At 49.3% G+C, this 282,745-nt stretch overlaps 4 protein-coding genes and 1 pseudogene across 25 annotated transcripts in view; all 5 read left to right on the top strand.

The window, feature by feature from the left end:
* PTPRF (protein tyrosine phosphatase receptor type F) overlaps positions 1 to 2,777 on the top strand; it is an 83,752-nt gene extending 80,975 nt beyond the window's left edge. For all 13 annotated transcript variants that reach the window (XM_051999949.1, XM_051999947.1, XM_051999945.1 and 10 more), the window contains 3 exons: positions 639 to 793; positions 994 to 1,129; positions 1,395 to 2,777. In XM_051999949.1, the coding sequence (XP_051855909.1) occupies positions 639 to 793; positions 994 to 1,129; positions 1,395 to 1,463 (360 nt within the window). In that variant the 3' untranslated portion in view covers positions 1,464 to 2,777. The remainder of the gene's footprint in view (positions 1 to 638; positions 794 to 993; positions 1,130 to 1,394) is intronic.
* Positions 2,778 to 44,642: 41,865 nt separating this feature from the next.
* On the top strand, positions 44,643 to 68,862 carry KDM4A (lysine demethylase 4A). 6 transcript variants are annotated; one of them, XM_051999921.1, is made up of 23 exons: positions 44,648 to 44,786; positions 45,582 to 45,756; positions 45,870 to 46,045; positions 46,434 to 46,609; positions 48,850 to 48,964; positions 51,924 to 52,117; positions 53,174 to 53,223; positions 53,627 to 53,730; positions 55,557 to 55,694; positions 56,939 to 57,162; positions 57,656 to 57,852; positions 58,133 to 58,356; positions 61,100 to 61,202; positions 63,511 to 63,692; positions 64,150 to 64,354; positions 64,800 to 64,876; positions 64,980 to 65,035; positions 65,633 to 65,741; positions 65,850 to 66,038; positions 66,670 to 66,840; positions 67,221 to 67,340; positions 67,459 to 67,551; positions 67,626 to 68,862. In XM_051999921.1, the coding sequence occupies exons 2-23, from the start codon at positions 45,747 to 45,749 to the stop codon at positions 67,764 to 67,766; spliced, it is 3,054 nt and encodes a 1,017-aa protein (XP_051855881.1). In that variant the 5' UTR covers positions 44,648 to 44,786; positions 45,582 to 45,746; the 3' UTR covers positions 67,767 to 68,862. The 6 variants fall into 6 exon arrangements, 5 of the variants coding, with proteins under 5 accessions (XP_051855884.1, XP_051855883.1, XP_051855881.1 ...); XM_051999922.1 differs by having other exon boundaries at positions 45,546 to 45,756; positions 65,850 to 66,020; XM_051999920.1 differs by having other exon boundaries at positions 45,546 to 45,756.
* A 10,215-nt stretch (positions 68,863 to 79,077) lies between these two features.
* On the top strand, positions 79,078 to 209,645 carry ST3GAL3 (ST3 beta-galactoside alpha-2,3-sialyltransferase 3). 5 transcript variants are annotated; one of them, XM_051999915.1, is made up of 13 exons: positions 79,078 to 79,187; positions 91,030 to 91,162; positions 130,477 to 130,524; positions 132,261 to 132,386; positions 141,163 to 141,205; positions 155,956 to 156,048; positions 190,952 to 191,046; positions 192,397 to 192,460; positions 193,013 to 193,108; positions 193,187 to 193,373; positions 204,885 to 205,031; positions 205,733 to 205,879; positions 207,363 to 209,645. In XM_051999915.1, the coding sequence occupies exons 2-13, from the start codon at positions 91,042 to 91,044 to the stop codon at positions 207,450 to 207,452; spliced, it is 1,257 nt and encodes a 418-aa protein (XP_051855875.1). In that variant the 5' UTR covers positions 79,078 to 79,187; positions 91,030 to 91,041; the 3' UTR covers positions 207,453 to 209,645. The 5 variants fall into 5 exon arrangements, with proteins under 5 accessions (XP_051855875.1, XP_051855877.1, XP_051855878.1 ...); XM_051999916.1 differs by lacking the exon at positions 79,078 to 79,187 and adding an exon at positions 81,205 to 81,573; XM_051999917.1 differs by lacking the exon at positions 132,261 to 132,386.
* A 40,510-nt stretch (positions 209,646 to 250,155) lies between these two features.
* On the top strand, positions 250,156 to 256,022 carry ARTN (artemin). Its single transcript, XM_051995324.1, has 4 exons — positions 250,156 to 250,324; positions 252,819 to 252,948; positions 253,808 to 253,943; positions 254,098 to 256,022. Exons 2-4 carry the CDS (start codon positions 252,904 to 252,906, stop codon positions 254,571 to 254,573), a joined length of 657 nt encoding a protein of 218 aa, XP_051851284.1. The 5' UTR covers positions 250,156 to 250,324; positions 252,819 to 252,903; the 3' UTR covers positions 254,574 to 256,022.
* A 5,927-nt stretch (positions 256,023 to 261,949) lies between these two features.
* Positions 261,950 to 265,281, top strand: LOC127561689 (solute carrier family 40 member 1-like; annotated as a pseudogene).
* Positions 265,282 to 282,745: the final 17,464 nt, after the last annotated feature.

Below are 282,745 nucleotides of genomic sequence, written 5' to 3'. Positions count from 1 at the left end.
GGGGTCCTTGTGCTCCGGCCTCCCGGACTGGCTCCTGGATCTCGGACCGGGCTCCGCTCCTCCCTCTCTGAGCCCCTTCTCCCCGGGTGTCCCGAAAGCTCCGCCCCCGGGGTGTTGGTCTCACACAGTGCCCCCCCCCTCCCGGGCTCCAGGTTCTGTCTCTGCCCGCTGCTAAGCCCCGGGGGCTTCGTCACCAGCTGCTGGTCCCCCTCAGCGGGGGGCGCCACGGCCAGCTTGGGGCAGCAGCGGCAGCAACGGGCAAAGGGGACCCTGTGTTTGGTCTGCCTGAGCAGCCCCCACCCTCTGAGGCCCCGCCCTCCGGGGCCCCGCCCCATCCTCTGAGGCCCCGCCCTCTGGGGGACCCGCCCCCTCCCAGGCCATCTTGGCTCTGGGGAGCCCTGCCGCTCAGGCCTCACTGGCAGCCGCTGCCCTCCAGCCTCCCCCCTCCCCATCCTTCGTCTGCTGCAAGCGCGGTCCAGCCACCAGAAGCAGTTCCTCCTCACCTTCCTCTTTTAAAGGACATTTTTCTTCAGGGTCTCGGTTCCCTCCCCTGCAGAGTGGGAGGGAGTGCGGGAGAGCCCGCAGCCCCCTCCCAGGCCGCCGGGGCCTCCTGTCACCCCCTCCCCCGCTTCCCCCAGGACGGCCAGTCGAGGACCATCCGCCAGTTCCAGTTCACAGACTGGCCCGAGCAGGGCGTGCCCAAGACTGGCGAGGGCTTCATCGACTTCATCGGGCAGGTGCACAAGACCAAGGAGCAGTTTGGGCAGGACGGGCCCATCACCGTGCACTGCAGGTGGGCGCTGCGGGGGAGGGAGTGCTGTGACAGGGAAGGGGCGCTGTGGGGGAGGGGGCGCTGCGGGGGAGGGGGCGCTGCGGGGGAGGGAGTGCTGTGGGGGAAGGGGCGCTGTGGGGGAGGGGGCGCTGTGGGGGAGGGGTTTGGGAGGGGCCCAAGGCGGGGAGGCAGAGGTCCCAACCCTGAGCTGTCCCTTGCAGCGCTGGGGTCGGCCGCACGGGTGTGTTCATCACGCTGAGCATCGTCCTGGAGCGCATGCGCTACGAGGGGGTGGTGGACATGTTCCAGACCGTGAAGACCCTGCGCACACAGAGACCCGCCATGGTGCAGACAGAGGTACGGGTGCCCGGGGGCGTGGGGGGTCCGCTGGGGGGCTGGGCCCGATCCAACGAGAGGAACCCTCGGGGTCAGCGCTGATGTCAGCATGGAAATGAGCCGGCTTGGAAAACCCCCCGGGTCCTAATGGCCTGCAGGCTCGGTAGGAGTCTGCGTGGGGCCCCTGCCTGTGTGGGGGCTCGGCCAGAGAGCCGGGCCGGCGCGGGGAGGGCGCCCGGGGAGCGTCTGCCTCGGGGACTGACCCGGCCGCTTCCCCCGTGCCCAGGACCAGTACCAGCTGTGTTACCGAGCGGCGCTGGAGTACCTGGGCAGCTTCGATCACTATGCAACGTAACCTCCGCTCGCTCCCTCCGTCCTCACCCTCATCCCCGTCCCGTCCTGGGGCCCGGCAGGGGCGTCGGAGCCGCTCTGAGCCATAGAGACCACGGGCCTGCCCCTCCCCCCCACGGCGGCGGCCCGGGCTCAGACCACAGCGCCCCAGGACCACTCCCCACACCCCAGAGCCAAACGCGTCTGGGGGGGCGGCTGCCGCCCCCACGCGCCTCATGCTGCTTCTCCCCGGGCGGGCGGGCGAGGCTCCTTTTGTACTCAGTTCAAGTAGGGGTAGCTGGGCGGGTTTTGTAACCTTCTGATTTCCCTCCTCGGTGGGCGGTGAAGGGTCCGCGCCCCGCGCTCGCGGGGACTTTCTCACTCTCGAACCTTTTCTTTGTGTTTACTCTTCTTGATACAAATAAACAGAAGATGCCTTTCCTCCTGGGGAGCCCCTCGGGGAGCGGCCTCCCAGCCAGGGTCCCGGCGGCGGGCGGCAGGGGCCGCCCCGGGAGGAGCTCGGGCTCCCCGCAGCTGCAGGGGCCGCCACTGATTCTGTTCTTTTTCCTTTGGTTTTCCTTAAAGGCCTTTTTTTAGGTGCCACAGCTGTTGGGGGGAGGGGGGAGGGAAGGGGGCCTGGGGGAGAGGGGAAATACTCAGCTCCAATCATCTATTCCAATGCGTGTTTCAGAATTACAGCCTGGTACTGAAGCGTCTGGGGAGACCCCGGGAGGGCGCGCCCGTCACCCCTGGGTTTGCAGAGATTAAAAATACTCTCCCGCCTCCGCGTGTGGCGGGAGCCGGAGCGCCCGCCCCGCTCTGGGCGCCCCGCCTCCTCTCGCCTCCTCTGCTGCCCCGGGCTGGGCGGGCAGCGGGGCCGGGCAAGGCCCAACCGATCAGGAGAGCGTCCGGCGCGCACAGGGAAGAGCACAATTCCGAGCCCAGCCCCCACCCTGGGCGGCGCCCGGGCCAGCCGGAAGCACACTTGTCCCCCGGACGCGGGGGCCCCGCCCCCACCTGTAGCTGTTTTCTAGGAGTTCATCATCACAACCAACGTTCGACTTCAGGGTGTCCTCATGAACCAATGTGGCCAGACTACTGGACTCGGTGTACCTAGTCGCATCCCCCCTCGCTCAGGGGCGCGCCGGGCCGCCCGGCCAGCGGGGGGCGGGCCCTCGGGTCACTGCGGGAGGAGCCAATGTCCATTTCTGCCTTGTGGGTGTAGTGCTGTTGGGTGGGTGCGCGCTGTATGCCACGCGTCTGTTTTCTACTTGTTATGAGACTGCGGCGTCATTGCATAATTCTGGATGTTAATAAATTTGAATAATCGGGTTTCATACACGCGGGGCTCGGGCTCTTCTGTCCTCCGGCCGCCCACCTCCCGAGAGTCCCCCCACCTCCCAGGGGCCCCCACCTCCCGAGAGCCCCCCTGAGAAGCTCCCCCACAAACAAGGGGCGCTAGCCCAGAAGGCGGTCCGTCCCTCACCCTGAAAACCTGGGGGGAGGGAAGCCCGGAGGCCCCGGTCCGGAGCTCCCAGGTGGCTGCCAGCGCCGAGGAGGGGTTCGCCCCCAGGTGACCCTGTGAGGGCCCGGAGCCAACGCCTCAGCCCGTGAGCAGAGAACACACAGGCCGCGGGCTCTGGGGAAACCCCTGCTCTACTTGGGGCCCGCCAGCCTGGCGGCTCTTTGCCCGTCTGCAAATGGCGATTGGGAGAGAGCGGGAGGGCCCGGGAGGGCACAAAGCAGGCGGAGGGCGGCCTGGCGGGCTCCGAGCTCCGGAGCGTTTGGACCCAGAAGGTCAGAACCTTTGGAACCAAGCGAGACCCCGGGGCGTGGCTGCCCCTTAAACAGCGGCTTGGACAGAGCCCAGAGTTCGTGGCCACTCATCAGATTGCGGAGGACCCAGAACTGGGAGGGACGACGGCCTGGATGGGGGGGGCCCCCAGCGGGCAGTCGGCTGAAGCCAAATTGTGAGCCCCAACGTGGGTGGGAAGAGGAGAGGGCCAGGCTGCCTAAAGGGAGCCGAGACAAGCCTTCCCAGGGAGCGCGAGCCCCGGCGGGCGATCCGGGGCTGCCAGAGGGATCGAGGGGTCGGTGGGCAGGGCCTCCCCGACGTGGGGGTGCAGGGGCCCCGGTTCTGGGGGGTGGGAATCCGGGAGACCAGGAGCAGGCTCAGGACGAGACATCGGCCACTGGCATTGGCCACGGGGATGCTCCCGCCGACCGGCCCCCAGGCCAGTGACTGCTCCCCATCCCCAGGTCCCCGGCCGGGCCCCTCCCCCCATCCAGGGTCCCCTCTCCCGCCCCTGGACGTCGGCGGGGATCCTCCCTTCCTTTCTCGGCATCCCCAGCCCTTGGCACCACGCTGGCACACAGGAGGCGCTCAATAAATGGTGGTCGTCAACAGAGACGGCTGCGATTCCCGCCTCAGAGGTCGTTAAATGCGTGACCACAAAGTCACCTCCTGCTCTGGACCTCAGTTTCCTCATCTGTAAAGTAGGGGTTCAATTTAACAAGCAATTATTAAGTGCCTGCTGTGTTCTTGGCTCTAGGGAAACATGACAGACAGCCCCTAACCTCAAGGACCTGACAAGAAACCGCAGGTGCTCCAGTGAGCACACACCCCCTCAGGGTTTTCTCTGCTGCTGTGGGTCTCCATCAAGTTCGTTTTTTCTTATAATTAACAATGATTTTTCAATCCACAAGCATTTATTTTCTGTTTTTACACACGTCAACTAAGCAAAAAGAGGAATTCAGATTATATATGCTCTCTCTATGTTTCTATGTATATACATTTAAACAAAGCACATTCTCCCATTGGTTGTGTTTAAAACTTTGTCTTAATCTGGGAGGGGGGAGAGCTGCCCATTATTTCATTTCAGTAGCCTGGAATCAAAGGTTTTCCCTTCCATCTTTTGCTCTCGTTTCCGTTGTTCTCCCGGTCCTGTTCTGATTCATTTTGCATCGGTTCATAGCGGTCTCCCAGTTTCCTCTGAAACTATCCATTTTTTATTTCTTATGGCACAACAATATTTCATCATATTTACATACCATGATTTGTTTAACCGTTCCCCAAGAGATGCACACGCCCTTAGTTTCCATTTTTTGCTATTATATAAAAAACAAAACTTGGAAGTATTTATTTTTTATATTTATGTAACTTTTTCTTCTTTTTTTTTTGCTGAGGCAATTGGAGTTAAGTGGCTTGCCCAGGGTCACGCAGCCAGGAAGTGTTAAGTGTCTGAGACCAGATTTGAACTCAGCTCCTCCTGACTTCAGGGCTGGGGCTCTATCCACTGTGCCCCTTAGCTGCCCCCTTTTTTCGTCTTTTGATCCTTGGGAAGTTCATTTCCAGAGACGGTATTTCTGGGTCGAGTGAGGCATATTTTCATGACTTGAGGGGCTGAGTTCCCCGAACGCCTGGGCCAGTTCTCTGGGGTGGCCGTTTCCCCATAACTTCCCCAACACTTGTCATTTCCCTCTTTAGAACCTTTGCCAGTATGAGGGAGCTGGAATGGAACTTCAGTGTTGCTTTAATTAGCATTTCTGTTGTTAGGCAGGTGGAGCATCTTTTTTAGTGACTGTGGATAGCTTGGACTTCTTCCCTCGAAAATTGCCCACTTGTAGGCCCCTTCATCCACTACAGAATGGCTCTTGTTCTCATGACCTTGAATCCCTCCCGTAGGGTTCCTTTCCACATGTGACCTCCGTGATGGAGAGATGCTTGTTGGGCCCGGCATCCGGGACTGCAGGCGCTGGCCTGGGCCCTGGACACTGCTTGGGCTCTGCAAGCTGACTGGGCCCAGCTGGCTGCAAAGCCCGACCCGGATTCTCTTCCGGGGCTCTGTGAGGCCCTTTGAAGCTCCCAATACTCCTCAGGAGAGCCGAAGGCAGAAAATGGCAAATGCAACAGGAACACAAGCAGTGATGGGCGTTCATGTCAGCCCACGCGGGAAGAACAGGCTGCTACTGGCTGTCTCTGTCTCACCTCTTTCTCCTTTCTGTCTCCCTCTGGGCATGCTGTGCTCCCCTCTGTCTGTTTCCCTCTTCTCCCTCCCCCCCACGCCGTTTTCTCTCTTTCTCTCCCTCTCTTCTCCCCCCCCCCTCCTGTCTCTGTCTCTGTCTGTCTCTCTCTCCCTCTCCCCCTCTCTCTCTCTCTGTGTCTGTGTGTCTCTGTCTCTGTCTCTGTCTCTGTCTCTGTCTCTTTCTCTCTTTCTCTCTCTCTGTCTCTGTCTCTCTCTGTCTCTCTCTCTGTTTCTCTGTCTCTATCTCTCTCTCTCTCTCTCTCTCTGTCTCTCTCTCTGTCCCTGTCTCTGTCTCTCTGTCTCTCTCTGTCTCTCTGTTTCTCTGTCTCTATCTCTCTCTGTCTGTCTCTCTTTCTCTGTTTCTCTCTCTGTCTCTGTCTCTCTCTCTCTGTTTCTCTGTATCTCTCTCTGTCTCTCTGTCTCTGTCCCTCTCCCTCCCTCTCCCTCCCGCTCCCCTCCCCCCACGTTTGCTTTACTGACTTGTCAGATACAATATTAACTAACCTCTGGTCCGGACTTGGGGGCAGTTTTCTCGGGCGCTGAATCCAGACACACAAAGTGCTTTGGGGCCCGAGAGCTTAGACTCTGAGTGTTCAAAATCAAGTCACCAAAAAGCCCCTGACGAGACTGGGAAGCTTTGGCTGCGGGTCAGCGACAAATTCAAACAGGGAGCCTGCCCCCTGGCGGGCCGCTCAGGCATTGCGCTCCCTGGGAGGGGAGAAGAGGGGAGGCTGGTGGTCCTCGAGCTGCCCCCGGAAGGTCTTTACGGGCCTTTATGTGGGTTTTCTCCCTCTTATTTCAGACTTGGGCGTCCGGCCCGGGTTTGTCTTTCCATCCATCAGAGATCTAGTCATCCAGAGCCGTGGCTTCATTTAAGTTGTTCTAACCCTAGCCCTGGGAGACAGGTGTATTACTATCCCCATTTTACAGATGAGGAAACTGAAACTGGGAGTCCTGAAATGACTAGCCCTAGAAAGTGTCCGACCCAGGATTCGAACTCGGGTCTTGCTGACTCTGGCCCCGGCACTCTCTCTGCAGCATCGCTTCCCTCGATGCCATCATTGGTGCCTTTCAGGAGTTTCCAGCCACTCTGGCCTAAGTGTCCCGGGGATCAGCCGTGGGGTGCTTTGTTCGGGGCCCTTGGGGGGCAGGTCGACATAGTTGGGCCGGAGGGAGATGTTTCTGGATCCTGAGCTGAACTCTGTTATGGAGGGGTTTTTGTGGCAGAAGGTGGCACTGGGGAACAGGGAACCAATGGGGGGGATTTTTTTCCTCCCCTGCCCCAATCAAATTTTGAACCTTTTTTTGTTCTTTCAAGAATAGTTTCTTGTCCAGATTTGGATGCATTTTTAAGTCTTTTCTTTATTTTCTCTCCCTCCATGAGATTCTCTTCCCTCCTGATTGACCGGTGCTCTGTCCCAGGATGCCAAAATGCCTTGTTCCTGGGGATACGAGTGGCTCGTGTGAGCACGGAAGGCCATCTGTTCCAATCCTCCTCCTTGCTTTTTCATATTTTTTTGATAGGAGCTTGACAAGTTTCTACAAACAAATGGGCTTATTTCCATATTTGAAGAAGACTAGGAACAGAAAACTCTAGAGCAAACTGAATCTCAAGTAGGAACAGCTTTTCAGCTGTTCCTATTTGAGATTCAGTTTGCTATGTAATTTGCTATATAATGTATATAAATATATTTATATATATTACATAGCAAACTATCTAGCAAATATATATATATATATGTCACCAAATATGGTGATTCCAATACAGTCTATTTGAGTCCCTTTGAAATTTCTTCTGCTCTCTTCTGTGCACTTTCAATGGAGGAAGAATGATGGGCGATAACGAGGTTGTGACCCCGGTGACTGGGATTAGGGGGAAGCCTCGAAAGCAATAGGAAAGCTTGGTTTGAGAGAGAGGTCATGAATCCTGTTCCGGACACGGTGAGGGAAGGCGTCCGTGGGACATTCCGTTTGAGATGTCCTGCGGGAGGTTCCACCCTGGAGGTTAGCGGCGGCGCTCAGAGCAGGGAAGGTAGATCTGTGAGTCATCGACGTTGAAGGCTTTGGAGCTGATGAGATCCGTGCCATGGAGGCCACGGAGAGAGAACAGAAGGACCCGGGCCAGAATCCACACCGAGGTTAGAGGGCACGACCTAGATGAGGATCCGGCAAAAGGGACAGAGGAGGCGTGGTCAGAGAGGTCGGGAGAGGACGATGTCACCAAAGACTCGGGAAAGTGACTATCAGGGAGAGGAGGGTGATTTCTAAGGCAGCAGAAAGGTCCAGAAGGGTGAGAACGGAGAAAAGACCAGCTAGATGGTGCAATGGACGGAGCACCGGCCCTGAAGTCAAGAGGATCCGAGTTCAAATCCATCCTCAGACACTTAACACTTCCTGGCTGTGGACCCTGGGCTAGTCAAGAGAGGGAGACGCAGATTGCTGGCTTTGGCGGCGGAGAGATTGGGGGTAACGTTGGGGCGCGCGTTTCACTGGAATGGGGAATGGCCATAGGAGAGATGAGAGGAAAGGAAGCAGACGTTCGGAGGAGAGCCGGAGAGTGTAGATGGCCCCCTCCGAGGTTTCGCCCATGAAAGGGAAGAGAGGCGGGATGCTAGTGGGGATTCGTGGGTCAAACGGAGAAGCTTTTAAGGGGCAGACACAGATATGTTTGTGTATCAGGAACCCGAGACACGGGGGACGGCAGAAAGGATTTTGCACGGAGAAGGAGAAGGGCCACCTCATCCTGGGTGAAGGGAGGGAGGAAGCGGTGGCGGAAGGCACCGAGTGCTCTGAGACAAGCAGGAAGAGGGAACGGCGAGCGGAGTGGATGTTTCCAGGGAAGTGAGAGGCGCAGTTCTCAGCTGAACGGGCAAGGAGCGCCGCGAAAGGTTTGAGGAGGAACGAGAAGCTTCGGGAGAGCTGCTGGAGTGACTCAGTTAGGGAGGCGTACGAGGGTTGCCTTGATGCAGACTCAGTCATCCTGCTTTTATGATTTTCTCTACCTTCATTCAGCAACACATGAATAGGAGAAAAAGCAGTGGGTAGTGGGAAAAGCTTGGCAGCCAAGATCTTCGATAGGAAAAGGGGGGAAGGGACTTGAGAAGAGAGCACGGATTCATAACATGAGCAAGTAAAGAGAGCATAGCCAAGCCAGGGCCCGCGGCTCAGGAAGAAACCGAGGGGTGGAGGGATTATATGTCATGCAACAAAAATTATATTCGGTAAAGATCACTTAAAGAATTGAGAAGCAGTTGGAGACTAATTAACATAATTCTAAAGAACTAATGTGTCAAAGAACTAATTATAGAAACAAAAGAAAATTTTAACAAAGAAAATGACTATAATGAGAAAACGTACCAAAACTTATAGGTTACAGCCAAGGCAGTTCTGAGGGGAGAATTATCTCTCTAAATGCTTTCATCAACAAAAGAGTTGTTAATGAGACAACTAAGCCTAATTCCAAACAAATAAATAAATTGAGCATGCAATTTTAAAAAAAAGGAAAAACTTGAGCCACAAATCAAAAATCTCCAATTAAATAACAAAGTAGGAATTATGAAAATTAAATATATTGAGGCCTTTGAAATTGATAAATAAAAGTAGAAACATGTTTTATGAAAAGATAATAAAATAGCAAACATGATTTAAAGAATGAAACCAAATTGATAAAACCTAACACTCATTTTTCTATTAAAAAAAAAAAAAGCAACTCTAGAAATCATTGGGATGGACTTTTCCTTAATATATTAAATATTATTTCGCTAAATCCAAAACAAAAGCTTATAAGTAATACAGAAAAGTTAGAGGTCTTGTTATATAAGATCAGAGGTAGAGAAAGGGTGCTCGTTATCACAACTACTATTTAACATGGTGCTAGAAATGCTAGCTATAATAAGACAAAAAAGGAAAGAAAAGAAATTGAGGGGATAATCATGGGCAAAGATAAAATAGATATTTTCATAAATGATACTATGAGATATAAAGAATAATATTAAAAATTAATAACAGTTATATTACAATAAACTAATAGAATTAAATAATTAATGCCTCCCACAATGATAGGATATAAAATAAAGGCACATAAATCATCAGCATTCCTTTATAGAATCAAGAAAATATAGCAAAAAAAAAAAAAAAGAAAGAAAGAAAAAGTCATTCAAAATAACTACAGAAACCTATTCAACATGTAAAGGACTGCTTGCCATCTGGGGGAAGGGATGGAGGGAAGGAGGGGAAAAATCGGAACAGAAATGAATGCAAGGGATAATGCTGTAAAAAATTACCCTGGCATCGTTCTATCAATAAAAAGATATTAAAAAATAAATAAATAACTACAGAAGCTACAAAACACTTGAGAGGAGAGCTCCAAGATTTACTCAGAGACTACATGAACCTCTAACTACAAAACACTTTCTGCAGAAATAAAAACTTTAAGTAATTGGAGAAAAATTAATAGTGGCTCATTAAGTAGGTTGAACCAATTTAATCAAATGTTAATACTACCTCGGGGTGCCTGGATGGATGGAATACCAAGCCTGGAAGAGTCATCTTCCAGGGTTGAAATCTGGCCTCAGACACTATTTGTGTGATCCTGGACAAGTCACCTAACAAAAAGTCCCTTTCCTGGGGAAGGATTCAGTATTTGACAAAAACAACTGCGAAAATGAGGTAATGATCTGGCAGGAATTAGGTATAGACCACTAGCTCACACTATACACCAAGAACTCTAAATGTATATATCACAAAGATATAATCACATTATAAATAATTTTTTTCCTTGAGTTCCTAAGGCAACTGGTTCTTGGGGGAGTGGGAGAGCCTGGACCCAGGGAGATTTGGAAGCAAATGGGGAATAAAGGCAGCCAGAGGAGATGGAAAACTGCATAATCAAGGATGTGGTAGAGAAGGGGCTCTACCATGGGGAGGGTTCTCTCTGACAATAATTGGCATTTGTTCTGAGACTGGGCACAGTAGGAAAGAGAAAATCTGTGAGGCAAATTCTATAAGAAGCCTAGAATGCAAACTTTGTAAACTGTGATAGTGTGAGAAACCCAGAGAAAAGAGAAATACCAGATAATTCTGGGGACCTTGCAAGAGGGAATTGGGGTCTAAAATAGAAATAAAAAATGGAGAATGAAAGATCTTTTTGTGGAAAAAAGTACAAAATATGAATTTTGGGGGAGGGGGAAATTGGAGTTAAGTGACTTAACCAGGGTCACACAGCTAGTACATGTTTGAGGCTGGATTTGAAATCAGGTCTTCAGATTCCAAGACCAGTGCTCTATCCGCTGCGCTACCTTGTCTTGTTTTTTTAAAGTCTTAATTTTTTAAAAGTTAAAAAAAAATAAGTCTTGAAGAAGAGACGAAGGAGGCAGATTCTGAGTGAGAGGAGAGAAAGTCTGGGGAAGGGGGAGAATTTATATAACCAGATAAGATGGGAAAAAAGGAATCAGCAAACAAAGTCCTAAAGAGGAAAGGTAACAAGTGAAAAGAAAGGAAATACAGCTGATGGAAACAGAATCATCTTTAAAAAAAGATTTAGATAAAGTAACTAAAGGAATATGGTACTGTATTTACAGCAGCAGAAGAAAAAATCATAACTTGATAAAATATTAGAGACAGATGGAAGAAAACATAAACCTAAATTTCATAACTTTAAATATATGGATTAAACAATCCAATAAAATGAAAAAGAGTGACAGATTGTATAAGTAAACAAAAACCTACAATCTTTTACTTGCAAAAAAACACATTAAAAAAACAAAATAGACACAAAATAAAATTAAGGGGATGGAAAAAAATTTTATTATGCATCAAATAAATTCAAAAAAGAAAGAGTTGCAATTATGCTATCTGACAAAGCAAAAACAAACATTCCCTCCAAAATAAATAAATAAATAAATAAGGAAACTACATTATAATGAAAGAAACCAGAACAACAAACCAATCATCAGTCATAAACTTATGTGCTGCATATACCTTATGCAGATTTACAAAGAAAACATCTGGGCTACAAGAGGACAAAAATACTAACACAATAGCGATAGGAGACTTCAATATCCCTTTCTTAGTTTTGGATAAGTCTAACAGAAATAAAAACAAAAGGGAAAATAATAAGTGGAACACATTGCTGGAGAAATTAGAATTTTAAAAGACTTATTCTATCTCCTAAATGGGACAGGCCTTAAATCTGGGAGTTAGGGAGATTTCCTCTACAGAATGGCAGATAAGAACAATTTGTTCCAACAGCCATGAAGGCAGATAAAGTAGGTGCTTGGTCGGACATCAAAGATACCAAGGTCATCCACTGCATCCCAGGCCACTGTCAGTCATTTTGACTTTTGTTTTGCCACTGGACTTTGATGACTCCGTAAGAGAAAGGCTGACAACCTTGTACAACTCTGCCTCATTTAACCCCAATTCATGTATGAGGGAAGACTTCACTCTATGAGGTCACTGGTCCTTTTCAAAATGAAAGATGAGCACAAATGGGACATCCAAAGAACATACATATTTCTTAGTGCCACGGGGAACTTTTACAAAAATCGACGCATACAGAGATAGTGCAAAAAGTGTAAAAAGACAGAAATAGTTAATACATCCTTTGTAGAATATAACAGTAAAAATAGTACTTGCTTTAGAAACCAAACAAAAGTTAATAGATCCCAATGGAAATTTAACAGTGAAATCCTAGGGAAAGGGACCCACATGTGCAGAAATGTTTGTGGCAGCCCTTTTTGTAGTGGCAAGAAGCTGGAAACTGAGTAAATGTCCATCAGTTGGGGAATGGCTGAATAAGTTCTGGTATATGAATGTTATGGGATATCATTGTTCTATAAGAAGTGAGCAAGAGGGTAATTTCAGAAAGGCCTGGAAAGACTGACAGGAACTGATGCTGAGGGAAATGAGCAGAACCAGGAGATCATTGTACCCAACAACAAGATTATACGACAATCAATTCTGATGGACGTGGCACTTTTCAACAATGAGATGATTCAGGTTAGTTCCAATTATCTTGGGAAGAAGAGAGCCATCTACACCCAGAAAAAGAACGGTAGGGACTGAATGTGGATCACAACATATGATTTTCACTCTTTTTGTTGTGGTTTGCTTGCATTTTATTTTTTTCTTCTTTTTTTCCTTTTTGGTCTGATTTTTCTTGTGCAGCAAGATAATTGTATAAATATGTATGCATATATAGGATTTAACATATATTTTTACCATGTTTAACATATATTGGATTACTTGCCATCTAGGGGAGAGGGTGGAAGGGAGGGGAAAAATTGGAACACAAGGTTTGGCAAAGGTTAATGTTAAAAAACTATCCATGTATAAAATTTGAAAATAAAAAGCTTTTCAAAAATGAAATCCTAAATAATAACTAGGTCAAAGAATAAATCATAGAAATAATTATTTTGCAAAGAAAAATAGTAATAATGAAACAGCAACCCAAAATTTCTGGGATGCAGCTAAAGCAGTCCTCAGGGGAAAAATTATATCCTTACAAACATACATTAGCAAAATAGAAAAAGAAAGGATTAACAAACTGAATATATAGGGGTATGTGTGTGTGTGTAGTGTGTGTGAGTGTGTGTGTGTGTATTAAAGTAGAAAGACAACAACAAACAAGCCCAAAATAAGTACAAAATAGGGGATATTAAAGAGTAGCGGGGAAGTAAATAAGTTGGAAACAAAAATCTAGAATGAAATATAATTAAGTTGGTTCTTTGAAAAGCCAATAAAATTGATAACCTCTTATCTAGTCTGATTAAAAAGAGTAGAAAATTAAATTAATGAAATAGCAACTGAGCAAAATTATCACAAAAATACCAGACAAAACCAATATAACTAGAATCTATTATACATAGTTACATGCTAACAAAACTGAGAATCCAAAATAAATAGAATATTTTTAAAAATGTAAATACCCAAATTATTAGAAGGCTAAATAGAAATCTTAAATAATTCAAATTCAGAAAAGGAAATATATCTAGATGTAAAGGAACCACTAAAAAGGCAGGTGAGAGGAAATCCTGATCATGACAGATTCACAGAAGAATTCCATCAAACTTTTAAAGTATAGTTAGTATCCATACTTCACAAATTATTCTCAAAATATGAGAAAAAAAAAAAAAAAACATTGCCGGATTCCTTTCATGAAACAAATATAGTCCTAATACCTAAACTAGGAAAGATAAAGCACAGAAAGAAAACTATAGGCCAATATCATTAAGGAATATTAACTCAAAAACTTCCAACTATAATTTATCCAAGAAATCATTCATTATGACCAAGTGGGATTTATATAGAAGGTGCTTGGTTCAATTTTAGCAAAACAATAATCATATGATTAAAATCATAACATATCATATGATATCATAATCATATTAAAAACCAAAATATCCAAAACCACATGATTATCTCAACAGATGCAGAAAAAAAGCTTTTGACAAAGAACCACATTCTTTTATTATTATTATTAAAACTTTTTATTTTCAAAACATATGCATGGATAATTTTTCAACATCAACTCTCGGAAAACGTTATGTTTCAAAATTTTCCCTCCTTCCTCTTATCCCCTCTCCCAGATGGCAAGTAATCCAATATATGCTAAACATGCTAAAAATATATGTTAAATCCAATATTTATATTTATATATATTTATGCAATTATCTTGCTATACAAAAAAAAATTAGATCAAAAAGGAAAAAAATATAATGCAAGAAAACAATAACAAAAAGAGTGAAAATACTATGTTGTAGTCCACACTCAGTTGCTACAATCCTCTCTCTGGTTGCAGGGGCTCTCTTCATCACAAGAGCATTGGAATTGGCCTGAATCATCTCATTGTTGAAAAGAGCCACGCTCATTGGAATTGATCATCGCATAATCTTGTTGTTGCCGTGCAAATTCTTTTAAAACAAAAAGCAAGCATCATATACAATGGCGATACATTCGAGTCTTGTCCAATAAATATGGAAGTGAAACAAAATGCCCCCTTTCTCCACTATTATTTGAAAGAATTCTGAAATTACTATCCATAGCAATAAGATGAGAAAGAAATTTAAAATATAAAGATGGGTAAAGAGAAGATAAAGCTATTCTTGTTCCTCAGATGATAAAATGGTTCATCTAGAAAATTCTAGGGAATCAGCAAAGATAATGACAGAAAATAGCTTCAGCAAAGCTACAGGCTACAAAATAAACTCTCAAAAATCAATAGTATTTCAATATAACAATAAGAAAATACAAGAAACAATTATAGAAAGGGAAATCCTATTCCAAGTTACTACAAAATGCGTAAAATATCTGGGGATCGATCTACCAAAATACACAAAAGACTTAGGTGGATTCAATTACAAAATGCTCCTTAAAGACATAAAGAACAATTTAAATAGCTAGCAGAATATTCTATGTTCCTAGCTAGCCTATGACAATATAAAAGTAATTTATACTTTTAGTGTTATACCAACCAAATTACCAAGGAGATGCTTTCTAACGCTTAATAAAATAATAATAGTAATAAAATTCATTTGGAAAAACAAAAGATTTAGAGTATCAAGAAAAATGATAGAAAAAGTAGAGGCAAAAGGGGAATACCTCTGCCAGACGTCAAACTATATTATAAAGCAGCAATCATTAAAATCATCCGACACTGGTTTAGAAAAAAAGAATGGTAGCACAAACTAGACAAGAGAGAATCAGAAATAAGAAGTCAATAAGCTAGTGTTTGTTAAAGTAGAAAACATCCATTAACTAAGGGGGGAAAAAAACCTCTTTATTTGGAAAAAACAAACAAAAAAATAAAAAAATAAAGCTGCTGGGAAACTGGAAGTTCTACTCCAATTATGTGAAATTCCAGCAGAAATTAGGTTTAGACCAACACTTTACCCCATATTCCACAATACATTCTAAGTGAACATAAAGGCACCCCTTGATCTTAAAGATATTATAAAAAATTAGAAGAGAAGCAGGTCATCTACTTCTCACAGTTATGGCTAGGAGATATATTCTAAGCAAATAAGAGATAGGGGCAAATCAAAAGAGAAGAGAGAACTTCGATTATTTGAAGCCGAAGAGCTGCTACACAGACAGCATTAGTGCATCTAGAATTAGAAGGAGGTGGTCAAATGAGGAAAAATATCGGTATCAACTTCCTCTGAGATCTAGTATATATCAGTTGATAATAAATTTATATAAGACTGATAGGCATTCCCTAATAGACCATTGGTCAAGTGAACAAACGGGTTTTTTTAAATTAAAGCTTTTTATTTTGGAAACGTATGGACGGATAATTTATCAACATTGACTTTTGCATAGCCGTGTGTTCCAGGTTTTCTCCTTCTCCCCATTCCTTCCCTAGATGGCAAGTAATCCGATACATATTATACATGTTAAAATATATGTTAAATCCAATGTGTCACATATTTATACAATTATTTTGCTGCACAAGAGAAATCAGATCAAAAAGGAAAAAGAAATCAGAAAGAAAACAAAATGCAAGCGAACAACAACAAAAAGAGTGAGAATGTTATGTCGTGAACTACCCTCAGTTCCCCCAGGCCTCCCTCTCGGTGCAGATGGCGCTCTCCATCACAAGATCCTTGGAACTGGCCTCAGTCACCTCATTGTTGAGTAGAGCCACGACCATCAGAACTGATCATCGTATAGTCTTGTTGTTGCCGGGTACAGTGACCTCCTGGTTCTGCTCATTTCACTCAGCATCAGTTCACGTCAGTCTTTCCAAGCCTCTGAAATCCCCTTCTGGTCGTTTTTTTTTTTCCCACTGAATGCGGAGACTTGATTGATGGGACACCTGTAGGGCACAGCCCCGGCTTCTCCCCCGGGCAGGGACGGCCCTGGGACAGTGATGGGAATAGTCCCCGGGGTCCCCAGTATAGGAACACAGGTGAGGGCTCTGGGCCCCCGGGGGGGAACAGCTTTTCGGGCTAGGGATGGAGATCGGCGGCCCCCTTCACTCCTTGGAGGCCCTGGACCGTGAGTCCGCCACCGGCCACTGTGACCACACTCGTTGTTGTATCAGGAGAGAGCTCGGCAAAATGGTCGTTGGGGGCCCTGCCAGCTCCGGCACCGGGGGGCCTGGTCCTCTGGCAGCCCAGGGTGCCCCCTTGAGGTCCTCCGCTGCTTGTCCCACTTTCCCGATGCCGGCCCAATGGCGGCTCAGCCCCTCAACAAACCCACCCGTGAGCTCGCTCAGGAGGGACCACCCGCAGCCTGGGCAGCGCCAGTGGAAGGAGGGGCTTCTTGCACATTCAGGTCCCTTTCCCTTCTTTAGTATCTCTTTGGGGTATAAGCCCAGTAGAAACACTGCTGGATCAAAGGGGATGCACAGTTTGATAACTTTTTGAACATAGTTCCCAAATGCTCTCCAGAATGGCTAGATGTGTTCACAATTCCACCAACAATGTATCAGTGTCCCTGTTTCCCCACATCCCCTCCAACATTCCCCATTATCTTTTCCTGTCACTCTAGCCAGTCTGACAGGTGTGTAGTGGTATCTCAGAGTTATCTTAATTTGCATTTCTCTGATCAATAATGATTTAGAGCAGCTTTTCAGATGACTAGAAATGCCTTCAATTTTTTTCATCTGAAATTTATTCATTCATATCCTTTGATCATTTATCAATTGGAGAATGACTTGAATTCTTATAAATTTGAGCCAATTATCTAAATATTTTAGAAATGAGGTCTTTATCAGAATTCTTGAATTTAATTTTTTCCCCCAGTCTTCTGCTTGCTTTCTAGTCTTGGCTGCTTTGGTTTTGTTTGTACAAAAATTGACAAAAAATTATTTTTAAAAAATAAATTAGGGGAGAATGGAAGTGTGAAGGTGAAGGTGAAGAACTTACAGGAATGTATGGATTCTTTTCTTTTTCTGTATTTTATGATTTCTGTGTTTCCCCCATGACTTGTATAAGTGCAGGCTCATATCTATTTGAGCCTTGGCCAGCTAGAAACGTATTTACTTAACCTGAGCTGATGACATTTATTGGTATTTGACATTTATCGATATTTAGTCTATTAGCTGGACCAGTATCTGCATGATTAAGCCCGAAGGCCTGATTTTCTGTTTCCTAGAAATCAGGAAATTTCGGGGAAACAGAAACCTTCCATTCCAATCTCCCCAAATAGCAACAACCAATTAGATGCCTCCCCCTCCCTTTCTCAATGCTCTCTCACTTGTGATGTAATCTCTTGTATAAAAGCTGTGTATCTTTACTACTTCTTTAGCCTCCTACCTGAGCTTTCTCCTTCTTATCTCCCGATGGGACGGCTCATCCTCCGGAGGTTTTCAACAAACAACTTTTCTGCTTTTTTTTAACTGAGTGATCTCTGAGTAGTCATTTTGGGTAAGGGTCTTCTACATCCCTCAGAAGAAATTGCCTTTCACATACATGTAAAGGAGAAGAGTTCATAATTAAACAAGAGATAAAGAGGATCATCCAAGATAAAAATGGACATTTTTGATGATATAAAAATGAAAAGGGAAATACTGAAAGCTTATAAGACCCCAGAGATGTCCCTGAGATAATTGAAATAACACGACACTCACTATCAGTAGTAGAACCCACCAAGACATTTTCTCCAAAAGAGCTTGAAATTTTGTATGCATAAGGCAAAAAATTATATAGGCTTAGAGCCAAGGATAATTTATCCAGCAAAACTAAGTATAATGAAGTAGAGAACTTCCAGGCATTCCTGATGAAAAAACAAGTGCTATGGAGAAACTTTGAAATGCAAATACAGGAAGTCAAAAGAAATTTCTGAAGCAAAACCAGTGTCTCCTCTGAACCCTATTATCAATATATGTCAAGGAGTCTAATTTGACAGCAGACCCACGAGTGGTTATCTTATATTCTGATGGTCTTAGAGTAAGAATGGAAAGAGAAGGAAAGAGGAACAGACTGTGGGGAGTGAAGAAAAATGATGGTTAAGGAAAATAAGGAAAATTCACATCATTGGAGTATGCAAGCAGAAGTCTATTCAAAGGAGGAGGGGACGATGAGGGATTGAGTGACACATGAATCTCATTCTCATCCGAGCTGGTCAAAGGAGGGAAGAAGAAGAAGAAGAAGAAGAAGAAGAAGAAGAAGAAGAAGAAGAAGAAGAAGAAGAAGAAGAAGAAGAAGAAGAAGAAGAAGAAGAAGAAGAAGAAGAAGAAGAAGAAGAAGAAGAAGAAGAAGAAGAAGAGAAGAAGAAGAGAAGAAGAAGAAGAAGAAGAAGAAGAGAGAGAGAGAGAGAGAGAGAGAGAGAGACTGACAGACAGACACACAAGAGAAATTTACACTTGCTAGGAAAACAGGAGCGAAAAGAGAGAAGGAAGAGGGAAAATAAAAGGGAAGAGAAGATTAAAGAAGGGATTAGTCCTAAGCAAAACAAAATTCCAAGGCTGTACAAAAATATAGCTGTTCTGTTTCTGATGAAAAAGAAAAAGAAATTGAGGTGTTCAACAATTGGAGGATGATTAAGGTATAGAAATTTATAAACATTGAGTTATGATCTATAAACTATTTACATACATACATATACACACATATAAAATGGAATACCAATATTCTATAAGAAATGATGGAAAGAATGGTTTTAGAGAAATCTGGGAAGACCTGTACGAACTGATACAGAGTGAAGAGAACAGGACCAGGAGAACAATTTATACAATAACTACAGTGTGGTAAAGACAAACAATTCTGAAAGAATTAGAAACTCTGAACAATATAATGATCAATCACAATTCCAGAGGATCTACTATCTACAATCAGATGTAGAAAAAAAAAAAAAAACTCAGAATGCAGGATTTTATATAGCTACATGTATGTGTACACACAAAGTGCAAGTGTGTAAGATACATATTATCTTATATACAGATATGTGTATGAAAAACATATGTGGTCAGTACAGAATTTCTTTCGACTATCCGTGTTTGTAGCAAGAATTTTTTTTTCCCTCCGGGGAGGCAACAGGAGAAAGTGTTGTGCCACAGTTCCCTTTTGATGTCCTGACCTAGTTTCCCCATTGTCCCATCTGCCTCAGGTTATAACCTTCCCCTCTTAATGTTTGATTCAGTTACTCTGCCTCAGGTTATAACCATTCCCTCTTAATGGTTGATAGGCTAAAGGTCTTATATTTTAGCCTTTAGGCTATACTTATTCCCTCTTAATGTTTAATGGGATAAAGATCTTTATCCATTTTAGACACCATTAGAATAGCAGGAGCCTCTCCAGTACCTCCCATTATGTCATCCTGGGTGCCTCCCCCCATTAGACCATCCCCATCCAGGTCTCCCCCGTTATGCCATTGTTCTTGTTATCCTATAAAAAAGCTTGCTGTCTGATACTTAGGGCTGGATTCTTTGAGATGATAGTCTCGTCCAGCCCTGGGACCAAACGTGGATCCATTGGTCCCAGTATATCTCTCCATTTAATAAATTATTAAATTGGTCTCTAATCTCTGTCTTCCTCCGGCATTACCAAAGAACATAAAAAATAAAATTTAATTAAAAAAAGAAAGAACTGATTCAAATGTATAAAACCAAGAGTCATTCCCCAATTGGTAAGTGGCCAAAAGAGATGAAAAAAAAAAAAAAAAGTGGTTTTAAAGGAAGAAATTTAGCTTACTTACAATCATATGAAAAAAAGTTTTAAATGACTAATAAATAGAAAAAAACTAAGTAAAATCTCATAGTGATAGTGATGATAAAAAAAGAAAAAAATCATCTTCTTAGCTCATTTTCTAGACTGCTAGAAAATACTGAACATTTCCTTCTAGCTTTTGACTTTGTTCTATTATTTCTTCCTGGGTCATATTATTAAGTTCTGTTGCTTCTGTTCTATGTTTCAAGGCCTTATTTTCTACTTTCTTGTCTCAATGACTTCCTCTCCTGATTTTTTTCCTCCAAAACTTCCTTTCTTCCACATTGGCCTTTGTAGCCAAGATATTCTTTCTCTGAGACTCTGCTTAGACTTGTGGGGCTGTTCTTTTTCGGTTTCATCACTGGAGCTTCGCCCAATCCCTAGTATTTCTTCATTTATTTTCTTTTCTTTTTTTTCCTTTTCCTCTTACCTCCAGGCTCACTTTCTGGATTAGAACCTGTGCCAGGATCAGACTCCCTCCGCCCTGTACTCTGGGAGGGGATGGTTACCTCTCAAGCTTGTTCTATCCCCTCCATACCTGGATGCCTCTTTCTGCTGTTCTGGGTCTCATTTTCTTAGTGATTCTTCGCTTCTGCCTCAGTTTCCAAGGGCATGGATAAGATTTGACCTTAGCTCCTCTGACTTCTCCTTGCATAGTCAACAATCAGGCATTGGTGGGGCGGTAGATAAAGTCAGGAGGGCTTGAGTGCCAATCCTGCCTCAGACACTTAACACTTCCTCACTGTGTGACCCTGGATAAATCACATAACCCCAATCATTGCCTCCCAAAAAAAAAAAAAAAAAAGAAAGAAGTTGGTTCCTCCCTGAAAAGGCTCTAATGAGCCCCAATAAGACGTTGCTGATTGAATTCAAGACACCCCAGGCTTTATTTACCGCGCTGGGGTTGGCCATGATTGTGGCTCTAATGCAGGCTGGTGCAGTTCTTCTGATCCCCGGGCTTATCTCCCCTCAAAAAGTCCCCAGGCTTCTGGGACTCTTATGATGTAGTCCTGGAACGAATGGAGGGGCTTGTGGGTATTTATTTATTGATCGTTTTCTTCACTGTTTACTCTGGTGTTTTTTAGATAATTATCGGAGTCGTTGTGAGAGGTCTGAATGTTCCCACATCTTATTGGGGCATCTAGGGGGCACAGTCAGGAAAATCTGAATGCGAATCTGCCTCTTGTGACGTCACTGATCCTCCCAGAAAATTAGGGAAATGACAGACGCGAGCATTATGACTCTGGATGAGTCATTTCGCCCGTTTGCCTCAGTTTCCTCATCTGTAAAATGAGCTCGAGAAGGAAATGGCAAACTACTGGGGTATCTCTGCCAAGAAAACCCCAAAGGGAGTCACCGAGAGTCAAAAAAGGGGAAAAAACCTCAGTAACAACCCTTCTTAGGTTCCCTCTGGAAGCACTATTTGTGGCCCCGGGAGAGATAGCCATCCACTTTGAGAAGCTTCTCTTCTCTCTTTGATAGGACGTGCTCAGGACTCCGGGCAAACAGACTTCGCTAAATTGCCGTTATCTGGGCAAACTATCTTAAGTGTCCGGGGAAAGAGTCGCCGAGATCGGCAGTTCTTATCTTCTCCAGGACCTTCCCCGGCGGCAGGGTCCCAAGTGTCCCAATCACCCCGGGAGCCCCGCCCCCTCCTCAAGGAGCGCCCAGCTCTTTCTGCTCTCTAAGGGCCAGTTTTTCTAAGTCATTGTTAGATAAATGCACATTAACAACAACTCTGAGGGCGCCCGGCGGGCTAAGGTAGAAAAGGAAAAGGAAAAGTGTTGAAGAAGGTGGGGAAGTCAGAACTAACGCGTCGTTGGTACAACTGTGAAGGGATCCAAGCAAACGTGGAACTAGGCCCAGACACCCTTCCATCCAGCACCGGAGGGGGGGGGAGGGGGCTGAACCCCACAGGTGTTGGAGTACAGGGTCAACTTGAACCTACATCTCCTGCTGAGTGAGGGGAGTATGAGGCCCTTGGAATAGGCATGTGACATGTACACACTTCCTTAGGTTAAGACACTTAGTCATTAAATTCTATATATACAGTTATAAGACACATAGTCATCAAATTCTGTATATAGCCATACCACCATAAAAGGAAAATTCCACATTTAGTCTTGTGATTAGAACTCGCCGTTACTTAAAGAGTATATAAGTTGTAATATGCCCGGACTGGGGGGGAAGCAAGTAAGCAAGCAAGCAAGTAAGCAAGCAAGCAAGCCTGCCGCACCCTTTCTGCACCATGTAACCGATCCCTGAATAAAGCACCATCTTGACTCCACGGCGCTCGACTCAGTGCATTTCTTCCTAGTTGGAAGCCGGTGACGACCGAAGACCCCAGATAGGTGGGTAAGTAGAGGGCAGATACTCCTCCCACAATAAAGGCACGCCAGGAACCCCACACACAGGGAGCCTCAGAAAGGGAAAAGGGCCCCGGGGGAACACTCCTCTCCCCTTCCCCACCTCCCTCCGGGGCCCTCCGGCCACGGGCGCCATCCCCGGCGTGGACGCCCCCGGGAAGCGGCCTGCCAAGGGGAGGGGGGCGTCCGCAGCTGCCCGGCCTGCTCCGCTCGGCCCCACCCCACCCCCGACGGCTCCACCCGTGGACGAGCCCCCCGGAGGGCTCGGACGCTCTGCCCCGGCCGGACACAAGCGGCTCTCGCGGCCGGTGGGGAGGACTCTCTAACGCTGCACGGCTCGGGCTTCTTCTGAGCTTCATCGATTGTGCTAAAAGAAACGGCGAGCGGGCGTCTGTCGGAAAAACTGGGAAGACTCTAGTGAACTGACGCCGAGTGCAGTGAGCAGAACCAGAACAGGGAGCACAACCAGGAGAACAGGGAGCACAACCAGGAGAACAGGGAGCATAACCAGGAGAATAGGGAGCACAACCAGGAGAACAGGAGCACAATCAGGAGAACAGGGAGCACAACCAGGAGAACAGGGAGCACAACCAGGAGAACATGAACACATCCAGGAGAACGGGAGCACATCCAGGAGAACGGGAGCACAACCAGGAGAACAATGAGCACAATCAGGAGAACGGAGCACAACCAGGAGAACGGGAGCACAACCAGGAGAACAGTGAGCGCAACCAGGAGACCAGTGAGCACAACCAGGAGAACGTGAGCGCAACCAGGAGAACAGAGAGCATAACCAGGAGAACAGGGAGCACAACCAGGAGAACAGGGAGCACAACCAGGAGAACGGTGAGCACATATTGTGTAATATGTGATAACGGCATGGAAAGCGCTGTCCACAGAGTTCCGGAGTCCGAATACAGATTGGAGTACACCACGTTCGCTTTTTCTGTTTGTTTCACATGGTTTTTCCCTTTTGTCCTGTTTCTTCTTTCACAACGTGACTAATGTGGAAATATTTGCAAAATGATTTAAACATGTACTCCCGTACATTGCTTGCTGTCTTGGGGAGAGGCGAGGGAAGGACCCAAGGAAGGGAGAGAAATTTGCAACTCAAAATCTTACAAAAATGGATGTTAAAACTATATGTAGTAGGGAAAAAATGCTAAAAAGTGAAAATTTACAAGGTAATCCCAATAGACTTTGGATAGAAAATGCCATCTGCATCCAGAGAACTATGGAGATCCAATGTAAATCAATACATGTCATAGTCACTTGCTTTTTTTTTTTTGACTTTTTCCTCTCTCCCATGACTTTTCCCTTTTGTTCTGATTTTTCTCTCCCAATATGAGAGAGAGAAAGAAAGAAAGAAAGAAAGAAAGAAAGAAAGAAAGAAAGAAAGAAAGAAAGAAAGAAAGAAAGAAAGAAAGAAAGAAAGAAAGAAAGAAAGAAAGAAAGAAAGAAAGAAAGGAGGGAGGGAGGGAGGGAGGGAGGGAAGGAGGGAGGGAGGGAGGGAAGAAAGAGAAAGAAAGAATGAGAGAGAGAGAGAGAGAGAGAGAGAGGGAGAGAGAGAGAAAGACAGCTGAGCTTTGAAGCTCCCGTTATATGGTTGCCCTGACCTCTATATCTATCCTCATCCATCTCCCATTCAAGAAGTCTCGTTTTGAATTTCCCTTAGGGACACTCCATTCCCCTCCCTTATCGTCCTCTGAACATCCCGAAGCCCAGGTGGACCGGGTTCTCAGAGTCCCTCCCCTCCTCTCAGGGAGATCATCTGGTAGGGTGGATTGAAGAAGGCCTCTCTCATTGGTGGCGGAATACTAATGTTGGTAGCATGCACTTGACACAAGTAAGTTATTATGTAATTTCTCCTACTCTCCGTAATACCCGAGATTCGAAACAATAAAACGAAGCCATCCTACCCGCAGGCGTTTATACCCTAAGCCCCCCAAATTTCAACTTGTATGATCAGTTCTTCCCGGCGCTATCCCCTGAGCTGCTTTTCTTGGTCCCAGCCTCCCTCTGGGGCTCGCACCAGCCCACCAGCCGCTGGGTTCACCCGTTCCATCCGCACTAACCCTTTCAGGTCCATTTTCAGGTTCCTGATCTTGCCGAGTACCCGCCTCAGCAGAGCAACAAAAAGGCCTTTTGACCGACTGTGGTTGTCAGTTGCCGTCTGGTCATTTTCAGTTCTGATACTTTGTAACCCTTTGGGGGTCTCTGGAGAAAGACACCGGACGCTTTGCGATTCCTTCTTCGGCTCATTTTCCAACTGAGGAAACCGAGGCAACCGTGGTCAGTGCCTTGCCCAGGCTCACGTGGCGAGTGAGTGTGGGATCCGCTTTGCACTCGGGTCTTTCCCAGGGAGACAGAAATACTCATCTCCGGGGACTGTCCCCATACCCGAGGCCAAATTTGAACTCAGGAAGTTGTCTTCCCAGCTTCGGGCCAGGCACTCGATGCGCTATGGCGCCACCTAGTGGCCCCTTTGAAGTAAATGTGCTTTTGGGAAAACCTTAATGGAAAATCATTAATGAACTGAAATTTTTCAAACAAAATCTTGTCAAACTACAGTTTATGTAGGAAATCATTCATTCAGTATGATCGCTTGGGATTTATACAAGGGAGGTAAGGATGGTTCAGCATTAAGAAAACAAACAAAAAATCACAATCAACATGATTAATCATATCAAAAACCCAAACTTCCAAAAGTAGTTAAACGGAAGGGGGATCCTAGGGGCCAATCCACTAACAATGGGGGATCGCGGTAGGGTGGGGCTCAGAAAGTGATGGCAGCAGTAAAGAGATCACTACTAAGGGAGACACCCTAGGAACTTGCTTGGCCAAAGTCAGAGCACCAGCGCTGCCTTAATCTCCATTTCTTTTAAAGTAAAAAGCCCCATTTTCCTCCATCTTCAATCCCTTAATCCCTCAGGATACAAAAGACTCTCCAAGCCCAATGGAGGAAAACAGTTTTCTTCCAGAAGTCTCCCAAGGCCCTGTGTGCATGGGGGCCTATGTTCGTGCCTTCTGGATTTGAACCTGGCTCAGTACTGAAAGACAGGGGTTTTCCTTCCGAGACGGTTTGTAGCATAGGATCTCCGAGGGCCTTTCCAACTCCATATTTAAGCTCCTAGTAAATCTATTTCAAACATTAAACTCAGTTAACAAAACAAATATGTCAATTTGTTAGGCAATTAATTTGTGTATTTTCCGGTTAGTTGCCGCAAGGAGAGCCCAGAAAATCAACAAACATCTGACTTACTGAACCACTGAGATAAACATATAAAGAATACTGCAAACTTTGAATGCTTCAGAATGCATGTTGTCTCCTCCATTCCGGAGTAACCTCCAAACTTACTCTAGGCGACCAAAGGCAACGTCAGCTTGAAATAGAAACTTCTTTGCAAAATCTGAGGAAAAGAATACTGGAGCTATGCTCTGGGGTGAGGGTGGAGTAGTTACTGCTCCTTAAATTCCAGCGTCCAGGGTCATAAATAAAATCCTGTTTGATAAATAAAGCATTTCAGCACTTGGCCCATTTCCTACCTCTCCCCTCACCCGCCACTCACTCATATGCTCTGGTAACACTGGTCTCCTTCCTCCAATAAAGGGCTCCATACCTATAAATTGTCTGTCCTCTTTGCCTGGAATATTCTCCCTCCTTACTTCTGCCTCTTGGCTTCCCAAGATTCAATTCAAATTCTACTTTTTCAGGAAGTCTTTAGCTAATGCCTTCTTTCGGGGATTACTTTCCAGCTACTCTGTATGTATCTTATATGTATGTGGTTGGTGGGATTTAATGATCATTTCTATATGATGATTTTCAAATCCTCCTATCCTGCTTCAGTCGCTCTGCTGACCTCCAATGTAATCTTTCAGCCTTTCAGATTCCCATTGGATGTCCAGTACACATCTTAAACTGATAATGTCCCAAAAAATCTAACTCACTTTCTTTCCCCTGGGCTCTTTCTCAACTCTCCAGTTATTGTAGAGGGCAACACCCTCTTCCCCAACCCTCTGGCTCACAACCTAGGAGTCGTCCAGACTCCTCGCTATCAAATCCCACCATATCTAAGCTGTTGCTAAGGCTTGTTGATTTCACCGATGCAACATCTCTTGTTCAGTTCACCTTTGTAGCTTCTCTTGTCTGTTTCATCACCTCTGCAGGATCTCTAGTCAGTTTCACCTCTGTGACATCGCTTGTCAATCTCACCTCTGTGACATCTCTTGTCGCTTTCATCACCTCTGCAGGATCTCTTGTCTATCTCACCTCTGCAGGATCTCTTGTCGATCTCTCACCTCTGCAACATCTCTTGTCCGTTTCACCTTTGTAGCATTTCTTGTCAGTTTCACCTCTTCAGGATCTCTTGTCGGTTTCACCTCTGCAGGATCTCTTGTCGGTTTCACCTCTGCAACACTCTCCAGTACTCCCCCTTTCTCTCTGACTTTTCCCCACTTCTAGTGCAGGTCTGCATCTCTCAAATCTGGATTATTTTAAAAGCTCCCGGGAGGATCTGCCTGCCTCAAGTCTTTCCCCATTCTATTCCATCCTCCATTCAACCATTTTTTTCCCTAAAATGCAGATCCAATCATGTCACTTCCCCACTGGCTAAACTCACGGACTTCCTATCCCCTTTGGGATAAAAAAGAAATGTTCCATTTGCCATTCAAAACCCTTTGTAATCTCACCTCCTTCTGATGAGGTCCTAGTAGCGAGGAGGGCAGAGAAAGCCTGAAGCATCTTTAGGATTCCCTGAGGCAAGGTAGGAAGAAAAGGAATAGGAAAGTCTCAGCCTTAAGTGAGCCTTTTGTTCTTAAGTAGATCTGTTGTTCAAGTGGATTTACAATTTCATCCCATCTCAGGTGGGGGGGCCTCTAGAAATCCTACTTTTACTTATCCAATTAGAAAGTCAAGTAACGATGTCAAACTCTCAAGGTTATATTTCCCTTGTAAAAGACTCCTCATGTAGACCCACTCTACTTTCTTGTCAGGATTAAATTCTCTATAAGGTCCTCTCTCCCACCTCATAGTGTCTTCTCTTTAATGGCTTCTTCCTCCTGCTTAGTTGTGAGTTAACCCACCGTGGAGTACTCGTGCCCCATGTCATCTTTCTCCTTGTTATAGCTCACCAATCAATGGTGCAATCCCCTTCCCCTGCCAACTCTCTTTTGGGGTTAGTCTGCTAGACTTCTATGTATGGATTTAGCCCACTAGTCAATGTTGTACTTCCACCTCATGGTGCCTTCCCTTTAATGGCTTCTTCCTCCTGGTTAATTGGGAGTTCCACGAGGGAACTTGTGTTTCCCCTTGTTAACTGTTAAAACCCCCTTCCTTGCTAATTCCTATGGGCTATTCGCATAACAAAATAATAGCAAAATCTTAGTATCCTATAATGGATGTCTTCATTACCCCATGGCGTGAATTTTTATATTATATTCGTTTACAATTATGCTCTCCTAAATCTATTTTTCTCCCCAAACATTCCTGGTGCCTATTTTACCTTTCCAGCTTTCTTATAACTTAATCTCTGACACTTGGATCTTGTGACACTAGTTTCCTGGTTGTTCCACAATCAACATTCTCATCTCTTGACTTCAGGCATTTTCTCTAGCTCTCTTCCTTTTTGGCAAAATTCTCCCTCCTCTACTGGGACCACTGGCTTCCTTTAAATTCTAACTAAAATTCTATCTTAAATGCTTTGTATATTTTTGCTTCCATATTGTCTCCTTTAGATTTAAGCTCCTTGAGGGCTGACTATCTTGCTTTTTTTGCATCTCTAGCACTTGGGGCAGTTAGATGTGGTTAGGGTGCTGGGTCTAGAGTCTGGAGGATCTTAGTTCAGATATTTACTAGTTGTATGGCCTTGGACAAGTCCCTGTCCAGACTGCCAGAGTTTTCTCATCTGTAAAATGTGCAAGAGAAGGAAATGGCAAGTCCCAAGAAAACCTTCAATGGGGTCACAAGAGGCAGGGAGCACTAAAAACATAACATCTCTAGCACTTACCACCTCATAAATATTGATTGACTGATTGACTGAACAGTTGGACTTTATCTCCCTCATTGGAATGGGAGCTCTTTGAGGGCTGGGACCAGGCTTTTGTTTTCTTTGTATCTGTACTTAGCACATATAAAGTGTTGAATAAATGCATTGACCACTCCAGGCTCTGGTCAGGAATTCCTCAAACTAGATTGCTCATTAGCTCAAACCAACTTGTAATAGTCAAGAAGTGGCCATAATTTGGCTCAATGAAAGGATTTTTGCTGAGAACAAGTAAGACATTTAGAAGCCACAGAACAGCCTTTTCCCCCATAAAAGTCTCCCTGGGGCAAAGTCTCTCTTAGATACTCACTGCATCGGGAGAAAGAGTGGCTAGAATGAGGGATGTACACTCTAGGCCTGGAGGGGCCCTGATGCTCTTCAGGGAGTCCTCATACTATTCTCCTTTTCCTTTTTCCTATACTGCATCTCTGCTGGCCCCAACACACACCATCCTAATGATAGCTAATCATAATAATAAATAGCTAGTTTTTTCTATAACTCTTTAAGTTTTGTAATTAAAAATGTTAAAAACACAAGAACTCGGAGAGGTTAAAAACTATGATTATTCCCATTTTGCAATTGAGGAGACTGAGGCAAACAGATTACATAAATTGCCAAGAATCACATAGCTAGGAAAGTGTATGAGTCCGGATTCGAACTCAGGGAGAGCTCTCTCTCCAATGTGGCAGCTTCTGAAACTGGCTTCTTTCAAGAGTTATTTTTTCTGTTTCTGGTTTCTGTTTTATAGGTTTCCATTTTTCTTGTACTTGACAAGCATGATCAAACAGGATGTCTTCCATTCTCACAGAAGAATTAAAAAGAAGTGTACATGAGACCACAAATCTCTATTATTTATAGCAGGCATTTTCTTTTTTCCCTTCTTTTTCATATTTTTAAAATCTTTTTTGCACTTAATAATTTTTCCAATTTCATGTAAAGAGCTTTCGACATTCATTTTTGTCCCAAAGATTTTGTTTCAAATTTTTCTGTCTCCCTTCCTTCTCTCCTCCCTCCCCTAATATAGGAGGTTATACATGCACAATCATGTTCTACGTTTTTCCACATTAGTCATGTTGTAGAGTGTTGGAATGTTTACAAACTGCTAACTCATTAGAGTTGATAGATTATTGATCTAATCTTACAAGAAGATGTTTTGGGCCAGAACCTGAAACAAGGTACTAAGTAGAACTAATTGATACAATGCTTGTGTTCACACCTTTACTCATCGGCGTTCACAAGTATGGGAGATTCACAAAGTTAACTGTGTAACTTTGTGAATTCACACCTCCCTTGAAGCTCTTAGGGCCAGAGAGCACTATGAGAGAAAACCCATAATCTCTCTCTCTCATATCCCACAATTCCTCTCTCTCATATAAAAGAAACAGACAGAGGCTCTCGGACAGATTTCAGCGGAATTACATGAAGAGTGGAGCTAGATTGGAGGCTGAAGAAAGCAGAGGCAGAAGCAAAGGACAATCTGCAAGAGCTCTTGGAACCAAGCAGAGAGAGAGAGGCCTCAACTAACCAGGCTATTTTGGAAGGAGAAAATAAACGTTTGTATTTTTACCAGCTGGCTGCATTTGGGTGATGATTACTTTCAACTGCAACTAAGACTGCCTCCAGAAAACCTCCTCGAGAAACCTGCTCTTTCTCCCAGAGAGAACCACCATTAAGATAAAGAAGAAAAAGAACACCACAGTAGAAGAATCAAAACAAAAGGAAAAAATCATGAGAAAGAAGAAACAAAAAAGCAAAAAGGGAGAAAGCGTGTGCTTTAACCTGCATTCAGATTCTATAGCTCTTTCTCTGGATGTGGATGGCATTTTCCATCACAAGTCTTGAAATTGTCTTGATCGCTTTATTGCTGAGAAGATACAGCTGGCATTTAAAATACAGATATATGGTAAGTTCAGTAGTTGGGTTTCAGAGCTACCTGCCTGTGTCCTCAATTTCCTTCTTCTCTCTTCCATGAATTAAAAAAAAAAAATGCTCCAATAGCACTTCTCCTGCTTCTCTCTTTTGTTGTCCCTTCTGAGCATCTCCCTTCCCCCAAATTAAAAATGACAACAATAATACACCCCAAACCTGACCCTTAATAAGTAGGGGCAGCTAGGCAGTGTAGTGGATAGAGCACCAGCTCTGAAGTCAGAAGGACCTGAGTTCAAATCTGACCTCAGATGCTTAATCCCAATTGTCTCAACAAAAACAAAACAAAAAACCCAAATAAGCAGGTTCCAGCAGAAGCCATGGGTCATGTCTGAGAATCAAAAGGTCAGAGATCGGGTCTCTCTGGGTGACACGCTTTATCATTTAAGGAGAGAGCTTACCTTATCCTTCATCTGGCAGGACTTCCTACTTTGGGACTCTCCCACACTCCCAGGGCATTGCTTAAAGTCCTAATTGCTTAGTTATCTCTAACTGAGATAACCTCATTGGAGGCTGGGTCAAGAACTCCAAATATCCACTTTAGGAAGGAGTTGGGAGCAGACCCTTTCTGAGATTTCTGAGATCCCTTCCATCCTTTTCAGCTCCTTTTGTGTGTGGTTGTTTTTGCTGTTCAGACTCTTCACGACCCCACTGGGGTTTCCTTGGCAAAGATACTGGAGTGTTTTGTCACTCTCTTCTTCAGGTTATTTTACAGATGAGGAAACAGAGGCAGACAGGGTAAAGTGACTCGCCCGGATCTCACAGCTAGTAAGTATCCAAGGCTTGATTTGAATTTAAGTATTCTTGACTCCAACCTGGCACTCTGTCCGCTCCAACACCTAAATGCCCCTTTTATGTATTATCTTCTCTGAAACAAGGACACTCTCCAGGTCTCCAGATTTTAGAATTGATTACATCACATGGGAGACACTGTCTCAAGACCGCCCAGCATGGAGTTCCTTTATCAGGGAATACTGCGCTCTATCAACAAAGCAGAAGATCCACAAAGCTAGAATCCACTCCAAATGCTCATAGGGACTCTTCGTGTGCAAGCTGTGGGGGAGCATTCTGAGCTTCTATTGGTCTGGTCAGCCACAGTCGGATACATTAACTTGTATAATATAATGAGGTCATTTTGGTCCCCTTGAGAACAAAGAACAACCAGCAAGCATCTCTCTTTACATTAGGAGCTGATTCTTTTGTGTATTTGCATCCGAGCCCTCAGTAGAGCACCTAGCACATAGGAGCTTTACATGTCATAATTATCATGGGATGTCTGACTAATCATCGCATTAATTATGTTTTCAAAGTTGTTTCTCTTGACAATGTTGCATTTATTATAGAAAACGTCTCCTTAGTTCTGTTCACTTCGCTCTGTCTCAGTTCGTATGAGTCTTCCTGGGTTTCTCGGGCTCCGTCCCTTTCATTGTTATGGCGCAGTAATATTCTGTCACATTCAGCCAGTTAGTGAGTCGCCATGCATTTATTAAGCACTTAGGATATGTTAGTACCGTGCTTAGAATCAGGGATACAAAGAATAGCCACCAAAAAAAAAATCCCAAAACAAAAACAAAATCAGCTTCTGCCTTTAAGGCAACGTATAAATAATTAGACATGTATAAGATATTCAGATAGAGTGGAAAGTAATCAGAAGGGGAGGCATTAGCAGTTGGGTTATATACCACCATTTGTTCAGTCGTTTCTCAATTGATGGACACTCTTCCATTGACTTCCAATTCTTTTCTATAACAAAAACTGTTGTTATGAATGTTTTTCTATATCTGGATCCTTTCTGTCTTTTTTTAAAATAACTTTTTATTGACAGAACCCATGCCTGGGTAATTTTTTGCAACATTATCCCTTGCATGGGTTCTGTCAATAAAAAGTTAAAAAAAAAAAATTATCCCTTGCACTCACTTCTGTTCCGATTTTTCCCCTCCCTCCTTCCACCCCCTCCCCCAGATGGCAAGCAATCCTATACATGTTAAATATGTCACAGTATATCCTAGATACAATATATGTGTGCAGAAGCGAACAGTTCTCTTGTTGCACAGGGAGAATTGGATTCAGAAGGTAGAAATAACCCGGGAAGAAAAACAAAAATGCAAGCAGTTTATATTCATTTCCCAGTGTTCTTTCTCTGGGTGTAGCTGCTTCTGTCCATCCTTGATCAATTGAAACTGAATTAGCTCTCTTTATCAAAGAGATCCACTTCCCCTGAATACATCCTCAAACAGTATCATTGTTGAGGTATATAATGATCTCCTGGTTCTGCTCATTTCACTCAGCATCAGTTCATGTAAGTCTCGCCAGTCCTCTCTGTATTCATCCTGCTGGTCATTCCTTACAGAACAATAATATTCCATAACATTCATATACCACAATTTACTCACCCATTCTCCAATTGATGGGCATCCATTCATTTTCCAGTTTCTAGCCACTACAAATAGGGCTGCTACAAACATTTTGGCACATACAGGTCCCTTTCCCTTCTTTAGTATCTCTTTGGGGTTTAAGGCCAGTAGTAGCACTGCTGGATCAAAGGGTATGCACAGTTTAATAACTTTTTGGGCATAATTTCAGATCGCTCTCCAGAATGGCTGGATGTGTTCACAACTCCACCAACAATGTATCAGTATCCCAGTTTTTCCTGCATCCCCTCCAATATTCATCATTATTTTTCCCTGTCATCTTAGCCAATCTGACAGGTGTGTATCTCAGAGTTGTTTTAATTTGCCTTTCTCTGCTCAATAGTGATTTGGAACACTCTTTCATATGAATGGAAATAGTTTCAATTTCATCCTCTGAAAATTGTCTGTTCATATCCTTTCTGTCTTTGCTCGACATGCTTCCAATTCCTTATCATTCCCATCCCAATGATAATGAGTTCTAGATGCCCAATGATAACGAGACAAGATTCATGACTAGAACTTGTCCCAGCTCAGAGAACACCTGATACTGGTCAAAGCAATGTGGTGATTACGGGATTTTGCCAGAGGGTGAAGAGTATAAAGGGTTGTTGGTACATCAAGCTCGGGGCACAGCTGGCTTGCTGGCCCTTAGCTGTGGAAAAGCAATTTTCCACTCCACTTTAATGGATCCGTTATCTCCATCACCATAGCTGTTGTTCCAAATGTTCTTGATGCCTTTACTCCTGGACTGTTCCTACTGTTCACCTTCCCCCACTTTCTTTTCTCTCTTATCTCTATAGACCTCAACTTTACCCCTTCAGTTTCCTCCTCTTCACCTACCTTTTCTTTCCGCTGTACCTTTGGAGTTCCCTTTCCATAACTCATAAACTTCTTTCATTTTAGTCAAGTAATATTCATGAAGCACCTACTATGTGCCAGGCAGAGTACTGAGGAAACACCTACTATGTGCAAGGCTCCATGTTAAGTGCTAAGGATGCAAAGAAAGACAAAAGGCAGTTACTGCTCCCAGTCTAACATGGGAAAAAAACTGCAAACAACTGCAAAGAAAGCTGCCTGGAGGGGATACCAGAGACCAGACCTCTTCCTCTCCTGTTCAATGGTACTGCTTCCCTGGTCATCCTTCCTAACCCTGGTTACCCCTTTCATCCTCCCCAGATCACTCATCCCAGAGGGAGGAGTTAGAACCGAACGGTTCTTATTCCCTATTATTACTCTAGAACCTTTTTCTGCTGACATAACTCACTGACCTCTCTCCCTTTGAGATTCACTTACACAAGTCACTTTGAGCCCCAAAGAGATCAAGCTGGTTGCTCTCCGCTGTCTCCCTAAACGTTCTTCCTCCTTCCTCGAGTTCAGTACCTGGGTCGTGGTCTCCCGATCCATCCCACCGCAGGCCTTCAGGAGCCACTTTCCGTTCCTTCCGACACTGAGCTCCCTAATCTAGGACTTCAGACCTCGGCTTCAAAAGGCCGCCAAGGTTTCCCAGTGCGTCAGGGCTATCCCGGTCGTCCTGACCCAAATCTTGCCGCTGGATGCAGATGGCCCTGGTAGGGAAGGTGAGGCAGGTGACTGCGCAGCCCTCCCTCCCTTAAATCCAACTCCTGCGTGTCATGGCGTCCCCTGCTTGAATGAATGGGCAGCAACAACCATCTAGATCCCAGGACTCCTTCCTGGCCACAGTCACAGCCTTGTTCTCGCCATCAGCCCCAACTGGCCCGTTTCAAGCCCTCCGAGGTCCCTCGCTCCCATCCCAGCCTCCTGTTCTTCCAGCTCTCCCCCGGCCCAACTCGTCCTCCTCCTCCTCCTCGGCCTCCCTCCCTTTGTTCTCCCTGGGACCACCACTCTCTCTGCTGGTCAGGACTTTGCCAGGCCATCCCTCCTGTTCTGGAGTCCCCTTCCCTTGTTATTAAGTTAAACCATTGAGGGCTACTTGACTCCTGTCAACCAGACTGAGCCGGCTCTAATCTGTGGTAGCTGGAGCCGATGGAGCAAGCTGGAGACCGGAGTCGGGAATCAAGCAGAAGTTTCATTTCAAAGCCGGGGAAATGGCTTACAAGCGAGCAGGGGGTCTGGATACGTGCTCCCGAGCCTCCGGTGAGGGAACCTGAGGCAGGGTGAGATTCCTCAGCTTGTACCGATGGCTCATCAATGAGCTGTGGTCCCGACAGCAACAACGAGACAAGATCCATGACCAGAACTTGTCCCAGCTCAGAGAACACCTGATACGGGGTCAAAGCCATGTGGTGATTACGGGATTTTGCCAGAGAGTGACTAGTGCAAAGGGTTGTTGGTACGTCAAGCTCGGGGCACAGCTGGCTTGCTGGCCCTTAGCTGTGGAAAAGCAATTTTCCACTCCACTTTAATGGATCCGTTATCCCCGTCACCATAGCCGTTGTTCCAAATGTTCTTGATGCCTTTACTCCTGGACTATTCAAAAATCAATTCCCCTATTTGTGAGCTAGACATGCTAATCAATATTTATTATCTAATAATATTTCTAATATCATCTAATAATAGGTCTAACAACAACAAAATGATAAATAATCTTTCTGGACATAAATATTTATAGAAGCTCTTTATGAGGTGGGAAAGAATGAGGATCTGAGGGAATAATCATCCATTGGGGAATGGCTGAACATTTTATGATATATAAAATGAGATAGAATACTCTTGTGCTGTCAAAAGTGATGGACTGTTGGGGCAGTTGGATGGCGCAGGGTGGTGTACCAGCCCTGAAGTCAGGAGGAGCTGAGTTCAAATCTAGCCTCAGACACATAACACTCCCTCGTGTGTGACCCTGGGCAAGTCACTGAACCCCAATGGCCTCAGCAAAAAAGAAACAAACAAATAAATAAAATGTTGGAGAGTTTCAGAGAAACCTGGGAAGACTTATGAACTTATGTAAAAGGAAGTAAGAACTAGGTTCTTCAGAGGAGCCTCTTTTATTAGCTGCAAGCATGGAACTGAGATGAAGGGAAATGAGAAAGGGAGGGTGATTCTAACCTTGGAAATCTGAGTGATGGAAAGACATTGATTAAGAAGAAGGGTTTTCAAAGAGATCTGAAAGGGAGCCACATGTGTAAGAATGTTTGTGGCGACCCTTTTCGTAGTGGCAAGGAACTGGAGACTGAGTAGATGCCCATCAGCTGGGGAATGGCTGGATAAGTTATAGGATATGAATGTTATGGAATATTATCATTCTGTAAGAAATGATGAACACGCTTGTGGGGAATAGAGAGAGAGAAGGTGAAAAACTTACAGGGATGTATGAATTCTTTTTCTGTATTTTATTATTTCTGTGTCTCCCCTATGACCTGTATAATATGTGCAGGCCCATATTTACTTGAACCTTGGCCAGCTAGAAACAAATTTACTTAACCTGAGCTGATGACGTTTATTAGTATTTGACATTTGTCGATATTTAGTCTATTAGTGGGACCACTGTCTGCTCGATTAAGCCCGAAGGCCTGATTTTCTATTTCCTAGAAATCAGGAGATTTCCCTGAAACCTTCCATTCCAATCTCTCCAAAGAGCAACAACCAATTAGATGCCTCCCCCTCCCCTTCTCAATGCTCTCTCACTTGTGATGTAATCTCTTGTATAGAAGCTGTGTATCTTTACTACTACTTTAGCCTCCTACCTGAGCTTTCTCTTATCTCACGTTGGGCCGGCTCATCCTCCGGAGGTTTTCAATAAACAACATTTCTGCTTTTTTTTTTTAACCAAGTGAAAAAAGTCATTTTGGGTAAGGGTCTTCTACATCCCTCACACACTGATTATAGAAAGGCCTGGAAAGATTTACATGAACTGATGCTGATGCTGAGTGAAATGAGCAGAACCAGGAGATCATTATTCACAGCAACAACAAGACTCTACCATGATCGATTCTGATGGACGTGGGTCTCTTCAACAATAAATGGATTCAAAGGATATGAACAATTTTCAGATGATGAAATTGAAACTATTACCACTCACATGAAAGTGTTCCAAATCACTATTGATCAGAGAAATGCAAATTAAGACAACTCTGAGATATCACTACATACCTGTCAGATTGGCATTATGCCCAAAAAGTTATCAAACTGTGCATACCCTTTGATCCAGCAGTGTTTCTATTGGGCTTATATCCCAAAGAAATACTAAAAAAGGGAAAGGGACCTGTATGTGCCAAAATGTTTGTAGCAGCCCTATTTGTAGTGGCTAGAAACTGGAAAATGAATGGATGCCCATCCATTGGAGAGTGGCTGGGTAAATTGTGGTATATGAATGTTATGGAATATTATTGTTCTGTAAGAAATGACCAGCAGGATGAATACAGAGAGGACTGGCAAGACTGACATGAACTGATGCTAAGTGAGATGAGCAGAACCAGGAGATCATTATATACTTCAACAATGATACTGTTTGGATGTATTCTGATGGAAGTGGATTTCTATGACAAAGAGACCTAACTGAGTTTCAATGGATAAATGATGGACAGAAACAGCTACACCCAAAGAAGGAACACTGGGAAACAAATGTGAACTATTTGCATTTTTGATTTTCTTCCTGAGTTATTTTTACCTTCTGAATCCAATTCTCCCTGTGCAACAGGAGAACTGTTCGCTTCTGCAAATATGTATTATATCTAGGATATACTGCAACATATCCAACATATATAAGACTGCTTGCCATCTTGGGGGGGGGGTGGAGGGAGGGAGGGGAAAAAAATGAAACATAAGCGAGTGCAAGGGATAATGTTGTAAAAAATTACCCTGGCATGGATTCTGTCAATACAAAGTTATTATTAAATAAAATAAAATTAAAAAACAAAAAACTAAAAACAATAAATGGATTCAGACCAGTTCCAGAGAGAGACCGGTGGGAACTGAGTGTGGACCACAACATAGCGTTTCCTCTCTTTCTGTTATTATTTGTCTGCATTTTTGTTTTCCTTCTCGAGATTTTTTCTTTCTGATTTTTCTTGTGCAGCAAGATAACTGTATAAATATAACTTTATATTTTACTTTATACTTTATAACATATACTTTAACATATTTATCATGCATGTATTGGAGTATGCCATCTAGGGGAGGGAGTGTGGGGAAGGAGGGGAAGAGTTGGAACAAGAGGTTTTGTGAGGGTCAGTGCTGAAAAATTACCCATGCAATGTTTTGTCAATAAAAAGCTTTAATAAAAAAAACTGTGTGACCCTGGGCAAGTCACTTAACTCCAATTGCCTGAGCAAAAAAAAAAAAGGTAATAGTTGCTGTGCTGGAGGGGGATGATTTGCCTGGGGGCCCCTTCCCATAAACCCCAGCTCTTCCAGCAGAGGCAGGGCACCCGCTTTTGCAGATGCTGCAGGGATGAGGGGAACTTCCTGCCCTACTCTGGTTGCTGAAGCCCCTTCCTTGCGTGCTGCCATCCCTAAGCGGCCCCTTTCAGGCCATCTCCTGTGTCTTACAAATGGTCTGAATTCTGCTTTTTGGGGCTTCTTCTGCCTGAAGGGCCCTGGATCCAGCTGCCATTCTCAGCCTCCCCTGGGGACTTGGTCTGGGGGCAGCAAAGTGTGGCTCAGGGCTAATGGCTCCCCCTGCTCTGGGCAGAGGCCTGTGGGGTCCTAGCCTGGGTGAGTTCTGTCTGTTCTTTTGAAGAGTTCAGCCCAGGGCCACGGACACTCCCACTTGGAACAGAGAAGGCTGAGGGGACCAGGATGGCCTGGTGTGGGGGGCTGGGAAGGGGAACTCCCACTCAAGGCCTGGAGATCTCTGCTGACAGCCGGCTCAGAGCTCCTCTGGGCCCTGAGGGATGGCCCAGACCCACTCTCCTTCTGACTCTGCTTTGTGAAGCTGTGGCCCCTCTGTCACAGGCAAGCCCCAAAGTCTCCATAAATAGGCCCCGGGCCCAGATTGACCAAGAGCAAGAGGATCCACTCCTGGCTCACGGAACCTGACCTGATTCCAGCCTGGTGCTGCTGTCCTCGCAAGAAACCTCTGGGCCAGACAAATGATCAGGTGATACTGCTACCAGAACACTTATATATAGCTTAAGGTTCATAAGTTGCTTTACATTTATTTCCTCATTGGATCTTCCCAACAACTCTTATTTCCATTTTACAGGTGAGGAAACTGAGCCCGACAAAAATCACAGAGCTGGGGTGTGTCTGGGCCTCCAGGTGCGGAGCTCTGGACATTTCAACGCCCCGCTGCCCCGGGACTTCTCAGTCTCATCCCCACGGGGTCCTGGCAGCCAGGTGGGAGCTGGCAGAGAGAGCTTGAATCACGGTGAATTCTACTACTGGCTACTCCTGGAGGGAAGCAGAGAGCAGCAGGGGTAGGATTATGAGTGGACTTTGAGGATTTTGATTGGGCCGTTTGTTTAAGTGGCCCCCACCCCTGGGAGAGGTGGAATAAGTGACTGGCCTGGGATCACACACCCTGACGCCAGGGCTGGTGCTCTACCCACCGTACCATCCTGCTGCCTCTCTGGTAGGGTTCTTAGCCCAATCCTTTACCTTGACAAAACCATGTCCCCAATCAGAAAGCCAAGGTATGCTGTCAACCCTCTGAGATTCTATTTCCCTTTAAAAACTACAACACTGGCCTGTGACCCCAATATACTTGGGGGGTGTCAGCCCACATCCCGGTACAGGGAGAGCCTGACTGCAGCCACTGACCTCGGCAAGCCCATCCGGATGGCCTCGGCCTTAACAGAGTTTCTATTTGACCAAACCAGGACTGGACTGGAGTGGGAGAGTGTGTGTGTGTGTGTGTGTGTGTGTGTGTGTGTGTGTACATGTACATATATGTGTGCATGCGTGTGAGAGAACAGAGACAGACAGAAATAGAGACAGAGATAGGGAGACAGACAGAGATGGAGAGAGACAAAGAGGAAAGAGAGAGTGAAGGACAAAGACAGAGACTGAGATAGCGAGAGAGAGCAAAGAGAGGGATGGAGACAGAGACAGAGATGGAGAGACAGAGAGAGAGGAGAAAGAGAGATTGAAAGATATAGAGAGAAGAGAGAGAGACAGACAGACAGAGAGAGACAGACAGAAAGAGAGAGAAAAGAGAGGGACAGAGAGAGAAAGAGAAAAAGAGAGAGGAAAAGAGAGGCAGAGGGATAGAAATAGAATAGACAAAGATAGAAAAGAGAGGTATAGAAAGAGACAGAAAGACATTGACAGAGACAGAGATAGGTAGAGATAGAGAGAGACAGACAGAGAGAGAGACAGAGACAGAGAGAGACACAGAGAGACAGAGAGACAGAAAGAGACAGAGACAGACAGAGAGAGAGAGACAGACAGAGAGAGAGACAGAGACAGACTGGCAGAGAAACAGAAAGTGCATGCTCTGTTCACAGGAGTGAAGAATATGGTTCTCTATTTGCCTCTCCCAGTTTGAGTTTTTCTTTGCCTATCCAAGGACGGCTTGCCCTCTATACGTAAGCAGTTGATAATACCCCACAAATGTCCCACTGAAGACCTCTGGGAGTCACAGTCTTCAGAGCGACACCGGCCTGCTGCTCTACACCGTCTCCCCTCGTGCCCTTGAAACTGAGAATTGTAGCCCCAAACCATGAGCTCGGCCCCTAAGCCCTTACCCTCCCCCACCTTCAAGTCTAGCTTCCCCCACATGTATTGTCTTCTCTCATTAGAATATAAATTCCTGGACAGAAGGGGTTCTTTCTTTTTTGCTTGCATTTATTTCCGGCTCAGAGTCTGATTCATTTGAAAGCTTAACAAATGTCTTTCCTTCCTTCCCTCCCTCCCTCCCTCCCTCCCTCCCTCCAAGCCCAGCCTTGAAATCTGGGTGTCCCCGGGCTACGCGGAAAGCCCTGGGCCTCCCCCTGTTACCTGTCCGTGTACCGCACGGACTGCGTGGGGAGCCCCCTGCCGAGCTCCCTGCGGGTCTGCGTGTGGCTGGGGCCGCTGCGCATCTGGCTTCCCGAGGCCCCCGGGCCCCCTCTGTCCTTCCTGACGCCCAGTGAGATTCCGTCTCCCTGCGCCCAGTAATGGGCTTGACCTTTTCCAGGGGAGGACAACTTGCTCCCTCGGAAAGAGCTGCGGGGATGGTTTCTCCGGGGGGACGACCTTGCTTTTCATCGTGTTCTCTTTGGGCAGAAGCCTGGGGGCGGGGGGGGGACCTCCGGGATGGACGTTTTAGCTCAAGGATTGTCTGAAACCAAAGCTTCAACCGTTACTTCCGAGGCCTTCAGGGAATCCGGCCACATCAGGCAGCGAGTGAGGAGCGGGAGCCGTGCTGAGCCCCGGAGCCGTGGGGGAGAGAGGCCAGCACGATACTGGGGGTCGGGATGGAGTCGCCCATGTCTGACCATATTGGATTACTTGCCATCTGGGGGTGGGGGAGGGAGGGACAAAACGGGAGCTCCAGGTTTGGCGAGGGTGAACGTGGAAAACGATGCACGTGGTCTTTGTTGTTGTTTTGCCTGAGGCGATGGGGGTTAAGCGGCTGCCCAGGGTCCCACAGTGGGAAGTACGAAGCCTTGGAGACCAGATGGAAACTCAGGTCCTCCGGACCTCAGGGCTGGGGCACCATATGCATATGTTTTGAAAATAAAAAAGCTTTAATTTAAAAAAAAGGCTAGAAAAGACACTCTCTGCCCTCAAGGAACTTACCATGAAATCTTAAGGCGTCTACGTCCCGAGGGAGATAAAAAGTGAGGTATTAGAGCCATTGTTACTCTGTGAATGGAGCCCCTCCGGAGGTGTGGGTGCTTCCTAACGCACACCAGCAAGGGGCACCCAGTGTGTCCTACGGCTGCTCGCCCGTCCCCCCATCTCCCCTCCCACTCCGGCCGGGGCTTCTGCCTGACCATTCTCTCCTCCTCCTACTGGGACAAAAAAAGTTTTCATTAAAAAAAGGCATAAAGTCGATATCGGGTAAAGGAGAACTTTCTTCAGTTTCTCTACCTACAACAAGATACATCCATCACATTGACACATAATTAAAAACGTAAAACAACAACCTGTCTCTATCTGGATAGTCTCCCAACAGGTGAAGTCTGAAGGCACAGAAGAAACAATTCAAACGAGAAGGAAACGGGGGATTTGGTGGAAGAGAGCGATGTGGAGGCCCAGGGTGCTCCCTCAGGAGGAGAGTTTTTAAGCCAATGGAGAGAAGATGGAAGGCAGGCCCGAAAAGCAGAGGAAGACAAAAGCCTGGCACAGCTGGGGAAGAACAATGAAAAGGGACCAAACCCCAGGATGAACGAGGCTGGCAAGGAAGGACAACCAAGGCATCTTTTTTTTTTTTTTTTTTTTTTTTTTTAAGAATTTTAAGATTTTAGCTTGGGTCTTCCTGACTCCGCCCATTGCCCTACCCACTGCGCCACCTGGCCGCCAAGGCCAAGCCCAATGTGAATAGCCTTGCTCTCAGCCTTCCTGTCTCCTTTGGAAGCCCGCCTCCGGATTCATCCTCTCCTCTTCATCACCCCCTCCCCCCGCCCATCTATTAGCTCCTTTCCCGTTTCCTATAAAAACATCCGGGTCTCCTCCATCCCTAGAGAAGAGCTCATGCCCTCTCCACTACCATCACCCTCGGTCTCCGCCCTTTTCTCTCCCAGCCTCTGAGAGCGGTCTGTCTCCCCGTGACTAAGGGAACCCCTGGCCTCCCGGACCAGGGCGCCCCTTCCCCGGAGCTGGCCTCGAGCTCTGGCCCCTCCGGGAGGGAGGAGGCAGCAGCCCCTGATGACGGAGGGGGAGCAGCTGGAGCGAGCGCCGGGCGCGAGGTCAGGGAGCTCGGAGTCGGAGACCCCTGCTCCCGCCCAGTCCCCCCCTCACACAGCGCCGGGGCTGGATCAGTGTGCATTCTCTCCCTCTCTTCCCTTCTCCCCGGAACTTCCCCATTAATGCCGACGACACCTCCACCCTCCCGGCTCCCGCTTGGCAAGCGAGGGGCCGCCCTCAACTCCTTGCTCTTCCTCACCCACATATTTAATGTTGCCAAGGAAACTGAGTCAGGCGGCGGTGAAAGCGCTTCAGCTAGCAAGGGCCCGAGGGCCTCAGGAACTCTGACTCCTGACCCCGCCCTCCTCCCCACAGCCGCCTGGCGGCCTCGCCGAGCTCGGCTCAATGCTGAGCACTTCGCGGGAGCTTAATAAGTTTCCTTCTCCCCCCACGTCCCCCCTTCCATGAACCTGCCTCGGGGTTCCATGAACCCCGAGATTCCTGTTTTCTGTCAACCTGAATTCAGCCCAAAGCGAGGCTTTTCACCTGGGCCAGTGAGTTAGGGCTCCCGGGGAGCAGGGCTGCGAGGGGAGGGACTGGAGCGGCTGCAGGTGGGAGGAAGCAGACGCTTTCCCTGGGAAGCCGTTTTGCATAACAAGCGAAAGTCTGGGGCCGGGAGAGACCAGGCCGGGGCAAGCCTCGGGCAATTCACGCGTCTAGGAGTGGGCGCCGGGTCAAGTGCGGTCTGTTGAGTTTGATGCTTCTCCGAGCCTCAGTTTCCCCATCTGTAAAGCTGAGGGGGGGATAAGTTCCCGAATCCGCTTCAGTTTATTTTCAGTCTCTCCCGGACTACCGACTCGTTTCTTAGGGCCCAAAGCATCCCGGTATCTCCCCCACTCTCCCTAGATTCTTCCATTCCTGCTAACGATTATTCGGCCCTTTGCGGCTGGGCTCGCGCCTCCTCTTCCTCTCCTCTTGACTTCTCATAATGCGGTTCTGACCTCAGCACGGACGGAGATGGATCCCCCCTTTTCCCCTGGATCTTCAGAACAGCCCCCTCCTCCCGGTCCTGCTTCTACCTCGGATTGCTCCTTGTCCACCCCTCCGTTGGGTCCTGCTCCGGATCGCGGTCTCTAACCTCGGGGCTCTGTCCAGGGTGCTCTCCTCCCCTTCCCTGTCTCTTCACCCGGAGAGCCGCAGCTCCCTCCGACCCCCAGCTGGATGGCCAGCAGACGTCCCAACGTGTCCAGAACAGAACTCCCCCCCTCCCCCGAACTGCACTCCTGGCTCCGGGGACTCCAGCTCCTGGATGCTCCCCCCACAGGACGCCGCCCCCGGCTCTGGCCGTTTCCCCTGGCAGGAACACCGATCTCCGGCTCCGGCCCTCCGAATAAAACCCGACCTCCCCCCGGAAGCCCTCCCAGCCCGTGGGCATCGGCTCGAGCCGCGTGTAAGGCTTGCTTGGTACACATTTGTTCGCAAGGGGCTTCCTAGGAGGTTGTACGCTCCTTTGAGGGCAGGGATCGCCTTTTCATATCTTGGTACCCCAACTTTAACAGCATAAGAGGCTTAATCATTGTTTACTGAGGACTGATTCAAGTCTAGTCCTAAAATCCCAGGAACTCGGTCTCAGACTCTCGCCAGGTTTTGCGACCAAAGTCGAATCTCAGATACTCCTCCAGCATCCCGAGCGCGTTCCCGCGGCGCCACGTGCGCGCCCGCCCCTCGCGGGGCCGTCACCATTGTCAAGATCCCCGGGCCCCGCCCTCGGGGAACATCCCATAATAATCCCGTCCGACCCCTCCTCTCAGCTTTTCGCAGGCCTGCCATTTCGCCTGGCGCCGCCCATCTCTGGCGCTGATTGGCTCTCGTCTGGCAGATTTCCACCGATGATTGGTCATCTCCGGAGGTGGTCGAGTCATTCAGTGGCTCCGGGTCCTTTGGGGCTGGCGTTTCCTCCTGGCAACAGACACAGCTGGCGTAGATTGGCCAGCGGGGGCTCGCCCGGCCCCCAGCCCGGTCCTGACTGGGACTTATTGGTTGGGCTCAGGAAAATTGCTGGAAGCCGATTGGCTGTAGGGCGGGGAGTTGTGCGGCTGCGCGAGAAGGCGGGAGGCGGAGCTGATTGAGTCCCCGGTCGGAGGTGGTCGCGGTGAAGGCGGTCGATCGCGTTCCGCGGAGCCCGAGGCGGCGCCAGCGCCAGGCCCGAGATCCGCGGGGGAGAGGCGGCCACGCGTGGGTGAGTATTCGTGGGACTGTGGTTCCGGGTTGGAATGTGAAGCCTGCGCTTGGAGCTAGCTATTCCCGGGTGGGGGAGGGGCGGCGGGGGCCCCCCGCGTACAGAGTGGCATCTCCCCTGACCAATGGGAGGCGGCGCCGCGGCCCTTCAGCTTTTCGTTGATCCGTGCCCGCTGCGCTCGGGCCAATGAATGCTAGGTGGGCCGTCCCTAGACTTCTTCCTGCTGCTGCCCCTGCTGCCGCGGGTCGGGCCTGCGGGGGCTGTGCGTGCCCGGGGACGGAGTTGGGCTCCCAGCCTCTGGGAGTGGGCCACCCCGGCCCCGCCACCCCGAACTGGCCCCGGCCTGGGGACGGTGCTGCTGGAGTCCGCCCGGCAGCTGGGCCCTCCCCCAGCTGAACACTTCCTCCCATGCATAGCTCGTTTGCATATAGTTGTGGGCGATTTGTTTCTATTAGAACGAGCTTTGCCTGGGCAGCGATCGCTGTCGGCCTTTGTTTTTGGTCCCTTCTCGGCATGCGGCTCGACACATACGGTGGGAGCTTGTTGGCTGTCCGAGCGCATCCGGACTCTGGACTAGTTTCCCTCAGCGTGGCCGATGGCCCTGCCTCTGGGAAACCAGGTTCTTGAAGGGGTCCCGGCTGCAAGCACTTGCGGAGCTCCTGCAGTATGCCGGGGCTCCGGACTTTTTTCTTAGTTGCTCCTGTGGCTCAGTCGCCTCTGACTCATCGTGACCACCCCATTGGGGCATTCTCTTGGCAGAGATCCCGAAGGGCTGCCTTCCGTTTCCTTCTCCAGCTCGTTTACAGATGGAGAAACTGAAGCACACGGAGAGAAGTGACCGGCCCAGGGTCACACGGCTGCTGAGTGACTGAGCCAGAGTGGAATTCAGATCTTCTTGCCCCGGGCCTGTGGTCCATTCACCCAGAGAGCAGAAGTTCTCAGTCTAAAGGTGGATTCCGCATGCAAACAGGTGGAGTCCAGCTGGCCTACGTTCATTAAGCACTTGCTGTGTGTGACGCTCTCATGGAGCTCCCAGCCCCCAGGGGGAAACCCGGAGAACTCAGCTTCTTCTTCCTTCTCCAGATTCTGCAGTGGAGCCTGATCTAGGACGAGCAGGCAGCATGGCTTCCGAGTCGGAGAGCCTGAACCCCAGCGCCCGCATCATGACTTTCTACCCCACCATGGAGGAGTTTCGGACCTTCAGCCGCTACATCGCCTACATCGAGTCCCAAGGAGCGCACCGGGCGGGGCTGGCCAAGGTCAGGGTGCTGGGGCGGGGCGAAGTGGTTGGGGAAGCCCGGCTGAACCCTGGAGATCTAGTAATTAGCAGAGCACCTGCCCTGTGCCAGGCTGAGCCAGGTGCCAGGATGGCCTCCTCTGGTTTTCAGCACAGTCCTGCTGGGTATGTGCTATGATTCCTCATTTCACCGAGGAGGAATCTAGGGTGAACAAAAGGCAGGTGACCACACCCCTCCCCCCCTCGAGGTAGAGAGGGGATTGGAGCAGCCAAAGTTTTAATCACTCAGGGCTTAGCTGGCTGGGGGGGAGGGGCACCCTGGGGCCTCCTATCACAGATGTGGTCCCCTCCTGCCTAGCTCCTCTTGTAGGGGCGGGGTCGGAGTGAGCAGGCCCCATTGTGTCTTCTAGGTGGTTCCTCCAAAGGAGTGGAAGCCGAGGTCGACCTATGACGACATCGATGACTTGGTCATCCCGGCCCCCATCCAGCAGGTGGTGACTGGGCAGTCCGGCCTCTTCACCCAGTACAACATCCAGAAGAAAGCCATGACTGTTCGGGAGTTCCGCAGGATAGCCAACAGTGACAAGTGAGTAAGGAGCCCCGTGTCCCCGAGGGGCAGCAGCCGGAGCTCTGGACCAGGGTCTGCCAGAGGGTGGCCAAGCTGAGCCGAGCCCAAGGCTTCTGTGGCCTCCTGGCTCTGCCCACTGGTAGTCTCTTTCTTGCCCTCCCTTCCGCAGGCCTTGGCACCTGAGCTTTTCTGCTCCTCCTTTCCCAGTCTCCATTTTTGGGCTCTTCTTGCTTAAGGGCCAGTAGGGTATAGGGACTAAGGCTTTGCAGAGGCCCACTCAAGCTCACACCCTCAGGGGAGGGACTGTCCAGAGTCAGGAAGTCTATCCAGTCCCGCCTCTTTACCTTTGTAGATAAGGAAACTGAGTTCCAGAGAAGTCAGCTGACTTCCTCAGAGCCAGAATTTGAACCCAAAGCTCTCTCTTCCCAATGGAGCCCCCAGTCTTGCCTCATGCTGCTCCTTGGATGATGTGCAGAAGGTGCCATTGCTTTGGGGGGGTCAGAGCCATCGCTTGACTCTCAAGCCTCCAAACAGCCTTTTTCTCACATCCATACTGTCTCCACTTCCTGCTCACCGACTCTTGGTCATTCCTGTGCCTCTGTTTCTTTAAGGACTTTTCTGATTTTACTCCAGAGCCCTCCTGAGATGGACTCGAGGCTTTGCCTCTTCCCCGGGATCCTGACTTTTCACTTTTTTCATTGTTATACCGAAGCTGGTGCTGCCATTCAAACAGATGTCTCCACTACCAGCCTCCCTTTTTCCCTGTGCCCCTGCTTTTGTTGTCTGGGCTTTGGCACAGAGCCTTTAAAGTTCCAGGTCATTTGCCTTATTCCCGAGCCCTGGATCTTTGCTGTGGTTCTATGGAGGGGCTTCTTCATGCCATGAGACATCTTAGCTGGTCCAGGTTGCTGTTTTTCATGTACCTGGCTGTGGTTCTGCCCTGCCTCCCACCTGCTTGGCTTTGGCTCCCACTTCCTCTCCATGATGTGGTTTGCATTTGGGGACTGGGGTGGCTTGGCCAGGCCCTCCCTGCTGCCCTTTTCCCTTACCAACTTGACTTCTCTTTAGCCTCCTCTTCTTGCCTCCCCTTGCACTGCTCAGGCTTTCCCCACTCTGCCCTGTCCATGCCATGACCTCCATCAAGTGGTTCCCCCGCTAGTTCCCATCAGTTTTCTCATTCCACATCTCCAGGATCGAGCTGCCACCGATGCAGCCTGTCATTGCCATCTCTCCGGGCCAGCATCCACATAGTTGTAAAGGCTTACTGTAGCTTCTGGGCCTAGGCTCCTCGGAGCTTAGCTGCCAGGGCCTCCTGCCCGTGGCCTCCCCTCAGTGCCATGTTGCCCTTCCTTTGGTCAGGTCCTGCGGGGTCTCTGAGGCTTCCTCGTCCTCCTGTAGGCCTCTGTCCTGCTGCTGTTGCTTGTCCTTAGAGCAGAAGCTCCTTCAGACTGGCTTCCCTGCCTTGGTCCTCCAAGGTCCAGCTTTGAAGCTTCCCTTTCCTCTTAGCTTCTTGGTGATCCTTCTCATGTCTTCAGCGATGAGCCTTCTTTGCTTTCCTACTGGACCACTCAGCCGTTGTGCTTTAGGACCTCCCCTTCCCTCCCCTCATCTCTTCTCCCATCTTGGATGATTGCCAGAGAGGCTGAATTCTGGGAGTCATCATCACCTGCTTCTTCCTCCTCTCCCTCCCCGCTTCACCCCTCCTCAGATGACTGATCAATAGCCCAGCCATGCTGAGCTTTGTCCTGCGGTGTCGCCCACAGCTCTCCTGCCATTGCCAAAGTCAAGGCTGCATCCTTTCTTGTTTATGCTCGTCCTTGCTCTAGTCCATCCTTGGCTCAGCCTGCTGCCTTCCCTAGTTCCTCATTGACCATCGCTCTCCTATGCACTCAGATGCCGAGTGTGCTAAGTGCCCAGGGAGCAGGCCCATTCCTCTCAGAAGGAAGTGGGCGGGCCAGGCAGGGGCTTTTCAGGGCAGCCCCTTTGAAGACCCTCTTTGGGATCTGCAGAAAAACTCCAGGTGTGAACCCTGGGGTCTTCTGCAAGCCGAGACGTGGCACCTGGGCCAGTCTCCTCCCGAGTCCTGCAGGGACAAGGGCAGCAGCTAGCTGCAGAGCTGAGGGCAGGGAGAAGCTTTCCCTCTGCTGCTGCTGTTGCTGCTGTTCTGCCTCCGGTCCCACTGCAGGAGGCTGCAGACACTGTGTTTTCTTCTTGGTAGGAAATGATTGAGGAGTCTTTGTCCATTTGTTCTTTCCTAGGTACTGTACTCCCCGCTACAATGAATTTGAAGAGCTTGAGCGAAAATACTGGAAAAATCTAACGTTTAATCCCCCCATCTATGGTGCTGATGTGAATGGGACACTGTATGAAAAGGTAAGGAGGGACGCCGGGCAGGCAGAGAAACCTAGTGGGCAGAGGAGTCGCCTCTGAGGCTGGAAGGGGAGGTGATAGGACCTGGTTTCAAATCCTGGCCCAGACACAACTTGAAGACTCTTCTTTTGTAAGTGGCTGCCAGAGCATGGCGGCTCTTGGCGTACCCTGCAAGGCCTCCCTGTGGTGCGTCCAGCCTTTGGCCAGGCTCTTCCTGTCCTTGGAGATGGGGATCTTGTCTCGGATAAGACGTTCTTTGTCTTCCTCTGTACCCCGTGTGTTGGCAGGGAACCTGGCCGCCAGGATGGTCGGCTTTTCCCCAGGGTGTGTGAATGCTTTCTGTCATGTCTGCACGGGGCTCAGTCGGGTTTCATTTGCCCCCTTCGGACAGGATGGCTCCTGGGTTCCTTCTGGTGCCACCTTGTCTCCCAGTGGCGCTCAGGGGCATAAGCAGAAACGAGGGCCAGAGCCCTGACCCAGCACCAGCTCTGTGGTGGGGAGGCAGGCCTGGCAAAGCCTGGTACTAATAAAGCCGGGGGGCCAGAATGGGATTTCTGCTTCCTTTTGTGCGTGCTTGTGGACCATGCTTTTTGCCAGAAACTAAAGCCATTCTTACCCGCTTACTGCTGGCAGATGCTACTTTTGCCCCATTTTTGAAAATTGATCCAGTGACCCTTTTGCGATGTCCTCTTTCTGATCCCTGTCCCCCAGTTTTTTCAAGGCCTCTTGGCAGTGCTTTCATTGGTAGTCCTTTTAGTGCTTTGGGGCCATTCCCCAGGTCTCCATTAAGTGACTTGGACTTAATCCAGGGCACTGGACTGATCTCTTACTCTGTTCTCTAAATGTATACATGAAGTTGAAATGAGTGGTTGAATCAGATCAGTGTAGACTGGGCCAGGGAGAGTGTGACTGAAATTCCCTCGGGAAGGGGAAAGTCAGTGAACATTTATTAGGCATCAGTTCTGTGCCCCAGATGGGGGACTTTGGTGAGGGTACCCAGTAGAGGCAGACTCTGCCCTCATGGAGCTCAGCCTACAGGCGGCACCACGCCAGTATTGCATAAATAGGGGGATGACACTAGAATTAGGGGTTGGGTCAAAGACTTGATGGAAGCCTGGGAAATGGGGAGACTGAGGAGAGGAAGCATCTGTGACAGGGACAGCCTGGATGTCCCCGGATGGAGGTGTAAGATTGCTGGGCAGCAGTGAGGACCTAGTCAGTGTTGTGTGACCTTCGTGGAGTTAGGGACCTGTCAGCACCGGGCAGCGCTGGTTCAGCAGCAGAGGAGACCAGGGAGAACTGAGAGGTCAGGAGCACAGAGGAATGGGAAGAGCCTTTGTCAGCTCCCGGGTGATCTCTGGCCAGTGCCAGATTTTTGAGCTCACTGCCGGGCCCAGGGTCACACATCAGACCTTCTCAAATCAGTTGCTCCATTGCAAAGGCAGAGTCAAAAAAAGGAAAGGGCCCTTGGCATCTGTATAAAGATCTGCAGCTTGACCATGTGCTAGCTGGGTGACCTTGTGCCTTGGTTTCCTCCTCTGTAAAATGGGGATGGTATTGATAGCCCCTAGCTAGTAGGTATGCAGTAATATTTTTCATGTGCTTAATTAGCGCAATGTCTGACTCATAGCTGCTAAATGATATATCTTCCCTTCCCTTAAGATACCATTGGATTTCCACTTTAACTTCTCCTCTCCAGGCCTCCAAACCTGTGCTATAGAACACCAATCCTTCCCTTTCTAGTAGACTGCAGCCTGTCAAAGTGGACATGATCCTCTGACAAGGGGAAAACCCTCAGACTTCCTAGAGACTCCTTCCCCCTCAGTAGCACTCCAGACAGTAGCTTCTCGGTCTCTCCAAGTGGAGACCTGGATGTGGCTGGGCTTGGTCTCCCTCCTTTGGGTGTGCAAGACCCCTCGGCCCAAGACCTGTGCCATGCATTGACCATTTGGTGATTGGCAGCTCTCTGCTAGAAGGCTCTAAGACTTCTGCCTCTCCCGAGCTGGTGGAGTGTCAGCACTTGGCCCTCCTGGGCTGTTTAAAGGGGGTCTCCCCTGACGCCCACCTTTGGCCCAAAACTTCCTGCTCCCAGGTCCCATGCAGGCTTTTCCAGCAGTGTCCCCTACCATTATTCCCATTATTTCTAGCTTCCCTGCTGCCAGTAAGCGCTCCCGTGTTCCTCGTCTCTTCAGAATCTTTGCTTGATCCAACCTTTCCTAAGAGCTGCTGTTCTCTCCTTCCCTTCTCATTCATATTCCTTGAAAAAGCCATTTATACACAAGACTTGGCTCCTTAAAATTCCCCATAGTCTCTAGTTGCCAAGTCTGATGACCTCATTCCTATGCCCTCTGACACTTGAGCTCCTATGGACACTTTATGCATGTTGAGGGGCTGAATGTTATCTCCTTTAGGGGTTACAGTGTTCTTCCCACCCCAACCTCTTTGGTGTCCTTTTTATGCCCAGGAGTCTTCCCTGGATCCTTTTTATCTCTGCCCTTTGTCCTTGGTGATCTCGACCACTTGTGCTAAGGGCGGGGGCTAACGTTCATTTCTATGAGCTGATTCTCAGATCTCTTGTATAACCTGAACCTCTTCTGAGATCCAACCCCAGATGTGCCCTAGGCTGACTCCCCTCGGTATTAGCTTCACATCTTGTTAATCAGTGTCCTTTCTAAACCCTCATTAAGTTGTCAGTTCCCATTGTTTGTCCCAGCCTCCAGGTTTCCCTGGACACAGTGCTCCAGGGCTGTGGTATTTGGTGGCTGACTGTTGGGTAGGGGCTTTGCTTTCCTAGATGGGTCACAGGCAGGAAGGTGCCCTCTCCCCTCCTCCACCCGAGCGAGTAGGTGGGCTCCAAGGCTCAGCTACCCCGCTTCGTCCAGCCTGACCCGAGGGCTGGCAGTTTGTCCCTGGGCCCCCTCTCCTGCCTCAGAGGGTCCCTGATGTGGCTTGTGGCCTACAGCACGTAGATGAGTGGAACATCGGCCGCTTGAACACCATCCTGGATGTGGTGGAGAACGAGAGCGGGATCACCATCGAGGGCGTTAACACTCCCTACCTCTACTTCGGCATGTGGAAGACCTCCTTCGCCTGGCACACGGAGGACATGGACCTGTATAGCATCAACTACCTGCATTTTGGGGAGCCCAAGTCCTGGTGAGTCAGGCTGTTCCTCTGCCTAATGGCAGGACCCCGGGGCCCAGGGAAACTAGGAGAGGGAGCGTGATGCTCCTTCTGGACCAGGGAGAGTTTATATTTCCCTGGCACTTAGGGCCGGCATGGGAAAAAAGGCTGCCATTCAGTGCTCACTGGCTGGACTCTGGGCCAAGGGGAGCCACTAAAGGTTCTGGATTATTGGGTTGACGTAGTTGGACTTAGACATGAATAAAATGTTTTTGGCAACTGCTTGGAGTGCGGGCTGGCAAGGGTGTGTGAGAGACTGGAGAATGCAGGTAAGACCTGCAGGATGGCATGAGAGTAGCATGGGATGGGGAGGAGGTGTCTCTGAGCATTTCTGCAGGATTTTCCATGTGTGCCTGGGCACTGTCAGGACAGGGGCCATGAGGGCAGGCGTTCATCCACAGTAATGGGCAGCTTGATGGAGAAGGAGCAGCGTTTTGGGGAAAGGCCAGGGTAAAGCTGTTGAACATGGAATGCAAAAAAAGATTGGGGCTAAGAAAGACTTGACCATGGTAGATGTGAGGCATAGCTGAAACCCCAACCAATGTTCCCAAGAGCCTTGGAGGCAGGAGAAGGTAGTGAACCAGCTGGTAAGCCAAGGTCAGGAGAGGGCCAGACTGCTTGGGAAGGCAGCTACATGGGGGGGAGGGGGAATGCCATTGCTTCTCCTCGAGAATCAGATGAGATAGGGGCAACCCACCAGGCACTTGATGTCTTTGTGACCGAAGCCTGCCTTGTCCACGACAAGCAGTTTTTTTTCAAGAGAAAAAAAGACTGACGCTCTCCTGGCTCAGGCTCCTCTTTGGCCGTGGGCTCAGGCTGCTGAAGGCGGTCAGGATTGTGGCTTTGCTAGGTCCTTGATTTCAGTGAAGTCCCCTGGGGGTGCCCTTTTGTCCCTGGGGCTTTCCCCCTTTTTTGCATCTATCCTGGGCTGTGGGGTTGCAGGGAGCAGTGAGGTCCATGGGGGTGAGGAGAGAGGACCTAGCAGGGGATAAGCACCACAAAACCTGTGACTCTCTCGTGTTTTTGCAGGTACTCCATTCCCCCAGAGCATGGCAAACGTTTGGAGCGTCTGGCCAAAGGTAATGTTTCTCTGCCTTGACTTCCTGGATCCCCATCCTCTCTTCCCTTCAGGAAGAGCCCTGAGGCCACAAAGGAATGCCTTTTTCCTTTGGCTGTTTGATTCTTGGTTTGCTTTGCTTTCATAGAGAGGGACATTCACATGTGTCCCTATGCTGATTGGGGGTGGGTGGGGGACTGGAGGGTCAGATATGTGTGGCTTACTCAGGCTGGAGCCCACAGGAAGAGGTGTGGCTGATGCTTTCCTCTTCCTCCTCATTGTAGGAATATATAAGCTGAGGCTGGAAATGTTCTTGGGAGAGTTCACTGACAGTGTAAGGGCTGGGCTACTCCCTGCAAGGGTCCCCTCCAGCTCCTGGGAGCCTTAGGATGGCTAGCTGACTATAACCTCTCTTCCTCTCATAGGTTTCTTCCCAGGAAGTGCCCAAAGTTGTGAAGCTTTTCTCCGCCATAAAATGACCTTGATTTCCCCTTCAATCCTGAAGAAATATGGCATCCCCTTTGATAAGGTGAGTTCCCCGTTTGCTGACTGAGGTCTGGCTGCATGCCTGGTATGCATGGGCATGTGGAGGAAGGAACAGGTGATGGTCGATCTCTCCTTGGGGCTTTTTGAGTTGGTGGTCCTAGCAGGTTGCTAGCAGAACTTTGTGTACTGTTTGAGTTTTTAATTATTAAAAAAAAGTTAATATATTATTTTTCTAATTACATGAAAAGATAAGTATTCAACATTTATTTTTCTAAGATTTTGAATTCAATTTTTTCCTCCTTACCTTCTGCCTTTACAAGACAGCAAGTAATCTGATAGTCATTTTTAATATATTTCCATATTAATCATGTTATGAAAGAAAAATTGGATCCAAATATAAAGTCATTTTTAACATTTTTTATATTAGTCATGTTGTGAAAGAACAATCAGACTCAGAGGGAAAAAATGAAGAAAGAAAAAGCAAACAAAGTGAAAATTCTAGGCTTCAGTCTGCACTCAGTTTCTATCCTTCTGGATGCAGATGTCTTAAAATTCCATCTTAAGTCTATTGGAATTGCCTTGAATTGCTGTATTGTTGAGAAGCACCAAGTCCATCATCTGATCATCACATAGTCTTGTGTTACTGTATATAATGTTCTCTTGATTCTGCTCACTTCACCCAGCTTCAGTTCATGTGGGTCTTTCCAGGTTTTTCTGAAATCGGCCTGCTCATCATTTCTTACAAAACAGTAACATTCCTTATATTCATATACCATAATTTATTCAGCCGTTCCCCTACTGATGGGCATCCACTCAATTTCCACTTCTTGGTCACTACAGAAAGGGCTGCAACAAACATTTTTCCACATTGCGAGTCCTTTTCCTTCTTATCTTCTCTGGGATATAGACAATAGTGTTCTTGCTGGATTGAAGGGTATGCAGAGTTTTAGAGCCCTTTGGGCATAGTTCCAAATTGCTCTCCAGCACATGGTGCATTTGATCAGAATGTGGCTGGATTTTTTTCCTAAATTCTATTTATTTTGTTAACTATGTCTCAATCACATGTAAAAACATTTGGGCCCCAAATTCTTTCCCCCTCCTTGAGAATTAAACAATTTGATATCGGTTATACATGTGAAATCATGTGCAACATTTCCGTGTTAGCCATGTTACAAAAGAAAACATAAAATAATACAACTCAGTTCATCAGATCTCTAGAGATCGATAGCCATTTTCATCAAAGGTCCTTTGAATTGTTTGTCTTGGGTCATTGTCTTCATCAGAGTAGCTAAATCATTCACAGTTTATCATTGTACAACATCACTGTTGTTGTATACATCGTACTCCTGGTTCTGCTCACTTTGCATCAGTTCATATAAATCTTGCCAGGTTTTTCTGAGAGCATCCTGCTCATTATTTCTCATAGTAGAGCAATATTCCATCATGATCACATACCACAACTTGTTCATCTGTTCCCCAATTAAGGGGCAGCCCTTCAATTTCCAATTCTTTGGAGTGTGGCTGTTGTTGCTCCAGCTGCCATCAGCTTTCCCCTAATAGACTTGGGCCCCTTCTGGGAGCCTTGGGTTTGGGATATCCATGGGACAGAGGGTGAATGGCCAGGGTCAGGGAGCTCTGACAAGGCTGTAGTGGCTGAATAAGCATTTCTCACCCTCACCTGGAGGTCAGAAGGGGGGATGGAAAGGAGTTAACTTGGCAAGTCCTGAGGTGGACTGGGAAACCTGCGAAGAGATCGTTGGCTCATGGCATCCCCAAGCTGTGCAAATGATGGGCCGAGGCTATCTAACCAGCAGGTCTTCCCACCCTGGGCTCGACTTCTCCAACTGGGCCTCTCCCTTCTTGTTTCAGGTGACCCAGGAGGCTGGAGAATTTATGATCACGTTTCCTTATGGCTACCATGCCGGCTTCAACCACGGATTCAACTGTGCTGAGTCTACCAACTTTGCCACCCTTCGTTGGATCGAGTATGGCAAACAATCTGTTCTGGTAAGGGCAGGGAGCAGCCTGTGCCTGCTGGTCGGAAGGGGGTGGGGCGGGGAGGGTCTTCCACGCCGAAACCCGTAGGCTTGGGCCAGTTCTAGGTGTCTGACACGGCTCTGTAAGGAAAGAGTCCAGGTCCCAGAAAGAGTTGGTGAAGGAAGATACAGAGAATGTCCTGAGTCATTTAAGCCTGATGCCTAAGGGTTTGAAGGGGGGAACCTTTTATAGGTGTAAGGCTTTTTGGCCTATCTCTGATGCTGTTGAAGGCAAAGGTACAATTCCTGCCTTCGAGGCTGCCCCAGATGCTAAGGTAGAATGAGAAAGGGGCAGCCCAGGGTAGATGACTGGCTTTTCTGCAGCCTCGGCCTTTCTTCCAGCATAAGCGAACCTGACTCTTGGGTAGGAGGCCCTGCCTTTGCCCAGTCTTCTGGAGCATAGTTTTTCAGGCATTTCAGGCCATTTTCAGGCAATGGTTGCAGACTCCACTGGGGAGCCCTAGCTATTGCAGGCAGGGCAGCCCAGCAGCACTGACCTGGGGGAAGGATGCATCAGGGTAGAAGCCCCACTTCTTTTCAGCAGTCACTGGGGCTTTGAAAGAAGCAGCGCCTAGAGATTTAGAAGCCAACGTGCCTGGGCTCTCAGTCGAGGTTCTTAGGCTGGGGGAAGCCCCGCATCTCTTGCTGGGAAGTACCACTTTCCCATGCTGCAGTGGACCCAAGACAAACTATGTTCCTGGTGTTTTCTTTGTTGAACAGACCAACTCTGAAACCCAGAGATGTCTGAGCTTTCACCTTTTAGGCATAAAAGGTGCCTTTGGCTCCATCTTCTTCCTGGCTGCCTGAGAGTCCCAATTAATTCTCATTTGTGTCTGTGGGAAGGGAAGAATATCTCGGCTGGAATTATGCTTGGCTTCCCTTCCTGGTGGCCCATCCTTGGCCTCAGGGCATTCGGGGCACTCTGGCCCTTGAGCCCTTAGAGAAAGGACCATGTGGGCCCCCATGGACTCATTGTGATACCAGTTCTTGCTGTGTCTTTTCAGGCAAGAGCCTGTTCTAAATTATTGGAAGATAGTGTTGATATGAGATTGCTGATTGTATATGGTAATTTGTGTTGGGTCTTTGAGCTTATCACATTAGAAAAATGTCCCCTTGCTCTCAGTGAGGGAGAGTTGGGATGATCCCCCAGAATTTTAGTGAGCTCTATGGCAGTGGCAGGATTAGGACCAGCAGCCTTTTTTCTCTGTGGTACAGTGCTCTTGCCGGAAGGATATGGTGAAGATATCTATGGATGTATTTGTGCGCAAGTTCCAGCCAGAGCGGTACAAGCTGTGGAAAGCAGGCAAAGATGCCCCTGTCATTGATCACACTCTGCCCACCCCTGAGGCTGCTGAGTTCCACAAGGGGGAGCAGCAGGACTGTCCGGAGGAGGCCCTGGACGGCAGTGGGGACCCAGTCAATGAGGATGCCAGGAGAAGGTAATCAAGGGTCACCAGCTGCGTTGGGTGTCCTCTTCCTTATGGGAGCTCTTGTGACAAGACTCCTGGTCCTTTAGAGCCCTGGGAAGGCCTCTGGCTCCTTGAACCAATGTGTCTTCTCACGGCTGGACTCTTAAATACATAGAGCCCTGCCAGCATCTGCATCCCACTCTGGGGGGCTTTGGGAGGGAGCAAGTGCTTCTGGAGGTTTGAGGAAGAGGATTGAGAATGCTGGAGGTGGCAGTTGAACATGAAGCCAATCGGGGTGGGGGGGTGTCAAGGGAGATTTTAGAGCTGGAAGGACCCCCTTTTTGTGGCACAGAAAGGTGGTGGTTTGCCTGAGGAGAGCCAGATTGGGAGTGGTTCTTCCACAGTGCCCTTGCATTACCAAGTATTTCCCGAGGGCAGGGAATGTGTCTGCCTCTGCCGTGCCCTTGCCCAGTGCTTGTTGAGAGCCAGGGCTCCCCTAAGCAGGTGTGTGTTTCCCTAACAGCCCCACCAAGCATCGGATTGGAGCCAAGAGGCACCGGGTGTGTCTTGAGGTGCCTCAGGAGGTGAGTGAGAGCGAGGCTTTTGCCCAGAGAGAACCCTATGAGATGGATGGGGAGCAGGCAGCTGTTGCTCCTGGGAAGTCTGGCCCAGACTTGCTGTCACCACTGCGAGCTGAGAACGGCACCCTCCTCTCACCAGGTTAGTCTCTTCAACCCCACAAGCTTAGGCAGCCTTGGACTCCCTTGGAACCAGACAGAGCAGGGCCACTCCTCTCTGATGGGCAGGAGAGGGACACACAGCTTCAGATTGGGGCGTAGGTGAGGCTCATGACAGGGAGGAGGGCCCAGAAAGGGCTCGGGTGAGCGACTGGACCTGGCCCCTGCTGCAGATGTCCCCCTGATGACCCCTTCCCCCAGCCTCACCAAGTGTCGGACTGGCCCTAACTGTCCGTGGGGTCTCACTGAGCTCCTCCTTTCAGATTATCCAGACTCTGCTGAAGTCAAATTTGAAGAACTTAAGAATGTCAAATTGGAAGAGGAAGAGGAAGAAGCCGCAGCCTTGGACCTCTCTCTGTCCAGAACACATCAGGCCTCCAAAAAGAGCCGAGCTCGCGGTTCTGAGAGCCGGTCTCATCGAGCACGCCGAGCCCCGGCTGCCCACAGCTGTGCCCAGGAAGAGGATTCAGAGCAAGAGCTCTCCGAGGTGCTGACCGCTCATGGGGCAGGGTGGGGCCAGGCCTAGGTACAGGTGGCTGCCTTAAGTGTAGGGCCCTTGGGAGGGCCAGGTCTGAGGCAGAAGCCTTTGGTCCTCGGTCCAGTGGAGAGGGTCTGGACTTCTAGTCCTGCTTCAGACGCCTCCAGGTGTGCCATTCTGCCCAGAATGTCTCCTTCACTATAAAACAGGCACCTACCTCACAGGGTTATGAGCTCAGATGGAACATTTGTAAAATGATTAGCACAGTGCCTGGCAATAGTAGGCCCCTAATAAATCCTTCCTCTCTCTAGCTCCCTCCCTGTGTCCCTGCCACTGTCCAGTAGATCTGAATAGATCACGTTAAAATAATTCCCGTATTTGAGGCACTGTCTACCTGTGGTCCTTTTGCTAAACCAAGGAGGTTTTTAAAGCTCACTCTGACAGGAAGATTACGCCTAGGAGGCATTGCTAGGTGCTAGGAGAAGGCTGTTGCACCAGTACCAGGGCCTGGCCATTGCCCATCCCTGGGTGGCGCTCTCCTTGGTGCTAGCCTGAGGTCTGGGTCAGCTCAAGGTCTCCCTTTCCAAGGCACCTTAGGGGACACATGTTGACAGATCTTGGTGCGAGCTATCGGCTTGGGCTGATGGCAGTCCCTTCTCTTCCAAAGTGCTCCCAGACATGGGCAGACTTTCTCTCAGTACTTGGAGATTACTCAGCCCAAGGGTGAGGTGACAAATGGGATGATGACAGAAAAATTGGCCACCCCTAAAATGCTCAGAAACTAATGGGGCGGTCGGCAAGCGTTGGCTAAGCTCTTAACATGCCTCGTGAATTCTGGGCATGCTGATGCACGAGAGAGACCACCCCTTTCAGTTAATGGGATGGGAGGCATAAGACAATCAATAAAGGTTTTCTAAAGGAATGGAGTCTTGGGGGGCGCTAGGGGATATAGATGGGATGAATTAGGAATAATCTAAAAGGAGAAGGCCATTCAGGGGGAGTGGGAAAGGCTTCCTGGAGAAAGTGGAATTTTAATGGGGACTTGAAACTGGAAGGTGGAGACGAAGGAGGGTATCTCAGGTGCGGGGCACAGCCAGTGTCATGCCAGGACTCTCGATGGCAGGTCTTGTTTGAGAAGTAAGGAGACTAGAGGCTCTAGATCAGGGGTCCTCAAACTTTTTAAATAGGGAGCCAGTTCATTGTCCCTCAGACTGTTGGAGGGCCGGACTATAGTAAAAACAAAAACTTCATAGTCCTGGGTGAGGGGGATATATGTCCTCAACTGCTGCATCTGGTCCGTGGGCTGTAGTTTGAGGATCCCTGCTCTAGAGCCTAGAGAACAGGGAGAGGTGGAGGAAGAAGGTAAAGGAGAAGGGCCACATTATGGAAGGCTTTGAATGCTAAGCAGAGGATTTTATATTATCTTGGAAGTGATGAGGAGCCACTGGAACTTAAGTCGGGCTGAGAGGGTCCATTTGGGCAGCTGAGTAGAGGAGGGAACCGGAGGAGCCTCCAAGAGGGAGATCAGACAACCTAAGATGGCACCAGTACGAGGCAGGACGCTGACTTCTGAATGGAGGAGTCTCACTGTTAGAGACTTGCCCTGAAGCTGAATTTGGCTGTGGGGATGAGAGAGGGAGGGGTTGAGGATGTTGTAAGGTTGTAAGACTGGATTATGGGGGAGGTTTTTGCCCTCATGGTAATAGGGCAGTTGGAAAGAGGGGGGAGGGCTGGGGGGGCTAAGTCCATCCTTGGAGTGAGTTTAAGATATCGAATGAGACATTAGTTTGAGATGCCCGAAAAGTGGTTCCAGGATGTGTAACAGGAGAAGTCAGGGCTGAATAAATAGATCCAAGAATTGTCAGAACAGAGGTGATAATTGAATCCATGGCCACTGAAGAAGACAGTAGTGGGGAAAGAGATGTGGCCCCAGGGCCAAGCCTTGGGGGATGCCCAGGCACAAGAGAGAGGAGCGGTGGCAGGAAAGTTAGGATAGGCACAAAAGCCCAGAAAGTGTGCAGAGGGTGGGGAAAGGGTGTCAGGGAGGTTGGGAAGGAGGAGGCTCCAGGTTTGCCAGTGAAGAGATCCTTGGGGACCTGAGGTGATTGAATGATGGGATCAGAAGCCAAACTGTAGAGAATTCAGAAGGCAATGAGCACCATGAGGATGGCCTTCTCAGGAGCTTAGCCCAGAGCAGGAGGGCTACAGGACAGGAGCCACCGAGGAGGGGAGGACTAAATGAGGTGGTTTGAGGGATGAGGGAGAAATGGACATGTTTGTAGTCAGGAAGACAACAGCCCAGTAAAGAGACAGAACAAATGAGAGTGGGGATGAGGTAGGATCACTTGGGTAAGTCGAGTTTAAGTTGGCAAGGAGGGAGGGGCCTCCTCTAAAAGGGCGTTCATCTTGCTGGGGTTAGGGGTGATGAGACTCCAGTTTCTCTGGCTCCTGCTTTCTAAGGCTTTGTGGGTCACTGCAGGCCCATGGCTTTGGGGGGTTTTAAGAGTGATATGCTTTGTGTGCCCACACTGGGGCTGTGAAAGCATTTTTCCAGCTCAGCTTTGCCTTTAACAAGCTGGGTCTTTCCTAGCTGCCGCCAAGCAGCAAACAGCCCAGCGAGACTCGCACCCCTATAGAAGAGCCGGCGGAAGAACTCCAGGGAAGGGAAGGGACTTCCTGGTGCTTCTCACCACGCTGTCTCATGCTGGCTTTGTCTGGAGCTCCACATTAACCACTCTTGTCATTGAACTAGAATGGAGAGGAGGAGAGTCAGAAGTCCAAGGGCCGTCGGCAGCCCCTGAGCAAGCTTCCCCGGCATCACCCGCTTGTGGCCCAAGAGTGTGGCAGTGATGATGGTGAGTGCTGCTTTAAGAAGGGGCTGGCAGGTGGCTTGGGCCTGTGCCAGGGGCCTTTCACAGCGAGCAGAGTCCAGGACTCACGTGTTCCCAGCTCCAATGGGCCTTCCCTTGGCCCACTGGCCTCCAAGGAGGCGGCACCTTCCTGCTCCTCAAACCCTCCTTTGAGCTCCTTGCAGACTTTCTTGGTCTCCTTGTGGCTTGGGGGCTTGGTCTGTTAGGTGATGCCCTTTGGCATGCCTCCCTATGTTCTTCATGTTTGTTAGAGTTGAGTGGAAGTTGCATGTGTTGAACAGAGTTGGGGAAGGGGCTTCAGAAGCAGTGAAGAGCCCAGGCTGTTTCCAGCAGAATGTTAATTTAGCCTCCCTTGGCCTGGAGGCACGTAGAGCAGCGGAACCCGGGCAGGCCCCCTGTCCGCAGCCTCCCTGTTAGGCTGCCTGTTGTCCTCATCCTGGAGAGCTTGGTTTCTCTATCTCTGCCGGCCTCGCTTTGCTTCATATAATTTCTTGCAGGCTTCTCTGTATGCATTGTTTGTCATTTCTTACAGTGTATGAGATCCCATTGCATTCAGGCACCTCGGCTTGTCTTGTAAGACAGGCCATAATTTATGGGCGTCTCATTGTTTCTGGTTCTTACCTGACTGAAATTGCTGTAAATATTTTGATTAATAGTAAGCGTTTATTAAGTGCCTGATGTGTTCCAGGCACTGTGCTAAGCACCAGGGTTACAGAGAAAGGCAAAAGACAGTCCCTGTTCTCTCAGGGAGCTAATGTAATGTAATGTAAACATGCTATATGGAGCAGCTGCCCACAGGGTGAATTGGAAGGCACCAGCATGAAAGGGGATGAAGTTGGGATTTGGCAGCCACAGCTGGGGAAGCACAAGGGACAGCTAGAACAAAGGCCCGAGGTTTGCAGTCCTATTGGGCGTCTGCTGTGTCTCATGGGCAAGAAGGCAGTCACTGCTCAGAGAATGTGGGGGGAATGTATAAGAAGGGCATTGGAAAGGCAGGGGCAGAGATAGCTTAGGAAGGGCTTTGAGGGCCAAATGGCGTTTGCTTCTGAAGGAGAGGGAGCCAGGGGAATTCATCAAGTAAGAGGGTGACCTGATCAGTTCTGCATTGTAGGAAAATCCCTTTATACTGGCTCTGTGGAGGATGACCTGGAATAGAGACTGGAGGCAGGTGGGGGGAGCCCAGGGAGATGGGGAGAGTCTAGGTAGCAGCAGCAGAGGAGAGAAGGGAGCATATTAAAGAGATGTTGCTAATTGACAGGCTCTCTATTGTAAAACTGTTCTTGAAATTTGAGAAAGCGCTGTGTCAAACTCCGAGACAAATATAGCTCAATAACTAGATCAAGGAAGTTGAGAAAGTAAAAGAGGAGAGTTCTAGACTAATGGCATTGGTGACAACCCCAGAGCCAGCATCCTCTGTAATAGGGAAGCTCTCCTGCTCAGGGGACAAGTTAAGCAAAGAAACCTTTTTTGATGGAATTCTGAGTTAGCAGCCACCACCAGCTGTGGAGGGAGGTGGGAAGGGAAAGGACTGGCTCAGGGCAAGAGGAGGAGCAGGAAGAGGAAGGCGGTTGCCAGGAGACCCCTTGGTCACTGACTGCTTGCACCTACTCAAGTGGGACCTGGTCTCGCTTTGTGAACTGGACCTTTGTTCCTGGTGCTGTTTGCCTGACTTCCTTCTGGCCCCAAATGTACCAAGCAGTAGTGGCAGGGGAGCGTGACTAAGAATTCCCCAGTCTCACCTCCTTTGTTGAGTTTTTTCCTCTCTGTTCAGCTATGTATGCTGTATCGTAACTTTTGGGCTTTAGAAGCTGTAAGTATAAAGATGTAAAGTGTTTTTGTTGCAGTAAGATGAGAAATTGAGAGCATTTGTTTAAGGCGGCTAAAGCAGGGCAGAGGATAGGGTGTTTTACTTGAGTCGGGAAAATCTCTGTTCAACTGGCTTGTTGCTGTGAGTGTTGCACGATAGCCTGGGTGCTCTGTGTGGCCAACTTCAGAACTGGCCCAGCAGCAGTGAGGCAGACCCAGAGCCTGCTGCTTGCCGGGAGCACGTGGAGAGGGAGGTCCCGCTGAGGCTCCAGAATCCAAAAAGCCCCAGGAGTCCCTCTGCTCAGGCAGGCCGGGGCTGCTTTCCTCAGTGCACCAGGCCTCCCAGAGGGTGAGGCAGCTCGGTGTGCCTTGTCAGGGCTCCCGGGGGAAGGGGGATTCTGTCTGTCAGACCTTGGGGGCTCCTTCCAGTGGTCCGGGGCCTTGGGCTGCCCAGCAGGTCCTCCTCTTATGATTGACTGGGTTTCAGATGCCAGTGAGCAGCTGACCCCAGAAGAGGAGGCTGAAGAAACGGAGGCTTGGGCCAAGCCCCTGAGTCAGCTCTGGCAGAACCGACCTCTGAACTTCGAGGCCGAAAGGGCGTACAATGAGAACATGGCTCAGCAGCCCCCGCACTGTGCAGTTTGTATGATTTTCCAAACCTACCAACAGGTGAGACTTGGGATGGGGACATGATGGTTGTCACCCTGTAGTTGTCCCCCAGAGGTTTGTGCAGGGGAGGCTCAGAGTAAATGCACCCAAGTCAAGCCCTGCCTTCATGGGTCTTGGGGGTGGGCGGTGACGCCCAGGAACCTCTCTTCCTACGGAAGGTCCCTGGAGTGAGGTGGGAGTAGCTGGCACCGGCACAGGACTCAGATCTTGGTCAAGAAGGGACTGAGTCCTGGAGCCACCAGAGTGCCCCTCCCTTTCCCCCCCTCCCTCCCCCCGGTTGAATCTGTGGTTATCTGACTTGTGAGCCACCGTTGAGAGACCTGGGGAGGTCACGTTGCTGAACCCACGGATGAGGAGGGGGACGTGGTGCTGTGGGCCCATCTTCAGGTGTTTCTGGGGGGCTGTTCTTGGGTACTGCCAGTGTGCCCACCGAGGCCGCCGCCTGTCCGTCTCCTAGGCCGAGGGGGGAGGCCACAACCAGAGCTGGGCAGACGGGCCTGAGGCGGCCCCTGGGAGGCGCAGAACCAGGCCTCTGATCCCCGAGATGTGCTTCACTGCCACGGGCTGCAGCACCGACCTCAGCCTCTCCACGCCCTACCTGGAGGAGGACGGCACCAGCATCCTCATCACCTGCCGGAAGTGCTGTGTCTGCGTCCACGCCAGTAAGTGCGAGGGGCCTTCCCCAGCCCAGTCTGACAGCCCAGATGGAGCGCCTGCTCTGGGCCCCCGGGGGGCTGGGCCTGCTCTGGGCCCCCGAGACTCGGGTCTGCTGCCGGGCTCCTGCTCCTCCGGGGCTCAGTGTCAGGGCCCCGCAGAAGAGACGGGCGGCGTTTCCGTGAAAGCTCCCAGGCGGGAGGCCGGTGGTCGGGACTGGCCAGGGAGGAGGGGCTGGCTGGGAGGCAGCTGTCCCTTAGCTTCAGTTACTTCGCGTGTCATGTGGGACTTGCTGTCTTTGTCTCATGGCGAACAGTAAGCGTCTCCTGCCGCCAGGGCGCTCAGCGGGACAGGCGTGCGAGCTGTCCGGAGAGGCGTCTGCCCAGGGCTCCTGCGGGGGTGGCACGGGCACTGCAGGGCTTTCCTTGAGGGGCTTGCCTTTGTCTTGGTTAGGCTGTTACGGAGTCTCCCCTGAGCAGGCCTCAGATGACTGGATGTGCTCTCGGTGTGCGGCCAGCGCCTTAGAGGAGGTGAGGGGCGGGCGGGAGGGGGGAACGAGAGGGGGAGGGGAGGGGCAGGTGGAGCGGGGTGCTCTGGCTCCTGAGGCTTCAGGGGCCTCTGCTTCCTCCCCAGGGCTGCTGCCTGTGCTCGCTGCGAGGAGGAGCCCTGCAGAGAGCGAATGATGATCGGTGAGTGCAGGCCGTCTGCCCCGACCCGGACGTGGCAGGTGGAGCCGTGGGAGATGAAACCTAAGGATGGAGGGAGTGAGGGGTTACTCCTCATGGTGCTCTCGGAGAGCAGAGCCAGGGTTAGCTTTGGGTGTTAGGAGGCCATGGGCCCAAGGGGCAGCCTGGGAGAGGGGCTGGGGAGGGGGCTCAGGAGCCACTGGTGGGTCTCTGCTAGGGGGAGGGCCCAGGATAGTGATGCCCCGCTGGGCAGGAGGCCTTCCTCGCTGCAGCCATCCACTCTTTGCTTCTGGTCAGATGAAAGCCAGATACCCCCTCCCATCCTGTCCCGTCCCTTCTGTCATACTTGTGAGCTTGATTAGGGACCAGAGGGTTCTTATCTGGGCCCACACCTGAAACGTGGCTCTGGTTGGGCTCCACGAGATGGTAGGCAATGTCCAAGTGGTCAGGGAATTTTGCCGGGTGGTCTGCGGGCTCAGGCAGGGCATGGTTGCTCCCGCTGGAGGTGGATGCCAGGCTGGCAGCCTTTGGGTACAGGCTGGGTTAGAATACGGCTCTGCACAGCCGTGGCCACGGTCGAGCTCATTGTCCTGGTGGTAGGTGGGTCCACGTAATGTGTGCCATTGCAGTCCTGGAAGCTAAGTTTGTCAACATCGCAGAGCGCAGCCCGGTGGATCTGAGCAAAATCCCTCTTCTTCGCTTCAAGCTGGTAAGAGAGAGGGCCCGCCCTGCTGGGCAGTGCCAGGGTTTGAGCCTGGGAGCGGGCACGTGTCGCCGGGACCACGGCTCCCATAACGAGCTCGCCTTGTGTCTGCAGAAATGCGTCTTCTGTAAGAAGCGGAGGAAGAGGGCGGCTGGCTGCTGTGTTCAGTGCTCCCATGGCCGTTGCCCGACCTCCTTCCACGTGAGCTGTGCGCAGGCCGCCGGGGTGATGATGCAGCCGGACGACTGGCCCTTTGTGGTCTTCATCACCTGCTTTCGGCACAAGGTTCCTTCTCAGGCAGAGGTGAGGGAGGGAGGGAGGTGGCCATTCGGAAGAGGCAGAGGAGACAGGGACCCTCCCTTTCTCACACCGGCCCCGGGGCCTGGGGGCCGTCATCTCCGCTGACTCAGAGCAAGGACTCTGCTGGAAACCCAGCACCCCTGAAGGTCTCGGGGGCCTGCTCATCACCTTCCCGGCTGGCCCCGATTGGTTTTGACACCTCCCAAATCTCATCCTCAGCAACTGCCGGGACCCAGGCATCCCCATGAAATCCTTTCAGACTCTTGAAGCCAGCTAGCCTTCTCTTCTCCAGGTGAAGGGCCCCCAGTCCTTTATGTTCTCCCTGCTCTGAGAACTGCTGGTTGGCAGCGGCCTGGGTGTCCGGTTCCTCCCATCGGACATTCACCCATGGAGATGCTTGTCTGGCTCAGACAGTCTAGAAGTTAGTGCCAGGACCAGAGCTGACCCTGGAGGGGCCAGGACTTGTTTGGCCGGTGTGGGGTTTGAGAATAAGTTTGGAGGGCAGAGCTGAGAGGTCACCTGGGGCAGCAGGCGGGCAGCGGTCCCTGCAGCCCCGGGGCCTTCCCTGCCTCAGGCCGGGGGCTGCCGGGTCTGCGCCTGCTGCGCCCTGGCCTGAGCGCTGGTCTCCCTTCAGCGCGCCAAAGGCGCCCTCCAGGACCTTTCTGCGGGCCAGACGGTCATCAGTAAGCACAAGAACGGGCGCTTCTACCAGTGCGAGGTGGTCCAGCTCTCCACAGAGACCTTCTACGAGGTCAACTTTGATGACGGCTCCTTCAGTGACAACCTCTACCCCGAGGACATTGTGGTAACTACGGGCGCCTGAGTCCGGGACGGCAGCTCCCCCTTCCCCAAGTAGCCTCTGTCCCTCCCCTCGGGGCAGGCTGCCTCTGTTCGTCAGCCACGGGTCTTAATGGGGAGCCCCCCAACACAGAATTTGGGAAGAAACCCTGGGGCTTGTTCCCTGGATGTTGTAGCTCACAGGATCTCTGAGTGGAAGGGGCTCACTTGGCTTCTCCCTGGGCCGGTTCTGGTTCGGGGCTGGGTCAGAGGCACTGCTGAGCATCCCTGAGCATGAAGGCGTGGGGAGGCTGGCGTGGCCCTTCTCCCTAGCCCCCTCCCTCCTGGAAGGCTGAGCAGCAGGCTCGGGACTTTTCCTGTAGTCATTCTTCTCTCTTGGACCTTCAGAGTCGTGACTGCCTCCAGTTGGGGCCCCCTGCCGGAGGGGAAGTGGTCCAAGTGAGATGGACAGACGGACAAGTCTATGGAGCGACGTTCGTAGCTTCCCATCCCATCCAGATGTACCAGGTAGCGGAGCTCAGCCCTGCGGAGGAGGCTTCCCCGTCCCCTGCCCGGGGGGTCCCGCTGTGGGTGCTGGGGAGGGGGGGACCGTGCTCTCTGGTTGAACAGCCTCGGCCCTTTGCAGGTGGAGTTTGAAGATGGCTCCCAGCTCATGGTGAAGAGGGATGACGTTTACACGCTGGATGAGGAGCTCCCCAAGAGAGTCAAGTCCCGGCTGGTGAGTGACTGGGGAGCCCAGGGGGGCCGGACCCTGGGGTGGTCTTGGCTGACAGGCCTCTGGTCTCCTCCTAGTCGGTGGCCTCGGACATGCGCTTCACAGAGATCTTCACAGAGAAGGACGTCGGGCAGGAAAAGAAACGGCAGCGGGTCATCAACTCTCGGTACCGAGAAGACTATATTGAGCCGGCGCTCTACCGGGCCATCATGGAGTAGGGGAGAGGGACTGCATGGACCCAGCTGGTCAGCGGGGAGCACTCCGGGGGCGTGAGCCCCCCACGCCCGTGGAACTCGGAGTGGAATTTTGAAAACTCAGATTGTACAAACCAAATGAACTAGCTCTTCCTCCCGTGCCCCATTCCCTTCCCTGGTCCTTCTGCCACACATTGCCGTGAAGAAGGGAGGCTGAGCTCTGAGCCGGGGTCCCGGACATGTGGTGGTGGGCCTGCGGCCAGCAGGAGCCCCCACCCCCGAAGAGACCGGGCCCTGCTTGTGGGGACTGGGAGCTGGTGCTATCTGCGCCCCTGCCCCGCGGGCGTGTGCAAGCGTGCCCAGGGAGCGGGGGAGCGCGCGGACCTTGGCCGGCCGGCCGGACAGACAGACAGACGGAGCGAGGAGCAGGCAGCATTCCTCGCGCTTGCCCCCTTTCTCCTTTTTATATTTATGTATGCTTGGTCTCCACTGGCTTCCGTTGCTCCCTGGTGCTTCTGACCGAAGCCCTCGAGTTGGGGGGAGGCTGGAAGGAGTCACCCGGAGAAACTAATGTGAAGCACTACACCTCAGTTCTTGCCACCAGGGGCTGAGCTGGGTACTGGGAGCTCCTTCCCTCGGGTGGGCGCAGGCTGCGAAAGCACTAGGGGGGGGGGGTCCTTGAGCCCCTGAGGAGCCCCTTACTTGCCTCTGGGCAATGGAGTCTCAAGGTCCTGCCCCCTTCTGGACCTGCCCTGAGGCAGGGAGAGGGGGCACTTTTGGACCCGGCTTCTTGGTACCCTGAATGGTGCAGTGAAGTGGAGGGTGGGGGGTGGGGGGGAAGTTGGGGGGAGGGGAAGGGGGCATCATAATGATGGTCAGTCAGGCCCACCTGCAGCAGGGGAGGGGGAGGCACTGCTGTGGGGGGAGCACCTGTGGGCATTAACTGGTGAAGCTGTCAATCATGTAGGGGCTTTGGGGGGAACTGAGCACGGGGATCCCATGAATTTGCTGTGCGGGCCTGGAGTTCTGCCAACCCCACTCCCTGTGTGCAGGAGAACCAGGGATTTGATCCTTTGCCTTTTTGTTACACTCGATGCTATAAAACCAAATTATTTTGAAATCTGGTGTCTGGTGTGGTTGTTGGCAGTGCGGGGGCGAGTGGGGCCAGGCTGCCTGGGGACCTTCCTGCTTGCTCATGCCCTCCCTCCCTCCCCCTGGTGTCTGCAGGTACTGAGCCTGAAGATCTGGCCTGGTGGACGGCCTCAGCCCTAGGAATGACCTCCCTGGGCCCTGGAGACCCTCTGCCAGAGGGATCTCCCACCTGCAATAGGCAGAGCCAACCCCTCACCTTGCCCACTCCCGTGGCTTCTAGAGGCCCCCATTCCGGCTCCTGAGGGGCACTTCCTAAGGACCCTGTGGGGAGGGGAGGGCAACAGGTTGCCTTCTCTTTTTTTTTGTGTGTGTGTGTGTGTGTGTTTAGTAGTTAATATTTTAACCTACAAAATAAATTTGAATAGTTATAATTAAAGATTTAAGTACAAATAATGAAAATAATATATGAAAATCAGAAATGAGCACTCAAACTTCCAACACAAGTTCTAAATTAAAATGTACAAGATCGGACACTAAGATTGGCCAAGAAATATAGTAAGAATATGAATTTTAAGTTATTTTGATAATTCAATATTTCAAGTATTTTTTTCTTTTTTTTTTTTAATAACTTTATTGACAGAACCCATGCCAGGGTAATTTTTTACAGCATTATCCCTTGCACTCAACTGTTCTGATTTTTCCCCTCCCCCAGATGGCAAGCAGTCCTACACATGTTAAATATGTCACAGTATATCCTAGATATAATATATGTGTGCAGAACCGAACAGTTCTCTTGTTGCATAGGGAGAATTGGATTCAGAAGGTAAAAATAACCCGGGAAGAAAAACAAAAATGCAAATAGTTACACTCATTTCCCAGTGTTCCTTCTCTGGGTGTAGCTGCTTCTGTCCATCATTGATCAATTGAAACTGAATTAGATCTTCTCTTTATTGAAGAGGTCCACTTCCATCAGAATACATCCTCAAACAGTATCATTGTTGAGGTATATAATGATCTCCTGGTTCTGCTCATTTCACTCAGCATCAGTTCATGTAAGTCTCTCCAGTCCTCTCTGTATTCAGCCTGCTGGTCATTGCTTACAGAACAATAATATTCCATAACATTCATATACCACAATTTACCCAACCACTCTCCAATTGATGGGCATCCATTCATTTTCCAGCTTCTAGCCACTACAAACAGGGCTGCCACAAACATTCGTGTACATATAGGTCCATTTCCCTTCTTTAGTATCTCTTTGGGGTATAAGCCCAGTAGAAACACTGCTGGATGAAAGGGGATGCACAGTTTGATAACTTTTTGAGCATAGTTCCAAATTGCTCTCCAGAATGGCTGGATGTGTTCACAATTCCACCAACAATGTATCAGTGTCCCTGTTTTCCCACATGTGACAGGTTTCCTTCTCACCCTCATAGTCCTGCCCAAGCCAGGGGGAGGCCTTAGGTTGTCTGCATCAGGGTCTCTTGGGGGGGGGAGGGCTGAGGACTAGGTGAGGCCTGGGAAGGGCGGGGAGCAGGGAAGGCACCTGGAGGGAGCCCATGGGCACTGCAGAGTCATCGCAGCTGACTTGGAGGCGTGAGGCAATTGGGGTTAAGTGACTTGCTTGGGGTCCCAGAGCTGGGAAGTGCGGTGTCCGAGGCCAGATTTGAAGTCGGGTCAGGAAGATCCAGGCGGATGCTCTGCCCTTGTGCCATGTAGCCGCCCCCAGCCCAGCTGGTTTGATGAGGGTCTGCTTGCTGGGCTGCACCCAGAGGTGGCAGCAGACAGGCCGCAGGGCATGAGCCGTGGAGTGCCAGCTTCTGGAGGAAGCCCCAGAGCATTTGGTGGACCCTGGGGGGGCAGACTGGCCCAGAGCAAGCAGGGTGGAAGGTCACCCGGAGAAGGGGAGGAACGCCCCGGCATCTGCAGCCGGGGATGGCCAGGCCTCCAGGACCTCAGCCCTGAACCTGCTTAGTGCCGGCTCCCCCCCCTCCCACCAGCCTGACCCAGCCCAGAAGGCCATTGTGTCTCCGGACTTCCCGCCTCTCGGGGCGTCGCTGGCTTGCAGGGGGCTTCCTCGCCCTTCCCTCGGTCCCTTCCCCGCACCCCCACACCTCCAGTGTCTCAGTGCCCGAGATGCACCTCCGGGCCCTCCACCTGGCGGGCCGACTGCCCGGAATCTCCTTGGAGCCTCCTCCAGAGAAGACCTTCCCCGCCCCCAAGGCCCCCAGCAGGACCCGGAGTAGCCAGGAAGCCCCCCAAGGGGAGGCGCCCCCCGACGTCCGGGGTCTCCCCCGCTCTCCTTAAGGCTCTGCGTCCCTAGAGCCTGGCAGAGGGCTGCCGGGCCTGGGCGGGATGGCGGCTTTATTAATTCTTGAGGATCTACCGGCCCTCGGGGACCTGCGCACGCCCCGGCAGCGGCTCTGTTGGAGCGGGGAGGAGGCAGGGGAAGGGCCCCCCACGGGCTCTGCTGGGGCAGCCGCCGGGCCAGGGAAGGGGGAGCCGAAGCGCGGGCGACGACCCCGGTCTGGGGGGTCTCTCCGTCCGACCTCCGGGTCTCCCCCCAAGCCTCTGCTCCGGAGCCAGACGGAGAGAATCCTCCCCCGGCGCTAAGTGCTCCCGACCCCTGGGTCCGCCCGCGCAGCTCCTCTCCCCTCCAATTACTGGGCGTCTGCTGGACGGCTCCGCCCCCGGCTCACGGGAATCCCATTCATCAAAAGGGGAAGAAACCCGTGGAGAGAGCTGGGGGCCGAGGTAGGAGGGAGGGGCGTCTCCTCCGGCCCGGGGCGGAGCCTGGGAAAGCCCAGCAAGGTGCGCCCTGCGCTCTGGACTCTGCCGCGCCGCGCGGAAAATAAGGCAGGCTGGCCAAGTAACTGGCCGCCGGCCGTGAGAAGTGTCCGGGGCACTCGGCAGCACACAGTGGGGCGCTCGGCAGCACACAGTGGGGGCACTCGGCAGCACACAGTGGGGGAACCCGGCAGCACACAGTGGGGGCGCTTGGCAGCACACAGTGGGGCGCTCGGCAGCACACAGTGGGGGGACCCGGCAGCACACAGTGGGGGCGCTCGGCAGCACACAGTGGGGGGACCCGGCAGCACACAGTGGGGGCGCTCGGCAGCACACAGTGGGGGACCCGGCAGCACACAGTGGGGGGACTCGGCAGCACACAGTGGGGGACCCGGCAGCACACAGTGGGGGCACTCGGCAGCATACAGTGGGGGCACTCGGCAGCACACAGTGGGTGCCTCAGACGGCTCTCGGTGGGGGTGAATGAAGCTGCAAAGAGCCAAGGACCATGAAAGGATTTTTTATTTAAAAACCATCCTGGAATAAAGCAAAGGTTCAATGAATGAGGGTGGGCCCAGGGCCTGCCAGATAGACCTCAGAGGGAAGGTAGAACTTAAAGCAAACTCTGACTTGACGGTTTTTTTCTGCCAAGGAGAATGTTCTTTGGATGGTAAAGGACGGAGCAAAAATGGACAATGAGAAGTCCTTGCAGCAGCTTGTCCTGCCGATGGACAGTTCTGGGGGATCCAAAGATTCTCATGGTGGACGTGGCTCTTTCCAACAATGAGATGATTCAGGCCAGTTCCAATGGTCTTGTGACGGAGAGAGCTGTCTATAGCCAGAGGGAGGACTGTGGGAGCTGAGCATGGATCACAACAGAGCATTCTCACTCTTATTGTTTACTTGCGTTTTATTTTTTCTCATTTATTTTTCCTTTTTGGTCTGATTTTTTTCTTGTGCAGCAGGATAATTATATAAATATGTTTACACATATTGGGTTTTTTTTTTTTTTTTTTTAAAGAGTCTCATGGGTGTAATTAGCGTGCTACTGTCCTAGGTCTTTGAAATGGTCTGGAGAATTCCAGAGGAGCCACATAATTAGAAAAGGGCAAATGGCAGAATTTTCTGAAAAACGCCAGACAATGAAGGGGCATCCAGGGGGCCAGGGAGCTTGACTTGATTGCCAGAGAAATCTAGAATGCCTTGTTAAAGGGCTGCCAGGGAACCTCTAGAAAAGGAGACAGCAATCAACAAGAGTCTACATGTTTTCAGCAAGAATGGTCCAAGCCAGACGTGAGCATTTGTGGAGAGCTGCCTCACGGCCCGGTATCAGAAGTGACACAGTCCTTGCCTCCCTCGCTTTGAAAGAGGAAGTTGGGGATTTTACTCCAATCTAATCAGATTGAATCAGAGCCGATTAAAAACCAGCGTGATTTTCATCAGCATCAATGAAGGGAGATCTCTGGGGAGATGCCATCCAGAGGCAGAGAAAGCGGGCTCATCTCATCCGCGAAGGGCACAGCGGGCAGCCAGGTTGAGCTGACTTAGATCGTGGCAGTAGATGCGACCGACATGAAGCTTTACTCTTGGGTTTGTAAAATCAACTCTGTAGCCATGAAATCGGAGCATGGTCCAAGGCAGCTGCTTTTCGGAGTGTGATGCGGGGGAGGCGGGGTCAAAGTTTCACATGGAATCTGCCATGTGCAAATAAGGGAGAAATCTGGGACTCCTCATTCTGGGCAACTCCAACCCACTCCCTGCTATCCTGTCCCTGGGCTAGTAGAGAGACCTTAGGATTAAGTGACTCAGCCAGGGAGACACACGGCTGGGAGGTATCAGGGTGCCGAGCTGGCACGTGCCCACCGAGGCTGCTCAAGTCTGTCCCTACCAAGTGCTGCGGGGTGAGAGTGTAGCTGAGAATGGTAGTTTTTTTTTTTTTTTAATGCTTCATTTTTCTGGTTACACGTGTAACCATTGGCTTTTAAAACACACATTTCTTTATGAATCACGTGAGAGAAAAGAACAAAAGGGAAAAACCATGAGAGAGAAAAAAAAAAGTGGACATAACGAGTTGATTTACATTCAATTTTCATAGTTGTCTCTGGATGCAGACGGCGTTTTCTGTCCAAAGTTTATTGGGATTGCCTCAGATCACTGGACCACTGAGAAGAGCCAAGTCTTTCAGTGTTGATCATCACGCAATCTTGCTGTTATTGTGTACAATGTTTTCCTGGTTCTGCTTGTTTTGCTCAGCATCAATTCATGTAAATCTTTTTAGGCCTTTCTAAAATCAGCCTGTTCATCATTTCTTATAGAACAATAATATTCCATTACACCACATACCACAGCTTATTCAGCCATTTCCTAACTGATGGGCATTCCCTCAGTTTCCAATTCTTTGCTGTCACAAAAAGGGCCGCTACAAACATTTTTGCCCATGTGGGTCTGTTTCCCTCCTTTATGATTTCCTTGGGTTACAGACCCAGTAGTGCCTGGGTCATTTTTATAGCCCTTTGGGCATAGGAGGGCAGTAGTTGTTTTTTTCATAATTATAACTTTTTATTGCCAGAACCCATGCCAGGTAATTTTTTACAACATTATCCCTTGCATTCACTTCTGTTCCGACTTTTCCCCTCCCTCCCTCCACCCCCTCCCCCAGATGGCAAGCAGTCCTATGCATGTTAAATATGAAGGACAGTAGTTTTAAAGAAAAGCACACAGCGCCTTGGAGTTAGGAAGGGATAATCCGTGGCATTCAGCCCCTGTCAGGCCTCCATATCTCAAGGGTCGGGTCTTCAAGGGTCGGGTCTCCAAGGGCATGGCTTGGGAACTGAGGGTCCAGAGATGCAGCCAAGGACCTTGAGTCTGCAGTAGGACTGGTTAGAAGAAGTGAGCACGGTCAATGTGAAGAAAAGGTTCGGTGAGATGAGTCTTCCATGAGAATACTGGATTAGGATTCTGGGTATAGCTCAGATTGAACTCGATGGCCCTGGCAGTCCTAGCGGATAGAACAGTGGGACTGGGGTCACCAAGTCATTGTTTTTCCATTGTTTTCAGTTGTGTCTGACTATCCATCCATCTGTCTATCTATTTGCCTGTCTGTCTGTCTACCCATTCATCTCTCCATCCATCTGTCTTGCCAGAATGGGTCCTAGGTTAGTAGACTACCCACCCTTCCATCCATCTCTCTATTTTTGTGTCTGACTGTGACCCCATGCAGGTTTTCTTGGCAGATACTGAAGTGGTTTGCCATTCCTTCTCCAGCTCATTTTTACAGATGAGAAAATATAGCTAGTAAGTGTCTGAAGCTGGATTTGAACTCAGGAAATGAGTCTTCCTGATTCCAGACCCTGCACTACAACCACTGTCAATCATGTTCCCTTTTGGATGAAGACCGGAGTCCAAATTCTTGCCTCAGACACCCTCTCTGTGGCCCGCCTCAGTTTCCTCAGCTGTAAAATGGGGATAATAATAGCACCTACCTCACAGAGTTATGAGGACTTAATCTGCAGGAGGACCTGGCACATAGTAGGTGCTTAATAAATGCTTCTTCTCTACCCCTTCCAGCTTAGAGATTCAGGAATTCCCAAGAGAAGGGCAGGTGCCATTCATTTTGTTTTTTAATTCCCTGCACACAAGCAGATGCTTAATAAATGTTTGTTTGGCTGGGTTAGCTGCTATTCTGGGCCGGAGGTGAAGGGGGGTCCGAGCAAGGCCTGTAGCCGGGTCTGTGTAGAAAAGGAAGTGGTTTCCATTATGGAGAGAACAGATAAAAAAAGAACTGTGCCCCCCCATCCCCCAGGACGTAGCAAACAGACGGGGGAGGGTGCTGCCCCGAAAGGGCCTCAGTGGGGGGCTGCTTGGGGCCCAGCCAGGGCTCGGGGTCCTGGAACACTCCCATGTGGAGAAGAGCTGGATTCGAATTCAGAGGCCTGTGGGGCTCTTTGCAGCACAAGGACCCCGGCGTCCTCCCCCAGGCTCAGGGCTCTGGAGAGGGCTCCCTCCTTGGGGCATTTCCTGAGGGCTCTGCAGGGATGTTTCCGAGAAAGTGCTAGTAGCTGGTCCGCACCTGGGAGCAGCTGGCCCGAGGTCAGGTTCAGGAAGTGGGGGAAGGGCAGGGGAGGCCCAGAGCCAGGGGAGGCCCAGAGCCGGTCCCAGCAGGCCCGGGGCCTGGGGGGTTTGCTCCTCCCGCTTGGACCCCGGACCCCTAGCTCGGAGGGCCCTTTCTGTCTGGTCATCCTGTGCTCGGCAGGGGTCCCAGGCCACAGAAGCTCGGCAGCCCGAGGGGGGAGGGGAATGGCTCCCCTTGGGGAGCTCTGGCAATGGTGGGGACTGAAGCCCGTCTCCCTGGCCCGACCCCTACAAGACAGAAAACTGCAGTGAGGAGGGGGGAGGGGAGCGTGGTGCCGCCAGGGATCCTGCCTCAATGCCCCCCTTTGTGCGGGGGCTGGGAGGGGCCGCGGTTACCTGACCCGCCCAGCCCAGGGCCGGGCCTCAATGCAACCTTTCAGTGCCCACCTCCCCCTGCAAGAGGGGAGGGGCTGCCCAGGCTCCTTGGGGCTCTCCCCTCCCCTTGCCAGTCTCAGGATCAAGGCCCACAGAACAGGATGGGGGAGGATCCCTGCCGAGCCAGGACTGGAAAGGGAGAGGTGAGTAAAGCGCTGGGGGGGCGGCCTGCCGCCCCTGCTCCCCCGGCCCACCCACCCCCAAAGGCTCCCATTCAGGCCTGGCTGCCTGTGGGGGCTCCTGTCCGGCCAGGACCAGACAGCACCCTTCTATTTGGGGGGGGTCTCGAATTCCCCCTCACCTCCAGCAAGGGCCGGGGGCAGAGTCCTGGGTACATGGGTGCTAATGGGCAGCTGCACACTGGCTGTGGGACCTGGGGTCCTTGGCTGGCACCGGGTGTGTGCAGGTATAAAAGCGTCCCGGCCCTATGTGCATGTCCCATATGTGTGTGTGCCCATGATTACCTGCAATTACAGAACAATAGCCCCTGCCCTGGGAAATGAGGAGGAAGAAGACTTGGAACATCCTCATCTTGTTCTAGGAAGGATCTGAACCCCCTCGGAATTCTGGTCCCTGGGGCAAATTGGGCCGGGGGTGGGGCTAGTGAGGACCAATGGGGCGGCCGGAGGTCTAGAGGGGAGCCAAGGTGTGCGGGTTTGTGGGAGCGAGGATGGAGAGGGCCGAGGGGAGCCAGGTAGGACCGGGCGGGGAGAGGAGGCCAGCAGTGTGATCCAAAAAGAGCCCCGGGCGGGACGGAAGCTGAAAAAGCTGTAAGGGGGAGGATGTGGTAAACTCCGGAGGCTTCCTTTGCTGAAAGAGGCCCTTTCCGGACTTCCCTCGCCGCCGGCTGGGCTGAGCAGGGGAGCCCCAAAGCCTGGGCCCCATTTTCCTCCCGGGAAACCTTGGGAGTGTTGAATCCTAGGAGACCAGGAAAAGAGGGGCAGGGGCTCCGTCCAGGGCCTGGTCAGCCACCGTTCCCCTCGTCCGGATCTTTCCCCCCTTCTCTCTGGGTCGGGGCTAACGGACTCGGGATGGAGTGGCCGAGTGCAGCTTAGAAATGCCGAGTGTAAGGTGTGTCAGACGCTGACTGCCATGTCTGCCGGGCAGCTGGGGCTGCAAGAGGCCAGGAGGAAGGCGGACGAATCACCCGCTTGGGAATGGGGCGAACCGGGAAACTGAGGCTGCCGCCAAGGGAAGGGGAGGGACAGAAGCACAAGCAAGGAGGCGCTCTCAGACGGAGAAAAGGCCATTCCTTGTTCGTCCTTGTTTTTCCAGGAGAACGGGAGCTCTTTGAGGGCAGGGACCTTCATTTAGGTTTGTGTCCTCTCCTGTCACTGCAAAAAGGGCCTGACTGAAAAGAATTGGGGCTCAGAAAGGGAAGCTGGCTTAGGCGGCCTCAGCTGGCTTCCTTTCCCTGGGTTTCCTCATCATTACAATGAAAAATAAAGGGTTTTTAAGGTGTTCTCGGCTCTAAATCAAGGGTCCTACGAGTTGGATTGCAGGGCCCCGTAAGGCAGGGAAACAAGCCCATTGCAGAGGAGCTGCTGGTGTCTGGGATGGGGGGGACGCTTTCGGGCTCTGCCATAGGGACAGAAAAAAGGATCAGGGCGATGAGCTTGGGAGCATCCACAGCTGCTGAGGTGGTCCGAGGTGACCCCTGCAATGGGCACAAGCTGAGGAAGGGCCAGGCAGGAGACCCTTGGGATCCGGGGCTCCTGAGCAGCATTAGCCTCTGGGCCACACACTCCTCCCTCTGCCCCTCCCCTTCCCCAGGGCAGAGCCCCCCTTCTGGTCCGGAGGGCAGTCAGCAGGGCAGGAAGGAGCAGGTGCAGTTTCCCCCAGTCCAGCTCCTGGCCCTACGTGTGATTCTGGGGAGCTCGAGGCAGCGCCCCAGAGCAGTAAAATAACCGGACCCCTTTGGCTTAGGGGCAGACCCCCAACCCCCCCCTCAGCTCGGGGTCAGGAGGAAAAACTCCCCCTTGCCCCTGCTGAGAGCTCTCCTCGCTCCCCCTCCCTGGAGGCTGTCCTGTCGGGGTCGGGAGGGGAGCCTAGGTCAGGCCAGGGCTGGAAAGGATGTCGGGGAGGCAGTGCCAAGGTGCAGTCTCATCTTCAGGACCGAAGGGCCCAGTGGGGCGAGGTGGGCTCAGAAATCGGGGGGGGGTCTGTCGGGGGCAGCTGCTGTGAGGGACAGTCCTGTCTGGGAGACGGAGGGAGGGCCCCTCCCTTCAGTGACCCTGTGGCTAATCACGGAGGGAGGGCTGACGGACCAAGGGCCGGCTGAGCTGGGCTCGCGCCCGGGCACCAGCTCAGCAGGCAGGGGGCAGTGCGGGCACCTGGCCCTGCTGGGGGGGCCGTGGGGGGAAGGAGGACCCCCGTGGGGTTGGGGAAACTGAGGCCGCAGGGGCCAGGGAGTAACAAGCAGGCGGGCCCAGGGATCAATGGGGAACCGAGCAAGGCAGGCAGGGGCCAGGAAGGCAACGAGAGAGAGACGGGGAGGACGTGAGGGGGGTGGAGGCTCGCTTAGAGGAGCTGACAGGGTGAATGGGGAACGGGGAAACTGAGGCAGGGCGGGAGGGGGAAATGGGGAAAGCGGGTCGGGTATTAGAAGTAAATGGGGGCTCCACTAAGGAAACTGAGGCAGGATGAATGGGGGAAGGAGACTGGAGCTGCGGGGATTGGATACCGGGGCTGAGTGAGCTCTCTCCCCCCGCTCCCTCCTGCAGCCTCGTTCCCCCCCCACCATCCGCGTCTGCACCTCCTACGACCTCACTCTGCCATTGGCTGTCCACCCGGCTCGACCCGCCCCGCCCCCTCGTTCTGATTGGCCACAGCGCCAGATGGATCCTCCCCCTTGCCCGCGGGCCGGGGTCGCGGCTCACCATTGGCCGGGCCGGCCCCGCCCTCGCCTCAGGCCCCGCCCCTGGCGCTGTGAGGCCGAGGCTGCGTCCCCGCCATGGCGGCGCCCGCGGAGTCCCCCGCGCCGGAGCCCGAGGCCGGGCCCGACCCCGCGCTCGCCGGCCCCGCGCCCATCCAGCCCCCTGCCGTCGATCCCGCCCCGCGGTAAGAGCGCGTTCCTTCCCCGCCGCGCGCCGCGCGCGGCCGCAGCTAACGGTCCTGACGCGCGCTCCCGGCCCTGACCGTGACCCGCCCGTGACCGTGACCGCGCGAGCTGTTCCGGGCGCCCCGGCCCCGCAGGGACCTGGAGCGGGGTGGAGAGGGCCTGGGCACCTTGGGGCGCGCGAGCGGCCGTCGCTGTGAGCCCGGAGTCCGGGCCGGACAGGAGCGGGGAAGTCTTCAGTGGGGGGCCCCAGGGCTCTGCCCCGGGCGGTCATCAGCGCGCGCGGGTCCCTCCCCACGGCCCTCGGACCTGGGCCAGCCCGCAGCGCCCCGCCTCGCCACGTGCGGCTCAGTCCTCGCCCCCTCGGGGGACTCCCCCTGCCGCCAGAAGGGGCTGGCCGCAGAGCCTCCCTCCGTCCCCTCCTCCCTCCCTTACGGTCCGGCCACGCTGACCTTGCTGGGGTCCCCGGCCGGACGGGCCACCTCCCCTCGCCCTGCGCCGTGCCCCCTGAGCCCGGCTGCCCCTAGCAGCCTCTGGGGCCCCGGCGCCGGCCCGGCAGCTCCCCGGGGAGACCCAGAGCAGGCACCTCCTGCCTGGGCACCTGGAGCCTGGCCTCCTGGGAACAGCCTCAGCTGCCTCCGGCCCTTTGTGCCCCTTTGGGGAAGCCCTCCAGCCACGGGGAGCTCACTACCTCCGGGCCCTGCCCCCGCCTGGTGACATCCCAGAGCCCGGTCAGGCAGGAGGCTCTGGGCGCCCCCCTCCCTGGGCGCTCTTCCGAGGGTCACCCCCAGGAGAGACCAGGACCTTGGGGGGCAAAGGTCATGCCGGGGCCTCCGGGCACCCCTCAGCCCGGCCGGGGCGGAGTGAAGGGAGAGGAGCTGAGCGCCCGGGCCGGGGTCATGTGAGTGGAGAGGGAGGCAGGGCTGCCAGGGAGGTGGGGGAGGCGGGCATGACCCGTCAGGAGAGGATGACTCAAGCTGTGCTCACCATCCACAGAAAATCCTCCCCCTCGGGGGCTCCGGTCTGGTGGGCCCCCTGCCTCCCGGTGACAGTCACCTCGGTCTCTGAGCTCCGTCCTTCCTGCTCTCAGTGGCCGGCGGGCTGGGCTGGCTGAGGCAGCGGGACCCCAGGATGCCCCCAGCCCAGCAGCACCCGCTGCCACCCCAGCAACCCCAGGTGGGGCAGTACCCTCAGGCTCCCGGGCTGGCATCCTGCCCAGGGAGGCAGCTCCTGCGGAGAGGGTGCCAGCCATCCTCACCAGCTGCATTCCCGGCAGGTGTGCCAGGCTGAGCGAAGGAGCCGGGCACCCTCGGGGTGGCAGCCTGTGCCAGCCTGGGAGGGCACAGCACCCCCTGGTCCCCATCTCCCCTCGAGCCCCAAGAGCCTTCCTGTGCTTCCTGCCCAGTGGTGCAGCCAGCCCCTGTGCAGAGGCAGCCTGGCAAATGTTCCTGCAGGGGCCGCAGCCCAGGGCCCGAAGGGAAGTTCCCGTCACCCAAGTCCTCGGCCCTGTCGGCGGGTCAGCGTCAGAAACCGCTATGATTTTATCAGTGGAAATGACACTAGGAAAAGGCCCGGCATCCTCTTGGCCGCTGCCCCCCAAGGACGAGGGGACCTCTCCCTCCGAGGTGCCCCGGCACCTTCCCCGACCCTGGGGCTCCTGAGAGGCAGGGACTGTCTGGCTGCCCAACACTTAGCACACAGTAAGCGCATAATACATGCTCTCTTCCATTGTGGCTGCCGAGGACCGGTCCCCTGGCCCCTGGGCCGGCCCCCCTGGATCTGGGGGGAGCCGGGGGTCTTGCCTGACTTTCCTTGGAGCAAGCTCGGCGGGACCCTTGGTAGCGATGGGGAGCCCGGACGGAGGCAGTCAATAACATTTATTAAAAACCTGTTATATGCCGGGTGCCGTGCTGGGCCCGGGAGAAACATAAATGTGAAAGGTCCCTCTCCTCAGGGAGCGTCCGTTCTGCCATGGAGACCCCCGGCCGTTGGGGGGAGGGCAGAGGGAGCAGGAGGGCACAGCTGGTGCCAAGGTGCAGAGAGGGGAGGTGGGTCGTGGCCGGAAGGTCAGTCTGGACGGCCTCTCGGGGGGATGGAGATGGCCGCACTGAGTCTGAGAGGCCCGGAAGTGCAGGGCCGGGGGGCAAGATGATCGTAACCGAGCTGAGGAGGTCACGAGTGAGGCGGCTAGAGCGGAGGGACGACGCCCAGCAGAGGGAGGGCAGCGAGCCCTATCAGGACCGCCCAGAGAGAGGTGGATGCGGCCACGGAGGGATCAGCGGCGACTTTAGGGAGACCCCGGGCCACGAAAGGCGGCCTGAGAACTCGCGGACGGGAGAGGGGAGAACCGCAGGAGGGGACGCTGGGATTTTTAAGATACATGGGCAGGTTTGTGGGCAGTGGGGAAGCGGCCTGAGGAGAGGGACGGAAGAGGGTTGGGCTCAGGGCGCACGTCTTGGAGGCACAGAGGTGGGGGGCGATGTCCGGGGCTTGTGGGACGGAGAAAGAGGGAGATCAGGGAGAAGGGCCCGTGAAGGGCTTTCTTTCCTCATTAAAGTAAGGGGTGAAATCCTCAGCCACAGGAGATGGGCGGGGGGCTGGGGGAGGCTTGGAAGAGCCTTCGGAGAGGCTGGAAGGACCCGTGAGTGGGGGGGAGGGCTGAGGAGATGATTCACGGCGGGAGGTGGGGGGAAGGGGACCACTCAGCCAGCCTCAGGGTGGCCTCCAGTGGGCCTGCTGGGAGTGCCGAGAGTCGGGGCAGGCCTGGGGTCTGCACCAGGGGAGGGGAGAGTCCCGGTGAGCTGGGTGAGAAGAGCAAACTGAGTCTGAGCTGTGCTGATGAGATGGGGAAGCAGGGCTTCAGAGAGGGGGAGGAAGGAACAAGATGGGGAGGAGGAAGAGGGGGAGGAAAAAGGGGAGGAGCAGGAATAAGAGAGGGAGGAGGAAGAAGGTGAACAAGAGAGGAAGAGGAGGAGGAGGAACAAGAGGAAGAAGAGGAGGAAGAGGAATGGGAATAAGAGAGGGAGGAGGAGGGCAGACTGCTTCTCCAAGATACTGTCTTCACCTCTTTCCTCAGCAAGAGAAACTGCACCCCAGCCCCTGCCCCTGGCACGGTTCCTGTCCCTGCCCGGCTCCTGCCCCAGCACAGTTGCTGTTCTAATCTCGCTGGGCTGAGCCGTGTTATCTGGGCAGCTCAGCAACTGGCCCTGCCCCCTCGGTGCCACCCTGGATTTGTCGATGGCCCCAGGGTTGGAGAGAGCTGGGGGCCTGGTCTTGTCTGTGGTGTCCTGGGCGTCGCTCCTGGGCCTTCTCGAGCAGGAATGTGGGCGTCAGGCCATCATCCTGTGTAGGAGGAGATGGGCTCAGGGACATATGGGAAGTCAGCCCCAGTGAGGGGACTTGCACTCAGAGCTTCTGACTCTGGGCCATTCTACTTCCTGTCCCGCTGAGAGCAACAAGCATCATGATGCACCCAACAGTCCCTGTGATCCTCCCTCTGCCCCTGCGGTCCTCCCTCTGCCCCTGCGGTCCTCCCTCTGCCCCTGCGGTCCTCCCTCTGCCCCTGCGGTCCTCCTTCTGCCCCTGCGGTTCTCCTTCTGCCCCTGCGGTCCTCCTCCTGCCCCTGCGGTTCTCCCTCTGCCCCTGCGGTCCTCCTTCTGCCCCTGCGGTCCTCCCTCTGTCCTCTGTGATCTTGGTTCCGGGCCTCCATTCCCTTCTCTGAAACAGGGCAGGGCTGGCTTGGAGACTGTCCATTTCTCAGATTCTGATTCCATAAGTGAGACCTGAGGGGTTCAGAGGACGGACAGCTCCTTTTGGGCTCAGCTGTTTCCTGAGGTGGAGGACAGAGTCTCCGGGGGTCCCAGTGGTGAGGAGGGAGAAGGAGGAGCCGAAGCTGGAGATTGTGAGGCCCTAATTGCCAGAATAAAAGGTCTCAGCCGTGTGGTGAGCTCCTCAGAGCATGTAGCCATGCAAGGGTCATCTTTAGTCTGCAGGTCAGGAGTTTTGGGGCCTTCTGGTTGTGAGTGCTCTGCTCTCATGTGTAGACACAAGGCCTGTTTTATTCAGGTCCTAAAGAGGAGCCACAGAAGGTGTTTGAGCGGAGGATCGGCAGGTTGAGGTGGTAGCTGATGGCGGGGGCAGGAAAGGGGTGGGCTCCAGAGCCCCGGCCCGAGAGTGGGAGGCAGCTCCCGGGGGTCTAAGGCGACCACCTGCAAACAGGGACCGCGCAGGTGTCGGGGCAGGAGGGGCAGGGCTTGTGGCCGGACTTCCAAGGAGAAGCCTTGGAGCTCAGGTGTGGATCCCAGGAGGGGAGGTGCCAGCCGGGCACTCGAGGCGGACCTGTCCGGCTGGCGGTCTGCCATTAATGCCTTCGCCCAAGTCACCGATAAAAATATTCACCGGCCCGGGCTCAGCGTAGATCCCTCGGGCGCTCTTTGAGCTTTAAAGGTGGGCCGGCTCGAGGCTTCCTCGCTTTCCCACAGTGCTCATCAGGCACAAATAGTAAACATGCACTTATTAGCCACCTACTGTGTACCAAGCACGGGGCCAGAAACCGGCCCCTGTCCTCAAGTTGCTCCCCTGCTAATGGGAGGAACAAAGAACATGGTATAGACCACATGACCACAGGGTCACTGGCCAATGGGCAGCAATCCCAGGGAAGGGCAGCCTTAGCCGGGGCTGGGGCGGACGAGGCCTCCTGCAGAAGGCGGGTTTGGGCGGGAGTCGGAAGGAAGCCACGAGCTGGAGGTGAGGAGTGAGTGTTCCAGGACCCGAGTGAAGAGGGGAGGTGGGAACCTCCCTGCTGTTTGCTTCTGTCCGGGATGGAGACTACCAGGGCAGGGAGGACACTTTGTGAGCAGAGGGGGAGCCTTAGCTTCAGCCTTGGGCTCACGTCCCCCCAGGTTCTCCCAGAATCTGGGCCATAACTGGGTAACAGGAGCCTCGGCCGGTGCAGACGCAGTCTGGCTCAGATCTGTAGAAGACCAGCTTTATCTGGGGTGGGGGATGCAATTTCTCCTCCCCAGCCCATGAATGGTCAGGCCTGGCGAGCTCTCCCTCCCAGAGCCGCCTCTAGTGGGGCCGATTTCTTTTTATTTATTTTGGGGGAGGGCCAGATTTCTTCAAAGATTGACCCCTCCCTCAGTCCTGCCCTGCTCCCAGTGCTGCCGCCCAGCTCGGCTTGACGAGCGCTTTTTAGGCACGGGCTCCATGTGAGGAGCTGAGGTGGGTGCTGGGTGTGTTGAGGGGGATGAGTGGCAGACCCTGCCCTCCACGGGCCTCCCTTCTGCCCAGAACTCGGTACAGGCGGCCTAAGAGTGAAGGCAGAGTCTTTTGGAGAGGGGGCCCCCCTGTGAACTGGGGCTCCTGGGGAGCATCACCAAAGGCTCTTGTGGGAGGGGACCCTGGAGTGGAGAGGATTCCAAAAGTGGGGGAGGCTTCCGGACGTGGCAAAGCGTGGAAATGGGAGATGGGACGTCACGTGGAGGGAACCTCGAGTCTGGGGATCACGTGGCTGGACTGGAGAGAAAGGGGGAGGGTGCTGTGCCTCGTGGCTGGCCGGAGAGGCTGGAGCCAGACTAGCAAGGATGCTGACGGCTAAAGGCGGGGGCTTGTGCTGTGTCCGGGAAGCCCGGGGAGCCGTGGAAGCCTCTCGAGCCGAGGGCCGGCGGGGCAGACTCGTGCTTCGGTGGCTGGGAAGGCCGGAAGGCCGGAAGATCAATGATAGGCCATCGCGGTAGTCTGAGTGGGAGGCGATACCTGCCCCGGTGTGGCTGAAGAGAGAAGGAGGCACTTGGGGGAGAAGTTACAAAGGCGGGAAAATGGGACTTGACAACTGATTGGAGAAGGGGAGGAGGAGAGAACGCCCCTGAGGCGAGGAGTCACCCAGCCCCGGGACGATGTCCTCAGTCTCCCAGGCCTCTGTGGAGAGGGGTCAGCTGGGAAGGGGCACGGGGTCGCCCAAGGAGTGGGACTGGGCGCGGGATTGCGGAGCCTGAGAGGTGGAGGTGGTCGGGGTTCAAATGTGGGCTGCAGCTCCTTAGGCGGTGGGATGGCAGTGCCAGTGGTCTGCAGGGCATGGAGGCGGGGCAAGGCTGGTGGTCCCCTCCGTTTCATCAGAAGGCTCCCATCAGCCCAGCCGGATGATCCGTGTAGTGGGGGGGGGATGGCTTCTGGGCCGCCTGGGCCAGGCGAGGGGGCCCAGGGGAAGCAGCCCCGAGTGGGTTCTGAAGTGACTGGGACAAGGGAGGGGTAGCAGGGGTGATGAGGGCCCGGAGGGATGAGACAAGGATGAGGCAGGTGGTGGGACACGGGCTGCCAGCGGTCAGTCAGCAAGCCTGCATTAAGCACCCCTGTTCCTTCTGCCCTTTGGGGCCAAGTTCCTGAAAAGGGTCGTCTAGAATAGGGGCCTCTCCTCCTTCTCCTGTTACTTAACCCCATACAAGCCAGCTCCTGACCCCGTCGTCCCCCCGAAGCCGCTTGCTCCAAGGTCACCTGGGCTCTCCGAGCTGCCCAACCCAGTGGCCTTGTTTCCATCCTCTCTCTCCTTAACAGCTCTGCAGGCTCCCCCACTGTGGATCATCCTCTTCTTGATACTCTCTTCTCCTTAGGTTTTGAAGACCTCCCCCATTTCTCCTTCCACCTCTGATGGCTCCTTCTCCATTTCCTTTACGGGGCCCTCCTCCAGATCGCACCTGCTAACATCTGGGGTGCTTCGGGCTGCTGTCCTGGGCCCGCTTCTTCCGCCATGCTGCTTCAGCCGGCGGGGGCCTCCAGGAGCCTTAGCACCCCGGGGGAGGGCTCACTTTGGGGGGACAGCTGCCTGACTGACCCAGCTCTCACCTGGGCTCCAAGAACCTGCAGCATGAGCACAGCCACGCCCCGGTCAGCTCTGGGCTAACCCAGGCTGAGGGGAACCGCCAGGCCCCGAACCCAGCAGCGAGTTAGGGAGTGTCTGCCCCAAGCACGTGAAGGACCCTCCCCCCTTCCCCCCATGGAAAGGGCACACGAGGACAGTTTGTTCCAATGTCTGTGAAGGGGGCTGGAGCAGGCGCTTGGACGGTCACTGAAAATGCCAAGGTCATCCGCTGTCTCCTGGGCCAGTGCCGGCTGCCCTGACCTTTGTCCTGCTCCTGACTCTGATGACACTCTCTCCCACACCCCTGCCTTGCCCGGCGGGCCCAGGCGCCCCTGCTGGGGCTCCCATGCCCTCGTGTGTCCTTCCCGAAGGAGCCTCCTCGCCACAGCCGGATTCTCGGACTGCGGGAGGCAGGAGCGCGGCGCACTCATCCTTTGTTGTTATCACTACCTTGTCACAGGTGAGGGAGGTGAGGGAGGGCAGCAGGTCCAGGAAATGCAGTCGGGGAAGGTGTTGTCCGAGGGTGGAACCTGCTCTTCTTACCTGGGCTACGGAGGAGTGGTGGCGATGGGGCGGCCCTGGCAGGTGCCACCACGAGGCAGACTGGCCCGGGAAGGACTGGGACCCCAGACCACTGTCCTGCTTCCAGCTCTGCCCTCAGCACCATCACCAGGGAAGTCTCCTGTGGAAAAGGAACCCTCGCCACCAGCTATGCCCACCGGCAGGCGGGCACCCTGACAGAGGCAGGAGGCAGCGTGGGCAGGCACATCAAAACATCAGCGCCCCCTCGTCCACATCTCTCCTTAGACAGGACTCCGGACTCTGCAGAGGAAACCCAGGAAATTCCCAGAGCTTGGGACCGAGAAGGAGAGAAAAGCTGGGAAGAAGCTGACGTCCATTGTAGAGTTTAGAAGAGCATCTTTCAGAGGGTTGGAGGAAGGACAGGTCGTACCCCACAGACTGAATTTCTAACGAGGAAGCCAGTGCAGGAGGGATGGGAGGTGCTCAGGAGTGAAATCCTGGAGACACAAAGTAGGAAGGAACTGGGGCAATTGTCTGGAGACTGATAAGGATGCTCAGGGACGCCTCAGGCCACAGATCAGATCACACAGCGGGGAAGCCAGGACTGGCCACAGGACAGATACAGGTGGGAACACGGCCCTGGAAGCACGTAGTGGTGACAGACCAGAGCATGGGTGGCTCGGGGCTAGAATGCCCAACCTGGAGTCAGGAGGTTCGGGCTTCAAAGCCTGCCTTAGATATGGGAGCCTGGGCAAGTCATTTCCACACTGCTTCAGTCGTCTCCTCTGTAAGATGGGCGTAATCATAATAGCACCTACAAGGTAGATGTCAAGAGCATCAAGTGAGATGATGTAGCGCGCTTAGCAAAGTGCCTGCTATCCAGTAAGTACTATGCAATGTTAGCTGTTATTGTTATTACTGCTACTTTGTACGTATCCATGATTCCTTCCATGCCGAGTCTAAAGGCCTTGTTTCAGTCCTCTGTTGCTGCCCTCTGTTGAGCATCCCCTTGCTTTTTTGACCCTGCCTTTTCTTGGCTTTCCTCCTCCCTATCTGACCGCTCCTTCTCCGTCTCCTTTGCTGTACCGTCATTCAGCTCCTGCCAGCTAGTTCCGGGCACTCCCCAGGGCTCTGTCCTGGATCTCCTGTCCTCCTTCCGTTCTGTTTCACTTGGTGATCCCATCAGCTCCCAGGGGTTCGTGATCATCCTTTAACTGATACTTCTCAGATCTACTTCTCCAGCTTTAACGCCTCAGATGCTGACCTCCAGTCTTGTATCTCTGTCTTTTGAACATCTGAACTGAATGATTCATAGACATTTTGAACTCAGCGTGTCAAAAACTGTATCCATACCCTCCCTCCCTTCTTTCTGACTTCCCTGTGACTTTGTAGGGTACCGCCGTCCTCTCAGTCCCCCAGGCTCCCGCCCTTGGAGTCATTCTCACACTTCACTCTCGCTCATCTCCCAGATTGAATCCGTTTTTCAGTCCTGGCGTTTCTGACTTCACAACGTCTCTATACTCAGCTGCCACCCTCGAGGTTGAGAGGGCTCTGATGTGTTTTGATGACACAAAAGCCTTTTTAAAAAATAGTAGTTTATTTCCCTCCCCCCGTTACATGTCAAGACAATTTTTACAGGATTTTGAGTTCCAGATTTTCCTCCCTCTCCTCCTCTTCTTAAAATAGTCAGCAATTTGATATAGATTATACATGTACTATCATGTAGAACATATTTCCATATTAGTCATAGTAGTGAAAGAAGAAACAGCAAAAGAAAAAAAACAATAAAGAATAAAATCAAAAAAGTATGTTTCAATCTGCATGCAGAGTTCTTTATCTGGATGTGGATAGCATTTTCCTTTGTGAGTCCTTTGTGTTTGTCTTGGATCACTGTGCTGCTGACGAGCTGTTATTTATAGTTGATCATCACATAATGTTGCTGATATTTTGTATAATTATTTCCTAGTTCTGCAAATTTTACTTTGCATCCAGTTCCTACAAGACTTTCCAGCTTTGTCTGAAATCTGCCTGCTCATTATTTCTCATTGCACAATATATTATATATTATATTCCTATTACATATCATTAATCAACATTATGTTCATGTTATAGTACATATTATGTGTATATCAATTCATTATTATAATCATATGCCACAACTTATTCAGCCATCCCTCAAATGGTATGCAGCCCCTCAATTGACAATATTTTGCCTTTACAAAAAGAGCTCCTGTGAATATTTTTGCACATGTATGTCCTTTTTCCTTTTTTATGATCTCTTTGGATACAGACTTAGTAGTGGTATTGTTGGATCAAAGGGTATGCACAGTTTTGTTTCCCTTTGAGTTCTGTTCCAAATTGTTCTCCGGAATAGTTAGATCATTTCACAATTCGTCAACAATGCATTAATATCCCAGTTTTTTCACATCCTGTCCGACATTTGTCATTTTCCGTTTTTTGTCATGTTAACCAATCTGATAGGCATGAGTTGGTACCTCAGGATTGCTTTAATTTGTATTTTTAATATCATTTCCTCAACTTCATATGCCCTATCCGCTGTCTCTATATATTCCTTCTAACTGAATAGTTTATAGAAATTATAAGTATCATCTTCCCATGTGGTAATGTAAATAGTTCAGCTTCACTGAATGCTGTGTGTTTCCCCTCCCCCCCCTTTACCCTTTTTTGGCTTCTCTTGGGTCTTGATATTAGAGATCAAACTTTTTGTTCAATTCTGGTCTTCTCTTTAGAAAAATATAAAATCCTTCTATTTCATCGAATGACCCTTTTTTTCCCTTGAAGAATTTTGCTTAATTTCACCAAGTAGGTGATTCTTGATTATAGTCCTAGCTCCTTTGTCTTCTAGACTATTATGTTCAGTGACCTCTGGTTTTTTAATGTTGCAGCTGCTAAGTCATGTGTAATCCTGATTGTGGCTGCCTCATATTTGAGTTATTTCTTTCTGGCCACATGTAGTATTTTTTCTTTGACCTGATAGTTCTTTAATTTGATTATAATGTTTCTTGGAGTTTTTATTTTGGGATCTTTTTTTCTGGGATGATGGCTAGATTTTTCTCAACCTATTTTGTCTTCTGGAAAACTGGGCAGTTTTCCTTGATAATTTTTTGAAAGATGCTGTCCAGGTCCTCCTTTTGATTATGACTTTCAGGTAGTCCATTGGTTCTGACATTCTCTCTCCTGGATCTTTTTCCAGGTCAGTTGTTTTTTCAGTGGGGTATTTTACATTTTCTTGTATTTTAAAAAAAATATTATTTTTGAATTTGTTTGATTGGTTCTTGATGTCTCATAGAGCATCCTTATACTTACAAGCTTACATTTGCCTAATTCTGACTTTTAAGGAGTTGTTTTTGTTACTTAGCTTTTGTACTTTTCCATTTGGCCAGTTGTGTTTTTTAAGGATTTGTTCTTTTCAGTGGATTTCTCTATTTCTTCATTTGGCCAGTTCTTTTTAAGCAGTTGTTTTCTTTTTCTAAGCTGCTGACTTTTTTTTCATAATTCTCTTGTATCACTCTCATTTATTTTCTCAATTTTTCTTCTACTTCTTGATGATTAGTAAACTCCTTTTTGAGCTCTTCTGGACTTGAGACTACTTCCTGTTTTCCTTTGGGATTTTGCTCATAGATGTTTTGACATTGTTGTCCTCTTCTGAGTTGTGTCTTAGTCGTCACCATAACTCTTATGGTCAGAGTATTTTTTTATTGCTTTTTTTTCTCATCTTTTTTGGCCTTTTTATTTTCTTTTACATTGGTGGCAGGGGCCCTGTCTCAGGCTTTTTGTGCCGGGGGTTCTAGGCCCTGGCTCTTTACCTTGTGCTGCGGCGAAGTTGTCCTGAGACTCATGGGAGTCTGAGAGGGAAAAGGTAGGGGTGCTGGCTCCCCTGGAGTCTGGCGGGTGTTTCTGGGTTTCCGGGGGACCATACGAAGCTAATGGCCGTCTGGGTTATGCTGGAGCACGTGGGGGTTCTGGGAGCTGGAGCTGCCATCCCCTGTGCTGAGGCACTGTCGGGGTGCCGGTGCTGGGGTTCGCCGGCTCGCTGCGGGCTTCCTGGGAAGCTTCCTTTTGCCCCAGGGAGGCGGGCCTTTCTTGGCAACGTTCCGAGCTGCCTGGGCTAAAAGATGGTTTCTCCCTGTCTTTTTGCCGATTCTGTTGTTCCAGCGTTTGTTTGGGGTTTCTGCTTCGTGGTTGTTTGCAGGTGAACATGGGAGGGTTGTGGTGATTCACTGCTCCTCCAGTGCAGCTTTCCCAGCGGCCTTCTCAGCCCCCGGGGGGGGGGGGCCTCTGAGAGTGAGGGAGTGAGGGGCTTTCTCCTGCTCCCGGCCCCCACCTCGGGGGAGGGGCTCCCGAGGCGCTGCTCTGGCCTTGTCCAGCCTTGGCCCTAGCTCCGCTCTGGGGCGCTGCCGCCATGGACGCTGCCCAGTCCTAACCCGCCGTCTGCTCTCTCGTAGGTCATGTAGCCAATGAAGATGGGCCTTGTGGTGCTCGTCCGGAACCTGCTGCTCACCCTGTGCCTCTGCCTGGTGCTGGGCTTCATGTACTATGCCGCCTGGAAGCTGCACCTCCTCCGGTGGGAAGACCCCAGTAAGTACCCGCAGAGGCCCCGCTGAGCCCCGGGGGTCCTGGCTCGCGGCCCCGTCCCTACAGCCGCTTGGCCTCCGCTGGGCGGGATGATGGAGGACAGGGGTGGCCCCCAGAGGGCTCTGCGCGCCTCCTCTCCCCTCGTCTCCCAGAGGAGAGAGCTGGGGGCTGGCCCAAGGTTTGGCCCAAGGTCACAGAACCCTAGGGGCCCAGGTGCCTTTCTTTGTACAAATGGGTAAACTGAGGCCAAGGGAGGCCCGGCCGCTTGCTGAAGGTCAGCAGGCCCAGCTTTTTAGGATGTGGTTTGTCTCCCCCATAGGGTTTTGTACCTGAGCGTGAGGTTTGGAAGGTTGTGACTGATCATCAGCAAATACTTGATTTCTCTACCTGCTTTATTCCGCTTAAACCCAGGGTCACGTAAACATTTCCCAGGCGGAAAGGGGTCGCAAGTGGGAAAAGTTGAGGCAGCTCTGATCCAGCCTCCCGGGGCCAGAGGCAGGGTTAGCGTGGCCCTGGGACCCAGAGCCCTCCTCCCCGCCCCCTCCGAGAGGCCCCCCATCCTGCAGAGGGGGCTGCCTGGCCCAGCAGCCCCGGGGAAGGGCAGTGACTCCGCAGCGTCCTTGCCCTTGTAGCAGAGGCCCTGGGCCGGGGGGCGGAGGGGCCGAAGGAGGCTCGGGGGGCGGGGGGCGGACCTGGGGACGGCTAATCGGCCGATTTGCTCTTTAGAAAGGATGATGGATGATCCTTCAGTCGGGCTGACAAGTGAGGTGTGATTTATTCTAGAAGCAGTGTCACCTCGAGTCCCAGCCCGGCCCTTCTCTCGCCGTTGCTTTTTCCCCTCTGCCTCCCCTGCCCCCCTTAATGAGCCTTCCCTCAGAGCCTTCTGTGCCCCTCCCGACCTTCCCTCCACCCTCCGGTCTGGTGGCGTGGGGGCAGCTGGGCCGCCATCTGTGAGCCAGGCAGAGCGGCAGCCCACGTGTGGCGCCCACGGGGGGTGGCAGCTGCGAGGGCTTGCGGTGGGGGCCGGGGATCCTGCTGTGTCCTTGGGGCGACACGTGTGCCCTGAGGCCGGGCCCCGGGAGCTCCTGGTGCAGCCTGGGAGCGGCCGTGCCCGTCTGGGCCAGGGGCCGTGGGAGCTGTAGCAGGGATCCCGGCACCCGCCCGCCCGGAGCCCCCGCTCCTTTCCCAGTGATGCTTTGTTCTTGGCGCTGCAGCAGGGCCCGGTTTCCTGTCCTCCTTGGCTGCCTCGGAAGCTTCCTCGTCTGCCCTGAGCTTTGTTCGCCCTGACCCCTGATTGCCGGGGTCTGTGGGGCTTCCTCCCAGCTCGGAGCTCTGCGCAGGCCCGTCTGGGGCCGGGGGCGGGCTGCTGGGGAGCACAGGGAGCCTTTGTGTCGGAGCTTTGCAGCTGGAGGCTCCAGCCTTTGTCCACGGAGAGTCCTGGCTGGGGCACTGACGCGGGGCCCCAGACGCCGAGCAGCCGAACTTGGCTTTTCCTTTGCAAGAGATGGGAGCAGCGAGCGTCTGAGGCCCGGCCCTGTGAATAAGAAATAGTTAGAGGGAACAGAGAAGCACTTGAACAAAAGGGGCCGCAGACCCTCAGAAGTCAGCTTCCATCTGGGAGGGCTCAGGGACGGAGCGGCGGCCGCGCGCCAGAGCGGCCTGAATCCTGGCCGGGCGCCCTTGCCCCGGCCGTCCTTCTCTCTCCGGTTCTTGGGGGGCCGGAGGCAGGACTGGGAAGGTGTATCCAGGAGCCCTGCCCTTCCCCGAATTCCTGCCTCTCTTGGAGAAAGTAATCTAGTGGATTAAGAGCCTTAATCAAGTGTGCGCAGCTTTCCACAGCTCTCCTCCTCCAGGCTGCTCTGTCAGCGATGGTTAGAACAGGGGCCTGGGAGAAATGATGGTGTGGGCTGCGGCCAGGGTGACTGCACCCGGGCTCAGAGCCCCAGCACGGTGGGCCGGCATGTTGCGGGCCAGACACTGGGCTAAGCACTTTTTTTTTTTAAACAATTAGTTTTTCTCTTGATCCTCACAACAGTCCTGGAATGTTGGTGTTATTCTTATCCCTTCCTTTTACAATTGGGGAAACTGAGGCAAACAAGTGCAGTGATTTGCTGAGGCAGTTTGTGAGGGAGGGTCTGAGGCTGGATTTGAATGCAGTTCTTCCCAACTCTAGGCCTAGAACTGTCACTGAGCTTCCTACTCCCTGGCTGGGTACATGATGACTTACTTGCCACATATTTGGCCATGGCACTTTTTGGGGCAGTTGTTAACTTAGCCCCTATCAGCCCCCCGGGAGCCCTCTGGTCCCTATTGCCCCCCGCCCCCGGGAGCCCTCTGGTCCCTATCAGCCCCTCTGGGAACTCTCTGGTTCCTATTGGCCCCTCTGGGAGCCCCCCAGTGTCCATTAGGCCCTTCTGGGAGCTCTCTTTTCCCTATCACCCCCTCTGGGAGCCCCCCAATCCCCACTGGGCCCCTCTGGGAACCTCTGGTCCCTATTGGTCCCTCTGGGAGCTCTCTGGTCCCTATCAGCCCCTCTGGGAGCCCCCCCAACCCCCACTGGGCCCTTCTGGGAGCCCTGTGGTCCTATAGGCCCCTCTGGGAGCCTCCCAGTCCCCATTGGGCCCCTCTGGGAGGCCTCCTGCTGGGAACCAAGGGGGAGCAGGTCAGCTGAGACCAAGCACGAGCAAAAGGCCGGGCTGCTCCCATGTGCCTGGCCTCTATGAATGGATTCTTTTCTTGTTCAGTTCAAAGCCTCTGTGAGTGATCCCATGATGTGTCAGGGTCCCAGGCCTTTAATGTGGGGAGGAAGTTTCCTTGCCTCTGTCTTCATCCCCCCCCCCCCAACCCTGAGCAGAACCAGGCTGTGTCCTCCTCCATGCATGTGAGGGGAGCTGCCCTCAAGAAGCCGACACGGCAATGAGGACCCCGTGTGGGCAGGGAAAAATAGAGGGGATAGTTCAGAGGCAGGATCTGGAAGGCTCTTGGCAGGTCAGAATTGGGGCAAATCAGGGGGGAAGGAAATTTGCCTTGAAGATGAGGGCTGTTGGTGTGGACCTGCTTCTCTTAATGCAGGGGAGCTGGAAAGATGAGGACCCTGAGAAGTAATTCTTCCCTCCTGGACTCTGTGCTGGAGAGGAGGCGATCCAGGGACTTAGGCAAGCCCCAAGATTTGGGGGAAATTGCTTCCTAGGGGTTCCAAGGAAGGAAGAAAGGGCAGAGGGTCTGGCTGGGGGAGGGCCTCTCAGAGGGACCCCTGTCTGGCGGCTCCTCATCTCTTTTGCTGGCTGTTTGTTGGCAAGTAAAACTCCCCATGTGGACCAGAGCTCAAGAGCTTCTTCCTAAATGCCGCCTAAACACCCCCCTTCTGGGTGGGGGTGCCTCCCAAACGCCCAGGCTGCTGACCTTGGGGTCTTTCTCCACCTCTTTCTCAGTCTGGCTCATAACTCCACCCTCCGCTCTCCCTCATCCCATCCTCCTTCATCCCACCCTCCCTCATCCCTCTCTTCCAGGTGGTTACCACTTGGGGCCCCTCCCTCCTCCACACCTCCATCACGGCCCCCCTCACCCCCTCACCTGTGCTTTGCCATTGCCCCCAAGCTCTCAGCACAGGGCCAAAATCCCCCTTCTGAAGCAAGAGTCTGGCCGTGTCACTCCCCGTCAAGAAACTTCAGTGACTTCCTCTTACCCCTAGAATCAAATACAAAGCCCTCCATTGCTCTGACTCCAGCCTACCTTTGTAGCCTCATCAGCAGGTTGTGTCTCCATCTCTGCCTTTGGCGAGGCTGTCTCTCCCCTCCCCACCCCACCGGCTCTCCTCCGTTGCGCCTTCATGAGAACCCCCACCTGCCACATTGGGCTTAGTGAGTGCTTGTCCCCTCCCCCCCCCCCAGTTGCTTTTCATTTACTTTGTAACTAGTTTTCTGTGTGCACCTTGTTTCCCTTCAGTAGAGAGACAAAGTATTTGCTAAGCATTTCCTGGGATCCGGGATACAGAAACGATGATCTCTTCCACATCCCAATTTCTCCCATTGGGATTTTGTTCTGTCCCAGCTTGGTGTACGAAATTAAGTGGGACACTTCACAAAGGCTATGAGGTGACAGAAAATGTTTAGAAACCCAGAAATGCATAAAATATATACACAGCTTTGCATAAAAACATATTTATTATTTATTTTTTAATATTACTATCAAGTCTCTTTTATTCTAATAACTCGTTCCCCATGTCCATTTAATCAACACTTTGTCTTTTTTTAATTGAAGTTTTTTTATTTTCAAAACATATGCAAGGATCATTTTTCTACATGAACCCTTGAAAAATCTTGTGTTCCACTTTCCCTCCCCTAGGTGGCAAGTAATCCAATCATATATTCTCTTTTAATGCCATAATAATGCAGATTCCTCCCTTTTGAAGAGAGGGCCAAAACTTTCACTGCGTTTTCCAGATCCTGGGATGCAGGGCTGCCCTTCACTTTCTCCTTCCTTGCTCCCTCTCCAGCCACATGGAAGTAGAAAAAGAAGGCAAACTTTCCCTCAAGGAGCTTCCATTCTAATGAGAGTGCCGAAAAGGGAAGTTTGCCCTTTGGGCCCAAAGGCTGCTGCTGAGGAAGTGGAGAAATCTGGAGAGAGATGAGTGGAGCAATCACTGAGGAAGCAATTATGGGGGGCCCCTCTTGAAATGGGGACTTCCCTATCAGGAGAGAGTAGGTCCCAGGGAGAGGCATCTCCGGGCTGAGAGAGTGGACCCAGCTCGGGCCCCTGGCGAACTCATCAGGTAAAATCAGCAAGCGCTCCTCAAGGGCCTTCCTTGTGCCAGGCGCTCTGCTCAGTGCTGGGGATTGCAAAGAAAGTCCAACCCAATTCCTTTCTCCAGGAATTAAGCATCCTGTGGGGCTGGGGCTGGGGAGTCACTAGAATGAATGAACAGAGCAGAAACCTCCTGACAGCAAGGCTGATTTGCTTTCCTGTTGAACCATGGGGTCTCAGCACAGTCCCTGGATTACGGCCGACACATCCTAACTGCTCACTGAATAAATGAGTGCATTGGATTGGGTGTTGTATTTCCAGTATTTGAAAGGGCATTGGGAAATGTGAATAAACTTGATTTAAATCTTTATGACAATTGAGCACCAAGGCGGACAGCTAAATTCACTTAAGCGATGCTGTTCATTTAAATGCATGAAGGCTCACAGCCCTATTTCGCGTTCCCCTTCAGGCCTTATTGGAGCTTTATCTGTTCATTCTCATTTCTTCTTCTTCCCGTGGTCACAGTCAGGGCCTATATCTTTTTTCTGGTTCTACCTTTTTCCAACCCTCATTGGTAAGGTCACTCCAGATTTATTGATTACATCAAGAGGGTTGAGCTTCTTTTTTTCAAGAGAGTAAATATCAGATTGTTGTTAATCACTTGAAACAATGCTGAAATTCAGTAATCAAAGAAGCATAAAGTGATGTGTGCCGCCAGTCCCCGGGCCTGCACCCCTTTACACATCAAACTGGTAAAACTATCAGAAGAAATGAAGCTCCGTGCTGGCAGGACTGTGGAAAAGCAGGCGCGCTCCTTTATGGCGGTGGGCCTCTCTGGAGAACAGTTGGATAGTACACAGCACAGGACGCAAAAACAAGCCTGTCCTTTCTCCAGGAACACCGTGGTTGGGCTCCTACCCTGAAAGTCTTATCCCGAACCAGGGAGCTGTGGTCAGGGTTTCTGAGGCAGTTACACAACTTGAAATTCAACAGTAGGGGAATTGTGGAGTAAAGATGTTCCATTTGTGGAATTGAATACTCAAATGCAATTAAGGTCTGCAGAGTGATAAACCTGTTTTTAATGTAAGAGCTTCTAGTGTGAAGAAGTTGCGGCACTCTGTCTTTAGCAGTCTTTTAATAACTTTGTTGAGTTGAATTATGTATGATTAACTCATTTCCTTTTTAAATAATGGTTTAATGTTTTCTTTTCCCCTCAATTATATGTAAAAGCAATTAACGTTTGTTTTATTAAGATTTGTGTTCTAAATTCTCTCCCTCGCTGTCTCTGCACCCCCCTCCCCAATCAAGCAATTTTCTATAAGTTATAAATGTGCAATCATACAAAACATAGTTCTGTGTTAATCAGGTTGTGAAAGAAAACACAGACCAAATAAAACAAAACAAAAACCAAACCAAAACGAAGAAAATTAAAGTATAAAAGACTATGCTTTACACTGCATTTAGACGCCATCAGCTCTTTTTCTGGTGGTAAATAGCATTTTTCATCGTGACTCCTTCAGAATTGTCTCGAATCATTGTTTGCTAAGAATAGCTAAGTAATTTCCAGTTGATCATCATACAGTATTGTGGTTACTGTGTACAGTATTCTCCTGGTTCTGCTCATTTTGTCTTTCTGTTTTTTTAAATTGCATCCTGCTTGGATGATTTCAAAGAGGCCTGGAGAGACTTACATGAATTATACCAAGTGAAATGAGCAGAACCAGGAGATCATTGTACACGGCAACAGCAAGACTCTACGATGATCAATTCTGATGGACGTGGCTCTCTTCAACAATGAGATGATTCAGACCGGTTCCAATTGTTCAGTGATGAAGAGAGCCATCTGCACCCAGAGACAGAACTATGGGAAATGAGTGTGGACCACAACATAGCACTCTCACTGTCTTTGTGGTTATTTGCTTGCATTTTGTTTTCTTTCCCTTTTTTTTCCTTTCTGTTCTGATTTTTCTTGTACAGCATGATAATTGTATAAATATGTTATGCATATATTAGATTTAATTTTTTTTTTTTTTTTTTTTTTTTTTTTTTTTGCTGAGGCAATTGGGATTAAGTGACTTGCCCTGGGTCACACAGCTAGGAAGTGTTAAGTGTCTGAGGCCAGGTTTGTCTTCTTTTTATTTATTTATTTATATATTTTTTTCTTTAAATAACTTTTTATTGACAGAACCCATGCCAGGGTAATTTTTTAGAGCATTATCCCTTGCACTCACTTCTGTTCCGATTTTTCCCCTCCCTCCCTCCACCCCCTCCCCCAGATGGCGAGCAGTCCTTTACATGTTGAATAGGTTACAGTATATCCTAGATACAATATATGTTTGCAGAACCGAACAGTTCTCTTGTTGCACAGGGAGAATTGGATTCAGAAGGTAGAAATAACCTGGGAAGAAAAACAAAAATGCAAGCAGTTTATATTCATTTCCCAGTGTTCTTTCTTTGGGTGTAGCTGCTTCTGTCCATCCAAATCAATTGAAACTGAGTTAGATCTCTTTGTCGAAGAGATCCACTTCCATCAGAATACGTCCTCAAACAGTATTGTTGTTGAGGTATATAATGATCTCCTGGCTCTGCTCATTTCACTTAGCATCAGTTCATGTAAGTCTCGCTGAGACCAGGTTTGAACTCAGGTCCTCCTGACTCCAGGGTTGGTGCTCTATCCACTACACCACCTAGCTGCCCCAATTAAACATTTTTAAAACATTTTAAACATATATTGGATTACTTGCCATCTAGGGGAAGGGGTAGGGAGGAATTGGGGCAAAAATTTGGAACATAAAGTTTTGCAAAGATTTAAAGTTGAAAAATTATCCATGCATTTTTTCATAGTTTTCTCACTTTCAGTTTTATTAATATCTCTTTTGCTTTTCAGGATTTCTTACTTCATGTTTATTTTTTTTTTAAATAAATATAACTTTTTATTGACAGAACCCATACCTGGATAATTTTTTACAACACTGTCCCTTGCACTCCCTTCTGTTCTGACTTTTCCCCTCCCTCCCTCCACCCCGTCCCCCAGATGGCAAGCAGTCCTATACATGTTAAATATGTCACAGTATATCTTAGATACAATATATGTGTGCAGAACCAAACAGTTCTCTTGTTGCACAGGAAGAATTGGGTTCAGAAGGTAAAAAAATAACCTGGGAAGAAAAACAAAAATACAAACAGTTTACACTCATTTCCCAGTGTTCCTTCTCTGGGTGTAGCTGGTTCTGTTCATCATTGATCAATTGGAACTGAATTAGATCTTTTCTTTGTCGAAGAAATCCACTTCCATCAGAATACATCCTCGTACTGTATCGTTGTTGAAGTAAATACTGATCTCCTGGTCCTGCTCATTTCACTCAGCATCAGTTCATGTAAGTCTCTTCAAGCCTCTCTGTATTTATCCTGCTGGTCATTTCTTACAGAACAATAATACCCTATAACATTCATATACCACAAGTTACCCAGCCATTCTCCAATTGATGGGCATCCATTCATTTTCCAGTTTCTGGCCACTACAAAGAGGACTGCCACAAACATTTTTGTACATGCAGGTCCCTTTCCCTTCTTTAGTATCTCTTTGGGATATAAGCCCAGTAATAGCACTCATGCATATGTTTTGAAAATAAAAAGCTTTAATGAAAAAAAATCCTGCTCTTGATTTCTTACAGCAAACCAATTAATCATGTATGACTTGTTCAGCCATTTACCAATTGATCCCCCAGTTTCCAATTCTTTGCCATCACTAAAAGAGTTGCTATAAATATTTTTGTACATATAGATCCTTTTCCTTTTTTCCCCTTTTAAAAAAGAAATCTCTTTGAGATACAGTTCTTATAGTAGTATTGCTTGGTCAAAAGGGTATATATATATATATATATATATATACATATATATAATTTAATTTGCATTTCTTTAGTCACTACTAATATTTTTTACAATAGCTTTTTATTTTCAGAATTTTCAGGAAAAAAAAGATAGTTTTCAGCAATCACCTTTGCAAAACCTTGTGTTCCACATTTTTTTCTCCCTCCCTTTCCCTTACTCCTCTCCTAGATGGCAAACAATCTAATATATGTTACACATGTACAATTCCTCTCTATATATTTTCACAATATATAGATGCACAAGAAAAATCAGATCAAAAAGGAAAAAAAAATGAGAAAGAAACAAAAGACCAAGCAAATAACAAAATTGGTGAAAGTATTTTGTTGTGATCCACGTTGTGTTCCCTTAGTTCTCTTTTTGGGTGCAAATGGCTCTCTCTATTATGAGTCTTTTGGAATTGGCCTGAATCGTCTCATTGTTGGAAAGAGCCATGTGCATCAGAGTTGATCGTCACATAATCTTGTTGCCATGTACAATGATCTCCTGATTCTACTCATTTCACTCAGCATCAGTTCATGTAAATCTCTCCAAGCCTTTCTGAAATCATCCTCCTGATCGTTTCTTTTAGGAGAATAATACCCCATAATATTCATATACCATAATTTATTCAGCCATTCCCCCACTGATGAACATGCACTCAGTTTCCATTTCCTTTCCATTACAAAAAGAGCTGCCACAAACATTTTTGTACATGTGGGTCCTTTCCCCTCCGATCTCTTCAGGATATAGGCCCAGTAGGGACGTTGCAGTATGGATCAAAGGGTTTGCACAATTTGATAGCCCTATGGGCATAGTTCCAAATCGCTCTCCAGAATGGTTGGATCCATTCACAATTTCACCAACCATGTATTAGTGTTCCAGTTTTCCCACATCCCCTCCAGCATATAAAATTATCTTTTCCTGTCATCTCATACAATCTGAGAGTTGTGTAGTAGTACCTCAGAGTTGTCTTACTTTGCACTTCTCTAATCACTAGTAATTTAGAGCATTTTTATGTGATTATAGGTAGCTTTGATTACTTTGAAAGCTGTCTGCTCATATCTTTTGACCGTTTGTCAATTAGGAAATAACTCTTAGTTTTACAAATTTGACTCAGTTCTCTATATATTGAGAAATGAGATTTTATCAGAAAAACTCGCTGTAATTTTGTCAGTAAAATTTTTCAGTTATGATTACTTACTGTATAATTTTCTTCATTCTATTCTCCCTGCCTGAATTTATCCTATTCTCTCTCTCCTTTCTCCTTTCTCCTTTGGAGAATGGACAGTCTCCAAAGTGTTTTTTCTGTCTTTTATCTTTCCCAATCTGCTCTTCCTTTGTTATCTCCTCCCCTTCTTTTATTCTGTTTCCTTCCTACTTTCCTGTAGAATAAAATACATTTCTATACCCAACTGACTGTGTGTTATTCCCTCTTTGAGCCAATTCCAAAAAGAATCAGTTTCATTACCTCCCTCCTCCTTTATCTTTCTCAATATAAAAGTTCTTTTGTGCCTCTTTTACATATTTGTACATATATATGCTCCATATATATGTATGTGTATACACACACACATATTCCTTCTAACTGCCCTCATAATAAGAGCACTTTTTAGGAATTACAAATATCGTTTTCCCCATATAGAAGTGTAAACAGTTTAACCTTACTGAAGCGTTTATGATTTCTCTTTCCTGTTTTCCTTTCTATGCTTCTCTTGAGTTCTGAATTTGAAAGTCAAAATTTCTTTTTTTTAATTTTCAAGTTTCCTTTTTTTTAAAAAAATAATTTTATTAATAGCTTTTTATTTACAAAACATATACGTGGGTACTTTTTCAACATTGACTCTTTTTTTTTTTTTCACTTCGCCTCATTTATTTTAACTCTTGCAAAACCTTCTGTTCCAAATTTTCCCCTTCTTTCCCCCACCTCCTCTCCTAGATGGCAGGTAATCCAATACATGTTAAATATGTTAAAATATATGTTAACTCCAACATATTTATACAGTTATCTTGCTGCACAAGAAAAATCGGATCTAGAAAAAAAAACCTGAGAAGGAAAACAAAAATACAAATAAACAATAACAAAGATTGAAAATGCTATGTTGTGGTCTACACTCAGTTCCCATAGTCCTCTCTCTGGGTGTAGATGACTCTCCTCATTGAAAGTCAAAATTTCTATTCAGCTCTGATCTTTTCATCAGGAATGCTTGAAAGCTCTCTATTTCATTGAATGTCCGGGATTATTTTCAGTTATGCTTAGTAGATGATTCTTGGTTGTAATCCTAGCTCCTTTGCCTTCTGGAATATCATTTGCTTTTTATTAATATAGTTCTCTTTCTGCATGTGAATGACACTTTCTATCCCAAGTCTTTTAGAATTGTCTTGGATCATCACATCACTGAGAAGCGCTAAGTCTATCATAGCTGATCAGCATGTAATTTTGCTGTTACTGTGTACAATATTCTCCTAACATTGCTCACTTCACTCAACATCAGTTCATGTAAATCTTTTCAGGCCTTTCTAGAATCAGCTTTTTCATCATTTCTTATAGAACAATAACATTTCATTACATTCATATACCATAATGTATTTGGCCATTCTCCCACTGATGGGCATGCACTTGATTTCCAATTTCTTGCCACTACAGAAAGGGCTGCCATAAACATTTTTGCACATGTGGGTCCTCTTTTCCTCTTTGGTGGCCTTTTTTTGGGATCAAGGTCCAGTGGGAACACTGCTGGATCAAAGGATGTGCACAGCTTTGTAGCCCTTTGGCCATAGTTCTAAATTGCTCTCTAGAATGGTTGGATCAGTTCACAACTTTACCAACGGTGCCTTAATATCCTAGTTTTCCCACATCCTCTTCAACATTTATTATTATCTTTTAGGAATTATTTTTTTTAAGCGAGCTTTTGTATCTGCTTTTCCATTTGGCCAATTCTACTTTAAGTGTTGTGGGCTAGAACTTGAAACAAGGTGCTAAGTCAGTGGAATTGATAGAGACAATAGTTATCTCATTTAGCCTGCTTTATTTAGCTTATTTATTTATTTATTTATTATTATATATTAGCTTATGTAAACTCATTTAGCTTAACAGTTCTCTAGTTCAGTACATGTACTTAGTACTTACTATGGTTTCACAAGATTCACACCTTTGATAAGAGAGCACATAGAAACTAGGAGCCTCAGCCAGGATTTAGTTGGGGAGGTTCAGAAGCCAGAGAAGGAGGCGGGAACTGAAGCTCTCAGAACCAAGGCCAGACCAAAAGGCTCTCCAGAAAGCTGTCCAGCCCCAGGAAGGAGACAATAAAGCTTGTGGACTATAAGAAAGTGAACCGGGCCGCAGGAGAGGAGACAAGACTTAGAGACAATAAAGGATTTGGACTTTAACCCCTGTCTACTCATGTGGTCGTTATTGAACTGAAACGAAGGCTGCTCCAGACCCCCAAAAAACCTCAACAGCGAACATTACATTTTAGAGAGAATATTATTACAGTTAAGGACCACGCCTAAGTGTGAAGGGGCAGGTTACTTCTGTGAAAGCCCTCACAGCTGTGAATCATAGCACGCTGGAGGGAATTGCAAATCAGCCTTTCCTGACTGATGCAGATGTTTCCTGTGAATTAGAAATGAAATAAATCAGAGGCAAGAGGAAGAGGAGGGTGGTCAGAGAATGCACTGGCCTCTCAGTCTCCTTGTATCGTTATCGTCCTCTCACATGAAGGGCTCTGTTCTGCTGGCCAGAATGAGAATCCAACAGCCCCTGACAGGTGGCTTCCTTAACACTGCTTTTTTAAGGAGTTCTTTTCAGTGATTTTTTTCCCCCTGAGGCAATTGGAGTTCAGTGACTTGCCCAGGGTCACACAGCCAGGAAGTGTTAAGTGTCTGAGGTCAGATTTGAACTCAGGTCCTCCTGACTTTAGGGCTGGGGCTTTATCCACTGTACCACCTACCTGCCCATTTCAGTGAATTTTTGTATATCTTTTTCCATTTGGTCAATTCTGCTTTTCAACGTAATCTTCTCATCATTGGATTATTATGCCTCTTTTACTATTCTGTTCTGTTTTTTAAGTTGTTATTTTTTTCAGCATTTTTTGTACCTCCTTTACCAAGCTATTGATTCCTTTTTTAATGATTTTCGTGCATCATTCTCATTTTTCTTACTTGATTAAAAATTCTTTTTGAATTCAGTCAAGGCCTGAGACCAATTCACATCTTAATTCTTTGAGTCTTTGGATGCACTTTTGTCATCTTTTGACCATGTGTGTTTTGTTCTTCCTTGTCACCACAGTAACTTTCTCTAGTCAGATAGTTTTCTTCTGTTTGCTCATTTTCCCAGCCTCTTTCTTGACTTTTAACTCAATGCCTATGAGGGGCTCTACTTCTGGGGTGGAAAGAGCGCAGTCCCAAGCTTCAAGGTTTTTGTACAGCTGTTTTCAGACATAATTCTAGACATAATTTCAGACACAATTCAGACATTCAATTCTTTCAAGGTGGTATGATCTAAGGAGGCTGTTTACTACTCTCCTGGCCTATGCTGTAGTCTGAGTGACCACAGACTCTTTTTCACCTGGAACTTTGGCCAGGGTACCTGTTCCCCTGTGCCCCAAGCTCTGCTGTGCTGGTGCTCCTTTTCCTCCTGGGACTGCTACCCAAGACTGTGACTTAGATCTGAGTATGGGCCAGCACCAGCAAAGGGACCCCTGCAATCTCCGGAGTAGTTGTTCAATCCTTTTAACTGTCTGTGGGCTAAGAGTTCTGGAAGCAGCAACTAATGTTGTAGATTTAATTGTTTGCAAGGCCTGCGAGGTTTGCTTGTGCAAATAGACTTTTTTGATGACCTTCCTAGTTGCCTTGGGCTGGAAAATTGTTTCACTTCGTCCTTTTGTGGATTCTGATGCTTCAGAATATGTTTTGAGATATTATTTAAAATTGTTTCAAGAGGAATTTGGGAGAGCTCAGGCAAGTTACTGCCTTTTCTCCACCATCTTGGTCTGCCTTGCCATTAACTCATTTCAGATATGTACTTTTAAATCATATTAAGGAAACATTTTTTGATTCATGACTTTTTAGCGTTTTTGATCTAAATAACAAAAACATTCTAGTATTCAATTGACCTTGTGATATTCTCAGCAGCCCAATGTTTGCCTTAGTTTCCTCATCTGTAAAATGAGCTGGAGAAGGAAATGCTGAACTACTCTAGTATCTTTGTTAAGAAAAACCCGATGGGGTCAGGAAGAGCAGGACATGACTGATATAACTGAATAATGACAATAACGATCAAAGTTATCCATTTTACTTCAGCAACCCTCTCTTTTGAAATTCTTCCCTTATCCATAGAAGTGACAAGTAAAATATTCCACACACCCCAACTTTGCTTATTATAGCACTTTTTATGTCTAAATTATGTACCCATTTTAATTTTATCTTGGTATATGGTCTGATATATTGGACTATACCTAGTTTCTGCCAAGCTAATTTCTAGTTTTTCTAGAAATTTTGGTGAAATAGTGAGTTCTTGTACCAAAAGCTTAGATCTTTGGGTTTATCAAACACCAGATTTTTGTGGTTATTTATTGATTCTTTATTGTGTACCTAATCCATTCCACTGATCTACTACACTTATTTTTTACCCAGTACCAGATTGTTTTGACAATTACTGCTTTGTATTGTAGTGAATACTGCCACGCTATTATTTTTAACTTTTTTTTTTTCATTGATTCCCTCGATAGTCTTAATCTTTGGTTCTTCCAGATGAATTTTGTTATTATTGTTATTATTTTTGTTATTATGCTGTTATTTTGTTATTATTTTTCTAGCTTTTTTGGTGATTTGATTGGTATGGCATGGATCGTACATTAATTTAGAAAGAATTGTCATTTTTATCATCTTAGCTTAGTCTACCCACATGCAATTAATATGTCTCCAATTGTTTTTATTTGTGGGAAGAGCTTTTTGTTACTGTGTTTATATAGTTCCCAGATTGTTTTATATGGAATTTCTCTTTCTATCTCTTACTTTGTTGGCAATATATAGAAATTCTGATGATTTGTGTGGGTTTATTTTATATCCTGCAACTTTGCCAGCTTATTGTTTCAGCTAGTTTTTTTGAGTTAATTCTCTAAGTATACCATCATATCATAAGGAAAGAATGAAAGTTTTGTTTCCTAAGTGTCTATTCTCATTCCTCTAAATTTTTTTTCTTCTTTTATTGAATTGTTTTAGATTGGGTGTCTTTGCTTCACTCCTGATCTAATTGGGAAGGCCTTCAACTTATCCTCATTACAGATAATATTTGCTAATGAATTTAGATAGATACTAATCATTTTAAGGAACAGTATATTATTGTGCTTTTTAGTATTATTAATAGGAATGAGTGTTATACTTTGTTAAAAGCAGAATTCCTGCATCTCTTGAGATGGTCATATGATTTTTTATTATTGATATGGTCAGTTATGATGATAGTTTTCCTAATATTGAATCAGCCTTGCATTCCTGATATAAATCCCACCTGATTATAGTGTATTGCTATAATTTTCTTTTGGTCCATAGTTTTCTTTTTCTGTTTGCTCTTTCTGCTTTAGTTATCAAAAACATATTTGCTTTACTCCTTTTTTTTGCCTATTGTTTGCAGATAGTTTACATGATATTGGAATTATTGTTCTTAAATGGTTGATAGAATTCACTTGTGAATCTATCTGGTCCTAGGGACTCTTCCTTCCTCTTTCCCTTCCTCCCTCTCTCCTTCCTTTCTTCCTTCTCTTTTTCTTAGTTATATATGTATATTCATTTTTTTACATATTTCCATATGAATCATATTGGGATAGAAAAATCGGAATGAAAGGGAAAATCCACAAGAGAAAAAAAAAGAAGGAAAAAAGTGAACTCAACATGAATTGATTTAGTCTCCATAGTTCTCTCTGGGTGTGGATGTTGTTTCCATCTAGAATTTATTGGGATTGGCTTGCATTACTGAACTGCTAAGAAGAACCAAGTCTATCATAGTTAATCATTGCACCATCTTGTTGTTGCTGTGTATAATATTTTCCTGGTTCTGCTTGTTTAACTTAGTATCTATTCATGTAAATCTTTCTAGGCCTTTCTAAAATTAGTCTGTTTATTATTTTTTATAGACAATAATATTCCACTACTTTCATATACCATAACTTATTCAGCCATTCCTTAATTAATAGTCATCTATTCATTTTCCGATTCTTTGTTACAAGAAGAGCTGCTACAAACATTTTTGCACATATGGGTCCCTTTCCCTTCTTTAAGATCTCTTTGGGATATAAGCCCAGTAGAAACACTACTGGGTCAAAGGATCTGCACAGTTTGATAGCCCTTTGGGCATCGTTCCAAATTGGTCTCCAGAATGGTTGGATCCATTCACAACTCCACCAACACTGCATCAATATCCCCGTTTTCGCTACCTTTTCATAGGAAGCTCATTTATGAACTGTGCATACCCTTTGATCCAGCAGTGTCTCTACTGGAAACTGGAAATTGAGTAGATGACTATCAGTTGGAGAATGGCTGAATAAACTATGGCATAAGAATGTAATGGAATATTATTGTTCTATAACAAATGATAAGCAGACTGATTTCAAAAATGTCTGGTAAGACTTACATGTAACAATGCTGAGTGAAGTGAGCAGAACCAAGAAAACAAGATTATATGATGATTCATTATGTGATGGACTTGGCTCTTTTCCACAATGTGGTGATTCAAGGCAATCTCAATAGACTTGGGATGCAAATTGCCATCAGTATCCAGAGAGAAAACTATGGATATTGAATATGGATCAAATCATAGTATTTTTACCTTTTTGTTTGTTTGTTTGCTTGTTTTTTTCCTTTCTTGTGTTTTTTCCTCTTTTGATCAGTGAAATATTATTTTTATTGCATTATAGTCTGAAAATGTGCATTTAATATTTCTGCTTTTCTGCATTTGGTTGTGGCGATTTTTGTGAAGGTACCATGTACAGCTAAGAAAAAGGTATACTCCTTTCTGTTTCCATTCAGATTTCTCCATAGATCTCTTATATCTAACTTTTCTAAAATTCTATTCCTTCATTACCTTAGCTTTTTTCTTATTTATCATATGGTTATACTTACCTAGTTCTGAGAGCAGAAAGTTGAGGTCCCTCAGTACTATGGTTTTACTGTTTCCTCAAGTTACTCATTTAGTTTTTCCTTTAAGAATTTGGATGCTATTCCATATGGTGCTTATATATTTAGTATTGACATTACTTCATTATTTTTAACAAAATACAGTTTCCCTGCTTATCTCTTGTAATTAAATCTGTTTTTGCTTTTGCTCTGAGACCATGATTTTACTACTCTTGTCTTTTTTCTATCAGCTGAAGCAAATAGATTTTTTTTCCAGCTTCTTGTTTTTATTTTATGTGTATGTCTTTTTGTTTCAAGTGTGTTTCTTGTAAACACCATATTGTAGGGCACCTGCATTCATTTTATGGATGAGTTAATCTTTTTCACATTCACAGTTATATTTACAAACTGTGTATTTCCCTCCATCCTATTTTCTTTCCTATTTATCCTTCTCTCTTTTTAACCTGAATTCCTCAAAATTTGTTTTGCATCTGACTACTGCCTCTCTTAATCCACCCTCCCTTTTATCAGCCTCCCTCTACTTTTCTTATCCTCTTCCCTTTCTACTTCCCTGTTGGATAAAATAGGTTTGTAGATTTGTATTCCCAACTTAGAATGGCTTCCCTCTTTGAACCAACTCCAATGAGAGTGAAGTTTAAGCATTATTTTTTCCCTATTCTTCTTCCTTACCCCTTTTCCCAATGTATCTCTTTTCTATGCTTTAGTTGTTTTTTTTAGATCACCCCATCAAATTTAATTCACTTTCATATCTTATGTATATTCCTTTAATTGCCCTAAGAACGATAAAGTTTACATCCCAATATAGGAATGTAAATCTTATTGGTTTATTCCTCATCATAAGACTATTTAACCTTATTGATTCCCTTTTGATTTCTTTCATGTTTACCTTTTTATTCTTCTCTTAAATCTTGTGTTTGTCAAATTTTCTATTTATCTTTGGTGTTTTCATCAAGAATGCTTCAGAGTCCTTCATTTCACTAAATATCCATTCCGCCCACCCCCGAAGGATTATACTCTTTTTCTTAGTTGTATTCCTATATCTTTTGTCTTTTGGAATATCATATTCTAGACCTTCTCTTCCTTTAATGTGGAAGTTGCTAAATCTTGTATGATCTTGAATGTGACTCCCTGATATTTAAATTTTTTTTTCTGGCTGCTTGCAATATTTTCTCTTTGACTTGGGATCTCTAAAATTTGACTGTAATATTTCTAGGAGTTCTCATTTTGGGATTTCTTTCAGAGGTGACTGGTGGATTCTTTCAATTTCTCTTTTACCATCTGGTTCTAGAATATGAGGGCAGCTTTCTTTGATCATTTCTTGAAATATGATGTTTTGTATCTTTTTTTAATCATGGTTTTCGGGTTGTCTCCTAAAAGGAACCAGAGTTCCTTTTCATCTAGGAACTGCAACCTGGAACTATATATGGGCAATACAGCAGAGTCCTGCACCTATTTCCAGTAAAGGATCATCCATAATCTCTTTTTGATCAGTTGTCTGACTCCCTTATCATCTGTGGGCTGAGAGCTGCAGTTGCCACTGTCGTAGCCACCTTCAAGGCCAGATGCTGTGCTTGGGGTGGGGGTGGGGGTGTACCATTCCATGTGACAGACCTCTCTTGCTGACTTCGTAAGTTGTCTTGGGTTTAAAAACTTGTCACTTAAACCTTTTGTTGGTTCTGCTGCTCCAGGATTCCATTTTAATATTACTTTCAAGTTGTGTGTAGGAGCAGTTGGGGGCTGCTGCTGAATTGCTGCAAGTGTAGTTGCTGCCTATATTGTGACACCTTAGCTGTCCCCCACAAGATCTTTATTGACTCCAGTTTTATCAGTGATTCCAAAAAATTGCTGTGCTTATTTTGCATCAGTCTTATATTTACTTCTGTATACTTGTTTCTCCAGCAGAATGTAAGCTTGGTGAAGGCAGCGACTGTTTCCTCTTTGTCCTTGTCTTCCCCAAGGCCGGCCCAGCACCTGACACTTAAATCAGTGGCCAGCTACTTGAACTGAAATTGATTTTTGTGGGATAGTGTGTTATTGCCAAGTTTCAAGGTTTCTCCTCCTATTATAGGAATTTCCCATCTCTCCCTTCTGATAATGGTCATGTGAGGTTCTTTTTTCAAAAATCACAATTTGGCAATTTGGGCTTTTAAGCAATTTGTGTTCGTCATATCAGCTTGTCTCCCTGTTTTCAGTTCTGTGAATCACAGGTCTTGTCTGGGTTTTGGTTCCATTTTAAATCGGTAGTTAATTTGAGCCTTTTCTTCATTAATTTAGTCTCTATTCATCATTTTTTGATGGATTTTTCCATTTTAATAGGAGGGTGTTCATATCTCCCACGACTCTTTATTTTTAGCACTGTCTCCATGTTAAACCATGAGCTTTTCTATTATGTACTTTTACAGCATTGTGATTGCCTTTGTGGTGTGTGTGTGTGTGTGTGTGTGATCTGTGTATGAAATGGCCATGTTGTCATTTTGAATATAACTTTTAGTACAATGTTTTATTTGTTCTTTTGAGGCTTTCTGGCTAGAATTTCCATTCTCTATGCCTTTTTTCCTTTTGATGGGTTTGGAGCAGGTGCTTTTTTCCCCTCTCAGTTTAAATTTGTGCACCTCTCCCTAGTATGAATGCTGTCTGAGGAGCCACATTATGGCTCCACTTCTTCACTTTGCCATGACATTTAGGGTTAATCGGGCTGCAGTTGGTAAGGGGGCCTTTGCTCCTGCATTTCCTCTGTGATACTCCCCTTACTTTCCTGGAAGGGAATACAATTTCTGCTACTCTTGCAATTGCTATTATTATCCCAGACCTTAGAAAACAGGATTCCTGTGGCGGACCATCCAGCCTTCCTGGGAGCTTGACTTTGTCCTTCCCCTGCCCTCCCTCCACCGGGTTACTCCCAGAGCCTGTGGCTAGGAAGTGTTGGAAGCTGGATTTGAACTCGGGTCCTTCTGATTCCACAACCCCACAGTATGCATTGCTATGCTGGTGGCTCCATGACCTCAGTGATGGGGCTGACCCTAAAGGCGCTGCCCCTCTCAGCCATCCTGCCTATGCCCGGGACGTCCCTGGAGGAAAGTGACCACCCGTGGGGCTCCTAGAATCCGCTCTAAGGGCGGGCCTGCCACACCCTGGGGCCCTGGTGGAACCTCAGAGTGGGTGCAGGTCTGCCCCCCCTCCCCTCGGCCAAGCCTTTGGTCATTCTCTTTTCTTTCAGAGGCCTCCTGACTTCATCTCTCCACCCTGGACATGGGGTAGAGCCCTCTGCTGACCTCTGTGAAGGGGCCTGGTCTAGTCCAGCTGCCGGGCTCAACCTTACTCTCGTTTTGGGGCACATTTATCTGCTTTTGGCCGGGTCTTGAAGAGGAAGCAGTAAACCTGTCGCTGGGAGTCCGGGCAGAGCCTGGGGAACCACTTACTCGTCTGGGAGTTTGGGGGAGGGTTGTTGACTGGATGGAAGCAGGGCCCAGCAGCGGCTGAGTCTCTCCTCTGGCTCAGTAGCAAAGAGACTCCCTGATGAGTGGTTTGTTTTCTGCACCCAGAGCCGCTGTCCTTATCACAGGGCCTCATGACTGGCATTTGACAGCTCTGTACAGATGTGTTTTGCTGATTTCTTTACTTTTCACGTCCCGTGTCATTCCCAATATAGCTTTTCTCTCTCTTTGCCTCCCTGAGAGCAACTCTTAAAGCAAAGAGTAGAAATGCAGGGCAGTCCAACTACCCCCCAGGTGGCCCAAATGGGGTTCTCTCCCTGCTGTTCCCCTCCCTGAGAGGGAAGGAAAGGTGCCTTCTCCACCTCCTTACCAGGGCCCAGCCTGGTCATCACCATTTCACAGCCCTCAGCTTCAGGGGTCGGGCGATCCTTCTTTTGGCTGCTATTGTCACAGTCAGTCGGTGATTGCTTTTCTGTTCTGCCGTTGTCACTAGACATATAAGTCTTCCCAGGATGCTCTGCATGTTCTGCATTTGCTGTTTGTTACTGGGGCGCTCTCCCCCAGTTTGTGGACTTCTACTTTGTTTGTAGCTCTTTGCTATCTTAAAAAATGCTGCTCTCTCTCTACACACACACACACACACAGACACACACCCACACACACTATTTGTTGTGCATTTGGGGTTAAGTGACTTGCCCAGAGTCACACAGCCAGGAAGTATTAAGTGTCTGAGGTCAGATTTGAACTCAGGTCCTCCTGACCTCAGGGCTGGTGCTCTATCCACAGCGCCACCTAGCTGCCCCATGATGTAAATATTTTGATCCTTATGGGGGCCTTGCTGTCACTGTTATCCTTGGGGTATGTGCCTAATAGTGAATTCACAGGCTCAAAATATTTGGCCATTTCCATTACTTTCTTTGCATAATTTCAAATTGCTTTCTTAAAAATTGCTTTCTCTGCTCATCTGCCATCTTGGCTCTGCCTCCCTCCATCAGCTGCTTTCCAGAATGGCTGGATCGAGCCCCAGCTCCATCCCCAGTGCTTTGGTGGGCCAGTTTCCCCAAAGCCCTCGGGCACTGGCTCCCCAGACCCATCTTTTGTCACCCTGGCCAGTTTGCTGGGTGTGAGGCAAAGCACGGGGTTGTTCTGGTTATCTGGAGTACTTAGTTTTGATCATTTGGAACAGTCTCTCCTAGGGTTGCTGGTGGCTTTTGATTCTCTGCAGAGTAGTTTGTTCCTGGTCTTTGACCACTTCTCTGTTGGAGAATGCCTTTTACTTTCATATCTATTTCTGTTAGCTTCCCATATATTCTGGATATCGGACCCCTAAGGGAGATATTTGATAGATTTTTTTTTCCAATTGACAGCTTCTCATCCATATGCGTTCATCTTATTCATTCGGAAGCTTTTTCGGTTTTTGTCATGGAAAGGATCTGTTCTATCTCTTGTGCTTGTCTCTATCCCTTGTTTAGTTAATTAATAGGCTGATTTCACAGTTTATTTCACACTGTGATATTTCAGAGTCGGGCCTTCCTGAGATGTCAGATGAGGAACTGATGCCTTCCTTCCTTCCTACGCTTTTTCTCAAGGGTGACTCCTCTCCAGTCTAGGGTGTTTTTCTCTGATTTCTGATTCCGATCTCGTCCCCAAGTCCCCACAGAGCCTTGGGTCCACGTGCCTGGGAGGTGACAGAGGGAGCATCGGGAGAGGGAGTGTCAGGTTGCTTAGGCCAAGGACTACCTTCACTAAATCACTTAGACGCTGAGATTCCCTTGGCTTGGATGTAACTCCCAGAGTGCTGTGTACATAGAGCGGCCCCCAGCGTGCGAGGGTCAGAGCTGGAAGGGACCCGGGAGGCTGGCGCCCCCTCACCTGGCCCAGGGAGGCCGGCGCCCCCTCCTAGGCCACCCGGAGCAAAAGCAGCACAGTCAGGATGTGAACCTGGGGAGGGGGAAGCATCTTTGGAACGCTGGATTTAGAATTGTTTTTTTAATTAATTTCACAGATGAGGAAACTGAGTCTCAGAAAAAGGAAGGCTTTGGCTATTGTGATATACATAGTGGGATTAGAACCCTTCTCCAGACCCTGAAATCATTACTCTTTCTGGCCCTCTCCTCCCTTAACCACAGCCAGAAAGAGGCTTGGGCTGGTCTGTCCCTTGGTCTGGGAGGTGGGAGGCTAAAGGGCAGCCATTTCTGTATGCCATGGGCCAAGGCTGGGAATCTTAGGGGCTGAGTTGGGGACCCTGCAGAGGCCCTGAAGACGCCTGGCCCGGCTCCCTCACAGAGGAGAGGGGAACTTAGGGTGGGCTCTGCTGGGCTTGTGACCAGCTTCCCCCACAAGGACCCTCCAGTCCACCCTCTCTCTTGAGAACCTTATGCTAGCCTTCCTGAGGGATGGCCTCAGGCTTGGATTGTCTTGTGTTCTGATTTCTGTCTGCCTTAGTTTCCTTAACTGTGAAATGGGCTTAGAAATAATAGCACTTTTATCTCCCAGGGTTGTTGGGAAAGTCAAATGAGACATTCTTTATAAAGCACTTTGTACACAATAGTGACTTAATAAATGCTTCGTTTCCTTCCTTCCTTTCCAGAGGCTTCTCATCTCTCAGCTTTAGGAAGTTGTTCCTGACGTCACTCTGTGTGACTCTTGAAATTCTCCCCGGCTTGGGGGGGGCAGTGGGGGGCGGGAGCTTCATGAGGGGCTTCTTGCAGTGGCTCTGAAGTGGCTCAGCCTTTGCCACTCTGCTGTTGAAGGAAATCCTGGGGTGCAGTCACCGCGGTGGGCAGCAGAGGGCAGCAGAAGCATTTGCATGTGTCTCCCGGGCCGGCCTGGTGTGCCCAAAGGGAAGCTCCCTTTGCCAGCCTCCTGGGCAGGTAAGCTGGCCCTTTCGGCCTGGGCGGGGCCGGCCTCTGGGGTGAGCAGAGGTGGGGGCCCTGTCCAGGACGCCCAGGCTGCGGAAGGAGGCCGTGGAGGGCCGTGCTGGCCCGGGCTCTCTGTCCCGTTTGCTGGGAAGGAAGGATGCTGCAGGAACCGCTGGGTTTGCCGGGTCGTGGTGCTGCCATCTTGGGGGCGATCTGCCCTGTCCCAGCTCTGGACAGGCACATCCATAAATAGTGGGCCAAGGACTTATGGGAGGGACCCTGATGACCCCCTCCCCGCTCTCTCCTCTAGAAAGTCAGGGTGGGGAGGGGCGCAAGAAGGGGGTTGGAGTCTTGCTGGCCCCCCTTCCCCCGATCCCCAGCGAGTCCTGCTGCTCCTGGCTCAGTCAGCTGTGCTGAAAGCAGAGGCCTGGCCTCTCCTGAGGAGGCGGGACCAGGGGATGACTAAACAAATGCTAGCTGAGTTTAATTGATTAGATTTGGAAGAGAGAGTCTGATCAGGCCTCGAGGGTTTGTTGGTAACTCCCTTCCCTGCAGCCTCCTTCTTTCTGGTTTTGCTCCGGGGCAGCCACAGAGTTTTTGCTCTCAAGTGAGATCATATTAGTAAAAAGTTGGAAGTCGAGTGCTGGCACTTTGTCAGTGCTTATTCCCTTGCTCTTCCCCTCCTGGCCCAGGGTCCCTTTATCCCTCTAGCCACTGACTCCTCCTTGTTGCCAACAGAATCAAGCTTGATTGATGCTCCTTTGTCCATTCCTAGGTCATGGTGATTTCACCTGTTTCTCTCCAAGGCTGATCCTCCCCAGGGCCTGGTGACCTATAGCGGCCTCCTTTTACAGCTGGGACTGGGCTGGGGGGAGGCTTGAGCTGCCCAGTTCACCCAGGTAATGGCAGCCCAGCTCTCCGACTCTCATTCCTCTGTCTCCCAGCGCTGGCCATGTCCCTGGCCGGGCCCTTCCCTCCTCATCTCCTCCTCCTGCCTTCTCTGGCTTCCTTCAAGTCCCAGCTCAAATTCCGCTTCTGCAGGAAGCCTTCCCCGTGCCCCTTAAGGCCACCGCCTTCTCTCTGTTGATTACCTCCAGTTTGCCCTCTATACATCCTGCTTGTCTAGACTTAGTTGGGGATCCTCCATGTTTCTGTTTGTCTCGGAGGGGAGCTGTGGAGGCGGCGCTCCCCTTGGGGGGTCCTGCAAGTTCCTCATTGGGAGCTCGGGGGCCCTGCTCCCCACCATTCCTTTGGCTGCCCAGTCCACCTGCGCTGTGTCCTTCACTGCCCCGAGCACTTGCTTCATTCCTCCCCCAGCTTCTCCCACCCGCTGGGCCTCCCCGCCTCCGTGCCGGGCTTCTGTGAGCCCAAGGGAGCATTTCCTTTCTCCTCATTCAGCTTCCGGCTCCCCTGCAGGGTAAGGGCCTTTTTGTTAGCGCCCTAATTCCCGGATGCAGAGACTCCTTCCAGGCTTGAGGTACGGTGGGTAGAGCTTCTGCCTCCTCGGCTCTCCTGGAGGCTCAGTCTTTGTGGGTTCAGGTTGAAGGGGATGCTGGTTGTCCTTTGGGGTGGAGGGCCCACTGAGGAGGCAGCAGGCCAGCTTCTGATCCCAGGTCAGTGTCCCCTCCACCTCAGAATCGCCTCCTCCTTCGGCTTTGCCCTGAATGGGCTACAGGGGGATTGTGATGCTGGGGAGCCCTGCCCCATCTGAGCCACTGTTGGACATCTTGATCTAAATGTCCATGGACGTCTTAAACTCAACATGTCTAAAACGGATCTCATCCCCCCTCCTGTCTTCCTCACTTCTCTATTATTATTGAAAGTACCTTCCAGGTAGTGAAGCTCAAACCTTAGGGGCCATCCTCTGCTCCTTCCCCTTTCCCCATGTAGCCAGTCAGTGCTAAGGCCTGCTGATTTTACTTTCCCAAGATCTCTGAAATAGGCCCCTCCTCTCCTCTCCCACTGCCACAGCCGTGGCGCAGGCCCTCATCACCCCACATCTGGATTATTGCATTAGCTGCCAGTGGCTCAGTCTGCCTCAAGTTGCCCCCCCTTCCAGTCCAGCTTAGCACAGTGCCTGGCATATAGTAGGTGCTTAATAAATGCTCACTGGCTGACTATCTGGTGCCTGACCTACTGTGAGTTCACAAGTGTAGGGAGGTCATGGGGAGGTAAATCCCTTTTACCCATTGGTACCCGCTCTATGCAGTCTTAGAGAGTAGCCCAGCCCCCCAAGGGTGACACGGCTGGTATATGTCAGAAGTAGTACTTGATCCCAAGGCCAGCTCCAAGATGGGTCCCTGCCCCCTCGGCCTCCTCACCTGGTACAAAGTAGGAGCCTAGCCGACCCGAGTGAGTGAGCAAGCAGGACAGGGACGTGGTCAGCCCTGAGCTTTAGGATGGACACTTTGGCAGCTGGATGAGGTTGGCTTGGAGAACAGAGAGACCAGCTGAGAAGCAGCCTATCGTCCAGGTATGAGATGGCCTGTGCTCTTAAGTGCATCCAGCCCCAGGTGTGGGATCCCAGGGGCTGTTATCCCCCTCGGGCATTTGGGGATCTAGGCCCACCATCGACAATTTCTCCTTGTCCAGTTTCCCCTACTGGTTAACATCTCCTCCCCTACATAGGATTTTTTGAATGTAAAAGTTGGAACTTTTAACTTTATCCCTTTTACATTTTAATCTTATTAAATTAAAGTTTATAGTTTAAGATCATTCAGATTTTAACCCTGTCATTTATTTTTTTTAATTAAAGCTATTTTCAAAATATATACATGAATAATTTTCATTATTCTCTTGCAAAATCTTGTGTTTCAAATTTTTCTCCTTTCTTTCCCCTACTCGCCTTAGACAGCAAGTAATCCAATATATGTTAAACATGTACAATTTCTTCTATTCATATTTCCACACATATCATGCTGTATGAGAAAAATCAGATAAAAAGGGAAAAAATGAGAAAGAAAACAAAATGCAAGCAAACAACAAAAAAGAGAGAAAATACTATATACTGTGATCCACAGCCAGTTCCCACAATCCTCTCTCTGGCTGTAAATGGCTCTCTTCATCACAAGATCATTAGAACTGGCCTCAGTCATCTCATTGTTGAAGAGGGCCACGTCCATCAGAATTAATCATCGTGTAGTCTTGTTGATGCCGTGTACAATGACCTCCTGGCCCTGATCATTTCTCTCAGCATCAGTTCCTGTCAGTCTCTCCAGGCCTCTCTGAAATCCTCCTCCTGATTGTTTCTTACAGAACAATAATATTCCATAACATTCATATACCATCACTTATTCAGCCATTCCCCAGCTGCTGGGCATCCGCTCAGCTTCCAGTTCCTGGCCACCACAAAAAGAGCTGCCACAAACATTTTTGCACATATGGGTCCCTTTCCCTTCTTTAAGATTTCTTTGGGATAATGAGCCCAGGAGAGATATTGCTGGGTCAAAGGGTATGGACAGTTTGATAGCCCTTTGGGCATAGTTGCTCTCCAGAATGTTAACCTGGTAATTTATTAAATGAGAGACCCCTCCTAGTTTATCCCATCAGGTAGTTGATGATGTTATTTATACCTTTGCCAGTGTCATTAAAAAAATGTTCAGTGCTCTTAAGAGCAGTACATTCATTCACATTCAGGAATCACTCTCTCTCTCTCTCTCTCTCTCTCTCTCTCTCTTTTTTTTATAATGGAGGAAACCTCTGCATGATTGTAGGAAGTGGGAAGGCAGCCAGGAAACTGAGAGATTGAAGATTAGTGAAAGGATCAAGATAAAAACGGGAAAGCTGCTGGAGAGGACAGATGGGAAAGGGATCCCTTCTCTATATAGAGGGGGTTACCTTCTCTTCCTGTGAGACAGGAGAGGACATGTGATGGAAGCTATCCCTTATTCTAAGAGGGTATATTTATGTAAGTCATTTCTAGAGTGAAAACTCTCCTTCTTTCACTCCAGATAAAGCCCTTCCTTTTAAGAAAGAAAAACAATTCAGCAAAAGCACCAGATAATAGTGATTGAATCTGGCAGTAGATATCACATGGGCTCTTTAGGCCCATCAGTGGTTTTTCAGATACTCAGAGTTTGGTTTCCTTTTAGGGATCTTTTCATTTACATTGTGGTAGCTATTAATATTCTGCGTCTGGTAATTACATTCTTAAACCAGTTCATATAAATCTTCTCATGTTAATTTTTTTCATGCCACACAGTAATATCTAATTATATTCAACTTGTTTAGCCATTTCTCAGTCCAATAAACACCCACTTTTCTTCCAGTTCTTTAATACCACAGAATAGCGCTCCAAATATTTTCTGTCTAACTTCTGTCTGGACCAGTGGGTTTGGATAGTAGAGTCACTTTTCTTGCAGAATTCCAAGCTGATCTACCAACTGTGGGTGCCTCAGTGTTCCTATCTTTTCATAGTTCTTCCAACACTGATGGTTATGATTTTGGTCATTCTGGCCATTTTGCAGGGTTTGAGGTGATTTAAATGATCATCTGAGTTTGCAGTTCTTTTTTGAAAACTATGTTTGTAACTTTTGACAACTTAATTATTGAAGAATGACTCAAGGTTTATTTTTTAATATATATGTGTATGTTCCTCTATACATATTTATGTGTGTCATTTTGCTATATATCTTGAATTTCAGATTTTTATCAGTAAATTTTAATTCTAATATTTTCTCACTTTATAGTGTCTCTTCTCTCTTCATTCATTTTATTCATATAAAATCCTATTAATGTTAGGCATTTGCAATTTTGTATTTTATAATTGCCCCACTTTTATTTAAGAATTCTCTCCCTTCTACACCCAAAGAGAGGATTGTGGGGAACAGAGTGTGGTACACAATCTTGCATCTTCACTCTTTATGTTGTTGTTTGCTTGCATTTTATTTTCTTTCTCATTTTTTCTGGTTTGATCTGATTTTTCTTGTGCAGCAAGATAATTGTATAAATATGTATGCATATATTGGATTTAACATATATTTCTACCATGTTTAACATGTATTAGATTATTTGCCATGGGGGGTGAGGTGAGGGAAGGAGGGGAAAATTGGAATACAAGATTTTGCAAGGGTTAATGTTGAAGATTTATCCATACGTATGTTTTAAAAAATAAAAAAGCTTTAATCAAGAAAAAAAGAATTCTCTACTTTAGCCTTAGTTATAAAAGACACCTCATTTCATTCTTTTTAAAAAATTATTTTCTGTTTCTTACATCATCGGTATTCCATGTGTCCCTCTCCCTCCCCTTCCCTGATAGCCATGTGACATGATATTTTTTGGAGAAAAAAAAGAGGAGGAAAAAAGTCAGTAGAACTGATTGATACATTGAGAAAGTCCAGAAACCTATGCAATGTATAATGTCTGTGCACACTTCCACCTCCACAAAGGGGTTGGTTAAGGCTCTCTTCTCATGTCTCTTCATTTGAGTACTTGATCATTCTACTTTTATTAGTTTTTTTCCTTTTTTCTTTTCTTTTTTTGGTGTGTCATTGTTCTTCCTATTTACATTATGGTGGTCACTGTATATATTTTTTGGTTCTGCTTACATCATTCTGTGTCAATTTATATTGTTCTTTCCATGCTTTTCTATATTCATTACATTCATCATTTCTTACAGGAGAGTGATAATCCATTGCATTCATTTACTACGATTTGTAGCCATTAACCAATTGATGGCCATCAATTTTTTATCTTCACAGAACGTGCTGCTATAAGTATTTTTGAGTATATGGGGACTTTTTTTTGATGGCTTTCTCAGGGTATAAATCTAGTCTAGCTCAGGTTATGAACTTTTTATTTTTATTTTGTCTTCACTTAATAGTCATATTTTTTTCCAATTGCATGTAAAAATAGTTTTCAGTGTTCCCTTTTGTAAGATTTTGAATTCCAAAATTTTTTCTCCTTCCCTTCTTTGATAGGGACATTTTAGCTGCTTTATTTGCATAATTCCAAATTGCTTTCCAAAATGATTGTACCATTTCACAACTCCATTAACAATCGATTGGGGAGCAGCGAGCAGATGCGGTGGATAGAGAGAGCATAAGTCCTGGAGTCAGGAGTCACTTACTAGCATTTGTGACTCTGGGCAAATCATATAATCCTGATTGCCTCCAAAAAACCCAAAAGAACACCTCCCCCAATATATTAGTATATCTCACTTTCTTTTATTATTATTTTTTTAATGCTGTGGCTTTTTATATGCAAGTCATGTACCCATTATTTGAAGATGATATAAGAGGCTGGTCTAACCCTAATTTCTTCCAGACTGCTTTCTAGGCTTCCCCACAGTTTTTGTCAGAGAAGGGAGTCCACCTATTTATCAAATGCGAGGTCACTGTTTTCAGTTACTCCTCTTTCTTGTTTATATAGTGTTTCATAATGGAGCCCCTTTTCTGTTTTTTTTTTTTTTTTAACTAGTATTAAATAGTTTTAATGACTATTGCTTTATATTATAGTTCAGGCTTGGTAACGCTGTGCTCCTCTCAATCATACTCTCCCCTTGGTCTTTCCTTTATGATTCCAGACCTTTTTGTTCTTGTTTTGTCTAGGGCTCTGGAATATCCCCTCCCTAGGTACTGCTACGAGTGTGGCCAAGCGTGTTCCTCATTAATCCTGCAGGCCTAAGGGTTTGTGGCTTTTCTCTTTCTATGCTCAGAAAATCTCCCACGTCGGTTCTGCCATGAATCAAAGTTAGCTTCCCCAGTCTGTAGTTCAATGAGACCACCTTTCCTCCCTTTTTCAAAACCAGGGCAACACATGCCCTTCTGTCCTGTGCAGCAGCTCGTTCGTTCCCTAGAATTCTCTGAGTTCCCTGCCCAGAACTTGGCAAACCCTCTCCTCATCAGCTTCAGTTGGACAAAGGGATGAATCCAGTGGGCTGACCCCTGGGCTGAGGGAGCCTGTTGGCTACCATGTGTTTTAGTTTTTTTAATCATAGTCTATTTAAAGACTTGTGTTGGAGAGAGCCATCTGCACCCAGAGAGAAGACTGTCAGGACTGAATATGGATCACTACATAGTTTTTTCACTTTTTTATTGTGGTTTGCTTGGTTTTTGTTTTTTTTTGTTTTTCATTTTTTTCCTTTTTGATCTGATTTTTCTTGTGCAGCATGATAAATGTGGAAATATGTATAGAAGAATTGTACATCTTTAATATATTTTGGATTACTTGCTGTCTAAGGGAGCGTCTGGGGGGAAGGAACGGAGAAAAATTTGAAACACAAGGTTTTGCAAGGGGGAATGTTGAAAACTATCTTTTTATGTAGTTGGGAAATAAAAAGCTGTTACTTGAAAGAAAAAAATCATAGTCTACTTAAGTCAGGGAGTCTCATGTTGGAAGACTTCAGAAAACAAGAACGGGGAGTGGGGAGTCATGGAGACAGAAGCAGAGCTCAGCCTGGGAGAAGAGAGGAGAGAGTGAGGGCAAGGATGGCTCAAGTGGTGCAAGTGCATAGAATCTGAAAGTCCCGAGTTCTAATGTGATTTTAGATATTTAATAACGATATGACCCCCAGGCAAGTCACTTGACCCTATTTGCCTCAGTTTCCTCATCTATAAAAAAATAGCTGGAGAAAGGAAGAACAAGCTACTCCAGTTTCTCTGCTAAGAAACACCTAAATGGAATCAAGAAGAGCTGGCCGTGGCTGAAATGACTGAATGATAACATGAGGGATGGGGGAGGCGAAGAGGATCTATTTGTTAATCCTTGTGATCTAATCATAGTAATCTAATTTTTAAAAAATGTGCTTCTTTGATTATTTTGGTACATATTTTGGACTTTTGCTTCTGTCTTTGATCTTTGGGAGGCTGCCAAATACAGGGATTTGCTGGGTCAAAGGCTGGGACAAGTTGGTGACTTTTCTTATATTGTTCAAATGGAAATTCAATACATTTGGGTCACATCACCCTTGTGGCTGTGCCTCCATGGACTTGTATTCTCAGTCTCTCTGACACTGAAATCTTCCACCCCTGAAACGTCCTTTCCTTCCCTTTTCTCTTCTCTGTGTCTTTCCCTCCTTCCTGCTTCTGTCTCTCCCATTCGTTTCCGCTTCTGTTTTTGTTTCTATCTCCATTAAAAAAATTCATTTTTGAAGAGCCAAGAAGGGCTCCCTACATCCATTCCGTCCTTTGAAGAGACCTGGACTGTGGAGAGAAGGACCCTTGGCTGGCCAGACTCATCCCTCCCTGGCTGGGCCTCCAAGGGACTTGCCTGTTTCCGAGATGCCCAGGACTTTGGCTCACATAGACCACAAGGGGTCCTGAGCTTCACACACTTGTCCATAGATACCTGAAAGAAAAAAATGGCAATTTGTACAGTAGCTACCGCTTTCTGAATGAAGTCGTTGCCTTGCTTGAGTACCTGCAGTCTGCTATGGAGAGATACCTCCCTCCTGGAAGCTGCTCCTTTGGCTGCCTTGGGTTATAGGAATGCTTTTGTCTGGAGCTTTCTGGGGCCGTCCAAGTCGGTTCTGCTGCTTCCTTTCCATCGTCTAGCTCTCCTGGTTGTGCTGCCCGGTTCCTTTCTCCAGTTCTAGACCCCCTCCCTCCCCTCTCCCCCCATGCTGGGCAAACCTTTGGGGGAGAATGGTGGAAATGAGCCACTCAGATTTGCTTGGGTGGGCCAGGCCCCTGAGATTTCTGCCAGCTCTAGATCTGGAACCCTCTGCGCCCTCCCTCCATCTCCTGACTCCGGACATTTCCTCTGGCCGGGCCCACGCCTGGAATTCTCTCTCTCTCTCTCTCCTCATTTCTACCTGCCGTTTCCCCCAAGTGCCTACATGTCCCAGCTAAAATCCCATCTTTTACAGATAATTTTTTTTCATTCTTTCTTAATTCTTAATTCTAGTGTTTTTAGGAGCAGCTGGAGGGCACAGTGGAGGGAGCACTGGCTCTGGAGTCAGGACCTGAGTTCCAATCCAGCCTCAGAGAGTTGACAGTCGCTATGTGACCCTTGGACATATCATTTAACTCTGATTGCCTCGCCTCCTCCCCTCCCCCCAGAATACAAATGCTTTCCCTTTCTTCAGTATTTCCTGTTCCTCTGCCTGGAGCTTGCTTGCATGCCATCATTTTCATGTTGTCTCCCCTGTGGAGTGGGGGCTTTTTGAGGGCAGGCTGTCTCTGCCTTTCTTTGTGTCCCCAGACTTATTTATCTATGAGCACTCAGGAGGGAGCCAAGCAGTTCTTGGGGCTAGTGTCCAGCCTCTTCAGGGTGGCAAAGTGCCCTTCCCACGGCCTCTTCCAGATTTCAGGATTTTGAGAGTCACTCCAAAGCTCCTGCTAGTCGTCATGAAGGGCAAGGAGACGCTCTCCTGTGCCCAGGGCGCTAAGGGAGCTTCCTCGGGCAGACCGCCAGCTGTGAGCCCAGACCAGCCGCTGAGAGGGCTCAGCCCTGGCTTCATTCAGAGGCCCTATCGGAAAAGGAAAAGCCACTTTGGGAACCAGAAACAGGAAATGTCTGACTAAAAATGATTTCCTTTATCGTCTCAGTTTTCAGATGTAATAAACTGTGTTGCCCATTGAGTTTTACTTGAGGATCTGTGTGATCCCTGAGGGAATGTGCCTAGCCCGGCCCACAGCACCCTCCCTGACTACCAGCAGGAAGCAGTCTGCCTTGGGGAGCAGAAGCAGGGGCCCTGGATTTTTGTGTGGAGATAGTAGAGGCCCAACGCCTTTGATTGATTCCAGATCCCTTCCCAGAGGCTCTGGCGAGTCCCAGGGCCCAAAGCAATCAGCATTAGGCCATCTGGAGGCCCTCCCTATCCTCCGGGATCTCCTCCCTTCACCTGGACTCTGGCCGGCTCTCCGCCGTGACCGGAGCAGTCAGGCGTGCTGCTGGCATGGGACCTGGCACAGAACCTGCCCAGCAGCCTCCTGCTTCATGCCGCCTTGGGTTTGGGAATCGGGGTGTCCTGAGTTTTCTATGCTGTGAAGCCTTTTGAGGAATTTCAAATGATTTGATGTGTCCCTTGGGGAGACTCTGGGGCCGAGGAGTAGAGTAAGGGGGACAAGGTGGATTGTGCTTTAGCATAACCTTTGATGAACAAGGCCTTGGGTAGATACACTTGGGTCGCCTGCGCCTTTCAGGTAATTGTGGGACCAAGCAGTCCCACAGGGTGCTGTGCTTGTCCCTGGTCACACAGAGCCTATTAATCTCATGGAGGTTTTTTAAAAGATAGAAAAGGGTGCGTGTTAGTGACTGATCTTGGCTCAGCAGGCGGATCTATCAGTCTGATGACTGGAATAATTGGCATTTAGACAGTTCTCAGAGTTCCCCACGCGCCTCGTTTGATTAAGGCCGGTGCTGAGACAAATATTCTTCTCTTGGCAGAGACATCTGGGTTTCGGATGAGTACATAATGTGGCTCATTCTTGATGTCGGTTGATTATTCTTTGTTACAAGGGTTGGTTGTGGGAGAGAGGGAGTAGGAAGTGATTGGTTAAAAAAAAAAAACAGACATCAGTAAAATTTTGAAGCCTTTCACGATATGGCTTTCACCTACCTTTTCAGTCCAATGGTAAATGACTCCTCTTCTAGTCAGACTGGCCTGTGGATTGTTCTCACCACTACCTCTCTCTCCTGTCCCTTAGAATCTCTTCACTACCTTCAGCTCTGCTGAGGTATCCTTTTTCTTTCTTTCTTTTTTTATTTTTAAATACTATGCTTTTTTTTTTTTAAAAGCTTTTTATTTTCAAAACATATGCGTAGATCGTTTTTAACACTCACCCTTGCAAAACCTTGTGTTCCAAATTTTTTTCTCCCTCCCTTTCTCTGCCCCCTTCCCTAGAGATAGCAAGTAATCCAATATATGTTAAAGATGTGCCATTCTTCCATACATATTTCTATAATTATCTTGCTGCACAAGAAAAGTCAGATCAAAAAGGAAAAAATGAGAAAGAAAACAAAGCAAGCAAGCAACAACAAAAAAGTGAAAGTACTAGGTTGTGATCCACACTCAGTCTCCACAGTCTGCTTTCTGGGTGCAGATGGCTCTCTCCATCACAAGACCATTAGAACTGCCCTGAATCATGAGACACCCTCTTTCAAAAGACTCCCGGATTCTCCCTTTTATTACATTGAATGTTCTTTCTTACAACTCCCCCGGGATTTTGTTGTATTCTCTCTGAAGAGGCTAAACTTCTTATGAGCAGAGACTATTTTGCTGTTATCTTTGTGTCGCATTCCTGGCACCTATAAGTGCTTAACAATTCTTTGTTAAATTGAATTAAACTTAAAAAAAAAGAGAGAGATCAGTAGTTACTGACTTTTCACAGGTACATTTTTGGGGATGTTAATATAAACCATTTTTCCCAAGTGTTTGGTATTTTGAAAAAAGAACGGGAGGGTTGGTATAGAGGTGGGTAAATGTTGCTATGTTCTCTCTAGCAGGAAGGGCTAAAATCTTCCCCGCACCACTGGCATCCTGCTTTCCTGCAGACACAACGTATATCGGTATCTTAGCATACTTACAATTGCATTGTCTCCAGTACGGATCTTCTCTATGTGTATTTGATCTAATTGCCTGTTTTTCTTTGTGTCATTTTTACCTTCTTTATAAACACCTTGGGGCCTATGATATCAGGGTTCAAATGTCCTTTTCTGTGGTTCTAATCAATCAATCAACATTTATTAAGCATCTCTTCTATGCCAGATATTATGCTAAATGCTGGGGTTCCAAAAAGAGATAAAAAAATAATCAGTTCCTGCCTTCAAGGAGCTCACAAGCTAACAGAGGACCTGATCAACTAATGTTCTCCTGGCTTTGATGGAGAAAAGTTTATTGTAATAATCTTTGCAGATCTTTTCTAATTTTTTTCTGTAATTAATCCGTCCATTTCTAAACTTGAATGTTCTTGAGATGGCTTTTATTACTTGGATCTCTTGTCAAGGTTTCTTTAAATTGCTTTTATTCTTTGCCACCTCTCTGCTCTGTGATATGCTTAGTGTGTATAATGGAATAATAATAAAGAGGTGCACTGTCAGTGTCAGCTGCTCTGCCATATGACCAGTGAGACACCGAAAACAAGATTGTCATCTAGAGAGTGGACGGTGACTGGTCATCTGGCAGGGCTGGGCACGGTACAGCCTGAGGATGCGGGGCTGGTACAGTGCAGGGAGGGCTGCCCTTGGAGTCAAGAGAAGCTGTGTGATCCTGGGCACTCTCCTTCTGTGAGGTTTGGTTTCCTCTTCTGTAAATAACAATAGTGTCGACCTCACTGCTTGTTTTGAAGACCAAATGAGATAAAAAGACCTTAAAATACCAAGTAAAAGTGCCCTCTTAGAGTGAAAAGAAATGGCAGCTTCCAAAAGGCTGAGCTTTGTTGAAGACATTGAAGATCGTGAATCAGTGAGACCCCAGAATCTTCACCTTGGACATCTTTTGCTCTATCAGCCCAGCTGGTTTCTGTGTCCCCCTGGCCTTGGCCAGCTGGGCCTTCCTCCGGTCTTTGTTCTCTGTCACACCATGTCTGGGAAGAATGAATCCTTTGGCTCTCTACCCAGCTCTCTTTTAGCTCTTGTGCCTGAGCAGCAGGGTCTGTGACTTTGGAAGGAAATCGGTCTTTTAGCCATTTGTTGAGCAGTATAAGCTGAACTCTCAGTTCTCTCTTAACTAGAAGGAGGGAGCATTCAACACTGGCTCAACTTTGACTACTTGGATCCAGAAATATTCTGTTAAGCAAGTAATCTTTGCTTCTATATTGTATGTGTATTTAAAGCGTAACCTCTCCTTTATTATTATTATTATAGCTTTTTACTTACAAAACACATGCATGGGTAATTTTTCAGCATTGACAATGGCAAAACCTTCTATTCCAACTTTTCCCCTCCTTCCCCCCCCCCTCCCCCAGACGGCAGGTAGTCCCATACATGTTAAAGTATATGTTAAGTCCAAGATATGTGTACATATTTATAGTTATCTTGATGCATAAGAAAAATTGGATCTAGAAAGAAAGAACCTGAGAAGGAAAACAAAAATGCAAGCAAATAATAACAGAAAGAGGAGAAATGCTATGTTGTGGTCCACACTCAGTTCCTATGGTTCTCTCTCTGGGTGTAACTGATTCTTTTCATCACTGCACAATTGGAACTGGTTTGAATCATCTCATTGTTGAAGAGAGCCACGTCCATCAGAATTGATCATCGTATGGTCTTGTTATTGCTGTGAATAATGATCTCTTGGTTCTGCTCATTTTCCTCAGCATCAGTTCATGTCAGTCTCTCTAGACCTCTTTGAAATTATCCTGCTGGTCATTTCTTACAGAACAATAATATTCCATAACATTCATATTCCATAACTTATTCAGCCATTCCCAGCTGATGGACATCCCCTCAGTTTCCAGTTTCTTGCCACCACAAAAAGGGCTGCTACAAACATTTTTGCGCATGTGGGTCCCTTTCCCTCCTTTAAGATCTCTTTGGGATTTAAGCCCCAATAGAAACACTGCTGGGTCAAAGGGTAGGTACAGTTTGATAACTTTTTGAGCAGAGTTCCAAATTGCTCTCCAGAATGATTGGATCTGTTCACAACTCCACCAACAATGTATCAGTGTCCCAGTTTTCCCACATCCCCTCCGACATTTGTCATTATCTTTTCCTGTCATCTTAGCCAATCTGAGAGGTGTGTAGTGCACAATCTCTTCTTTAAAGGAAGGAACTACACTGTAGCTGTTGGAACATGGAAAGGAAACTTTCCCATTAAATAAATAGCATCCACAAATCTGGAATAGAATGTTAATCCATGGGATGACAGTGAGGATCCAAAAAGATCTTGACATTGAACTGGACTGAATAAGATAAATGTCAAGGTTCATACTCGGGTTCAAACAATCAACTTCACTAGCATAGAATGAGGTGATATGCCTACGTATGTGTTCTCTGAAAAACACCCGAGTTTTGTACCATGGAACTACAAGGACAGGGGTAAAGAGTATGAAATAGCAGCCCCCTCAAACGAACATAATCTTTGGTGTTATAATGACAGGAGGAAGGTGTGGTGCTATGGGAAATAACTAAGACAGTGGCGATGGAAGTAGAATGTATTTCAATCCAATCTAACACTCATTTATTACAATGCAAGGCATTCTGATAGAGAATACAAAACCCAAACAGTTCTTACATTCACAGAGCTTTGGTCTAAAGTTATCATTTTAGAGCTTAAACTATGGATGTGACAGACTGTGGTTGGGCATGGCGTGCACCTGGAGAAGTCTTGTGCAGGTGGAGGGAAAGGGGTGGGCCTGGTGCTTCGACAGAGACATCCCCGAGGCCAGTGATGATGGAGGACAGAAGGGAGACATGGAGATACTTTTCTGTATCTTCCTTCCTTCCTTTCCTTATTCATTCATGCAACTGGTGTTAGCTAAGTACTTTCTGTGGAGCAAGACTCTGGGTTGATTGCTGACAATAAACAGCAAAACAAAACAAACCTGTCCTCAAGGGGCTTAGAATGAGGACGCCTGTGTCCCTTCCCAGAGAAGTGCCTTGAGAAGGCCCTTGTCCACTCCCTTTCCTCTCCTTCTCTTCTTATTCCACCCAACCCCACCTCTCCAGCCACTAGTTGGCTCCTCATGGCCAATCCTCACGACCTTTTCTCACTCCTTGTCCTTGACCTCTGAGCATGCTTGACACTACTGGCCAGCCTTGGACTCCATCTCCTCTCCTTCTCGGTTTGTAACCCTCCTCTCTCCTGGTTCTCCTTCTCGTCTCCTTTGTTAGAGCTTTGTCTGGGCCCTAATGGCTGAGTGTAGATGTCCCGTGGGGCTCTGTCCTGCCCCTCTTCTCTTCTTCCTATATCCTGATCTCCTCGGCCCTTGTGGATTCAGTCACCATCTCTGCGCTGATGCTGCTCGATCTGCTTCTCCAGCCTGAGCCCCTCTGCTCCCCCCAGACTCCCCTCTCCCCCTGCAGATGTCCCGGAGACATTTTAAACTCACTGTGTCCAAACCCTTCTTTGCCCCCACTTCTCATTCCCATCCTCCGGGTTTTAGCCTCACATTCAAGGTGTCAGTCTTGACTAATCTGGCCCCACATCCCTCAGTCTCCGCGATATCTCCCACGTTCCCTGCCTTCCCTTCTTGGACCCTGCCCCCTCAGGTGCGGGCCCTTCTCTCTCCACCCCTGGGCCGTTGCAGTGGCTGCCGGCGATCTCTCTTTACCAAGTCTCTCCCCGCTCCAGTCCACCCTCCACTCAGGATCTCCTGTGACTCTCTGTCACCCCCGGATCAGAGTTCAAACCCTCTGTTGGACACTTGAAGTCCCTCAGAATCTGCTTTCCTGATCTTTCCAGTCCTCTTGCCCGCTCTCCACTCACACACACCCTTCCCTCCGGCCCCCTGCTGCTCCCCGGGACGTTCTCCTGCTTCGTCTCTGCCTCCTGGGTTACCTGGAGCTCGTCGTGTTCCAACTAACATCCCTCCTCAAGAAGCATCTGCGATCCACCTTAAAGCTGGGAACCCCCCGCCCCTTTCCTTGTTTCCTGCGTCTGTAGCTTGTTGGTTCGCCACGGTTCACACATTGTCTCTCGCACGGAACTTCCCCAGAGTAAGGAGCATCAGGCTTACAGTCGGCGCTTACTAGATACCCACTCAGTGCTTGCCGCTTGGTAAGCGCCCGATCCGCCCCTTTCTCTACCCGTTTGCTTGCTCTGTGGAAGAGGGGTGTGATTTGCTCTGGCCGACCCGGGCTCTCTGGCTGGGCCTTGTGCTCAGTGGGAGGAGATGCTCTCTAGCAGGGGCCACTGCCCTCCAGGGGGCTGGGCCAGGGGAGCGAGGTTGGCGGGGTCTCTCGGAGGGGCCTAAGTGCCCACAGCCACTTCTCCGGGCCGCGGTGACGGGGCCGGGGTGGGGAGCCTGGAGTGACGTTCCCACTAACGGCTTGTGTCATTCCCCTCCTGCCGAGCGAGCCCGAGGCGCGGCCATGGCTCTGTCCTCGGGGATCTTGCAGTCTAGGGGCAGACCCCCCCCATCTCCAGGGAAGCTCCATAACCCCAGAGTATGGGGATCGCTCCCGCGCGGTTGGCAGTCCCTGGGGGGTGGGCCTGGGGAAGCCCTCCGGCTGCCCCCCCTCCTGGGGCCCTTTTGGCTCTCCTGCAGGGAATGTGGCAGCTTCCTCCCAGTCATGGGCAGCCCTGGCTCTCGGGCAGCCGCATTTAGTGCTTCGTGCCGGGGATTCAGCCGCACCCAGAGAGACGAGGGCCCTCTGTGTTCTCGGGGGGCGGGGGTGGGGGGCTGAGAAGCCTCCAAAAAGGCAAAAGCCATGAACTTGTCCTCTTGTGTTGCAGATTCAGGGGCTCTTACCTTTGACTCCGTTGGACGGACACTAGGCTCAGGTACAATCTCTTCCCCTTATCTTACCTCTGTGGCCTCAGGCTGGTTTCTGTCCGAGACGGGGCTTGGTGGCCATGTTGGGAGGCAGAGGCCCGTGAGCCCATGAGGTGCAGCTGGCCCAGGGAGGCTCTTCCGGACCTTGGAGCTGGGCAGGGCAGGGCTCCCCTCTGCATGGCCTTCAAGGCCCCAGGAAAATGCCCTCCCCAGGGCCGGCCGGGCCTTCACGCACATGTGGGGCCCCTCTGGTTTTTAGGGCAGATAGTTCTTGGGGGGCTACCTTAGCAACCAGAGGGCCCCCGATCGCCTTGATGAGCGGGCCTAGGACCCAGGCCAGGGGAAGGGGAGAAGGTCAGACTTGGGCAGCCCGCTAGTGACCCTTGTGGGTTTAGACACTTGCTTGCTGGTGAGTCTCCAGGATGGGCCCGACTGGGCCGTGCCCTTCTGGAAGGGAGGCCCAAGCCTGAATTTCTGTGCTTCAGCGTTGGCTCAAGGGCAAGGGCCGGTCCGAGCCCGGCAGGCGAGGGCCCCGGTGAATGGGGCCTTGTGGAGGCCGCTGCAGGCTCCCTGTGGGCTGGGGAGTAGTGGGTGACTAGTCATGTAGCTGAGGGACTGTCACTGAGGACGGAGGCCAGAGAGGGCAGGGCCAGGTCCTGCAGCCAGGCTCCCCTGTTTTTAGGGCAACAGCCTTGGATCCAGGGAAGGAGGGATGCTGGGACCTCCTGGGTTCCTGGGGAGCCCCCAGCTTCTAGGCCCAGACTCCCCTCCAGCACAAAGGGCTGGGCCCACAGGATTGTTTCCTGGTGATGTCGGACATCAGTTCTGGGGCCGTTAGTGTACATGCCCAGCCCTGGCCCATCCTTTCGCCCTCATTGAGGCGAGTGGGGCTCGGCTGCCTCCTCTCGGAAATGAGAGGTGGTCCCTGGCTGACCCAGAGAAGGTTAGGGCTCAGCCCCCTCCCCCCAGAGTTAATGGTGGGTTTGCTGCCTTCCAACATGGTCCCTCTGTTGGGCCAGGGCCCCCTCTAACCGCCATGCTTGCCTCCTCAGGCCTCTGGCTTCCTAACTCCCCCTTGCACCCCCTGCTGCCTTCTGCTTGCCAGCCAGTGCTGCCGGGGCTCGGGTTTCGGTGGGGAGGGGGCTCCCTCGCCGGGGGCGGCGCCGAGACTCCCTGCATGGGCTCTGGGCGGCTTCCCGGAGACCCACGGCCCAGGCTCAGTCAGAGGGAGGAACTCGAGGGGCGTTGGTTGTGGGGCGCTGGTCGCGGGGCGTTGGTCGTGGGGCGCTGGTCGCGGGGCGTTGTGGGTGGGCCGGGCGCCCTTCCTGCAGAGCCTGGACATCACGGCATCCTCTCGGCAGCTCGCGATTCCCTTCGGGCAAGGTTGGCGATGGCCTGAGCCTGTCCCACGGGAGCCTTGCGGGATGTCCAGAAACATGGAAGGCAGCTGCTGCTCGGCTTCGCCTCCATCAGGGGGCAGGGGACGGGTCTGCTGAGGCTCCTGGGGGGGCTTGGGGCTGCCTTGTGGCTCCTCAGGGCGGCCCCTCTGAAGGGAGGCTCTGGGCCCACCCGGTGGCGGACACAGCTCGCCTCCCCCGCCTCAGAGACTGCTGGCCGGGCCGCCTGCCTCAGCCCTCCTGCCGTCCCCAGTGTCTGGGAGAATTCAGAGGCCCATCTGGGCCTCCCAGCCCGGAAGGAGAGGCTGGGCCTTCCCTACTGAGGGAAAGCTTTCATTGTCAAACAGGAAGGAGACAGAGGAACAATGTGGCCCTTGACTTTCCGTCTCTGCCGCCCTCATGCCTTGCTGTGGACTCGGGACAATCCAGAACCCAGAAAGCGATGATGGAGGCCCGGGGCCCGGCCCAGCCCAGTAGGTGTGGCCCCCCAGGGGGCCTTTTGGTTTCTTTGAGCCCTGACCGCTGTCCCCCTCCCTCCCCTCCAGTGCCCTGTCCTGGGCTGTGCCCCGCTCTCTGAGACCCCTGGCGTGGCCGGACATGTGGCGGGGAAGGGGTCAGGCCCGGTGACAGAGGATGGTGTGGCGGCCGCCGGGGAGAGGAGGCCGGCCTCTGCCTCCAGAGAGGAGCTTGGGGAGCCTCCGTGCCGAGGAGGGCTGGGCAGGTGCAGCAGGGGAGGCGCGCCCGCGACCCGGCGTGGCCCGCGACACCTTCAACTATTCAGCCGCTGGGCCCGGGGAGTTTCCAGGTGTTTGCCAGATCGCTTCCCCCTTCTGTGCTAGTTTCCCTGTGATTAATTGGCCAAACTTTGTCTTTTATTTCCAAGCCTAGAGACCAAGGGCGAGAGGCTCGACATTTTGCCAGGCTCCCCTTGGGCCTTCACTGACCCCTGACCCAGCCTGTGGCTGAGCCGGCCCGTGGGAGCCCAGGGGGATGGGGGGCACCCGGGCTGGGAGCTTTTCTCATGTTCCTTGGGGCGCCTGGTGCTCCAGCGAGGCGCTCCCTCCTCCCCGACGTGGCCTTTGTGTTCCATTGTTTTGTTCCGGAAGGGAGGAGGCCACCAGGCCATCCGAGACGCCACCGTCCGCCTCTCTGTAGACACTTGCTGGCCCCTGGGCCCCAAATGAAGGAAGGGCCCGGAGGGTCTGGGGGCCACAGTGTAAGATAGAGCTGGGGGGCCCTTTCTAGCAAGGGAGCCCGGAGCCAAACAGGAGAATCGGGCTTTTCTCTGTGTCCCGGAATAAAGTCTCTAAGGAAAAGCCCTCGTGGAGGTGATATCGAAGGCATTAACAGGGCCCCCCAGAACAGGGCTGAAGGTGCAGAGTCCATCGGGGAGGAGAAGCAGCAGGTGTTATTCCCTCCATCACGGGGAAGGGGAGCTTCCAACAGATTTTTTCAGAAGTCTTATTTATAATTGGTAGTAACAAATACTGGGACCCATTACACCTGTTGCACTGTCCCAGATTGGGCATTGAGCCAGTAAACATTTATTAAGTGCCTGCTGTATGCTCAGTACTGTGCTGAGTGCTAGAGACATCAGAGAAAAGCACATTTCTGGCCCTGCCTTTGGGGAGCACAGAGGGTAAGGGGGAGCCGACCTCCAGGGAGGGCACTGGCACTAAGGCTTCTGGGAGGAAGGGAAAGGCGCTTTGTGGGACGTGGCTGCGCATCCCTCTCCGCATCTTCTGTGCGAGCAGCCTTGCTCTTTCCATGCTTGGCCCCCCTGCTCTGGGTGTGGGCTCCCAGCAAGGGATCGTCGCAGAGAATCCTACCTCCTGGGCCGTCCTCATGCCCTGCTCGGTGCGAGGGGGACAGCACCGGGGAGCATGCTCAGACTCCTCGGGGTCCTTGGGCTCACACTCACCTTTGGGCCTCCCTTGGTTTTGGGAACCACAGCCCGGGGGCGGGTGGTGGCCTCAGTCACTTATTAGCTGGGTGACCCTCAAAGGAAAGGAAACCCCAGCCCTTCGAGAGCCTGCTTGCTTTTTCTGGGAGCCCAGACATCATCCATTCCCCTCATTTAGCAGGTGAGCAGTCGGTGACATTTTGTGGCCTGAGGCCAGAAATATTGAAGGTGGGAGCCCAAGGCAGGCCCTCATTTCCAAGCCCCAGGACAGTTGTCTCCTCCCCTCTCCCCCCCCCAATTTTCTTCTTAGACAAGATATGTGGGTCTTGGAACCACTGCTTCCTGTGCTGCCCATCCAGGCTTCCAGACCTCCCTGGGGGCCTCTGAGGGGAAGGGCTGAGACATCCTCCTTCCTGGAGCTCTGAGGGACCCCCAGCTCTGCTTTCTGGGCCCGGGAAGACGCAGCTCCTGTCCCTGTGCCTGTCCCTGTGATGAGAGTGATTGGGAAGGGGGCCGTTGCTGGAGCACTGGGGCTGCACTCCTTCCGATGCGCTTGAACTCTGCCCTAGCCCGTCCCGCGCCCATTCTGACTTCTGGACAGCTGCCGTGGCTGGCACTCTCCCTCTCTGTCTCTGTCTCTCTGTGTCTCTCTCAGCGCCATCACTAGCTGGTCTGTCTGCCGTCCAGCCCCAGCAGAAGCTGGGTGGCCCCTGGTCAGGAGCAGGGGGAGCCCCTTTAGCTCTTTGCCAGCCTCAGAACAGTAGCTGGTGGTGCGGTGATGGAGGGCTGGGCTCAGGTCAAACGCGACCTCAGGCCCTCAACTGGCCGAGTGACCCTGAGCAAGTCACTTAGCCCCGGTTGTCTTAGTTTCCTCAACCACAGGATGGGAGTTAGGACAGCGCCCCCTCCCAGGGGGTCGGGAAGGTCGAGGGAGGTCCTGTTTGTACAGTGCTTAGCGCAGTGCCTGGCACCCAGCAGGCCCTGGGTGCTCGCTTCCTTCTCCCCCCGCCTGGCAATTCCCATCCGCTCTGCTCCCTGTCCCACAGCCCAGTTCTCCAGTCTCTCCCAGCGTTCCCCTCATCTCGTGGTTTAGGAACCTGTCGGAAAAGGAAGCAGGGCCGGGCCGTCCTCCACGGAGCCAATCACTGCTTCCTTCCCAAACCTTCCCCTGGGCACCCTTGTAATTGGGGAGCCCAGAGTTTTCCCAGAAGTCAGAGTCAAGCTCAGTGGCCTCTGGTTCGCGTTCGTTTTTACAAGATTGGGACCACCCCTTCACCCTCCTGTCCTATGGCAGCTCTTCCCTTCTCCTCCATCGCCTTTAAAAGGTCCCTCGGAATGGAGCAAGGGTGGAACCCGTCTTTTCTCTTTCCTGGAATATCGTTCATCAGCCATTATCCCCAGCCAGTCACTAGGGACCCCGTTCTTACCAGGCTCAGGGCCGGGCTGTGGGGAAATGAAGGGGAGAATCCCCGGGTCTTGTCCTCCAGGAGCTCAGGGTGTTAACCAGGGAGGTCACATAGGCTATCTGTGGGTGTACACAGGGAGTGTGGGAGTGTGTGAGTGAGTGTGTATGTGTGTGTGTGTATGTGGTGTGAGTGTGTGTGTATGTGTGTGTGTATGTATGTGTATTGCGTGTGTGTGTATGTGTGTGTGCGTGTGTGTGAGTGTGTGTGAGTGTGTATGTGTGTGTGAGTGTGTGTGTGAGTGTGTATGTGTGTGTGAGTGTGTGTGTGAGTGTGTATGTGTGTGTGAGTGTGTATGTGTGTGTATGTATGTGTATTGCGTGTGTGAGTGTGTGTGTGTGTGTATGTGTGAGTGTGTGTGTGTATGTATGAGTGTGTATGTGTGTGTGTGAGTGTGTGAGTGAGTGTGTGTGAGTGTATGTGTGTGTGTGAGAGAGAGAGAGAGAGTGTGTGTGTGTGTGTGTGTGTGTGTGTGTGTGTGTGTGTGTGTGCGTGTGTATCACTCACATACGCTGGTTTAGGGACAGAAAGGCCAGGACACGCTTGCTACAGAAGGTGTCCATTGAACTGGACCTTAAGGGAAGCCAGGAGCCGGAAGAGAGGATGGAGAACGTTCCAGACCCGGGCGGGGGGACCAGCCAGGGAAAGCACCTGGAGCTTGGAGATGCTGGCCGGCATCGCTGCACTAGGGCAATGGGAAGGCTGGAAGGTGCAGTGAGGCGGGTTAGGAAGGTCCTGTAGGCTCAGGAAATGATCAGGAGCCACTGAGTGTGTTGGGTGGGGGTGGCAGGTGAGACCCAGGAAGATCAGTCGGACATCTGAGTAGAGGACGGATTGGCTTTTGGAGAGACTGAGGGTGGGCAGCCCTCCCCTGCCCCGGCAGCTACTGCAGTGGTCCAGGCGGGAGGGGACAAAGGCCTGCACTAAGGGGGTGGCCCTGTCAGAGGAGAGAAGGGGGCACATTGAAGACGTGTGGTGAAGGCCTTGACAACAGATTGGATGGGGGCGCGGGAGAAGAGATGGGGAGGAATCCAGGATGACAAGGATACTGGAAAGGAGGGGAATCAGGGCAGGAGTGAGCCCAGGTACCTTTGGGGACCCCCAATGCCCCCAAGTTGCAGCAGTAGGAAGCCCAGGGTTCTAGTCCTTCTTCTTATGTCCCCCAGCTTTGTCCTTCCCTCCCCTGAGTGTCAGTCTCCTTATTTGTCAAATGCTGATGGTGATATTTGTAGTGTCCTCCACTGGGAGACGTGGCAGGACCCAAATGGGCTGCAGGCCCCGGGGGCGCTCCAAAGCCCTGGCACGTTGCCTCGGTGACCAGTGGGATCGTTGGGATCCTTGCCTGTCAAACCGTGTCTGACCCTCGTACGTGTTCAGGAAGATTGGCAAGCACCTGGAGGAGGGAGGCCAGGTGGGGGAAGGGCCCAAAGAGTGAGGTTATTTAGCCTCCAGAAGGGAAAGCTCAAGGGGTCTCGTGCTCTCTGTGTGTTCAGGTATCCGAGGGGCTGTTGGGAGGGGAGGGATGCGCTCTCTGCTGCTCAGAGGGGAGGGATGAGCCCCGCGCAGAAGTGGGGGCTAGAAGGAAGCCTCAGGAGGCCAGCTGACGCTCCTGGTCAGGAAGAGCTCCCTAAGGGTGAGAGCAAGGGGCCTCCTGGGTGGCGGGCTTGCCTCCCCCCAGGGTCTGCTGAGAGAGCGGGAAGGGTGCTCCGCTATCAGTGAGAGCCTGCAGGGTGAGGGTCCCACTGGCCCAGCCTCCATCCTGGGAAGAGGGTCTTGTGGTGCTTCCCCGAGGCTCGGGGTTGACGTGCTCCCGCTGGGTCTCCTTGGAGCCATGAGGTTTGGCCTGGCCGAGACCCTCGGGCACGCTGGTGCCAGACCGAGGGGAGGCCCAGGTAATGAGGCTGGCACGGCCTGTCCCTGCCCCGCGGCCTGTCTGCACCGAGCCAGGCCCTTCCCTCGGGGGTCCCCCAATGACTAGAGTTCTCCTTCCCTGCCACCAGCCCCACTGCTTCAGCTCCTCACCAGGGCCTGCGGGGGCACTTGTGCAGTTTGTAGTGCTTGCCTGGGGCGGCCTTGGCTGCGGGCCTGGGAGGCTCCTGCCTCTGCTGCCCACCAGGGCTGGGGCGGGCTCCTCTGAGGAGTGCCGCTGGTGGCAGGGGACTCAGACACCCCACGCTCGCGCGGGCTGCCTCTGCACGGCCACGTCCTTGAAAGAGCATCTCTGTTCACTGGGTCCTACTGCTGGCTGCCCCTGGGCGTCTGACCCCTTCTGGTCTCCCACAGCCTCTCCCTGCCCGCTTCGGTCTCTTCCTGCTCACCCTCCCCCTTTGCTCTGGGCCCCAGCCATCTCCCCCTGCTCTTTGTCTGACCCTCCTCATCTTCACCCTTCTCCTGGCCCCTGGCCTCAACCCTAAGCTCCCCTGGTGACCCCAGCCCCTTCCGTGGATTCAGCCGCCATCTCCACACTCACTGTTTCCCGAGCCGTAGATCAGCCATGACGGAGCTCCTGGGCACATTCTGGGCATATCCTGGGCACATCCTGGGCACGCCCTGGGCACATCCTGGGCATGTCCTGGGCACATCCTGGGCATGTCCTGGGCACATCCTGGGCACATTCTGGGCATGTTCTGGGCATATCCTGGGCACGTCCTGGGCATGTTCTGGGCATATCCTGGGCGTGTCCTGGGCACATCCTGGGCACATCCTGGGCATGTTCTGGGCATATCCTGGGCATGTCCTGGGCACATCCTGGGCACACCCTGGGCATGTCCTGGGCACGTCTGGGCATGCCCGTGATTGTCGCACTTGTGGGGATCACATGAGAGAATCTCGGTGGGTGCCCGGCACACAGCGGCTGCCTTATCGATGCTTGTCCCTTCCCCTGGATGCCCCGGGGTCATCCCAAAGGCAGAACATGCCCAACTCTCCCATTATTCCCAAGGCCATCTCAGGCCCTCGTCTCTTCTCCTGGCAGCGCAGCGTCTTAAAGCACAGGCCTGATCACGGAGCTTCTCTTCAGAAACCTTCAGAGGCTCCCTCTGGCCTCTAGGACAAAGTTGGGCCTTCAAGGCTCTCCTGCCTCCCTTTGCAGGCTGCTGCCCTCCCTGTTCCTAGAACCCGGAGCTCCCCTCACCAGCCCAGCCCAGCTGCCACATCCTCCAAGGGAGCCTTCCAGATTCCTCTCTCTGTCTCCGACCTTGTTCAAAGAGCTTTTGAAATTCCTGTGTGGGGGCTTTGTTTTTACTTCCCTGTGGACACGGCACGTGGAGGGAGAAGTGTCCCAGCTCCCGGACTCACCAGCTGGGAGAGCGGGAATCTCGAAATCTGGGACACACGGGCAAAGACCCCCCTTCCCGTGTCGATCCCCCCCATAAATCTGGAATACAGGGGCATTGACCTCCCCCCTAGGCCTGGGACACAGAGACACTCCCCCTTCCTCCCTCTAGATCTGGTGCAGGGGCTTTGCTCCAGGCCCTGTCTCACTGTCATTTTTCCTCACTCGCCCAGCACATCCCATGGGGCCTGGCACCCAGCAGGTGCCCTTCCAGTGACGTTGCCTCCCACACCTGCCAGCTTGTGGCCTGCTTGGGATTGTGGCCCTCCCGGAGGGGAAGCTGGGAAGGAAGACACTGGGCCTGGGAGCCTGAGAGCCGTGAGGCCCTGGGAGGCCGGAGTCGGCCTGAGGCTGGCACGCAGGGGCAGGGCTGAGGGGGAGCCAGAAACCGCCCGCGGGGGGTGCTGGCCCACATACCTACCTCCGGCCAGGCTGGGGGGGAGCCGATGAGAGCAGGCCCGAGGCCTGCCCAGTGGCTGCTGAGGGAGGCCCTGGGCCGGGGCTCGGCAGGACTTTAGTGCCCCAGACCGAGGGCAGGAGCCTCGGGGACCGGCTGTGGGCCAGGCTACATCTGGGAGACTTCCTGCCCTCAGGGAGCTGCTCTCCTGCTGGCAAGGCCTGACCTGCCGCGTGACTCTGGAGCCCGCCCCTGGGGGCATTTGCCCCGTGCTCCTCGGCCGCTCCTGTGGCTGCTTCCAATTCCATGAGACTTGGTTGGGTCCCATCCCTGATTTCCCCCACATTGTCAGTGACCCTCCTGTGTCCCAGCTGGGCCCTCGGCCTGTATCCTCTTTCCCAGCCCCCTCACAAGAACGTGCCCTAGGGTTTCCCTGGTCCTCAGCACTGGCCGGCCTTCCACCCCCAGGCCCCTCTGGGCCCAGGGGCCTCCAGGCTCTGGCAGCCGCCTCCTGAGAGCTGGCTGCAGGTCTTCGGTGACCTGGAGCCCGAGAGCAGGAAGGGGGGCCCGAGGAATCCTCTTTGCAGCCCCCCCCAACAGCCCACGGCCGCCTGAGGCCTGTGGCAGACCCGGGGCCCCCCTGCGGCTGCCTGGGCCTCGGCTTGTGCTGTGCGGGGGGAGGTCTCTGGACCCCCCGGGCTGGGGTCTGGTCTCTCCGGCTCCGGGGGGGAGGGAGGCCTTCGGACGGTGACGTCGTGCCAGCCGTAGCTTCTGTGTAATGTCAGCGAGGCCGGACGGGGATGGGAGGCGAGGGAGGGGAGGCCCCCGGAGGCCGCTGAGAAGTGACAGTCGGCAAGGCTGCTGTGCGGGAGCCAGAGAGCTCTGCCCGGGAGAGCTCCCGGGCGGGAGAGGAGACGATCTCCAGGCCACTGGGCGCTGACGGGGAAAGGTGGATGGAAGATGGGAACCTCCCCAGGCGAGAGCAGGAAAGCGCCTGGCACGAGGCTGGCGGAGAGGATGGGGCCCTTCGTTGGGCGTGGGCAAGAGTGACTCCTACAGGGATTATTTCTGAGGAGGCCTTTTTGGGGGAGGGGCCTGCTGGTAAATGTTTCCCCCAAATTCGCGCCTCTGCGTTTAATCCGCAGTGTCCCCATTTTCTCCATCTTGACGCCACGAGTCAGGCCCCGGTCGGTAGGTCAGTAGGTGTCAGTGTTCACAGGGAACATTTAACAATCAGCTTTTTGAGTTGACTCCTAGCCCAGCCCTGACTAACTGACCGGCATCGATTCAGAGCTTCCTGTGTGCTGAACTCTGGGGAAGTCACCAAGTAAAGCAGAAACAATCTCTGCCTTCCTGATGCCCACAGACTCACGAGGGAGACGGACTTGGGGGTCACGGGGCTGCCTGTCTGCAGGAGGCCTGGAGCCCCTAGAAACATGGCGGGGTCAGGCAGGAGCAAGAGGGGATGCGGGCAGCTGGAGGACCGAAGGGAGGGGATCATGGCCGGTGGGTGGATCAGCCATTGCTTGGAGACCCCAGTGAGGGAGAGCCTCCCATTCCTATGCAGCCCCTTCTGCGCCGGATCAGCCCTCCTCGGGCCTGGAAACCTCCTGCCTGCCTCTGTGCAGCTCCCCCTTCTGCCCTTGGGGGCCCGGCAGAATAAGACTGAGCCCCCTTCCCCATGAAAGTCTGAGGCGTACTTGAACCCATGGGCCGTGGGATGGAGCCTTCCCCAGGCCCCGCTTGTTTCAGCTGATCTCCAGACCCTTGGCTGGCCTGGTTTCTCTCTGCACGGTCCCCCTCTGTCGGGGCACTTTGCCCCACCCAGGCCAGAGCACAAAGGGATCTCACCTCCCTATTCTGGAAAGCTCTGCTCAAGGGGATGTTTTCTGGCTCACATTGAGCTTTGGTCCACTCAGGGCACTAGATCCCTCTCAGATAAATCACCATCACCCTTGGCTTGTGAATCGCACCTGTCCGACTCAGGTCGCTGCTCGGTGATGCCCGGGGCTGGTGAGGGGATGGGCCGGCTTCTCACGGTTCTTCCAGGCTGAGCCTAGGACGGTGGGCCGGACTGCCCTCCGCCCTTGGGACCAGGCCCTGCTCCCCAGTCTCAGGCCTGTGACATTTCTGTCTTTGCTTTGTTTTTCAGAGTATGATCGATTGGGTTTTCTCCTGAAATTGGACTCAAAACTGTGAGTACTTCAAGGTGGAGGGTTTGTGCTAGTGGGAAATGGAGGGGGGGCTCTCAGAGGCCCGGCTTTGGCCTTGTGGAGGAGGAGGGGAGGCTGCAGACCTGAGCAAACATCTCCCCGTGCTGTTGCCTTCAGGGAAGCTCAGGGTCCCCGGCCGCGGCCCAGCGCCCCCCGGATTGCTGCTCACTTACAGCATCCTGCTGACTCAAGCTCGGCCGTCCCGGCCGCTTCCGGCCTTTTCCCTGCCATAGCCACAGTGCAGAGGGAGCGCAGGGGGAAGGCCTGCTCCGGGGCCGCTTCCTCAAATGGGCAGCGGGCCTGGCCTGTGGGCTCACAGAGAGCCTGGTGTCTTCGGGTTCCGGCTGGCCTTTCATGCCGCTGCCAGGCTGATCTTCGGGCTGCCTAGTGCCTCCTCCCTGGGTGAATCTCCAGGCTCTGGGGGTCCGTCTAGCTTAAACCTCTAGTTCACAAGCCCCCGCCGGTGGGTTTCCCTTTCCTAGTTATCTAACAGACATTTAATGAACCACATGAAGAAAAGCAACAGGAAAAGATTTCTTTCACACAGCCCAGCTCGGGGGTTTTCAAAAAGGCTTGTTTCTTAGAGTTCTGGCTTTTTTCACCTGGCTACCTGGAGAGTCTCAAGCGCCTGTACCAGGTTCTTAATAAAAGGAGGGTCCCCTCAAGTAGTTACTTTCCACAGGCTCAGTCTTGTCTTTGGACCAACTTTCCAGTTGCTGGGTTTGAGGTCTCCTCAGGCTACCCCCCTACTCATGGTGATCATTCCATGTTCTTCCCAATTTAATCTCCAAAAACTAAATTATAAGCCTGTAGGTGATGGTGACTGGCCAAATAACTACCGGACCGTTCCAGGGTTCAGAGATCCCTGTTTTATAACCCTGGGTTGCTTCTAATGCTCATGATTTACATAGAGAGGGGCCAGGAAAAAGATCACGCCCCGAGGCATGCTGGGTAAAGCACAGGCATCTGTACCTGGCAGCCCAGGCCCTCTCTGTTGGACACCTGTCCCTCCCATTCTCTTGGCTCCTGCTCCATGCTCCTTCCACCTAGACGAGCCTCCAAGGAATAAAGGCCCAGCTTCCTCCCCAAGTGCCTTTCCCCAAATGCCCAGGGAATTAAATTGTACCAGAAGGAATATCAATTATGGAAACTGAGTCCAGTGCTGTATGTGGGCTCGGGGCACAAAAGCAAGATTCTTCTCACCCCCCCTTTCCCCCATCTGCTTTGCTCCCCTCCCCCAGCAGGCCAGGAGCGTCCTCCCCCTGTTCCACTCCAGGCCCTCTCCCCCAGGAAGCCCGCCCTACCTTGCAGCCCTCCCCCACAGGAGCACATCTAGAACTTGTTGGCTGGCTGACCTTTTCCACTTTCTGGCTGTGTGAGTCCGTGCCCTCTGTAGCCGGACTGCAGGCTCCTCGAGGGCAGGTCCTCAGCTCCACATCAGGCATTTACTCTGTGTTGTGGTCCTGCTGCTGTCTCTGGGGGCTGGACAAGGGTGGCCCTTCCTTAAATCAGGAGAGAGCTCACAAAATGCTGGGGTCAGCAAAGGCCCCTCCTTGGTGCCCTCCCGTGGGAGCGCAGCTGGCAGGGGCTGTGGTCAGGGCTGGGACCCACTTGGACCCTGCCCTCCTCATCTGGGAACTTCTGCTGCTTCTCAAGACCTGGTTTGCCCAGCCTTGACCTTAGAGCTACTCTTAGCCTCTCCCTTTCCCACATACTCCAGCCTAGAGCCCCAGGCCAGTTTTTGCCTTCCCCAGGGACTCCCCTCAGCCCCGAGGCCAGCTTAGGAGTGTTGGAGAATTGGAAGGAGCTGCATTTGTCAACGACTCAGCTGACCACATGCTCTCTGGTTCCTTCTGAACACCCAGCTATTACTGCACGCAGAAGAGGGCATATATAAAACTGAAAAGAAAACTGTCAGCTCCTTCTCTGGGGGCCTCACACTGACTGTACTGGGGAAGTAGCGTAAGCAGATAAATGAGCATCTCTGGGGAGAAGGCCGGGAACAACTAGGGGCACTGAGACCACTCCCTCTGGGGGTGACGTGGAGCTGAGCCCCGAAGGAAACAAATCTTTGTGGATTTTTTTGATTTTGTTATTAAAGGAAAATCCATTAGCAACTTCTCCCTATCTCTTCCTTCCACACTTATATTTCCACCCACTTTGTCTCAAAGCTTAGGATGGGATGCCCTCTTAATTGTTCTATTAGAATTAACATCATAATCCATGGCTCTCCCCCCTTCAATCTCTCCTACATGCAGCTGCCAGAATAATTTTTCTAAAGCGTATGTCTGTGTTGTTTCCCTACTCAGCAAACCCTCTAGGCTCCCTGTTACTTCTAGGATCAAATAAAAACTCCCGTTTCCCTTTTGTCTCCATGTCTCTGGGACCACTTACTTTGTCTTATTGAAGACCTCAATCAATGCTTGCTTCATTAAGTGATTGATGCTGACATAATTTAACTTCTCCTTGAATGTCTGTTCAATAATTTAGGTCGGTCTTCCAAGCGTAGACCTTCTTATTCCGGGCAGTAAACACCAAGAATGTATTCTGGGGGGCATTTTGAGCTCAACTTCACCTCAACCTGATAACCGTCCTCCAAACGTTTAGGCAAAGTTTCAAGGTCTAACTCATGTGTCTTTAAGGAGAGAGATCATTTAGTTGTATAAAGACCATTGTCTCTGCCATTAAATGGGTATTTCCGGTATCCAGTATTTACATAAATCTGAACATATTCTTTCTGTTGTTACCTTGATAAGGAGATAACATAACTAGGCGGGAGAATCGTGGCCTTATTTAGTAAGTGAGAAAAGCAAAACAGCAGATTTGAGTCAGGGAGAAAGCTCACTTCCAAAGGTAAAGATGTTTCTCAAACTATGTATCCTCCCTCTTGTGACTTCATGAACCCACAAAGTGGCTCCATAATATGAATCATGACAGGGTGTTCTACACAGGGATATGGAGGGCAGGAAGGGAAAGGAGAACGGTCATTTATTATGCATCTGATAAGTGCCAAGTGTTGTGGACTTTACAAATACCTGCTTCAAAACATAGGTGAGAAGACCTTGAGTGCGCTGTGGTTTATTCCTTGTTATTTATTTATTTTTCGTGCCTTGTTAGTTGCTTCTTACATGATTTTTATGAAATATTAAATGATTTATCACCATTCAGGAAAAAGGAAAGGACATCAATAATTTTATTGATAACAAAAGCCAAAAGAGAAATCAATCAGAATTACTGCTCAGAATATACCAGAACCATCATTACATGGGACCTTCAATCCCTATTCTATAGGGATATTCTCTAGAATTTCCTATATTCTATCTTCTCTCTCTTTTCCCCTCTTTTGTCCCCAACCTATTGAGAAAGCAAGAAAGACAAAACAGGTCGGACACTGGTATAATCAAACGAGATGCTTTCCTGCCTTGGCCATGGCTGGTGAATGTCTCTTTTCTCTCTTCCCCTAAATGTGTACCTTAGCTCTCCAACTGAAGGTGGGCAGCCTGTTTTGTCGGGAACACATGTAGTTCTTCTGTATATATTTCCACATTCATCATGCTGCACAACAAAAATTAGATCAAAAAGGAAAAAAATGAGACAAAGAAACCCAAATTAAGCAAACAACAAAAAGAGTGAAAATACTGTGTTGTGATCCACACTCAGTTCCCACAGTTCTCTCTCTGGGTGGCTCTCTCCATCACAAGATCATTGGAACTGAATCATCTCATTGTTGAAAACAGCCACATCCATCAGAACTGATCATTGTATAATCTTGCTGTTGCTTTCTACAATGTTCTCCCGGTTCTGTTCACTTTTCTCTCATCAGTTCAAACCAGGCTTCCCAGGTTTCTCTGAAACCATCTCCTGGAACTTTGTGGGGTGCTAGGAATGGAAAGACTAAACTGAAAGTACCCTTTGATCTCAGGAAACGTCCTTTCTCTGGGTCAGGTCTCCATGTGGACCCTGCTGGTCTAATGCCGTTTTTGGCAAATGGCTTTCTAGTTTTCCTCATGGCTCTCCTGCCTCCAGGCCTTTGCTCATTCTGTGCCCTATATCTGAAAGGTCTTTCTTCCCTCCCAGAAAAAGCCCCAACCAGTGGCCAGTCCAAGGATTCTCTCTTCCTGACGGCCTTCTTTCCTTCCCTAGTATCTCTTTCCTCTGAGGAGCCAGGAAGGGCCTTCAGGGCTAGCCTAAGAACTCTCTATCTGGTGAAAGGGGTGGGCTAGCCGGTCTCTTATAGAGCCCAGGACACTGCTGGGGGGGGTCTGACTTCCTTCCAGGCTCAGGCGGCATGGACCCCTCCCTCCCCCAATACAGCCCCCTGAGGATGGGGCAGCTCCCAGCTCATTTCAAGCGTCTTTAATGAAGCACAGAGAAAATGCAGTGTTTCCTCGCTCCCTCCTCCAGGGAAGGCTCAGCTTGCCAGTCATGGGGCAGAGGAAATGACTTTTGGGGAATTCTCTGGGACATTTTATGACCAACCTAATAAGCATTTCATTTAACTCAATCAATCAGCAAGCATTTGTTTATTGAGCTGCAAACCCTTAGTCTGCACTAGGCCCTGGGAAGGCAAGCAAGGCCTGCTCTGGGGAGCCCTCCTTCTAATGGGGCAGGGGGCAGTGTGTGAACGCCAGCTACCCCCGGGGTCCCACCCCAGGGACATGGGAGCTGTTCTCAGAGGGAGGGTTTGTGCCCATGGGAGACCGGACCTGCCTCTAACCGCTGCCCAGGCCAGAGCCCCGGGCCAGCAGGAATCTTTTACACAGAGGCGTGGGCGGCCCAGAAGGCTGGGCCTGCTCCCTGCCGGGGGCAGCCTCTGTGCCTCAGGGCCTGGGCCACAGGAGAAGAGGGAGCCCGGAGCCACAGCTGATACTGTGAAACAAATGGGGGGGGACTGACTGGCCTCGGCTCCTGCCCGGGGGAGCCAGTGCCTGCCGGAGCTGCCGTCCCGCCCGGGAAGGCCTTCTCATGGTGTCTCTCAGTAATGTCTGTCCCCCCAGCCCTGTGGCCCTTGTGGCTTGTTCCTGACTCCCAGATCTCTGAGCTGGAGCTGCACGAGAGGGCTTGGGACTCAGGGCAAGGGCTTCAAGAGCGGAGGATGGCGTAGAATTGGGTAGATTCATAAAGGGATGTAGTCGGAAAGGGAGAAAAAGGGAGGCCAGAGCAGCACCCATTATTTGAGAAATGGGTGATGGGGGAGGCAGAGGAAGAGTCTGGACTTGGTGAAGTGGAGCAAGAGGCTTGACTCCCCCACTGTAACTGGTCATTCAACAAGCATTTATTAAGTACCTACTGTATGCTAGGCATTATGTTCAGCAGGAGGAATCGGGGAAGAGAGTAAGCATTTATATAGCACCTACAAGGTACTAAACACCATGCTAAGTGCTCTTTACAAATATCTCATTTGGGCCTCACAATAACCCGGTGCTATTATTATAATTCCCATTTTCCAGCTGAGAAAAGTGAGGCAAACAGTGAGTGACTTTTCTGGGGTCACAAAGCTAGTAAATGTCAGAATCCAGATTTGAACTCAAGACTTCCTGATTTTAGGCCCAGCATGGTCTCCACTGGGCCACCAGCTATCTCTGTACAGAGACAGGGTGTGGGGGGGATGCTAGAAGGTGCAGCTGGGCAGCCAGGGATCACGGGCCAGTCTCCCAGAGAGTCGAGGAGGAAGGGAAGCTTGCTAGTTCTGCTCAGGGTTTCCAGCGGGCCCGGTGGGAAGGGCAGACAGACCTGAGTGGGCTGTGGAGGAGCAGGGCCGGGCTCCTGGAGGAGTTAGGGAGCAGCTGGGGATCCAGCCTCACCAGGGCCAGGAAAGGGAAGGGGGCCCAAGGGCAGGAGTCCAGGCAGAGGGCAGTTAGGGAGGGCAGCTCCACTGCCAATGCGCAATGTTTCCGGCCGATCAGAGGGCACAGCGGGTGGGACAGATGGAAGTCTGCTGGGGGACGTGACAGCCAAGAAATTCATGACCCCGAGTAGGACCAAGAAAGCCACAGTTTCCAGGAACGGGGCAGTGATGGGCCCACAGTGCCGTGCCCAGGTCAGGCCACTGAAACGTGCTCAGCGTCAGAAGGAGACTGATCAGCTGGAAAGACCCCAGAGCAGACCACCAGCTGGGGAAGGGCCACTGGAGCATGCTGGCTGGCGATCGGCCGGAGGAAGGAGACTCGGGGACGAGACGAATGTCCTGAAATGTTTGAAAGGCTGCCGCGGGAGGAAGCGTGAGCCTGGCGCTGTCCTGCCTCCGGGTGGAAGCTGAGAGGAAGGGAACTGAGGCTGGGGGTCAGCTTCCTTACAATCCGATCCCTGAGGGCTGTGAGCTACCTCGCCAGGCTGGGCCTTCTCTTCCTGCTGGCCTGGCTGACCAGTGGGAGAGAGGGTGGGATGCGACGCCTTGGAGGCCCCTGCCAGCTGCTGACCAGGAAGGTGAGATCAGCTCGGCTGGAGGAGGTGTTTGTAGACAAGCAGGAACAGCTGTGTTCCATAAGACAGCCTGAAAAAGGGGCTCAAAAGTGAGTCGTGGCAGGAGGGCTGAAAAACCCAGGGCCCGTGTGGCCTGGGGGGCCGAGGGATGCAGCAGAGGGTCCCTCTGAGAGGGGGTGACCCCCTCGTCTGGAAGTGTCTTCTGACAGGCAGCCTCGGTGTCCCTCCCTGCCTTCCCCCCTTTGTTGTACCTTGGGGAGGAGCTGAAAGCTGGGAGGCTGGCGTACGGACCAGTCCGATGGGCCGTGTTCCTTTGCTTTCTGACTCTCCCCTGGAGCTCCTGGCCTGCTCTTTGCCCTGCAGCCCAGCTGGCCATCTCTAAAGAGAGTCAGGTTACAGGCCAAGAGCCTGGTGGGCCCCTCACCCACTGTCGGCCTGCCCATCTGCCCCTTTGGCAACCTCTCTGTGGCACCGTGGGCGTGGTTTTGACTGACTGCTGCCTGGCTTTTGTCACAGGCCAGCTTTCCTCATATCCCAGTCCTAGTCCAAGCCCAGGTTTATAAACTCCTTCCCCCAGCTCCCTCCTGGGAGCCTGGGCTGCCCCTACTGGGAGCAGGAACAGAGGGGGGCACTCCATCCACTCTTCTTTCCTTCTCTCTGCTCACTTATCTCCCTTCTCCCTTCTCTCTCCTTCCTTCCTCTTCCCCCCTTCCTTTCCCTTCTTTTCTTCCCTCCTCTCCCTTGCTCCTTTCCTCCTTTCTCCCTCCCCTCTACCTCCTCTTTTTCTCTCCCTCTTTCTTCTCTTCCTCCCTCTCTCCCATCTCCTTTTCCCTCTCTCCTGCCTTCCTTGTCTTCCTCCTTCCTTTCTCTTCTCCATTGCCCCAAGCCTGACTTGCCCTTTTATGGAACAAATGCTCCCTTTGGAAGCCCGGGGGCTGACTCCCTTTGCTCCCTTGCTCACAGGCTCCTGGTCTGTTTCCTCTGCGTTTGAGCTTTGCCTCAGTAGAAGGCAGGCTCAGAGGCTTCCTCCTTGGCCCCCTGCGTCTGGCTGCGGCCTAGGGTAGATGTCGAGGCTGGGGCCTTGAGCTGGACGGTGGATTCCCAGAGATCCCCCATGGCCCCTAGCAGTGGGCGCCCCACCTCAGCCTGAAGACTGGCCAGAGCAGGGAGCCCACTAGCTCCCAAAGCCGTCCACTTCCCTCGGAAACAGCTCTGGTCGGGGCCCCCTCTGCTTGGGTTCCTGTGAGCCTCCATGTGCCCGCAGGCCCGAACCTGCATGTGACTAAACGGGTCACCCTGCGAAGATCTACGGGAGGGAGGCACGGGCTGCTCCTGGGTCCCGGTGGGTGCGAGGGGGCCAGCTCAGAGACTGGGAGGGGCAGGATGGGGGAGCGGGGGAGCCCGGGACCAAGGCCTGTGAGAGGAGAGGAGATGGATTTTTAGGGCATGGGAGGCAGAGGATGTGACGCAGATTACAGCTTGGGTCCTCCCACAAGTCCAAAGCGCGTCAGCCGTGGGCCGGGAGGACCCCTGCGCAGGAAGCCTTCAGCTCGCCACTGGCTTTGTGTAGCCGCCCTTCCTGCTGAGGGTGGGCCGCTCTCCCAGCCCCCCCACCTGAGGCTCATCTCTGGGTCTCCCTGCTGCACGACACCCCCGGGGCGTCAGTCCTGAAAGATAGGCCCCAGCTTGGGGTCAAGACAAGTGCTCGGTGCCTGCCAAAGGCAGCCCGGCCCTCCTCCTCCTCCTGCCTGGCAGGGGCCTGGCTTACTCTCACCTGCCCTGTCCGTGCCAGACACGTTGTTGGATAGGCTCCACGGGGCAGCCGTCCAGGTATGTGCTGAGCTCCGGGCAGCGGGCTTCCTTCGTCCGCTTGGTCTTTCCTACGTGGATGGAAACTCCTCTGCCCGCATCCAGATCTCTTCCAGGAATCTCGGCGGGGTTATGCCGTGCCATCTGCACCCAGCAGGGCCCCCGCGTCCACAAGGATGCTGCCCAGAGTTCAGCCTGACGAGGGAGATCCTGGAGGATGGGCCGGAGCCAGCTGGGAAAAGTCCTTACGCACAAACTGGAAAGTGTGTTTTATCCTGGAGCTGAGAGGGAGTCCCCAGAACCCGGGAAGTTTTTTTCTGTGATTTCCTGGGAAGTCGTGTTCAGATTCCTTTGCTTTTTCTAAAATTTCTGGGATGTCAATAATTCTGAAATTGCTCTTTCAGCCTACTCTCTAGGTTAGTCTCTAGACTCTGAGAATTTTAGTAAGATTGGTCATAACTCTAATTTCCTTTTTAAAATTTTTATTGATGCTTGTTTTTATACCATAGTCATTTAAGAAAAGTAATCAAGCAAAAGCAAAGGGGACAATGTAGGCAACATTCTGCATCCATTGTCCCCCACCTCCCTACAAAGAGCAGAGAAGTATACTGCTTCTGTTCCCTAGGCCTTAGCATAATCAAAGTTTGGTTTTGGTCAGTGACTGGATTTGCTAAGCACTGACCTCTTTCTCTTCTTCCTCCTCTTCCTCTACCTTTTGCTCCTCCTCTTCCTTCTTTTCCTCCTCCTCTTTTTCTTCCTCCTCCTTTTCCTTCTCCTCCCTTCTCTTCCTCTTCCTTCTCCCTCTTCCTCTTTCTCCTCTGCCTTCTGTTTCTCTTCTCCTCTTCCTCCTCCTCTCCCTTCTCCTTTTTTGTTCTATTGACTATATGGCCTAGAGGTGGTGCAAGGGCTACCAGAGCTTGGATAGATATGGGAATGAGTTTCCCATTCTCTGATTTGTCCAGGTTGGAGCCAGGATTTGACCCGATATTTTGCTGACTTCAAGCCCCAAACTTGGTCTCTTCTCCTTGGATGAATACCAGGGTTTCCCGTTCCTCTGTTCCCTGCCTGAGGACTGGGGCCAGTCCGCTGTGTGTCAGTGGCCGAATGCCTCCTTTCTCCTCCCGTCTTCTGACCGTCTTCATGAGTGCTCCGGCTCAGTCTCTCTTTGCTCACCTTTGCTCCCTCTGTCTTCCGCCTGTGTTTAGTCCTCCTTCAGCGCTTTCCTTGAGAGAAGCCTTCAGTTCTGCTCTGGGAGCTTTCACACTTGGTCTGGAGGATTCTGCACTTGGCTCTTCTTGGCTCATTTAAGTTAATGCTGATTTTACTTTCCCACAAGCATTTTGGGGTTTTCCTTGGTGCATTGCTGATTGAGACATGTTTGAAGCCCAGACTCCCAGGATCTTCTCGCTCCAGTGTCTTCAAGATCTTACAGCTAAAGCCTGCTGATGGTCTTATAGGACAGTGACCCCCCAAATCACGCAGTGAACCCCTCCCCTCATTCTATTGCCGGACTCTTTTGCCTTCTTCATTCTCATTTCAGATTCTAAGCCAATTAGAGAGTTGTTCTGTACAACCTCATTAATTAATCAGTTAGCACTGAGCCGTCACTGTGGTTTATTAAACAAACTGAAAAACCGTTTTCCCTATAAGCTTTTGTTCATTTTCTTTTCTCAAATAGCTTAATCTCATAAACTGAAACAAACATCAGTGTTGCTGGATGTGTTGTTTATTTGCAGTGTGACAACAAAGGACATCAATCATATCGTAATCCCAATAAGTTGGGCACTTACATGTTTCCTCTGTCATATTTAAATACCTCAACGATGTATCACGGTGAGAAAGATCAGCAAGAGCCACTTCTGAACAGTAACTGCTAACTTCTTAATTCTGGAAATGGACTCCCACCATTCATCTCTCTGAGGATTTCAGGCAAAGGCTCTCGAGAATTCTCTTGAAGGTATCTTCCCTAGAATGAGCCTAAGTGGCCTCTGAGGAGAGGTTTCCTTAGTCCTTTCTCTCTGTCCTCAGTGTCTCCTGAGCTACAACATTTTGTACCTTTTTAATGCTAGTTAAATTGCCTTTCTCCCATTATTCTGTTTCTTCCTGAAGATCTAGGAAGAAGATCCAGTCTTTGTGGGAATGAAGTTCCCTCAGAGGCAAGGGTCACACTAGTAAGACAGAAAATCACAGAGCCCTGGCCCTGCAGAATTGGCAGGGTCCTCAGAGGTTGGCTTAGCCCGGCATCTGCCCAAATAGTGATTACCAGATTTACGTTACTGAGTCAAAAGGTCAGCCAGTGCCTTCTTATTTTTTGGTGTGTATAAAATTGCTTTACTAATGTAAATAATTTAGATTAAAGTGATATGATTAAAATGAAGGAAAATAACAAAACTGTTTTCTTCTATTTTCTTTTCAAGATTACTTCTTTTCAAGAACCTGATTACTGGCATTCCTTTTCCATTTTCATCATCTTCAGATTTAATCTTTTAAACTATATACATTTTCTTTTTTCTAGTAAATTTAGTTATTTTTAATATACATTGCTTTATGAATCATGTTGGGAGAGAAAAATCAGAGCAAAAGGGAAAAACCATGGGAGAGAGGGAAAAAAACAGAATAAAAATGAACATAGCATGTGCTGATTACATTCAATCTCCTTAGTTCTTTTTCTGGCTGCAGATGGTGTTTTCTGTCCAAAGTCTATCGGGATTGCTTTGGATCACTGAACCATAGAGAAGAACCAAATCTTTCATAACTGATCGTCGCACATTCTTGCTGTCACTGTGTACAATGTAGTCCTGGTTCTGCTTGTTTCTCTCAGCATCAGTTCATGTAAATCTTTCCAGACCTTTCTATAATCAGCCCGTTCATCATTTTTTAATAGAATTTCGTTACCTTCATGTATCACAACTTATTCAGCCATTCCCCAATTGATGGGCATCTACTCATTTTTTAATTCTTTGCTACCACAAAAACAGCTGCTACAGACATTTTTGCACATGGAGGTCCTTTTGCCTTCTTTATGATTTCCTTGGGATACAGACTGGTAATGGCACTGCTGAGTTAAAGGGTATGCAGAGTTCCATAGGCCTTTGGGCATCATTTCAGATTACTCTCCAGAATGGTTGGATCATTTCACAACTATACTAACAATGCACCAATGTTCCAGTTTTCCCACATCCCCTCCAACATTTCTCATTATCTTTCCTTGTCATTCTAGCCAATCTGACAGGTGTGAAGTGGTACCTCAGAGTTGTCTTAATTTGCATCTCTCTAACCAATAGTGATTTAGAACGTTCTTTTCATGTAACTATAGATGGCTTTAATTGGTCATCTGAAAATTGTCTGTTTGTATCCTTTGACCTTTTATCAATTGGGGATTGACTTATATTTTTACAAATTTGACACAGTTCTTGATATATTTTAGAAATGAGACTTTCATCTGAAACATAGCCAGTATCTTTTTAAATACCTTCAGCAATGTGAAGCTCACTATCATCCAAATATATTTCATTTTTGGAATATCTCTAGTTGTAAAAAAAAGCTTCCTTGTATTGAGTCAAGATATGACACCACGCCACTTCTCCCTGTTGGTCCCCTGATCAGGAGGAAACATCCAACTCTTCTCCATGTGACCACGTTTGGGCACTTGGAAACTGGCAACACATTTCCTTCATGTTCTTTCTTGTGTTTTCCTTTACACTGTTATTGTTTGGCCTTTGTTCTCAAAGAGGACCATGACATCCGGAAGGAGGTCCCATGACATCAAAGGGAATTGGGTTAAAGTGAGGGAGGGCTGTGTAAAGTCACAGGCCTCATCTCCTCCTCCAGAACCACCTGGGTCCAGTGGCCAGATATAGATCAGCGTGACAGGACATGGCCCTCTCCTTTGGGCTAATTAGCTCCTGGGTTCCTGGGCATAGAAACACATGTTCATTCTAACTACAGTGTTTTTGAATAGCCTATAAGCCACAGGGAAACACTGATGCTTAACCAAACACAAAGAGACACGTAGAAACGATTGGCTAGTTAAAGGTCTGGAAGTTTAGGTGGACTACAAGCTAAGGTAGCAGTGTGGAGCTGTAGCCAAAAACATCCCTAATGGGATCTAGGGCTTCCTGAGGGAGGTACAACTTTCATGAGAGTCCCGGTATCGGTTGCCCATGTCAGACCTCATATTGACTATTGAGTTGAGTCAGTCGGCAAGCATTAAGCACAGACTGGGTGCCAAACACTATGTTAGGTCCCCGTGATACAAAGAAAGGTAAAAACCCTGTGGGGAGACTACATGCCAGCAACTATGTACATAAGGGAGATGATAATAACAATAAGTCATATTTTTCTAGTGCTTTCAGACTTGCAAAGGGTTTTGCTTGTGCCGGCACCGTAAATCTGGGTCTCGCACTTTTAAGAGAACATTGCGCATCAGTGGCGTCCGCTAGGTCGGCAGCCAGAGTGGTGGAGCCCCTCCCCTATGAGGGCCCCTCTGGGTGGGCTCCCTTTCTGTGTTGTCCTTCCCATTAGAGCGTAAGCTTCTCGAGCGCAGGGACTGCCTTTTTCTTACTTGTATCCCCCAGTTCTTTGAGCACTGTCTGGCCTGATTATTGAACTGAATTAGTGAGAGCTGGGGCCATTTCCTTTTTGTCTTTGTGCCCTCTGTGGCAGCACAGGATCAGGCTCCAGATTCACTGCTGTTCAGTGAGTCTGTGCTGCTCCTGTAGCCGCAGATCTGGGGGCCTTGTCCCTTGGGGCCTAGGAGGGGGACAATGGATCTGTGATGTGGGGTCCAGCGCATGCTCTGTCGAGGACGAGAGCCAAACATCTGGGGTGGCCTTGGACGTCCTCAGCAGCCTGTGGCATTTTGGACTTGGGCCTGCCAGTGAAATGCTCCCTGTTCAGAGACTCTTGTGGTTTGGGTTGCAGATGGCCTGGGGGTCCCGCACCCGTGCAGGGGCTGCTGTGGGGAGTGATTCAGCCGGCCCAACACTCCCCCTATTCTTCTCCTGCACAGGCGGCGTGGCTCATGGCAGTGGCATTTTAATTGAGGAATGGCCTTGACTTTGCCTGTTTGTTGTAGAAGGGGTCAGAGGGGGCACTTCTTTGTGGGGGAGGCCTTCTGGAGCCCCACCGGGATGCCAGGATGAGGAGGGACTTGGGCCTGCCTCATCCCTTTCACTACCTCTGGGGACTAAAGTCTGCTGACCTTTGACTCGGGCTGCGTGTCCAGCCCAGCAAGCACAATCCCGCACTGGAGGGGACGGGCCCCTCTGAGACAGCCTGACTGCTCGCCCGTGTGCCTTCCCTCGTGTAGGGATAGTTAGGTGGGCAGCGAAGAAGGCTTCGGCTGGTCCGATTTCAGGGACCATCTGCCTTCTGTGGTGCAGTATGTGGAGGGCTGGGGCCCGGAGGCGGGAAGATCCGAACTCAAATCCCATCTTACCCACTCAGTGGCTGTGTGAGCTTCACTTCATGGCAGCCTGCTTCAGTTTCCTCAGCTGTAAAATGGGGATAATAATGGCCCTTATTTCTCAGAGTTGTAAGGCTCAGATGAGATAATTGTGAAATTCTTAGCCTGGTTGCAGAGAACATGGTAGGCATTTCATGAATGCTTTCTTCCTTCTCATTCCCCCTTCCTGTGACAGCCTCTCTGACCTCGGCAGCCCAAGCGCTCAGGGGACTCCCAGAGGCCCCTGCCACACAATGGCAGCATCTTCGGGCACCCCCTGGAGAGAGCTGCCGGGGCGTGCGGGTGTAAGAAGCCGGCCTGCCTCTGGCCCTCAGGAGGGCTCCCAGCGGCCCCCCCACGGGCCTCCTGCCTAAGCCAGTGCCAGACTGGGGGGTTTCTCCGGACGTCCCCTTTCGCACCGAGGCAGAGGCTGCGGCCCTCGTGTCTGGAGGATCCTGCCGGAGATGGGCCTTCGGTCTCTCTGTCAGGCTCTGGTCCCTAGTCTAGGGAAGGAGGTTCCCACTCCCGCTGACTCAGACCTGTAGGGGGTCCCAACGGCTGACCTTCGGGAAGATTTCCAGCCCAGAGATGCCCCTGCTCCGAGCCCTGGGCCCATGGGGCTGGCCCCTCCATCCTTCCCATCAGCCCTAAACCGTGCCGCTCCCTGCAGTGGGAACGGTGTCTCTGGCTCCCTTGGTGATCGCGGGGGCAGTTCCCTCCATCTCCCCAGCCTTCCGAAAGAGGTTACATGGGGGCCCAGGCCCTCCTCCCCGTCTGCCACAAAGGGGGTGAACCTCCCGTCCTTGGAGGTGTTCAAGTGGAGGCCAGGGCCCTTATTAGGGATGGGGGCAGGTGGTCGGCCCTTGGCTCGGTGCTCCGGGCTCCTTCCCTAGTGGCTTTCCGGGGGAGGGGGCCTCCAGGCTGGAGACGGTCTGGGATTCTGGAAAGTCAGAGGTTTTTGTGAAGGGCCAGTGTGGGGTGATGGAGTGGGGGCGCCTGGGGAGGAGCGGGGAGGACGCTGGGCCTGCTAACTCCGGCTCCTTTTCCCCCACAGGCCTGCAGAGTTAGCCACCAAGTATGCCAACTTGTCAGACGGGGCTTGCAAGCCTGGCTACGCATCCGCCCTGATGACCGCCATCTTCCCTAAGTAAGTGTCCCTGCCCCCCAGACCCGCTCACTTGGCCGGGGGCTCAGAGCCCGCGACTTCCCCACATACTCGGTGAGCTCGGCCGAGTGTGGCCCATTCTTTGGGTAGGGGGCCCTGTCCTGGGCTGCTCTCCGCCCCCTGGGCCTCCCGCCCCCCCGGGCTTGGTAGGATGGAAATAAAGGCTGTGGTGAGGAGGTGGGGCCCCGGGGGGCAGCCCAGGAGGTGAGGTGCCCACGACCACCCCGAGAAATGTTCTGGTCAGCAGGACTGTCTGGTCAAACTGTGCTCACGGGCGCTCTGGAGAGATTAACTTCTGTCCCTGAACATAATCTCTGAAAGCAATCTCTGGGGGAAGAGGGCGGGGGCAGGGGGCAGGGGCTAGGGGCTTGGTCTGCCTATTGGCAACTGACTCGGCTCAGCTCAGCCAGGCTCCCGCTGGGGCTCCTTCTGGGCCTCCTATGCCCTTCTGGCCACGGAGCAGGGTAGAAGCTGGGGGAAAGCACTGTCTGCTCTTTGCCAAGGAAAGTAGCCTGGGTTGGGCTCCGGCAGCTCTCCTGAGAGGGGACGCCGCAGAGAGAGGGCTCGGGCCAGGGAGTTGGGGCATGGAAGCGCGTCCCCGGCGGCCGGGCAGGGAGGAGGCTGCCCTGCCGGCCTTGGCTTCTCCGGGGCCCTGCCTGGCCCTCCCCTCGCTCACTGCGGGTCCTCGACCTCCCTGTTGGCCCTGTGTCCGTGTGGGCCTGGGGGGGCCGTTGTGACCCTCTTGTCCCACGCACAGTCCGGCAGTCAGGTGGCCCAGGGAGACATTGTCCTCAGGGGCCCGGATTGGCAAGTGGGAGCCGCGTGCCTGCGTGACCGGCCAGCCCGGGCGCCAGTGGTCCGCGGCACTGAGAGCCTTCCTGGACCCGCGGGGCTGCCGCTCCCCAGGGACTCGGGCCCCTGAACCCCGACCTGTTCAACAAAAGCCGGGGGCTCCTGGGTGCGGTGGCCGTGGCGGCTGCGAGAACAGCGCTGGGCCCGCTGGGCCAGCGCGGGAGTGGGGCCGCCGGGGGCAGGTGAGCGCCTTCGGCAGCCACGTCCGGAGCCTGCACTAGGGCCGCGGCTTGTGCTCCCAGCCTGGAGTGAGCAGCCACGTAGCGTTCATCACCTGGCTTGGGGAGGAGGAGGGAAAGCTGCTCCCGGCCCCCGGCGAGGCAAAGAGCTGAGCAGAGGAGCCAGTGGGGAGGAGGGGCTGAGGGCCCGCGGGCCGGAGGGAGGAACACGAAGCACTTCGTCCTTCGGGGCCCAGGAAAGTGATGGCGGACCAGAAGCACGTGCCGCTGCCTCTGGGAGGCAAAGCCCCCGCTGGGCCAACACCGAGCTCAGGGCCTTGTCGGGGGGGGGGAGCCAGAGCAACCGCAGAGCCGGCTCTGAGCGCCAAGGAGCCCCAAATCACAGGCAGCCGGGGAAGTTCCAGAGTCCGCCCCCAGCCCCGGGTCTCTGTGTCTTGGCCAGCCCCTGCCGGGTCCTGCAAGGTCTCCCTCTGGCAGCCATGTAGCTTCCTTTTAGGAAAGCAGTGTAATCAAAGGGAGAAAGAAAAGGAAAGAAGGAGCAGGGAAGGAGGGAGGAAGAGAAGGTCAAGGAGGGAGAGGGGAAGGAGGAGAGAAAGAGGGAGAAGGAGAAAGACAAGGGGAAAGGAGAGGGGGAGTAGAATAGAGAAAGGGGGAAGAGGAAAAGAAAAAAAGGAGGGAGTTCTTGAGGATTCATTTCTAGACTTTTCTCTCTAAAATTGTGGCCAAGGGTTGGGGAGGAAATTTCTCTTTCTACCACTGCCACCAGCAGGGAAGACGCCTTAGAGCAGAAGCACGTGGAGGGGAGACGGGTGCTCACGTGGCCTGAGAGGGAAGACCTGGGAGTCCTGAACCCGTCTCCGTGGGGCTGGGGCGGATTTTGACTTCTCCCGGGTGGCGTGGTCTTGTCCTTGGGCCCACCGGCCAAAAAGGATTTCTGGGGCAGCCCCACCCCCTCATTGCTGATATAACATTTCATTTCTCCGGGGGAGCTCCTTGGAAGGTGAAAAGAACAACTTGGCTTGGCTTCTGTGCGGGGTCCTGCCGATGTAACAAAGGGGACACAGAGGAAAGGGCCCTGGGACTAGAGTTAGGAAAGCCTGAGCTCAGTGCGCTTGAGTATGGGGTGCACTAGAGCCTTGTGATCTTTTTCAGGGGACACATCAGCACAGCCGCCTAGGGCGGAGCTGCTTGGAGGGAAGGACAAGTCGGTCCTCCCTCACCACCCCCTCAGCCCAGAGTCGGCTTTCTCCAGCTATCGGCCAGCCAACCTGAGCCCGGCCATCTCCTCTCCTTTCTCTTTCCACCTTTCGCCTTTGCTCTGGGAAGGGTAACCAGAGCCCTAGGAGCACTGGTACTGGAAAGGAACCCGCATTCCCTCTTCACTGTCGCTGGCTCCGCCCTTCCTTCCACTTGTCATCTCGCTGTTAATGTGGCAGTTCTCCGATGGCGGGGACTGCCCTGGATCCCAAAGTCTCGCCGAGTGCCCGGGGCTCAGCAGATACTTAGGAATGGGGTGATCGAATGCTTGGGAAGTTAGGTTTTGAACCAGATATTCCACAGTAGGTAGAGGCTCCTACAAACAAGCAATAAACAGGCCAGCTCACCTGAATTTTCCCCAGTTGCCCTCTACCCAACTTTAAAAGAGTGCCTCAAATTGAATTCTGGAGCAACAAAATAAAATAAAGGCCCGGGTGAGCCAATTTCCAGCCCCAGGCAACGTCGGAAGTTTGCAGGAAGGTTTGTTGCACCAAAGTGGTGACTGGTCCTGGACAACCAAATGCAGAGAAGCAGAATTTTTCAATACATCTCTCCAGATCATAATGCAGTAGAAATTACATTCAATAAAGGACCACGGAGACATAGATTAAAAATTAATTGTAAATTAAATAATCTAATCCTAAAGAATGAATGAGTCAAAGAATAAATCATAAGAAGCAATAAAAAATTTTGTTTAAGAGAATGAAACCAATGGAATAATATACCAAAATTTATTTTGCAGCAAAGCAATACTGAGGGGGAAACTCTAATTCTAACCACTTACATCAATAAAATAGAAATAGAGCCGATCTATGTATTGGGCATACAATTAAAAAAAACAGAAAAATAACAAATTAAAAATCTTCAGTCAGACACCAAATTGGAAATTCTAAAATCAACAAAGAGATTAATAAAACTGAAAGTAAAAAACTACTGAACTAATAAAACTAGGAGTTGATTTCATGGAAAAAGCCCCCCACAAAATAGACAAATCATTGATTAACTTGATTTTTAAAAGTTAGAAGAAAATCAAATTTCAAATAAAAAATGAAAAGGATAATGCATCACTATGAAGAGGAAAATTGTAATGTCCAGACTAGCTCTCTGGAGGACCTCGGGATTAGCCTGAGTCCTTGGTCTTAGTGGAGGAGCGAGGGAGGCAGGAGGGCCACCATGAGGCTGATCAAATATGGAGTCTGGAGTCTGGCATCTTCTCTTGTGTCTGTGGCTGAGAGAGCATTCTGTCTCTGTGACTCCCTTAAATACCTCATTATGATTATATCACTATGACACTGAGTGTGGGCAACCATTGCATCACCATACTAAGTACTAAGTATATGCTTAGCTTAAGTACCTTACTGAGCTAGATTTAAGTATACCTTTTCAGAGTTCTGGCCCTCCACAGAAATTAAAGCAGTCATTAGAACTTAGTTTGCTCAATTATATACCAATAAATCTGACATGCTGGGTAAAATGGCTAAATATTTATAAAAATATAAATTCCCCATAATAACAGAAGAAGAAATAGAATACTTAAATAACCCAATTTTAGAAAAAGAAATCAAATAAGCCATTAGTGAACTCCTTAAGAAAAAATCCCCAGGACTAGATGGGTTCATAAGTGAATTCTACCGAACGTTTAAAGAGTAATTAATTCTAATATTGTATAAATTATTTGGAAAAGTAGGCCAAAAAGGAGCAACACAAATATTGTTTTGAAACCTAAAGCAAGAAGAGCCAAAACAGAAAGAAAACTGTAAATCATTTTCCTTGATGAATACTGATGCAACAATTTTAAATAAAATACTAACAAGGAGATTATGGCAATATATCACAAATGACCAGGTGAGATTTATGCCAGGAATGCAAGACTGGGCTCAATATTAGGAAAACTATCAACATAATTGACCTTATTAGAAATAAAGCTAACAAAAATAATATTATATCAATAGATGCAGAAAAAAAGCTTGTGACAAAATACAACATTCTTATTAAAAACACTAGAAAGAATAGGAATAAATGGAGCTTCCTTTAAAATAATAAATATTGTTTAATCTGACCCATTTGAGTTTTCTTGGCAAAGATATTGGAGTGGTTTGCCATTTCCTTCTCCAACTCAACTTACAGGTGAGGAAACTAAGGCAAATAAGGTTGTGACTTATCTAGAGTCACACAGCTAATGGTCTAAATTTAGATCTGAACTCAGGTCTTCCCGACTCTTGAGCCAGTACTCTATCAACTAGTCCAAATCTATCTAGAATGACCTGAAAGTTTTATCTGTAGTGGGCATAAATAGAGGCCTTCACAGTAAGATCAGAAATGAAGCAAGGATGCCTATTGTTACTACGATTATTTAATATTGTACCAGCAGGGTTAGCTGTAGCAAAAAGAGAAGAAAAAGAAATGGGAAGAATTAGAATTGGCGATAAAGAAACAAAACTATCGCTTTGCAAAAAATATGATTACATACGTGGAGAATCCTAGAGATTCAACTAAAAAACTAGTTGAGATAATTTTAGCAAAGTTGCAGGATATAAAATAAACTCACATAAATCATTAGCATTTCTTTACATTGCCAATAAAACCCAGCAGCAAGAGATAGAAAGAGAAATGCCATTTAAAATAATTGGAGATAGTATAAAATAGTTGGTAATCTACATGCTGAAACAAACCCAGAAACTAAATGAATACTGTTACAAAACACTTTTCGTGGAAATAAAGGCACATCTAAACAACTGGAGAGATAGGAATTGAACATGGAGAGGTTGAGCCAATATAATAAAAATGATAATTCTGCCTGAATTAATTTACGTATTCAATGCTACATCGATTATATTACCAAAAATTATTTTGTAGAACTAGAAAAATAATAAAATTCATCTGGAAGAACAAAAGATCAAAAATATCAAGGGAACCAAAGGAAAAGAAATGGGAAGGAAGATGGCTTAGCAGTACCAGATCTCAAAGTATATTATAAAATGATAATCATCAAAACAATTTGCCACTACCTACAAGTAGAGTAGTGAGTCAGTAGAACTGATCAGGTATACAATACACAGTAGTAAATGACCATGGTAATCTAGTGTTTGATGAACCCAAAGATCCAAGATTCTGGCACAAGGAATTACTATTTGACAGAAATTTCTTGGAAAACTAAAAAGCAATTTGGCAGAAATTAGGAATAGATCAATATTTCACAACGTGTAGTGAAATAATGTCAGAACAGGTACATGATTTAGATATAAAGGGTAGTATCATAAACAAGTTGGGGGGGGGGCATGAAACATTTTACCTGTCAGGTTTGTGGATAAGAGAAGAATTTGTTCAAACATGAGATAAAGAACATTATGAGATATAAAATGGATAATTTTGATTACATGAAATTAAAAAAGTTTGCACAAATAAAATCATTATTATCAAGATTAAAAGGAAAGCAGAGCACCAGCTCTGAAGTCAGGAGGACCTGAGTTTAAATCTGGCCTCAGACATTTAATACTTTCTAGCTGTGTGACCCTGGGCAAGTCACTGGGCAAGTCTCAGCAAAAAAAAAAAAAAAAAGGAAAGCAGGAAACTAGGGGGAAAATTTTTTTGTTACATTTCTCTAACAAAAGTCTTGTTTCTCAGATATCCAGAAAAGTGAGCCAGATTTATAAAAATAAGAGCAGTTCTCCAGTTGATAACAGACTCAAGTTTTCAGAAGAAGAAATGAAAGCTATCTAGAACCATATAAAAACATTCTAAATCACTACTGATTAGAGAAATGCAAATTAAACTAACTCTGAGATTTCACCTCATACGAACAGATGAGCTAACATGACAGAAAAGAAAAATGACAGATGCTGAAAGGAATGTGGAAAAATTGGGACACTAATGCCCTGTTAATGGATTATCACCAACTATTCTCTTTGATTTTTTTAAGACATTTGGGGCTAAGTGACTTGCCCAAGAAATATTAAGTGTCTTAGACCAGATTTGAACTCAGGTCCTCCTGGCTCCAAGGCTAGAGCCCTATCCACTGTGCTGCCTAGTTGTCCCCATCCAACTATTCTGGAGAATAATTTGGAAGTACATAGAAAGTGTTATAAAACTGTCAGGATGCACATCAATTGGGCAAAGACCAAACAAGTTGTGTATGATTGTGATAGAATACTATGTTGATGAAAATGATGAGCAGGATGCTTTCAGAAAAACCTGGGAAGATTCCTATGAACTGATGCAAATGAAGTGATCCAAGCAAGAAGAACACTGTACGTAATAATAACAATAATTCATTGATGATCAGTTATGAATGACTTAGCTATTCTCACCTATATAATGATCAAAGACAATTCAGAAGGACTTACACTGAAAAATATTCTCCTCTAGTGAAAGAACTGATGGAGGCTCAATGCCGATTGAAAGGTATTTTAAAATTTTTCTTTATTTTTCATTTTTCGGTCTGTATTTTGTTTTGCAACATGGCTAATATGGAAAGAGAAAACGAAAAGGAGAGAATTTGGATTTCAGAATTTTAAAAAAATGAATGTTAAAATTTTAAAAAATATTTAATTGAAAAATAAGAGAAGGGGAAAAAACAAAAGTAATAAACAGTGAAAAAAGGCAAGGAAGTTCCCATTTGAGGCCTAAGGTCCCAGAGTTACCCCAGCTTGACCACCCAGAAGCCAAAGAGAGGTCCCAGATGGTCTCCCTGGGAGCAATGACACTCCAGTCCAGCACAGCCAGGAGGAGTAAAGGATGGCTTTCTTTAGTTCCAGTCTCGTCTCTGCTCATCATGGAGAGCTCACCTTTCGCAGACTGATTTGGGCACAGACCCAAGAAAAGCTAAGACTTTAATCTGGCAGGATCCATTCCCAAACAGCATGGCTGTGATAGTCTGCTGAGATGTAGCTTGTGCCTTCCTGCCCTCGCCCGGAGTTCCCACTGCCTGGCCTTGGCAGCGAAGGCTCCAGCCCTCCCCAGCCCTCTCCTGCTGGCTCTGACTTCTATCCCTATTAAAGCCCATCCCATGCCGCCTTGGGTAGGGAGCTGCCGGGTAGGCACGTGGCAGGGCCCAGAGCTCCTGAGAGCGGCGATTTCACGGGCAGGAATGGAACTGTGCTTCTGCGGCATGGGGAAACCTCGGTCAGCCAGCGCGCCATTTTTAAGTGACTGAGATGTACCCGAGATGGAGATTCATGGGCAGAAACAAAGCAGGCTCCATGCTCAAGGAGCAAGAACAACGCCAGCAGGGAGAGAATAGGTGTCTTTATATGTACAGCACAGGAAGAGAGTGAGAAGGGGCGACCAGGAAGCCTTTTTGTAGAAGGTCTTCTCTGAAGAAGAGTGTTCCAAGTGTGGAGGGTCCTGGTGCAAAACCTCGATGTGGGAGCTAGTGCTGTACTTAAGGACCAATAAGAAACCTCGTTTGGTTGGTTGGGCTAAAATGCATGGGTGAAGAGCCAGTAAAGAAGTCCAGAAGAAATGATGGGACAGGTACGAGGAGAACAAGGAGAGAACAGTCTCACGGAGACCCAGACAGACCCATGAACACCTGTTCTTTTCTTCTGGGTTCTGTCCTTTTCACCGTAATAGCTTTAAATGATGGGATTCTTCTTTATTTTCTCATTCTAGCCCACTTTTGGCTTTAGACTTGAAGTGTGACAGAGCCACACTTCTGGGGGAACTTCTAGACTGCTCCTGCTGCTGCTTTCTTATGGGTATTGACTATTGTGTTACTCCAGGACTTCAGGAACAGTTCAGGCTAAAGACCTATTAGCTCTCAGAGTGATCAGATACAGGGCAAAGCATGATGGCTGTGCTTGACTTGAGTTTGTGGCTGAATAGCAGGCTGGTGGGCTTGCCCCTTTTAGACTTCCAGTAGACTCATTTCAGAACTCAGCCCCTGTTAGTCAGCCAGTTGGGAAGCTCTGCTACCAGAGGGACAGAACTATTGGCTGCCCTTTGATCTGGGCTTCCTGTCCTGGTTCTTCTGTAGGTTCTGCTCCTGGGGCTGGAGGTGCACAATTGCTGTTTGCTTTTGAGTTTGCTCCTCTCGATGAATAGCTTAAAGCCCTCAATCCCTCCTTTCCTTGTCATACCACCCCTAAGGACAGCTACCCTGCTCAGTCATCCCTGGATATGGGACCTGGAACTGGGAGGGGAAGTACAAAGTTTCCAGTGAGCAGTTCCTGCACCAGCAGAGGCCCTCTCTGCTCTGAGGCTCTTCTTTCCCTGTTCTCTGCCTTAGAATGTTTTACCTAGCGTGACTGTGGCCAAACCCTCTCCCCTGTGTCTATAGACCTACCTATGCTTCCTCATGTCAGCCTGGACTGAAAGTCATTCAGCTGTGTTTTTTCTTACATTTTCTAATCAAGATTCAGGCTCCTGCATTTTCCAGATCTTTTTGAATGACTTGTACAGGGGAGAGGAGGGGAGTTGGTTTATTTCTTCATACTTCTCCACCATCTTGGCTCTACTTTCTATTTTTATTGATTTTTTAGTTGGGATGGGGAAGGCAGGAAGGTTAGAAAATAAATGTTTGTTCATTGGAAAAATTTTCATTCAAGATAATCAATTATAAAGGAATAGAAGGATAATCACCTTGCTTGGGGATGAGCCAGTTGAGGGTGGAAGTAATAACAGATTTGAAGGAGAAGTACTAGAGGAGTCTTCCTCTAGGAAGAGTGTGAAGGGGTAGAAAGGGTATATGCTGCCACTGGGCAGATGAGAAGAAGGTGGCTGGGTGGATTGTGAACCATTGTTAGACAGAGAGGGCCATGTGAGTCAGTGCTTACCATGTACTCATGAGCTTGGATGGCATTGGCTCCGTGGTAGGGGTTCTAAGCCGAGCAATCCAAGGCTCTTGGGCCTAATTACTGGAGATTCAAAGGCTTCTGTAGCAAGGCAGGTGGGGTGGTGTATGAACCATGTGCCATAGGGAAAGCAGTTTGGCAAACGATTTGGAAAACTTAAAAGGTTGTTGAGGTTTTAAATGCTTTGTCACTTAAATAGATCTGCACACATTTTAGCATCTTTAGAAATAAGTGATTTCCGTGTAAAAATATTTTTTAAGCTTTACATCTCTTCTTTTGAAATCACACTTAAGGACGTTTATATCATACATTGGATAGTGATTGTCCACTGTAGGTGGTTGATTAAGTTTGCTGTTCTGTTAGAACATCGATGTTGTAATATTGACCTAGATTAAAAGAAAAAATTAATTAAAAAAAAAGGACAGACTGGATGGGGAAACCAATGAAGAGACTGTTGCAATAGTCTGGGCAAGTGGAATTGAGGACTTGACTTTAGGCTAGTGGCCTGGCAAGTAGGGAAAAGGGGACAGATGCTAGAGATGTTCAGAAGTTAAAAATGAGAATTGCCAACAGACTGGATATCTGGTGAGAGTAAAGAGTCAGAGATGGCTCTGAGATTGTGAACTTGGGTAAGTGGAACAATGGGACCAGTTTCCACGGAGAGAGGAAATTGGGAACAGGGTGGGGATGCCTAGAGGGGAAGAGATTCCCTTTTGGCCTCGTTGCTTCACCAACATACAGTTGGGGATGTTTAGCAGTTGTGTCGTAGGACTGAATCCAGAAAAGAAAGGATGAGTGGTTATGTAGATTTAAATTATTTGTATAGAGAAGATCCTATCTGGAGTGGGTGAAATCAATTGAGTGTGTATGTGTGTAGGTAGCCAAAGCACATCCCTATGTGAAGGGGACAGGGACTGGAGGAAAAGGCAGAAAAGGAGACCAAGGCAGAGCAATCAAGGAGGTTGGAGAGAAACCAAGAGAGAGCAGGGTCAAGAAAATCTAGAGTGGAGAGGGAAGTCAACTGTGGGGAAGGCTACCAACAGTCAAGACAGATTCTGGCCTTAACATCTCCAAGCTGGTCAATCCTTCCTCCTGTGGCATGAGCTCCAGGACTTCCCTGTGTTGGTTGTCTTCTTTGATGTCCTTTCATCAGTCAGTGTCTAGTATCTAGACTGAGCCCCGTGCCCCAGGTGGTCCTGGGAGCACAGATACCTAAGACAACCTTGGTTTTTGTTGGGCTGGGACTCATACGAAGTTTTCAATGCACTAAAAACTCTCAGGTCTTTTGGAGACAAATAACGGTCTAGTCATCCTCTTCCCTTCCCATTCCATGCTTGCTTTTGTATGGTTGATTTTTTGAACTCAAGGTTAAGATTTTACATTTATTTCTACTGTTATTTAATTTTATTCAACCAAAATTTCAATCCTTGAGAAAGATCCTTTGGGATCCCAGCCCAACTAGTCAGTACATTGACTGTCTCTTATAGAAAGATTTTAATTAGCACATTGAATGCCAAAGAACCCCCTAAAGAAGAAGCCTACATTAAAAGTTGATTGGGACCATTACAATGTCTTTTTAGGTCCAGCTGCCCCAGCAGTCCCACATCCACTGAGCTCTGCTGTGTCTAGCACACATCGATCTTTAAAATAAGAGTAACATGAGAGAGCTGGTTAAATACACTACTAAAATCTAGGCTACTCAGTCATTTATTAAATGCCTATTGTATACCAGGCCATGTGCTAAGTGCTAAGGATACAGAGAAAGGCAAAATCTCAGTCTTTGGCCTCGAGGAGCTCCCAGGCTAACATAAGCCAATAACTGTGCAGAGACGGATAGTGTGAATGGAAGGATTGCAGAGGGAAAGGACTGGCAGCAGGCCCTGTAGAGAAAGAGGAAGAGATTGGGCCAAGACTTGGAGAGAGTGCTCCAGCCATGGGCCCCAGAGTTCAGAAATGGGAGACAGAAGTCACACATGAGGAACAGCAAGGGAGGCAGCAAAGGGGACAACCAGCCCTTCCCAGGGTGCTCAGCCAGGGCCCTGATTCACTGCTGCCCTCCCTCTTCTTGTCTGAAGCCAGAATGGCAGGAAGCAGGACACTGGAGAAAGAGAACCAGGGGCAAAACTTTCTTTTGATGTAATTATCTTCGTTGGCTGACCTGGGGTAAGGTCACACTTCCTCCTCTATGAAATAAGAGTTTGTCCTGGATAGCTTAGAGACCCCTCCCAACACTAGATCCAGAATCCTGAATTGTTCTTGGGCTTTCTTTTTTAAAAATTTAATATACTTTTATTTATCTCATTAAATATTTCCTAATTACATATTAAAAATTTTAACATTAAAAAATTTTTTTAATTTAAATATTAAAAAAATCTCCATTCTAGATTTGCCCCCCAAATTAAAAATTAAAAAAATTTTAAAATCCAAATTGTTTTCCTTTCTCCTGCTCCTTTCCCACCATTCGAGAAGGCAAGCAATTTGATATAGATTGTACATGTAAAATCATGCAAAACACATTTCTTTATTAGCCATGTTGCATAATAAAACACCCAAAGACAAGAAACAAAGAAAAACTGAAAAAATATATGCTTCAATTTTGCCCTCAGAGTTCATTATCAGTTTTCTCTCTGGAGGTGGATAATATTTTTTTGCTATCTTGGGTCCTTTGGAATTGTCTTGGATCATCATCTTTTTTTAATTAAAGCTTTTTATTTTCGAAACATATGCATGGATAATTTTTCAGGATTGACCCTTGCAAAATCTTGTGTTTGGATCATCGTCTTGAGGAGAGCGGCCTAATCTTTTTTTTTTTTCCCCTGCACTCAAAATTTAATGTTCTTTTTTTTTTTTTTTTTTGAACAGTCTTTAATTTTATTTTGTTTAATAATAACTTTATATTGACAGAATCCATGCCAGGGTAATTTTTTACAACATTATCCCTTGCACTTGCTTCTGTTTCGATTTTTCCCCTCCCTCCCTCCACCCCCTCCCCTAGATGGCAAGCAGTCCTATATATGTTAGATATGTTGCAATATATCCTAGATACAATATATGTTTGTAGAACCAAACAGTTCTCTTGTTGCACAGGGAGAATTGGATTCAGAAGGTAAAAATAACTCGGGAAGAAAATAAAAAATGCAAATAGTTCATATTCATTTCCCAGTGTTCTTTCTTTGGGTGTAGCTGCTTCTGTCCATCATTATCCATTGAAACTCAGTTAGGTCTCTTTGTTAAAGAAATCCACTTCCATCAGAATACATCCTCATACAATATCGTTGTCGAAGTGTATAATGATCTCCTGGTTCTGCTCATCTCACTTAGCATCAGTCCATGTAGGTCTCTCCAAGCCTCTCTGTATTCATCCTGCTGGTCATTCATATACCACAATTTATTCAGCCATTCTCCAATTGATGGGCATCCATTCATTTTCCAGTTTCTAGCCACTACAAACAGGGCTGCCACAAACATTTTGGCACATACAGGTCCCTTTCCCTTCTTTAGTATCTCTTTGGGGTATAAGCCTAGTAGTAGCACTGCTGGATCAAAGGGTATGCACATTTTGATAACTTTTTGGGCATAATTCCAGATTGCTCTCCAGAGTGGTTGGATTTGTTCACAACTCCGCCAACAATGCATCAGCGTCCCAGTTTTCCCGCATCCCTTCCAACATTCATCATTATTTTTTCCTGTCATCTTAGCCAATCTGACAGGTGTGTAGTGGTATCTCAGAGTTGTCTTAATTTGCATTTCTCTGATCAATAATGATTTGGAACACTCTTTCATATGAGTGGTAATAGTTTCAGTTTCATCATCTGAAAATTGTCTGTTCATATCCTTTGACCATTTATCAATTGGAGAATGGCTTGATTTCTTATAAATTAGGGTCAGTTCTTTATATATTTTGGAAATGAGGCCTTTATCAGAACCTTTAACTGTAAAGATGTTTTCCCAGTTTGTTGCTTCCTTCTAATCTTGTTTGCATTAGTTCTGTTTGTACAAAGGCTTTTTAATTTGATATAATCAAAATTTTCTATTTTGTGATCAGTAATGGTCTCTAGTTCATCTTTGGTCACAAATTTCTTTCTCTTCCACAAGTCTGAGAGATAAACTATCCTATGTTCCTCTAATTTATTTATAATCTCGTTCTTTATGCCTAGGTCATGGACCCATTTTGATCTTATCTTGATATATGGTGTTAAGTGGGTCCTTGCCTAATTTCTGCCATATTAATTTCCAGTTATCCCAGCAGTTTTTATCAAATAATGAATTCTTATCCCAAAGTTAGGATCTTTGGGTTTGTCAAACACTAGATTGCTATAATTGACTATTCTGTCTTGTGAACCTAACCTTTTCCACTGATCAACTAATCTATTTCTTAGCCAATACCAAATGGTTTTGGTGACTGCTGCTTTATAATATAATTTTAGATCAGGTACAGCTAGACCACCTTCATTTGATTTTTTTTTTCATTAATTCCCTTGAGATTCTCGACTTTTTATTGTTCCATATGAATTTTGTTGTTATTTTTTCTAGATCATTAAAATATTTTCTTGGAAGTCTGATTGGTATAGCACTAAATAAATAGATTAGTTTAGGGAGTATTGTCATCTTTATTATATTCACTCGGCCTATCCAAGAGCACTTAATATTTTTCCAATTATTTAAGTCTGACTTTATTTGTGTGGAAACTTTTTTGTAATTTTGCTTATCTAATTCCTGACTTTCCTTTGGTAGGTAGATTCCCAAATATTTTATGCTATCAACAGTTATTTTGAATGGAATTTCTCTTTGTATCTCTTGCTCTTGGATTTTGTTGGTGGTGTATAAAAATGCTGAGGATTTACGGGGATTTATTTTGTATCCTGCTACTTTGCTAAAATTATGAATTATTTCTAATAGCTTTTTAGTAGAATCTCTGGGGTTCTCTAGGTATACCATCATATCATCTGCAAAGAATGATAGTTTGGTTTCCTCATTGCCTACTCTAATTCCTTTAATCTCTTTCTCGACTCTTATTGCAGAGGCTAGTGTTTCTAATACGATATTAAATAATAATGAAGCAATACCTTGCTTCAGTCCAGATCTTACTGGGAAAGGTTCCAGTTTTTCCCCATTGCATATGATGCTTACTGAAGGTTTTAAATATATGCTCCTGACTATTTTAAGGAAAAGTCCTTTTATTCCTATGCTCTCCAGTGTTTTTATTAGGAATGGATGTTGGATTTTATCAAATGCTTTTTCTGCATCTATTGAGATGATCATATGGTTTTTGTTTGTTTGGTTATTGATATAGTCAATTATGCTAATAATTTTCCTAATATTGAACCAGCCCTGCATTCCTGGTATAAATCCTACTTGGTCATAGTGTATTATCCTGGGGATGATTTTCTGTAATCTTTTTGCTAATATTTTATTTAAGATTTTAGCATCAATATTCACTAGGGAGATTGGTCTATAATTTTCTTTCTCTGTTTTCAGCCTACCTGGTTTAGGTATCAGTACCATGTCTGTGTCATAAAAGGAGTTTGGTAGGACTCCTTCAATCCCTATTTTTTCAAATAGTTTATTTAGCATTGGAGTTAATTGTTCTTTAAATGTTTGATAGAATTCACATGTAAATCCATCTGGTCCTGGGGATTTTTTCTTAGGGAGTTGATTGATAGTTTGTTCTATTTCTTTTTCTGAGATGGGAGTGTTTAGGATATTTACTTCTTTCTCTGTTAGTTTGGGCAAGCTATATTTTTGGAGGTATTTTTCTATTTCAAGTTGTCGAATTTATTGGCATAAAGTTGGGCAAAGTAACTCCTAATTATTGCTCTAATTTCCTCTTCGTTAGTGGCGAGTTCTCCCTTTTCATTTTTAAGACTAACAATTTGATTTTCCTCTTTCCTTTTTTTAATCAGATTTACTAAGGGTTTGTCTATTTTGTTGGTTTTTTCATAGAACCAACTCTTAGTTTTATTATTTAATTCAATAGTTTTTTTACTTTCAATTTTATTGATCTCTCCTTTTATTTTTAGAATTTCAGCGGCCGAATGTTTTACAGAGGAACATCCTTCCATTATTGCTGTTACTTTGTACAATATCGTTCTACTTACTTCACTCTGCATCAGTTCATAAAGCTCTTCTTGGGGGTTTTCTGAAACCATCCCTCTAGTATTCCATTACAACAATATACCCTAACTTGTTCAGCCATTCCCCAATGGATGAGCATCCTCTCCATTTCCAATTCTTTGCCACCACAAAAAGAGCAGCTATAAATATTTTTATACAAATAAGTTTTTTCCCCTTTTCTTTGAGTTCTTTTTCTAAATTTATAGAGTCATGGCTAAGATGATCCTCCGGTCATCTGGCCAGCAGAAATGACTTTGGCTTTCTGAAAGACAGAGACTTTGCTGCTCTTCAATCGGCCCTGTGTGCAGCTGCCCCCAGGGACTGGAGGGGGTGGTGATGGACAGGAAGCAAAAGCCCTTGGGGGTGCTTGCCACAATCAAGTCTAGACCAGACATTCTTTACTTTCTTTGTGTCCTGGACTATTTGGGCAGGAAAACTGATGAAATGGACCTTTCTCACAATTAAGTATTTAAAAATGGAAGGAAACAGGAAATTTCAGTTAGAATCCTTCTATCCACACTGAATATCTTGTAGGGCATGTTGTCTATGTTGGACTTCTTCCCCATTCAGTTTGCAGGCTCCCATGGGCCCCAGCATAGGGCCTCAGGTCTAGAATTGGCCAGGAATCAAAGTCAGGCTCACTGGCCTGTGATTTGCAGTTGCTTTTTTGGTTGGCGATTATTTTCCAGTGAAGAGTATTTTATTTTTTCCAATTACATATAAAGATAATTTTCGGCATTCACTTTTATAAGATTTGGAGTTCTAGTTTTTTCTCCCTCCTTCCTCCCAGAGAAAGCAAGTAATTTAATCTAAGCTCTATGGGTACAATCATATTAAATATATTTCCACATCAGTCATGTGAAAGAAGAATAGAAGGGGGAAACCTCGAGAAAGAAAAAGCAAAAGAGAAAATAGCTCCAGCTTTTGTTACCCCCCCTCCCCCAGGGAAGCCAGGAGTTGGGGATGACAAGGCAGGGCCAGCACCGCCACAGAGATGGGAGAACGGTGGGTCGGAGGAAGGGCCACGAGGCCGGGCCTCTGCTTCCCAGCGGGCATGGAGGGGAGCCACATGTAAAAGGGAAAGCTGGGAAGGGCCAGGAGGGGTGCGGAAGCCCAAAATAGGAGTGGATGTTTGATGCTGGAGGTGACAGGGAGTCACGGGAACTTATTGGGGAAGGGGGCTCTGTGTGTGTAAGAGAGAGACCTGGCAGACATGTTAGGAGGAAGATGCCTGGAGGATGGGCTGACATGGGAGATAGTTGAGGCAGGCAGACTCCCTCCCCCATAGCCCAGGTAGGTGGGAAATGAAGGAGAAGAGGGCCATCAGATGTCACAGGCGTGGGCACAGACGTCCAGGGCCACCCCGAGGGCCTCCATCCTCCCCAGCCAGCCTTAAAAACAAAGTAGCTTGTCACACCCAACCACCTGGTCGGCCATACCTGGCAGAGTCTCCCCCTTCCCCCCTCCTAGGCTGATCACTGGCTTCAGCTTTGTGTTCTTTCGGCCAACACACCTTTGTGTTCTCGATGCTCCTTCCTCATCCCCTCATCGTATTTTCTCCGAATTCATTGTACTTCTATATGGCTGAGTATTCTCCCGGAACCGCCTCCCACCATTTGTTTCCTCAGCCCCCATCCACTCTGTTCCCACAAAAAGCACTGCTGTGAATTGTGGGTGTCTGTGGGGCCTGTAAATGCCTCGGAGTGGAACCTCTCAGAACACATCACCCGGCATAATCCCACATCGCTCTCCCAGTGCCGGGACGCACTCACAGTTCTACCAATAACGTATCCCTCCCAGCCCCGGGTTAGGCGGCTCCATCCCCGGCGGGGAAGCTGCCATTCCTGCATTTTCAAGCGTGGCTCGGGTGCCTTTTGGGGGGCTGTCCGCCTGAAGTTTCCTCTCCTGTCCTTGGAGAGCTTCTCCTCAATCAGGGCTGCTGGGCCGGAGCCGGGCTCCTGGCTCACCTTGCCCAGGCTGCCACCTTGGGGAGGCAGCCAGATCCTGGGCAGCGCGGGGGGAGGGGGCCGAAGCCCACCCACCAGCCTTGTCAAAGCGCCCGCCGTGCTCCACGTGCGAGCCCCGTCTCTGTTCCGCCTGCGGCCTCGAGCACCATCTGCATTTGCTCAGGAGAGCTGTTCAGGGTTCTCCCCGTTGGCCTTGATGTGGGTGGGAGGGCTCCCAGGCCCAGGCAGGGGGTGGCTGGTGACAGTGAGCACCGCCCCCCTCCCCGCCTCGGGCGCTGGAGTCCCACGCTCACCCCGCTCTCTTTCTATGGGCGGGCGGCAGAATCCGCGGGGGGATACGCACCGCTAGGGAACCCCCACCCCCCAGCCTTGCCCCCAGTAACTGAGCGTGTTGGGAGGGGGTCCGGATCAGGGATGACTTTGTGTAGAGGGCGGTACCAGGTGGGAGCTTTGAAGGGAGCTGGTGATCCTCTGGCCCCCCGGGATTGTCCGGGGCGCACTGGGCAAAGCGCTGGGAGACAGCAATCCTCCCGGGAGTCCGGCCGCCTGGGGCCAGCTTAAGCCCGAGAAAGTGGGAGGGGCCCTCAGTGGTGGGGAAAGGGCTGGATCCCGGCCGAGCGGCCCGGGGGCCCGGGTCCTGCGGAGCTCTGCCGCCTCCCCGCCGGCCCGGCGCCCCAGCCCTGTGCCCTCTGTTGGGGGGACTCCAGGAGCCGGCCTGCCTTCCAGACTGCCTTTAAAGGTCAGTCTGAGTTTAGGGAAGTTCCCGGAGCGGCCGCCGCTCAGCTAGACCGGCCCGTTCCGATCAGAGCGGCCCCAGGGAGCGCTGGGCCCCTCCCGGGGTGGGAAGCCTCAGCAAGGCTCGATTCCGCCCAGCTGCGCCGTGCACGGAGGCTGGGAGGCTGGCGCACGTGCCCCCGGGCTCCCTCCGCCTCTCCTTTGTTCCCGTGTGCTCCTTCAAGTCCGGGGCGGCTTTGTTCCCTTCTTTGCCCTTCCACCCCCTAGTCTTTAAGGAATTAGAGCTACTCCCTGAAAGAGGGGGGGGAGGGCCGGTGGTCTGGCTTGGAGCTCCGGCCCGAGGGGAGAGTGGTTTCCTGAAACTTGGCCGCGGGGCTCCGGGCCCCTAGATCCCGAGCTGCTTCTTGCCTGCCTGCCGCCTGCCGGACCTCGCCTTCACCCAGGTGGCCCCTGGGCGTCGCGGGCTCAGCTTAAACAAAACTGACTCACCCTTCACGTTCCCTCCCCGCCGCCCAGCTTATTGTTCCTGACGCCCCGACTGCTGGCGAGGGCCCCCCCAGCTTCCCATTCACCGGCTCCTAACCTTGCTGTGTCATCCTCGGCTCCTCCCTCTCGCTCCCCACCCCTCGCTCTGCATCCTCTCAGGTGCGGGGCCTCCCTGGGTCCTGGTTCCCTGGGGCCTCCCCCCCCCCCCGGGCCCGGTTCCGCGGCCTGCGTCCCCCCCCCCCCCCCCCCCCCCCCCCCGCCCGGTTCCGCGGGCTCCTCTGCTGAAGGCCCCCGGCCTCTTCCCCAAACTTCCTCCTGCACCCGGCCCACATCAGACCCCTGCCGCCCCCACGTTTCTGGAGTGTACTGAGCTGCTTCCATCCTGTCTTCCCCCATTAGCGTGTGAGCTCCCCAGGGCAGGGACCAGACATCCCAGGATTGTGCTGGCCGGGAGCAAGCCAACTAGGGGGGTCTGTGGAGTGATGGCGGCCTGTTGGGGGGACTCCAGTGGCTGACTCCAGGGCCAAATACCAAACCTCTGAGCCCCTCCCCTTTCTTCTCCCTTCCCTGTCTCCGGGGTCCAGGGCCGGCCCTTCCTCACACCTGGCCCTCCGTGCCTGACATTGGTGTCCAGATGCCTGGAATGTTCCGCCTCCTCCCCTCGGCCTCCTGGCCTCTAAGACCCAGCTCACATCTCACCTGAAAGAGGAGGCCATTCCTGGTCTCCCCAACCGCCTTCTCTAAGTCTACCCCAGTATATTTCCTGTTTGAAATTGTTATTTTCATTTCTCCTCCATTAAAGAACAGGGGTTTTTTTTTTGCCTTTCTTTGGACTTGATGTACTTGGCACACAGTCGGTGCTCAATAAATGCTTGTTGACTGGCTGGATCCTTTGGTGCTCGGTGCTTGCTTCCTCAGGAGCATCGGTGAGGGAGGACAGGGACCCTCATAACCTGGCGCAGGGGAGCCCCACAGCTGGTCAGGGCCGGCTGAGGATCAGCTCAGGGAGCTGAACATAATCGGCCAGGAGAAGAGAAGGCTGGAGGAGAAGAGAAGGCTCGGGGAGAAGAGCAAGGGGAAGGTTTGTGCCTTAGCTCATTTACGGGGAGATTATCTCATCTGGTTATTGAGAAATTGTTGTTGTCCTCAAGTATTGGAAGGCTTATCTTAGGGAGAGGATTTAGAGGGTGCAGCTTGGAGCCATGTGGGAGGGAGCCCTTTGGGGGGGGGCAGCCGAGGGGCGAGTTGGGGCTGGATGTCAGCAAGCATCGTTACTGTGGTGCTGGCCGGAGGTCTGGGAGAGAAGCTAGAAGCCCGCTGGTTTGGGGTGTCAGAGGCATTCTGCACCTGCTCGCCCCCCAGCCTGGGATTCTGTGCTTTTCTGGCCCCCGGTTTCCCCTTCTGGGAGCAGATTCGTGACTCTGCTCTCTGCCCTCTTTATTTTCTGTTGTCTGGGCGACAGGAAGCGCTAGGCCAGGTGGGGACAGGTCCAGGTGGGAGGGAGGTGGAGGGGCTCTTGTGCCCCCACAGATTCCATTAGGATCACAGGGCTGCCGGACCAGGGTGGACGCAGACAGAAATAGCCTCTGAAAAGTCTCTTCCGAGCAAGACTCTCGTTGGCTCCCTCCCAACCCTCAGAGCCAAACAAGAGTCTGTTGATGAAACATCTCCTCCACAAGTCACGAAAGGCCCCGGGCAGAGGGAGGGCCAGCTGAGCAGAGACTGGGAAGGCGACCCAGGGGACCAGCCCACCCCCCTCCTGCCAGGCAGCCAGGCCCCTGCCCCCACCCCGCAGCCCTTCGTGCCAGCAGCCTTGGGCACAGAGCCCAAGCACCCTGCGGGGCCAAAGGAGAGGGTGCTGAGGGTGCTGAGATTTGGGCAGATGCCAGCCCAGGAAGGAAGCCAGGGCCTCACCTCCCCCCCAATCCATGCCAGGACCCACCTCCCTCAAACAGGGCCCTCCTGCTCTTTTTTCTTCCCATCATTCAAGGTCCTTCTCCTCAGGCCTAGGGACCCAGTTTCCCCCCAACCAAAACCTATTTCTTCCCTCCCTGCTTCCTTCCTTCTCTTTCTCCCTTCCATTCTTTTTTCTTTCCTTCCCTTCTCCATTTTCCTTTTTCTTTCTTCCTCCCTCCCCTTCCTTCCTTCTCTTCCACAGGCAGTGACTCCAGATCTCCTCTAGATGGTGGCCTAGGTACAGCGGGGATGACCAAGGCCATTCCTGCCCCCTCCCTTCCCCCCCTTTCCAGAGTCTTCCTGCTCTTCCACGGGGCAGAATCCCATTGAGCCAAGAGCTTTTTGAGCCATTGGGCCCCCCCAGGGAGCCCAGTCCTTGGTCCCTCCGCCCAAGGTCTCCCTGGTAGAGGCGTGAAACAGTCAGGTAGTCAAGGCCTTTTTGGTCTGACTAACCACCCTTTGCAGTCATTTCCCACCTGAGCCCTTGGGCTCCTGCCAAACTGGCCTCCTCACTGCCCTGGGATCTCCCTTTGTCCTTCACTAGGGCCCCAAGGCCATTGATGTAGGACAGGGCAAGAGGCACTAAATCTGTGACCTGCAGGATCCCAGGAGGCCCCAGGGATGGGGGGAAAGGGGAAGGGCTCCTAGCGTCAGGGACCAGGGACAGGGTCCCCCTGGCACTTGGCTTGTGTCACCCTCACTTGACCCAGGCCCTGAACATGGCGTTCCTTAGCCCATAAACTCTTGTGGACTAACTAGGCTTCCTGCCCACTCTGTGAAATTAGACTTTCTCTTACCCCATCATCTGTCCTCATTCTCTCTCTCTCTCTAGTCCAGGAAAACCTCAGTGTCCTGGGGGGCTTAACTGATGACCTCACCTCTGGCCCCTGGCGTACTTTGGCCCTGTGCTTAATCAGCCTTGGGAGGTAGTGAGTTCCCCATCCCTGGAGAGGCTGCTGGCTCACAGAATTATGGCGGGCCTTCCCAAACAAGTCTGGGTTGGGATAGAAGCTTCTCTGAGGTCTGCTTCTCCTCAGGCTGTGACCTTTCCCCCATCTCCCCAAAAGCCTCGTGCCCGTTAGGAAATAGAAAGGGCGGCCAGCAGATCTCTGCCCTTGCTGTGGATGCTCTTGCTGACCCTTACCAGCTCTCCTTGTTAACAAAGGTCAGAGGTGAATAAGTGCCAGTCTGACTTCCCTTTCAGAATTCTCCCCGGACCAGACCTTGGGGTGGGCCTTAGCTTTGGCTGCAGCTGGTACACGGGCAGGCCTTTCTGGGCCCTGTGCAAGCGTCGACCACCTGGTGGCCAGAGCCACAATTCTCCTGGCTGAACTCTCCCGAGGAGGGGCCCCTGCCTTGGATGTGACGTCCCCTGGGCAGGCTCTGCTTGTTCCGGATACTTGTCCTGGTTGGTTGCCCAGCTCCACCCCTGTGGGGGCCTCCATGTGCTGGTCATGAGTGGGAAAGGGTGCCTGATGCTGCCTCCAGACGTATCCACTTCTCGCCGGCAGTTAAGGCTTTCAGCCACGGGCTCCTTAAACTTTGCTCCTGTTGGTTTCTGGCTCACTCTACACCCCCCCCCCCCCAGCCCCCTTCCTTGGTTGTTGCTCAGCCCACAATGCCCACCTAATAACCTTTGCTCACGCCTGCCTCTCCTGTACCCTCGGTGTAGAGAGGAGAGAGAGATGGGGCTGAAAAACCCAGCCAGGGAGTCCCAGGAGGGCCTGAGCCCCCGCCCCATACAGGGAAAAAGGGTTCGGGAGTAGTTACGGGAACTAGCCCTGGCCCAGAGGCAGGGTCAGAAACAGTCCCTGGCGTTCCTAGCTTCCAGTGTTCCCTGTCCCTGCTTCTGGCTAGTCTCTGCTTGGGTCCCTGACTCTTCATCCATCTTGGGCGTCCCTCCCGGACATGGGCCCCAATCCAGGAACGATGCCTAAAGTTCTGTGTTGTTGGGCAGAGACATGGTGGACGTGGGTGGCCAGGGAGCTGGTATCTGTGGGACTTTGTTATCTGTAGGACCAGAGCCTGGGGGACTGGACAGGGTGAGCAGGGATGGCGCAAAGAAGGCAGAAGGGAGCTAGGGAGGCCATTAGCCCTGGGATTCCGGCCCAGGGGTCAGAGGCGAAGTCCTTCCCAGGGTCCTTGCCTAGCATTGGGCCCCACCTCTCCCTCCCCCACCACAGGGCTTCACCCACAGTTGGGAAGTCTCCTCAATCCCACGCCTTTGATTTGAGAAGTTTATTTTTAGCAGGGTGTTTATGCTCGTGGGCAAGCCACTAAATGCTGGAATAGGCACCATGGACAGAAATAGAGCCCAGCACCCACAAATGCCCCCCTGGCCATCCATCCGTCCTTTTCCCTTTTATAGAGAGATCGGGTATTCTCTCTGGTGATCAGCGAATCCTTCTGAGGAAATTCCCAGATGCTGATCCTGGGTCTTTGAACTGGGTCCTGGCACCCCAAAGTGACAGATGGAAGTGGGAGAGGAGAAGCAGCAGCATCTCCTGGGGCCTAAGCAGAGCAGGTGCCCGGGGGTGAGCTGCTAAGCTGGGCTGCGCCTGGGCTCCGGGGACTGGTGCCCATTCTCCTTCCGGGCTGTCCCCTTCCACCTGTGCTTTGGCCTTGGACTCTCTTTCCTCATGAAGACACACTAGGGGGTTACAGGGAATGTCGCAGCCAGGCTGGGAGGCGAGAAAAGCTGGAGGCTGGAGCCAGAGGCCGCCCAGGGTGGTCAGGGACAGTCCTCCATGATGAGCTGTGGCAGACCCCCACCCGGGGAACCCAGTAACTCAGTGCATCGAGTCAGGGTTCGGAGAATATTATCCTTCATGCAAGTCAGTTTGCTGTTGTCGTGTATCCGAGGAGCTTACTAAGATTAGAGGGACGGTTTATCATATGAACACATCACCACTGACTCCTCTCCAAAAATCACAGGGCAAATTACTTTAAACTTCCATCTTAAAGGGAATGTCATGTGCAGACAGATATATTGCAGACTCTGTTGCTTCCATTAGATAATTGGGCCTGGGAAAAAAAAGATCCAGAGAATAACGAGGCTGAAATTATGCAAAGAAAATTCTTTGGCCCTGAAGAGGAGTGGGAGTGGATTCCAAGCATGATCTTGAAACTGAAACTCCCCCATCCTCCGTACACCAATCTGAGGGCCTCAGGGGGCCAAGGTCCGTGGCAAATGCAGAAAGGTTGGCCCCTTGGGCGGGTGAAGGAGGGAGGGGGACCAAGTCAAAAAGGGCAGTTGGAGCCGGCTTGCGAGGAACCTGGAGTACCTGACCAAGGAGTTTAAACAGCCCAAAGAAGAGCAATAGTAAGGGAGGACCTGATTACTCAAGAGAAGTTTAAGTCGCCAGACCCAGGTGGAGAACAAACTGGTGGTCTGGATGCTTGTGACAGATAGGGACCATGCGTGCTGCTGGCCTGCAGGACAAATGGGCCAGGTCCCCCCAAAAGGAAAAGAATAGACTGCATACTTTCCTTAGATTCCCAGGAGGATTTAGGGCTGGGTTATTAAAGGCATGGCTTCTGAACACCTAAAAGGAGGTGGTGAGCCTGAGCACAGACCTCCCCACCTCCCCGAAACAAGCCATATCCTTTTTGGACAAGATCGCTCAACTGAGACCTTAGGGGATGCTGGGATGTTGGTTAGTAGCTGTATAAAGTCTCTTACTATTCTTCTATCAAAGATGGAGGCAGAGCTAGACAGGGAAACAAGTAGATGGATTTTTAATTATTTTAACAGCCTGATCTAAAACATTAATGGTTAATTTGGTTAATTAATAGTTAATTTCACCCTGGCAAAGTCCCTGGTAGAATGCCCCAGAGATCTGTGCTTGATTACACCCTTTGACCTTTTATTATTAATTTTATTAAGCCTTGGTGACATGCTGATGAAATCTGCTGATAGTGCTGCCAATCTGGGAGGACTGGCTAATACAGCGGATACCAAAGTCAGGGTCTTAATAAAACAATAACAGGCTTAAATATTGGGCTGCACTAAGGAAGCTTAATTCAGTAGAGAGAAATGATTTAAACAATTTCACATGGGCCAAGATAGGGAGGTGTCAGGTCATCTTTCAAGATTGGGGAATTTCCTGGGTTACTCTTACCTTCTGAATCCAATTCTCCCTGTGCAACAAGAAAACTGTTCAGTTCTGCACACATATATTGTATCTAGGATATACTGTGCCATATTTAACATGTAAAGGACTGCTTGCCATCTGGGGGAGGGGGTGGAGGGAGGGAGGGGAAAAAAATCGGAACAGAAGTGAGTGCAAGGGATAATGCTGTAAAAAATTACCCTGGCATGCGTTCTGTCAATATAAAGTTATAATTGTTTTAAAAAAATTGGGGAATTTAATGGACTGAAGGGTGCAACTTGGTGGCCCAAATACTTTGTTTTGACAGCTTGGGATGAATCGAGGGAGACAGAAATAGGGAGTTGGTCATCCCCTGCCTTCTGCCCTCTGCCCTCACCAGATTGCACCCGTCAAAGGCTTAAGATCTTCACACAGAATTGTGACCCCAATATAGTCCAGCTCTTTACAGTGTCCTCAGCAAGTGCTATTCCAGCTTTTACTTGAGCCATGTCCCCCCTCCCCCTTCAGGATGGCTCACTCTGATGCTCTCCCTCTCCTTGAAGGTGGGTGCTCCCTTGTCGGGTGTGTTTGGTGAAGGGCTGCTTGTGCAGGTCAGTGATGGTGGGGCAGCCTCCAAGAGCCCTCAGTTCTGTAAGTTTCTCTCTCAAGTTAGGGTGAGCCATGGAAGGCTGTGAGCAAGGGAGTGGCGCGGTCCCAGCCTCGCTGAGGAAGATGCTCGGTCTTCCTAAGTGATGATGAGTTAGGAAGCGAGAGGTGCCTGGGCCTGAGGGTAGGAGGGAAAGCACAAGGCTTGGGAAGGAAGGAGGTAGATGGTGATGTCAGGGCAACCCAGAGAGCCGGCTGACCTGGAGAAGCCCAGCAGGGACCAGGGAAGGAGCCTGGGCTGGGGAATTTGAGGGGCAGGACTTAGCTTGTTCCCTGTCCCCAGGCTGCTGGCAAGGCAGATGGGGGAGTGAGGGAGTGACCCTGAGCCGGAAGGAAGACAGGTGGGAAGGTGAGATGCCAGCAGGTTATGCAAAGGCCTTGGCTGGGCAGGATCAGGACAAGGAAGTAGGATGAGAGCTTTGCTGGAAAGTTGCCCCGTATCCCCTCAGGGATCGGAGCATGAGAAGGCCACAGGACTCCCAAGGACCAGACCCTGGCCTGGGCATCTGGACTGGGAGTGCCTCCAGAGGCTTTGGGTAGAGGAAGTCCAACAGCATCTTATAAGGTGACCTAGCCAAAGGGATGTACCAAACCTTCAAATGGCTGCATGTGAGAGCTCTCTCTAGACCACCACTTCCACCTCAACACTTGGGAAAACCCCACCCTAGTATCTCTGGAGAGAGTGGCCAGAGACTGTTCCTTTGCATGGTTCCATCTGACACCAGGACTCTGATGGGACTGCTTGGAGACCTTGCGAAGGATTCTGTCGCTGGGATAATCTTCCCACAGAGTCTTCTCATTTCTGAGAGTGATGCACACCTGACCCGTCCAAGGTGCACACCAGATATCTGAACGGTGGTTTTTTTTTTAAACTTTTGTTAAATTATTTTATGTTTATTTCATTAAATATTTCCAAATTATATGTAAAAAATTTTGACTCGTTTCAAAAGTTTTTGAATTTTAAATTCTCTCCCTTCTGCCTTTTCCCCCTCCATGAGAAGGCAAGCAATTTGATTTGATTATACATGTGAGGCCATGCAAAACATATTTTCATATTAGCCATATTATAAAACATAAACAAAATAATACAGAAATAATAAAAATTATTTTAAAAATATGCTTCAATCTCAATTTAGAGATCCTTTGAAACTGTCTTAGATCATTTTCTTGATCAGAGTAATTAAGTCTTCACAGTTGATCATCCTTACAATATTGCTATTATGTGTACAGTGTTCTCCTGCTTCTTCTCCTTTTTGTATCAGTTCATACAAGTCCTTCCAAGTTTTTCTGAGAGCATCCTGTTTGTCATTTCGTATACTACGATAGTATTTCATCATAATCATATTCCATAACTTGTTTGGACATTCACCAATTGATGGGCCTCCCTTTAGTTTCCAATTCTTTGTCTCATCACAAAAAGAGCTAAATATTTTTATACAGACAGGTCCTTTTCCTTTTTCTCTGATCGATTTGGGATACAGCGCTGGTAGTGGTGATGTGGGATACATGCACGAGTATAAAATCTTTTGTGTATTACTCCAAAGTGTTTTCCAGAATAGTTGGGTCAATTCACAATTCTACCAACAATACCATAGTGTCCTCATTTTTCCATATCCTCTCTAGCATTTGCCATTTTCCTTTTCTGTTATGTTAGCCAATGTAATAGGCATCACATGGTAATTCAAAGTTGTTTTAATTTGTATTTTTCTAATCAGTAATTAGAGCATTTTATGTGACTTTAAATAGTTTCGATTTCTTATAACAACTTCCTGTTCATATCTCTTGACTATCAACTGAGGAATAGCTATTATTTTTACAAATTTGTCTCAGTTCTCTCTATATTTGAGAAATGAGGCCTTTATCAGAGAAACTTGACATAAATTCCTCCCTTTCTCCCCAGTTTTCTGTTTTCTTTCTAATTTTGGCTGCATTAGTTTTGTTGGTGCAAAAGCTTTTTAATTTCATGGAATCAAAAATATTTATTTTATTTCCTGTAATCTTTTATTTCTGGTTTGACCATAAAATTTTCCCTAATCCATAAATCTGACAGATAATATATTTCATGTTCCCCTGTTTTGCTTTTGGTATCACCTTTATGTCTTTAAGTCAGGTTTTTATTTTGACTTTTTGTTGGCATATGGTATGAGATGTTGGTCTATATCTAGCTTCTGACAAACCACTTTCTATTTTTCCCAGTAATTTTTGTCATATAGTGATTTCTTTTCCCACAGTCTTGAATCTTTGGGTTTGAAACTAGATTATTTTGGTCTTTTACTACTATGTATTTTATGTCTAATCTGTTCTACTGATCCACTACTTTATTTCTTAGTCAGTACCAGATTGTTTTGATGATTACAGTTTGAAGTCTGGTATTGCTAATCTGCCTTCACATTTTTTTTTACTTTGATTTCTTTGATATTCTTGACCTTCTGTTCTTCCAGATGAATTTGTTATTATTTTTTTCTAGCTCTATAAATTATTTTTTGGTAATGTTATTAGTATGGCACTGAATAAGTAAATTAGTATAGACAGAATTGTCATTTTTAGTTATATTTAATCATTTTAGTCATATTTAGTATTTAGCTTAACCTACCTATGTTCTGTTAATATTTCTCCAGTTGTTTAGATCTGACTTTATTTGAGTGAAAACTGTTTTGTAATTTATTCATATAGTCCCCAGGTTTGTCTTGCCGGATGGACACTCTAGTGTTTTATATTGTCCAAAGTTATTTTAAATGGAATTTCTCTTTCCATCTCTTGCTGCTAGGCTTTGTTGGTAATATATAGAAATGCCAATGATTTGTGTAGGTGTATTTTATATCCTGCAACTTTGCAGAAGTTGTTGATTATCTCCACTAGTTTTTTTAGCTGGTTCTTGATATTTTCTAAGTATACCATCATATTGTCTACAAAGAGTGATAGTTTTGTTTTCTTATTGTCTAGTCTAATTCCTTCGATTCCTTTTTTCTTCTCTTATTGCTGTAACTAACATTTCTAATGCAATATTGAATAATAGTGATGATAATGGGCATCCTTTCTTCACCCTGATCATATTGGGAGGGTCTCTGGCTTATTCCAGCAGATAATGCTTCCTGATGGTTTTGAATAGATTCTACTTATCATTTTAAGGAAAGCTCTATTTATTCCTATACTTCCAGTATTTTTACTACTTAGTGAGTGCTATATTTTGCCAAAAACCCTTTTCTACATCTTTTAAATAATCATGACTTCTACTGTTTTTTTATTGATATGGTCATTTATGTTGATAGTTTTCTCAATATTGAATCAGCCCTGTATTCCTGGTACAATTCCTGCTTGATCATAGTGTGTGATATATTGCTATAATCTGCTTGCTAATATTTTATTTAAATTTTTGACATCAATATAGGGAAAATGGTCTAGAGTTTTCTTTCTCCATTTTTGCTTTCCCTTGGTTTAGGTATCAGCACTATATTTGTGTCGTAAAAAGAATTTGATAGGATTTCTCAGCTCTCTTTTCAAAGTTTATGTGGTATTGGGACTGACTGTTCCTTAAATGTCTGGTAGAATTCACTTGTGACTCCTTCGGGTCCTAGGAGCTCACTGATGGTTTGTTCAGTTTCTCCTTCCTTTTCTTTTACAACAAAGTCTTCAGGTCTGTCTGAGGAGGTGCCACAGGGCAGCAAGGGGCAGCCCCTGGTCCTGGGGAAGGGGGTGGCAGAAGAGAGGCAGAGATCTCAGGTCCTTTGGGCCTCTCCGGAGGGCCCCGGGGCTGTGGTCCCCCTTCTGACCGAGGGCCGATGTCGACCCTGCTGATTAGAAACTTAGCTGCACAGGAGCCGAGGCCTGGATGGGAAGAGAGCCACGTGAGGGCCCCGGGCAGGAGGGCTGGAAGTCGACAGGAGGGTGATGCTCTTGCTGGCACGTTGGCTCTGCCCAGCTGTCAGCGTGTGTTTCCTCATTTCCCCATTTGTGAGAGGCCCCGGGCCTCCAGGAGCCTGGGTGATGCAACTAGCGTGACACCGCCTGAGAAATTTCCACAAGATGCAAATGCGCAGGGATTCATGCAAATGTCTCGGCCTCCTGGAAGGCTCCCTCCGTGCAGGTGGCGCCCTGGGCACCATGACAAGGGAGCCTGGCAGCGGCACCCCGGCCACCCGGTGATCTCCCCGGAGATGGCGCAAAGCTCCCAGCGTGGCCCAGCCGGGAAGAGGGAGCCACGAGAAGGAGCTGATGGACTCGGAGATTCCCGTCCCAGTGCTGGAAAGGGCTTCGGCTATAGCACTTCAGGCGGGATCTCCAGCCATCCCTGGCAGTCCTCCAGGGAGGGAGCACTCACTCCCTTCCCAGCTTCCCTTCCCATTCTGGGACGGATCTCGTGGTTAGCCCTTCCTAGCATGGATCTGCCTCTGGAAATTCCTCCACCATTGCTGGTTCTGCCCTTTAGGGCCAAGGAAACTCTTCAGAATTGAAGCTATTTCTCCTGCTTCTTCAACAGGTTCCCAAGGCATGTGACTTAGGGGCCCTTCTCTCTCCTGAGCTTGTTGTTTAGTTGCCCCCGCTTCTTCGTGACCTGCCCCTTCTGTCTTTTCAGTGTCCTTCCCCCAGCGTGCGGTCCGGTGGGCCAGTGTTGCTGAAGTTCCAACCCGGGCAGAGGCCTAGGGGAGCATGGCTTTCACTGCCAGAGTCCTGCAGCCTCTGGGAGAAGGTGGAGGGCCCCAGCTCAGACCAGGCCCAACTAGGAGATCACCGAACACTTATTAAGTGCTTGATCACTCTGTGTCAGGCAGCTCTGCCCTCCTGAAGCTCACTAGGGACACAGGATCGATGTCTGGATTCTGTGCAGAATAAAGAGACTCGGTGATCACAGGTTGTGAAGTAACTACGAAATACAGATCCAGTTTGGGAGGAAAGGCCTGAGCATATGGGCGAGGGAAGAACCCACTCAGAAGAAGAAGAGAAGGATTCTAAATGGTGGGGAAGGGGAGCATTCCAAGCTAGAGTGCGGGTCAGAGATTTAAGTGTCCTGAAAAACTAGAGAGCAGACAGGAGGGCACGGCAGGCAGCGGGAGTAAATGCCGCGGGGGAGATGGGGAGAACCACATTTGACAAAGCGAAGGATCACTGTAACTTGGAAGAAGGCGGTTTTAGTTGGGCGATGGACCAAAAACCAGATTGCAAAAGGGTGAGGAAGTTGGAGCATCAGTGTAGACAGCTCTTCCAAGGGTTTGAGGAAGAGGGGAGAGAGCATTATTTTAGAGATAGGCCAGAAGGGCAGTTTCCAGGCAGCCTGGAGGGAACCGGGAGGTAGGGGAGAACAGGGAGGAGAGTGGGGCAGTTTGTTTGGGAAGCCGGTTAGCTTTGGGGAGGAGAAGGGCTGCTCCTTTGGCAGAGACTGGCGTAGAGGAAGAGCAAGGAAGAGGATGTCAAAGCGTTTTGAGAGGAAGAGGGAACTCCCAGCAAAGGCTTCAGTTTTCTCAGACATGCAAGAGGGTCAAAGAGACCGCGGCGATGATTGGGATGGAGTACAAGGATGGCCTTGCTGCCATGAAATGAGCAGGGGGCAATGGCCGTGGAATTGTCTCCAGCTTGTGTTAAGGAACATATGAGTGGGAAGAGGAAGCTGGGAGTTATCCGGGGCCAGGGCTTGGCAAGGGATGAGTGGCCCGAGCAGCGGAAGGACCGTGAAGCCGAGGAGGAAGGGGCCTGGGAGGCTGAGGAGCTTCAGGAGGAGTGAGGCAGGGGGAGAGGGAAGGGTGGGAAGGTGGGCAGCTGGGCTCAGAGAGCAGCGTCAGACTTCCTTGCATGAGGTGTCCCAGGCACCGTGAGCCCTGGCCTGGGGACGCCACCTGGGGGCCGCCGCAGCCGGGCGGATTGCGAGCCTTAGAATGTGGGGCGCTGAGCCTGCTCTGTGACTCTGGGCTGAACAGGGGCCTCCGGCTCAGAGTCGGGCACAGCGGCCCCTTCCCCAGGACAGGACTGGGGCCTTTGCACGGTCCTCGGCAGCCCCTCTCGTATTGGGGTCCGGACGCTGTCTCCTTTACGGGGCTCAGCTTGTCAAGGCTTTGTTTGCTTTTACAAGGCTTCGGGACGTCCTGCAGCCTGAGGGAGGCCAGAGTCAAGCCCCGATGCTGAAAGGAGGCCGGGCTGGAGGCCGGGAGCTGGGGGTCTTTCCACATGGCCCCTCAGAGGCTCCGGGCGAGGGAGCTGGTATTGTCTCTGGTCTGCCCTGGGGACCTTCTCCTTGGCCCCGGCAGTGACCAGCCTCGGACAGATACCTGCATGCTTCTGGGCAGGTCACTTAATCTCTACCTCAGTTTCCTCAACTGTAAAATGGGGGTGCTGAGACCTCCCTCCCTAGGTTGTTGTGAGGCTCAAATGAGAGAATATTTGCCCCTTAGCAGAGAGCCTGGCACGCAGAAGTGCTATATAAAGGCTGATTCTCTTCCTCTCCTCCCTCTGCTTCTGCCTCTGCGCTTCCCCTCTCAGCTCCTGGCGCGTAAGTTCCTTCAGGCAGGGACTAGCTTTCTTGTCTCCTCAGTACTTAGGCCAGGGCTTTGCACACAGTCAGTGCTTAATAAATGCTTCTTGATGTGCCTTGTGTTTTCTCTCTTTTTTCTTTTTCTTTTTCTTTAAACAGAAAAGAAATACAAAACAACAACCAAAAAACCAAGAGCGAACAGCCTTGTCTGTTCTCTAAGCCAAACAAACTCTGCAGTGCAGTCCCAAAGCCCTCCAGTGAGCTAGAGCCTTAACGTGGCGTCTCCGGAGGCCCCTTCTCCGTGCCCGTGGAGCTGCTCTCCGACGCCCTCCTCCTGGTTCTGGGCACGGGTGGTGATGTCAGCTTCCTTCCCCGGCTCTGCCGCCAGCCTGAGGGAGGGAAGGATGAGGTTCACCTTAGGAGAGCGAGCAGGTGGGGCAGGTGAGGGCCCAGCAGCCCGGGAGCCAGGGACAGGCCGTTCTGACTTCTTGCCCCCATGCAGTGCCCGGAGCCAAGCCGCCTGCAAGGGACCCTCCCCCGCCCTCTTCTTTCTTCCCCCTCCCTCGCTGAACCTCGGGGGGATCTGAGTCCCCCGGAGACGGCACCTTCCTGTCTGCTCTAGATACGGGCGGGGAGAGAGGAAAAAGCAGGGGGCTCGGGCAGACAGCGTGGGGTAGCAGCCATGGTCCCGTGACGCTGGCCCGGCCCGCAGGATGGATCAGCCTTGCCATCGTTGCCCAGGCTGGGCTGCGGGGAGCCTGCACCCCGTCCCCTGCCTGGCCCAGGCCCAGCTGCTCAGGGCTATGGGGGGCCGGAGCCTCTCCGCAGGCCTGCTCTCGGGCCCCCTCCCTCGTGGCAGATGGGCTGGCCCCGTGAGAAGCAGAGGCAGCGGGAGGCAGCGGGAGGCAGCGGGGTTCCCGGCGCTTCTCTCGGGAGCCCAGACCTTGGCTCGGGCCAGGCAGTGGGCACGTGAGGGCAGATCGGAGGCACGGAGAGCTCAGGTTCCCCCATCTCATGCCTGCAGACTCCAGCTGCAGGCACCCGGGCCACGAGGGCTGGGACCTTGAGCATGAGCCCCAGGGGCCTGGCGCACCTGCCCTCCCAGACTGGCCCTGTAAAGCCCTGGGCACGCCTGAGCACTAGGTGCCCACGGGCTGACGGACGGACATCTGCACACAGTTACCCCCCCCACGCCCCTCAGGAAATGTGATCGCTGCCGCTTTGTGCTCGGGATCCTGCTCCGGCCTTCCCCCTGGGCTGGCTGGGGCTTGTCTGCCTCTGACTTCCCAGCTGCTCTGCCCCGGGCCCGCTCCTCCACGGGGGCTCCTCAGCCGGGAAGCTGGCCTTAGGCCCTCTCCCTGAGAGCCCCCTGGGCCAGGCCCGAGCCAGCTCTCCAGGGCCCCTCCGGCCGGACGCCAGGGCTTCTGCTAAAATTGTCCTCGGGCGGCCCTGGGCACCCTGTCTTCCTTCTGCCCAGGAGGCCCGCGCTCAGCCAGGGACACCAGGGGCAGCGGGGACCTGGCTCCTGCCTGGGCTCTCCCGGAGCTGCAGCATGTGTGGGGAGCGGGGGGCGGCACTTCCTCTGCAGTGCAGGGCAGCTGTTTGTGCCCTTCTCAGGAAAAAAGCCTAAAACTCAAAAGCTTTCTAAGCAGACCTGGACAAAGACTTAAAGCGTGTAAAAACAGGAACCCCAAACTCAGGAAATGGATACTTAAGCATTAACACCGGGGGCATTTGGGGAAGTTCTGAATAATCCCCTCATCCCAGCTGTGTGCAGTGACCTGCACTGCCCGCCCCCCTCCCCCTAAGCAGGGCAGGATTGCCATACAGACCGTCCCAGCACCTCCCCGAGTCTGGCACCCGAGGCTGCCCCCAAGGGGGGCTGTTGTTCAGTCACCTGCACGATCCTGCAGATGCCCACTCTGTGCTACGTGGGAGCAGCCAGCGTGCGCCCCCTCCCCCCACCCCCTCCCCGGGAGACCCCAGCCAGACCCCCACACTTAGCCCCGGGGGCAGGGACGCTGGCGGGGAAGTTGGGTCACCTGTTAGGTCAGCGATCCTGCCCCCTGCAGGCCGGGCTCAGCTCCTCGCCGCTCAGGGGGGCCCAAGGGGAGCCGTTCTGGGATCCTGCCCGTGGGTTTGTCCTAGAGGCCACTGGGAGCAGTGGAAGGGCTGGGCAGGGGCGGCAGGAAGACGCTTTGGCAGCAGAATCGGGGCAGCGTCTTGGGTGAGGGAAGCTGGGGGCCACTTCACTGGTCTGGGGGGCGGCCCTGAGGCAGAGAAGGGGCGCAAGGGACGAGGTCTGCAAGCGCTTGTCGTCCTCGAGCCGTCTCATCGCGCCCGACTCCGCGGCCATCGGGGGTTTCTGGGCAGAGATGCTGGAGGGGCCGTCGTCGCCTTCTCCGGCTCGTTTTACAGAGCAGCAAACTGAGGCGAAGCGGGCGTGTGCCCAGGGTCACACAGCTGGAAGTGTCTGAGGCTGGATGTGAACTCGGGTCTTCCTGGGAATCATGAGAGAGGAACAGAAAAAGGCCGGCTTGGCAGGGGGGAAGAGGCAGCAGGGCTGGCGGCCAGCGAGGGCCACAAAGCCCCCCGAACCAGCAGGGAAGGAACGTCCCTATCGGTCTCAGAGGCAGCGAGCAGAAATACAGGGCTGGGGTCCATTCTGTCTCCGCCACTGCCCAGCAGGATGGCGTGCCTCGGTGGCCACATCTGTAGAATGGGGCTAATAGCGCCTGCGTGCCCTTCCTCCCTCGGGAGGCCCTGCCTGACCGGACACGTGAAGTGCTCTGCAAGCTCGGGGGAGGTTTAAGGGCGCTGTCCCCAGTGCTGCCTCGGGCAGGGGTGCGCTGCCCACCACAGGGGCCGGGCACCTCTGAGGTGCCCGCTGGCACCAGGCCCTGTGCCACCCTGCAGAAAGGAGCGGGAGGGCTTGGGGGCCAGCTGAGGCTGCCCCATTCAGCCCTGGGCAGGGCGGCCATGGGCACTGGGGCCAGGCTCGCCTGCCGGCATGACACAGCACAGAGGCTGTTTCTCCATGGCGGGTCCTGGACCCCGTGACAGTGCTTGCTCAGCCCTTCCTCCTCCCCGTCTTCCTCAGTTTCCCCATCTGTAAAATGAGAAGCTGGCTCAGCTCTCCGCTCTCTGAGGGCCTCAGGCTGCCGGGCGGCTCTGCCCAGGGGCCCGCCCTTTCCCTTTGCTGACCCGCGCCTGGGGCCAGCCGGCTCTCGCCTTCCCGCCTGCTCGCCGTGTCCGAGAGGAGCTCCCGACCTGGGAGGAGAGTCGGGGTCTCTCCCAGACGGCTAACTGGGCTGGTGGGCTCTTTCCCCAGATTCTCCAGGCCCGCCCCCATGTTCTTGGATGACTCCTTCCGCAAGTGGGCGCGCATCCGAGACTTCGTGCCACCCTTTGGAATCAAAGGTCAAGGTAGGAAGGGGACTGGGCCGGGCATCCAAGGAGGCAGCAGGTGCTGCTCCCGGGAGAAGGGGGGAGCAAAAGGCTGGGCCTGGGAGAAGGGAGCCCCCCGGGGGGTGAGAGGCCAGGCCCGGGAGAAGGGGGGAGTGAGAGGCCGGGCCCGGGAGAAGGGAGCCCCCTGGGGGCGAGAGGCCGGGCCTGGGAGAAGGGAGCCCCCCGGGGGGTGAGAGGCTGGGCCCGGGAGAAGGGAGCCCCCCGGGGGGTGAGAGGCTGGGCCCGGGAGAAGGGGGGAGCAAAAGGCTGGGCCCGGGAGAAGGGAGCCCCCCGGGGGGTGAGAGGCCGGGCCCGGGAGAAGGGAGCCCCCTGGGGGCAAGAGGCCGGGCCCGGGAGAAGGGAGCCCCCCGGGGGGGTGAGAGGCCGGGCCCGGGAGAAGGGGGGAGCAAAAGGCTGGGCCCGGGAGAAGGGAGCCCCCGGGGGGGGGGGGTGAGAGGCCGGGCCCGGGAGAAGGGAGCCCCCTGGGGGCAAGAGGCCGGGCCCGGGAGAAGGGAGCCCCCTGGGGGCGAGAGGCTGGGGCTGGGCGCTGGTAGGCATCTGTTAGAGGCCCCACCTTGTGGCAGCCCCTCAGGAGACAGAGGCCCAGCCCCGGGAGCTTACCCCGCACGGTGGGAGGGGCGTCTGGGCAGGGAGGCAGCTTTGCCTCATGGGAACCTCGTTGGAGCCTCCTTAGAGAGGGGCTGGGACCAGAGGGCTGCAGGTTTCCCACGCGGGTGCTTACGTGTCCCCAGGTCCAGGACACTTAAACATCCCCCCCAACTCCCCCCCCCCCCGACACTTGCAGAAGCCCCGGAGGTCGCTCTCACACACTCTTTCATGGGCGAGCATGGGTGCAAACCCCGGAGCCCAGAGGTGGGGGAGGGGCCCGGGAGGGCCTACCCCACCCTCCCAGATGCAGAAGGAAGGCCCGGGCTCTGGCCTGTCCTTCAGCGAGTACGGGCCCAGACCTGTGGCCCAGAAGGGCCCGGGAGGGCCGGGACGGTGTCGGGAAGCGAGCTGGGAGGAAGCCCACAATCCAGCGGCCAAGGCCGGGACCGATGAGTTACAGCCCTGCAGCCTGGGCTGGGACTGGGGCTGCCCCCGGGGACGAGGCCGGGGAGAGCTCACAGTCCCCCCGCCCCCCGGCAGCCCCTCTCTGGGGATGATGCTGGCAGGGACATTAGCGCCCCCCCCCGGTAGAGCAGAGACCGGCCCCAGCCTCAGACCCAGGGCCCGCTCCCCAGGGATCTCGGCTGACGTTACTAGTGAAGCCCCCGGTCATCTTTCCCGGGTCAGTCGCCTTCTGAGCCCACCCTCTCTGCCCCACAGATAACCTGATCAAAGCCATCCTGTCAGCCACCAAAGAGTACCGCCTGACCCCTGCCCTGGACAGGTAAGGCCTGAGCCCAGCCGGGGCCTCAGGAGGGCCAAAGAGAAGAGCCCCCCCCCCAGCCTCCACTCCCTCTGCCGCCCCCGGCCCTTCCCTCTCCTCCTCCCTCAGTCACAGCTCTCAGGGTGGGAAAGCCCCCAGAAGGCCCTGGCCCGACCCAGAGCCGAACAGGGAGGCCGCCCCCAGCCGGCGCCCACTCTGCTCTGCAGCAGCGCCACTTGTACCCCCCCCCCCCCGGCTTCTGGTTCCTGCGGGGGCTGCCCCTGCCTCTAACATCTCCGTCGCTCAGGGAGCCCCCGGCAGCCGCGCCCTCCCCACCGGGCGCCCCCCATCCTCCCGCTTGCTTTTCTCCCCCTCCTGCCCACACCTCCGGGCCCCAGCCCCCCCAGTCCCAGAGCTCCAGGAGCGGGGGGGCCCCGGCGGGCGGTGGCTGCAGTGACACCGGGGCCGGGCAGGCGGGAAGTCTAAGGCCTTGGGAAGCTTGGGAGGCCCCCCTGCTGCCGCCTGCGTTTGGGCCCAGCCCAACTCGAGGGGCCTCTGCTGTCCCCCCCCCAGCCTCAGCTGCCGCCGCTGCATCATCATAGGGAATGGCGGCGTCCTCGCCAACAAGTCCTTGGGAGCACGGATCGACGACTACGACATTGTGGTCAGGTGAGTGGGGGGCCCGGCGGGGGGTGGGGGGTGCGGGGCAGCCGGGCTCGGGGACCAAGTCCTTCTCCTCCTCGCCAGGCTGAACTCGGCTCCCGTGAAGGGCTTTGAGAAGGACGTTGGGGGCAAGACCACCCTGCGCATCACGTACCCCGAGGGGGCCATGCAGCGGCCGGAGGAGTACGAGAAGGACTCCCTCTTTGTCCTGGCCGGCTTCAAGTGGCAGGACTTCAAGTGGCTCAAGTACATCGTCTACAAGGAGAAAGTGGTGAGTGGCCTTGGGCGCCCTCCGAGGGTCCCTCTGCCGGGGGGGCTCATGCACTGGGCGTCAGGAGGGCCGGGGGCCGTGTGGGCTGTGCCCACGGGGAAATGACCCGAGCTCTCCTGCGCACCCCCGTCCTCCCTGCGTCAGGGGGCCGGCAGACTGGGGGTCAGGGCGCGTCAGAGGAGCATTTCAAGCTGTCCAAAGGGGCACGGTCACTGTGACTTATCCCAGGGCTCCGTGGCTGGCAAGCTCTTGGCCGTTCCATCCTCACAAAGAGCTTAGAACGTAGCCACTATCCCATTTTACAGATGAGATAATTGAGGGTCTCCCAGCTTGTAGGGGTCTGAGGTAGGATCCGAACTCAGGTCTTCCCAGAGAGCCTTCCCCAGGGGTCTTCCTGGCCTTGCACAAGCTTTTACTGCGGAGGTCAGCCCCGTGAGGGCAGTCCATCCTCCCTCCTCGTGGGCGATGGTGGAGGGCAAGAAGAGACCCTCAGCGACGCCCTTAGGGACCCCTCAGGTTGGCCCTGCGTCTGCCCAGGCTGGGGGCCCCTGCCTCTGCCTGTTACCTGCGGTGTTCTGATGGAGCTTTGTCATCCCGGAGGCGTGGCCGGGGACGGGGGAGGCCGGGGACGGGGGAGGCCGGGGACGGGGGAGGCCGAGGCTGGCCGGCCTCTGCCCTGCCATCGCCCCACTCCCACACTGCCCTGGGTCTCTGCCCGGCCTCCAGGACACTCTCCCTGCCAGTCAAGTTTCTCCAGGAACCGTCACTGTGGGGGGCGAGGTGGGCATCTCTGCCCCTTGCCAAGGTGGAGCTGCTGCTTCCTGGGCTGCCAGCCCTCCTCCTCCTCCCCTTCCTCGGGCTTCTCCTCCCGTGTGACCGCAGTTCTAATCAGCCCGAGCCCGCGGGCAGCGGCCTCGTCAGGGCCCTCGTGGGCGAGAGGTGGCTGCTCCCTGGCGTTTGCCAAGCCCGTCCTGCCCCGGATGCTCACGCGAGCACCTGCCACCCACAGGGATGACTCACGCTGACAGAAGAGACCGAGCAGCTCACTCTCCCTCCCAGCTGGAAGGGAGCCGGAGGGGCAGAGCTCCGGCAATGGCAGCCCCCCCTCCGCCTCTGCCGTGCCAGGCCGCGCCCCCCAGCAACCTGCACATCCGGGCTTTGGTTATTCCCACCCACAGTCGAGGGCGAGGGCCCGCGCTCTCCAGCCAGTCAGTGTCTGAGGCTCCGGGACTGGCACCGTGCCCGCTGCACCACCCTGGGGGACAGAGCACACGAAGGCACAGAGACGTCTGTCCCAGGAAGCCCCTGGGGCTCTCCCGCCAGGAGGATGGTCAGACCTGAACTCTAGGAAGGAAAGGGCCAGTTGTGCCGAGGGTGGCCGGGAGAGTGGGAGGCCCGTGAGGGAGCGACTGCGGCATCCAGGGGTGTGTGTGCGTGTGCGCGCGCATGTGTGTGCGCATTTGTGCACACGTGTGTGGTGTGTGTGTATATGTGCGTGTGTGTATGTGTACATGTGTGTGTGATGTGTGCGTGTGTGTGTGCATTTGTGCACACGTGTGTGATGTGTACATGGTGTGGAGAGGGCAGTGGCGAGGGGCAAGGCTGAGGCTTTGGTGGGTGCCCAGGACGTCCTGGCGGAGATGTCGCTAGACAATTTGTAGTGTGGACTTCCGGGGGTCAGGGGACTCTAGGCCTGGGGAGCTGGGTCTGAGTCCTCGAGGACCATGGGAGTGGGTGGGGGAAAAGGAGAAGTCTCCGGCTGGGGGCGTCAGGGAGCTGCGTCACAGAGGCCTGGGGAGGGACAAAGAGGGGACGTCCATCGGACCCGGCAGTTAGGAGAAGGCCGATGGCCTCGGAGGGGGCAGTTTCTCCGGGGACGGGTCTGAAGCCGCATGTGAGAGTCAGGGAGCGTGACCAGCTTCTTCTGAGAGTTTGGCCGAGAGGGAGGAGAGGTGAAGGCAAGGGCTCCGAAGAGAAAGCCCGAACAGGGAGGCGAGGAGCTGCTTAAAATGGGACTTGGATCCCCAGGAACGCCGACTCCTGCCCAGGGAGGGAGTGTAGCTTGAAGACTGAAAATACGGTTTGTGGGGGTCTCGCACTGATGAAAAGGCTTCCCCGGAGGAAGAAGGGAAGGAGGAGATCGCTGGCGTCTCAGACGTGCCGCGGAGAGCAGCGAGAGTGCGACTGGGTGAATGACAGCAGCCAATTCGCCCAGAAACTTAAGGGGAGCCCCCGGGAAAGGGACCGGCCGCCTTTGGGTCTGCACACCGAGGCCCAGAGCGATAGCCGGGAATCCCGAGGCCAGAAGGAAAACCCGGTTTCCCGTTGGTTCCTGAGACTGAGGGGATGAGCTCTGCTAACCGGGAGCATGCACTTTATGCACAGGAAACAGGGGGCTTTTTAATGCCTGGAGAGGAGGACTTTAAGAAACACACGCTGATGGGAGGGGAACCAGGAACCAGAGGCAGAAGGTGTGACCTGGACCGGTCGGTGGGAGCAGGAGTAGTCGGCGTCAGAGGGGACCAAACACCACCGGGGAGGAGGAGGCAGACGAGGAGTCAGCCATATTCTGGCACTGCTCTGGGTGCTGGGGGTACAGAGGGAGGCCGGCCCTGCTGTTGCCGAGGAGCCTACAGTCCCACAGGGAGAGCCACACGCAAACCGCGGAGGCCAGACAAGCTTCGGAGAGCCTGGAGTGGAGAAGGAAGGCGCTGGCGTTGGGGGGGAGGAGAAAGGACTTCCTGTGGAAGGTGGCAGGAAGCAGAGATGAGGAGGCAGTAGAAATGCCCACAGTCAAAAGAGCCGTGAGGAGCCCCATGTCAAAGTACATGGCAGGGAATGAGGTGTAAGAGGGCTGCAAAGAAAGGAAGAAGCCGGGTTAGGGAGAATAGAAGAGTTTATCTTTGATCCTGGGAGTAATAGGAGTTCCTGCAGCTTTATTTTATTTTATTTTATTTTTGCAAAAAATATTTTATTTTTTCCAATTACTTGTAAAGATAGTTTTCAGCATTCATTTTTTGACATTATAGTTTATTTTTTCATTTTAGCTTTTTATTTTCAAAATAGTTTTCAACATTCACCCTTGCAAAACCTTGTGTTCCAAATTTTTTCTCCCTTCCCTCTGCCCACCTTCTCCCCTAGACAACAAGCAATCCAATATATGTTAAACATGTGCAATTCTTCTATTCATATTTCTACAATTATCACACTGTACAACAAAAATCAAATCTAAAAGGGAAAAATGAGAAAAGAAAAATATAATGTAAGCAAATGACAACCAAAAAAACATGAAAATGCTATGTTGTGATCCATACTCAATTCCCACAGTCCTCTGGGACAGATGGCTCTCTCCATCACAGGATCATTGGAACTGACCTGAATTAGCTCATTGTTTAAAAAAAAAAAAAAAGCCTTGTCCATCAGAGTTGATTATCTCATAATTTTGTTGCCATGTACAATGATCTTCTGATTCTATTCACTTCACTGAGCATCAGTTCCTGTAAGTCTCTCCAGGCCTCTCTGAAATCATCCTGCTGTCGTTTCTTACAGAACGATAACATTCTATAACATTCATATACCATAACTTATTCAGCCATTCTCCAGTGATGGGCATCCAGTTTCCAGTTTCTGGCCACTACAAACAGGGCTGCCACAAACATTTTTGCACGTGTGGGTCCCTTTCCTTCCTTTTAAATCTCTTCAGTATATAAGCCCGGTAGAAACACTGCTGGGTCAAAGGGTATGCACAGTTTGATAACTTTTTGAGCATAGTTCCAAACTGCTCTCCAGAATGATTGGATTCGTTCACAATTCCACTGACAATGTGTCAGCGTCCCAGTTTTCCCACATCCCCCCCAACATTTGTCGTTATCTTTTCCTGTCATTTTAGCCAATCTGAGAGGTGTGTAGTGGTATCTCAGAGTTGTCTTAATTTGCATTTCTTGAATCAATAGTGATTTTGAACACCTTTTCACATGACTAGAAATAGTTTCAATTTCTTCGTCTGAGAATTGTCTGTTCATATCCTTTGACCATTTCTCAATTGGAGAATGGCTTGATTTCTTATAAATTTGAGTCAATTTTCTATGTATTTTAGAAATGAGACCTTTATCAGAACCTTTGAATGTAAACATTCAACATTCATTTTTTATAAGATTTTGAGTTCCAAAATGTTTCTCTTTCCATCCCTTCTATGCCCCCTCTCCAAGATGGCAAACAGTATGATATAGATTATACCAGTGCAATTATGGAAATTTTTCCATAATTGTTATGTTGTGAAAGAAGAAACAGAATGAAAGGGGGAAGCCAAACAAACAAAAAGTGAAAATAGTATGTTTTGGTCTGCATTCAGACTCCATAGTTCTTTTTCTGGATGCGAATGGCATTTTCCATCCCAAGTCTACTGGAATTTTCTTGGATGGCTGAATTGTTGAGAACTAAGTCCATCACAGCTGATCATCACTTAATCTTATTACTGTGTGCAATGTTCCCCTGATGTTGCTCACTTCGTTCAGAATCAGTTGATGGAAGTCTTTTCAAGTTTTTTCTGAAATCCACCTGCTCAACATTTCTTTCTTTCTTTCTTTTTTAAAGCATTATTTTTATTCCTATTTTTGTGATCATTGCACAGCCATGTAAGATGTTCTCCTGGTTCTGCTCATTTCACTCAGCATCAGCTCATGGAAGTCTTCCGAGGTTTTTCTGAAATCTGCCTGTTCTTCATTTCTTATCGCACGTATACCACGATTTGTTCAGCTATTCCCCACTGACGGACATCCATTCAATTTCCAGTTCTTTGCCACCACAAAAAAATTTCCAGAAATGTATCATCTAACTGTACGTACACATTTGTTTTCTCAGAAATTTCCTTGTTGATTCCTGTCTGAACATACAAGAAAAAGCCACAGAAAAAAAATTCTGAGGTCATTACTTCTCTCTATCCTTGATTAAGCCACTACAAAAATCTTTGTCACATAAAAATATATTCTTGGTTTTTACTACTCATCCATACTAAGGAAAGACTAAATCAGGTAAATGATGAGTTTCGGAGACATGTCGTAATGGACCAATCTGAGAGATGCTGGACATCCCTAGTTTCTAGTTCTCTAAACTTCTTTTCTGAGAACATCTCCACTGAGATCTTCTATCTCTACCTCCAGTTCAATATAGGCAAGACTGATCTTGTTATCTTTCCTTCTAAATCTATATCCTCTTCTAAGTATTTTTTTAAATTTTTTTAAATTTTTATTTCTAAGTATTTTTAAAGATAGTTTTCAGCATTTACTTTTATACAATTTTCAGTTCCATTTTTTTCTCCTTCCTTCGTTTCCTTCCTCCCTCTCCAAATCAGCGAGCAATCTGATACAGGTTATACAATGTGTAATCATATTAAACATTTCCATGTTGGTCATGTTGTGAAAAAAGAATCAGAACAAAAGGGGAAAATCGTGAGGAAGAAAAAACAAAACAGAAAAGTGAAAAAGGTCTGCTTTGATCTGCCTTCAAAGCCCATGGTTCTTTGTCTGGAGGCGGACAGCATTTTCCAGCCTGAGTCTTTTGGAATTGTCTCGGATCTTTGTTTTTCTGAGGAGAGCGGAGTCCATTGAAACTGATCATTGCACAACCATGTACGATGTCCTCCTGGTTCTGTCACTTCGTTCAGCATCAGCTCATGGAAGTCTTCCCAGGTTTTTCTGAAATCTGCCTGTTCTTCATTTCTTATTGCACGTATACCTCAATTTGTTCAGCTATTCCCCACTGATGGACATCCACTCAATTTCCAGTTCTTTGCCACCGCAAAAAAGCTGCTCTTGATATTTTTGTACATGTAGATGTTTTCCCCTTTCCCTGATTGAGTGGAGCTGGGGGACATGCTGGACCTGCACTTTTGCTAGCTAAGTGGAGATGATCTGGAGTGGGCAGACACTTAAGGCAGGCAGACCACCCCCCCACCCGCAGCTAGGGCAGTAGTCCCGGTGGGAGATGATGGGAGCTTGTCCCAATGTTGAGGCAGCCTCAGATGAGGGAAGGGGAGCTTTGGAGACATGTCATGAAGATAGAAATAATGGGGCCTTGGCACTAGATTGGATCTGGAGGGCAAAAGGGAGGAGCTGAAGATGACCTCTGGGTTCTGAGCTTGGGGACTGGAGGATGATGGTACCTTGGAGGATTACAGGGAAACTTGGAGCAGGGGAGAAGTTCCTTTGGGCCTGTTGAGTTCGGATGTCTTTGGGAGATCCACTTTCAGATGTCTGGTTAGTTGGACCTGTGAATCTGGAGGCTGGGATAGAGAGAGAGGGGAAGACATGAGAATGACTGCAACAATAGGAGCGTCCCAGCAAAGGGTCCTGAAGGAGAGGGGGGAGGACTTTGGGCCACAGATCCCAGCCCTGGCCCAGCACTGTAGCGGAGCAGAGATGGGGGGCAAGCCTCTTTCTCTGCTGAAAGCAGAGTGGCTCCCACTTTCTTGCTTGCCTTCTGTATCTGATTCTCAGCAACAAGAAGAAATGTTTTGCTGAAGCTTACAGTGATAGGAATCTTGGGAGGAAGTGTTTAGTGTGTTTTGTTTCTCTTTGCAGAATTTGTGGTAGAGCAGGAGAAGAAAGCCGGGGCTAGTCTGGATACGCCTTGGATCTGGGGAGAGCAGATTACATGGGCTGGGTCAGAGGAAGGGGAGCTGGGACCCCCCACACTAAAAGCAGCAGAGGCCAGCCCCTGGGGACCTCGGGGAGTGCTTGGGAGTGAAATTCTGAAGATACAAAGAAAAATGATCTTGATGAAAATCAGTGTCTGAAAAGGCTGATGGCAGCCCGAGGAGCCTTGATTTCCCAGAGGCAGATGCAGGCCAGAAGCGAGGGCAGGCCACGAAGGGGGTGCACGTGGGAACAGCCCCAACAGAACTCATGACAGGAACAATACATCAAGAACCCGCGTTTGTCTAGTAGGCTGAGGGTGGCAATAGGGCGGTGGCTCTGCAGTATCTCACCGTGGCACCAGGGAGGCTCATGGGATCTTGGGCAGAGCTTCCAGGTCTGAAGCGGGGGTGGGGATCATCCTCTGAGGGATGGCCCTCAGAACCCATCTGGAGCATTGTGCTTATTCCTCTGGGGCAGGATTTGGGAAGGACATTGAGAAGCTGGCAAGGAAGGATCCGGAGGGACTCACCCACAATGGGGCAAGGATCCAGGGGCAAAGCCGGGGAGGGGACAAGGAAGGAGAGGAGGGGAGATTCTTGTTTGAAGGAGAGACTCAGAGAAGCAGGAGAGCTGATTTCAGGTTTGTGGAGGACTGTCCTATGGGGGGAAGAGATTTGGCCTGCTGGGCACCCCAGGGCAGGACTAGGGGTGACATATGGAGAAAATCCTCAGGAGGAAAATAGAAGTGTAACACGGAGGAAGAATGTCCTCTCGGGAGAGCTACAGGTGGGGGATGCTGAGGACCCGGCCTCTCTGCCCAGAGATGTTGCCGGCAGCCAGTTAGCCTCCAGAGAAGGAAGAGGATGCCCTGGTGCCCCCCAGCCCAGGCCCCAGGCCCCCAAGAACCCATTAGTCCCTCATTCCATTCTCATAAGACAGGAAATGTATATTGCAAGGCTGACTTGTCCCGCTGAAAGACTTAGGCCTGAAGCCTGTACCCCCTCCATCCCCTCAGGGGAGGCCAGAGTGAGGAGGGCTGCTCCGGCTGCCCCAAGCCTGCCCCCGATCCCTGGGAACTTCCGCCCCCGACAGGCAGACTGCTTGGAGAGGAGGGGGTGAGGGACGGCGTGGGGGAGGCTTTCTGTCTGTTAAATAGCTACTCAGCAACCAGGAAGCCCTGCCCGGGGCCCCAGGTCTAGCCAAGTGTCTGGGCCTCCAGGTCTGGGAGCTACTTTGCCAGCCAGGGGCCACATGGGACTAGGGGAGTCCTGGGGATCTGAGGCAGAGTGTGGCTCTGAACCTGGGCGGCGGGGTGAGAGAGGGGTGCTCATTGGTCCTGACGGCCTGCCCAGGTGAGGGTTCGCCTGCCCCCCAAGTCCCTGCAGTCTGAGCTCCGACCCCTAGAGACTGGCTAAGGCTGTTTTAGGACCAGCAGGCCCTGGAAGTCCCCCTCCCCGGAGCCGTTAGAAACAAGAGGGCAGAACCACAATCCCAGTGAGGGAAGTGCCATGGATTGAGGGCCTTATTCCCTGACCTGAGACGCAGCTCACCCCAAACCATCTTCCAGACCGAGGGCCAGCCATGTCCCCCCAGAGGGCTGGGACCCCTCTGGCCCTTCAGAGTGGCTGGGGTCTCCCACTCTGCTTACCCCCTTCTCCCCGCCTTGTAGACAGCGCTCATACCCTCCAGTGGTCCGGTCTCCAGGCTCCCTCCTCATTCTTCTGCCTTGGCCTAATATGTCCAGGCTCCAGGCTTTGCCCTGGCCAGCACCCTCCCCTCTGGACACTCTCCAAACGCTTAGGGAACTTTTAAAACGTTCTTGTCCTCCTCCATTTGTGTCCTGATAGGGGCAGAATTAACCTGGGTCACCCCCGCCCCGCTGGCCTTGTGCTGGGGGCACAAGGGGGCTTTTCTCAGGACAGCCTCGCGTGGCCTGCGTTTGGGGGCTGCCATGTTATACCCCTGACTCCATTTGCGCTTTTGGTCCACTACCCCCCGTCTCCCTCCAGATCCTTTTCAGAGTTCTCTCAAGCTGCGCCGTGACCATCTTGTGCTTGGGAAAGCGGAGTCTGGGGCCTCAGTGTCAGAAAGCTCACGTACCCCATCGTTTATCTGCTTAGAGTCAGACCGACAGTGGGCCCGAGGGCGCGCTCTCTGGATCCTGCCAGGTCCTCCCTGACTCCATTTCCATTTCTAGAGCAGGCCCGGAATTGTCCCTTGTTGGTCCTTCCGCCTGCAGAGGATGAAAGGATTGAGAGCAATCCAGGCCCTCCTGGCTGTTTTGCGCCTCCCGGCCCCCCTTGTCCCTCAGGGCCAGCCTGCCTGCAAGCTCTTTCCCGTCTCCCCTGGCCGTGCCTTCCCCCCGCCCGAACGCCCTCCTTCTTTACCTCCACTGTTTTAGGGGGGTTTGGGGGCCGCCTTCACAAGCCAGTCCCCGTCACCCCAGTCGTTAATGCTCTCTGGCTCTCGCGTACTTGGGATCGACTATCTCAATGCACGCCGTGGTGCCCCAGTGCGTCGGAAATCAGGGGCAGTTTTGTTTTTATTTTTATAATCATAACAACTGTAATAGCATTTATGTGACGCCTGCTGTGTGCCAGACACTGCTAAATGCTTTACAAATGGTAACTGATTTGAGCCTCGCAACTCTGGGAAATAGCTGCTATTGCTGCCCCATTTCACAGCTGAGGAAACCGAGGCAGCAGGGTGCCGGGGGTGTCGGTGTCTGCAGGCTCCATTGGCGGGGTGGCCCTTGGGGCCCTGTGGCTACTTCCCACAGGTGGATTGGATCGGGTTGACCGGCCTTCGGCAGAGAGATCCCCCAGATGTCTGAAGGGCGGCTCCTGGGACAGTGGAGGGCTGCAGGGAGGCTTGGAGGGGGCAGGGAGTGGGGCAGGAGCAGAGGGACAAGAAAGACCTCTTGGGACCAGCCTGGGTACAACATGGGGCATACAGGAGGCTTGGTCAATCAAGCTGTTGAATTTCGTCTGGACATGTAATAGGCGTTTAATGCTCGGTGAATCAAACTTGAATTTTGTCTGGACATATAGTAGGAGCCTAATGCTTGGTGAATCAAACTGTTGAATTTGATGCACAAACTTGGTTACCTTCATCCACGTCATCGATAAAAGTACGGAGCAGAGGAAGGATCCCGGGGACCCCCCCAGAGTCATTCCCATGCCTGCAGGGCTTTACTGCCGGCGGTGACCCCCTGCCCAAGCACAGTCGGGGGCTGAGGCTGACTCTGAATTCAGGTCTTCCTGACTCAGGCCCGGGCTACAGCCAAGTGTGTCGCTGCCCCCGTTCCACACACGAGGCCCCTGAGGCCGCAGGGCTGGCAGAATGGCAGAGCAGACTTTGCCCTCTTCCTGAGGATCCCGTCAGGCCCGTTTGGACCTCGGTCCCGGCTCTGAAGCCCTCGAGGGTCCCCCTCGAGACGGATGCGCGAGGCCCACACCCGGCGGCCCCGTCTGCTTTGAGCGGGCGGCCCGAGAGGCAGCCGTCCCCTCCTTGGAGCTCCCCGGGCGGCCTCCTTCTGCCGACGGAGCCCCACGCTCGTAGACGGTCCCCGGGAGAAGCCCCGCTCAGGCCTCCCTCATCCTGGAGCTCATTTCCCCGGGAGCGTCTCCTCGCTGCCCCTGCGTCCCCCGTCTCTCCCAGCCCCGCGGGCTTCCACGGGCTCCCCCTTTCTGTAGCCAACGGCCGCTCCCGCCGCGCACCTGGGAGAGCCTGGCGGGGCGCGCCCAGGGAGGGCCAGGGACGCCGTCCGGGCCGGCCCAGTGTCCTCGCTTGGAAAGGGGCAGGAGGCCAGAGGCCAGGAGAGCGCTGAGGGAGGCCCCTAACCGCCTCTGTCTTCGTTTCCTAGGTTCCTTCTAGCAAAGAGGGATCAAGCCAGAGCAAGGAAGCAGACGAGCTAGAGAGCGAGGCAGAGGCAGCTCCTCGAGGCAGCAGCAGTGGGAGCTAGCGTGGAGAGGGAGACAGCAGGCCAGAGGCCGCCCGAGGCAGTGGCAGGCGAGGAGAGCCAGGGAGGGGGGCCGAGGCGCCAGCAGGAAGGACCGGCCCAGAGGAGGCAGGGAGGGCGAGCCTGGGCACCGAGGCAGGAGGGGGACCAGGGCCCCCTTGTCCACAATGGCGCGGCCCACAGCCTGATTATAAACTGGACCGCCATCAACCACCCCGGTCCCAACCCAGTAAGGTGCCTGTAGAGCCTGGCACCCCATTGACTCACCCCCAGTCAGACCCCGAACCATCCCCACTCCCACCTCTCCCCCATCCCCATTTCTACCTCTCCCACCTCTCCCATCCCCACCTCTCCCCCATCCCCATCCCCACCTCTCCCTCCCCCATCCCCACTCCCACCTTTCCCCCACCCCCATCCCCACCTCTCCCTCCCCCATCCCCATCCCCACCTCTCCCCCATCCCCATCCCCACCTCTCCCCCACCCCCACTCCCATCTCTCCCCCACCCCCACTCCCACCTCTCCCCCATCCCCACTCCCACCTCTCCCCCATCCCCACTCCCACCTCTCCCCCACCCCCATCCCCACCTCTCCCCCATCCCCATCCCCACCTCTCCCACCCCCATCCCCATCCCCACCTCTCCCCCATCCCCATCCCCACCTCTGCTCCATCTCTGCTCCTCCCCTTGCCACATCCCCATTCACACCGAGGACTCCCCGCCCTTCCCGGGTCTCGCCCGTAGCCCTGGTTAAGCGGGTGCTCTCCGGCTCCTGCAGCCCGGCTCGCCCGGCTCTCACCCTCCCGGGCCCATCCGTGCTCCTGCTCTTGGTCCACAGGCTCCCGGCTCCGTCTCCAAGGCTGGAATCTCCATGGCGACGGCCCTCCCTTCCCACTCACGCCTCTCCTTCCCCCACAGAGCGCTTCGGACGGCTTCTGGAAGTCAGTGGCCACGCGAGTGCCCAAGGAGCCTCCTGAGATACGGATCCTCAACCCCTACTTCATCCAGGAGGCCGCCTTCAGCTTCATTGGGCTTCCCTTCAACCATGGCCTCATGGGCCGGGGGGTGAGGAGCCTGACTGGGCCGGGGGCCGGGGGCTCAGAGGGGAAGGCTCTGGAGCGTGGGCTTGGGGGAGGGGCAGGTGCGGGCCCAGCCGAAGCCCCCACAGCGCCATCGCCAGCTCTGGAAGGATGATCCCCAGCTAAGCACATCAAGCCCTTACCTCTCTCTGGGCCTCCAGGCCTGCAGCCCGAAAGGGCGTCTCACAATGTGCTGGATGAGGTTAGAACCAGGGTCAGGGAACGAGGCTTTCAGCATCGCGGAAACAAAGGATTCCCCTGGAGAGCAGAGGGCCCCTGGGCTGCAGGGAGTGGGGGAGGGCCCCCTCGGAGGGGTCCCGGCCTGGCCCTCTGTGCCCCTTCCTGGCAGCCTCCCCGCCCTCTCTCTGCTCCACATCTCCCAGCTCCCGCACCTCTCGGTCTCCTCCTCTCCCTCTTTCTCTCTGCCTCCACTTCTCTGGGAGGACTCCAGGAGTCCTCCCGTCCCTTCCTCTGAGGAGTCTGTCTCTTGCCAAGGGAGGGAAGGAGGCTGTTCCAGGGTTGCCAGGACCCAGTAGTCACAGCAGAGTCATCCCGGAGAGGGAATTGTGCTGTCCTCCCTCCCCTCCCCCCGCCGCCCTCCCTGCAGGGGCCCTGGGGGTTGGGGCAGGCGGGGAGGGGGCGCCCCCCACAGGCGGGCGCGCTCTGAGCCGGCCTCTCCCCTCCCAGAACATCCCGACTCTGGGCACCGTGGCCGTCACCATGGCCTTGCACAGCTGTGACCAGGTGGCGGTGGCCGGCTTTGGCTACGACATGAGCTCGCCCAACGCCCCCCTGCACTACTACGAGTCTGTCCGCATGGCGGCCATCAAGGAGGTAGGAGGGGCTGGGGGTCCTGGGGCTGGGGCCAGGGGGGCCGGGACTGCCCCTCCCCCAGGGCGCTCCCAGAGTCACACTGGGTCCTTCCTGCCTCTGTTCTCTCGGTGGGGGCCGGGCCTGTGAACCTTCCTGGCTCAAAGCCCCCCCTGCTGGGCCCTGAGCGGCCTCTCAGTGACTGGCCCCACCTGGGAGGGGGAGGGGGCTAACCTGCCGGGAGGTCTCGCAGGCTCGGTGAGCCGCAGTTTGTGGGAGAAGGAGCTGGGGGCGGGGGAGACCGGTGGCCCCCAAGGCTCATGAGGTCGGCAGCCAGGAAAACCCGGGAATCCGGGGCTGCGGGGGGCCGGGCCTCCGCCCTCGCCCCCATCCACCCCCTCTGGGGGTCCCTGCCCAGAGCAGCGAGCGCCCCCCAGGGGTTTGTGCGCCCATTTCTGAGATGAGTTTGTGGCATCTGTGGCCCGGCCCGCTGTGGATCCCGGAGGCGAGCCCCGGTTTCCCTGCATTTGTAACCCCCCGGGAAGTCTCTCAGCGTTCCCTCCCGGTTTGGGGGCCTCTGGGCTCGCTCTCCCCGCTCTTGCTCACGTGACTGGGGATTTTTATCCGTGGGGTTCTCGGGGTGACCCTGCAGTCACCCACTCTTACTCGGGGATCCCCATCAGGCTCCCCTCAGAGCTTCCTCAGAAGGCCTCACTGCGAGTGACATCAGTGGGGGGCAGCGGCCTGCGCCCTCGGGTGGGGGAGACCTGCCAGCCCCATTCGGCCTTTCTGAAAAGAGGGAAAAGGGAAGAGAGGTTTTAGCTCAGTTCAGAAACCACCCGGCAGCCCAGGCAGAGGGGCCGCCGCAGGCCGATGCCCAGGATGACCGGGCTGCTCCGTACGGCCACAGGTCCCCGCGCCCCCCGGCCCCTGCCCCCAGCAAGCTCAGCCCGGCCCGGCAGCCTCCTGGGAGCCTCCTGGGCCTGGGCTCCGTCACCCACCCCGAGTTAACAGAGTGCCTTCATCTCCCAGGAAAAGCAACCGGTATAAACATGTTTTCCATCATCTCAGAAATGAGAAAAATCCTCGCCAGCACCACGCCCATTCCCGGCCCCCGGCCCCGTCCCTAGCAGCGCCAGCCTCTCTGGGCACCCATTGACCCTCCAGGGTCGGAGGCCTGGGAGCCAAAGGCCTTGCCCCAGAGCCCACCTTCCCCGCTTCCAAGGGGCCAGACGCCCCCCAGGCCCTGGGCAAGGGCAGAATGGAGAGCTGGCCCAGGGAAGGAGGATCAGTACTGCCGGGCTGTGGGCACGGGGCCGGCCCCGCCTCCTCTTGGCCATCCCCCCTCCAGCCCAGTTTCTGGATCTTGGGGCCAGCTGGCAGCTGGGCATGGGGACAAGCTGCCCCCTGTCTGGTGGGGGCACTGAGCCGGGTGCTGCCCCAGTAAGGGGCCCCCAGGGAAGGAGCTGGGACAGGGTGGGCTGACCAAGCTTCTCCCCCCTTCCAGTCCTGGACCCACAACATCCAGCGAGAGAAGGAGTTCCTTCGGAAGCTGGTGAAGGCCCACGTCATCACCGACCTCACCAGTGGCATCTGAAGGCCCAGGGCTTGGCGCTGGAAACCGCAACCTCCTCAGGATGCCGGCCCGAGCTCTGATGGATGGACTAGGAGCCTCTGGAGGGCAAGTGCCAAGGGGCTGTGGGGCTGGAGCAGCTGCCCAGCCAAGGGCACCAATGCCAGCCTCCACGCCCAGCTCCTTCCTCCCAGGCAGGACATTGCTCCAGAAGAGCCCTTGCCTGGAACTGAGGAACCTTCCTGGGACTGGGGGGCTCTGCCTGGAACTGAGGAACCTTCCTGGGACTGGGGGGCTCTGCCTGGAACTGAGGAACCTTCCTGGGACTGGGGGGCTCTGCCTGGAACTGAGGAATCTTCCTGGGACTGGGGGGCTCTGCTGGCCCTGAAAGGCCCTTCCTCAGTCTGAGACCTCCCTGGGAGTGAGGGGGGGCTGCCCAATGCTGAGGGCCCTAGCTGGGACTAGGGGGCCCTGCCTGGCGGGCTGGCAGGGTCTGGCCTTGAGGGCTCTTGGGAAAGTCTCTTCCCTCAGTGTTGCTGTATTTTATTTTATTTTGGGGATGCAGAGTGGGTGGGGAGGGAGGGAAGGGGGATAATTTATTTTTTAAATAAGGCTGAAGACATGAAGTCTGGTCAGTGTTTGGCAAGGAGAGGAAAGTTGGGAACGTCCCTGCGCTGCACCCGGGGGTGGGGGCAGGGAGCAGCGGGGGTCCGCGGAGTTGGGGGAGGGGTGTCTGCTTCTCCCAGACTGCCCCTGGCAGAAGGGGAGCCTTGGAGCCAGCCGCTGGAGGGGAGAGGGGGCAGAGCGGTGCACCCCTCTTCTCCCTCATTCCCGGTGCTCCCTGAGCTCTCGGCAGCAGCGGCCTCTGCCTCCCTGGCACCTTGGGGCTCCGGGGCCCAGGCCCATTCCAGTGCCCCCAAGCACCTCTAGCACCAAGGGTCTGGGGGGGCTGGGGCTGGGCTCCCTTGGGGCCTGGGTCTCTTCCTCACCTTTCCCCAGCAGGGTCTGAGGCCGGCCTGGTGCCCCCTGGGCACGGCAGAGCCGTCTGCCTGCCCCGATCCTGTCTGGCTCTGGGGGAGCCTTTCACCAGCCCCTTCTTTTAGCCCAGCCCAACTCCCAGCCAGCAGGAACCTGCTCCGGGCCGTCTCCTCCCACCCTCAGCACGGCCAGGAGCCTCTGTGAGCCCTGCGGGGAGGCCGGCCCACTGACCTGGGCTAGCGGCCCTGCCATGTCTCCCCCTCGGTCTTCCTGCCGCAAGGTCAGGCTCTCGTGGAAGCCAAGGTACGCCTTCTTGTGGGGTTTAGTAACGTGCAAACCCCCGTTCGGCTCTTCCAGAGAGACAGACCAGAAGGCCCCGGGGGCCCCGGGCGGAAGCTCTGCCGGCCCCGGCACCGGCCCCCCAAGCCCTGGTTGGATCTCTCCAGGAGGTCCCACGGTCACAGCCAGAGCCCCCACACAGGGGGCTCCTCAGCCCCTCCCAGCAGGAGACCCCAAAGCAGGGCAGCCCCAGCTCCTTGTAGGGACTCCCGGGCTTGGGGAGACGGGGAAGCCTCTCCACGGGGCCTCAGATTGTGGGGAAGGCACAGCAGCCAGACGGACCCTCGGCCTCTGCAGGGGCAGCCCAGAGGGACCCAAATGGCCTGAAGACAGGCGGTCACAAGCAATACTCCTCTCCTTTAGGAGCATCGGGAAGGGTCAAGGCCGGCTGGCCCTTCCCCCCGGCAGAGCCCAGCCCAGCCCCAGGACCGGGGCCGCATCCCAGAGTCCCTCAGCCCCGAGGAGGCCCCAGGGGGCAGAGCCTGGTCTGCTGGAGATGGCTGGTCAGCCCCCCTCCCTCAGCAGGGAAGCCCCTCGCAGGGCTCTCATACCTCTCTGGCACTGCCCAGCACGCAGTGGGCATTCATTCCCTTAGCCCTCAGGCGGCCATATTGCAGCACCGTCTCCCGAGGCAGCCTGGGAGTCTCTTGGATGAGGCCCACTCCCATGGGAGAAAGTGTCCCAGTGCCCAGAAGGATGGACATCCGAGCCTGGCTCGGTCACTTACCAGCTGTGCGACCAGTGGCCAGTCACCCTCTCTGAGCCTCAGTTTCCTCATCTGAAAAATGGGGATATTCATAACACCTACCTCCCAGGGTTATTGTGAGATGATATTTATAAAGCCCTTAGCACTGTGCCTGGCACATAGTCGGAGCTTAATAAATGCTTGTTTCCATCCTTCCTTCCTTTAATATAATACAATTAGAGTAGTATTGGAATCAAAAGTGTTACAGACAGCCCAAGACCAGGAGAGTTCTTTAACTCCTCTGTAAGAGGGCAGATACAAAAAGCTTCAATCTCTGCTACGAAAAAAAAATTTAAACTTGTTTCAAATTTTAAAATAGTCTTTTCTGGTCAGCTCAGCCAAAATGGGCCTTCTCCCTCCCCCTCTCCCCACCTGAGAATGTGAGAAAAATTGAGACAGCTGGGTGGCACAGTGGTTAGAGCACCAGCCCTGAAGTCAGGAGGATTTGAGTTCAAATCTGGCCTCAGACACTTAACACTTCCCGGCTGTGTGACCCCGGGCAAGTCACTTAACCCCAACTGCCTCAGGGGGAAAAAAAAGAAAGAAAAGAAAAGAGAATGTGAGAAAAATAAAACCAGCGAACACGTATGGCCAGTCAGAACTGATGGCCACATTGTACGTGTCCGGGAAATTGTCCCCTCCTCCATTTTGAGTCCTTCACTGCTCCCCAGGAAGTGAATAACGTGTTCATTCTTCCTCTGGGATCCTCGATGCTGGTCACATTGATAAGCGTTCAGTACAGTGATGTTCCCTCATTTATAGATCTGCTTTTCTCTCCATTCTCCGCTTTATGGTCCTCAGATTCCCACTGTTTGCCACATCAAGCAATGATGGTTTTTGTGCATCAGAATGCGCGCTGTCTGAGCCATCCCTTCCTTAGTCTCCCCTTTAATTCCTCCTTACCCCTTCTCCCAGTGCCCTCTTATTTTCTTGGTGAGCAAAATGAACTCAACAGTGTGAGTGTGAGTGTGTGTGTGTAGGTGTGTGAGAGTGTGTGGGTGTGAGAGTGTGTGTAGGTGTGTGAGTGTGTGGGTGTGAGAGTGTGTGTAGGTGGTTGAGAGTGTGTGTGTGCATGTGTGTATGTGTGTGAGAGTGTGTGATGGTGTGTGTATGTGTAAGTGTGTGTGTGTATGTGTACCTCTTTCCTTCCTTGTAAGAATATCTGCTTGTGAGCACCGATCATGTGAGAGAATTGTCCCAGCCTTCCTTGCCCCTCCCCACTCCCTCTTCCCTTTCCCACCCCCCATTCTTTATTTGGGATCATCAAGACGGAACAAAATCACTCCGAGGCCTTTTCTGATCGGATTCTCTCCAGGAGCCAGATGATGACAGAGAGCCAAAGGGACAAGTGCCGTTTCCCCATATTTGAATGTAAACATAATGAGCAACGTAGGCGTTGGTCATCGGCCATTGACATTTACCTTTTTATGTTGCTCTTCACTCCTCTGTTCAGAGTTTGCCACTCTGGGTTTTTCATCAGGAATGCTTAGAAGTCCCCTGTTTGATTAAAAGTCCCCTTTCCCCCTGACGGATCGCGCCCAGTGCTGCTGGGTAAGTTACTCTGGGCTGCAAGCCGGTTGCTGTTGTATTCTGGAATTTCAGATTCCAAACTCTCTGCTCCTTCAAGGTGCCGGTTGCTAAATCGGGTGCGATGCCGACTGTAACTCCTCTTTCTTTTTAGCTGCTTGCAGTGTTTTTTTCCTTTGATGTGGAAGCTCTGGATTTTAGTTGTGATGTTCCTGGGAGCTGCAGGAGGTTACAGATGGATTCTTTCTTTTGTGATTTCTTTTACTAGAATGTCTTGACATTTTTTTTTTTTGGCTGAAGCAATTAGGGTTAAGTGACTTGCCCAGGGTCACACAGCCAGGAAGTGTTAAGTGTCTGAGAGCAGATTTGCACTCAGGTCCTCCTGACTTCAGGGCTGGCGCTCTACCCACTGCGCCACCTAGCTATCCTGGATGTCTTGACTCTTTAAAAAAAGGTCATACACAATCTTAAATTTTTTCTCCTTGATCTATTTTCTAGGTTGATGGTTTTTGCTAGGAGACCCCTTACATTTTCCTCCATTTTTTAAATTTTTTGATTTTGTGTGAATGTATCTTGTTTCATGGAATCACTGGCTTCTATTTGGTTCTTCTTAACATCCAGGATGTTTGTCATTTGGACAGGTTTTGTGTCTTGTGTGCCAAGCTGTTAATTCCTTTTCCAATTCTTTCTTCCTTAGCTCTCATTTCTTTTCTAAATTTTTTCTCAAGTGCTCTTACTTATAAAAATATTTTTAAGCTCTTGCTTCATCTCTTCCAGGAATTCTAGTTGAATTTCTTCCCAACTATATTTTCTCCAAGGCTTTCCTTATGGATGTTTAATCATTCTCTTCTAGATTTGTGTCTTGAGTTTCTCTGATACATGAGAGGATCCTTTTTTGTTGTTGTTTATTGGCCCGTTCTACTTTCAGACTTGAAACTTTATGTTCGTGACTGGCTCTGCTGCACTTGAGCTGGAGAAGTCTGGACTAGTCCTGTTCCTGCTCTTTTGGGGTCCAGAACGTTGTTATTCCAGAATCTCGGGGAAGGACCGGAGCCCTGCCAGCTTTTGGTACTCCCAGAGTCTGATCCAGGCAGAGATGGCTGCCCCCTGCCTTTGTCTGAGCTCTGACTTGGGACTAAAAGGAGACTGCCCTGGACTCGGCTCCTGTCAGTCAGCCGGAGAGTGCTTTGGTTCACAGCAGCAATATTATGGTTCCCCCTTAGTCTGGGATCCCCAATGGAAGCTCTAGATCAAAGTCTGTTCATTCACTCCGGGCTCTGTGAAGCCATGCTCGTCACGTGGCCAGCTGGGAGAGGAAGGGGTTCAGTCATCAATAACTGGAGCTCACCAGCCGTTGTCCGCCGCTCAAAGGGCCGTCCTGTGGAAGGGGGATGCTCCTTATCCGGCTTGATCCCAGAGGGCAGGATGGGGACCTACAGGGGGAAGTTATGCAAAGACATTTCAGCAGAAATAAAAAAAAATGACCCAGGCTGCTGTGGGGTAGTGAGCCCCCTGCCATTAGAGGTACTTGGGCAGGGACGAGATGGCCACTTTCTAGACAGAAACTCCATGTCCCGTTCAGTGGAGAGGATTAAATATCAATAGCTGGCAGTGCGCTTCTCCCAACAGTCCTAGCAAGTAGACAAGGCAAAAAGGCATTTATTAAGAAAGCGCTTGTTATGTGCCAGACCCTGGGGATACAAGTGCCAGCCAAAAATCAACACTCCCTGCCTTCAAAGAGCTTATGCTCTAATTGGGGAAAATACACAGAAGTTAAGTACAAATCATGAAAGTGAAGGGGCTTGGGGCTGGAAGTAAAGGCTGTAAGTGGAAAATACACACTTAGTGAAATAAAACAGTGTGGGGATAAAGTTTGGTCCGGATCTTCCCCAAAATGGAGGCCCCAGGAGAGACACACGGGAAAGCGGGGCCAACATGGTGGAGGAAGGCTTTAGGGTGGAGGCGCTGGTCTGAGATTTCAGGGGGCAGCCATCTCTGCCTGGATCAGACTCTGGGAGTACCAAAAGCTGGCAGGGCTCCAGTCCGTCCCCGAGATTCTGGAACACCAACGTTCTGAACCCCAAAAGAGCAGGAACAGGACTAGTCCAGACTTCTGCTCAACTGCAGCAGAGCCAGTCACGAACATAAAGTCTCAAGTAGTGCAGGTATCATTCTGTTTTATAGATGAAAAGTCTGAAGCTCAAAGACTTTGAATGTCACACAGCCAGTGAGTAGAAGTTACAACCAAACTCTTGCCAACGGGGGCTCCGCTGTAACCTGCCCACTTTCCGATATGTCTTCTAGAGCTACAGATGCCAGCTCTTACTTTCTGATGCCTCCAACCCATAAAGAAGAGAGAATTGAGGGAAAGATGTGCTTGCAGTTGGGCTAGCCAAGTGCTCTAGCTTCCAAGTCATCCCCAAAGGTTCCCAGATGTGAGCATTGGAGTCAGCGAGCGTTCCATCACCGCACGTGGTCCCATAGCCAGAGACACCCCAAGAGAGGAGCTGGGGCCTCCAGACCGAAATCCCAACAACGCAGATGTGAACAGGGAGAGCGTCTGGTGTGGATGCACAGGGAGCTCTCTGATGAAATTAAATCTATGTGACCAGGGAGAGCCATGGAGAGCCATGGAGAAGCATTCGGATGCACAGGGAGCTCTCTGATGAAATTAAATCTTTTCCCCGCCCCGAGGCAGTTGGGGTTCAGTGACTCGCCCAGGGTCACACAGCCAGGAAGTGTGAAGTGTCTGAGATCAGATTTGAACTCAGGTCCTCCCGACTTCAGGGCTGGTGCTCTATGGTGCCACCTAGCTGCCCCTGAAGTTTAGATATTAAAAAGGTTTAGTACAAAAATGAAAGAAAGGGCACATTCCCAGGAGAGTCGCACAGATCTGCAAGAATGAGCGAGGCTATTCCATGCTTTGTTAAAGCATTGCTCCAAGTGCTAGAGATATAAATAAAGGAAGGCAAGACAATCCTTGCTCCCCAGCAGCTTACATTCTAATGGGGGGTCTAACACACAAAAAGGGGAATTGGAAAGGTGGGCCATGTTACATGTACAGAGCAGCAAAGTGTGGAGACTAATGCCCAGGATGGACCAAATTCAGGCACAGAAAATCCTAAAAATAACAAAAGGGCTTCTTTTTAGTTTTATTGGAGACAAAAGGAAAATTAGGGGAGACTAGGATTAGGGAAGCTGACATAGCATTCAAAAACAAGGACGTGGACCCGTCCTTTATCATTTCTTTAAAATTGGGGAATCCCAGAATCGGAAACTCAACCCATACAGGTCAACCCCTTCTTTGCAAGGGCCAATTTTTGCCCAGGATCGCTTTTTGCTCAGGGTCACTTGGATATCAAAACTTGAACCTGAATATTCCTGGCTTTGAAACCACTCTCCATTGTGCAACCCTAATTCACAAAAACAAGCTGAATTCTTCCGATCCGGTTGAGTTCCCATTTTTTCTGTCAGGCTTTAAGCTGTAAACAGTAGAACAAACACAGTTTAAAAACAAATTGGAACCTAAGAAAGGAGCAAAGATACTAAGCCTTTCATTGCGATCTGGTCACGTGCCTATATGAACTGCATTTCCACCACAAACACTCGATTGTCATGAATGCTTTCTGGCAAAGAAACCTACTATGTCTCCAACTCGGGATTCTAGAGAGTCCCCTGAGGGGGTAATCTCTCTTGGCTCTTGCCCCCTTAGCTGGCCTTTCCCCATTTTGAGGGGCCAATTTCTAGCATCTTAGTTGCATAAAAAGCATTTAAGTATCTACACTGTACCAGGTGCTTTGCTAAATATGGGGGGTACAAAGAAAGGGGCGAAAAAACCAGTTCTTGTGCTCAAGGAACTTGAGGTTTAGTGGGGGTTTGAAGGAGAGAGTAGCTGGGTAGGGACAAACTAAGTATAGGATAAATTGGGGATAAGCACTGGGGGAAAGGCAAGAATTAAAATCTATGGAAAAGGCTTCCTTTAGAAGGTGAGATTTTTAGATGGAATCAGAAGGAGGCCAGGAAATGGAGAAGACAGATATTTATTTCAAAGAAAGAGCAATAAAAAACACAACAAAACAAAACACAAAATGCAAGGACAGGTTTTTTCTTATCCCAAGTGAGTCTCTGGGCTCTCCCCTTCGTGGGTCCTGAAAGTTACTTAGGGAAGTTGCTCCTTATTTCTCAGGGCCCTGATTGATGGACTGGCTGCAAAAACCCACCCTTCAGGTACCACTGCATCTTCACATGATGTGAATGATGAAATGGGAGACGGCAAAGAAGCCAGCCTTATATTCACTAGAAGGCACATGGTGCCTTTGGGGGGTGGGGAGGCTTCCCAACCTGGGATGGCATCTTTAGAGGAGGATAATGAAAAGGGAGATGACCGAAAAAACCAGGCTGAGGCTGACCAAAGTCTCCCCCCACCCACTCCCCAGATATCAGCTCCACAGCCTCTCCCAGCTACCTGGTGGTCAGGGGTCGAGGGTCTGCTTTGGTCCCAATCCCGCCACACCCCATCAGCTGAGCTTCTCGATGGGGTCGCTACCCACACTATTCCCCATTACAAGCAAAGATGCTATAATTAAGTATTTTATTTTTCCACAATTAAATGTAGATACCATTTTTAACATTCATTTTTAAAACTTTTGAGTTCCAAATTCTCATTGAGAAGGCAAGCAGTTCAATATAGGTTATACATGTGTAGTCATGCAAAGCGTATTTCCATATTAGTCATATTGTGAAAGAAAACCCTCAAGAAAAATAAAGTTAAAAAAAAGCAAGCTTCCATCTGTATTCAGGCACCATCCGTCCTCTCTGAATAGGGATGGCATTTTTCGTCCTAAGTGCTTCACAGTTGTCTTGGCTCACTGAATTGCTGAGAATAGTCATTCACAGCCGATCATCTTCCGATATTGCTTTTACTTTGGACACGGTGCATTGCCCTTTGCATCAACCCCGTGTAAGTCCAGGTTTTTCTGAGAGCGTTGCGCTCATCTTTTCTTCTAGCACATTAGTATTCCATCACAATATATACCACAGTTTGTTCCGCCGTTCCTAGTTAATGGCCATCTTCTCCATTTCCAATTCTTTGCAGCCAGAAAAGAGCTGCTATAAATATTTTTGTACATATAGGTCCTTTTCCCTTTTGTTTATTTTTTAAAATCTCTTTTTGGATACAAAGCTAGTAGTGGTATTGCCAGGTCAAAGGGTATTCATGGTTTTAATAGCCCTTTGGGCGTAGTTCCAAACTGCACTCCAGAATGGTTGAATCAGTTCATAACCCCGCCAGCAATGCTTTAATGGCTGATTTTCCTCACATCTCCAAGGCTTGTCATTTTCCTTTTCCATCCTATTAACCAATCAAATAGATATGAGGTAGTTATCTCAGAATTGTTTTAATTTACATTTCTCCAATTGTTAGAGCATTTTTTCACATGGCAATAGCTTTGATTACTTTATCTGAAACCTGTTCATATCTTTTGATTATTTATTAATTGGGGATTGGCTCTTATTTTTATAAAATTGACTCATTTCTCTATACATTTGAGAAATGAGGCACTTATTAGAGAAACTTGTTCAAAATCTTTTTTTACACTTAGTAATTGCTAATTGTATTTCCCTCTATTCTATCCCTCCCCACTCCATTTATTCTATTTGGTCTCTCCTTTCAACCTGATCCTCCTCAAAAGTGTTTTGTTTTTGACTACCCCATCCCCTAATCTGTCCTGCTATCACCCTCCCCTCTTTCTCTTGTCCCCTTCCCCTCCTATTTTCCCGTAAGGTGATATATATTTCTAAACACAATTGACTGTGTTATTTCTCTTTTGAGTCAATTCTGATGAGAATAAGCTTTATTCATTCCCCTACACTCTACCACCCCTATAAAAGTTTTTTCTTGCTTCTTTTATGTGAGAAAACTTACCTCATTCTACCTTTTTTTCCCTTTCTCCCAGTGCTTTCTTCTTTCTCTTCCCTTAATTTTTTTTTAGATATTATCCCTTTATATTCAACCTTTACCTGTGCGCTCTGTCTATATATACTCCTTCTAATTACTTTAATGAGAAAGTTTTTATGACTTGCAAGTATCTCCCCATGTAGCAATATAAATTATTTAACCTTATTAAGTCCCTTATTATTTCCTTTTCCCATTTATCTTTTTATACTTTTTTTGAGTCTTGTATTTGAAAGTCAAATTTTCTATTTGGCTCTGGTCTTTTCATCAGGAATACTTGAAGGCCCTCTATTTCATTGAATATCCATTTTTCTCCCTGAAGAATTATACTCAGTTTTGCAGGGTAGGTGATTCTTGGTTGTAATCCTAGCTCTTTTGCCCTACGAATTCGTAGCCCTCCATTGTAAGCCCTCTGATTCTTTAATGTAGAAGCTACCAAATCTTGTGTTATCTTGGCTGTGGCCGAAAGATACTTGAATTGTTCCTTTCTGGCTGCTTGCAGTATTTTCTCCCTAGCCTGGGAGCTCTGGTATTCAACTATATTATTCCTGGGAGTTTTCATTTTGGAACCTCAGGAGGTGGTCAGTGGATTTTTTCAATTTCTATTTTACTACCTGATTCTAGAATATCAGGTTAGTTTTCCTTGATAATTTCTAAAGAGATGATGACTAGGCCTTTTTTTTTTTTTTCTTAAATCATGGCTTTCAGGCAATCAAATCATTTTTAAATCATTTCTCCTGGATCTATTTTTCAGGTCAGTTGTTTCTGGTGAGATATTTCATACTGTCTTCTATTTTTTCCATTCTTTTGGTTTTGTTGTTTCTTGATTTCTCATAAAGTTACCTTTTTAAATTCTGCTTAATTCTGATTTTTAAGGAATTATTTTCTTCAGTGGGCTTTTGTGTCTCTTTTTCCATTTGGCCAATTGTGCTTTTCAATGCATTCTCCTTATTAACTTTTTATACCTCTTTTACCATTTGGTCTGTCCACTTTAAAAGTCTTTTTTATGTCTCCTTTAAACCAAGTTGTCAACTTTTTTTTTCATTTTTTTTTTTTTTGCATCACTCATTTCTCTTTGCAATTTTTCTTCTTAATTTTCAAAATCCTTTCAGAGCTCTTCCACAAGGGCTTTGGGTGTACGAGCTTTGACATTGTTTTCTTCTTCTGAGTGTGTGTTTTGATCTTCCTTGTAACTTTCCTGAGTCAGAATTTTTTTCTGTTGTCGCCTCATTTTTTCAGTCTTGACTTTTAACTCTTTGCTCAGGTGGAGCTTCACCTCCAGGAGCTTCCGGAGTTTTGTACAGCTGCTTTCAGAGATCTTTCTAGAGACCTGTAAGTTTTCAGCACCCGGCTTGTGCTACGGTCTGTGAGTGACAAGCACCTTCTCTGGGGAGAGTGCTTGGTCCCAGGCTTCGGTGTAGTGCTCCTCCTCACCTGGGAGTGCCACCTGCATCCAAGTGTGGGCAAAGCCGCCGAGTCCTCCCTCGGTGCTGGCAGAGAGCCCGCTCTGGCCGGTTTTTGGGGCCGTTACCGTCTGTGGGCCAAGAGCTGCTGCCGCTCCCAAGGCCCACTCCTGGTTTGCTGGGCTAGGCTGGTGCAGCCCGTGTGGGACTCCTGTATCCTCATCCAGTGTGACAGACCTTTTCTTCCAAACTTGTAGGTTGTCTTTAGTTTCGTTGAGTATTTCTGGGTTCTGCCGCTCCAGAAGTTGGTAATATTTAAAGGGTTCAGAAGACTTTGGGGAGAGCTCAGGTGAATTGCTGCCTTTTCTCCACCATCTTGGCTTCCCCACCCCCCAGGAAACACTTTTCAAGTACCTCTAATGAGCAAGAAGATCTCCCAAGGGATCGGGGGTCCCTGAGGAGGGGAAGAGAGCCCTTTAATTTGTGGGAAACAAGAGCCAAGGTTGAGAGGAATGGTTAGGAGAGAGAGCAGAGAAAACCTGTTCCTAAAAGAGAGGGCTTTTAATGTGGCCAGGGAGAAATAAGAATAATTCCTTCTCCAAGTACTCTCAAGTTCCAAATTCCACCAGTGGTTTTAGGAGGCAACTCCGGCCTTCTCTACAGCCCGCCAGCCCCGGCCAGCGTCTGTGGGGCTCTCCGTGGCGGTCCCCTGGTCCCCTCCCAGCGCCTCTCCTCAGAAGCCTCCTTCTAGGCCCAACCACAAGTCTGCACTCTTCCTCCTCCTTCCCTCCCACTCACAGACCACCCATCCCAGTCTGCAGCTCCTTGACTCCCCCCACTCAGTCCCCCGGCTAGGGTTGCCTTTGCCTCCTCAGAGGCCCTGACTCAAGGCTGGAGGAGAATCTCAGTGGCAATGTGTCCGGGCTCTACCCCTCTGAGAAACCTCATCACAGCATCTCTAATTTCTATTTGAAGAAGCTCCAGGAATGGAGAACTTCCTATCTCCCAAGGCACCCCTCCCATTCCATTTTTATTGTCTTCACTTTTGTTCTCTAAGCTTAATTTCCACCTGCAGCTTCCCGTTCTGCCTCATTGGGTCAGTCCTTCAGGTACTTGAAGACCATCATGTAGGAACAGTCAACATTTTTGTTTGTTTGTTGTTGCTGAGGCAACTGGGTTAAGTGACTTGCCCAGGGTCACACAGCTGGGAAGTGTTAAGTGTCTGAGGTCACATTTGAACTCGGGTCCTCCTGACTTCAGGGCTGGTGCTCTATCTACTGCACCACTCAACTGCCCCAGTCAATAATTATTAAACACCTACTATGTGCCAGGTATAACAGAAACAATTTGGTGACTCGACTTAAAATTACTGTTTTGTTTTGCTGTGAGGCTGTTACTCACCCCTCATCAGAAAATCAGTTTGTCAGCTTGCCAGTCCCTTCCCATTTCACCTCATTTCTGTACTGCCAGACAACTCCTATACACGTTGCTGGAAAAATGGCCAGGTTTGTCCAACCCATCTTCTCCAGTGTAGACATTTCTTCTTGTCCCCAACCAGCTTTACTCATTGGGTTCAGGACCTCCAGACCTCTTAGATTCAAGCCTGGATGCACTCACCTCAAACCTGGTACTTGATCACCTACTCAGGAAAGGAGCTACCCAAATGCAGGTAGCAGAACCATCGGGTATGGGTTCGAATGAACTCCCCTCGCCCCTCTGGCCCATCCCTCACATTTCATGAGGAGGAATCTTTAGATGTGGAATGGATGGATATTTCATCTTTTCTTTAAAAAATAAATGCATCACTGTGACCTCTGCAGTTATCCCAAGGTGAGGAAGGACCGAGGGCCCACTGAGGGTTGTCCATCACACCAAAAAACCAGTTTCTTTCAGCACAGCATTTATGAGACAGCAGAAAGGCAGCTGGTGGCGTCCCCTCCTGAGCACCTGAGCAGATTACCAGCTACTAGGTTAATGGCGTCGGGAACAGCGGCAGACCGTCTGAGCAAGAGCCACCCACAGAGAGAGAAGAAAGGAGCCCACTTGTCAATGATCAGGCTCTGTTCAATGGAGGCGAGATGGAAAACAGCTCATGAGCAGCCCCATCATGAACGTCCCCGTGAAGGAGGCTCGTTATCAGGCTCTTGCCTGATAAACAATATAGACTTAGGATAAACTGGAGGGGGTCTCAGAGGGAAGGCACTGGAAGCGAGAGGATTCAGGAAAGTCTGCTGTAGAAAGTGGGATTTTAGCTGAGACCAGAAGAAAAACAGGGAATCTCAAAGGCAGAGAGGAGGGGGAAGGAGAGAACTTGGGGGAGGAGGCAGTCAGTGAAAAAATAGAGATGGAGAGTCTTGTGTGAGGAAGAGTGAGGAAGTTAGCATCTGTGAAGGGACATAAAATGAAAGAAGACAAGAAAGGGGGAGCAGGTTCTGAAGGGTAGAGAATTTTACATTTAACCCAGGGATAAGAAGGAACAACTGGAGTTATATGTGTGTGTGTATATATGTGTGTGTGTGGGGGGGGTGACATGGGTCTCACACTTTAAGAAGCTTAAGGAAGATGACTTTGCCAGCTGAATGGAGGATGAACTGGTGAATTTGTGGCAGAGCAACTGCAGTAGTCTGGGAATGGGGAGATAAGGGGCTGGCTCAGGATGGTAACTGTGTTAGAAGAAAGAAGAGGTGCTATGCTGGGGATGTTGTGAAGGTAAAATCAGCAGCAGATGGTGTATGGGAGCAAAGTAGAGAGGAGTCAAGATGGCACCGAGATTTGGAGCTTGGGAGGATGGTGGGAACCTAGGAAGTGTCAGAGTGAAGTAAGAAGAGTTCAATTCTGACCTCAGACACTTAGCTATGTGATCCTGGGCAAGTCACGTAACCCTGTTTGCCTCGGTTTCTTTATCTGTAAAATGAACTAGAGAAGGCAATGGCCAACCGCTCCAGTGTCCTTGGCCACATAAACCCAAAATGGAGTCAGGAAGAATCGAACACAACTGAAGTGACTGAACGACAACAAATTAATAATAATAGAAAAGTTTGGCTAACCGCTTCGGTATCTTTGGCCACACAAACCCAAAATGGAGTTAGGAAAAATCAAACATAATCGAAGTGAATGAATAACAACAAATTAATAGTAATAGAAAAGTTTAGAGGAAAAAAAGGCTTGAGATGGTAGTGGTAGAAATAACGAGGTCAGTTTCAGGCATGTTAATTTTTAAGATGTCTGTGGAACATCCAGTTTGACAATGAAAATCTGGAATTGGGAGAAATTATGACTGAAAAAGTAAATTTGAGAATCCTCATTACAAAAATGATCATTGATTCTATGAGAGCTGATGATATCAAGTGAAATAATTTAGAGGGAGAAGAGAAGAGACCCGGAGGGACACAACAGTTAGTGGAAGTGCCTTGAATAAATACCCAGCGAAGGAGGCTGAGAAGGACAGGTCAGAGACACAGAAGAACAAGGAGAGGGAACTAGCAATTGAAAATCCAGAGGGATGAGGGAATCGAGGAGGAGAGGTGATCAACAGTGTCAGAGGCTTCCGAGAGGGCAAGGAGAGTGAGGATGGCAGTAAGAGAGCATTAGTAATTTTGGAGGGAGCAGCTTCGGAGAAATGATGAGGTCAGAAACTGGTTTATAAAGGATTAAGAAGAGTGGGAGGAAAAGAAGTGAATAAATTGCAGGGTTCAGCAGCAGCAATGAGCAACAAACAGCTGCATCATCATGGCCTGACCCACTGAGAGCTTCAAGTCCATTTTCCTGAGCCCAGATGCATGAAATGAATAAAACTGAATGGAGAATGGGTGGCTGGAAGTCCTCAAAGGCAATAGGAGAAAAGGGAAGGAAGATCTGATTTAAATGTCTGCAGTCATGACCTTGCCCCTTTTTCTTCACCTTTCAGCGTCAAGTCAGGAAAACATATACTTGCCAGCTATGTGAACTTGGGCAAGTCCCTTACCCTATCTTGCTTCAGTTTCCTCAAGTGTAAAATGTGGGTAATAATAGGATCTACTTCCCAGGGTTGTGAGAATCAAATGGGTTCACATCTGTAAACTGTTTAGCATAGAACGTGGGACATAATAGGTACTTAATGGGTGTCCATTTCTTTTCCCCCTCTCAAATAGCTTTATCCTTGTCGTTTCACCCTCTGTCAGTGCCTGCTTCAAATACACTTCTGACTCAGTTTCCTCTGTGGAAATTTTCAGGATTCCTCAAACTCCTCTGAGGCTTTTTTATATTCCTCCTCTTAGCCAAAGTTTTTCCAGTCTTTGAAAAAATAAATTGAAATCCATTTAAGCTGCTGGGGGAAAATGTCAGAAATGTCATAATAAGCATTAATATCCAAGAAACCCGAGACAATTTCCCCAACATCACATATAATTATACATGTTGTGTAGAGTCAGGGTGAAATATAAAATGCTTATTTAACACTCCCGTAAACTCCGATAGTCTTATGTTCTGGAGAAGTTTAATGATCAGTCTGCCAGAGATTATTCCGGTAATTACAAATTAAGATATTGAATCCCGTTCTGTTAACGGTATTTGTAAGCGTTGTCAGTAACTTGACCCATACTGTACATTGAACTCATTTCTACTCCCTTATTTTGGCAGAGCACTAAATATGAATCATAAGAAAAATGATCTCAAGATGCCAGGATGGAGAGTTTAACAAGGCAAAGATGGTGATAACAAGGAGTCTTATCCCACTAATTAGATGCAGGCTCCTAGAATGGAACTCTGTCCAAACTACATACCTGGATAGAATCAAGGAGTGGTCTCAATCTCCAGGGGACTCAACAGCAGTTCTTCAAGGTTAAATTGGGATCAGGAAACCTCTTAAAAGTTTCACCAAAACCTCCCCAAATTTCATCCAGTATTTTGTTCAAATGATAGTTAAAATTGTACTTTGCGAATTATTAAAAAAAAATAGAATAAAATAAAGGGAAAGTCAGCAGCCAGACACATAAGAACACCCCAGTCACAGAACAGGAAAACAAAGATGCTAAAAAGCACCAATGCAAATTGGCCCAAGTAGAACTGGGAAGCTGTGGAGGAGGTAATTCCCACAGGAAAAAAAATATTAAAATGTTTAGATATCAAAAATCTGACATGGGAAAATAACTCCAGTGAAGAAAGGAGAAATATTTCACAACTGATCTGGAAAAGAACAAATATTATATGGGTTAAAGCAGATGTGGGTGCCACTAGGGGCAAGAAACTCAAAAATTTCCCAGGATGCATATCAATTGAAGAATGGCTGAACAAATGGCATACGACTGCAGTAGAAAAATGATGAAGGAGATGGTTTCAGAAAAAACATAGTAAGATCTGTATGACTTGATGCAAAGTGAAGTGAGAACTGGGAGATCATTGTGTACATTAACAGCAATGTTGTAATAATGACCAACTGGAAAGGTTTGGTTCTGATCAATACAATGATCCAAGATAATTCCGAAGGACTCACTGTGAAAATATGCTGTGTATCTCCACATAGAGAACTGATGATCTCTGAAGGCAAATTGAAGTATAATTTTCTCACTTTATCCTTTTGCTTAAAAAAAAGTGTCAAATATGGAAGTATGTTTGTATTACTTCCACGTATATAATAGAGATAATATTATTGGATTTCTTAGTGGGTGGGAGAGGGGGAGGAGGGAGAGAAAGAGTTTGGAACTCAAAATGTAAAAAGAAAAAATATTTTCAGCAGGTCAAGAATGAAGGGTGACTCAGGAGCCAGCTCCATCTTGGCCCGACATTTTCATATCTGGAAACTGTCACACGGATCCTGCACGTGTTAAACCCCCTTCCGATTTGAGTCCCTTTAAAGGTGCTTCAGCAGGGGCTTCCTGTAAGTAACAGGATTTGTTACTAACAAAATTTGGACGTAGAGTGCCTCTTTCCTCAGAATCCCTGCGTCATGAGCAGCTGATGTCCTTGGAAAATAACACGACCAAAAAAGTGAAATAATTTTCTAGCTAAATTTTGTAAACATTTCCACAGTGGGCTCAAAAAAACAAAAAAACAAAAAAACAAGAGAAAAGCAATTTTAAAAGCAAAGCCAAATATCTGTGTGTTTGATCTGCATGTGAAGTCCTGCGTTAGCAATAGAGCAGTCCTGCTAGCGTGGCTGGCTCCTTTCATGTTGTTTGCAAGCCTACAGAAAAGCAGGCTGTCATTTAATAACTAAATAACTAATTAAATCAGCGGGCAATGGGAGTGTAGTCTACAATTTGGCCACCAGGTGGCACTACCCCTTCTCCACCTGCTCCACAGAGCATCCTGTGAGCATGTGCAGACTTTCCCAAAGGCCAGACTATCCCCACCCCTCAGCAGAGGGCGCCCTTTGACACGTTCTTATCCTACTTTCCCTTCCTCCCCCCCCCCCCCCCCATTCCCATCCCTCCCATCCTCTGAATTTCCATGGCTTGCAATCCAGCCCTGACCACGATTCAACATCGATTAATAAATATTAAGCCCCTACTGTGTACCCGATAGGGCTAAATGTCGGATTGATTTAGGGGTTTGAACAAAGTAAAATAGATTAGGATGAGTCCAAGAAATGAGAATTCTGTAAACCTTAGTGTGGCTCAGGCACCCATCATGATTTTTCTGGAAAATCCCCCTCTGTCCAAGTGACCCCCATGGGACTGTTCATGCATTTGATCTTGGGGTCTAGCTCTTTATTTTATTTTTTATTATTTCAATAGCCTTTTATTTACAAGTTATATGCCTGGGTAATTTTACAGCATTGACAATTGCCAAACCTCTTGTTGCAATTTTCCCCCTCCTTCCCCTCTCCCCGTCCCCTAGATGGCAGGATGACCAGTAGATGTTAAATATATTAAAATATAAATTAGATACACAATAAGTATACATGTCCAAATCGTCATTTTGCTGTACAAAAAGAATTGGACTCTGAAATAGTGTACAATTAGCCTGTGAAGGAAATCCAAAATGCAGGCAGGCAAAAATAGAGGGATTGGGAATTCAATGTAATGGTTCTTAGTCATCTCCCAGAGTTCTTTCTTTGGGCGTAGCTGGTTCAGTTCATTACTGCTCCATTGGAACTGATTTGGATCTTTTCATTGTTGAAGATGGCCAGGTCCATTAGAATTGATCATCATATAGTATTGTTATTGAAGTATAGAATGATCTCCTGATCCTGCTCATTTCACTCAGCATCAGTTCATGTAAGTCTCTCCAGGCCTTTCTGAAATCCTCCTGCTGGTCATTTCTTACCGAACAATAATATTCCATAACATTCATATACCACAATTTACTCAGCCATTCTCCAACTGATGGGCATCCACTCAGTGTCCAGTTCCTTGCCACTACAGAGACCTGCCACAAACATTCCTGCACATACAGATCTTGGGGTCTAGTTGTTAGAACCTGTTGTGTGGCCCCGCTAGCTCCCTCCCATCAACCAGTCCCACTGCTCTCACCCCCCCCAGGAAAAGAAGAGAAAGGGTTGGAGGAAGGGGCTCCAAGCCTGTGGCCCCAGGACTAATTCTGCAAAGGATAAGAGAAATGGGGGAGCGGTCAGGATGCTGAGGTCCGTGGCTCCCCAACAGCCGGTGTTTCAGGCTGCAGTCCGGACCGTTTCGGGGGCCGCCGTGGGCTCTCTCACCGTCCAGTAGTGCTACAGACAGTTCCACATCTGCTTTGGCTTCCGAGGCTCTCGGGGATCTGTCCCAGCTTGACTCGTCTCTGTAACAGCGCCAGGAATGATAAGCAAGCAACAAGGGACCGCTTCCTGCCGCCCCGCCCCACCAAGTGCTCCCAGCTGTGGGGAAGGATTGCCAAGAAGCATCTCGGGCCCAGAGTCTTTCCCGGGACAACGTCAAACCCAAGTTCAAATTTGGCTTCAAACACTTACTAGTTGAGTGACTCTAGGCAGGTCACTTAACCTCTGTTTACCTCAGTTTCCTCATCTGTTAAATGGGAATAACAGCATGCCCTTCGCAAGTTTGTTGTGAGGATTAAATGAGATATTTGTGAAATGCTTGGCGCAGTGCCTGGCATATAATAGGTACCACATAAATGCTTATTCTTTTCCCTTGTCTTCCATGTTTTCATCTGGCTTCCTCCCTGCAGCGAGTCTAGCCTACTACTCAGTCACTCACACTCAGTCATCCTCAGAGATCCACACAACAGTTCCCATGGCCTGCTGACTTATTTTCTCATATGTAGCTCTTGAGGCTGCTCAGGGAAGGTTCCCACTGAAAAGCTTGCTAAATAAGATAAAAGGGCACTAAATAGTGCACTGGCCCTGGAGTCAGGAGCACCTGAGTTCCAATCCAGCCTCAGACATTTAAGTCATACAAGCTGTGTGATCCTGGGCAAGTCATTTAACCCCAAATGCCTTGCCAAAAAAAAAAAAAAAAGGGAAGATAATACGGGAAAGAAAGAGAGACCAAGCAGAAGATTCTCTAAAAATCTGAAAAGGAAGAGAACACAAAGTAGGGGGCACATTAAGGGCTTTAGAAAAGAAGTGACAAAATAAAAACTAAAAAAAAATTTTTTTAATTAAGAAAAGAAAAGAAGATCCAGTTTTCAAAAGGTTGAAGTACAGAGGGAAGGAACTGCAGGCACAGATCATGAGTTGGGCAGGTACATGTACAGAGGCTCCAGGAGATGGGATTTTGCAGGTCAATATAGGCAGAAGGATTCAGGAAGGGAAGGGGAGGACGTCAGAACGAGAGGTCGTAGTCAGCAGTTGGAGGCTGAGCTGAGAAGATCATAGTTTATCTGAAAGGCTTCCCACAAAAGGTTTGGAGCAAGGTTAGCATGGTAGTTCAGATCAGTGAATGAGAGACTGTAAGAGAAGCCTCAGACCCCTGCCCAGTGGCTCGCAAGAAGGCTTCCAGCCAGCGAGGGAAGGCCCTCCCGCTCTGGAACAAAGACCTTGACATCTCTTCACATCCAACCGGAATCGGCCTCTTTCCAACCTCCCCACGTCGCCCCTGCTTCTGCCTCCTGGAACCAAAAATAACAAGGTTGCGGCACGAACTGGGTTACTGAGTGAAGGAGGTGAAGTCACTAAGTGCCGAGGCAGAGGAAGAGCCTGGAAACGGTCATGGGAGAAAGGAGAACTCCAAGGCCGCATCCAGGCCTGGAGAAGTGGAAGGATGAGTGCATGTGCAGCCGGAGCTGGAAGGGGTGGAAAGGGAGGCCGTCTCATTGGGTGGGGATTAGGAAAACCAGGAATTAGGGAAAGAATGGAAGGAGTGCGAAAGGAGATTTAGGATGACAGCAAGTTTCTTACTCATGGAGCAGACATTTCCAGAGAGCCCGGTGGAAGGGGCTTTAGAACGAAACATTGGTGGGCTTGGGCTGAGAGGGATATAAGTGAGGTAACGGGAAGAGCGGGATGAGGAATCAAGTTTGTCAGTCAATCAGTCAGTCAAAGATTCAGGATCAATGCACTGGAAAAAAAATGATGGAGTCTAAGTACGCTAGCCATTGAGGAATGAGTCCAGGCAAGAGTATTGGTGGTGGAACAGTACGACAGCCCCAAATCCCACATTCCTTACTGCTGTTCTTAGTCTCTCTTTCCAGTGGCAGTTCCCACCAAGTGTTTGCTTGCACCCTGACACCTGAGGCAGCTGGGAGGTGCAATGGTTACAGCCCTGCACCTTGAGTCGGGAAAATCTAGCTACAAATCTAACCTTGGACATTCACTAGCTATGTGGCCCTTAGCAAATCCCTTAAAACTTTATCTGCCTTATTCTCCTCCACTGTAAAACAGCAACGGGAAAGTATCCATCTCCTAGGTAGAAATGAGATATTTGTAAAGCACCTTGTGCAACAGGAGGTGCTTAATAAATGCTTGTTTTCTTCCTGCTGCCATTTTTACAGCTCAGTGCGCTGCTTTTGTATTCATCTTATTACCTGCCCTGGTGCATATCTTGAATATCTAAGTTCCTGAGTTCCCTGGGTTTCCACGTGGGCCTGGCACAGGCCCTCCTTCTGCCACCGCCTCTCATCGCAATTTGGCCTTCAGAATTTTAGTCCCGAGGGCCTCCTTTCTCTCCCAGGTAGCCTCTCTCTGAACCCTTTAAACTCTGCGTTTGAAAAAAGCAAAGACTTTTACCAGCTCCCTTCTCTTTTTTCTAAGCAGTTCCTTCCTCCATCCCCACTGTCCCCCCGTGAGCGAGATTCAAATTCAGAAGAGAATTTCCCCTTGATAGTTATGTTACTTTTTGAAGGATGAAATGGTCACAGTTCTTAGCTGCTCTGTTTTCCAGCTTTCTGGGTGGGGAGGGGGAGGGAAGGAGAGAGAGAAAGGAAGTTAGGGGGGAGAGAAAAGAAGGGGGGCTGAGAGGAAGGAAGGGGGAAGGAGGGAGAGGGGGAAGGGAGAGAGAGAAGAGAGGAAAGAATTAGGTGGGGGAAGAGAGATGGGGAGAAAGAGGGTAAGCAAGGGAGGGAGAGGGGGAAGAAAGAGGAGGAGGAGAGAGAAGGAGAGAGTGAGAAGGGAGTGAGAAAGTGAGAGGGAGGGAGGGGGGAGAAAGGGAAGGAGGAGAGTGAAGGAGAGTGAGAAGGGAGTGAGAAAGTGAGAGGGAGGGAGGGGGGAGAAAGAGAAGAGACAGAGAAGAAAGAGAAAGGAGACAGAAGGGGGGGAGGTAAGCAAGGGAGGGAGAGAGAAGAGAGACAGAGAGGAAAGAGAGTAGAAAAGAAAGAAAGGAGGGGGAGACAGAGACAGAGACAGAGATCCAGCAGATGTGTGGCTGGTTCAGTCCTTATCACCCCCCTCCCACCCCCCGTCTGTGTGCCGGTCTCAGGGTGTTGTGTGGTAAGAAGGAGGAGGCTGCCCTCCCGGAACCCCGGGGAGGGGGGGGAGGGTGGAGGGGGAGGCTGGCGGCCTTGTCGATGGATTGGCTGGCGGCGGGGTCGCGTGTCAGAGATGTCTCTGAAGTTCCGAGCCAGAGGCGCCTGGGGAAATGAGGGCTCCAGGAACAGAAACGGGGCCATTTGGAGGCGAGGATGCTGGGGAGGAGGGGCCCATGATGAGCCTCATTCCGGAGGGAGAGACATCCGGCCCAGATGGCCGCCAGGCACGTGCGGATCCGGGCCAGAGACAGCGGGTCCCACCCTGAGAGGGCCTTAGAGCCCCCGCACCGAGAGCTCGGGGGCTGGGGGGGACAGTGGGCTCCGAGCTTTGGGCTTCCTGGCCCCGCTAGCGAAAGTGGCCGAGGGGCTGAAGCCCGCTGTGTGACTCTGGCCCAGCCAGGAACCGCTCTGAGCCCCGACCCCCTCAGGAGAGCGCCCCCAGCCCCAGACTGTGGCCCGTGAGCCCCCAAGAAGGGGGTCTTTATGGATAATTAGACAAATTCTAACCAAGCTCTACTGTCCTAACCCTCACAGACATGAAACTGAATCTAAACCAAAATGAGACAGAAATGAAGTAACAGCGCAGGGAGCCGGACGAGGGACCAGCTGGGGGAGATTAGGGAGCGGCCTGGGAGAAGCCGCACAGAGGAGAGGGCAGGCCCAGAGCCCGGGGCGGGCGCCGCACCTGTGAGGAGTGAGGGGGCGAGAGCCGGGGAGCTGGCTCACAGCGGAGGGGGCCATTCTCAGAGTTGTGGAGTCTGAAACCAGATGGCTTAGGGTGCCAACTGTGAGGGAAGGGGAAACTGAGGCTGGCACCGAGGTTACGGACATGGGCTTCTGAGAGCACAGGCACCTTTGCCCATGCCAGGGCAGAAGGGGGGAGAATTGGGGGAGGGGAGAAGGACAGAACGAGATCTATCCTGCCTCTCGTGATGACCTCATCATCTCCCATTCAACTACAGTCTCTGAGCAGATGACTCTTCTATCTATCCATCCATCTCTCTCTCTCTCTCTCTCTCTCTGTCTTTCTGTCTCCCTCTGTGTCTCTGTCTCTCTCGTCTCTCTGTCTCTGTCTCTGTCTCTCTGTCTCTCTGTCTCTGTCTCTCTGTCTCTCTCTCTCTGTCTTTGTCTCTGTCTCTCTGTCTCTCTTTTCTCTCTCCACCTCTCTATCCATCCACCCATCTCAATGAACAAATGAATGAATAAAAGGAAAAAGAGAGGAGGAGTGGGATCCTTCACTCACCACTACCCCCGAGCAAGAGTCTCCATCACGATCCCAGCAAATGATCTGGGCTGGAGGTAAGGAAGGAAATAAAGGCCCGACTTTCCTGGTGCTATTGGCCCAGCTGCTGCTACAGGGGCCAAGGAGAGGCTGGGTGAGGGGGTCCCGGTGAGCCACGGCTCTGCTCCGGAGGTGGGGGACGGGGGAGCTCGGAGCTTGTAGAGGAGAAGGGAGGGGAGGAGGCAGTGTCAGGAGATGTGTGGGTGTGTTGTGTGGGAGACAGGACCCTAATTGGCTACCAAAGGGAGCCTAAGATGGACTCTCTTCCTACCCACGGAGGGGCTGATCCCTCACCTCTTGAGGGCATTCTTGGCCACTTGAAGAGAACATGTATAGGGAGAGAAAAGCAGAGCCATGGGGGACGCCCGGCTGAGGGCTGGGAGACGAGTGATGGATCAGCAAAAAAGAGTGAGATGGAACAGAGAGGGAAGAGGAAAGCTAGAGAGAACAATTGTCTCTCTCACACACACCCAGAGAACCAGAGAGACAGAGGCAAAAAGAGACAGAGAGGGAGGGGGGGAGCGAGACAGACAGACAGAGACAGACAGAAACAGAGAGAGAGAGGAAAGGGGAGAGAGACAGAGAGAGACAGAAACAGAGGGGAAAAGGGAGAGAGAGAGAGAGAGAGATTATCTATGAGAAGGGGTTTATCAGTAGAATCAAAGGCTGAAGAGAATTCAGAGAAGGGGATGTCTGAGAAAAGGCCGTGGCTCTCTAGTTCAGGAGTCCCTTGCGCGGCATTTTCTCAGGCCCCGCATGCTGGTCCACAGAGACCCTGGGTGGAGGGCCTATCTCTGTGCAGCAACCCTCCTTGTTCCAGGACTGTTTGCCCCGGATTATCCTTCTTTCTGGCCACTAAGGTCTCTGAAAAACTCACTTCCTTTTCAGATGGGACATTTCCTCATCCCGCGGCCAATCCCACACACAATCGATCAAGCAATCGATGAACCTTGGCCAGGGTTCCCCTCCTCCAGGCTGGGGCTTCAGACAAAAGTGAAACAGTCACTCGAGGGATTTCCATTCCAGCCAAGAGAGGACCAAAAACTGCATCCGGGTGGATACAAACCAGCTCGAGAGGGGAGGCAGTAGCTGCCCGGAGGTCAGGAAGCCTTCGTGTGGAAGGTGATACCTGAGCTCAGCCTTCAGGGAAACCAGGAATTCTAAGATGCATCATCTCCGGAAATGAGCCGGCGGAGCCTTGGAGGCGGGAGACGCAAGGGCCGCGGGAGAAAGCGGAGAACCCGCGTAGCCTCCATCCGCAGATAATGCACACACACACATACAGACACACGTGAAGGCAGGAATGTGTCATTAACCCGAAAGGGCAAAGCTTGGAAGGCCAGAAAAAGACCCAGCGGTAATAGGGAGCCCCTCGAATTTGTGAAGGGGCGAGTGACACGGTCCCATCCGGGCACTTTGGCCACCGAGAGAAGGATGCACTGCATGGAGGAGGCAGGATGCAAGGAAGCAAACCAGAAAGCTTTTGCAAGGCAGGAGATCCCGGTCTGAGCTGGGCAATGGCTTCGGAAGTGGAGCGGAGCCGACAGATGGGAGAGATTGGCAGGGGGGGTGACGTGAATGAGCTAGGACGCGGTAGGTTAGTTAACAATCCAGAATGACCCCTAGGCAGCTGACTTAGGGGCTTTGGGGATGTGCTGAGTTTGAGGCGGGGGTCGCTCATCGGGAGATGTCCGAGACACCGTTCCAGTCCAGGTGGGGAAGGCTGAAGAATCTTGGTGATGCAGGAGTGAAGGCTGGAGAGACTGGAACAAACGGACAGATGAGAGGTACATAGAGGATAGGAGATTGACCACAAAGGTCCACAGGGTGTAGAAGACATGGGGGAGCAAAGGGGAACCTCTTGATTCTTAACTCCAGAAATCTTTTTCTTCCTTCAGGGAGTCCTGATTGAGCTCTCTTAAGCCCAGGGCTCCGTTGGACTCTGAGATTAGTGCATTTCTAGCGTCCAGAGCCAGCATTTCTATCCGACATGAGAGATCGCCACCCCCTGAGCTTCCCCCATTCTCCAGGGACTATCACGCCTGTTTTTTTAAGCTTGTCCTGTCTTTGGCCACTAGGGTGGACTCTACGACCAACTCTGGTTGCTGGTAGGATTTTTCCAGTGGGTCAGTCAACTGTACGCTCTTCTCATCTCAGGGTGTCCACTCACCTAAGGTCAAGGAGAAAAAACCACAAGAGAACTAAAGACACCGTGTGTTCGGGGACACGTGGCAACTGTGTGTGGAGAGAGCCACCAGTCTCTCTTCCCTACCTAACAGCTCACAGCGATCCTCTTCCCTCGGAAGCGTCCAGACCCAGAAAGATCAGCTGTTTAAACTTTTCCTGCCCAGCATAGGGCTTCTCAAACTTCACTGGAGAAATTTTTACTCGACATCAGACATGTAAGTACATAAAACAGGGATACAAAGCAAACATCCGCTGATAAAAACCATAAAGAAATTTATTTTAAAACAATGATTATTTGGCAGACATATAATTTTACCATTTATTAAAGATGAAAACACATTTACATACTAATGAGATGGATGTAATTGTTTATTTTTATATAAAGAATTAAATCTTGGCAGAATTGTTACTACTACAGGATGTAGAGCATTCAGAAATCTTTTACTGTTGCCAACTTTTCGCAGCCCCCATATTTAATTATACTGCCCCATATGAGGTCGCAGTCCACAGTTTAAGAACCCTTGTCCTAGCAGGATGGCCAGAACAGCAGTGACTGGTGGCCATGTTTACACCGAGAACTGAGGGCAAACTAAACACAATGTGGAAAGGAAGTACCAGGCTCTAAAAGAAGTCCAGGAGAATGCTGTACCAGGCCCAAAGGGATCGTTGTGAGGGCCCCACGAAGGAGGAACAATGATTTCTAGGAAAAGGATCAGAGGAGGCATGAACTGTCCCCCATACCATTCATATTCTCAGTTTGAGCTCACATTTTTAAAAATATGATTTAATTTTTCCAAATACATGCAAAGTTTTTAATATTTGCCTTTGCAAATTTTTCTTCCTCTTTTCTCTAAGACAGCAAGCAATCTGATATAGGTTCAAAATAGGTTAAATCTGATATAGGTGTGCAATTCTTTTAAACATATTTCCATATTCATCATGCTGCAAAATAAAATCAGATCAAAGGGGAAAAAACACAAGAAAGAAAAAAAAAACAAGCAAACAAACAAGACAACAAAAAAAGTGAAAATATGCTGTGATCCACATTCAGTCTCCATAGTTCTCTCTCCGGATGTGGATGGGAATTGCCTTGAATCACTTCATTGTTGAAAAGAACCACGTCCATCACAGTTGATCATCACATAATGTGGTTATTGTGGACAATGTTTTCTTGGTTCTGCTCGCTTCACTCACCATCAGTTCACGTAAACCTTTCCAGACTTTTCTGAAATCAGCCTGCTCCTCATTTCTTGTAGAACAATAATACTTGGTTACAAGCATATACCATGACTTATGCAGCCATTTCCTCAACTGAGGGGCATCGACCCAACTTTGTTCCTTTGAGCTCACATTTCTCCTGGTCTTTGCCTCTGCTTGTGAACAAACGTGTCCCAGATATTTGGGGACGTACTCTGTACTATTTTATCTTACTAACAACCCGGGCAGCTAGATGTACAGTGATCAGAGTGCAGGGCTTGGAGTTAGAAAGCCCCGAGTTCAAATTTGAACTCGGACATTACTAGCTTTGTACCCCGAGCAAATCACTTAATCCCGTTTGCCTCAGTTTTCTCTGCTATAAAATGAGTGAAGGAAATGGTCAACCACATACCAAGAAAACCCCAGAAGGACGAACATGACTAAACAACAACCAAAAGTAAATACTCATTCCTAAAAGTTAGCTAAATCTGACCAGCCAATTGATATCAACTGATAATCAATGGATGAGCACAGGAGGGGCTTAGGAGCCCTAGGATTAGAAAAACACCCCCCAGGGTGGGCCCCAGACTCTGGGGGAAGATTCAGTAGCCAGCCTGCAGGCACCCAACCTGTTATTTTAATTAGGGGTTGGGAGGATGAAGCCTGTGTTGTAACTGTCTTACTCACCGGGAAAGATGGCTATCTTGACGTTCTTGGATCGAGCCCTCGGGACTCAGTGGGCATTACAGGACAATGGCAATAGCTGCCACTTCTCAAGCACGGTATGCACATTATCTCATTGGAGCCTTAGAACAGCATCGGAGGCCAGTGTAACATGTTCCACCAGTGGCTCTTCTTCCAGATGAAGAAACTCCTTGGAGAAATTGAATCCTTTCCCCAAGGTAAGTGAGTATCTGAAACAGGATTCAAATCGGCTCTTTCTCCAATCAGTTTGGATTCTAGTTCATGTTCTTTCTTTCCTTGCCAACTAGGGGATTTTGCCTTATATATTGATACTCTCACAGGCACCAGACCTCCAGTTCTCCACAAGGATGATCCCAAGTCTTTAATGTTATCATTATCCATAAGTGTTCTAACTCCATGTGAATGAACTCTGAAATTTCCCCTTATCATCATCAGAGAAATCCCTCAGGCCCTAGTCCTCTCTGAGGTCGTCAGCTCTGCCCTAGCTACATTCTCCATTCCCCATCTTCACTCCTTAGTGAACTAGTTTAACTCTACCATCTCTTCCTTTTCAGTTCCTCGGCCCCTCACCCTATCTCTGATCTTGTTCTACCGAGCCTCGATCTTTTTTTTTTTTTTTTTAATTTTTAAATAAAGCTTTTTATTTTCAAAACATAGGCACGGATAATTTGACAACATTGACCCTTGCATAACCTTGTGTTTCGGATTTTCTCTTCCTTCCCCTCCCCTCGATGGCAAGCAATTCAATATATGTTAAACATGTTAAAATATATGTTAAATGCAATATGTGTAAACATTTATACAATTCTCGTGCTGAACAAGAGAAATCAGATCAAAAAAAGAAAGTCAATGAAAAAAAAAAAACTAAATGCAAGCGAATAACAATAAAAAGAGTGAGAATGCTATGTTGTGGTCCACACTCAGTTCCCACAGGCCTCTCTCTGGGTGCAGGCGGCTCTCTCCATCACAAATCGTTGAAACTGGCCTGAATCATCTCATTGTTGAAGAGAATTGATCATCATATAGTATTCTTGTTGAAGTATATAATGATCTCCTGGTCCTGCTCATTTCACTCAGCACCAGTTCTTGTCAGTCTCTCCAGGTCTCTCTGAAATCCTCCTGCTGATCATTTCTTACAGAACAATAATATTCCATAACATTCATATATCATAACTTATTCAGTCATTCCCCACCTTATGGGCATCCCCTCGGTTTCCAGTTTCTTGCCACCTTGAAAAGCCTCAACCTTGATTCCTCCCCCCATCTGCTACCTCCCTTCCCGCTCCGAGTTCACCTCCCACTGGTCGAAGCCTTAGTAAATCACAAAATCTTTCTGACCGCATCCAATACGGATTATGTGACACAGACTCAACAGAAGCCTCCGGATGGTGAGACAGTCTTTTTATACCTCCCTACCCTAATCACCAGCACGGCTCTGCCTAGCCATTTATTCATCCTTGACTCTCCTATAGCTCCTCTCTCCTCCCTCTTCTCACCATATTTCACTGAGTAAATTGAAGCCATTCACTCTTGTCCACTTCTCGTCTGTCCTAACCCTTCTCTCCTCCTCCCATTGTCCTAACCCCGTGAGGGATGTAGAAGACCCTTACCCAAAATGATTACTCTGAGATCATGCAGTAGAAGGCAGAAAAGTTGTTTATTGAAAACCTCCAGAGGATGAGCCGACCCATCGCGAGATAAGAAAGAGAAAGCTGGTGGTAGGAGGCTAAAGAAATAGTAAAGATACAAAGCTTTTATACAAGAGATTACATCACAAGGAAGAGAGCATTGAGGAGGGGGGAGGCATCTAATTGGTTGTTGCTATTCCGAGAGATTGGAATGGAAGGTTTCTGTTTCCCTGAAATCTCCTGATTTCTAGGAAACAGAAAATCAGGCCTTCGGGCTTAATCAAGCAGATAGTAGTCCAGCTAATAGACTAAATATCAATAAATGTCATCAGCTCAGGTTAAGTAAATATGTTTCTAGCTGGCCAAGGCTCAAATAAATATGAGCCTGCACATATTATACAGGTCATAGGGGAAACACAGAAATAATAAAAATAAAATACAGAAAAAGAATTCATACATTCTTGTAAGTTCTTTACCTTATTTCTCTCTAATCCATTCAACCCTAACCCTAAATATGCACTCCAGGCTCTTATCTCACACCTGGACTTTCCCCACTCTAATTCTTCCTCTTTCCAACTGTCAAATTAACTTTCCTATCACTCCATCCCCCCACTCAACAAACTTCAGTGACTCCCCATTATGTGGAGGATCAATATAAAACTGGCTTTTATGACCCCCCCCCCCATAACCTGCCCACCCCCACCTTTCCTGACTTCTTGTACCTCATGCATCCTCCTTTCCTAATGGATTTTGTGATCCAGAAACACTGGCTCCCTGGCTGTTTCTCAAACAAGATACTCCATCTCTTCACTCTAGGCATTTTCACTGATTGCCCCAATGCCTGGATTCTTTCCCTCTTTATCTCTAGATCTCTGCCTCCCAGCTTCCCTTGCTTCCTTAAGTCCCAGCTAAGATCCCGCCTGTGAGAAGGCGTTCCCAAACCTTTGCCAATCTCATCCAATTATCCCGCATGTATCTTGTTTGTACAGAGCTGTTTACAGGTTGTCTCCCCCATTAGAACAGAAGTTCCTTGAGAACAGGCAGTGTCTTTTGCCTTTCTTTCTATCCCAGAGTTTAGCACAGTGTTTGGCAAATAGTGGGCATTTAATAGGCGTTTGCTGACTGATTTCTGTTGGAATACACGGGAGCCACCTGACAGTGGCTGCTAGAGATCCAACCCAGAATGGATCTCCTCTTGGGAGAGGATGATACAAGGAGACTGAGAGGCAGTGGCTGTTCTCTGACCTTTCTGAGAGGCCATTGTGCTGTCTGACCTCTCTCCTCTTCCCTCTGCCTCCAGTTTCTCTCATTCGCAGTCCGCAACCCCTGTGTCAGCAAAGGCTGCCCTGCAGCTCCTTCAGACGCTATGATCCGCAGCTGTGGAGGCTCACGGAGAGCTGACTTGCCCCTTAACAGATTTCCTCCTTAACTTCAGCTCCCAGCTTCTCTGGCTACTTTCTAGACTCAGCTCAAACACTGTCTTCTTGCAGGAATTCTGATTCTGTCTGTTTGTACCTTTTCCCTTTCAGATGACCTCACGCTTATCCTGTAGACATTTTCAATATTTTTGTAAGCATTTTGTCTCTTCCTCATAATGTCTGTGTACATGAAACTGGGAGCTTCTCGAGCAGGAATGTTTTTGTCTCTCTTTGTATCTCCAGTGCTTAACACAGTGCCTGACGTTCTTTGGTGATTTATAATAAATGCTTGGGAAGCATCAGTGGGGCCAATTTAGCAAACTACTGGTCCAAACAGGTCTTTTTTGTTGTTATTGTTAACAATCTAATAATTTATTATTTTATTATTAACAATTTTTAAAGCTTTTTATTTTCAGAACATATGCATGGATAATTTGACAATCTTGCCCCTTGCATACCTGTGTGTTTCAGATTTTCCCCTCCTTCCCCCACCTCTTCCCTAGATGGCAAGTAATCCAACATATATGAATATGCTCCTTTTCTCACCCTTTTATTGACTATTTGGGTTACTCCATTTCTTCTAAAGGATTTGTGCCCACAGTAACATATGTAGCAATCATCTGAATTCAATTCAGCCATTCTGGTCCATTTAAGTTCCCTGACCCCCACAAAGTTGATGTTTAGTCTTTCTGTCTGTCTGACCACATCCCGCTTACCTTGTTAAAATGTTAAAATATATGTTAAACCAAACATGTATAAACATATTTATACAATTCTCTTATTGCACAAGAAAAATCAGGTCAAAAAGGAAAGAAAATGAGTAAGAAAACAAAATGCAAGCAAAAAACATCAAAAAGAGTGAGAATGTTATATCATGATCCACCCTCAGTCCCCACAGTCCTCTCTCTGGGTGTAGATGGCTCTCTTTGTCACAAGGTCATTGGAACCGGCCTCAATCATCTCACTGTTGGAAAGACTATCGTTCATCAGAACTGATCATCGTATAATCTTGTTGCCGTGTACAATGTTCTCCTGCTTCTGTTCATTTCACTCAGCATCAGTTCATGTGAGTCTCTCCAGGCCTCTCTGAAATCATCCTCCTGATCTAAACAGATTTAAAAAAAGAAGAAGAAGAAGAAGAAAATGTGAGGTATTTCACAGGAGAAACAACTGACCTAGAACAAAGAGAGATAATTTAAGGATCATTGGATTACTTGAAAGTCACAATCAACAGAAAAGCCTAAAAACCATATTTCAAGAACTTCTAAAAGAAAATTGCCCAGATCCCTTTGAACTTGGGAGCGAGGTAGAATTAGAAGGAATCCACTGGATTCCTTTCTGCATGGAAATACCCAGGAATATTACAAACAGTTGGTGATTGACATGAGTGCAAATAATGCAAAATTTGAGTGAGTATGAAAATGTGAGCCAAAATTTGATTAATTGGATTGAAGCATTCAAGTTAGTCTAGGATTGTAATATGCTTCTATGTAATCAGTCTGCATTTCTCTATCTTCACATGCTACTACACATGTTGCTTATTACTAACAGCTGTGTTCAAAAACATTTTTTTAAGAGCCCTTTAACAAAATGAACAAAAGGAAGAATACCTGATGTAGAAGCGCTGCATCACAATGAGAACAAAAATCTGATATACTCAAATGGCATAGAAGTGCGCATGGTAACTCTAAAATAGGACAAGATATCAGGATGCCTGAAATTACCTTATGGAGTCTTATAAAACATTAAGGCAAAATAAAAGAAAAGGGCAAAGCTGCAGCAGCTTTTCGAAACCCCCTTCCCCCAACAAAAACAAGAACAACAAAAACCCTAAGGAATGGAAGCATTACAATGATAGAAATGGGGTGTCTTTTAGCAGTATGGATTAAAGATTACAATTCTTAAAAATGATTTCCTTTTATTGCACTCATTGTTTGGGTCCATCACTTCAAAATCTGAATTCAATTACATGTTAAAATTTCAGGCAAAGAAACCAGTGAAGAAGAGGAAGAAAGAACTATTCCAATGTTATGAAGAAATTTAATCAAAGGAGGTGAATACACTGATCAACAAATTTTTATTACAGATGAAACGAACTTATTTTAGGAAAAGATGAACTTAAATTTCTTGGAAAGAAAAAAATTCTACCTGATTTAAATTATCTAAGAATCACTTGACAATTTTGTTAGAAGGTAATGCTGAAGGGGATTTTTTTTTAAAAAGGAGATTTTAAATTAAATTAAATTAAATTAAAATCTATACTTGCCTATAATTTTCTGTCGTCGATCAATTTCAGTTCTTCGGTAGCTAAATAAAAGCATGGGAGACTAAAGCTGATTTTGAAGACTGTTTTTCAAGTTATTTTAGCCCAACTTGTTGAAAACATTTGCAAGGATAACAACATCACATTTAAGGCCTTCTTGACTTTAGATAATGTCCCAAGTCAGTCAATGTATTTGGCTCATTTTGTAAGAATGACAGCATGCAAATTCACTGAGATCTGGATAAAATTCTACACCTACCAGAGCATGTATGAAGATTCAAAGAAAGAGAAGACAGCAGAGCATGGCTGCTAAGATATTTTAAATGGAAAAATGATGTTTTTGTCTTAACATTGATACAGATGTTAACTTTAGATAAGATATTTGGTAATTTTTAAATTTTTAAAATTTTGCTTTCTATAATTACTCAAGATAAACTTAAATCAGAAATATTTTCTTATTTTTTGCTATTCTTATGGTAATAAATAGATAAGAAATTGATTTTAAAGTTTTTTTAAAAATATATTTCTATTGGGCTGGGACCAGTTGCTTATTTTATAGATGATTATTACATCAAATAGTGAATCTGAATAATATAATCACTTCACAAGATTCATTATTCTAACACAAATCAGGATCTAGCTGTATAGCTAAAACCCCGAGTTTCCAAGTCAAAGAAAAAAAATGTTGCAATCAGCTAGAAAGAAGGAATTCAAGAACCAAAAAGTCAGTCAGGATTACGCACAATTTAGCCACCACTATAAAGGAGCGGTGAGCTTGTAACATGATATTTTAGAGGGCAAAGGAGAAGAATTTATGCAGCAAAACTGAGTATAATCTTATAGAGGAAGATGTACTTTAAGTGAAAGAAAAGATTTTCAAGCATTACTGATGAAAAGACCAGGCTGCATGGAAACTTTGAGGTAGATCTGCAGAAGCCAAGAGAAATATACAAAGTGAAACATAAGCAAATAATTATAAGGGACCAAACAAAGATACACTTTACATTCTAATATGGGGAGATGATACACGAGTTCTCTCTGAATCCTTTCATCATCAAGGATCAGAAAAAGGACGAAGGGGGAAAAAAAAGCATTTATTAAGCAACTACTAAATGCCTGTCATTTTTTGAGAATATGCTCCTTTTCTCACCCTTTTATTGACTATTTGGGTTACTCCATTTCTTCTAAAGGATTTGTGCCCACAGTAACATATGTAGCAATCATCTGAATTCAATTCAGCCATTCTGGTCCATTTAAGTTCCCTGACCCCCACAAAGTTGATGTTTAGTCTTTCTGTCTGTCTGACCACATCCTGCTTACCTTGGTTCATGGATATCACATTCCACGTTCCTATCCATTATTGATGGTTACAGTGTCGGGTTTTCCTTTTCTCACCAGACATATCCACCGTTGAACTTCCTTTCAGTTCTGACCCGGCCACTTCACTTTTTCTGCAGCTCCTTGTAGTTGAACTCTGCTCTTCCCCAGTAGTGCCTTGCACACTTTCTGACCTGAAGAGCTCATCCTCGATGTCATACCTGTCATCACTTATGACGGTCCATGGGACTTTCTTGGCAAAGATTCTGGGTGACTTGCCGTTTCCTTCTCCGGCGGATCACCCTTTGTCGGGATTCTCCACTGTGACACGTCTGTCCTGGTTAACCCTGCATAGTTCATGGTTTCGTTAAACTATGCAAATCCCTCTGCTCCAACAAGGCAATGATTCAGTCACATTTATTATGTAGGACTGGAATGCTAAAGTAGGAAATCAAAAGATAATGGGAATCACAGGCAAGTTTGGCCTTGCAGTACAAAATGAAGCAGGGCAGAGACTAATAGAATTTTGTCAAGGTAACTCATCGGTCACAGCAAACACTCTTTTTCAACAACCCGGAAGGTGACTCTGCAGATGGACAATATCAAAATCAGATCGATTATATGCTCTGCAGTCAAAGATGGAGACATTCTGAGCCAGGGGTCCTCAAACTTTTTAAATAGGGGACCAGTTCACTGTCCCTCAGACTGTTGGAGGGCCGGACTATAGTAAAAACAAAACCTTTGTTTTGTGGGACTTTAAATAAAGAAATTTCATAGCCCTGGGTGAGGGGGATAAACGTCCTCAGCTGCCACATCTGGCCCGCGGGCCGTAGTTTCAGGACCCCTGTGTGATATTGTATATATGATATGTATATATTGTATGATACAATCAGTTAAAACAAGACCAGGGATTGACTGTGGCTCAGACCATAAGTTTCTTATTTCAAAATTCAGGCTTACATCAAAGAAATTAGGGAAAACCATTAGACCACATAGGTATGATTATTAAAAAACAAACAAACAAACAAAAACATCCCTTACGTGTAAGAGGACTTTTCAGCCCCAACTCTTATGAATATGAAAAGTAAGTGATGAATGGATTTAAGGGATTGGATGTGGTAGATAGAGAACCTGAAGAAGTATAAACAAAGGTTCAGAAATATACTATAGGAGGCAGTGACAAAAAACATTCCAAAGAAAAAGAAGTAAAAGAAATCAAAAAACGGTCGTCTGAGGAGAATTTAAAATAGTTGATCAAAAAAGGAGAGTGAAGAGGTAAAAGAGAAAGGGAGAGCTATACCCAGGTAAACACAGAATTCCAGAAAATTAGCAAGGTGAAGAAGGTTTTCTTAAAAGAGTAGTGCAAAGAATTAGAAGAAAATAATCAAGTGGGAAAGGAAAGAGATCTCTTTAAGAAAAATTAGAGATGTTAAGATGTTTCGTGCAAAAATGGGTGTGATAAAAGACAAAAATGGTAGGAATTTAACAGAAGCCGAAGAAATTAAGAAAAGGTGGTGAGAATATAAAGAATTATGCAAGAAAGAAAGATCTTAACATCACTGATAAGCAGGAGGGTAGGGTTACTCACCTAGAGCCAGGCACCCTGGAGAAGGAAGTCAAGTAGGCCTTAGGAAGCATTGTTAGTAATAAGCCTAGAGGTGGTGACAGAATTCCAGCTGAGAGATTTGAAATTCTAAAAGATGACACGGTTAAAGTGCTTCACAAAATATGTCAACAAACTCGGCAAACTCAGCAGTGGCCACTGGGCTGGAAAAGATCAGTTTTTGCCCCAAACCTAAAGAAGGTCAATGCAAAGAATGCTCAAATTCCCAAACATTTGTGCTCATTTCACATGCCATCGAGGTTTGCTTAAGATTTTATAAAATAGGGGTAGCTGGGTGGTGCAGTGGAGAGAGCACTGACCCTGAAGTCAGAAGGACCTGATTCAAATCTGGTCTCAGTCACTTAACACTTCCTGGCTGTGTGACCCTGAGCAAGTCACTTAACCCCAATTGCCTCAAGGCAAAAAGAAAAAGAAAAGAAAAAGAAAGAAAGGAAAGATTCTATAAACTAGAATTCAGCCATATGAGAACTAAGAACCAGTAGGCTGGTTTTTGAAGAGGCGGCAGAATTAGAGACCAAATCGCCTGCATTCACTGGTTTATGAAGAAAGCAAAGGAGTTCCAGAAAAACCAACAACTTCTGTATTAATTTTTTTCATTGTGCAGATCACAAAAAAAGTTGGCAACTCACGAGAGAGCTATGAATACCAGATCAGCTTGTCTCCTGAGGAACTTGTATGCAGGTCAAGAAGCAACGGTTAGAACTGAACCTAGAAAGGTGTGTGACAAAGTTATTTAACTTACATGCAGACTACATTGTGTGGAGTTCTAGGCTGGATGAATCAAAGGCCAGAATTAAGGTTCCTGGGAGAAATGAACAATCTCAGATTTGCAGAAGATATTGTTCTGATGGCAGAGACCGAAGGAGAATTAAGAAGTTTCTTGATAAGAGTGAAAAAGGAGAGTGTAAAAGCTGGCCTGAAGCTCTATACATTAAAAAAAAAAAAAAAAAAAAAACAACCACCACCATCAAAAACTAATATCATGGCAATGGGTCCCATCACTTCCTGGCACATACAGTGAAAAGAAATGGAAGCAGAGTCAGATTTTATATTCTGGGGCTCAAAGATCACTGCCGACAGCAACTGCAGCCGTGGAAGGGAAAGATGCTTCCTCCTTGGAAGGAAATTTGGCCAGCATCCTGACAAGCAGAGCTATCACCTTGCTAACAAAGGTCCCTATAATCAAAACTGTGGTCTTCCATTGTGTATGATTGCCAGAGTTGGAGCGTAAGGAAAGCCGAGTGCTGCAGAATCGACTCTTTTAAATTGTGTTTCTGAAGACTTTTGAGAGTCCTTTGCAGAGCAAGATCAGGTCAGTCAATACTTAAAGAAATTAATTCAGACTGTTCCCTGAAAGGTCAAATACTACAGCTGACGCTTCAATACTTTGACCACATAATGAGAAGATGGAAGTCATTGGAAAAGTCCCTGATGTTGGGAAAGATTGAAGGCAAAAGGAGAAGAGGATGACAGAGGATGAGGGGGTAGAACTTGGACAGAGTTTGGGAAATAATGGAGGACAGAAGGGCCTGGAGCGTTCTGGTTCCGGGGTCCCGAAGAGTCGACGATGCTTTACAAGTGAACAGCAACAAATACCTGGCCTGGTGTTAAGCACTGGACATACAAGTACAGAGAAAAAGAAAAACGGTCCCTACCTGGAGGAGATTTCATTTTAACCGCCCCCAACAGTCTTCCCTCCCCTCCATCTCCACCCCAGAAAGCCATGAACCAAAGGGAGCTGAAGATCAAGGAGGGCGTGAGGAACAGGAAATCAGGCACAGGATCAGGAGGGTATTGAAATCAGGCTGGCCCGGTCTCTTCCACAAAATGGAGGCTCCCACTCACTGATAGGAAAAGGGAGGGATGGGTGAGTCTCGGGGAGGAACGGAAGGCAGGTGTGGTAGATTGTTCCAGAGCTAGGAGGTCCCAGGCAAAGTCTCTAAATAGACAGAGGACCGAGGGAGTGGTTTTATTATGTTTTGATCATTCTAAAAGGACAATGGAAAAGGAGGGAAAGGTCAGGACAAACTATCTCAGGGAATCAGGGCCCAAGTAGAAGTCTATACAAACTAAGGAAGGGGCAGGGGGATGGGTAACACTTGAGTCTTATCTCATCTGGACTACTCAAAGGAGGAAAGGGTACAGAGGGTCCTCATTTTAATGCAGTTTTAAGCTACTAAAGTTTAAGATTTTTGAGACACCCAATAAATACACACACACACACACACACACACACACACATACATACACACACACTCTCATACACTCACACACACATGCACATGCACACACACACTCACACTTACACATTCACTCACACATTCTCTCACACACTCACACACACATCCACAGCACACCCATAAAGTTCAGTACAGAAACACAATTTAAGGAACAATGAAACAGGAGGGAAAAGGAGGCAGCAATAATGACGATGATAAGAGCTAACATTTATACAGCGTGCCGGCACCGTGCTCAGCACTTTAGAATTCTCTCATCTGCTAGAGGTGCCTAAGCAGAAAGAACTCTAAACAACAATATTTCTCGCTCTTTTTGAGGGGGTGAAGAATTGGAAACTGAGAGAGGTGCCCACGCTTGAAAAGCGGCTGGACAAGTTACCGTAGGTGCATGTGTTGGAACACTACTGCCTAGAAGAAATGATGGAAGGGGTAGTTTAGTGAGAGCTGGGAAAATACACGAACTGGTGCAGAATGAAGAGAACCAGAAGGATAATTGATTCGATGACAAAAACCTTATAAAGATCAACAATTCTGCGAGACGTGGGAACGCCGAGCGGCCAAATGACCAGCCGTGATTGCAGAGGAATCGTGGTGAAACGTTCTGTCCGTCTGCGGAGAGGCAAAGGCTCAGAATATAGAACGGAACGTATGTTCTTTGGACATGGCTAAAGTGGATTTTTTTTTTTTTTTTTTTTGGCTTGACTCTACATGTTTGTGACAGGAATTTGTTTTTCTTTCTCAATTGGGAGGAGGGGTAAAGTAGGAGGTAGGGAAGATGGATTTTTGCTGATTGAAAAAAATTTTCATTTAAAAAAATAAATAAATGCTTGTTGACTGACTGACAGTAGACATACATTCAGTGCTTACTGAGTGCCAGGCAAACGCTTGTTGATTGACTGACTAATTGGTGACAGCTATGCGGCCCTTCTCTCTTACCTCAGGGTTCCCTAGGTGGCAGTTACAGTGGGAGAGCCATGGGGGAAGGAGGCCTGTTCCCAGAACAGGCAGCCCACATTTTAGCATAAGCATGACCTCTATCTTCAGTGGCTGTAGCTCCCACCCACCTGGATGGTCAGATCATAGCTTAAAGCTGGAGGGGCCTTGGAAATCATCTAGTGCAACTTTTTTCGTTTTATGGATACCAGAGTTGACATTGTTTAGATCAAACAGGGAGCAAGCAGCAGAAGTGGGACCCACCCAGGTCTTTGGGATGTAGACCATGCCATCTATCCCTCTGAGAAGTAGAGTGGTGTCTACATAGGATAGCAGCTCATAGAAGTGTTCTTATTTCCCTAACATGCACCATTTCAATCGCTGGCTCCCTCCTTTTTCCTCTGGTCTAGTCCTACTCCAGCTCCGCTTTAGGTGTACCCCCCAAATAATGGCCTTAGATGTACCTCCAAAGTAATGGCTTTGCGTGTACCCCCAAATAATGGCCTTAGGTATACCCCCAAAGTAATGGCCCAAGTAAAGATCTTGCTCAGCCCTTTCTTCTTGGAGAGGTCTATAAGACCGGCCAGCACTAGGGGGACTTTAAGGGCTTCAGAAACTTGACCCTTAATCATTTGTGCCTTTTCTGGATCCTGTTTCGGGATCACGGCATCTCTGTAACACAGAGACTGACAGACAGATCCTGGCAAGCAGCCAGTGAGTTGATTCCCAGAGACATGAGAGCCCCCCTTTTAGGCGTCCTAGAAAACGCCTGCTTCCCTGTTCTTCTGCCTACTGCCCCCTTGCCCAAGGTCAACGTCCAACATAAACCTTGGGAACCTTCAGATCAGCTCCTTCCTCCTTTCCTCCCTGGCATTCAAAGTCCTTCCCAGACCACGTCCCCCCAGGGCTCCAAGCCTGCACGGCCGTCCACACCTTCCGCTTTTCCCGTCCCTCGAGTTTGCTGCTCCCTCTCCCGGGTCTCTCAGTCTCACACCAGACATGTGCTCTCTCCTCACTTCTCCCTTTCAGAGACCCTTTCCTCCTCTGAAGTACAAAGGCCAGTATAGTGAATGATACAAAACCCCCACGCACATACGTATGTATGCAGACATACACATAACACACTACATGCACACAATGCAACGCACACATGTTTAGACACGGATGTATGTTTGCACAGACATGTGTAGACACATCTGCAATAATACCTATGTAGACAACACATGCAATGCAATAAATATAAGTGGACACATGCCACATATATGTAGACACACAAGCACATACATCCATGTGTAGACACGTGTGTATATATGGACATACATGTATGTATAGATAATATGAGTAGATGTCCAGCTTATAGGAAGCAGGACACCTAACCTGAGGGAAGCCTTTACAGGCTGTGGTGGGGAAAAGGCTGAGCCCGTCCTGCTCCGCCCCACCAGCAATGGAAGGGCCACAGTGGGGAAGCCATCATTTTGACCAGGAGACTCAGTACAAGGAGCCTAACGTTGGGAGTCTTCGGGGCCCCCTCAGAAGTTCCCGGCTCTGAGTTTCCAATCCTGGCTCTCACAGAGAGCCCTGGGGGCTGGCTGGCTGATCACCGTGGAGGCAGTTCCTCCATGTGGAGTCTCAGTGCCATCTCGGGGAGCAGTCTCTAGTCACTCCGTGTGACATCCCGCAGAAAGCAGGCGGAGAAATGTTTACCGACTGGCCGTCCTGTTCGATAATTTGGATCAGTTGCTTAAGTGGAGGCAGGAACGGCCCAATTAACAAATGAGCAGATGGCTTGAAGCTGGCCATGATAATCAGCGCGCTGATGACGGAATCTGCTCTGAATTTCAATAGGACTAAATGTAAAATTTTATACTTGGGTTTAAAACATTAATTACTGAAGTACAGTACAGAGAGAGGATGTGTTAAGAGAGCAATTTCTTTGAAAAGGATCTGGAAAAAAGACTGTCTTAATCAACAGTGTCACGCGGCTGCCAACAAGCCGATGAGATCGACCCGGCTCCCGGAATGAGGGAGCCGAGGGGGTGCCCCGGCCTCTGCCCCGGGCTGAGCACACATGGTCCGTGTGTCATGTTCACTTCTGGGGGCCGTTGAGGAAGGACACCGAGGACCTAGCGTGACAGGCAGGCCGAGATGAGGTAAGGTTCAGAATCCTGCCAAATGTTAATCATCTTAAGGAACAGGGGATGTTTTGGATTTGAAACGACTCAAAGGGGACACGCCTCCTCATATCTGTGGAGTGACAGAGGAACTGGTCATGTTCTAGTTGACTGAACAGGGCTCTTTTACTCCGATGTAAGGAAACACTTGCAGGAATCAGAGATGTCCACCACAGGCCGCATTGTGTCCCACTGCTAGTGAGCTCCTCCTCGCAGGAGGTCTTCAAGCAGAGGCCAGATGAGCTGTCAGACTTTTTTTGTCAAAGGAAATCCTGATCTGGGTCAGGATGAAGTGACCCATCTCCCTCCAGACCCAGGAAGTTCTCTGTGGTGTGAATTTGTAGCTCGGAGAAGGGAGTGCCTGACTTCCCTGTTCAAACCCAAGTTGCCTAGAATGCTGGGGGATGGACCCTTGAGAGAAGGGGCCCTTAGGACTCCTAGAATTGTGAGCCCTGCCTTGTCAAGGCACCAAGGCCCAGGCTCCCCGGGGCCCCAGTGAATGCCTCATCCCTAATCAGGGCTCTCTGAGGGAGCAGGGACTAAACTCACCTGGAGAGCCAGGTGGGGGCTCCGACTCCCAGGGCCCCGGGTGCCCAGCCCAGCCCAGAGAGCCCCAAACGGTTGGTAAGGTGGTGAGTCAGGTACTCCTCACTGTGTGCCCTCCCCACGCCAGGGGCCAAGGGGTAGGGCTCTCAGGAGAGAGACAAGTATGGTGGCTTCAGTCAAGACAAAGTATGAATCCTCCCAGGATGTAACCAATTAGTCCCCTCTTCCCCTTCCCCTCCATTGCCACTGAAGTGTCTCTAACCTCTCTCTTCTTCCCGGCCTGGCCTTCCCTTCTCTGCCCTCAGTCTCCAGTTGCCCGCACCCACTAGGACTAGGAGGTCCCCGTCTCCGCGGTTCTTCCTCTGGCGAGTATCCTGGGAGCTCCCCCACCCACCTACCTTTCTGAGTAGAGACTAGCGCCCTTTCTCTCCCCTCCCGGTCCCTGGGGCGCTGTCCCAGGTGCCAGGAGGCCCGCGGTAGCTGGAAGGGCTGGCCCCCGGGGAGCTCCCAGGTGAGCAGCCCAGGGGGATGGGACTGGGGGGGACTGACGGGACCGGGGGGCCCTCCATCCGCCCCCGCCCCCGCCCTGCCCTGCTCGGCCCAGCCCCGAGATCCGGATCAGGTGACTCCCGAGCTGGAATTTGACACCAGACGGCAGCGGCTGCGAAGCCACGGAGCCGAAGGAAGAGGGATGGAGCTGGGCTCAGCCCCTCAGACGGGGCCCCAAAGCCCGCGGGCCCGTCTGGTCCCTGGTTCCTCTCAGCGAGCCCCGCGGCTTTCTGGGCGCGGGTCCTCCGTGTGCCCGCCTCCGCGAGCTGACCGGTGAGTCCCGCCGTGGCCTCGTTTTCCGCGGCGCCCACCCCGCGGCTCCCGGGCCCCCGGGGATCTCCCCAGTCCTGGGCTCCCGGTTAGGCCCCCGCCCTCCTCCTGCCCGCTCTCCGGGGCCGTCCAGTACGTCCGCCGGCAGTGCGGTCCCTCCCCTCCGCCTCGCGGAGTTCGGAGTCCCGGCCGAAGGGAGCCCTCCCCCGATTCAGGGTCAGGCATCTGGGGGCCCCGGGAAGGAGACGGCTCCCGGGCAGGGGAGAAACCCCGGGAACAGGCCCCGATCGCCGGGGCAGGCGTCTAGCTAGCAGTCACCTCCTCAGCCGTCCCGCTCTTCCCTCCCTTCTCCCTCTGTGACCCCGGACCCCTAGTTCCCCCCCCAACTCGACCCCCGGTCGGCGGCCGCCTACTCCCACGCCTCCTTCCCTCCCGGCCCAGCCCGGTCCCGTCCCGTCCCGCCCCGCCCCGCCCTGCCCGGCCCTGCCCCGCGCTGGCTGCCGGTGAGACCGCCCCCCGAGCGCCCCAGCCCCCTGTCCTCCCGCCCGCAGCCCGCCCGGCCCCCAGCCCGCCCCTTGCAGGCGGTAGTAACTCGAGTTCCCGTCGCGGCCTCAGGGAGCCCAGTCAGGCTCGGTGCGGAGCCGTGGCGGGCGAGAGGGCGGCAGCCCCAGGTGCGGAGCCCCAGGTGAGGAGCCCCGGCGTGGTCCTGCGGAACCCTGGCTCCTAACGGGGCGCCCCCAGCCACGGGGGCCCGGGACGCCGCCACCGCCGCGCTGAAGGGGAAGGTGAGTACCTGCGTCCTCGGGGGGGAGTCTCCACGGCTGGCTCCCCAAGGATCCAGGAGGAGTCGGAGCAAAGGCTACCTGGCCTGGCCTGGGCCGGGTGGGGGCGTGGAGAGGCGCTGCCCCCTCCTGTCGCCCTCCCACCTCACTTGGGCAGGGCTGGGAGAGCCTGGTAGGCAGAACTCGGTGCAAGTCTCAGGGGAGGGGAGGGGCAGAAGCATCTTCCCAGAGCAGGCCCAGCTGGGGGAAGAGGGGGAGTGGAGGACGAGGATGCTCCCCCCGGAAAAGACCGAGGGCTAACCCTTCCTCCCTCCCTCCCCCCTCCCCCCAGCTCCCGAGCTAGGGCAGCCCTAGGGAGAGAGATCTTAGAGGCAGTAGCCTGGGCTGAACTCACTGCCAAGGGCCATCAGAAAGTCCCAAGAGGCCCGGCAGCGGCAGCAGGTGCCCCGGGGACAGGGCCCTAGGGTAAGGGGAAGAAGGTTACCAAAGGCCTAGCTATCTGGGAAGACTCCCTGGAGGAGGGACAAGGGAAGAGGGAGCTCTCATCCAAAGGGAGGGAGAAGGCCAGCCTGGCCTGACCCCAAGGCCTTAGGGATCCCCAAAGGGGGCATCCCTAGGCCAAGCTAGAACCTCCACCACATTCCCCCCACAGCCCCCACCAAGTGACCATGGAGGCAGGTGGGGCCCTGTTAGACCTTCTGCCCACTCCCCACCCCAGACTGGCCCAGCACAGCCCACAGCAGCTTAACCCTAGACCCAGAGAAGCAGCTCACATGGAGAGTGGGGGGGGCCAGGGGCTGCCCCGAGTCCCACCAGAATTTCCGGGTTTTCTGGGGGGGGGGGCAGTCCCAATAGGGAGCATCATGTAAGAGCCCCAGCCTGGGCCTGGAGGTCGTTATGCCCACAGACCTGGGGGAAGGAGTGGGGCTTCAGGCTGGCAATCATGTCTCCTCGTGCAGGGAAGGGCAGATTGGTTTGGCTAGGAATGTCCGTAAGCTCAGAACGGACAAGTGTGGGCAAAACAGTGCCAGGCTCAGAGGGGGCACCCTGTGTCGGAGCACTAGTGTACCAGGCTGGGCCTGGAGGCCCTGGGTGAGAGGCTGGGGCCTGCCAGCTGGGCCAGAGCTTAGGGATTAGGGCTCAGGGCTAGAGGAGCCCAGCAGAGCCGTGGTGTGACCCAGAGTTCCAGGGCAGGAGCACCCGGGCACATCCTTGGGTGCTCTCTGGCTGGCAGCGGGGCGGGCACGTAGCCAGAGCCTTGCATCTTGCATCCGGGGAGTTGCCGGGCTCCCCAGCTCCCTCCACCTCCCAGGACTGGGCAGGAGAGCCCCCAGCCTGGGCCGAGAGAGCCTGGGGCCTTCTGGAGGTCAAGGACTGCAAAGGGAGGGGCTGGCCGCTGCCCGCCCCCAGGCCTTGGCTCAACAACAGGTGGAAACTGCGGGAGGCCGCGGTGCTGACTGCCCCTGCGATCGGGCAGAGGCTGTCACCTGGTGGCCGTTCTGAGCTACAGCAGGGTTTCCTCCAGCCAGAGGAAGCCTTTCCAAACTGTGTGGGGACGTGGCGGGGAGACTGAGGCACAGAGGGACCGGCGGCCACCCAAGCCTTGTTCTGAGCCGAGGCTCCGGCCCAGGTCGCTCTGAGGAGCCATTTTCAGCTAGAACGGCAGCTCAGACGTGCCCCCTCTCCTCTCCATGAGGCTGCCCTTCCCCCAGACCGAGGGGACAGTCCTGGGGGGCAGGGGGAGGGAGCATAGTCCTTGTCTTCTCCCTACGGGTGTGACTGTGTATAATCCTCGCCTCCATGTATTCCCTTTCACTACCCTCTCTAGCCGCCTTCCTCCCCAGGCTGTTACCCATCATTCCCATTTCCCTAGCGCTCTGCCCAGAGCGCTCTCCTTACTGCACAGTGTCCCGCGAGGCAGGTAGCGTCCACATGTCAGCTCGGGTAGGGCTAGGAAGAAGTCGAGCCACAGACAAAAGGCCTCGTCCCCCAGATCCCCCGGGGCACAGCCAAGGCGAGCACTCGCCGGAGCCTCCAGCAAGGGGGGCACCACAGACGGAGAGCGGGCACGGGAGCACAGCCGACCCCGGGCTTCCAGGCCCCCCGGAGCCGGCTCATCGGCTTGGAGGTACAGAACAAGAGGCTTGGGGAGAGCTCTTAGTCTCCCCCTCTCCGATGTGAGGAAGAGTTAGCCCTAGCTTTTCTATAGTCCTTTAAGGTTGGTTTCGTTTTATCCTCACAACAACCCCGGGGATAGGTGCTATTATTATGTCCAATTTACAGATGAGAAAACTGAGAGAAGCAGACAGAGGCACTTGCCCAGAGTCACATAGCTAGTATATGTCAGTCTGGATTTGAACTCAGGTCTTGATTTGGGTCCAGCATTCTGTCATTTCTACCACCCAGGTGCCTCAGGCAGCTTAGAGCGGGGTAAGGATCGCTCCCGAAGCCCCCAGAGTCCAAAGCAAAGCTCTAGATCTCCTGCTTCTCTTTTCAGGGTTCTTTTCCTGTACGGTACTTGGGGGTGCTGGCAGCTAGAGCAAGGGGCAGAAAAGGAGGGGCCCAGAAGCCAGCAGCCCGAGATGATGTGGAGAAGAAAGACCCCCAGGGACCCTCCCAACAGACCGGTAAGTGATCCAAGCCCGGGTCTCCCCAGTCCCATCCAGGGAGGGGAACGCTGAGGCTGGAGAAAGGGCCTCTCCGAGGCCAGAGGTAGAGGCTGACCAGAGGAAGAGCCTGGGTAGTGGGAGAGGATGGGCTGAATCCCAGCAGAGTATTAGGCTGAGAGAAAGGCTGGGCCGGGCCGGGGCTGTCCAGCCTGGGAAAGGGGAGGGGAAGGGCTGATGGGGCTTTTAGCTTTAATGCCTAAACTTCAAGGCTGACCCTCCTCCATCTCCTGTGGCTCCCTATTACCTCCAGTATCAAATAGAAAACGCTCTGGGTGGTATTTCAGACTTCTCCCTCTGCACCTCTGCCTCTTGGCTTCCCTGGCTTGCTTCTACACCACCCAAACCCCACCTTCTGCAGGAAGCTTTTCAAGCTGAAAGGAGGAGGAAGGGACAGTTTGGAGGAGAGTCAAAGGGGCCTTGGGGGAGGGGGGCTCAGGATAAAGTCGGGGTCGGGGGTGGGGGTCGGTGGGCTCCAGGACACTGGCCCACACTGCCTCACACTGGGCACTCACCCCGAGGCCCGTGGGCACAAGGGATGGTGAGCCAATCTGGAGAGGAGGGAGGGACCAACCTGGGGAGGGGCCGGGAGGCCGAGGCTGGTGGGGGGCAAATGGGCAGGGATGAAGCTAGCTTGGAAGTCTCGGCTGGGCAGAACTTTTGGAGGGGCCGGGAACCGGCAGAAGGGGCCCGGGAGGCTCCAGGCCTTTGTGCTGGGAGTGGGGCTCAGTTGGGAGGGGGAGGACTCCTAAGAGGGAGCCGGATCTCTTCTCAGTCTCCTCCTCCACCAGCTGTGCTCTCTTCTTGCTCCCTCCTGTAGGCACCCCTGTGTCAGAGCCGAGCCGGGGGGGCCCTCCTGCTGCTGCTGCTGCTGCTGCCGCCCCCCGTCCTCTGCAGCGCTGGGCCCAGGGTGCCCCTCATCGGAGCCCTTGGAGCCGGTGCCCACAGCCTGCCTGGTGAGTGCGTGGGGAGGGGGCGTGGAAAGGGGCAGGAGGGAATGCCAGCACGGGCAGCTGCCTTTGCAGGCTCCTGGGGTCCAGAGGAGGAAGCTGGGGCAGGGGGGGAGGAGGTGGGGGTGGGCTCCCCAAGAACTCTGTGCCTCTCTTTCAGATGCAATCCCAAGCACCCCCAAGCCTCTGAGAGGAGGTCGGGGGCCAAAGCCAGTGCTGTCGCCCCTGCTCCAAGGCCAGGCGCAGGCCGGGGCCCGGGGCAAGCCGGGCCAACGGGAGAGGGTCCGGGGCCAGAGCCAGGGCCCCCGGAGGGCGAAGCTCGATTGCCACCTGCGCACAGAGCTGGTGAGGGTGCACGAGCTGGGCCTGGGCCACGACTCGGACGAGCTGATCCGCTTCCAGTACTGCAGCGGGGCCTGCCCCAAGGTCCGCTCCAACCATGACATCAGCCTGGCGCACCTGCTGCGCACCGGCCGCCTGCGCCTCCCCGCCCAGCCCGGGAGGGGCTCCGTCCGGGTGCTCAGCCACCCCTGCTGCCGGCCCACGGCCTACAAGGCCGTCTCCTTCATGGACGTCAGCAACACCTGGAGGACGGTGGACAGCCTCTCTGCCGCCGCTTGTGGCTGCCTAGGCTGAGGCAGTGGCCCCCTCCTGGAGCCCGAAGCCGTTGGCAGCCCACCCCTCTGGGCTACTCACCTGCCGGCCAGGCAGGCGGCCGTGGAGAAGCCCCCGGAAGGCCTGCCGGACCCTGGGAGCAGAAGAGATGGACAGCTGCTGGGACCCCAGACCCCGGCCTTTGGCAGGGGGCCACAGAGTGCCGCAGCAGCCGAGGGGAGGCACGATTTGTACGCCTGGTCTGAGGAGAGCCGGGCCCTGGGGCAGCCCCGGGCCCTGGGGCAGCTATTTATTACATAAGTTATTTATTTATGCCCCGGTTAGAGGAGGGAGGGCCACCAGTTTAGGAAGCCAGGGAGGTCTGAGATGGTAGAAGGTCAGCTTTGACTCCCAGCAGCACAGGAGCTGGCTCCGGGACCGGACCACGGGGTTCTCCCTATTCCACCCTACTGAGCCCCGGCCACAGCCAGTTAGGGAGTGGGGAGGGGGACAACAAAGGACGCAGGGTTGGGAGCCAAGTTCTCAGCTAGTCCTATGACCACAGCCCCTCTCCCTCTCTGAGCCACAACGTCCTCCTCTGTCCAATAGGAGTAACTGTCCATAATCCCGATGACCTCCCAAAGTGAGGTGGTCTCACTTTGTAACCTGGAAAGTACCAGAGGAAGGTGCTCCCCAAATGAACCAATGTTACTGCTGTGGGCTGGGCCAGAAAACATTCCCACACGCCCGGCCCTCTCCAGTGAGCTCATGCCAGGCGCTGAGATGCCCATTCCCTCCAAGAAGCAGCTCCTCTAGCCACCTGAAGATGACCCTGAAAGAGCAGCAGCCTGGGGAAAGGTCCACTTCCAGCAGTCGGGGCTCCGTCCATCTCCCCAGTCCCTGGGACAGGGGCCTTCCCACCAGAAGTGATCTCCCAACCCAACTGCAGATGGGCAGCTCAGTTCTGGCTTCTCCCTCCCCCAGTTTAAGCCCAAAGTCACAGGTGGCCAGAACTAGAAGGGCCCAGAGAAACCTCAAATCAAACCTTTCTGAGAACCTTCTAGTGATATGCCCCAAAGTGGTTGTCCAGCCAGTGGACGCCGTGTTTAACAAGGTCACTGATGGGCTGAAGAGCTTCTTTCTAGAGGAGGTGATCAGCATGGAGAAGGGTCTGGAACCTGTGTATCTGGGGAATCATTGGAGAAATTGAGCATTTTTAACCTGGAGAAGAGAAGCGTTTGAGAGAGGGGGGCCAGATTAGCTGTCACATTGTGAATGGATTTGATTTGAAGCACCAAGGTTTAGGGGATATAGCTTTCCTGACCTGAGGTCAGAAGCTGTAGATTCAAATTCTGGCCCTGTCATTTGCTACTGGTAGAACTTGATTAGGCCCTTTCCTTCCCTCTTTCCTCATCTAGAGCATGGTAGGATTGGAGTCTCTGAGGTCCCCGAATCTTGGGATTTTACAGAATAAAGATATCGGTCTTTGGAGTTAGAGCCTCCTGAATCCTTTGTCAATTCTTGATTCCCAAGTCTCTTCCCGGCCACTGGGAGCTTTCTCTCCTCCCTCTAGTAGGACTTTTCCAACCTCCCGGGAAATGCATATAGGAACTAAATATCCTGAATGATCCAGGAGCTACAGGGACTCAACCCTTCTGTCATCCCCTACTCTTCTTATGTGGACAGCAAGTCTCTTTTTTTAAATAACTTTTTATTGACAGAACCCATGCCAGGGTAATTTTTTTACAACATTATTCCTTGCATTCACTTCTGTTCCGATTTTTCCCCTCCCTCCTTCCCCCCCTCCCCCAGATGGCAAGCAGTCCTTTACATGTTAAATAGTTAGAGTATATCCTAGATACAATATATGTGTGCAGAACCGAACAGTTCTCTTGTTGCACAGGGAGAATTGGATTCAGAAGGTAGAAATAACCCGGGAAGAAAAACAAAAATGCCATAGTTTACATTTCCCAGTATCCTTTCTTTGAGTGTAGCTGCTTCTGCCCATCTTTGATCAATTGGAACTGAATTAGTTCTCTTTATCCAAGAGATTCACTTCCATCAGAATACATCCTCAAACAGTATCATTGTTGAGGTATATAATGATCTCCTGGTTCTGCTCATTTCACTCAGCATCAGTTCATGTAAGTCTCGCCAGTCCTCTCTGTATTCATCCTGCTGGTCATTCCTTACAGAACAATAATATTCCATAACATTCATATGCCACAATTTATTCAGCCATTCTCCAATTGATGGGCATCCATTCATTTTCCAGTTTCTAGCCACTACAAACAGGGTTGCCACAAACATTTTGGCACCTACAGGTCCCTTTCCTTTCTTTAGTGTCTCTTTGGGGTATAAGCCCAGTAGAAACACTGCTGGGTCAAAGGGTATGCACAGTTTGATAACTTTTTGAGCATAGTTCCAAATTGGTGGACTCTAGGAGTCTAGAGAAGTCTCTAAGAGATTCCTAGGACTGAGGAAAGAGAGAATTGGACGCCCTTCCCAACATCACAGCTAAAACCCTTCTGAAGAGTGGGTCGAAGGTGAGCTCACTGTCAAAAGCTGACTGGCATGGCCCCTCTGCCCAACAGACCCCAAATCTGGAGGCTGGCTGCCCCACAGGAGCTGGGGGCCTGGCCATGCCCTACCCCTCCGCTGTCCTTTTATTTTTTCTCCTGGGAAAGCTCACAGTGCATCTTGCCTCCCAAGAATCTCCGTAGTCTTCCTCTCTCCCATAGGCTTCGGGTCTACAATAAGGGAACTGAGCTATCTGGGCAGGAAAAACCCTGGTTGGGGAAGGGGAGACATGGGAAGCCTGATGAAAGCAGGTGCAGGATTTCTGAATTGAACGCCATCAGCAAACATTGAGCATCCACTGTGTGTCGGACACTTATCTCCACTCAGGACATAAAGAAAGGCAAAACCCAAAAGCTGCTCTTGAGTTCACAGTCCAGTGAGGGGAGAAATCAGGTGAACCACTGTCCTATATAACATAAGGATCTCTACCATTTCCATAGTTAATATTATTTGTTATATTGTTATCATTGGAATCACATGTGGTTACTCTATAACTATATAGTTATATCACTACATATTTCTATGACTTACTATGTGCCAGCCACTGTTAAGTGATGAGATTGATGTAGGCAATTGGCACCAAATATTGAGGTTTGACACCAAATATTGGGGTTCCGTCGTGTGACGAATTTCCAATGGCCATTCTCTTTGGCAAAAGGGTTGGTTTATCTGTGAGAAGAGATACGATAGATCCCAGGAATGGTAAGTGTGGAATAGGTTTGGAAGAACATAGCAAGGAAATGACAAGTTCCCCAGTGGAATCCACAACCAGGAGAAAGGGAAGACACCATGACGTGGTGCCATTAACTGGCTTGATTTAGCACCCGAAAAGTCAGCTAGCTCTAATAAGGAGACACCATGAGCAGGGGGAGGGATGGGCAAGGAGAAACCCCGTGGGGCGTGAGGAAAGGGATGAGAGGAAAGGGGCAGGATGCTGAGGTGGGCTAACCCAAAAGGGACTCGGTGACTATGGCGTTGGCCGTGGGCAGAGTTCTAGGGGAAATCTTACCTCTGGAGTTTACCATAACCTGGCGTTTTATTGGATGCCATTGGTGGGATGATCCCAGCCCTGCACGGGGTGGGACTGTAAGGTTGAGCTGATCCCCATCTGCCATTCCCCGCTTGCCTCAGGGAGAAATCTTCTCTGTACTTGGGGCTTTCTCCGCCACTGATTGGCCCAGGATCTCATCATTAAGCACTTCACTATGTTCTCATGTGAGCTTTAACACAAGCTAGGAGATCCATGGGGGCTATTATCCCTGTTTTATAGCTGAGGAAACAGAAGTCAAATGACCCACCTAAGCTCCTGCAGCTAGTAAGTGGTCACTCTAGTGATCCTTTCTTTCTCCAAGGGACCATGACATCAGGGAGGAGATCCCATGCCGTGCAAGGGAATTGGGTCTGAGGGAGGGAGGGCTGGGCAAGGTCACCTGCCTCACTTTCAAGTTGACGGGAGATGGCCCCAGAGGCAGGGGGAGACCTTGGCCTTTCTAAGCTAAGGTTTTTTATGGGTTTCAGTTTGATGGAGGCAACACCCATTCAGTAATTCAGGTTGGGTCCCAATTAAGGCAAAGAATGACCTCTTTCACCTAGTCAAAAAAAAAAAAAAACCTAAATAAAGAAAGAAATCTGGGAAGGGAAGACCCTCAGGGTTTCTGGACACTTGCTATTTCATCCACTCAGGGTCAGTCTAGACCCCCAAACAGGCTTGGCTGATAATGCTGAAATAAAGAGTAGAAGGAAGGTGCTACTAGCAGGGAAGGGGAAGGCAGGTAGCGGGAGAATAACTCAGAAAAGGCTTCCTGGCCAAAGCTGGACTTTACCCGAGACTTGAAGAAAGCCAGAGAAGATAGGACACAGAGACAGGGAGGGAAGGCATTCTAGGCGTGGGGCACAGCCAGGATAAAGGCCTGGAGGTGGGAGATGCAGTGTCTGTTTAGGAGTGGCAAAGATCACGGAGTATACAAGTGTGGGGATGTCGGAGTGGGTGGAAGCTTAAAGTGCAAGAAAATTGGCAAGAGACAGAAGAAACGCTCTCCTCCCTGAGGAAGCCTGGAAAGATTTTCTTAGTAGGCACAATTTGGACGTAGCAAAGACGGTCCATTTCCTATCCTGAAGGCCAGTCACTCCTCTGATTCTGCATTAATTGGGTGTTTCAGAAGCTACCGAGTGCGGATCTCCCATTACATGCCACAAACAGCTCCTATTCTGCTTCTCCACGCTTGGCCACCCGGGCCAATCCCCGCTGTCCTGCAGCTTATTATACTCTTTAGGGAAAAGACCACACCTGAAGGAACCAAAGAAGGGGGAGGGGCAAAGTCCAGAGGCTTCCTTTTCAATCTACCCCCCCCCCCCCCATTATTAGATTCTTTCATTCCCTGTTCCAGGCCCCAGCCTCCCATTTCTCAGGTTTCTGTTTGCTAATTTAAGCTTCATTTCTCTATTTCTCCAAATCAGTTTTCATAAGTCTGTGGAAACACAATCCCGTCCAGTTCCCATAAGAAGAGGCCAGGCTATGAAAGCTTTAAAAGCCGGAGGATTTCACATCTGACCCCGGAAGTGACTGAGAGTCGCTGCCGCTTGTTCGGGAAGAGGGATGTGTCGCACTTGCCCCAAAGAAGGATCCGTTGGAAAGCTGAAGGGAGGAGGGAGGAGGAGGGAGGGACTGGAGGCAAGCAGATCCATCTAGTCCAGGCTCCAGGGATGAGGGCCCGCACTGGGGGGGGGGGGGGGGCTCAGAATGTTGTTCAATCAGATTTTAGCCTCTGTAAGTCTCTGAGCAAGATCTCCCACTCTAGTTGATGTCTGTAGCAGAAAAGGAGAAGACCTTGTCCTGATTCAATAATTTGTTATCGATACAAGAGAGAAATAATTATTTCTCTCAAAGAGAAGATAGAGTCCTGGGGTGGGGGTGGGGGGCAAGCCACAGTTAGCGGGTGTGACTTGGGTGAAGATCCAGCAAAGAACCTGTGGTAAGAAACAAAATATCTGGGGGCAGCTAGGGGGCGCAGTGCACCCGCCCTGAAGTCAGGAGGACCTGAGTTCAAATTCGACCTCAGACACTTAATACTTCCTGACTGTGTGGCCCTGGGCAAGTCACTCAACCCCAATTGCCTCAGCAAAAAAAAAAAAAGAAAAGAAAAGAAAGAAAGAAAAAAAAAAAAAAAGAAAAGAAACAAGCAAAATACCTTACCAAGAACTTCACAGATGAATGCAGAAAATTCCCCCAAGAACGGTGTCTAGGTGAGTGGACACACCTTTGAAACTCCAAAGGCCGCATTTTATTTCCTCTCCTGAGGCACAAGTCCCTCCCCGATTCCCCATTAATTGGATGTTACAGAAGACACACGACCTGAATCTCCATCCCTCATTTGTATAGTCTGCTCCCAAGGAGCTTCCATTTTAGGGAAGGGCTAAAGGCAAAGGACAAAGGATTCTTTTCAAATCTCAGGTCACCATCTGCCGTCAAAGCCCATCCCTGCCTCCAGGTTGTTGCCATTCTTCAGGGGGAAGATAAGCTGGGTGATTTCCCATGTCCCCGTGGGTCTCGGCCTTCCAACTGAAGCATCATTTCTCCAGTTTGGTTTTCATAACTGGCAACCAAACGCCCGCCCCTTTCTCAGACTGGGAAGCAGAAAGAGGAAGAGCACCAGGACGGGATGGCAGAATTAGTCATCCCTCTCTGCCTCTCTCCAGCCCTGGAAAGGGTCCGTCACCATCCGGGGCTCCTCTTTCTCTCCAGGAACTGTGCAAGAGCAAGAGCAAGGGGCTCACTTCCAGAGAGAGGCCGAGGCAGTTCACAACTGTGGCTGTGGGGGAAGCCATCAAATACCCCTGAACCGCAGCAGAGCAGAAGGGCTCCCAGCAGGGCAAAGCACTATGGGAAGAGCTGGACAGCAAGGCTGCGTGGACGAGGTGACTTTGAAACTGTCTCAGAGGAGTTCCAGGAGAGGGGGAAAAGTTGATTTATCTCTCAGGATGTATAAGCACCTGTTATAAGCCAGGAACTGTGCTGAGTGCTTGGGTAACAAAGAAACTCAAAAGGCAGTCCCTACTCTCTAGGAACTTAGGCTCTAATGGGAAAGACCACACGCAAACTCTCCTGCTCTCAGTCTCCTTTGTCTTTGTCTCTGTCTCTGTCTTTGCTCTCTTCCCACCATTATCCCTCCCTTCATCTCTTTTTATCTCCACACCCTCCTCTCTCGGTTTCTGTCTCTGTCACTGTCTGTCTGTCTGTGTCTGTCTCTGTATCCCTCCTTTCCATCTCTTCTTCCATTCTTCCCTCCCTCCTTCTCTCTCTCTCTCTCTCTCTCTCTCTCTCTCTCTCTCTCTCTCTCTCTCTCTCTCTTTCTCTCTCACACACACACACATTGCAGGTAGGGAGAGAACACTAGAACAACAATTTGATATAATGGCATAGTTGTGTTCAAAGTAACTCCAAAACAGGACACAAGATCAGAATGCCTGAAATCAGCATTTCTAGAGTAATCAGGAATAGTCTCATAGAGAAGGAATTGAATATTAAAGAAGATTGGGGAAAAACCCCTTCTTGTTGAAGGTGGTATTTTAGCTTTGACTTCAAAGAAAGTGGAAATAGAAGGGAAAACATTTCAGGCACAAGGGACAGCATTCATGTTAAAGCAAAGGCTTGGAGGAGAGAACATTTTTTTTTTTTCCCAGAGGCTATTGGGGTTAGGTGACTTGCCCAGGGTCACATAACCAGGAAGTGTTAAGTGTCTGAGGTTAGATTTGAACTCAGATCCTCCTGACTTCAGGGGTGGTACTCTACCCACTGCACCACCTGGCTGCCCAAGAGAACATGTAATTTTTGTTCAGGCATGCAGAAGATGACGAACAGCATGGCCTTCCCCATCTCTTTCCCTAGGACCTGGGATCAGAGCTCTTCCTGCTGGAAGGCTCTCTCCACTGCTCTTCAGCCACTAGGCTCCTGTCAGGGATGTGAGGGCCAGATTAGGGAGGAGAGAACAAACACCATCCCTATACTTCCTTGACCCCATTGTGATCCCACAAGAGATGCTGAAGTGAGATGTCTGAGTGCTTCCTCATGAGCACAGTCTCCCTTAAATTGGAACACTGAAGCTAAGGTTTTTCCCCAAGTCTCATTCACGTGACGAGAGGCAGCATAACCTAGTAACTAGAAAGTCAGTCTCAAAGCCAAAAAAACCTGGTTTCGAGACTAGCCTATCAACAAGATGACCCTGAGCTGGTCAATTAACTCTTCAGTGCTGAGGATGATGCTCAAAGACTCTTTAGATTTGCAGAAAAGTTGCCCAGCTGCTTTGGTAGAATGAGTTTCCTGACTTGAAAATTTTTCATATCAATAAAATCACAAGTATTGTCCTTATCCCAACTCCTCCAATGGCCAATGCCATTGTTGAGGTTTGAAAGGAGATCCCAAAAGTTTGGGATCACTGACTGGTGTCGCAAGGTGTCTCAGAACTTGCAGGCTTAATTTGGAACTATGTTCATCAAGTTATCAAACTGTGCACACCCTTTGACCCAGCAGTGTTTCTATTGGGCTTATATCCCAAAGAGATCTTAAAGGAAGAGACTCAATGTGTGCAAAAATGCCTGCAGCAGTCCTTTGTATAGTGGTAAGAAACTGGAAACTGAGTGGAGGCCCATCAGTTGGAGAATGGTTGAATAAGTTATGGTATATGAATCTTATGGAATATTATTGTGTAGTAAGAAATGATCAGGAAGATGATTTTAGAAAGGCCTGGAGAGACTTACATGAAGTGATGCTGAGTGAAGTGAGCAGAACCAGGAGATCATTGTATCCAACAACATCAATGTTATATGACGATCAATTCTGATGGACGTTATTCTTTCCAACCATGAGAAGATTGATGTCAGTTTCAATGATCTTGTGATGAAGAAAACCATCTACAGCCAGAGAGAAGACTGTAGGAAAGAATGGGGATCACAACATAGCATTCTCCCTCTTTTTGATGTTGTTTGACTGCATTTTGTTTTCTTACTCATTTACTGTCTTTTTTTATCTGATTTCTCTTGTAACAAGAGAATCGTATAAATATGTTTATACATATTAGATTTAACATATATTTTAACATATATTGGATTGATCGCCATCTGAGGAAAGGGTCGGGGGAAGGAAGAGAAAATCTGAAACACAAGGCTATACAAAGGTCAATGTCAAATTATCCATGCATATATTCTGAAAATAAAAAGCTTTATAAAATTAAATTAAATTTTTTAAAAAAGAAAAAAGTCATAAGACTTCAAAAAAAAAAAGAATTTGCAAGCTTGAACCCATCTCTAAGATAAGGGGCAAAATTTATTGGAACTGTAATGCCAATTGAAGTGGGTTAAGTTTCAAAAGCATTTAGCAAAGAACTAGGAGCAAGAAAACAATTTAATAGGAAAAAACTGAGAGAGCTGGTTCTTCATGTCACCGATATGCTCAAAGATAGAACTGAGGAGTAGTCAGGTATGTGCCTCACCATTTGCCTTTATCACTAACCAAACTAGCATTCTAGATAACAAACTAGATTGTTATCTGGTAGTCAGTAAATTTTCTACATACTACAGCATTCCTAACGCCAGGAGACTTTAGGATCATCGACTGTTGTGATACAGGAGTCATCTTCCAATGGCTGCTGGAGGTCTAACTCGGACCTATAGGATGGATCTCTTCATGTGAGAGGATGATGATGATGATACAAGGAGACTGAGAGGCAGGTACATTCTCTGACCTCTCTCCTCTTACCTCTTGCCTCCAATTTATTTCATTCCCAGTCTACAAGGAGCATCTGCGAAGGCTGCTTTGCCACTTCTTCACAGCTGTGAAGGTTCTCAGAGAACTGACCTGTCCTTTCACTTAGGCATGGTCCTTAACAATTGACAAACAGATTTTTAGAACAATAGTTTGGGGGCCTCAAGATTACTGCTATATTTCTCCTAGAAGCCACAACCTCAGGATTACTTCTATATTTCTCCTAGAAGCCACAACTTATCACCATCACCTCTTTTTCTTTTCTAAATCTTTTCTAATCACTTGGTTCTTCTGAAATCCCAGGCAAGACAGAATGGCCACCTCCTGCTCCCCTACTCGTTGGAATTGCAAGCCCCTATCTGCTGAGCTCCATCCTGCTCTGCACCCTCCTCCACTGTGCCATCAAGAACAAACAAGGCTAAAGTGCTATGGAATACCTGCAGTGATGGCTAAGTTTGGAAAGAAAAGAGGAAAATCCGGGTTTTTTAAGTTTTCTAGAGTTCTTTATTTTTTCCCTTGTTTTTTAGTGGTGTTGCCTCTGGTAATTTGCACTCCAGTTAACAACAGAAATATCAGAACATCAGTAGCAGACATCTACAGTCAAGATGAGTAAAATGACTAAAATCCTCATGGAGGATGTTGTAGATCCTTTACAGACTACGTTCTTCCCTACCTCGGTCATTCTCTATCTACCTGGGGAGACCTGATGTGGGTTTTGCAATATCTGTGTATCTGATTAAGTTCTATGGAAATAACCTGCTCTTAATTGCTGGTAGCAGGCCCTGTCCTGGTCCTGGGAGTCATCACTGGAGATAAGATAGACAATAAAGCAAGGCTTAAAGTGGCCCAGACTTCTTTGGACATTCAATCCATATGCCATCCTAATGATGGTCTTCTTACATAAAGCTGATCTACAACGGATGGGTTTTTATTTTTGTTATATCCTCATCACCATTGTTGCAAATATTACAAATTTGGCCAGCACTGCAATTGTGATTACAACTCAGAGAGAGTGGACTATTGATGTTATAGGGGATAACAAGCAAATTAGCAGATATGAATTCTATGATATAAAGAATTGATCAGTTAACTCATATTCTGGCTTCTATGGCTGTTGATAAGATAATGATATTTGACTCTCCAGTGATTGGCTGTGAGTTCATTTCTGGATGGAATTTGGGGTCCATGTGTGGAGTACTTTTTACTTTGGAAAGCCGACCAGAAAAACTTAGCTCTGGCTTTGAAAGCTTCTCCCAAAGCAAATGAAACAAAACTGAAACAACTGAATTTATAGAAAGATACGGAGTCAAAAGCTCAGGAAGAATCCCATCTGATGGGTGAAAAAGGTCCCAAGAAGCAGGAGTGAGAGAATGAAAAAAAAAAAAAAAAAAGCCTGCTTTGCTTCCCAGATAGCAGTCTTTCTATACTTTTTGTGAGGAATGGATCTTATTCTATAAATAACCAGTATTTTTTTAAATTAAAGCTTTTTATTTTCAAAACATATGCATGGATAATTTTCAACATTCACCCTTGTAAAATTTGTTCCAAATTTTCCCCCTCCCTTCCCCTTCCCCTAGATGGCAAGCAATCCAATTGATATAAGTTAAACGTACACTTCTTCTACACATATTTCCACAAATATCATGTCACATAAAAAAAATCAGATTAAAAAGAAAAAAAGCAAGAAAGCAAACAAAATGCAAGCAAACAACAATAAAAAGAGTGAAAATACTATGCTGTGATCCACACTCAGTTCCCATAATCTTCTCTCTGGGTACAGATGGCTTTCTTCATCACTAGACCATTGGAACTGACCTGAATCATCTCATTGTTGAAGAGAGCCATGTTGATCAGAACTGATCATTGTATGATCTTGTTACTGTGTGCGATGATTTCCTGGTTCTGCTCATCTCACTCAGCATCAGTTCCTGTGAGTCTCTCCAGGCCTCTCTGAAATCATCCTGCTGCTCATTTCTTACAGAACAATAATATTCCATAACATTTATATACCATAACTCATTCAGCCATTCTCCAATTGATGGGCATCCACTCAGTTTCCAGTTTCTGTCCACTACAAAAAGGGCTGCCACAAACACTTTTGCACATACAGGTCCCTTTCCCTTCTTTAGAATCTTTTTGGGATGTAAGCCCAGTAGAGATACTTCTGGATCAAAGGGTATGCAGAGTTTGACAGCCCTTTGGGCACGGTTCCAAATTGCTCTCCAGAATGAACAACCAGTATTTCTTGCCTGACTCTTTTCTCTATAGCAGGACTTCCTAAACTTTTTCCACTTGTGACCCTTCTTCACCCAAGAAATTTTTATGTGACTCTAAGTATATGGGTATATAAAATTGGTTTACAAATCAAACATCTAGTGATAATAAACCACAATTTCACATACCCTCCCCCATATTCACTTATGAGACTCCATATGAGATTAAGAACTACAATGATGACTGTCCTGGACTCTGACCGTACCCTTACTGGCTATACTCTCAGCCAGGGTCTAGGTAGCTTAGTGTTCAAGTCTTCTCATCGCAGTCCCAGCCATCACCTGTATGATGGGAACAGTGGCTTTCACCAGACTACTTTGTGCTCTCTGTTTTCTGAAGTCCTTTACACACAGGAGCTTCTCCCTTTGAAGATATTCATACTAGATTAATTCAGAGTAAGGAATTGTCCCCAGTAGTATCTACGAAAAGATTTGAAACTGGAATTTACCAAATTTAGCAAATGAATCTATCCTATTAAGGGCTACGCAGAGATGAGTCTGAAGCCTTTTAATCTTTATCAGTCTCCTGTTTTCAGAGGGTCGCTGCTGCTAGAATTGGTCTTTGGCTCTTTGCTTTGACTATGACAGTTGCTACAAGAAAACATACTAGAGTCAGAACTAGACATTATGCATGGCGTGCAGAACTCTGGATTGTCTTTCAGATCTTGTACATTAATCAAGGCCCTTTTGACCCCAATCCTGAAGCTCTGGGGTTATTTGTGTTGATTTTAGTCTCTTTTGTGGGGATGGGTCATGTGATGTATTTTGGAACACTTGGAAATCAGTTCTTCATTGTCTTGCTACAAAAACAGTCTCCAATTGAAGCTGAAAGTAACTGTCTGTTGTGTAACATAGTTAATTGTTGTTATCTCTGTTACTGAATTGTAGCACAGGTCCTTACTTTAGATAAAATGTTTCTCTTGTGTTTTTGACAATTATCCCTTAAGGGGAAGCTTCAAAGAAAACAAAGATATGGGCAAGTATCAATTGAGGAATCCCCTTCAAATCTAAGCATTAAATGACTGAAAGATGGGGAATCTGTTGGTAATGGCGATGTTCTGCCTTTGCTCTAAGGGCAGAGATAATCTAGAATGCAGAAGTGATGTTTATGCTTTAACATGGCTACTTTTTGATAGATGTCCATTGTCTAATCATCTATTCGTTCCAAAATTCAGACGTATTGTTTGTCCCCTAAAATGGACGTTGTACTCATTCTTTTCAAGGCTAGCCTCATGTTTCCTGAATCTTATCCTCTCATTTAAATATAGTTATTAAAATAATTTCTCTTCCAACTCTGAAAATTGCAGTTTGTTAAACTGGTTTCAGTCTTATCCTATTGATGGACTGAGAAGTTGAGAGATATGGAAATTTTAGACACTCATTTCATTGAACTTAGGAGAGCACATTTATTTTTATTACTACTGTATGGTACAGAGTAGAAAAAAGATATTACACATATGTAACACTTCGTATAATGAACTAGCATATAAGTGACAAATGTAGTTATATATTATAACCATCTTTACATAAAGATGCAAGACAGGCTGAGCGTATTCTTCCTATTGCTATAACTGGATTATATAAACTAGGAGTTAAAAATGAGTTTGAGCATTTCCTGTCACTGAATAAGATCAGCTCTATACTCTTAGACTAAGTGAGTCTTAAATCTGTTGAGTTTAAGGTAAAATATGAAGAATAAATTGGCAAAGTTTTTGTTTTATAAACCATCTAACAAGCAGGCTTTCGAAAATTATATCTATGCCCTTTTGTAACCAGAAGTTTTTTTTTTTTTTAAGTTGTATAGTAAGAAAGGGTTCATAAATGTGCTCCATCTAAATGTCTTTGGGGGGGGGAAGAACTTTTGCATTTTGATTTCTAAGGTTTACAGTTATTATTGCGTGTACCAGGCCCAAGTTGGCACTTTGGCATTAGCCACTGATGCACTTTCGTGGAGACCACAATGAGCATTTTCTTCTTTTTGTGTGTATGTTAATGTTAACCTTTGAATTCTTATTGGAAACTGAGTAGAGACCCAGCAGCTGGAGAATGGCTGAATAAATTATGGTATATAAATGTTATGGGATATTATTGTTCTATAAGAAATGACCAGCAGGAGGATTTTAGAGAGGCCTGGAGAGACTGAGATGAACTGATGCTGAGTGAAGTGAACAGAACCAGATCATTGTAAATGGCAACAACAAGATTATTTGATCATCAATTCTCATGAACATTCTTCTTTCCAACAATGAGATGACTGAGGCCAGTTCCAATGATCTTATGACAAAGAGAGCCATCTACACCCAGAGAGAGGACTGTGGGAACTGAGCGTGGATCATAACGTAACATTCTCACTCTTTTTGTTGTTGTTCATTTGCATTTTGTTTTCTTACTCATTTAGTTTCTTTTTTTGATCTGATTTCTCTTGTGCAAGAGAATTGCATAAATATGTTTATACATATTGGATTTAACATATATTTTAACATGTTTAACATATATTGGATTGTTTGCCATCTAGGAGAGGGGGTGGGGGAAGGAGGAGAAAATGTCAGGGTTGTCAAATTATCCATGCATATGTTTTGAAAATGAAAAACTTTGTAAAAAAAATTCATTCTTTTTCATCTTTCCTACAACATGCCTATGAGATTTACTTTGTGGTTTAAAAAATATCTCTGCAATAAATATTTCTGTATAAGAAAGACTTATTCAAGAGTTCTGAGTGAAGCTAGAGTGCAGTGGATTCCAAGGATAATGTTGTTGTGATTAGCGATGTCTGACTTGAGGGTCATGGGTAGGATTGGTGGAATCCTGGGGCTAGGCTGCTTCGAGAGGGAATAAGGCAGCATTAACAAATGCATCTCCAGCCAAGATCTCACGCTCCAGACCTGTCATAGACACTTGGCCATGGCCTCCAATGTTACATGCACCTTCTCTCATGTGTCCAAAAGCATCAGAGCAACAGACAGGTGACAGTCTGACCTTTTCTGTGGGTTCAGACCCTTTGCTTCTATTCTCTCTCAGCAACTTCTTCTTTAAGGCTCATTCCACTCACCTCAACCCCAGCAACTAAACATGCAATCTCCACTCAAATGTTTCCAGCGGTGAAGGGCTCACTACCGCCTGGGGAATCCTCTTCCATGGGTCAGAGGCACTGTAGCATAATGAAAAGGTTGCTGGCCCTGGATTCAGGAGAGCTCTCACTTTGAATCCTGCCTCTTACTATTATTAGGTGTTCAAGGATGGACAAGAAGCATTGATGAAGTGTGTCCTATGTGCCAGCCCTAAGGGCTAGGGATACAAAGAAATACACTGATACTGGTCTCTGCTCCCAGGAGCTCCTAGAGCAGATGGAAGGCAACCTTAGGGGGGAGGTGCTAATAACTGATGGCTCAGGCTCCTGGAGTGGGTAGAATTTGAACTGAGTCTTAATGAAAGCCAGGGAGACTGAGAAGCAGAAACAAGGAAAGAGCCTTCCAGGCATGGACACACAGCCAATGCAAGGTCAAAGGCACAGAGATCAGTCAGAATGTGTTAGGAACGGTAAGGAGGCCACTATAGTAGAAATCAGGGAGTGGAAATGAGGTATAAGAAGTCTTAGAAACATAGCAAGGGACACGTTTGTAGCAGGCCAACAGAGGGTTTTGTATTTGAACATGAAGATCATCAGTAACCACTGGAACTTCTTGAGAATGGGATTGACATAGTCAGAACCAGCTGCATTTTGGGAAAATCACTTTGGCTGCTTTAACTGGAAGAAAATTCAGGGTGGGGAGAGAATTGAGGATGGGCATCCAATTAGGAGGCCACTGAAATGGACCAGGTGACAAGTGATGAGGGTCATGAGACTGTGGGAGTTGGGGGTGGGCAAGAGCTCCTGTGGCTTTTGCTGCTGTTATCCCTCTGGGCTCAGCTCTGATGCCTTTCTAGCATGGTGGTTTGGATTCTAAAAAGCCTCAGCTAGGGACAGGAAAGGAGTCTGACATGTTTCCTTGTGCTTCTTGACTGAGAAGAGGAGCTCTGATTTATATTCTTTTTATTATATTTATGCAGGTGCAGCAGCCACAGCTACTAAAGACCCAGAAAGAGAAATTCTTTCTGCTAAAGTCTGTGTTATTGTCAAATGGTTCAACATCAGAAAGTTATAGGATTTTATCAGTAGAAATATGTTAACATCTGTCTTGCTGTTGCACCCTAAGGACCTTTCCATCTGACTCTCCAGCTGAAGCTTTTACCATATGTTGTCTCCTTCATTAGAATGTGAGCAAAGACTGTCCTGCTTTTCTATTTGTATCCCTAATATTTAGGAGAGTGCTTTGCACACAATTAGTGCTTAAGAAATGTTTTATTCATGTATTCTAGTATTATGTGTTCTAAATTTTATTAAAGTAATTTAATTGGATTTTATGATTCAAAAGTACCCACTGCATTTTTTCTTTTAAAAATAAATGCATCATTTTTTGTTCTTCCCAGGATATTTTTACCTTTCTAAATCTGATTTTTCTTGTGCAACAAGAGAACTGCATAAATATGTATATACATGTTGCATTTAACATATACTTTAATATATTTAATATATATGGGACTACCTGCCATCTAGGGGAGGGTGTGGAGGGAAGGAGGGGAAAAGTTGGAACAGAAGGTTTTGCAAGGGTCAGTGTTGAAAAATTTCCCATGAATATGTTTTGTATATAAAAAGCTATACTAATTTTAAAAATAAATGCATCGTTTCAATTCAATAATTAATTAATTTGTGTTTTTCCCTTGCATTTATAAACTGCCCCTCACACTTCCTTTCTTTCCCCCATTCTTGTTCCTCAGATATTAATAATAGTAAGGCTGATGTATGGTTTGGATTCCTGGACTCCCAGATGGTGTGGCTCCCACTGCTAGAGCAAGATCAGAGACTCTATTCGCTGCACCTAGGATGAATAAGAAGAAAAGATCAAAGACTAGAATCTGTTTCTTAAGAGTCACATGGCCTAGTGGAGTGGGAGAGGGAGGCCCCAAGGCATGGTTCTCTCATAGGAAGTTGTTAGTTAAGGAGCTGGCTCACTTTCTCAGATTCCCAAATGTCACCCAAAGCCTCCTAAACAGAGCTGCCTCAGGCCCTTTTGAACCCTATACAGCTGAGAGAAAAAGGCTCTTCCCAACCTGACACGGAATAGTACAGAAAGTCTGTCCATATGTGATCCACTCCTAGCCTTGTGATTTTGCCAGAAGCAGCTACTGGAGTATCCTCCCTGTGAGTGATGACAACTCAACAGATTGATGGGGTCTCCCGTTACACAGGCCAAGGCTAACAAATCAAACTTCCGCGTTGACCACGACTAAAAATGTCTTCATAAGTTTATCCCTCGCTCTGGCAGGAACTGAATGACATGCTTTACCTTGAGTTTTCTGTGCATCTGCTTTATCATTGCTTTAATCAGAGTTTTAAAGGCTTTCAAAGTTATTTTTCTCTATGATGCTGTATAAATTGTTCTCCTAACTTTAACCTGTGTCAGTTTATGAGTTTATGTCTCAGTTTCCCCTAAAACGATTCATGTCATCGTTTGTTAATGTACAAAAATCCATTACAATCATATACCATAATTTGTCTGGCCAATCCTCAATAGAAGGATGCCTTCATTTCCAGTTTTTGTCTACTCTGAAACAGTGGAACTAGAAATAGTTTTTCTACTTTCTTTAAAAAAGAAAACTAAACCCTAGATTTAGTCATGTGATACCTGGGTCAAATGGTATGTAAGAGTTTAGTTGATTTGGGGGCATAGTTCAAACTTGTTTCCCAGCATGGCTGGACTAACAATGCACAAGAAGTCTATTTTCCCACAACTCTAGCATTTATCATTTTCTTTTATTATCTTTACCAGTTTGATGGGTGAGAAAAACCTTATAATCCCTTTAACTCACACTTCTCTAATTCTTAGTGAGTGAGAGCATTTTTATATTGTTAATAGCTTGGATTTCTTTCTTTGAAAATTGACTGTTCATAAGCTTTGTCCATTTGTCTCTTGGGGAATGATGATGCCCCCAGTTATTTGACACAAGTGTTAGAGCACAGGGCCTGGAGTCATGAAGGCCTGAATTGAAATATGCTGTCAGACACTAACTATGTGATCACTGATAAATTACTTAACTTCTATCTGCCTCAGTTTCCTCAACTATAAAATGGGAATAGCAAAAAGTTACGTTCTAGAATGATTGTAAGGATCAAATGAGATAATATTTATAAAGAGCTCAGCAGAGTACCAGACACATAGTAGGAGCTTAATAAATGTTAATTTCCTGCCTTGACTACTTTTTCCATGACTACATTATATGTATCTGTTATATACTAATGATTTTCTTTCCCTTACTCCTCCTTTCTTCTCTTTTCTAGTTTCCTATCATTTCTATTTTTATCTTCAAAGACTATTAAAACAGAACAAACTGACCCCTAGACCCTCTTGTTCTATCACCTATAAAGATATTATGGCTCTGAGAAGATATTTATTTCTTATCTCCCTAAATAATTCATATCCACAAATTCCCTTATAATTAAATAAATGTGTGCTTTTCAATGTTCTTCTTGCTACCTGCATTTCAATTTCAGTTCTAGCAATTTCATCAGGAAGAGGAATCAGGAATATATGGAAATTCTTTTCATTAAAGGTCCATTTGGTCCCTGTACAATTAAACTCAGTTTTGCCAGGAGATTGTGCTTGGTTATAAGGTGTTTACTTTAATCTTTTATTTTTTTCTAATTGCATGTAAAAAACCAGTTTTAACATCAGCTTTTAAAAACTGAGTTCCAAATTTTTCTCCCATCCTCCCTCTTCTTCCCCATCATTGAGAAGGCAAACAATTTGAGATAAATTATACATGTGCAGTCAAGCAAAACATATTTGCAGGTTGTTGTTGTTATTTATCCTTCGTTCTGAAAGAGGACCATTTGATGCCATGACATGCAAGTGAGTTGGATCTGAGTGAGTGAGGGCTGTGCATGGTCACTTGCCTCATTTTCCCCTCCAGAGCTATCTGGGTTCAGTGGCCAGATGTAAATCAGGACTACTGGAGATGGCCTTGGATGCAGTGAGAGACGTTGGCCTTTTTAAGCTCAGTTTGACCGAGTCGCACTCATTCAGTGATTAAGGTTAGGCAGCAATTGAGGCAAAAAAATCTCTTTCATCTAGGGGTCTTCCTCTTCCTAGACTTATTTTTTATTTATTTAATTTTAGAATTTTTAAAAAAATTTCTATGCTAGTCATGTTGTGAAAGATACTTCCCCCCACTCCAATAAAAACACTGAGAAAAATAAAGTTTTAAAAAGTGCATTTCAATCTGCATGCAGACACCATCAATTCTTTCTCTGGAGGCGGACAACATTTTGTATCGTTAGTCCTTCAGAATTATTTTAGATCAATGTATTGCTATGAATAGTTGAGTCATTCCCAATTCTTCATCATGCAATATTGCTATTGCTATGGACAATGTTCCTTTGGATCTGCTCGTTTCACTTTGTATCAGTTCACATAAGTCTTTTCAGGTTTCTCTGAAATCATTTGCTTGTCCTTTCTTATGACACAACAATATTCTATCACCGTGTACCACATCTTGTTTGGCCATTCCCCAATTAATGGCCATGTCTTTAATTTCCAATTTTTTTTTGCCATCACACATACACAAAAAAAGCTGTTATAAATATTTCTGTACATAGAACTTTTTCTTTTCTTTTAAATTTTTTTTTTTTTAAGAATGCAGATCTAGCAGTGGTATTGCTTAGTGAAAGGGTATACACAGTTTATTGGGCACAGTTCCAAATTGCTGAGTTCAACTCCATTCTCAGGTACTTTTTAGTTGTGTAATTCTGGGCAAGTCATTTAACCCTGTTTGACTCAGTTCCTTATTTATAAAATGAGCTGGAGAAGAGAATGGCAAACCATTCCAGTATCTTTGTCCAAAAACCACCAAAATGGAGTCACAAAGAGTTGGACATGACTAAAGTGGCTGAAAAATAATAGAGAGCTTTGATTTCTTTGTCTGAACACTGTTTATATTCTTTGATCTTTATTAAATAGAGAATATGATTTAGAATTATGAAATTATGAATTTGACTCAGTTCTCTATATGTTTGAGAAATGAAACCTTTATCAGAAACACATGCTATAAAAATTTGTCCCCAATTTTTGACTTTCCTTCTAATCTTGATAACATTGGTTTTATTTATACAAAAACCCTTTAATTTAATGTAATCAAAATTATCCACTTACATCCTATAATGCTCTCTCTTTTTAGTCATGAATTCTTCTCCTATCTATAAATCTGACAGGCAAGATTTTCCATGATCCCTTAATTTGCTTATAGTATCCCCTTTATGTCTAAATCATATACCAATTTTGACCTTATCTTGATATATGGTATGACTTGGTCTGAACCTTCTTTCTACCAAACTGCTTTCTAGTTTTCCCAGCAATTTTTGTCTTATTTGACAATTCTTGTCCTTTCCAAAAGCTTGGATCTGGGGCAGCTAGGTGGTACAGTGGAGAGCACCCCCCTGAAGTCAGGAAGATTTGAGTTCAAATATGACCTCAGCCACTTACCACTTCCTAGCTGTTGTGACCTTGGGCGAGTCACTTAATACCAATTGTCTGGGGGAGGGGGAAGCTTGGATCTTTGGGTTCATCAGATACTAAGTTACTATGGTCATTTCTTACTGTGAATTGTGTACCTAACCTATTCCATTGATCCAACACTCTATTTCTTAACTACTATCAGATTGTTTTGATGATTATAAGTTCTGTAATATATTTTGAAATCTGGTATGGCTAGGCCACTTTTCTTCACATTTTTAAAATTAATTCCCTTTCTTGATCTTTTATTTTTTCAGATAAATTTTATTATTATATTTTCTAGCTCTGTGAAATCACTTTCTAATAATTTGCTTGGTATGGCACTGAATAAGTAAATTAATTTAGGTAGAATTATCATTTTTATTACATTGGATTGGCCTACCTGTGAGCAATTCATATTTTTCCAATTGTTAAATTCTGACTTTATTTGTATAAAAATATTTTATTTTGTCATTGTGTTTGTCTTGACAGATAGGCCCCCATGTAAATTTTATATTGTTTATAGTTATTTTAAAAGAAATTTCTTTTTCTTCCTACTGGACTTTGTTGGTAAGACGTAGAAATGTTGATAATTTTTGAGGGTTTATTTTATATTTTGCCACTCTGCTAAAGTTGTTAATTATTTCTGATAGTTTTTTTAAATTAATTCCTTAGAATTTTGATGTATGCCATCATATCATCTTCAAAGAATAACAATTTTATTTCCTTGTTGCCTATTCTAATTCCTTTACTTTTTTTTCTTCTCATTTCTTTAGCTAGCATTTCTAGTTCAATGTTGAATAATAGTGGTAATACCAGTCAACCTTGTCACCTATCCTTAATCACTGAATAGGTGTGGCCTCAATCAAACTGAGACTTGTTGAAGACCTTAGCTTAAAAAGGTCAATGTCCCATTGCATCCGAGGCTATCTCCAATTGCCCTGATTTATATCTGGCCACTGGACCCAGATGGCTCTGGAGGGAAAGTGAGTCAGGTGACCTTGCACAGCCCTCCTTAAATAGAATTCACTTACATGGCATCATCTCCCTGATATCATGGTCCTCTTCAAGAACAAAGGACAACCAACCAACCATCAATACTATATAAAAGATATTTGGTAGGATTCCTTGTTGGCCTATTTTTAAAAATAGTTTATGTAGTATTGGAATTAATTGTTCTTTAAATGTTTAGTAGAATTTACTTGTGATTCTATTTGGTCCTAAAGATAATTTTTTTTTAGGGAGCTCATTGATGGTTTGTTCAATGTCTTTTTCTAAGACAAGGTTATTTAAGTATTCTATTTCCATTTCTGTTAATCTGAGAAATGTATATTTTTATGAATATCTGTCCATCTCACTTAGATTGTTAGATTTGTTGGCATATAATTGAGCAAATTAAGTCCTAATAATTGTTATAATTTCATGCTAATTGGTGGTGAATTCATCTTTCTCATTTTTGATGCTGTTAAATGGGTTTTCTTCTTTTAAAAAAATCAAGCAATAGTTTGTCTATTTTATTGTTCTACTCTTATAAAGCTAGCTTCTAGCTTTAGTTATTAATTCAATAGTTTTCTTACTTTCAATTTTATTAATCTCTCCTTTGATTTTCAGGATTTCCAATTTGGTGTTTAATTGGGGATTTTAAATATGTTCTTTTATAGTTTTGTTTGTTTGTTTTGTTTTGTTTTTTAGTTGCAGGCCCAATTCAAATTTCCCCTAAGTGATATTTTGGCTGCATCTTATAAATTTTGGTACGTTGTCTCACTGTTATTCTCTTTAATGAAACTATTATTTCAATGATTTCTCTCTCCCTCCCTATTTTCCCCTCCTCAAGATAGTAAGCAATCTAATATAGGTTAAACACATTTATTTTACAAGGTTAATTTTTGCAAAGATGGCATGTAACACTGAGAAAAAAAGAATTTTTTCCTATTCTCATCCATTTTCAATCATTTCTAATTTTTCTAAAATTCTATTCATCTTCTTAACTTCTTTCTTTCTTATTTATTTATTTATTTATTTATTTTGTTGTTGTTGTTGTTAGATTCATCTAGTTCTGTCAAGGGAAGATTGAGGTTTCACACTAATATAGTTTTAGTATTTCCTCCTGTAACTCAATTAACTTTTCCTTGAAAAATTTGGATGCTATACTATTTGGTGTAATTGTTTTACTAATTTTGTGAATTCTGAAGCTAGCTTATTCTCTCCCCTTTTCAGGAAATGCTAAACTAGCCATCTGGAGACTTAGGTTTTCCACAAATGTCTGGTTAGGACAACCTTAATGGGAGCTTAGTTTCCCAGACTGCCTTATTACTATAGTTAAGAAAGCCATAATGTACCCAGACTGCCTTGTTAGGATCTTTAACAAAACTATAATGGGAACCAAGCTTACCCAAAGTATCCTTTAAGGCAGTCTCAACATCTCATTATACATCCTTGTTCCTGTCTTTATTTCTTTTCCTCCCCTGAGACTTTCCAAGTTATAGTGCCAAACTCCCAAGGTTATGTTTTCCCTAAAAAAGGTCCTCTCATGGATGCCCCTCAGTTGAGAAATGACTGAATAAATTGTGGCATATGAATGTAATGCAATATTGTGATGATCTTCTTCCCAAATGCAGCCAGGTGATAAAAGTTCAGATCTTTTATTGTCTCTACTATAGCCCTGTTAGCTTAGAGCCCTCCGAATATCTCCAAATTCAAGGGTTTTGTCCTTCAGCCTCTGCCTCTGCTTTCTTCAGCCTTCAATCCAGCTCCAAGTTGAATCTGCCTTGCCTCCGAGAGAGGGCTTCTGGCTCTCAATCTCCTAAAGTGTTCTGTGTCTGCACCAGAGTGCTCCTCTCCAATCCAGCTGAACTGTCTTCCGCTACCAGCCAGCCAAGTGGAAAATATTCCTTCTTGCCTCGGAGAGAGGGCTTCTGGCGTAATTCCGCTGAATTATCCCCGAGAGCTTCTGTCTGTTTCTTTTATACAAGAGGGAGGAATTATGGGATACGAGAGAGAGGGATTATGGGTTTTCTCCCATAGTGCTCTCTGGCCCTAAGGGCTTTAAGGGAGGTATGAATTCACAAAGTTACAAAGTTTACTTTGTGAATCTGGCATACTTGTGAACTCCGATGAGTAAAGGTATAAACACAAGCATTGTACTAATTAGTTCTACTTAGTACCTTGTTTCAGGTTCTGGCCCAAAACATCTTCTTGTAAGATCAGATCAATAATCTATCAACTCTAATGAGTTAGCAGTTTGTAAAGATTCTAACATCTCCTCCTTTCTTTTGTTTTAGAACACAGGAAGGTCATGACCTCCCTGACTTCTCAAGGAGGTGAGAACCCCCAAAAAAGGTAATCACGCCTTTCCTGACACCTCAGGAAGGGAGATGAAAACAACAAAAGAAATAGGAAGTCAAATCAGATTAGCGGGTTTCTGAAGGGGCTCACTTGAAACAGGTACACATAAATCCATCAATATGGGCCAGAACTTTGAAACAGCTATACATGATATACGCAAATCCATCAATATGGGAGGCATTATACATAATTTACAATAGCACATAGCAATATAATACAGGCTAGTAGTAATGTAACAAATAACAAGAATCAACATGAAAATTTAAGTACTGCGATAGTCTCATAAACAATATTTCATCTCAAGAAACCCAATGATTCTTGCAATTACATAAAATACATAAGCACATAGCAATATAACACAGACTAGTATTAATGTAACAAATAAAACATGAATCAACCTGAAAATTTACACATGTCTATAAGTCATAGAAACAGTCCAAAAGGATTCCATTGTCCATTAGTTCATGTGCCAGGAATCCAATAGTTCCTGTAAGCTCTGATGTACTGCAAAAGTCTCATCAACATTTTTTCATCTCGGGAATCCAATGATTCTTGCTGGTTTTTCAAAAACTAAAACAGTTTCATATTGTGTTAGGAAATCCAATGATTCCTGAAGATTTTAAAAGTCTTTTTAACAGTCTCATTGTCAGCCATCTGATTCTTTCTCTATCTGTGGAAATATAAGCAGATCCTCTTCCCCAAGCAGTTAACCTAATTCCCTTCTATTTACCAAATTTGGGATTTCTCCTCATCATCTGGTAATTACATTGGAGCTGTTTGCACTGGATACTGCCTTGTTGTCTTAAAAGGCCTGTATTCTTCCCAACTGTAATCCTGATTGCTTTTCTGTTGGTTGATGACATCAGAGTCCTGAATTTCTAAAGTCTCTCTGGGTGTAACCTCAGCTGCTATCATGCCCCACCTGTCCTTTGATTGATACTTTGGGGCAGGGCCCTGCCTCTCATTCCTCTGGGTCAATATACATTTAGAGACCCAGTGAAAGCCTCGGTTACATTTTGGACATGGGGTTTTGGGTTCTCTCTCACCCTGTCTTCTCACTCTATCTGCATTTCTACATTGGGCTCTTAGATGTCCAACTTTTCCACACTGAAAACATCGACGAGTTTCTCTAAAATTCCTTTGCCAAGAAGGACCCTGTATTTCCATGTTCATCATAGTTTGGGCATGATAAGCATTTGTGCCCACTGTGGCACAGCGTCTTATGATTTCCTCTAAAGGAGCATTTTTATCTAGTCCCCATATAATTCTTTTGCAAACCTCATTGGCATTTTCCTTAGCCAAATGTTTAGTCATTATTTCTGTTGCTGCATTGTCTCCAATGGTTCTTATTACAGCTGTTTGCAATCGTCCCACAAAATTTGCAAAAAGTTCATTGGGACCTTGCTCTATTTTTGTGAAAGCATTATTTTCATCTTTCTGTCCAGGGAGAGAACTCCAAGCTTTTGTTGCAGCCTTAGAAATTTGCTCATACACTGTTATGGGATAATAAATCTGTTCTGAACTCTCTGCATACTGACCTTGACCAGCTAGTTGGTCAAAAGTGATTTGTCCAATAGCTCCTGTTTGTCTGTTGCATTGGGCTTGAATCCTACATAATTCATGAAACTCCGAAAGCCACAATAAATTTTGTCCAGGTTCTAGACATGTTCTGGTTATGGATTTCCAGTCATTCGGGGTTAAGATTTCATAAGACAAATTATCCAGTAATTTGTGAACTCCGATGAGTAAAAGTGTAAACACAAGCATTGTATTAATTAGTTCTACTTAGTACCTTGTTTCAGGTTCTGGCCCAAAACATCTTCTTGTAAGATCAGATCAATAATCTATCAACTCTAATGAGTTAGCAGTTTGTAAAGATTCCAACACAATATTATTGTTCTATAAGAAAAGATCAGCAGGCTGATTTCAGAAAAGCCTAGAAAGACTTACATGAACTAATGCTAAGTGAAGTGAGTATACTCAAGAGAACATTGTCCACATCAACAAGATTATGTCATGATTAACTATGATGGACTTGTTTCTTTTCAACAATGAGGTGATTCAGGCCCATTCCAATAGACTTCTACTGGAGAGAATCTTCCGCATCCAGAAAGAGGATTGTGGGGACTGAAACTGGATCACAAAGTAGTATTTTTTTTTGGTGTGAGGCAACTGGGGTTAAGTATCTTGCCCGGAGTCATAGGACTAGGAAGTGTTCAATGTCTGAGGTCAGATTTGAATTTAGGTCCTCCTGACTTCAGGGCCAATACTCTATCCACTGTACCATCTAGTTGCCCCCATCAATATGGTATTTTCACCTTTGTTGTTGTTTGCTTGTGTGTTTTTTTCCTATTTGATGTGATTTTTCTTGCACAGCATGATGAATGTGGGAATATGTTTAAAAGAATTGCATATGTTTAATCTATATTGGATTACTTGCCTTTTAGAGGAGGGAGGAGAGGAGAAGGGAGGGAGAAAAAAATGCAAGGGTGTGTGAGAAATAAATAGGCATTGATTTCCACAGTTATGAAAATTAAAATTGGAAAAATGAAAGCCACAAGGAAACCAAGGAATAATCAAGGGTGGAGTTATCTTCCCCTCTTCTCCCCGAAAATGGTAAGCTCCTTGGGGACAGGAATTGACTTTTGTAATCAGGAATGGTGGCCTGAGATTTAAAAAGAATCTGTTGTTCTTTGTTCTTAGTTCTCCTCTGTTACCTTCCCTCTTCTAGAGTGTAAACTCCTTGGGAACAGGGACTGGCTATGTAATGAGGGATGGAGATTCATGTCATGTAACTTCTGTAACATCCAATTAATGGGGAATCAGGGGAGGGACTTGTGCTTCAGGAGAGGAAATAAAATGGGGCCTTTGGGTTTCATAGGTGTGTCCACTCACCTAGGCACCCGTTCTTGCAAGAATGTAAAATAAATATTTCCTGCATTCATCAGTGAGTCAGTGGAGTTCTTGGTAAGATATTTTGTTTCTTGTGGGTGAAAGTTGAAAACTATCTGTGCATGTACTTTGAAAAATAAAAAGCTATTATTAAAAAAGGAAAGAACCTAGGTGAGAAATGAAAAAAGGGCATAGATCTTTGCTAACTCCTTTTCAAAACTAAGTCTATAAGGCATTCTTTCCCACCTTATAGCATCTTCCCTTCAAAGACTTCTTCCTCTTGGTTAATTGTGAGCTAGCTATGGGAGATTCCTGCCTCATGGTGTTTTTCTCCTTGTTATAGCTAAATTCTTTTTAGGGTCAGCCTGCCAGTCAATGGTGTAATCCCTTTCCCCTGCTTACCCCCTTTTGAGGTTAGTCTGCTAAACTTCTCTATGGATTTAGCCTGCTAATCAATGGCATGCTCCCATTTCTTGGTGTGTTCCCTTTAATGGTTTTTTCTTCCTAATTAATTGTGAGTTCCACTAGGAAACTTGTCTTTCATCTTGTTAATTGTTAAAACCCCTTTCCTTACTTACTCCTGTGTGCTATTCACATAATAAAATAGCAAACCTTTAATAACCAGTGATAGATGTTTTGTCATAGTTGCACCATGTTGTGAACTTTTATGTAATATTCTTTTTCCAATTATGATCTCCCAACCATAAGAAACAAAATATCCTACGAAGAACTTCACTGACTCACTGATGAATGTGGGAAAGAGTTTATTTTACATACTTGCAAGAGTGGATATCTAGTATCTTCGACGAAGAGAAGATCTAATTCAGTTCCAATTGATCAGTGATGGACAGAAGGAGCTACACCCAAAGAAGGAACACTGGGAAATGAGTGTAAACTGTTTGCATTTTTGTTTTTCTTCCCAGGCTATTTTTACCTTCTGAATCCAACTTTTCCTGTGCAATAAGAGAACTGTTCAGTTCTGCACACATATATTATATCTAGGATATACTGTGACATATTTAACATGTATAAGACTGCCTGCCATCGAAATTAGGCATGGACCCACACTTAACACCATATACCAAGATAAGATCAAAATGGGTCCATGACCTAGGCATAAAGAACGAGATTATAAATAAATTAGAGGAACATAGAATAGTTTATCTCTCAGACTTGTGGAGGAGAAAGAAATTTGTGACCAAAGATGAACTAGAGACCATTACTGATTACAAAATAGAAAATTTTGATTACATCCAATTAAACAGCCTTTGTACAAACAAAGCTAATGCAAACAAGATTAGAAGGGAAGCAACAAACTGGGAAAACATCTTCACAGTTAAAGGTTCTGATAAAGGCCTCATTTCCAAAATATATAGAGAACTGACTCAAATTTATAAGAAATCAAGCCATTCTCCAATTGATAAATGGTCAAAGGATATGAACAGACAGTTTTCAGAGGATGAAATTGAAACTATTACCACTCATATGAAAGAGTGTTCCAAGTCATTATTGATCAGAGAAATGCAAATTAAGACAACTCTGAGATACCACTACACACCTGTCAGATTGGCTAAGATGACAGGAAAAAATAATGATGAATGTTGGAGGGGATGCGGGAAAACTGGGACACTGATGCATTGTTGGTGGAGTTGTGAACGAATCCAACCATTCTGGAGAGCAATCTGGAATTATGCCCCAAAAGTTATCAAATTGTGCATACCCTTTGACCCAGCAGTGTTTCTATTGGGCTTATATCCCAAAGAAATACTAAAGAAGGGAAAG

The sequence above is a fragment of the Antechinus flavipes genome, chromosome 4 (assembly GCF_016432865.1).
Source record: "Antechinus flavipes isolate AdamAnt ecotype Samford, QLD, Australia chromosome 4, AdamAnt_v2, whole genome shotgun sequence".
NCBI classification, from domain to species: Eukaryota; Metazoa; Chordata; class Mammalia; order Dasyuromorphia; family Dasyuridae; genus Antechinus; species Antechinus flavipes.
The sequence above is the reverse complement of the archived record's forward strand: the minus strand, read 5'-3'. Positions and strand labels throughout refer to the sequence as shown.

Excerpts from the sequence above, each read along its gene's own strand:
- KDM4A (XM_051999921.1), top strand. Across the intron at positions 63,693-64,149 it reads TTTTCCAAACCTACCAACAG|GCCGAGGGGGGAGGCCACAA; the intron begins GTGAGACTTGGG and ends TCCGTCTCCTAG. Across the intron at positions 64,355-64,799 it reads CTGTGTCTGCGTCCACGCCA|GCTGTTACGGAGTCTCCCCT; the intron begins GTAAGTGCGAGG and ends TGTCTTGGTTAG.
- ST3GAL3 (XM_051999915.1), top strand. The coding sequence starts at position 91,042 with ATGAAGATGGGCCTTGTGGTGCTCGTCCGGAACCTGCTGCTCACCCTG. Across the intron at positions 205,032-205,732 it reads ATGGCCTCATGGGCCGGGGG|AACATCCCGACTCTGGGCAC; the intron begins GTGAGGAGCCTG and ends CTCCCCTCCCAG. Across the intron at positions 205,880-207,362 it reads GCATGGCGGCCATCAAGGAG|TCCTGGACCCACAACATCCA; the intron begins GTAGGAGGGGCT and ends CCCCCCTTCCAG.
- ARTN (XM_051995324.1), top strand. The coding sequence starts at position 252,904 with ATGATGTGGAGAAGAAAGACCCCCAGGGACCCTCCCAACAGACCG. Across the intron at positions 252,949-253,807 it reads GGGACCCTCCCAACAGACCG|GCACCCCTGTGTCAGAGCCG; the intron begins GTAAGTGATCCA and ends TCCCTCCTGTAG. Across the intron at positions 253,944-254,097 it reads CGGTGCCCACAGCCTGCCTG|ATGCAATCCCAAGCACCCCC; the intron begins GTGAGTGCGTGG and ends CCTCTCTTTCAG.